The sequence below is a fragment of the Vulpes lagopus genome, chromosome 4 (genome assembly GCF_018345385.1).
Source record: "Vulpes lagopus strain Blue_001 chromosome 4, ASM1834538v1, whole genome shotgun sequence".
Classification (NCBI taxonomy): domain Eukaryota; kingdom Metazoa; phylum Chordata; class Mammalia; order Carnivora; family Canidae; genus Vulpes; species Vulpes lagopus.
This window is the reverse complement of record NC_054827.1, coordinates 108,818,117-109,106,474: the sequence shown is the minus strand read 5'-3', so window position 1 is coordinate 109,106,474 and position 288,358 is coordinate 108,818,117. Positions and strand designations below refer to the sequence as shown.

The 288,358-nt window shown below is 41.3% G+C and overlaps 2 protein-coding genes across 3 annotated transcripts; one reads left to right on the top strand and one right to left on the bottom strand.

Annotated features, from left to right (window-relative positions):
* Positions 1-39,963: 39,963 nt before the first annotated feature.
* LOC121488990 (NADH dehydrogenase [ubiquinone] 1 alpha subcomplex subunit 2-like) lies at positions 39,964-40,263 on the bottom strand. The gene has a single exon (XM_041751370.1). The coding sequence runs from the start codon at positions 40,261-40,263 to the stop codon at positions 39,964-39,966; it is 300 nt and encodes a 99-aa protein (XP_041607304.1).
* Positions 40,264-60,329: 20,066 nt separating this feature from the next.
* Positions 60,330-234,577, top strand: SV2B (synaptic vesicle glycoprotein 2B). Of its 2 annotated transcripts, none has more exons than XM_041753804.1 (13): positions 60,330-60,368; positions 162,205-163,051; positions 191,216-191,396; positions 191,685-191,836; positions 198,686-198,819; positions 200,127-200,216; positions 205,924-206,034; positions 206,815-206,903; positions 208,182-208,346; positions 221,492-221,625; positions 224,205-224,405; positions 228,083-228,242; positions 230,852-234,577. In XM_041753804.1, exons 2-13 carry the CDS (start codon positions 162,511-162,513, stop codon positions 231,033-231,035), a joined length of 2,142 nt encoding a protein of 713 aa, XP_041609738.1. In that variant the 5' UTR covers positions 60,330-60,368; positions 162,205-162,510; the 3' UTR covers positions 231,036-234,577. The 2 variants fall into 2 exon arrangements, with proteins under 2 accessions (XP_041609738.1, XP_041609737.1); XM_041753803.1 differs by lacking the exon at positions 60,330-60,368 and adding an exon at positions 60,891-61,098.
* The last annotated feature ends 53,781 nt before the right edge of the window (positions 234,578-288,358 follow it).

Below are 288,358 nucleotides of genomic sequence, written 5' to 3'. Positions count from 1 at the left end.
TACCAGACTAAGCCACCCAGGCACCCCAGTTATGGTCTTTAATATGGTACCTAGGGGTTATCTCAAGACCTGGGGAAAGAATGTCAGAACCAGAGGAGCTAAGATTTTTTTGGGATTCTAACTGAAGCTGAAGTCACTGGTTGGGAGGAAATCTCCCCTTTGGTGAATCACACCTGGAAGTGTTAAGTGTGAGACAGATAGGCACATTTGGGTCTTTATTCACTGATAACTGGTTTCAGAATAGGATTACCATATGGCTGGGAGGACAAGAATCACAAAGACAGATGAAATTGTAGAGAGGTGGTATGGGAGTGGCAAATGCTGAAGGATTCCTTCAAGCAGCCCAAAAGAAATGACATTATTAGTGCTAATAGAGGAAGAAAATCACACTTCAGTAAAACAAACAAAAATTTAAATGAATACTGCTCAATGTGGAAAATTTGAATAGACTTGGGTAAAGATAAGAATAAAAATTATTCACAGATAATCTCACTACTCACAGATAATCAATGTTAATATTTTTGTATATTTTTCTTTGTCAGTGCATATTTTTATATTGTTGGTATCTGTACTGTGTATACAATTTTGGTATAATTAAAACTTTAAATTATGAAATAATTAAAATATATGGAAAATAGCAACACCAAGTGTAGTGGTTTAGATTGATGGCAATAGAATGCTCCTTCATCCACTGCAATAACACTGGCTAGACAAAATAGACATTTATTTTTCTCTCACATAAGAGACATCTGTAGGTAGTCAGTCCAGGGCTAACTTGACACTTCAACAACATCATCATTAGGAAATCAACTTTCAGTTTTCTGCTGTGCCATTCCTGAGGTGTCCTCATGCTTCCAAGATGGTTGTTGGAAGTCCAGCGATCACATCCACAAGAATGCCTCTTCCTCTTTAACTTTTGGGAAGTTTCCTACAACATTTTCGCATATATTAGCTATATTTAGTTAGTCATGTGACGATGTCTAATTGCATGGTGGGCAGAAAATTAAGTCTTTTATTCAAGATGATGGTGTATTCTTGTAAAAAATCTTTGCCACACCATGGAACCACCAACCAGATTTAACATATGTTACCACTTTGCTGATTTGGGTCCATTTTTAAGGTTTGAAATTAAGAAGTGAAGAATTAAAGATATAGATGGATTCTACTTTCATTGAGGATGTAGAAAGCTAGAAGAGTCTCTTCTGCTTAGCAAGAAGAAGCCAGGTAAACTACAAAACCATAAGCTTTTTTGGAAACCATTATAGAATTAAGGTTGGAGGGTGATGAAGTAGACTGAAATCCAAAGAAAGACAGATCCCTCCAAGGAGAGATATGATACAAACATTAGGCTTCCCTTTGGCAGAGGCTGGGAGAAACACTGGTACCATACTAGTCAGGAAGAAGTCAACTAAAATTTTTGATGAATTTCTAAAGGCTTAATGTGAGTTACTGTGATAGTACAGAAATCTTGGAATTCCCAGATGTAAGGGATTAGCTAGGTTCTTCATCATGGACCTCTGTTGAGTGCTCATGAGAAAGACTGAGGCAAGAAGGGAGACCAGAAAAATCTTGCCTAGGTTGTTTTGACCTTGAGGAGATTGTTAACCACTGCAGGAGACTTTCTCCCTGTGGAACTAATGCTGTAAGTTGTTGAAGGAGGAGTGTTCACCTCCAGAAGACACACAGTGGCTGAGGGAAAGATAAAAGAAAAAATTCATTTTTATCTCAGGGAAAGAGGGTAGAAAACAGTTCTAAACAAGAATCTTAGACCAATTTTATTTGTGGTCTCCTACCGGTAGGGAAGGTGCAGAAAGCTATTTCCTGAACAAGATCTTATAAAGGTATAAAGCAGAGTTTGGTTGCCATGAGGTAGAAGGACAGGATCACTAAGGAAGTAATACCTCTGAGACCCAGGTGCACATGGACTTCCAGGAATACAGAGTTTCCCTTTTACCACCCCCCCCCCCACCACACATACACAATTCAAGCAAGTGAGCATTGAGTATAAAGCTGACCAGTGGGGTGGGAACAAAAGTATAGAAGGAGATCCCCTGTGTGGTGCAGGCACACAGGGAAGGTTGAATGCTAAGATTGGAACAAAAATATCGAGAAAACCTTGCTAACATCCAGCCCTTGCACTAAGCTCAAGGTAACACTAGGAGAATCTGAAGCCATAGGTGCACTGAAGGTAACCACAGCAACAACAAAGTTCAAACCCTACTCAATTTCGGACTCCATCAACTCAACCCCCCACACTAATGACCTGCTAAAAGAAGACACGAGCCCTTTTTCTGGCATAAATACTCTCTACCTCAGTTGTTACTGTTTTAATCACACTGCCTATTCAATTAAAAATTACAGGATATACATATAGGAGAAAAGCCCATTGTTAAAAGACAAAGATGAATAAAACCAAGCTCAGGGACTATTCAGATGTTGGAGCTATCAGGGATTTTAAAATAACTGTGATTTATGTCTTAAAACCTTGAATGGAAAACGTGGATGACATACATGAACAGATGGAAGATTTCAGCAGAGAGATGGGAAATATAAGAAAGAGTCAAATGGAAATGCTAGAAATAAAAAGCAAGCTAACAGAGATGAAGAATTCTGTCAATAAGCAGTTTAGGAGACTATACCACTGAGGGAAAAATGAGTGAACCCAAAGATAGGTCAAAAGAAATTACCCCAAACACCCAAACCAAAACACAAAGAAAAAATAAAAATGAAAAATAAAAAATGCTAGAGAACCAAAGAGGTATGGGGAATATCAAATGATCTAACATATGTATAATGACACCTTAGAAGAAAAAAGAATGAGATAGATCTTTTCTTTTCCTTCCTCCCTTCCTCCCTCCCTCCCTCCCTCCCTCCCTTCCTTCCTTCCTTCCTTCCTTCCTTCCTTCCTTCCTTCCTTCCTTCCTTCCGTCCTTTGTAATTTCTACACCCAATGTGGGGCTTGAACTCACACCCTGAGATCAGGGGTTGCATGGTCTACCAACTGAGCAAATCAGGTGCCCCATCCCATTTTCTTTCTGTTCTCAAAGGTAATCATTTGTCCTGAAGTGAGTGTGTATCCTTTCCATCATGTTTTCATACTTCTTGGTACACTGGAATGTGTCTGAAACAATATATAATATAATTTTTGTTTTAAAAATATGTAGAAATGGCATTATGGTATCTTTCTTTGCAATTTAGTTGTTTTAATTATAAAATTAAAATAGATTTAACTACTTTAGGGTATCCCATTGGCTTATTTATCCATTCCCCAAATGTTGGAAAAGTAGATTTAATTTATAATGTTATAAACAATGCAGCAATTAATATTTTCACATGACATCTTGTGAACATGTGACTTCCATAATTTATTCCTCAGCATGTAATTATGAGTTGAAAAAGAATTATTTTCAACAGTACAAAGTACTGTCAGATTGTTCATCAGAGTGACTGAACTGATTTTACACTTCTGCTAGCAATGAACAACACTTTGTTCTTCTTGACACTGTCATACTTAGTATTATCAGACTCTTAATTGTTGCCAAATTATGAGTGTCAAATTATATTTAAATATTGTTTTAGTTTTCATTTCCCCTGAACACCTCTTTTTATTTATTTTAATAATCTCTACACCCAATGTGGGACTTGAACTCACAACCCTAAGATCAAGAGTTGCATGTTCTTCCAACTGAGCGAGCCAGCCAGGCACCCCTCCCCTGAACATCTTTTTATATGTTCATTGGATGTTTCTGTTTGTTTCTGTAAATTCTCTAATCATATCCTTTGCCCATTTTAATGAGATTGCCTTTTAAAAATGTTTGTAATATTTCTTTGTCCTAGTTGATTAATCTTTGTTGATTATATGTTTATCTGTGGCTGTCCTTTTATTTTGTTACGGACCTCTTTTTTTTTTTTTTATCTGGAGGTTATAATTGTAATTCATAAAATTTAACCTTTATGGTTTCTGGTGGAGTTTTTTTTTTGTGCCTTATGAATTACTTTCCTACTGTAGTATCATAAAATTACAGTCTCTTATATTTTCTTCCAAAAGTGAAAGAAATACTGTTTTTCACATTTACAATTTGTTTTATGTGGGATAGAGTCTAATAGGTCACTTTTCTGCATGATGTCAATTGTCCCAGCAGTATATTCTAAATTGTGTTTTCTTTCCTCAGTGGTTTTAAACACCACTGCTTTTGAGTTCCAAGTTACCATTTATATGTGGGTGGATCTGTTTCCAGGCTTCTTATTTCATCTGAGGTGTCTGGGCTTTCACAGCTGCGAGAACTGGAGTTTTGAGGAACTTTGATTCTCAGCAGACATATTGAGTGTAAACTCAAGAGACTTGGATGGACCACTTTCTAAACGCTCAGATTGTCCCTCTCACTAATTCAATGTACAAGTTACATGACTGGAGTTGTGAGTATGATTACATGATTTTGGGAAAAAGGTAAAGGAAAATTAGCCTGTTCCTGGTCCTATATCCCTCTCCCTTTTTTCCTCCACCTTTATGAATTATTGGAATTTTCACCATGGCATTGCTCATTAAAACTTAAATCACATGATAGAAGGGGCAACATACATATTTGTCAGAGTAGGAAATGGGTTTAAGGAATATAACTCTTCCTTTATTTTTTTTCTCATAGGGCAATAGAATGGGAGATTAGAAGAAATCTTTGAGATCATTTGGTATAGCTATCCTGTTTTCTAAATGGATAGAGCAACCACATGCAGATATGCCTGGGACTGTTCATGTTTATACCAGTTGTTCCAGAATAATAAATAATGGTAGCTTCTTTCATTATCAAAATGTCTTGGTTGGATAATAAATTATGTGATCCTCCTATTGATCAGAAAGCAGATTCTTAGAAGTGAAAAGATTTTCTTTTGAAACTTGTTTTATTAGTCACAAATGGATACTGTTGATAACAGATTTCCCTAACCCCTCTCCTAGGAAAAAATCCAGTTGTAAGTATATTTAAAATTTTGTCAATTTTGTAAATATGATGTGCATTTGAGGTCTTGATTAATGATACACCTGGGAATACACAATTAATATTTAATTGGTTTGAAAACATAAAATAGGGTGACAAAATTTTTGAAGAAAATTTAAACTAAACACTACAGGTGAAATAATTTCCATACATTACACAAATATTGCAGGTGGTGTAATGGGAGCCAAACTTCAAGTCCCTTTATTGTTTATTATTCTTTCTTTGTTGCTTTCCTTAACAATCACTACTGTAGGGTCTGGAAAAATGCTGGACTGAGCTAATATATCCCCCACCTTCTATTACAAATGTATAGAAATGTTGGATAAACCATACATATGTAGTATATATATGTGTATAAAAACAATATATGTAGTATATCATCATATATATACACACAAATATACATAATACACACATATATAAACTATATATATAATTAATATATGTGCATACATATAATTCACACACCTACATATATTTATATAAGAATAAAGGTAAAAAAAAAGAATTATTTCATATGAAGAACCAAAAAAATTACTTAACCAGAAAGGAATATGTTGGTAAATCTTTTTTCTAAAAACGATTTTATTTATTAATTCATGAGAGACAGAGGGAGAGAGAGAGAGAGAGAGAGAGAGAGAGAGGCAGAGACCTAGGCAGAGGGAGAAGCAGGATCCATTGAGGGAGCCTGATGTGGGACTTGATCTTGGGTCTCCAGGATCACACCCTGGGCTGAAGGTGGCGCTAAACTGCTGAGCCACCTGGGCTGCCCATATGTTGGTAAATCTAACCACATTAATTAAGATTTTCCTACTTATCCAAAGACAGCATTATGAGAGTGAACATACATATTATGGAGTGGAGAAGGATCTATGCCACACGCCTAACTGACAAATGAATTGTATTCAGTAGAAAAAGCCAACCAAGGAGTTGAACAGGGACTTCAGTAAAGAGGAAGCCAAGCTCATTCTTCTTCTCTCCTTAATGGTGAATCTCGGTGATGGGTATACAGATATTGAGCTTGCTATTATTCTTTTTAAATTATTGAAAATTTGAAAACAAAACATCTGGAAAAATAAAAACATAGCCAAACTCAAAGAAAAAGTAAGATTCTCAGATGACAAAACTGCAAAGAACTCACATGGAGAGCAATAAATAAATGCACCAGCTAATGCAACAGTGATGTAGGGAAGATCAGTTTTTGGTATGAGCTCTGGAACCTGGGTCTGTAGTGGCAGGAAGCATGTGAAACAAAGAACTGAAACTGAACATCCTGCATATAACCAGATTGCAAGGAATGAACCCTTTCTCCAAAAAAAGGGATTAGAAAATTCTTCTTAGTATCCCAGGAAATTAGTAAGAAAACTTGTCTCGGCCTGATGTTTTGGGTAAAAAAAAAAAAAATCTCTTTTGGACTGAAACTACATTCTTGTGCTGTATGTGAATGTTGAGTGCAAATGTTTTGTTAACTGCATTATAGATGGATGGCTTCAGACAGATGAACTCTCTAAAGTACTCAGTAGAAACAAATACAAAACTACTCTAAAGGGATACTTTCTTAACCTAAGGTGCATGAGATCTCCAGTAAGTATTAAGTCATGATAAAAAAAATAACAGGTCGTGGGTCTCCTGGGTGGCTCAGTTGATTAAGTTACCAATTCTTGATTTTGGCTCAGGTCATGATCTCAGGGTCCTCGGATCAAGTCCTGTGGTGGTGGGGGGGGTCCACGCTCAGTGGGGAGTCTGCTTGAGGATTCTCTCTCTCCCTCTCCTTTTAACCCTTCCCCCCCCACAAACACACCCACACCCTCTCTCTCTCAAATAATAATAATAATAAAAAACAGTTCATGTAAGGAAACCATCCACCATTAGGAATGAGACAAACACAACACAAGGAAGGATTAGGACCTTAAGGACACGAAGCTGTATAATGATGTGAGTGACATAACAACATGAAAATCTGTAAAACAATCAGATTTTAGAAAAAAGAGAGATGCCTGGGTGGCTCAGTGGTTGAGCATCTGCCTTCGGCTCAGGGCGCGATCCTGGGATCTGGGATCAAGTCCTACATTGGGTTTCCTGCATGGAGCCTGCTTCTCCTTCTGCCTATGTCTCTGCCTCTCATTTTGTGTCTCTCATAAATAAATAAAATCTTAAAAAAAAAGATTTTAGAGAAAAGAATCATGGTGGAAGAAGGGGATACTATAAGAAAAGATATATTTGGAAAACAAGCAAATTAAACTTTTCTTTAAAAAAGATTTTATTTACTTATTCATGAAAGACACACAGAAAGAGGCAGAGACATAGGCAGAGGGAGAAACAGGGTTCCTGCAGGGAGCCTGATGTGGGACTTGATCTCAGGACCCCAGGATCACGACCTGAGCCAAAGGCAGACACTCAACCACTGAGCCAGCCAGGTGCCTGCAAATTAAACTTTTAACAATTAAAAATAATCATTGAAAGTAGAAAAACCCTCTGTGGATGGGATAAAGAGCAGGCTGTACAGGTCTGATGAGATAATTAGGAAACTGGAAGTCTGTTCTGAGGAAATTACTAGAATGCCACAGAAATATTATGAGTTGGGAAAAATGAAAGACAGTTTTCGAGGTGGGAGTAGAATGCCTATGGAATGAGACAGACCAACACAAGTCCAATTGGAATTCCAGAAAGGGAGAAGAGAAGAGACTAGGAAAAAGCAGTATTTAAAAAAGAGAATGACAGAGACTTTTCCAAAAGAAAAGACATGTCTAACTGCATGTGAAAATAAGATTCTTTTTAGTTTTAGCTGGACCAAAAGATTGAGAACAATTCAACAGGAGACAACTATGACCTAGATTTAAAAGTTAGCTTCTTGGTCACAAATGCAAGACACACTAATAGATTGCAAAACTGGTCTGATGATGAGTCAGTTGCCTGCTTTTGACCTACATAAGCCAGTAAAGATGAAGAGCCTTAGAAGGGAGTTGTCAAGAGAGTTACTGATATGCTATGTTTTCATGACCATCATGGAGGAGGAGCAGGAGGATGCTTTGCCCTCATTTCAGGCTAAGAGAAAGTGACTTCAGTGGTGCTGCTTGGCCAGCCCAACATGTGTTTCCTGTATTGGAGGATCCTAGGGAAGGTCTATGACTCATTCCTGAAAAATCTAACATCAAGAGTCCGTGGTAGAGCCACTCTTGCCTGGTAGCAGAACAGTAAGTTGTGGTTGCAATATTGGGACAGGGCTGCACTTCCATTAAATGTAGCTAAAGATTGCTTTCTGAGCTGCAGAGGAGAAGATGTGAATTGGAATAACTTTACAGTTTTGAATTTATATTGGACTAGCCCGAAATTATGTAATTGTTAAGTTATTATCTGAGATTATTGGAATGGGGAAGGAATTGCAGAGAAGGTCTGAAGGGACTGAAAGAAGAATCAAATTGGCTTTTTCTTACACCTTTCTTTTGGTCTAGCTTAATGAAAACAGTGGCTAAATATGAACCTTCAGGGGCACCTGGGTGGCTCAGTGGTTGAGTGTCTGCCTTTGGCTCAGGACATAATCCCAGGGTCCTGGGATCAAGTCCCACATCAGGCTCCCTGCAGCCTCCCTCTGCCTGTGTCTCTGCCTCTCTGTGTCTCTCATGAATAAATAAATAGAATCTTTAAAAAACATGACCTTCAAATTGTGAAATTACAAAGATCACAGTTAATATAAAATCAATTTGTATTTATTGCCAATTTTAGTAACATCACAAAGAAAGAGAAAAACCTTCCCTTCTTCAGAGTAGAAATGAACCTCCAAATGTTATACTCTGAGAGGATACATCACTGATGTGATATTCCCAGGCAAGGATGTATAATCTGAATCTAATGAAGATAAACTTGAGAAACTAAAAATGAGGAATATTCTATTTAAACACTGGGAAGGGGCTGTAATAAAATGGTGAGTGTCATAAAAGACAGAGAAAAGCTGTATGAAGAGTGTAGAGTCATGAAGGGGCTAAAGATATATGACAGATAAATCAATACCTAAGACTAGTTTGGATTGTGTACTTTGGGGGTAGGGGAGAGGATGCTAAAAAGAACATTATTGGATCAATTGAAAAAAATCAGAATAAGGATGAAAGATTAAATACGATGTATCAGGGATCCCTGGGTGGCGCAGCGGTTTGGCGCCTGCCTTTGGCCCAGGGCGCGATCCTGGAGATCCGGGATCGAATCCCACGTTGGGCTCCCGGTGCATGGAGCCTGCTTCTCCCTCTGCCTGTGTCTCTGCCTCTCTCTCTCTCTCTCTCTCTCTCTCTCTCTCTGTGACTATCATAAATAAATAAAAATCTTAAAAAAAATACGATGTATCATTCTTTAATTTACTAAAGTTGATAACTGTACTGTGGGCTATGCAATAGAATGTCTAGGGAAATGTATACTGAAGTATTTAGGAGTAAAAAGCATGATATGCATGACTTATCTTCAAGTGATTTGGAAAAAATTGTGTGTGTGTGTGTGTGTGTGTGTGTGTGTAGAGAGAGAGAACAAATAAAGCAAAAGGAGTAAGAGGTTAATAGTTGGTGAATTTAGGTAGATGGTATATGAATATATACCATTGAACTATTTTTATTTTGCAAATTTTCTTTAAAATTGAAACTATTTTTGAACATTAAAAAATGCAAACACGAACAAAAAATAAATAAGGAACCAGAGAGATGAAATAGATTGCCTACAGCGAGATGATGTCATGGCAGCAGAGTTCTCATGAGCAACAGTTGAGTCCATAGACAATAGGATTATTTTCAAGCTGCTTAAGGAATGCAATCTTCAATCTTCAGTGATTTTTTATCCTCTCTAAACTATTTTTCAGGGGTGAAGATCAAATAAAAACACTGAAAAAATAAAAATACTTAGATAAAGATTAATTTTTAAATTTTATTTAATCTTTATGTCCAATGTGGGGCTCAGACTTATGACCCTGAGATCGAGTCATGTGCTCCATTGACAGAGCCAGCCAGGTGCCTCCAAAATATTAGCTAATAATGAAAATGATCACTCACCATTTCTTGCTGAAAGAGCCACTAAAGGATGTGCTTCAAGGAGAAGAAAATATAGTTCAGAAGAAAGGACTGAGATGCAAGAATACAAAGTTGAACAAAGCAATTAGTAAGTGTGAGCAAATCTAAATAAAATTTGACTAAAAATAAAACTTTAAATGATTATATTTTGTGGTTAAAGATGTAGAACTAAAATTTTAGACAATAATAACATGAAAGATGAGAGAGGATGATCCACAGTTAAAACATTTTAATATTTTACTTTAAAAAAAGATTTTATTTATTTATTTGACAGAGAGAGACAGAGCACAAGCAGGGGAAGTGGCAGGTAGAGGGAAAGAGAGAAGCAGGCTCCCCGCTGAACAAGGAGCCTGACACAGGGCTCCATCCCAGGACTCTGGGATCACGATCTGAGCCGAAGGCAGACACTCAACTGGCTGAGCCACCCAGGCGCTCCTCTAATATTTTCTTTATGGCAACCATAGATGTTAATGATTTCAGATAAATTAAAAGAAAATAAACAGAATCTGTAATTTCTTAGATGGTTAGAGGAAATAGATAATAAAGACAACATGATGCTCCTTTTCCACCAAAAAAGGGTAGGAAAGGAAAAAGCATAAATAGAAAAAAAAAAAGGAAAATAAGGATGGTGGAAATAAATTCGAATCTATTGGTAATTACAAAAAATGTAAAAATTCATAGGATGAGAAACCACATAGAAGTCAAAACAAACTAACTAGATCTGTGTGTATCTACAGGCATCTCAGAAACATTGTACTGGGTGTACCAAATGAGATTCAAAGGGATACACATCCTTTGGGACCACTTTGCAAAATACAAAAAGATGCAAAACAATGTTATTTATTGTTTATGAATATAAAAATATGTAGCATAATTGTGAGTGGAGGAATACACATCAATTTAGTGGTTATCTCAAGAGAAGATAGGAGTGGATGGGATGGGAGGAAGGTAAGTGGGTGCTCCTAACTTTAGCTGCACTTTTATTTTCTTTAAGAGAACCACTCTTGAAGCAGTCATGATAAAAAGTTAATGTGTTACATTTGGGTTGTAGAATGTGAGTGTCTATTATATTAATTTCTGGATTTCTTTTTGTATTTATTTATTTTTTTAAATTTTTATTTATTTATGATAGTCACACAGAGAGAGAGAGGCAGAGACACAGGCAGAGGGAGAAGCAGGCTCCATGCACCGGGAGGCGGACGTGGGATTCGATCCTGGGTCTCCAGGATCGCGCCCTGGGCCAAAGGCAGGCGCTAAACCGCTGCGCCACCCAGGGATCCCTCTTTTTGTGTTTAAAGGAGTAATTTAAAAAGCCACAAAATCTCTCCAGTTTATGTTTAATTCCGTTTTTCCAAGGACAGAGAGAAGATACAGTTCTGCTCTCATGGATGTGGTTTTAGGTAAGGATGCGGTTATTCTTTGGTTTCCCCTGGATTCATGGCCTCTGTGCTGAGTCCCATGGACTGGGGCAGCCAGGTTCCCTCATCAGCTGGCTTTCAGGTTCAGCCCAGGGGAGGCACAAGGGAGGAGCCTGGAGGGTGAGATGAAGAGAGGTCTGAAAATTTCTTCCATGCTTCTTCCTGCTTTGGTGTCCCGTGGCTGTAGTTGCCTCCTTCCATAAGCACAACTCCACCAAATGGCTCTTCCTTCAGGGTTCCTGCTCTCATTGGGATCTACTAATATTATTTCCTGCTCCTGTGTCAATACGCCTGGGGGTGTTGACCATTTCTCACCTTTGCTTGTCTCCTATATGCCTTACCATATTCCTTGTTTGTTTCCTTAAACTTGTTGGAAACTCTGAGAAAGATACCTGCATTAAAAATTTTGCATTTTAACTTCTTGGGATGACATAATAAGACACTGTGAAAAATAAAAAATGACTTTTTTTTTTTAGTTTATAAAACTTCTTTGCCATGGATGAAAAGATTGATAAGGTGACCTCCATGTCTCAGCCCATTGTGCTATCTGAGCATGTGTGGTTGACAACTTCTTGGGGAAAAGGAATCATGGCTGACATACACCAGAAGAACTGCTCATGCACCAAAGATCTTAAGATTTCTTGAATGGTTCATTTGTGTTTTATGATTTCATGTACTCAGTGACTTTTGATTGAGTGCTGCTCTGTCCCAAGAACTGTGCCCGTCGTAGGGATACGTTGTTGAGCAAGAGGGAATAGTCTTGTCCTCAAGGAGCTTCAGTAGACAGGGGAAGGTAGGCAGACCTAGTATGAAGACATATGGTAAATTCTAGGAAGATGGAGGTAGTGAGGGGGTCCCAGGAGGTTTATCCCATCCAGTCTTGAATCATAAGAGATAGTTTTACAAAGGAAATAACATTTAATCTCAAACTTGAGGTTTGTATACTAGTAAGCCAAATTAAGGAGAACAGCTGGTAAGAAGGGATGGGTTTTAGTTTAAGATGTTCTAAGTAGAGAGAAAGACAACTTGGGCAAAGACCAGCAGGGGATAAAAAGCATTTGGGAAATTGAAAGTACATCTCTTGGGTTAATGTATAGATTGCAGGAAAAAGGGGGAGAAAAAAAGCAGAGGTCAGATCGTGAAAGGCCTTTTAAGTAAGTTTAAGGATAGGAGTGTTATTATGAGGTCAGTGAAGAGCTGTTAAATCTTTTATTTTTTTAATTTTTATTTTATTTTATTTATGATAGGCACACAGTGAGAGAGAGAGAGAGAGAGGCAGAGACATAGGCAGAGGGAGAAGCAGGCTCCATGCACCGGGAGCCTGATGTGGGATTCGATCCCGGGTCTCCCGGATCACGCCCTGGGCCAAAGACAGGCGCTAAACCGCTGCGCCACCCAGGGATCCCCATGTTAAATCTTTTAAAGTAGGTGGTATACATATTATAATGATATTTGCATTTAAGAATGATTACCCTGAGAATGAATTTGAAATAAACAAAACTAGAGGGGAGTTCTCTTAGTAGGTCTCTGGGGTAACCCGGGCCACAGATGATGAGCTGGGCTTGAGTCAGTTGGGTCAGACTGAATGGCTACTGCAGATAGGATGGCTAACATGGACAACCTGAACCCATCCTGTCACATTCAGGCAATTGCTGTCATTATTTTGCCTGGCAAAAAGCAAACTGTCATCTCCTTGCTGGGTTTTAGCCAGACTGTGAACTCCCTGCAGGCAGGGAATATACATTTTTTAAAAAGATTTATTTATTTATTTAGGGCACGGGGAGAGTCTTAAGCAGACTGTGGACTGGGAGTGGAGCCCCATGTCGGACTTGATCTCATGACCCTGAGATCACGACCTGAGCCAAAACCAAGAGTCAGGTGCTTAAGCAATTGCACCACCCAGGTGCCCCAGGCAGGGTATATTTTGTAACCATCTCTGTGTCTCCAGTACTTTGGGGGGTGCTCAGGGAATGAATATTCTTGAATAAAGGAATCTTAGGGACAGTTTTTTTGATGCAGTGGTCATCCTGATGACTTCTAGACCCAACTAGGGAAGTTCAATAACAATTGTGAAGTCAATGTCTAGAGCTATTTTTCAGAGGCACAGGAAGGCGTGCGTGCTTTAACTTGGTTCACCATGCATATTGAAATGCGCAGGCTGCTTTTGCCTGACTCAGTTCTCTTGTGCCATCTGCTGGGATGAGCATTTCATGGCACACCAAAGGGAGATAAGCAATGAAGACAAGTCTGAAAGCTTTGTGGGAAAAACAGCAGACAATCCCCTGGGCAGCTTCGTTGGGGAAACAAGTGTTGTGCCCAAGCTACCGTCTGTTTGCTGCTAACCTTTAGTAGTTTCCCAAGACAAATATCCCTTTCTACTGGTTTTCATGTAGACGATCTTAAATCCCTGTATTCTCCATCAGGTTTTGCAACAATCCAGTGATACCAGCCGCTACTATTGTCACTGGTTTTTAAACTCAGATAGAGAAGCACAGAGTTTTAAGTAAAATGCCAGTTCTGAGCAGTGAACAAGTGGCCGAGGAAGCACTGAAGTCTGTTTTACTCCCAGTTGCACAAAACATTTCAAACACAGTAAGAGAGAGGTCAAGAGTGGCAGAGATAAGCTGCTTAGCCTTAGCATGGACAGGGCGGGCCTGGCGTGGAGTGGTGGAGCAGAGAAGGCTGGCAGCCGCTTGCTCGGTATGTGCACTTCAAATGCCAAGTATTGGTAGGGGGTGGTTAAGGGGGCGGGGAAGGGGGAGCTGCAGCAGCAACTTTCCTGCATCATCCATTCCCCAGGGACAACTCAAGGTGATGTCCCCGAGGGAAAATTTTTTAGAATTCTGTGAAAATTGTTAGAGCTTGCACCAAGATGGTACCTAAAGTCTTTGGTGAACATTGTCAAATAAAATAGATACTGCTATTTTGGTTAACATATATGGTTAAAACAAAGAAACTAGCAGACCATCCTTTTATCATTTAAGCTTGTTATTCTTATATTAAATACATACTTGCATAAATCCACAAATATACTCTTGGCAATAAAAGACCCAAACATTCAGGGAAAGCTAAAAGTCTTTGCTTTTCCCAAAGATACCACAATTAGTGGTATGCTTACAGATCTTTTTCTGTGTGTTTATTATACACACGTGGTTCCTACGGGAACGTAGAATATGGTTTAATGTTTTGTCCACCTATATGAATGATATCTTGCTGGACTGCCCTGTCCTGCCATCTCCAACCGAGGACCGCACACTCTCCTGACCCATTGGGATGTGCAGTTGGGTTTCCATGAGGCTCCTCCTGGGGCGCCCTATCGAACTGCCCAATAACAGCCATCCTCTGTCCAGCTCCTGTCCTCCCCACATCACGCCTCCAGGCTGGCTGCTCTCTGCAGCTCATATCCAGCTTTTTTTCATTGTGGCAAATGTACATAACATAAATTCTTACTATCTTAACCATTTTTAGGCATTCAGTTCAGTGACATTAACTACATTCACATTGTTGTGTAACAGTCAACACCATCCATCTTCAGAAGGTTTTCATCTCCCCAACTCTGCACCTGTGAAACACTAGTTCCCCATTTTCTTTCCCCCAGCCCCTGGCCACCATCTTCCTACTTTCTGCCTCTATGAATTAGATGATGCCAGGTAGCTCATATAAGTGGAATCATATGGTATTTGTCTTTATGACTGGCCTATGTGGCTTAGCATTGTGTCCTCAAGGTTCATCCATGTCATAACATGTGTCAGAATTCCTTTCCATTTTAAAACTCAGTAATATTTCATTATATGTATAGACCACACTTTGTTTACCTATTCATCCACTGATGGACATTTAGGGTGTTTCTTCTTCTTGGCTATTGTGAATAAAGCTGCTATGGATAATTTAGAAAAGATTATTTTATACAGCAAATCCACAACCTTATACGAACTAGTTTAGTGTGTTTTTCTTTGCAACCACATAATCCCAGATGAATATACCTTCAATCTTGTCAAAGCTCCTGAAGACCAAACTGTAATAATCTTATTTATAAAAATAAATTAAACCAAGTTGGGCATATTGCCTAGGAAATTTGTATGACATAATTGTAAGAAGAATACTGTCCGTTGATACATTTGACTATTGATTTCTACCAGTCACAATGAGAAATTGGGGATGAAAATGTGTGGCTATTTTGTAAGGTTTGGACTAGAGCCGGTGATGTGACAAACTGGAATTCTCAATTTGTAAGAATGCTATCCTTGGGTTTGTGGAATCTTTTAGGTCTTTCCTGACCCTTCCACAACTAGAGGACAGAGAATATAATAAGGGACATTGTTCTTCCCTCTCAGGACATTGGCTTATTTTATGTATCTCTGGAATCATGAAGAGAGCACAGATTGGGGATTAGGCAGTTTTAGATCAGAACAGTCACTTTACCATATCTTGACACATGTAAACATAGGCAAGTTCCTTAATTTCTCCTAACTTACAGTTTCCTTAAATGATGAAAATAAATGCACATCTTCTAAGTTCTGCTGAGAAGAGTAAATGAACTGACATATGCAAAGCACCTCACATTCCTGAGTCATAGAGGGTACATAACAAAAGTAGCTGCCTTTGTGATCAATCTTATTCATCAGTTTGAGATACAGATTTATTTTAATATTTAACTTAAATCATTCTATTATCCTGTCCTAGTTAGAGTGAAAATGCATTTTTTTCTTTTCCTGCTATCTTTCCTGTGATAACTCCCAGCAGGGGTACTCCATGATTCCTGTCTACTGTCATCTCCAGCAGAGAAAATGGGAAAATCAGTCTCCAGGATTTTTGGCTGCTGTTGCTGGTCCTGCCACACAGTGTCGCTGTTGAAGCAGACAACTTTGTCACAGGGTGCCATCCTCCTGGCCCAAGCCCAGTGATGTTAGGGAAGGAGGAAGACACCTCTATGGAACACAGTGATCTGAGAGCAGCTCTTGTATCTTATCTCAGCATGCTGCAGAGATCACCTCTATGTATGTACTTGTTGTGATGCAAGCAAAGTTATAAGACCGCTGTGTGTGCAGGAGACAACTTTACCTCTGTACATCCTGCCCATGGCTGGGGCTCAGTCTTGCTGCCTGTTTACTTCTCAGATCTTTGGGTGATACAGCTAGAAACTCCACAATAGATGGCTTTTTTGCATGTGGATGGTTACCACCATGTTCAAATAATTAGCATCTTCTCTCTGGCAGTATTGGCTGGCAGGTTCCTGCTTCAAAGAGGCCCTTGTAGGAGAGCCAGCTGTGACCAAAGGTTGGAATACCCATCTTTGGGTGCATCTTTGCACAGATGAGTTCCTTGGGACTGGCTGCTTCTGTCCACACTCACATGAAATGGGCAGGAATTAGGAGGCAGATAGTGCTGAAGAAATGCTGGATGTATATCAGTTGCTGACTCCTGTCACTAAAGCCAGATCTCAGGTCTTTAAATGTATCAAGGGTGCCCACCGTGGAAAAGACATTCATGAAGAGATACCCAAGATAAATAGTCTCGTCCAGAAAGCAGGTTGCTAAACTGTGTGTACAATATGATTCCATTTCCTCCTATTTTTTTGCACTTCTCTGTTGTCTGAATTTATTTTTATAAAGTGTGTGCATTACTTTTGCATATAGGCAAAAATGATAAAGATTAACAAACATACTCTATTCTGCTGGCATATTGGTCAGGAATAGAGCCATCCCCTAAAGAAGAAGTAGGGAGTACTGTGGCATCTTTATAAGAATTGTTTTTGGAGAAATTGGGAAACCTGTACTATCAATTTTCAAAGTGATGAGCATAAAATAAAATCCATAAGGTAATGTAAAAGTATATCTTCTTTCCTTAAAAGGTTTCTAAAAAAGGGCACCAGGGTGGCTCAGTCGGTTAAGCATCTGACTCTTGATCTCAGCTCAGTTCTTGATCTCGGGGTCATGAGTTCAAGCCCTGTGCTGAGCTCCATGCTGGGTGTGGAGCTTACTTAAAAAAAAAAAAAAAGGATTCTAAAAAGATCAAAACAATATCAAATTCTTACAGTAACCATACCCTAAGGACAACAGCAGAACCAGTTGAGAGCAGTGTTTCTGCTTACTTGTAGCCTAGAGAAATTTCTTTGCTTTCTCTGCATGCAGGCTTCCTTTTTCTGTTCTTACTTTTGATCAAGTGGTTGGTGACTATATTCTTTCCATTTGATTATGTCTCTATGATGCATAGTGTCTGAGTAGCATGCATCATTCACTTAGAGATTAGAAACTGAGTAAATGAGGAAAATTGACATTTAAATGTCTATAATGTACTGAGCATTGGACCAGTGGTTTCACTCTTCTCATGGTCTAATGGCTTTGAGTCCAAAGGGGGTTAAGAGAAAATCCAAAGATCTAACCTTTTTTCCCCCAGTTCAGTTTTCTAAAATAGGGTTTATTTATTTATTTATTGATCTATTTTTAAATAAAATATTTTATTTATTCATGAGAGACACACAGAGAGAGGCAGAGACATAGGCAGAGGGAGAAGCAGGCTCCCTGTGGGGAGCACAATGTGGGACTCAATCCCAGGACCCTGGGATCATGACCTGAGCCAAAGGCAGACGCTTAACCACTGAGCCACCCAGGTGCCCCAGGCTTTATTTTTTAAAGCAATTTTAGGTTCACTGGAAAACAGGAAGGTACAGAGAATTCCTTCCCATATACCCTCTTCCCCACATATGCATAGCTTCCCTATTATCAGCCTCCTCCACCAGAGATACATTTGTTACAGCTGATAAACCTACATTGACATATTACTATCATCCAAAATTAGGGTTCATTCCTGGTGTTGGACACATTGTGGGTTTGGACATGTGTATAATGACACTCATCTACCATTATAGTGTCATACAGAGTAGTTTCACTGCCCTAAACATCCATTACGCTCTGACTTTTATCCCTTCCCCACCTCTTAACCCTTGGAAACCACTGATACTTTTACTGACTCCATGGCTTTGACTTTTCCAGAATGTCATGTAGTTGGAATCATGCAGTACACAGATCTTCTCAGGTTGGCTGCTTTCATTTAGTGATATGCACTTAAGTTTTCTCCATGTCTTTTCATGGCGTAATAGCTCATACCTTTTTATTGCTGAACAATTTTCCATTGTCCAGATGCACCACAGTTTACTTATCCAGTTGCCAGCTGAAGGACTCCTTGGTCACTTCCTGGTTTTGACAATTATGAATAAAACTTCCATAAGCATCCATGTGTGCTTTTGGGTGAACATGTTTTCAGCTCCTTTGAATAAATACCAAGGAGAAGATGCTGGCTTAATGAAGATCTGTGGCTCTTGGCTCCTGCATCTATGAACTGGAGAGCTACAAATATGTATGTATATTTCTTTATAACAACGGGGGAATTCAAATTTGTTCAAATAAAAAGTATACTTTACCTGCATACATTTTCTGCATTAATTTGGGTAGTATTAGCTTCTGGATTGGATTAACACCAATTCTCAGTGGATTAACCCAATAAAAATATATTTCTCAATTCCCTGTCTGAACTGCTTAGGAAGCTTTCCATGAGGCGATTCAGGATCCAGGCTCCTTCTCTCTTGTGGCTCTGCCCTCCACTAGGTATGTAAGGTTCTTTTCATTCAGCCAATGGTGTGGGGAGGGAGCTTGTGTGGTGTGGAAGGCACACATATTTCTTGATCTTTTTGGCTTCCCAAGATAACATCACTTTTGCTCATATCTCATCGGTGAGCATGAGTCCTGCCTAGAAGCTGGGCCTGGGGAATGTAATGCCGACTGGATAGTCACTTCTCCGAAACAATTCTACTCCACGGAGGCAGTCACTCATCTTTGGTGGTCACTCAATCATTTCTACTATAGGTATAGTCATGACTCAAGGAAATGATTTTGAATTCTGGAAAAATTCAAGAGTTAATCTCCTCCAAAGTCACTTTTCAACTAGCAGTGAGTGGCAAGAAGGGGAGGTCATTTGGATGACCTCAGAGGGAAGGTCAAGCTTTCTCACAAATCATTGATTGACCGACATGCTATCTCCTCAACAGAGTGGTCCCATCCCACATGAAGCATATCTATCTGTCAACAAAGTCTTTGGAGGGGTAAAATATCCTCCATGGATTGTAAAGAATGTCAAATGTCAATGTATTTGCAAATATTATTAGTATAAATGAATGCCCTTTTGTGAAAGAAGTAGTCTCACCTCTAAAACACTGCTTTTGGAATTTTTTATTGCTTTAGCCATTTGGAGAACAAACTGGTGTCGTATCTTGAAGTTGAAGTTGCGGGTATCCTGTGACCCAGCAATTCCATCAGTATTGTTGGTAAGGATTGACTTCCCAGTCAGGAACCCCAGACAACTAAAGAGTACAAACAACTGCATATATAAATGACTCCCAGTGGTTTCATTTTTCTACAAGATGACATCTGAAGAGCAGGAAAAAATTGACCATTCCTACGAGAGAGAAATCAATTCTTTTGGAATGCCACTGTCAGTAGCTGAAAATGCAATTGGCAGCAAGTTTCTAAATGGTGGAGATCATCATCCTCAAAGCAAGCCTATCTGAGATTCTGAATTTGAACAGGAAAAGATATCTGTGCCAACAAGAATCAAGGAAGTATTAGCTCTTACAGGTACATGGGCAGATACATGAGAAGGGATCATATACCTTACAGTCACACTTTAACCAGTTAAAATAATTTTAAAAAAATTTTTAAGTAATCTCTGTAGTCAATGTGAGGCTTGAACTCACAACTCTGAGATCAAGAGCCACATGCTCCATTGACTAAGCCAGCCAGGCACCTCCTAGTTTTTAAAAAATTAATACAATTATTGATTCAGGGGCAAGAAAAAGTATATAATTTATCTATTGTAGGGTAAGTGGGGATTTATAGATAATAATTTGCTTTGCAGACTGAGTATTCAAGTAACATGACAGGAGCATGGCATGATCACGAGAGTGGCATGTGTAGAAAATTTTCTTTTATGTGGGGACTTACCTGAGGACCTATTCTCTTCAGAAGATGCTGGAAATATAAGATGTAGATAAAATAAAATAGGTCTCAGAACAAAAAACATGTCACTAACTTCATGGGCTAAAGCTCACGCCTTTTACTCACAGTGATTTCCTTGCCATATCACTCAGAGTTTACTTAATTTAATTTTGTGTTTCTGTCTAGTAAGCTTGGTTTGCTGATTCTTCCCTTAAGCAGCAGTGAGAAGGAACAAATTAGAAGTGCACAGTGTGTGTGTGTGTGTGTGTGTGTGTGTGTGGTGGGATGTGGATGTTCTATTAGAATAATGGTTCTTAACTAGGGGTGATTTTGCTTCTCCCCTCACTAGGGGACATTTGGTGATGTCTGGGGACATTTTTTATGGCCATGACTAGGGAGGAAGGGAGAACTGTTATTGGCATCCAGAAGATGATAATATCATAAGACACACAGGACAACCCCCTCCACCAACATAAACAAGAATTATCTACCCCAAATGTCAATAGCGCTGCCCTTGAAGCAGTCATAAGGACATCCACAAGATGTGTGTGGCTACTTACAACCTCACAGTGAAGAAGGCGGTGGAAAAATGATAAAAACGCGCATAGGAGCTTTAAAAAATTAAATTTACAAAAGCATGTTAATGTGGCATGGTTTAGCACAGAGGCAAAGAACTCTATGCATGTCAATAACCCCCGAGGCTGTCTCTGTATCAGAGCACTGATAATAGCTGTTCAAATAATGTTAATATATTCAGTTTAATAAAATAGATGGGTGATCTTTATTACCTGCAGCTAGGCGGGAATGTAGATGGCAGACACTGACATCACTGATAAACATACACCTCTGACCTCAGCCTGGAGCTAAGGGATTGCTACCCAGGGCACTGGAGGCAGAATTTATGTGGGTAAGGACATACATTTGGGTGCTCCAGCCCTGTCACTGAGTGACCTTGGACACAAGATTTTAAGTCTTCTGAGGGAAATAAAATATCTACTATGCTGAGTGATGTGGAGATTAAATAAAAATACTTGTACCTGATGCATAGAACGCATTTAATAAATGATAGTTCTTATTACTATAGCTATGATTAAGAGATTTTTTAAAATAAATTTATTTTTTATTGGTGTTCAATTTACCAACATACAGAAAAACACCCAGTGCTCATCCCATCAAGTGCCCTCTTCAGTGCCCGTCACCCATTCACCCCCACCCCCCGCCCTCCTCCCCTTCCACCACCCCTAGTTCGTTTCCCCGAGTTAGGAGTCTTTATGTTCTGTCTCCCTTTCTGATATTTCCCACACATTTCTTCTCCCTTCCCTTATATTCCCTTTCACTATTATTTATATTCCCCAAATGAATGAGAACATACACTGTTAAGACATCACCTTTCTAGGCTGAAAAGGAAGAGTGAAAATCAGTGCTCTGTGGTCATTTTCTTTCCATGTTGTAGTAAAGAAATACATAGGATTATGGACACTGGAAAAGGGAAGGTGACCAACCAGTCAGAAAGCACAATACATCTCCAAACAAGGATACTTCTGACAGTGACAGCGCTCTGGTAGGGATTACCCAGGATGATGGGCACCAAGGGGAATTTCAAGAGGCTACCTAGGGAGACCACTGCATCAACCAAAATGGAATAGAACAGTACAAGGGGGGCAGAAACAAAGACAAGGGAACCCAAAGTAACACAAGTAATAACAAGATTAATACAAATAATATTTATATTTATGACATTTTTATAATAACAAATGAGAAATAAAAGGTAGTTTTTATGAATAATCTGATGTCCTGAGGTCTAGACATTTGGGCGTCTTGGTGTTTGGCAAACAAAAGGCTGTTGGCACAAAGTCAGCGACCTGTCTTCTGGTGGCCAAGCTCACTCACCCATTCACAGACAGCTGTGATGGGTTCCTGGTACACAGTTGGGGGGGTGCGGGGGTCCCTCCAATCCAGACAGGCCTCCAGGATTGGAAGAGGACAAAGAAGGAAAGTCTAACAGAAAATTCATCTGACCTTGAACCACTGATGGCATGACGCTCTTGCTGAATTTCCTTAAGCCAATAGCCAGCTCAGCGCTGCTGAACAACCACTAGTCTTGATTCTTCTCACTGCTTCAGGCTAGGAAAGCAAAGGAACTCCGCAGGATTGCAGATTGTACTAACTGATTTCTATCAGGAAAAACTCTGTATCAACGAAGCAGTCAGGCATCCAGGACATGTTTAAGGACATCAGTGACTGTCCCTCCTTTAATTCCCAGACTTCTAACTCCTTCATCTTCAGACAGAACTGGGTCAGCATCCTGGCGTTGTGGCTTACTAACTTACCTTGGCTAGACAACTTGTGACTGATAGAGAAGCAAGTTACTTTATCTCTCTAAGCCTCGGTTTCTTTACCAGTGGAATGGGAAAGTAATATCTCTTCTATTTTTCAGTTTTGTTTAATACATCTCAACCATATTATTAAATAAAGATTAAATGCACATATTCAATACATATTAAATGTATTTATTAGATAATGTCTGGGAAGCATGTCACTGAGAGTTGGCATAAGAACTCCATGAATGTTAACTGCTCTTTTTATTATTAATTATTACCACCCTTGGGATGGATTTGAATGACCCCAATAATCTTGGTCTTAAAGTGGCACTGCTCTTAAGGAGAGTTTATCTATTGGATTTACAAATATAATAATACTGTGTATGTGGGGGTGTGTCATGATCTCAGGGTCATGGGAGGCATCCAGGCTTGTCCCTGTCCTTCTGCCTCTGCCCTCCTCCCCACCCCCCAACTCTCACTCTCTCTCTCAAATAAGTGAATAAAATTTTAAAAAAAATTCTTTATTTAAATTCAGTTTAGTTAACAAATACAGTATTGTTAGTTTCAGGGGTAGAATATAGTGATTCATCAGTTGCATATAAAATCCAGTGCCCTCCTTCATGCCCATCACCCCATTCCTCCCCCATCCCATCCTCCCCTCCAGCAACCCTCAGTGTGTTTCCTGGAGTCAGCATCTCTTATGATTGCCTCCCTCTTTATTTGTTTATAAATAAATAAAATATTTTAAAAAAGAAATGATAAACTCCTCTCTTTTTAAAATCCTTTTATACTTTTATGTGGGTGAAAGGAATATGTTTTGGGATATCCCAAGTGTTATTTCAAATATTCTGGATTATGTCCCCCCCCCCCCCTTAAATTATTGTCTGTTGTAGAAGCTAATGAACAGCATGGGTCCTCACCAGCTGGAGCCTGATGTCCACTGTGAGAACCTCCTGGCTCTGCTCTGGTAACATTTCGTGTTTGAAGGCATTTGTGTATATAAAGGATGGGACTTGTCTCACTCAGGACAAGCTTTCATTTCTCACTGAGCAGATAAGGTTGGAATAGCAGAGTTGTCGGTGGAGATCACTTGAAATACTGGTTTGCTCTGGGGCTTAGACCTGGATCGTCTTCTCTTTTAATGCCAACTTCCCCGATGATTTCTCCCTGTCTGCTGGCTTTGAATACCATGAGCATGCTGATGACTCTCAGACTTTTCTCAGCAGCCCAGACTTCACTCCAGAGGCCAGTCTTGTCTATTCAGCTGCCTACTTGATATCTCCACTTGGCAGTCCAGTGGGTAATCCAAACTTGACAATGCAGAACCACACTCCTGATTCCAGACACGACCGACCCTCATGAAGCCCACTGCCATCTAGCTCCGTAACTGGCCCCATGCCAATAATGAATTGTCTGCTCTTTGTCTCCATCCCTGAGAGGGGGGTCCATGAATCCGTGGACTCTCCCATGTGATATCTCTGTCTTTGTTAATTGTGGTGGGCCTCTCAAGAGGTGACTCAGGACAGAGGCTGACCCTGTCAGAAATATCAACCATGTGACTAGATGGTTGGGGCTTGGAGCCAGGTGATACCAGCTTGATGCCTGAAGGGGGAGGGGAGCTGGGGATTTAATTTAGCTCTGTGGCCAATGATTCAATCGACTGTGCCTATGTAAGGAAACCCCAGTAAAAACTCTGGACACCAGGGTTGAGTGAGCTTCCTGATTGGTGACACACATTGATGTGCTGGGAGGGTGACCAGTCTGAGGGACACAGAAGCTTCAAATTTGAGACCTTCTCAGACATTGCCCTATGTGTCTCTTTATTCAGCTGGTCTTGATTTGTATCTTATATGATAAAATGAAGTATAGTGTTTTCCTGAGTTCTGTGGGCTTTTCTAGCAAACGATCAAACCTGAAGGATATTGGAAGCTTCCAAGTAGGTAGCCAGTTGGTTAAGAAGTGTGGGTGGCCAGGGGCCCTGGAGCTGGTGTCTGGAGTGAGGGGAGTCTTGTGGAGGACCATGCTCTAAACCTGCTCAGTCTGACCTTTGTTCGGGTGCTTGGTGTCAGAGCTGCATTGCACCAACCCCTTTGTAAAGGCTTTGGAGTGACATGTCACACATCATTTCTGTCTTCCCCTCTACCTCCACATCCAATCTACCAGAAGTTCTGTTGTTTCTGCCTCTACAACGTTGTCTTAGCCTATCTACTTCTTCCTGTCCCTGTCACCATCTTCCCATGCCAGCCACCATTGTTTCTTGCCTGAACATTGTGACGGCCTCATCGTTGATCCAGGCATCCTTTCTGATCCATTAACACCAAGATACCCAGTCTATACTTCAAAATCCCTGGGGCACTTAGAATAAAATACCTAGTACTAGAACAAAGCCTGGGCATCAGTATTTTTAGGAAGCTGTCCAGGTGATTCTAAGAGACAGCCAAGGTTGAAAATCAGAGCATTGATATGACGAGCTCTTTACTGCCTCTAGGCCTTTGTCCTTGCTGTTCCTCCCCCTGGAGTTCTGTTCCCAGCTCTTGAAATTGCCAGATCTCAGTTCAGACATCATCTCATCCAAAAAGACTACCTAAAGTTGTTCTCTGTTTTCCTTTCTTTTCATTATTTTGTTTCCTTCATACTACTTATCTTATTCTATAAGTATCTTATTTATTTAGGTTGACTTGTATCTGTTTCCCCCAGTGGAATGAGTACCATGAAGATAGAGCTCTTATTTGCTGCTACATCCTCAGTGCTTAGCACAATGCTTGGCACTTATAGATGCTCAGTAAATACTTTTGAAGTGTTTCTAAAACAAGTGATTGCATAATGAATAACCGAAAAAACTGTTTAAGTAATGCTCCCCATGGAAAAATAGTACTCAGGGAATTTAATAGTGTTTTTGTTCTTTATGTAACATATTTGTATCTATATCTCTATAGACATACATATGTATGAATATGTATATAAGTATGCATACATGCACACACGTACATAATTATGCATAATATATGAGTGTTATATATACAGTGTTTTCTCAAAAGGATAATTCTTGAAGAATATTTGCCTGAGTGTGAAAATGTGAAGTACATGAATTCCATGAGCCCCAAATAGCACTGGAACATCATGCTTTGGGCTGTTAGATTGGAGGTTGTTCAAGTTGGGGTCCCAGACTCAAAGTCTTCATGGGATATTCCCTTTGTCTGACCAATCCCTGGCCATCACTCAGGCCTCACTTTCAGTTTCACTCCCTTGCCCCATGGTAGGAGTACCCCCTGGTGGAGATCATTGCAGAGGATTCCATGTGCTTGTTTGTTTGTTTGATGCTTCAGCGCCCTGCCTCTCAAAGACTGTGTCCTGTCTGCATTCTCGCGGGGCAGCAGACGCAGTGCCTGGTACACACCTGGAGCTCCACATGTGCCCTGGATGCACTTGAGCAAAGGGCAGCAGTAGGAAGGCCTCAGAGACATTCCGCTGGACTCAGACTCTGGCTGTCCTAAATCCTGGACAGAACCTCTTCCCCCTCATTTGTTAAAGAGGTAAAAGAGTCTCTACTTTCAAATATTTTGGGGATGGCCAAACTTGTCCTGGGAACTATGTTTTTGTTTTGTTTTATTTTGTTTTAAGTGGGCTCCACACTGGGTGTGGAGTTCAAACTCACAACCCTGAGGTCAAGATCTGAGCTGGAATCAAGAGTTGGACACCTAACCAACTGAGCCCCCTAGGCATCGCAGGAAATACATTTAAAAGCTAAACTCATTAAATGTATATGATATGATATGATATATTAATTTTATCTTATTGGCTTTCCTAATATCTTTTCAAAGCAGAGCCCTGGCCCACCATCTCAGCACAGCCGTGCCCATGTGTGCATACCCCTCCACAGTTCTTTCACTCAGTGGCACATTTCTGAGTGTCTTCAACTAAGCAGGGCTCTGAGTTGCGCAGATTCCATGGAGCTCAAGCTCCCTCCTGGGTCTCTAGCTTTGCAGAGACTCAGAGGATGAGTTAGCATTTGTGACAAGTAAACAGAAAACCCATGCTGGGATCTTCGGGTCACTTTTCTTCTCTGATCATTGAACAATAGCATGTACAGGGAAGTTGTGAGTCAGAATATTAAATCTGGGGAACTAGGGCGCCTGGGTGGCTCAGTGGTTGAGCTCATCTGCCTTTGGCTTAACTCATGATCCCGGAGTCCTGGGATGGAGCCCCTCATCGAACTCCCTGCTCAGCGGGGAGTCTGTTTCTCCTTTTCCCTCTGCTGCTCCCCCTGCTTGTGCTCTCTTGCTCTCTTAAATAAATAAGTAAATAAATAAATAAGTAATTAAATAAATAGAATCTTAAAAAAATAAATCTGGGGAACTAACAGTGACTCATGCAATGAATAATTTTCAATCTGATTATTAGTGTCACTGAACTTAGTGGTGAGGCCTCATTGCTGTATTAATGAGGTTTGGAGCCAAAACCTTCTTTTTTTTAATCCTTGAAATGTTTAGCTTACTTACAACCCCGGCAGGGGGGACAAGGGAAGTTTCCAGGCACAGGCAAGTCTGCTCCCTTGTAGGAAAATGAATCTCTTTCAATGAAATAAATTTGCTTCTGAAGGCTCTTTTTGATGTTTCTCCCTCTCTCTCTCTCTTTCTCTCTTTCACTTTCTGTAATTTCTGAGCAGATGCAGCAAGGCTGCAGTAAAGTAGGGCCCTGCCCCCTTCAAATTTGGAAATAAGGGAAATGAGACTGCACTCAGAAAATGGAATAGAAAAATTCATGCTAGAAGGGATTATCTACCTGTGGAATAAACTATAAGATTGTTTGTCTTAAATATTTAAGCAGAGGGGCACCTGGATGGCTCAGTAGGTTAGGCATCTGACTCTGGATTTTGGCTTAGGTCGTGATCTTGGGGTTCTGGGATGGAGTCCCATATTGGGCTCTGCACTCAGCATGGAGTCTGCTTGAAGATTTTCTCTCTCTCCCTTTCTCTCTGCTCCCTTCCCCCACTTGTATGCTTTCTCTCTCTCTCTCACTTCCTCTAAACAAATAAATCTTCAAAGTAAACTTAACAAAATAAATATTTAGGCAAAGAGTTGATGGATACCCCAAGCTCTAAACAAGTAGAAGAATAAGGGCTCTATAGTCACAAAAAATCTACTTTCAAATCTGCACTTACCTTTCACTACTTGTATAATCTTGGACAAAGTTATTAATTTCTCTAAATCTTAGTTTCCTTATTTTGAGATTTTAAGCAGAAATGTATACAGTAGAGAACATATTGTAACAGTCAAATGAGGTAATTGTATCCGAAGCACCTGGATCACCGGTATTAAGGAAAAGGCAATCCTCAACATCATCATCTCATCATCCAGGTAGGGCACTGTTTCAAGGAGATGTGACTATTGGATGTGACCACAATTTTGGAAAAGGATTGTCAGCATTTATGGCAGCATTTGCTGCATGCTGGTGACCGGATGAAATGTTGTTCTTATATGTTAATCCAACAAGGCTATGAGGTAGGTACGCTGCCTCTCTCTGTTTTATAGATGAGGCCACTAGGGCACAGAAATAGAGTCACTGAGCTGAAAGTGGTAGAGACAGACCACCAGCTCGGGGGGGTCTAGCTCCTGAGCTCAGGCGCTGAGCTACTGACTGTGTCAGCCTCCTTCCAAGGCACACCCTTTCACCCAATCCACTGCTGGCTCCCTGTATGAAGAAAGACTGTGGAAGAGAAGGGGAATGGTGGATGTAGGGGATAGGATGGGGTAAAGTGATTCATATTACTGAAGGTATGGAGGCACAGCGAGAAGCCTATCAAATGTTTTCATTCTGGTTTAGCATTTTATCAGGAATTTGCATAGACCTTTTCTTTTTTCTTTGTAGTGCTGTATAATAAGTCATATGTTATAAGATATATAATATTATAACATATACCTATATAATATTTTAAATATTATTTGCGATTGCTTTTATTCAATGCACTAGGAAGATAGAGCATGCTTGTAGGCTTTGGTTAATCTTATTTCCTTCTCTCTTTATTTCTTTGCCACATATTTATTGTAAGGTCTGCTTTGTGCCAGGCATCATGCTGCAGGAGTGTCCTCAGAGGTACTTAAATTCAAGAAGCACGGGCTTAGCGCAGAGATAAGTTATAGCACTTTTCCAATCTCCATCCAAGGAACATCCATCTTCTCCAGCCTAGTTGATTTTCATGGTCCTGTGGAAGGCAGATTCCCACTGAGATGCCACTCAACATCTTAATCCTTGTTCTTATTTTATACATACAAGAAACTATCTGAAGACTTGGATTCTGATTCGTACATTCCACAAAGTCTGAGTCTTTTGGTCAGTGTGGTTATTATGTTACTCATTATAAATTAATAAACTGACATTCTGTGTTCTATTCACAAGTTTTTGAAAATTGTGTTAGTGTGAGATCACCCCTGAGAAGTGGTTACATTCTCTCTGCCTCTTGATGCATAAGTTCCTTGCCTGAGGAATCGACTCTGGAACTTGGTGATTTTATCAAAATAGTGTCCCCTTTTGAGGTCTCCTGGTGCTCAGTTAGTATATATGAATTTTGTTTGAAAACACTACATAATCAAATTTCCAGGCAAGTGACAGGGCCCACTTTGGGTAAAGAAAAAAAGAAAAAATACTGTTCTTAGATTGGAAAATATTACTAATAATAGTTCTAGTCTCACAGGACTTTTTTGGGATTCATTAACAAGTTTTTGAGATTCATTCATGCCAAGCTATTTAGCTCTGAGTCATTTATTTTCTCTGCAATAGAATGAACCTATGAATATACTACAATTCATTTACCTATTCTACTGTTAGTGGACACTATAGTTGGTGCTGAAAGCTGGTTTGCTTTGATAAATCATGCTGCTTGAATTTTCACGTTCAAGTCTCCCAGTACACATGTGGATGCACAAGCTTCTTTAAGCTACCAACCTAAGGGCAAAACCAATGTATCAGAGTGAATGCAAATATTCAACTTGGCTAGGTCACTTTTCAAATGTTTATACCAATCCTAGTGGGTTTTGAGGTAAAAAAAAAATCAATAAATGCTATAATTCATAATAAAGCTGTAAGCATGAATAATGAATAGGTTTTCAGGGAAAAACAATCAAATTTGTAGTTTACTGATTTTGTACAAGTAAAAAAAAGATGATTTCTAAAAGGACGATAAAGTGATAAATATCTGAAAGTTGAATTTCAATGAATTGCTGATTCACTTGTCCCCTAGATCCATGTGTAAAGAAATTTTCCCATAGTGACACAAAACCCCTGGAGCTTTTGTATCATTTTCTTGCAAAGCACAAGACCTCTTATAAGTTAGTCGAGTTTCCTTCTCCCAGAAAATTGCAAAAAAAGAAAAAAAAAAGATTTTCTTAAGAAACTGATTAATTTAATCACAGAGACCAAAAACTATAAAGGAATCATTTAAAGGAGCACTCTTCTAATAAAAAGCACAATTATCCTATTGTTTGAGTGCTTCAAAAACCATCCTGAGAGTTCAAGACAAACATTGTGTGCAGCAGGACACAGAGAGAGCCGCTGACAGAATGGGGTATTATGACAGTGTTGGATGCTGAATAAAATCGATAGCATACAACGTTGAAGAGCAATTGCACTGCCTGAAAATTCAGAGAGGTATCTGACTTTACATTTGGATATAGTCACTGAGGGGTGGTATTAGTTTCCTGGGGCCACTGCAAAAAGTGAGTACAAACTGTGGTGGGAGCTAGAAGTGTAAAATGAATTACCCTGAGCTGAAATCAAGGTTTTGGCAGGGCCATATTCCCTCTGGAGGCTCTAGCGCATACTTGCTCCTTACAGCTTCCAGCTTCTGGTGGCTGCTCTGTGACATATAACCACTGGTGTTTTCGCACAATTGGCAAGCATCACATGCTTTTCTTGGCTTGTGACAGCATCATTCCAATCTCTGCCTCCATCCTGGCATTGCCCATGTGGACTTAATCCCATCTGTGAAATCCCTACCTTTCCCGGGTAAGGTAACATTCACACTTCCAGGGATTAGGGCCTGATATTTCTTGTGGCTGCCCTTTAGCCCATTCTCTGGGCAGAGTGGAGGGTCACTGTGATATGCATATGAAGTGCATGATGACTTTTTATTCCATTTATTACTGAAATTGTGCGTTTCAAGAGGAAAGATTTTAAAATATTTAATCAGTCTTACTTTGTGGGCCATGATGTTCACTTAACGAGGGTCTTTGGGAAAAATATTGGTGGAGCACCAGCTGATTTACAGCAAGAAAGTTTTCTTAGCCGCATCAAAGGGATGGATCTTGAGTGTCAAACCACAAAATGCTTTCTCACAAAGAATAACTGGCACCTAACCGTATGCCTCCTAATCTTCACTTAGCATTGAAGGAAATACTAAAAATTGTGAATAAGAACAAATCATGACCTCTATGTGCACATTTTCTCATGCTGACTGGAGAAACACACAGTTAGGGCAACATTGCTTTTCCCCAGTGAGTACGCTGCTTTGGTTGGGGGAATGATATATTTTTGTCTTTGAAATAAGGGATGACGTTAAAATAGTTTTCGTAATGCTATTTATGTCTTAATTCATAAACCTCAGTACCTCGAATAGTGTAAATTAGAGGTCTAACCTATCATATTAGAGGCAAAAAACCTCTACATGGGTACTCAGGACACGATAGCAGGATTAATTCACTAGGCTGAACTGTACTGTAGAGTTTGCTTGTGTGGAGTTTGCCCATTTACCTATTTTCTTCTCTTGTTAGATTAAAAGATGAAGATGAAGATAGGGTGTTTGATATGAAAAAAAATCCATATCCACATTCAAATACAGCAATGGGATATGAAAGGGTGAAAGTTGTCTGTCTTCAAAGTCATCTCCCCCAGAAACATTTACCTTCTGACTTTCAGATGTCATTGATGGTCAGTGTAGCATCCAATGGGGCAGGGAAAGTACTGTCCAGTGAGAAACTATGTTGTCTTAAAAATAAAATTTGATTTGAGGTTTAAAAAATCCACTTTACTGAGGTATGACCAACATGTAAAAAGCTGTGTATGTTTAATGTACACAGCCTAGTGAGTTCGGGGATGAGTATATACCTGTGAAGCCATCAATACCACTAAAGCCATAAACAAACATATCTGTCACCTCACAAAGTGGAAACCATTTCCTTTTTTTTTTTAATTTCCAAAATTTGTATACAGGCGGCATCAAACACTACTAAACTTCAAACATTTACTAGAACCAGTGGTCCACATTTGTGCTGAGCAAGCTTTGTCTTCTCTGCACATGGACACATTTGAGAAACATTCTCCCATCTATGCCTACTCTAAGTGAGGCATTAGAGGAAAAAAGATGAACAAAACATTCTATTCATCAAGGATTTGAAATTTAACTGCGAGATGAACATATGTAGAGAATGCTGGAATAATAAGGTAGAGTATGGTGTGTAATTATACAACGAAATTGGTATTTGCTTAGCAGCACTCAGGTAAGTAGCAAAACTAAAGCTAAGAGAGGATTTTCTGGCTGTATCACTGTATTTGTAGTTTTAAAAATTTTTGAAATTGAGTGTGGAAAATGTTTAACATATACAAAAGAGTGCTCTAAGTTGAGCCATCATTCACCCATTTCACAAATCCAATAATGATAAAACCCATGATCATTCTAATTTCATCTATATGCCAACTGCTTCTTCCCACTCTACTCCCTGGATTATTTTTGAAGCAAATCTCAGATGTGTTATTTAATTTATAAATATTATTAATCTGTCTTCAAAAATATGTGATTTGAAAAAACTCCCTGTAATATCATTCAATGACATAAATTTACTACTTTCCAATCTTGAATATTTGATGAGCGTCTCAAATTTTTCTGATTCTCTTGTAACAATGTGCATGTGCACAGGAACCTGTGTGCACCTGTGCATGTGTTATGTGTGCATGTGCATGCGTAATCATGCATGTATGTGTATGCACGTGTGAGTATACATGCATGCATCTATGTATGTGTGTGCATGTGTATGCATGTGTGCATATGTTTATACTTGGTTTATTGGGATCAGGATGCAAACAAGGTCCATTTATTGTATTTTATTGATTTATCTCTTTAGTGTCTTTTTAATTTTTGGTTCCCTTTCCTTGTTTTCTTTTTTCTGACCTGACCATTAGAAAAAAATTATGTGGTCAAATTGATCCAATTTGTTTTACTGCTTCTGGATTCTCTGTCATGATTAGGGAAGATTTCCCCACTCTCAGGTTAGATACATTCACCCTTGTTTTCTTCTGTCTGATTTCATATTTTACTTTTAAACCTCTGATCTGTTTGAAATTTATTCTAGTGTATGGCATGAAGAATCAATCTAATTTTCTATTTCCCCAAATGACTCTCCAAATTTCCTAGTGTCATTTATAAAATGTTCATCCCCACAATGATCTTTTTAATTTCTTTATCTTGTTCTTCAAGGGAGAACATTAGTGTGAGAGAGATGAACTAATATTATTCAGACATTATAACAAATAAGGCAATCCATATGTACTGACATAGATAAATGTCCCTCATATATTAAAGTAAAAAAAAGGATACAGAAGAGTATGCATTATGAATCAACTTTTATTTAAAATACTTGTTTTTTTAAAAAAATAAAATAAAATACTTGTTTTTATATAGGTATATGCAAATAATATATATTTATGTTACATATAAAATATAAAAATAATGTATATTTATATAATATATTTATATCACAGATATAATTTATACATATAAAATAAGATATTCTTTATATATATGAAATATCTGGAAGGATATTCTTCAAATTGTTAATAATGGCTGGTAATTGTTTCCTCTAGTGATGGGATGGGGGTAGAATTTTAATTCTTTTCTTTGTATATTTCAGGATTTAGTTTTTCTTTTTTTTTTTTTAAGATTTTATTTATTTATTCATGAGAGACAGAGAGAGACTCAGAGATATAGGCAGAGGGAGAAGCAAGCTCCCTGCAAGGAGCCCGACGTGGGACCCAATCCCCGGACCCCAGGATCAGGCCTGGGCCAAAGGCAGGCGCTAAACCACTGAGCCACCCAGGGATTTAGTTTTTCTATGAGAATGTGTCTGCTTAAAAAATTCAAATCTGAGAAAAATAGGGCATTAGCATATGCTGAATTTCATTTAACAAATGTGTGTTTTAAAAGATTTATTTATTTATTTATTTATTTATTTATTTTAGAGAGAGAAAAATTCATGTGCAAGAGAGTTGGGGGAGGGGCAGAGGGAGAATCTTCAAGCAGATTCCTGGCTGAGCACTGAGCATTGAGCAGGACTTAGGGTTTGATGAGATCATGACTCAAGCTGAAACCAAGAATCAGATGCTTAACCAACTGAGCCACCCAGGTGCCCCTAACAAATATTTCTTGAGTTCTGTGTACTAGATTTGCTTGTATGAACTATGTCTATAGTTCTCTGGCTCCATATTTAAAAATCATCTACCTGTTCTGCTTCTGTTTCTTCCTCTCTTAAAAAAAAAAAAGAAAGAAGAAAGAAAGAAAGAAAAGAAAAATAAGCTTCAGAATGCACTTTGAACAAATAATTAGGAGACCTGAGGTCTTGTCTCCATTTTTCCAGGCTAGCTGGTGAACTTGAGTTGGTGCCTGTCTTCTCTGACCCTCTGGGTCTGTATCTATTAAATGGAGGCTTGGATCAGATCCTCTCTGTATTGTGACGTCCTTCTCTGGAATTACATGACCTGAAAATATTTACATGTACTCTGCATGTGTCATCTGACCAGTCCATTCCAGCCAGGCTGGATAGTTCCAGTACATTCCTGTCTATGCAGCTTGGCTGGAATACAGTAGGAGAGAGCATCTACTCTGTTGGATTATGTCCATTCTGCAGACTAGGATAGTGATTTATTTATTTAATTTATATTTAGTAAGTATCATAGTTGGAAAATGCTGGGCAATTTTTTGGAAAGGAATTAAAATGGGATTATATAAGCCCCTTGAGTCGTACATTTATATTTATTTTTTTGGATATTGAAGTTATTATATTGTATTCAATAATTTTTTGAATAACAAGTTTTTATATAGCCTTTTAAAATTTTCTGACAGTATGATTGCTTTTTAAATGCATTAACTTAAGCAAAGTCAGCTATATGTATGTGATTCTAGTATTTATTTTTCACACAGGATGGAGCTTACATGCCAGCTGACTTCCTCATCTGTGCTTAGCTGAAAAAATAGCTTTTTTTCCAATGCCACAGGGATTGTTGGTTGGATCGATCAATGTATATCTGAGTACTGTGCTTGAAGACAATTAAAGGAATCAATTTCGACTGTGATTTTTTCACATTACAAGCTGCCATTGGAAGCTAACACTAACATAAAATACATTTCTCTTAAATGTATAAATACATTTCTCTTATATGTTCATTACAGAAAATTTGAAAAATTTTCAGCCTTTTACTTGGAGATAACAATTGTAATGATTGTTAAGGGTGTATTATTAATCTCTAATATTTATTCCATGCATATATTTATAAGATAGGATATAAATTTGAGATATTAATCTAGGTAACTTCCCCCACTGCATTCCCTTGTACTCTACTACCCTGGGGGTCATCCTTCACTCCTCCCTCTACTCCACCATTTCTTTGAAGTTTGACAATTGCTTTGTCAAACTATTTTCAGAATTAAAAGCCTTGAATGTCTAGCTCTTAGATGTGAATCTTTTCAAAGTTCTCATACTGATGAGTTCAGTTCATAAAATTGGGAATAAACAGCTAAAAGGGAAGAGGTGCCAGGTTCCAAATCTCTCACAGGAGATGAGGAATCCCCAGCCTGGGGGAAGGCCTTGTGGGGACATAGAGTCCTTGCCAAGAGAGACGTGGGTGAGGCTGGCCCTCAGGGGGAGCAAGCCCTGAGCTGCTGCCCCAGCCTCTGTCTGAGCAAATACCATCTGTTGTTGGCCGTGGGGAGCCTGAAGGGAGCTGTGTCAGGGCCCCCTGGCCATCATGTCCCACATGAGTAAGTATTTGTATTATGAGTGCCAAGGAACCAAGTCGATGTTCTACCCTTGCCATTGTGCTAGAAACGCCCACGGAGATCAGCCGGTGGTTTTTTGGCATACTGATCAGCTGGCACGAGTGCTGTCCATCTGTTCCCTGAGACACTGCTAGTCTCCATCCAAATTACCTGTGTGTGGCCAGTGTCTGCTTCATTGGTCAACAACACTTGTGAGCCCAGCTGGAGACTGTGCCCTGGACAACTGGAGGAACAGTGGTCAGGTCATATGGAAAGACCCAGCCATGGTTCTTTGGTGGAACTGTGTTAATCAACTCTCTGGGAGCACCTGTCTCGTCTCTTAAACACCCCAAGGCAGGATCATACTGTATAGCTTATCTGGAGACCCTGCCTTTCCCCTTTATAATCTGATCATACACTTCCTCCTGCAATGAAATATTCTTCCAGAGAGTGATTTTAATGGTTTCAGAGCATGTGCAGCCACCATGATTTGCTTTAAAAATCCCCTCGTGTTGAACATTAAGGTGACTTCCAGTGATTTGCTGCTGCAAATGTTACACTGCATGTAACAGCAACTTTCCTTGTGAAATCTTTGTGAACATCTTTGAATTGAAAAATGGCAGGAAAGTGTGAGATAAATACTGTGAACATTATACCCTGGGTTTTGGCCTAACTTTTGGGATTACTAGTGGCCCATAAAGCAGCTGAGGCTCCAGCTGCTTTGCAGATGGGCAATGCTAGCAGAGGCTCAATATGGGCTTAACACACTGATGGGGGAAGAAAGAGAGACATAGGAATATAAGATTGCCATGGAAACATGCTCCCTGACTAAATACATCTTGGTATCTTAGAGTCTGTGATGACCTGCGTATGTGAAATGAGGTCCCACTTGGAGCTCAACAATTTCAGATGAGATTCTCTAGACTTCAGCAGCCCTTACCTTCCTTTTTACAACTAAGAAGTCCGGTTGGAGCTGTCCCTATACATGAACAGAAAAGCCATGAAATATTAATTCTCTGTTACTGACTCTTAGAGAATCAGTTCCTTTCAAATCAATGCATTTTGCATTATGCATAAGAACACCACAAAGTCACACTTCTCATTGTCCTTTGGGTTTACCATGTGGGAGGACCAGGAATACAGACCCATGGAAGATGCCGACTGGGAGGGTTGAAATCTTTTTCTGTATTTTTACTACAGAATAATCTCAATCAGGGCCAAGGAACAAGAGTGTGTTTCTCCTCAAACAACTCAAGACTTGGAAGCATGAGGTTTGATGAGATCCAATGCATCAGTTTGATTTTTTCCCTCTTTGATAGTAAGGAAAGGAGAATGACAGAATTTTAACATATTTTATCTCTGTTCATCTGCAAGGAACACATACTCATGATGGGAATCTGGAGAATACAGAAAGACATAAAATCTTTTAAAAAAATTTTCCCTTTTAAATAGACTATTTTTAAAACAGTTTTAGGTTCATAGCAAAATTCAGTGGAAAGTTCACAGAGTTCCCATAGACCCCCTGCCTCCACCCATGCAGAGTGTCCCCTATCATCAACATCCCCAGCTCCCAGAGTGCTGTGCTTGTTAAACTCACTGATCCTACATTGATTCATCATCCCCCAGAGTCCACAGTTGATATTAGGATTCACTCTTGGAGTTGGACATCCTACGGGTTTGGACAAGTGCATAATGACATGCATTTACCACATGCTATCACACAGAGTAGTTTCACTAAAAATCCTCTGTGTTTTGCCTATTCATCCTTTTATTTTTAACCTACATGTGTCTTTATATTTAAAGTAGGTTTCTTTCTTGTTAACAACATATAGTTGAGTCTTGCTTTTTGATCCACTCTGTCAATCTTTATCTTTTAATTGGTGTATACTTAATGATTGACTTTTAAGGTGATCATTGATAGAGTTGCATTAATAGCTACCATATTTGTTTCTAGTTTCTATTTATGGTCCTTGTTCTTATTTTTGTCTTACATTCTTTTTCCATCATTTTCAGTTTTAACTGAACATTTTCTATCACTCTGTTTTCTCTCCTTTCTTAGCATATTAATTAGACTTTTTTTTTCACTTTTTTAAGTGGTTGCCCTAGATAGAGTTTGTAAATATACTTACCACAAATCCAAGACCACTTTCAAATAATGCTATATTGCTTTGTGAGTCATGCAAATAGCTTATAATAACAAGACATTCTAAATTCCTTCCTCCTGTCCCTTACTTATACCTTGTATCATTGGTGTAGTTCATCTCACTTATACAGAGGCATACAGAGATACATGTGTATATACACACACACACTTATGCTTCTTTATGGAATTGCATATACTTGTGTGTTTATATATAATAATAAGCATACATAATGGAACACATCATTGCCATTTGTTATTTTTAACACACTCTTAAAAATCTGTCAGATCAGTTAAGAGTAAGAAAAAAAAAGTTACTTCATGTACACCTTCTCTGCTGGTCTTTCTTTATGTAGGTCTTAGTTTCTGACCTATATGAATTCCCTTCTATCAGAGGAAGTCAGCGAGAGGACCTGACTGCTAATTGATTTTCCAGCCGCCCCAGGGCAATCGAAGGCTCCTCACCTCTCTGTCCTTGGAATCACTCCCTGTTCTTGGAATGTCTGCTCTGCCCACCCTTCCACCGTGGGAACCATTTTCAAGTATGCAGTTTTGAGAGAGTAAGGTGCTGCTGAAATAAACTGGATGGTGTTTTACTGAATGCAGAACCAGAAATTTGATCACACCCTGGGCAGGGTGCAGAGATCCACTGGTCCTGCCACCTGCTAAGATGAACCTCATAGGTAAGCTCCCTTGTTCGTTAAACCTGCCACCTTCCAACCTAGAGTGGCTGTTTCTCTCTTAGGTCTCTCTGAGGTTTCCATTCAACTCTTTCTCTCTGAAAAGCAACTACTACTACTACTACTACTACTACTTCTTCTTCTTCTTCTTCTTCTTCTTCTTCTTCTTCTTCTTCTTCTTCTTCTTTTTCCTTCTAAATTTAAAGATTTATTTATTTATTTGAGAGTGAGAAAGAACTAGCAGCGAATAGGGGCAGAGGGAGAGGGAGGAGCAGAGTCCCCACTGAGCAGGGTATTGGATGCCAGGCTCCATCCCAGGACCCTGGGATCATGATGTGAGCTGAAGAAGATGCTTAACAGACTGAGCCACCCAGGTACCCCTGAAAAGCTTCTCTTAATCTGTATCTTGTAAGAAAAGTCTACTGGTGACAATTTCCCTCAATTTTTGTCTGAGAAAGTATTTATTCTTCACTTCTGAAGGATAGTGTGTCAGAATGCAGAATTACAGGTTGGTGAGTTTTTTTTTTTTTTCTCTCTCAACACTTCAAACAGTTCACCTGTTGCTCTCATGGTTCCCAAAGAGAAATTGGATGCAGTTGTTACCTTTGAACCCCGACAAGTGAGGGTTTTTTTTTTCCTCTCCAACTTCTTTCAAGATTTTTTTCTTTATCTTTGTTTTTCTGCAGTTTGAATGTGATACATCTAGGTACAGGTTTTTCTCAATTTATCCTCATTGTTCTCTGGATCTGTGGTTTGGTGTCTGACATTAATTTTGGGGATAGTCTCAGTTGTTCTTGCTTCAAATGTTTTTTCTATTCCTTCCTCTCTTCTCCTCTTGATGTCCCCATTACTTGTATGTTATGAATTCTATGGGGGGAATTCTCGTCTCAACTGCATGATACTTTTTTTTTTTAATTGGAGTATAGTTGGCACATAGTGTTACATTAATTTCAGGTTGTGTTTTCCCAGTTCTTGGATATTTTGTTCCGCTTTTTTTCAGTTTGCTTTTTGTTTTTCGATTTCTTTTTTTTCTTTCTTTATTTTTAAATTTATTCATGAGTGACACACAGAGAGAGGCAGAGACACAGGCAGAGGGAGAAGCAGGCTCCATGCAGGGAGCCCGATGTGGGACTCGATCTCAAGTCTCCAGAATCAGGCACTGGGCTGAAGGCAACACTAAACTGCTGAGCCACCTGGGCTGCCCTAGTTTTCAATTTCTTTTTTTGTTTTCTTTTTTCTTATTTTTTTTTCATTTTTCGGCACAAGCTGTATAAAGAACAGAACACATTTTTTTCACATTTTACTCAGTCCAACAAAGCCCAAGCTGTTGGGCTGTTGCTCTTAACAATCAGTGGAGGCTTCAGGCTTTGCCACTTAGCACATTCTCCACGGCTCCGGTTACCTGATCAGCGCTCAGGCTGTTCAAAGAGACATTCTTCTCTTGGGCAAACGCGTAGCAGGCCCAGAGTTTGGGCTGCACATCGGAACACTCGCTGGTTAGGATTGGCAGGTCAGGAGTCGCCTTCTTCAGCTCTACATAGTGTTTCTCGATGAATTCCCTGATGCCCTGACTGCCGGGCGAGCACTGGCACAAGTGGACACGAATCTCACGCAGGGCAACTTTGGCCCCAATTCTCAGACTCGCTGCGGCAGCTGCCATCTCTGCTAGTGCCTAACTCCCCCTAGTTTTCAATTTCTATGGACACATCTTCAAGGTTGCTCAGCCATGTCCTGTCTACAAATGAACTTGTTAAAGGCATTCTGTGATTCTATGACAGCATTTATGATTTCTAGCATTTTAAAACTCTTTCTTAGCATTTCCATTTCTCTGCTAACATTATCCTCCTGTTCTTCCATGTTATCCACTTTTTCCTTTAGAGCCCTTAGCATAGTCATCATAGTTGTTTTAAATTCACCTTCTGATAATTCCAACATCTCTGCCATATAGGAGTATGGGTTTGATGTTTACTGTCCCTTCAAACTGTTTTTTGCCTTTTAGTTTGCCTTATAATTTTTTGTTGCAAGCTGGACATGATGTGCTGGGTAAAGGAACTGCAGTAAAGAGATTTTTCATAATACGGTGGTAAGGTACAGGGGGAGGGAAAGTGTTCTGCAATCCTATTATTAGGTATCAGCCTATTAGCAAGTCAGCACCCATGGGCTGTGAACTTCACCGATGACTCTCAGTCTCCCTCCTCCTGGCTTAGGTGGGACAGGATGACTGATGTTGGATATTTCTCTTCCCCAATGTCGGTTAGGCTCTGACAAACCCTAGTGGGGTCAACAGTTTCTCTTGAGGGCAGGTCTTGTGAAGAACAGAATGTTCTGGCATATTTCAAAATGGCCACATTTCTCCTTCCCTTTGCCAGAAGCCTGAGGGGACTTTTTTTCCCATCTTCACTGTGAGAACCTCGTCCAACCCCTGGAGGTAAAACTCACAAAAGTATGGGGACTCCCCCCCGCCCCCCGCCCCGTGACTGGGTCCCTCTGGAATTTTTAATCCCATAAACTTTTCCATGTTAAACTTCCAGCAAATTATCAATTATAGTATGGGGTCTCTTGCCTGGGTGCTGGTTTCTGCAGAGGTTTCTACCTGGGGATTTCTCTTCCTGTAAATTGTGAGTCTCTATATTTGCCTGGCTGTCCCTCCAGTTGTGAGAGCAGCAGTTTGCCCTGTGACCTCACTTTTCAAATGGATTTAAGTGTGCTTAGCTTTTTCACTTGTTAAGACAGAGTGAGGATTTCCCAGCTTCTTATATTTCACACTGAAAGCTGGAAGTCTTAGAAATATATTTTGTAAAAATCTGTAGACATCCCTACAAAATATGAGCACTCTTAACTATCTTTTCTTTTTAAAGATATTTTATTTATTTATTCATGAGAGATGCAGAGAGAGAGGCAGAGACAGAGGCAGAGGGAGAAGCAGGCTCCGTATGGGGAGCCCGATGGGAGACTCGATTCCAGGACCCTAAGATCATGTCCTGAGCCAAAGGCAGACGCTCAATCACTGAGCCACCGAGGTGCCCCAAAACAGGTAACTATCTTGATGCATTTTCATATAGAAGTGCATATATATATAGTGTGTGTGTGTATGCATGTCATTCATACATTCATATATAATATGTAACTGCTTTCAAAAATTGTTGATTAAAGTTTGCACAGCCTTTGTATTTAGACTTTTAACTTAATTTCCATTTGTATTTTTCTGTGTCACTAAATAATCTTATTAACAGGAGTTAACATTTAATCATCCTGTAATTAAAGATGATTCATGGTAGAAAACCCACTGATGAATTGAGGAAAGTTGGTTAGAAGAAAGTCAATTGTCTGTGAATCTTGAAATAAAATTATTTTAGTTCAGTTAAAAAATGTATATTAAATACTCTAAATTGAGGATACAGGTATATAGAACATAGATTTTTGGCTTGCGGAGCACATATCTAGCTAAGGAGAAGATGAACAAACAGACAATGACAATGATAGTAAAACATAGTAAGTATATGGTATAAATATATGACAAAATGTTTGGGGGTGAGAGGAGAAGCACCTTACCCAGATTGGGTGGCTTCCTTAAGTGATAGCAAATGAGCCGAGTTTGTAGCAATGGCAAGAATTCATCCAGATGAATAGCAGGCTGAGGAAGCCAGGTAAGTGAATTTTATAAATGAATGAAATTAACCTCCTTCAAGTCACAAAACTTTTGTTTTAAGTTCCAACAATGTTTGATAAAAATCCTATGTGAGCTAACCTTTGTCCCATTCCTTGTAAAATAGGATTCTTTGACCATAGTCAGATTAGGGAAGTGTGGCTTCTGCAGTGATTGACATATGGTGGGCTCTGCTCTGCATAGAGTAATACCTGTGAGTTTCTGTTCTCTTTTCAAGAAAAATACAAGACTTTGAGACCAAAATGAAGATAATAACTGAGGAGGAACTTGGTACCTCCTACTAGCCCAGTTCTTATTTTTCCCTATATCAATCAATGATTTCTTTTTAAAGATTATTTATGTATTTATTCATAGAGACACACAGAGAGGGAGAAAGAGAGAGAGAGACAGAGAGAGAGAGAGAGAGAGATTGAGAGAGAATGGCAGAGACACAGGCAGAGGGAGAAGCAGGCTCCATGCAGGGAACCTGATATGGGACTTGATCCCGGAACTCCAGGATCAGGCCCTGAGCCAAAGGCAGATGCTCAACCACCAAGCCACTCAGACGTTCCTCAATCAATGAATTTTTATTTGCCCTCTAGTATGCCTGGTTCCACACCTCAGCTTCACTTGGGCTGGGGCCTCTCTTTAGGACATGTAGCTGGCTTCCTGAAAAATACAGCTTTCAATTTTTTTAAATTAGGAGAGTGTTTTTAAAAACACATATTGAACATAATTGCAGTATTTAAAAAAGTAAGAGTATCTCTGCTTGAAGCAAGGTGTGTGTTTATATGTATGTGTGCGTGTGCATGTGTGCACAGGTGTGTGCACATATTAATGTACTGAAGCATCTAGAGCACAAACCACTTGGCATGCCTTTGCCCTGTAGCACCTGAACACATTTCACACACTACTGACTCAGAACACAGAACTATGAGAGATGAAGGGACTTGCCAAAGCTAATTGTCTAAACTCCTCGTTTTAGAAATAGGAACTCTAAGAGTTATCAAGGCATCGTAACTTTCTTCTCCCTACCAGGGAATGGGACCAAATGATCACTTGGGCATTTCTAAAAATTCTGATGATATTATTCCCCCACATGCGTTTTCCTAGAAAGGAACTCTTGACATAACGGAACTATCTCGGGCTTCCACTCAAGAAAATGTAGTGAAATAATAACAGGTATACAATTTATTATCATTGTAGTACTTTCTGTGTATTCCACACTGTGAAAGCATTTTCTATTCATGATCTTAGAAAATTTTTTCAAAGATTTATTTACTTATTGAAAGAGAGTGAGAGAGTACATGGGGGTGAGGGGCAGAGGCAGAGGGAGAGAGAGAATCCTCAAGCAGACTTCTCACTGAGCATGGATCTGATGCTGGACTTGATATCATGACCCTGAAATCATAACCCTAGCCAAAATCAGGAGTCACACACTTAACTGACTGGCCACCCAGACCCTATCTTAGAAAATTTTTTAATCGCGGTAAAATACATGTAACAAAATTGACCATTTTGACTATCTTTAACTGTGCAGTTCAGTGCCCTTAAGTACATTTATATTGTACAACCATCATCACCATCCTTCTCCAGAACTCCCTTTATCTTTCAGAGCTGAAATTCCACTCATTAAGCAACAACTCTCGTTCCCCTCTCCTAGCCCCTGGCAACCACGATCGTATTTCTATCTCTACAAATTTGACTATTTTAGGTATCTTCTAGAAGTGGGATCATATAATATTGTCCTTTTGGGATTGGCTTATTTCACTTAATGTAATGGCCACAGGTTCATCCATGAGTCAGAATTTCCTTCTTTTCAAGAATGAATGATATTCCATTGTATGAATATACCACTTTTTGTCTATCCACTCATCTGTTGATGGATATTTGGGCTGCTTTCACTGCTTGGCTGTTATAAACAATGCTGTTATAATCTTGGGTCTAAAAATAGATCTCCAAGTCCTTCCATTTCTTGTTGGGTATATGCACATAAGTCAAATTGCTGGATCAAATTTTAATTCTATTTTTCATTTTTTGAGGAAAAACCATACTATTTTCTATAGCAGTGCCATTTTACATTCCCACCAACTGTGCACAAGGGCTCTGATTTCTCCACATTATTGTCTACACTTGCCCTTCCTTCCTTCCTTCCTTCCTTCCTTCCTTCCTTCCTTCCTTCCTGTAATAGCCATCCTAATTAATGTGAGGGGGTATCTCATTCTGGTTTTGATTTGCATTTCTCTAAAGATGAGTGATGTTGAGCATCTTTTTATGTGCTTACTGGCATTTGTATATTTTCTTTGGGGAGGTATCTATTCAAGTTCTTTGTCCATTTATATTTTTATTATTTTTAATTATTTAAATTTTTAAAAATATTTTATTTATTTGACAGATAAAGAGAGAGAGAACAAGCAGGCAGAATGGCAAGAAGAGGGAGAGGGGAAGCAGGCTCCCCACTGTGCCCCAAGTTCTTTATTCTCTTTTAAATTGTTTGTTTTTTGTTAAGTTATAGGCGTTCTCTCTATATATTCTTGATATTAAGCCCTTATGTAATATATAATTTGAAATTTTTTTCTCCCATTCTGTTGGTTGCCTTTTTACTCCATTGTGTTCTTTGATGCACCAAAGCTTGTAATTTTAATGGAGACCAATTTATCTATTTTTGCTTTTGTTGCCTGTCTTTTTGGTGTCATATATAAGAAAGCAATGCCAAATCTAATGTCAAGGAGATTTCCTCCTATGTTTTCTTCTAAGAGTTTTATATTTTAGCTCTAATATTTAGGTCACTGTTCCATTTTGAATTAATTTTTCAATCCAGCATTAGGTAAGAGTTGAACTTATTTTTTTCATGTGGATATCCAGTTTTCTCAATGCTGTTTTTTGAAGCAATGTGACTTTCATAAAACCATAGAGCTATATAGTAGCAGAGATGGGCCAGGACTTCAGTTCCCTGATTTCCTTAGTTTTTATTATTTCCCCTGATATTCTTTGTCACTGCCCCATTGCCCACTGTCTTTGATAACTGGGGCATTGCTATAACCGCACAGAGGTGTTATGGAGCATACAGTCTAAAAGTATAGTTGCATTTTATTTTAAATTTCATTTTATTTATTTATTTTTAAAGATTTTATTTATTTATTTGGGGCAAGAGAGAGCAAGCACAAGCAGGGGGAGCAGCAGAGGGAGAAACAGGTTTCCCATTGAGCAGGGAGCCCGACACGGGCTTGATCCCAGGAACCAGGATCATAACCAAAGCCAAAAGCAGACACTTAATTGACTGAGCCACCAGGCACCCCAAGTATACTTGCATTTTATTTTTTTTAAAGATTTTTATTTATTTATTCATGAGAGACTTAGAGAGAGGCAGAGACACAGGCAGAAGGAGAAGCAGGCTCCACGCAGAAGCCCGATGTGGGACTCGATCCTGGGACGCCAGGACCATGCCCTGGGCTGAAGGCAGGCACTAAACCACTGAGCCACCCAGGGATCCCCCTATACTTGCATTTTAAAGAAAGAATTTGTTGTCCTCAATTTTTTAAATGAGGAGGTCGTGCAGTGCTCTCTGGCCAATTGGTCATCCAGTTACTCCTCTACTTTATTGTTCTACTAAGTCTGGAATGGAGGCCAAATTACAGATTTGCCTTCATGGTTACCTGTCATTCATACTTTACTTCATATATTTGTCTTTAATAAACCATGGGGCTGGGGATCCCTGGGTGGTTCAGCGGTTTAGCCCCTGCTTTCGGCCTAGGGAATGATCCTGGAGTCCCGGGATTGAGTCCCACATCAGGCTCCCTGCATGGAGCCTGCTTCTTCCTTTGCCTGCATCTCTGCCTCTCTTTCTCTCTGTGTCTTTCATGAATAAATAAATAAAATCTTTAAAAAAATAAATCATGGGGTTCCTTAAGAACCAAGCATCCTCTATCAGGGAAAGAAAATAGACTTATTTAATAAAGTATAAATATTTGGAAATATGAATTATGAAGTGATTAATGTGAAAAGTCTAGACTTAGTTAACTTAATTTCTGAACTACACTCTATCTCCTGAGACTGTCTTTGATCATAATTCTAGTTTGATTCATATCTAAACTGCCTTCTCTCTCATTTTCTTTGCAAGAGTTGGTACTTGATATAATCCAGAGGGAAAGATTTAGTAAATTAAGGAGTAATACTATTTAAAAATCACTTTCAGAATGTGTTAAACTGGACAAATTTCACTCAGTATAAGCCTGTGCAACCTGATATATATTGGGTCCCACATGGTCTAGTCTTGGCAAAGTGATACATTTAAAGAAACATAACCTAATGACTGAAAGTAATTAAAAGCAATTCCAATATTATCAACCATATGCCTGTTGATTTACATAAAGGTGGATTCTTGGAGTGTCTGGGTGGGTCAGCTTGTTAGGCACCTGACCCTTGGTTTCAGCTTAGGCTGAGACCTCACTCATCTCATCTCAGGTCATCTCAGGAGCCCTGCATTGGGCTCTGTGCTCAGTGGGGAGTCCGCTTGAGGATTCTCTCCCTCTACTCCTCCTCCCATATGGGCACACTTGTGTGCTCCCTCTCTCTAAAATAAATAAATAAATCTTAAAAAACCCATTAAAGTGGATTAAATTCACAATCCACATTTCTTCCAATCTCTATCTATCCACATATTTGTCCCTCCCCATCCACCCCCTCCACTGTAATCAAATAAATATCCTTCCCAACACCTATCCAGTAGCCTTTTCTATTTTATTCTCTTCTCTCTTTCCTTTCTGGAGTTCATTTTTCTTCCTCAGCCATTTGCTTCCTCAAAGATTTTACTAGCATGCACCATAAAGTGGATGGGAATGAGCACCTCTCACCTCTCTTGTCCGGGCCACTGCCATTTCTAGCCCAAATTACTGCATTAGCATCTAAACTGGTTTTCATGCCTCTTCTCCTATCCCTTACAGTCTGTCCCTAATACAGAAGCCAGATGATCCTTTAAAATTATGTCAGTCTTGGGGCACCTGGGTAGCTTAGTGGTTGAGGATCTGCCTTGGCTAAGGTTTTGATCCCAGGGTCAAGGTCCCCCATCCTGCTCCCCACAGGGAGCCTGTTTCTCCCTCTGCCTATGTCTCTGCCTCTCCCATGAATAAATAAATAAAATATTTAAAAAAATAAAATTATGTCAGTCTTATCTTCCCCTCTTTCTGAGTATTTATTTGTTTACCATCTGTTTCCCTTACTAGACCTTAAGCTCCTCAAAAGTGGAGAATTTTGTCTATGTTTCCCTGTTGTATCCTCTGAGGCAACAATGATGGCCAGTACATGAGGGGTACCCCAAATCTGTGGAATGAAAAACTGGGCTGATTAATGAAGTTTTTTTTTTGTCTGTCCCATTTCTTCTGTGTAGCATGCCCTCCATAAGAGTTGACATGATTTCAGCTTCAGATTACAGAAAAGACAGCATGCTTTAGTTTACAGAAGCAAATATAAATAAATTTTGAACATGGACAATAAGGTACCATTAAGGCTTCACTATCAATGAGGAAAACAAATCTTCTATCTCAAGGAAAACAAATTCTATATTTCTGTCTGCCTTCCTGTTGCTACTTGCCATGTCACAGTTCACAAATATACCTATATCTATATGTCCCCCCCCCACATTTGTCTCCTTTTAATAAAGGGAGGATTAAAGGAAAAGAAGTGACTTAAACAATAAGGAAGCTAATGTGCTCATATAACTGGACCTACAGAGGTAGCCAAATTCTAGCATCTGGATAATACCTTGAGTTTGCAGGTGCTTTTGATTTTTCTCTCTGACATCTGGTACTGCTGTACGGACACCTCATAGCCTCATTCTACATTTCATTCAGCCATTGGTGCAGAAATAAACTCTGCACAGTGGTATGAATACCTGGCTTCAGCTGCATAGCGTGTTTTTTACTTTCTGCCCCAAGGCTTTTCTGATACCAGTTTTGGGACTCTTGTAAGAACCTAATGGAGGGCCAGCTAAATACTTGTGTATAATCAAACCTGCAAGTCTGAAGAAGTCTACACTGCATGGACAACATTTTAATAATGGGAAATGAAAACTGGCAGAAGAAAGATTCACTCTTCCAAATGTCCAATGGTCACATTTCTGAGTTATATTCTAAATAATTCCTCAGAATTTTCCAGCAGAACCAGCAACCAGTTATCAGCAGTAGTGATTGGTTTGCTAATGTGCCCTTGTATTTACTTTTCTTTTCTCCTTGTTTTGCTCTTCAGAATCTCCCCAATCTTGTTCCCTGGGGTCATTTTGAATAAACTACCTGCATACAAATCCTTGCCTCAAGCTCTGCTTTCAGGAGAAAATTAAGCTAAAACAGCTTCTACCAGAAATAACCTAGGAAACTTGCTACTCAGGCTGGATTCTGTGACTGGATCACTCACCAGTCTGATGGTGGTAAGGACCCCATTGTTGGTGGAAAGTGGAGTGGTGTGAAGCCTTGGCCTGCAGGACTATTACAACTAAGACTTTCTATGATGGAGAATTGGGTGAAAAGCAGGTGAAACTCTGGCTTAAAATGGGTACCTTAGGTTAAGACCTAGCCATTGAGTTAATGCTGGTCTTTCTCATGGTTGTAAAATGGCTGCCAGTAAGAAGCAGGGCTATTTGTTTTCTCTTTCATGTCCAGGAAAGAGAAAGAGTAGTTTTCTCTTTAGCGTGATCTCATGGACCAACTTGAACCAATTTCTGTTGCAAAGAAATGCTATTAGGCTTGAGTTTCTGAGTGAATCATGGATCATGGCATTGGAATTATTTGCTGGAATTACTGACTTGGTGAACTTAGGTCAGTCATTGGCCCCTCATGGCATTCACATCTCCTCCAAACTTTTCTTAACTTCACAGTTGCTTAGGGAGACTGGATTGGATACTAGGGAACCAAGTACAATATCCACTACCCCCTTCTTCTCTTGGTCTTCTTGATGAACTTATCCTTCTCCAAGACACTGTTAAAAAAAAATCACTTCTTTTGTGAACTCTTCTGTGAAGCAGGCTTGTCTCGTTTCCACTATATCTGGACATAAATATGGTAGTGGTTTTGAAAGTATAGGCTCTGAATTCAGTTCACCCAATTTCCTAGCTGTGTAACCTCGGGAAACATCTTTAAACTCTCTAAGTGTCAGTACTCTCACAAATAAAAAGATACCTCACAGAGTTGCTATGAAGCTTAAGTAAGTTAGAACATGTGAGTGACCTGAAATAGTGTCTGGTAAATAGTAAGTACTCAGTAATGTCAGCTGTTATTAATATGGTTGTACATATAGGTGTACATATTAATATGTTTTATTTTTAAAAACTGTTTAATTAATTAATTAATTTAGAGAGTGAGTGGGCTGAGGGTGAAGCAGAGGGAGAGGAAGAGAGAAACTCCAATCCGACTTCTCGATGAGCAGAGAGCCCAATACAGGGTTCAATCCCAAGACCCATGAGATCAAGACCTGAGCCGAAATCAAGAGTCATATACTGAAGCAACTGAGCCACCCGGGTGCCCCTAATATATTTAAAACATGCTTCATCTTTATGTACCTGTTATAGGATTTCATTTCCAGTCAACTCTGTGTCTCCATTGTTTGAAGCAAATACCTTTCTGTTAAATGAACAAATAGTGCAAAATACATGTTATAGAAATATCTGAAAGGGAGAGAGTGCTGTGGAGAGTTGAGGGAGGTAATAGGGTGTTTTGGTCAGGTCTATTGGAAGAGGTGAATCTCACCAGGAACTTGAAAGATAAATTGGCTTTTAATAGGGGACTGGAAATAGTATGAGGAATTATGTGTGTAAAGATGTAGAAGAGAAAATAAGTACAAAATATTTGAGCAAATGGACAAACTTGGGTAGAATGGAAGGGGTGGGAATGGAAGTGAGAAGGAATAAAACAGGAGAGTTAGGATGGAACCAAAGTGAGGAGGAGCCAAGACTTCTATTGGAAAAAGTGTGATCTTGTGGAAAGAGCCCAGGCTTTGGAACTATATCATTATTTAACTCTTAACTCCACCACTTACTGTTTGTGTGGCTTTAGACAAATCACCTGACCATTTTAAGTTTGTTTTTTAATCTTTACAATAAAAATAATCTGCATAACTTGCAGTGTTTTTAGGAAGATTAGCAAAATATACATAGAATGCCTTTCAAGTGGTAATCCCATGGGAAAGGCAGCTGTAATATTGATGATTATAATGGCAGGTAGGGTTAAAGGGTTTTTCTTTTTTTCTTTTTTAACACAGGGAGAGTAACATTTTAACATTGTTTGATGGTATCATAATTAAACCATCAAGATTTATAGAGTGATAAAATCTAGGAAATGAACCAACAAGTCTACCAGACATCTCCAATGCATGGAATTCATGGCTTTCTTTGGTTAATTGGCAAGTAGCAAAATGTAATGGGAATATTTAAAATCCTGTCATGAGATCATGTGGATTTCTTTCTTCTTTAAGATTTGGATTTATAATTCTGCTTTCAGGCAGACCATTACTTTCATTTATAAAATTGTTTGTTTTTTTCTGCACTATCATGTGACATTTTCCTCCCTAAAAGCCAACACCCTGAAGTCGTAAACTCATGTGCTGGATTTTACTATGGTCAAATCTCAAGTTCCTTCCTGCCAATACAGGGAGTGGAAGAGATTCTGATTCTTTGCATCTTAAACCTTTGTCTGGTTAAAGCTGTAGCTAGAAGGGCTTTATCATTATCACATTATTCTTAGGCAAAGGCCCACAAAGAGTGAGCACTGGTGCTTTCAGAATGTGCTGGATTCCATGTTGTAATGTATGTTGTGACTTATCCTTTGTACCCATGAATCAATAGCTGCCTGTTGGCCTCTAGGCTCTCATCTAGTATTCTTTGGTCTTTTTCAAATTACAAATTGATTGTGGATTTTCCCAGTTTTGCTCTAATTATCTTAGCCTTTGCTGTTCTAATCAAGCAGCTTAGGAGGTCACTGAACTCACACTCCAAAAACGAAAAATATGAAATGAAGGCATTCTCTACAATGCATTTGTATTATTGAAGGGAATTGTCATAATTGACAATAGTATTCTGTGGGAGGAGGATATGGAAAATTTGACAGTTGTCTTTTATGTTTCCTGAAGAAAACAAGGGCAAAAAAAAGGCCTTTGATGAAGTGAAACTTATCTCTTGGGGCTTGAGGAATAGAAAAGGGTAATTTAGTTTCTATAGAAAATTTTTGGTAAGAGATGTGCCTTGAATTTAAAGTAATTTATTTACATATCTGACTCAAAACAAATCTGAAAAGAAAGCTTAAAAAATGATCGTCTCTTCAGATTTTCAGTTAGAAATCAGAATTAGCATTTCTTTACCTATTAGAAAAGGATATTAACATTCATTGGAGGTAAGATCATGGCTAATATCAGCCCTAGTTTTGGAATGAGTTAGTTTAGGTCCATCTCCTGGTTTCATTATTTGCTATTATGTGATCCTTGGCAAGTTACACAACTTATCTGAAAATGGTACCTACCTCATAAAAATGTTGGGAGTATTGAGGAGTTAATATATCAATTTCTACTTTCCAGTAAGATTTTAAAAAAGATTTTATTTATTTATTTGAGAGAGAGAGAGACAGAGAGAGTGAGAGAGAGCAAGCACAGTGTGGGGGGAGCAGTAGAGGGAGAGGGAGAAGCAGACTCTTCACTGAGCAGGGAGCCCAATGTAGGGCTGGATCCTAGGACCCTAAGATTATGACCTGAGCTGAAGGCAGGTGCTTAGCCAACTGAGCAACCCGTTGTCCCTCCAGTAAGATTTAATAAGTAATGGAAAGCCATTAATCCTGTGCGTCAACTAGAAAAAAATTTAAAAATCATATTTTAAAAAATATCTGAGGAAAGTGGAAGCAAAAAAGATGAAGTGAGCTTCCAAAAAATAGAAGTGCTCTTCCCAGGTGAGCTGAGTTTACTTTTTTCTTCCTTATGCAGATTTACTGAGTCTGACTATGGGTTGAGGAAGAGGCAGAAGGACTATACTAGGGGAAGAGAAACCAGCAGAGATTTAGACTTCCATATGGCTTGATATGCTGGTTTGAAATCTAGAGAACCCCCAAATGTCAGATAGTTTGCCTGATAAGATATTGTTGAACATCGAGTTGGGGGGTACATGAAGCTAAGTGCTGGACTGAGGAGGCAGATGAAATATTTTGCAGTCTTATAGTGCTTTTGAGAAAAATTTCCCCTGGAGTCAATGTCCTAGGACAAATAAAAAGTCTCATCTTTTTTTCTCTGTTTATCTTTATTTATTTATTTATTATTTTTATTTATTTTAAAAATTCAATTAATTAATGTATAATGTATTACTAGTTTCAGAGGTAGAGGTCAGTGACTCGTCAGTCTTATATAATACCCAGTGCTCATTACATCATGTGCCCTCCTTAATGTCCATCATCCAGTTACCCCATCCTACCCCCTACCCCTCCAGCAACCCTCAGTTTGTTTCCTATGATTAAGAGTCTCTTACTATTTGTCTCCTTCTCTGATTTCATCTTGTTTTATTTTTTCCTCTCTTCTCCTATGATCCTCTATTTTATTTCTTAAATTCCACATATGAGTGGGTCATACAATAATTGTCTTAAATTCCACATATGAGTGGAACATACAATAATTTTCCTATGAGTGACTTATTTTGCTTAGCATAATACCCTCTAATTCTACCCCCATCATTGCAAATAGCAAGATTTCATTTTTTTTGATGGTTAAGTAGTATTCCAAGAAGAGATCTCATCTTTGAGATATATAAAAACAGGAGTGAAACTAGTCTAAGTAAAGCTACTACCCAGCTCCTTGGAAACTTAATTCCTAAATGGATCAAGGTGATCAACACCTCATCTTATCTGCCTAACAGGGGGCAAAGTGAACCATTCTGGAGTAAAACAAAAAGTTGTTTTCAATTATTTCTTCACATACAATAAAAAAATCAGGTTACATGCAAAGAGGCAAGAATATTTTTATTAATAATCAATAGAAAAGACAGTTAAGTAGACTAAATTATCCAAATGTTGAAGTTAGAGGTTTTATTATAAATATATTAAAGAAAATAGAGGAAAAGGTGAACAAGATGGACAAAAAGAAAACTTCAAAAAAGCCTATGCAAAGTAATCAAATAGACATCTTAAAAATGTAATGTTTAGGCTTAAAAATTAAATGGGTGGGTTTAACAGCAAATTAGTCACAGCAGAAAACAAGTTAAGTGAACTCAGAGAAAAGTTAATAGTAAATAGTAAATATTAATGAAATCCAAAGAAGGTGGAAAAGAAAAGAAAAAAATAGTGTAATAGAAATGTAGGATGATATCTAAATGGTTTAATGATGTGTAACATATATGCTCGCTCTTTTTCATTCTTTTAAAATAATTTTTAGGGCAGCCCGGGTTGCTCAGTGGTTTAGTGCCGCCTTCACCCCGGGGCGTGATCCTGGAGACCTGGGATCGAGTCCCGCGCATCGTGCTCCCTGCGTGGAGCTTGCTTCTCTCTCTGCCTGTGTCTCTGCCTCTTTCTCTCTCCCTCTCTGTGTGTCTGTCATGAATAAATAAATAAAATCTTTAAAAAAATAAAATAATCAAAAAATATTTATTTATTTATTTGAAAGGAAGAGCAGGGGGAGGGGCAGAGGAAGAGGGAAAGAGAGAGAGAATCCCCGGCAGACTCTAAGCTGAGTGCAGAGCCCAATGCAGAGTTGGTCCCATTACTCTGAGCTCATGATCTGAGCTGAAAAACCATGAGTTAGGTGAGCTACCCAGTTGCCCCTATAAATTAAAAAAAAAAAAAAACAAAACAACAAACCTCAACTATTTATTTAGAGAGAGCATGAGTAGAGGGAGGGGCAGAGGAAGAGGTAGAGATCCTAAGCAGACTCCATGCTGAGTGTGGAGTCCAATGTGGGGCCTGATCCCATGACCTTGAGATCATGACCGGAGCGGAACTCCAGGGCTGGCTGCCAAACTAACCGATTGAGCCACTCAGGTGCCCCTAGATGTACTCTTTCTTGATCTAAGAGCACAGGAGAGAGATAATGGGGCAGAAACAACATTTGAAAAGATAGAAGCTGAGAATTTTCTAAAATTGATAAAAAACATTAACCCACAAATTCAAGATGCTTAGAGAACCACAAACAGGATATATATGAAGAAAAATACATGAGAACATTATAATTACACTTTTGAAAGAAAATATAAAGGGAAAATATTAAAAGCAGTGAAAAGAAAGATTACTTTTGAAAAAGTGATAGCAAAACAAACGACAGACTTTTCAAATTAAAGTAGGGCAGCATGGGCAGCCTGGGTGGCTCAGCGGTTTAGTGCTGCTTTCAACCCAGGGCGTGATTCTGGAGACCCAGGATCGAGTCCCACTCAGGCTCCCTGCATGGGGCCTGCTTCTCCCTCTGCCTGTGTCTCTGCCCCTCTCTCTTTCTCTGTGTCTTTCATGAATAAATAAATAAAATCTTAAAAAAAAAAAAGAAAGCATGGCAGCAGGAAAACAATGAATGACATCTGTAAAATGATTAGAGAGATTTTCATTTTCAAATTCAATACATAGTGAAAAATAACCTTCAAAAATAAAGATGAAATAAAGATATTTTATGTCAAAAAATCTGAGAGGATTTTTGGTCTCTGAAGTAAAAGGATCTCCAATAGGTGCACAGAACTCCAGAAAGGAATGAAAACCTCTAGACCTGGGAAATATGTGGCAATAGACATATAAAAATATCGAAAATTTAGGGATCCCTGGGTGGCGCAACGGTTTGGCGCCTGCCTTTGGCCCAGGGCGCGATCCTGGAGACCCGGGATCCAATCCCACATCGGGCTCCCGGTGCATGGAGCCTGCTTCTTCCTCAGCCTGTGTCTCTGCCTCTCTCTCTCTCTCTCTGTGACTATCATAAAAAAAAAATATATATATATATCGAAAATTTAAAATAACAATAACAATATCTTATGGGTTTTCATGTACGGTTGGTTTTGAACAGCACAGGTTTGAACTGCATGGATTCACTTATATGCAGTTTCTTTGATAAATACAAAACAGTATTGTATATGTATTTTCTCTACATTATGATTTTCTTAGTCACATTTTCCCCTCCATCTTAGGTTATCATAAGAATGCAGCATATAATGCATAGAACACATAAAATATGTAACAATCAAGTGTTTATGTTATTGGCAAGGCCTCCTGTCAATGGAAGGTTATTGATAGTTAAGTTTTTGGGGGAGTCAAAAGTGATACATGGATTTTTCAACTGTGTATGAATTGTGGCCTTAACCCCCACATTGTTCAAGGGACAGCTAAATATATTACATATCTGGTATAACATACAAAATACATAGTAGTTTGCTACATAAAAGATTGTCCTATCAAAACTCTTTAGCCTGACCAGTGCTTGGGACAGCTTTATTTTTATAAGAACTTCCTTCAGTCCACATTTGTCACCCCATGATAGGGATGTTATGCTAAGGCTAGTCAACCTTACTTTATAGTAAGCTTTAGGGTGTCATGTTGATATCTAAGGATTAGGTAATAAAACGAAATTCAGTAGTCTGAGAGTATTTATTTGAAATGTATATGTAGAGAGAGACTATTGGATCAAGTTTCTGTTTTTGTATGGGAGATGAATAGCTCAGAAAATGTACTTGGACTAAGCAGCTGATATAATTACTTAAAAAGATTTAAGTCTGTTTACTAATCCTTACACTTAAAATTCAGTCACTGTAAAAAAAAAATGAAAACAGGGGTACCTAGGTGGCTCATTTGGTTGAGTATTTGACTCTTGATTTTGGCTTAGGTCATGATCTCGTGGTCATGGGATTGAGCCCTGCACTTTTCCCTCCATGCTGATCGTGAAGCTTGCTTGATACTCTCTCTCCCTCTCCTTCTGCTCCTCCCCCAGACTTGCATGCTCTCTCTAAAAGTAAAAACAAAAAAAATATGAAAACAGCACAAAGATTAGTAAGAATGAAGTGGAGTTAAACTTTTGTAATATTTGTATTGTTTGGGAAGTGATAAGTGAAAAGGTAAAGTGCAATTAGTTAGAGTTGCACATAAAATCTCTAGAGTAGCTAAGCAAAGTAAAAGTACTATAAGGGAAAACAGAAAAGCAAATTGAGTGTATATACTGATTTAATGAAAAACTTTGATTATTGAGAAAGAAGATAGAAAAAAGATCAAGAAGCAATAAAAGATGGAACAAACAGAAAGTAGAAACCCTCAAATGTTTAGAAACTATGCCACATAAAAAATATAAGCATTAGAAAGAAAAAGTGAAATTTGTCTTATTCATATATATATTATATATTCACATATATATTACATTCCTTCAGATCTGAAATAATGTTAATAAGTGAATTTAGCAATGATACAAGGATACAGGATATGATGACAATATATTGAAATCAATTTACTTTGATACTAGATATAAAGTCAACATAAAAAATTTTATTTTGGTATACTAGCAACAAATAATTGGAAAATGAAGATAACGTACCAGTTACAATAGGATCAAGAGCATGAAATACTTAAAAATAGCACTAACAAAATATGTGCAAGGTCTCTTCATCATAACCAATAGAATAATACTGAGAGAAGGGAAGACCTAAATAAATGGAGAGATATACATTGTAAAAAGGAGTAGAAGACAATATTGTTAAGATGTCAATTTTCACCAAATTCCTCTACAGATTTAGGGCAATTCTAATCAAAATCCCATCAGGGTGTGTGTGTGTGTGTGTGTGTGTGTGTGTGTGTGTGTGTGTACCTATGCCTGTGTATGTCTGTGTAAATCAATAAATTGATTCTAAAATGCACGTGGAAAATCTAGAGACCTAAAGGGGCCAAGCCAGCTTGGAAGAGGAACAAAGTTGGTGAGCAAACATTACCAGATTTCTAGACTTATAATAAAGGTAAACTAATTAAGACAGTATAATGTTGGTACAAGGATATGCACGTAGGCCAATGGGATAGATTTGGGAATCTAGGAATAGATCTACTTTAGACGGTCATTTGATTTACAACACAGGTGCTATTGTAAACCAATTGGTAAAAGTGGTCTTTTCTATAATGTTTCTGGAACATCTGGATATCTATGTAGAAAAAATAAACTTGGACTTATTCTGTACATGAATAGTAGACCAAAATATGAAGGGTAAAACAAAAAGGCATGCCAGAAGGATAATAGGTGCTTGACCTTCAGGTAGATTGGATTTCTTAAACAGGATCCCCAAAATTATATGATTAATATTTGAATCTTAAAAGAAAAAACTGACAAATTGTATTTCATCAAAATTAAGAGAATAAAAATATAAGCCCCAAACTGGGAGAATATATTAAAACTACATATATCCGGTCAAGGGCTCATATTAAATAAATAGAATGCTTACAGATCAATAAGAAAAAGACAAGGAAACCAATAAATTGATCAGAAGACTTGAAATGGCACCTCACAAAAGGATATTCAAATGGCCAATAAGCCATTTGGAAAGGCCAACATCATTAGTCAACAAGGAAATGCAAATTAAAACTACACTGATATATCACTATTCACCCACAAGAATGGTTAAAATTAAAAACACAAAGCCGGGTAATGGAAAAGAAGTAGACTATCTGGAATTCTCTGGTACTACAGGTGGGTCTGTACTGGCACACCACTTTGGGAAGCTGTAAGGTAATATCTATTAAAGCAAAGCATGTACTTACCCTATGACCTAGCAATTCTACTTCTTCTACCCAAAAGAAAAGTGCATTTGTCCATCATACACTTTGTTTGATGACAACTTATTCATAACATCCCAAAACAGGAAGCAACCCAAATGTCTGCCTTCAGGAGAAGGAGTATAAATAACTTGTGTTATATTTGGGCAGCAAAGTACTATACAGCAATAATAAGGAATGTCCTACATATATATAATAATATGGATGAATCTCAGACATTATTTTGAGTAAAAGAAGCTATACACAAGAAATACTCACTGAATGATTCCATTTATGTGTGGTTCAAGAACAGGCAATACTAACTGATGTTGAAAGAGGTGAGATGGGATGCCTGGGTGGCTCAGTAGTTGAGTATCTGACTTTAGCTCAGGTCATGATCCCAGTGTCCTGGGATTGAGTCCCACTTTAGGCTCCCCACAGGGAGGGAGTCTGCTTCTCCCTCTGCCTATGTCTCTGCCTCTCTGTATGTCTGTCATGAATAAATAAAATCTTAAAAAAAAAAAAGAAAGATGAGACTAGCAGTTACATCTGGGGATGAGTAGTTATTGCTTGGGAAGGCCTACAAGGAAACTACTGGATTCTGGAACTCTTCTTTATCTTCATCTGGTTGGGGGCCACACTAATCTATATTGGGCAGATGCTCTATGCCTGTGCCCTTTGCAATAGCAGCAGACAAGAGATCATGCTTTCCTATAGCTTGAAGTCTAGTGAGGAGGACAGACATTAGGCAAATAACTTTAGTAACATGTGTTGGGTGCTGTGGTAGAGGACTTGGTGGTGTCTCTAGGCACACAGAGTGGAGAGAAACTCAGTTATTCCAGGGATGCTGGGAGAATTCTTCAAAGAACAGATGGCTCAGCTGAGAACCATTAGGCATTAGGAAAAGGAGAATGGGAGGAAGAGAACATTCCAGGCAAGCTGGAACAGTGTGTGCAAAGTCCTGGAGGTGAGAGTAACACATCTACAAGCAACTGACAATTTGGTATTGTCTGAGTGCAGGAGAAAGCACGGGGTGGGGTGGGGGGGAGGGCAGGGTGGCTGGCAAGTGAGTGGCCTACCCTCTGGTGACTAAATGAGATGTATTAGAAGAGTCTCGGGTTTTCTGAGACCACTGGGAAGCCGATTCGTGGTAATAGCTGGGAGAGAGTCAAGATCACGTTTACATCTTAAGAAAGGGATCTAGGAGGCTGAGCAGTGGGAGCTCCTGGGGTGGTCCCGGTGAGGGACGGTGGGGGTGTGGAGTGGGGCTGGGACCCAGGAGCTGGCCAGCGGCTCACGCGGCTCACACGCGGGAACCGAAGACCTCGTGGCGGTGGCTTGCGCTGGGAGGGGAAGACAAGTCTTTCAGGACCAGCATTTCAGCACTACCAGCGGAGGAAAGCAGCCCCAGGCCCTCCAGAAGGCCAGGCACCCAGCGGATGCGTTGTTCGATTCCGCCTCTGAATTTCCACTGTCACTAGGTTGCCTCTCACTTCCTCCTAGAAAGGCGCCCTGCTCCCGAAAAGAGCCTTTCACTGCAGGGTGCGCTCTTCTCTGGGTGGGTGGGGGCGGCGCGGGGGAGGGTGTTGGAAGGAGGGAGACAGGTGCAGGGGTTTGTTTAGGCCCCGCCGTGTCTTCCACCTTCTTCCCACTCGCCAAAGAAGCTCCTCTCAGTTCCCTGATGAGGCACAAGGACACAGCGATTTAGGTGCATCCGTTATCTGAGATACTTGGGCGATGCATTAGCAGAGGCTTCCCCTTGCCTGGCATTGGAGTCCTGTCCCCTCTGATGGGTCCCGGTTTGGAGTTGGTGAGAGAGGACGCGGAGTACGCGGCGCCCCCTCGCCCCGGCAGGCGGGGAGGAGACAGCCAAGAGGGATGACGGCCGGAGGCAGTCGGGCACCGAACTCGAAACTCGAGGGATGAGAAGTTTGACATCAACCGGGCTGCAAATCCAGACAGCCCGGGGCCCCGCCGGCCCCCTCCCCGCGATCACCCCGCCTCGAACCAGAGGGGATTTAGAAGCACCGGCTGCAGCCGCGGACGCCGCTAATGCTCAGGCCGGGGAGAGCGCGCGAGCATCTGAGCCGCTGCACGGAGGACCCGGCGCCGCCCGCCCTCGGAGCCCGGAGCGGGGGCGCGCTGCGTGCTGCGCCTGGGCAGGCGGCGGCGGCGGCGGCGTGGGCGCCGTGATGCAGGTGTGACAGCCGCCGGCTCCTGCCTCCGCCGGGATCGCCCGCGCGCCGCGGTGGCCGGAGCTGCGGGCCGGGCCGCGCGCTCCCGCACCCGCACCCGCACCCGCACCCGCGCCCGCGCCCGCGCCCGCGCCCGCGCCCGCACCTGCACCCGCACCTGCACCCGCACCTGCGCCCGCACCCGCGCCCGCGCCGCCCCGGCCGCGGATCTCCCACCCAGGTAGGCGACGCGGCGGCTAGCTCGGGAGCGTGCGGAGCGGGCCGGCCCCGACCCCGCGCGCTCCGGGGCCTCCCCTGCCCGCCTGCGGGGCCGGCGCCCACACGCTGCCGCCCCTGGACGCTGTGCACAGTCCACGGCTCCAAAGCCGGGGGAGAGTCTTGGAAAGCGGGTGCAGAGAAGCAAGCGCTCGCCGGCCGCCCGCGGCTGCGCGCTTCCTTGAAGGCGGCATCCCCAAGGGCTGCTTTGAAGCCCGGTTCCAACTGTTAGCGCCGCACAGTTCTGCAACTTGGGCTCCCGACATTTGTGAAGTCCCTTTGCATGAGCTTCCCAGCCACGGCTTTTAGCTTCAATTCTATTTCTGGGAGGTGGGTTTTGCTGCTGGCGGTTTGTTCCTAGAGAACACATGATAAACGTGCTTACACCTGGTGGCTCTGGGTTGGGGTTCGTGAGTGTGTGCTTCTGCGTGTGGGGGCGCCCTCCGCGGGCGTGGGGGCCGCTTCTTAGGGACACAGAGAGGGTTTGTGCAGAGATGGATTTTAGCGCAAGGAAAAGAACATGATCTGTTCTGCAGGGATGGGTGAGCAAACGCGTTTGGCCAGGGAGGAGCGAGGCACAGCCGGTTCTTCCGCAGACGGGTGTTAGATATCTCTGCTGTCGAGGGGTTCAGCAGGGCTGGGGAAACACGACCCTCGAACCGGCAATCACGAATGCAAACTAGCTCCGTTTCAAGGTAACTTAACGTCCCTTTTGGGCTTCGCTAAGAGCAGCTGAGTGGGGTGGGTGCAGGGGGATCCCTGCTTGTTTTCTTCAAGCCTGTTTGAAAGGGAAATGTGGGTGGCCTTGGGATTCAAGGAGTGGCAGGTGAGGGGTGAGAGATATGTGTAGGGGGAAGAGGTGGGCATTGCAGCCAGCTCAGCAGTTGTTCTGCTGCACTGGACCTCTTCTATGTTTCTGTTTTCTGCCCTTTCCAGAAGAGGTGGCTCGTCCTGCTTGCTCTAGTCAATGCAGCAGATCCAGTAGAGGCTCATTCTGCATCTTTCTTGAGTCAGCAAATACTTACCGAGCACCTAGTATGTGTCAGAGGCTGGATTAGTCCTTGGGGATGCAGAGATGAGGAAAACAAAGTTTAGGTTTTCCAGAAGCTCACAGCTGGTGGGGGAGAAACACCTGTAATAATCGAGTGTGATGAGCTCAGTCGTGCTGGTGTGAGGAAAGAGTGGCGGGAGCAAAGAGGAGGAAGGAATTCATTGTGCCAGGAGATTACTTTTAAAACGAAGCCCTCCGCAGATGAGGTAGGGCGTGGATTTCAGTAGAGCTTGGGTCCCTCCCTGGGTCCTTTGGTCTGTGAGTGACCCACATGACTCTTCCACCCCATCAGCATCATAGCTACTGGATGGGCAGAGCTGTACAAGTCATGACAGGGCTGGCATTTGCAGTGCATGACCAGATCCCAGTAGACACACACACAAGAGTGCACCCAATGCAGGTCAGGTTTTTTTTTTTTCTCCTTTTAAAAAAATTGATTGTTTTCCTAAATTCCAGGACCAAGAAGGTTTTGAAGCAGTACTTCGCAAAGGCAAGGATTCTGGAAAATTCTGAGGGATTTTTTCAGAGCAGATGAACTTCTGCTTTCTTCCCCCTTGGGTCCCTGACCTGTCTGTACTTGTCTCAGCCCAGTTCAGAGGGAAAGCTCTGACCATGATTATGTCTAAATGGGTGGGAAGGAAACCTAAAGCCGTTACTACCAATCTAATCCAAACTAATGGATGTTTTGTCCTGCACAAAACTGTAGTAGGGGATGAAATATGATAAAGCTCTTGTGTTATGTGTGTTTACTAGAGCTGCATATCACATGCATTCGGTAATCTAAACCATCATCAAGGTGTTTGAAAAGCAGGCTTGATGGACAAACAAACCTAGGTGAGTATCTTGGGCAAGTTACATAGCCTCCTGTTATGCTTTACTTTTCTGATCTGTAACATGGAGATAACAATAGAGTTGTTATACGTATTACATAGTAGGTGCTTACAAAATATTTGTTCATTGTTAAATGATTTTTGGACATAAACTGCTTGGCACAAAGTTGATGCTCAAGAAATTGCAGTCCTTTATTGAGTACCTACTATGTGTCAGTGACTGCTTTATGTGTGGGGAATGCAGAAATGAACTAAATGAAGCCCCTATGCTCAAGGAGCTTAGTGTGTGTGTGTGTGTGTGTGTGTGTGTTTGTGTATGCAAATGTATAACAAATAGCTAAATAACTAGATAGTGAATCAGCCAATGATACATTATAATGGAGAGAAATAAAGCAGGGTAAGAGGAATGAGGAGTGCTGCCAAAGGGTGCGGTGAAGATTGTTATTTTTTAATGCAGCCTAGTCAGGGAAGGCTTTGCTGATAGGTGACATTTGATCAGATCCCTTGGGGAAGTGGGGGAGTGAGCTAGCCAGATGCTGAGAAGGAGCATTCTGGACAGAGAAATAGCACCTGCAAAATCCCTGAAACAAGAGAGAGATGTGTTCATAGGAAAATCAGAAAGGAAGCCAAGGAGGCTGTGGTTGAGTGAGAGAGGGGTAGGACTCAAGATAGGACAGGTGACATGGCAAGGTCACTGGGGTATTGCCTCTTATTATTTGTATTTGTCACTAAGTTTATGTCCTGAGCTCTTGTTTTAAGAATTGGCTTAAATCTTACACTCTACATTTAGAAGAAGGTTGGTTGGTAAACGTTAAGTTCCTGGGGTCATTCAGAGCGTAAGTCAGTGTAGTAAGTGGAGGCATAAATTTTTGCATGGTGACAAATGGCACAGGAATCAGGAAGGCAGTGCAAACAGTGTACAGCTATCTTTCATCCAGATCAAGTATTTGTGATCCTTTGAACCTGAACATCATGTTTGTTTCCTCCTCCACCCCACCCCCATAAAAAAAGAAAGCATCATCTTTAGTGAATAGTCCTGCAGATTTCTTGTTAGCTCTTTGTTGTCTCAGAGGATAATTAATAGTTTCTGTGGTTGTGGAAAGGTGTTGGAGTTAACTGGAAATATACTGACCTTATGGTGTCTCATGGAACGCATTTACCTAGTGTCATATGATTAATTTATTTGAGACTTTTATAGTTTGTATGAAGACTCTAGTTTGCTGCTCTGCCCTTTTGAGACTTTGTTCCTCTACAGATTTGAGAGCTCCATCCCATAACCATTCGTGGTGTAGTAGGGCAATTGCAGTGTGTTCTATGGACAGAAATGGGGCTGGATGCCTGAGAACCTTGTTAAAGTTTCTGTGAAATAGGATATCATGTGGCTGGGTCACTGTTAGGGAGGCTGGCAGGATTTCTCTCAAGATGCCTCAGAAGGTGACATTTACCATGGTGAATGTCTCCAACTAAGGTCTGGCTTTTAGTTTTGCTGCCTTGCAAACCTGGTCTGTCACTTCTGGGCCACATCCTAGTGACCTTGCTCACCTGCACACGACTCTACTGATTTGTAATGGTTGAGACAAACTATGTGGCATGGCTACTAGGTCTTCCTGCAGACTCCCCTTCATGAAGTCTAACTCCTAAGGAGGAAGTTTCCCAAAAGCACGTACTCAGAGCAAAGCAGCTTAGATGACTACCCTAGGGATTGATCACACACATTAGGGTTGATATTGTCAATGGGACTACAGAAGAAACCTCCCTAAAAGCAACCATTTATTATTTTCTCACATGTCTATGGGTTGGCCGGGCAGTTTGCAGATCTGGGTTAAGCTTGGTTGATCTCAGCTGGATTTGTTCATCTGATTTTGGTCTGCTGATAGAGTGGTGGAAGGCTGGCTGCTTTAGGATGACCTCAGCTGGGATGGCTCAGCTCGGCTCCATGTGACCTCTCATTCATCAACAGGTGAGTTGGCATGTTCATGTGGTAGTGGCGGGAGTTCGAGAGACAGGGGAAACCTGCATAGCCTAAACTTACCGCTGGCACACTATCATTTCATCCTTGTCTATTGGCAGGGTATCACAAGGCTAGTGCAGAGTGAGGAAGCAGGGAATAAACTCCACTTCTTGATGAGAGGAGCTACTTAGTCGCATTGCAAAGAGTATGGATACAGGGAAGGGAGGAATTAGGAGTATTTTTGTGATCAATCTACTATGGGGACCTTAATATTTAAAGTACTCTGGCTAAGTCTCCTTTTCTTCTGAACTCTGTTTAAATGGGAAATGCCTGCAACTGGCCGTTTTTCTTTTCTTCTCTGTTTCCATGGCTAATCAACTTTGGACATATATACCTTTAGATAGTCATTTATTCGGCAGATGTTTGTTGAGTGTTCTCTGTATGTCAGGCATATTATAGGTAGGGGACACAGCAATAAAAATACAACATCTATCCTCGTGAAACATTTATTCTAGTTGGGGGAGATAAATAATATGAAAGTAAATAAGTTAATGTGTAATGTTAGAACATCAAGCGGGGAAGAGAGGGTGGGAGAGTGCCTGGTTGAGTGAGGGGTTGAGTAGATGGTGGGCATTTTATAGCAAGTGGGCAGGGTGACATGAAGGAAGTGAAAGAGTGAGCCAGATTGATATCTGGGGAAAGATTCTTTTAAGCAGAGGAAGCAACAAGTGTGAAGGCCTGAGGCAACAGAGTACTAGTACGTTCTGGAAACATCAAGGAAACTTATGAAGAAGGAACTGAGAGAGGGTGAACATGGTAGAAGTTGAGATCTGATAAATAGCAGTGAGCTAAGCAGTACATAGTCTTGTAGGGCCTTGTATGGACTTTGACTTTTGCTCTAAGCAGGATGGGAAGCCATTGGAGAATTTTGAGCACTGGTTGCCATGATCTGATTTATGTTTTACAATGATCACTTGAGATTTAGACCTTATAAATGACGCTAGGGGGTCAAGAATGAAAACAGGGAGAGCAGCCAGGAGGCTACTATAGTTCTTCAGGCAAGAGGTGGTTTGGACTAGAGTGGAGAGTGATGATGGTGAGAAGTGATCAAATTTTGGATATATTTGATAGTGGAGAAGACCGCATTTGCTGATTGGTAGATTTACGGTATGAGAGAAAGAAAGGAGCCAAGGATGACTCCACATATTCTGACTTGAGCAAATGGAAGAAGTAGCCCTTTACTGAGATGGAGAAGGAACAGTCATGGGGTTCAATGGATGTCCAATGGGAGATGTTAAGTAGATAGCTATATATGTGAGTCTAGAGTTGAAGGAAGGGGTTTGAGCAGGAGACACACATTTGGGTGTCATGGATATGTTATTTATTTGTCCTTCAGAAAACCAGTTATTGCTGTATCACCACCAGTGCCCAGAATGATGCCTAGCATATAGTATGTGCTCAATGAATATTTTTTGAATGAATGAGTGAATGAATCAATGGAACAGTTTATTCACTGGAGGTGACTGCATATTGTTGCTTCAGTGGATCTTGAAGTGTAACTCTCTGAAGTTATTCCCTTTCTTTCCAAGGTCTTGTGGGAGCCTTATTGTGGATCTCCTGGGCTAAAAACAGACTTTAGATACAAAGGCTTCAATTGCTTATATCTTACAGAAAGCAATATGTGGTGACAAGTAAGAAAGAGAAATAAGTGGAAGCCAAAAAATAGCTCATACTTTCAAAAAAAGGAGACAAGATCTTCCAGAGAGAGGTGGCTGAAATTCAGGGGTGTGATGTTCTTTGGTTATTATTGTACTGCTCTCAATTTAAGATTAAGCAGGAGCAGGGAAGAATCTTGAAAAAGGGAGAGATTTATTTAAATCAATTTTATGCCAAGTGAGAGAGAGTCACCAGCTCACTTGAAAAATCCCACATCTACAGCATCTTGCATAATGTGTTCCTGTTTATAAAAGGAGAGAAGTAGGCAATGGTTTTATTGCAAAGGGGGAAGGTTAGACTGACTTCAGTCTCAAATTCTGGGTGCTATCCATTTCTTTCCCATGGTGTGGCTAGGTATGTGTGAGGGCGAGTTTTGTTTGCAATGATATTGAGAAGGAGGGAATGAAAAAAGTAGGTACTACCATTGGAAGTGGTTTCCTCTGTGTGTGTGTTTGTGTGTGTTTGAGAGAGAGGGGGAGAAAGAGTGTATGTCAATAGTAGGGAGGAAAAACAATTGAAGCCCAGAAGGAAGTAAGAGAAAGATAGTAATGTGGCCTTCATTTTTTTGTGTGTTTGTAATAAGCCTGACCACATGGGGCATAGGATGGAGCAGTGGGGTTTGGAATCAGACAACTTGGTTTTAGCTCAATTGTCATTACTTTCTTTTTTTTTTTAAGATTTTTTTCTTTATTTTTGTGTGCACACATGCATGCAAGAGAGACAAGGAGAAAGAGAGAAAATGAGCAAAGGGAGGGACAGAGGAAGAGAGAGAGGCAGAAGCAGACTCCTTGCTGAGTAGGGCTCGATCCAAGGACCCTGAAATCATGTGGGTCATCTATCAAAGGCAGATGCTTAACTGACTGAGGCACAGGCACCTAAACCTCATTATTTTCTAACTGTGTGAACTTGAGCAAGTTATTTAATTTCTCTGAGCCTTGGCTTCCTCATTTGTAAGATGATGATGATGATGATGATGATGGTGATATTAATGATGGTAGTGATGGTGATGATGGTGATGATAGTGGTGATGATGATAGTAATAACATCTAAGTACTCTGCAGTTCCTTTCATGCTCCTGGACTTGGAAATATGTTGGTCAAATGTTAATTAAGTGATCACCATATCTTTAAGTCCTGTGTTAAGAGAAAATTGAGAACCTGTCATTTAATGTTACCAGTGCTATTGAGAGGATTATTTGCATTGGGCTCATGCTATTCAAAATAAGGCAAGTGACTAATAATCAGCCTTATGGGCTGGAGATTTCCAAATGCCTCAGAAGGAAGCCAACCTTCTATTCTCTGCAGTAAACCAACCCCACTAGCTCAGCTCAATAATATCCTATAGTTTGTTGGAATTCCAGGATGAAAATTTGAGTCCCTTGGATTATGTAGATGCAGAAACTGTCCTCCCAGATGCCTCCAGGCATTGTTCCTACAAAATCTACCCCATGGTGTCTTCTACTGGAAAAATCTACTGTTATCTCTGTGCCAGGCACATAGTGAGCATGCCCTAGATATAGATTAGATACCTGAATGAGTAAATACTGTCGTGGTTGTTCTCTTGGCTAAACTTCTTCCTGGTGATTCTTCAGTTGCCTGGGCAAGAAATGACAGCATAAGTGACAGTGATGAGCTAAGTCTTCAGCACCTAATGGGTACTCAGCAGCTAATGGTGTCTCTTTCCCCAACCTCTGTGCCTTTGCTGCCATTCCAACCTCTTCTAGATCAAGTATCCTACACTCAACTTTCCCTTGGAACTCTCAGATCCATCAGCAGCAAAGGCCAAACCTCCTTTGCTGTCCTGATTATTTATGACAGCTCACCCAATAGTGTTGCCTGTCCTAGCAATGAAGATCCACATCATGATTCCCACCACACAGAAGGAGGTCCTATCAGATCTTCCTGTTTTCTATAGAAACTCCTGCTCACCCAATTTCTGTTCTCTTTTCAGAGCTTGCTTCTGTCTTGGGTGGCAGGGGAGAGAGTAACATTAACTTTTTTTCTCCAAAAGGCGTTTGAAAATTCTCCTTTCACTGGTGACTGCAGAACTCCTCAGAAATAGAATTGAACTGCACCACTTTTAGAAGTTAGATCATATAGGCCGCGTCCTTTCTCCCACTTCCATCTTGCAGATGGAAAATGTGAGGCCCAGCAAAAAAGAATTCACAGAGAAAAGTACCCTTGGAGACATGGAGGAACTACCTCATTTCCTTCTTGTCCAGCTCTGCAAAGATGCAAGAGGAGGCACTTTTGCTAGACCTCTGGAGCCTTTTCGAATCACAGATGCCTGAATCTGGAAGCTGGCTATTTAAGCTGGGGGCTCGGTGGCCTTCTCTGTTTCCGTACCAACTGCAGATGACACACGTATTGGCAGGAGTTCTGGGCACCTAACACCTAAGCAGAGAAGGGTGTAGGTTTTCAAGGTCTTCCCATGACAGGAACCTGCAGATGAATCCCTGTCCATGGATAAACATGCCTTCATTCCTCCCAAGGATGCAGGTTTTGTTTTAGTGGATATTTAACAGACATCTTCCTTTTTGGGTCCAGAGCAAGTCCAAAGCAGTGGAAGGACTTTCTTGAACTACAGGGTCTTAGCATTTCCAAGCCAAAGAGATCTCAGAACGCAGGAATCTCAACTCCTTGGGATGCATTCACTGCTTATTATAGGGAGAGGAGTGGAAGTCCTCCTCCTGTGCAAAGTGGGAAGCTGAGTCTAGAGAAGAAAATGACTTATCTAAGGTCCTGCAGTAAGTTAATGAAGGCAAGAGGATCAGAGCCTAGTCAGGCTTGCAGCAACATAAGTTCGCCTGGGGTTGGGACCTGGAGAGAACAAAAAAATAGGTCCTGGTTCCCTTCATTATTATGCTTAGAAATCCTCCCAAACAGCACAGCTAGTTTTCCCAGGCAGGTGGGTCCCTGGTTAGCCCCCTCAATAGTTTCCTCTGAAAAGTCCCCTGGGATTTCCCCCTCTGGCCTCCAAAGCCCAGGCCCAGGGCTGCTCTTTCTCGGCCTGTGGCCCCTGCTCTCTTGCCATGCCCGGGATCTGACCATGGCCTTGGATCTGATCTGGGGTGCAGCAGATGACAATAGAGAGAGGGGTAGAACTCAGCTGGCACGTGGGTGGCTTTGAGGGAGAGGAAATGGCCTTGTTGGGGGGTGGCTTGCTTCAGGCAGAGTGCTGGTCCCAGGGATGAGGCTGGAAAGCTCATGGCAAAGGCAGGAGCTCCTGATCTTGGAGGCTGAAGGGACTTAGTTCCACTCTTACCCCTATGATGAGTGATGAACACATCCCACCCATGCTTGCTTGAATGTCTATGGGTTAAATGCAACCACTTGATTTTTTTTAAAGCAAAGCATAAAAATTAATCTTTAAGGAAAGGGAAGCTATGGGATTACTGTAAAAGCAGTAGCTTAAAAATTAAAGTGATAGAATATGAATTACAGGAGAATTGTCATAAGCAATATGGAAGCAGGATGTGGTGCTGAGCCACGTCCTCTTCTTTTCTTTTGGATCATGCTGGCCAATCTAATGGGTGCCCCCATTAGATGCTATGTCTCTTGGAGGTTCCTCTAGCTGTCTGATCATGTGAAAATAAGAATTATTATTCTGCATTGAATTTTCACAATTTCTATGAAGTGGGGATGTATTGCATTTTATGGTGGAGTAAACTGAGGTTCAGAGAAGTTAAATGACTTGCCCAAAGTTTAGTATCCACTAAAGGTCAGAGTGGATTCAAATGCAAAGCTGCCTCACGGTCTAGAACATCTTCTTTGGCCTGTGCTGTGGTCCTTCCTCACCACATCCATGAAGGCATGTTAGGTGGGGCTCCGGGCCTCAACCCACTACCCAGACTTAGCTTCTTCTACTCTGATACCATAACTCACTGTCTTATAAAGGGACTTTGCTAATACCTGATAGTGCCACATGGGCTTATCCCAGGCACTGAATCCAACCTGCTTCCCAGCCTGTGGAGCTGGTTTCCTACATTCATATGTCCATCTGCCCTCCTGCAGGCTTGTTCTCAGGGTCATCACTTACCTGCAGGTGGAGATATTTAACTTTGGAAAGGGTCAAACTTCAAGTGTCCTTGATGGTTAATGGGCCCTAACTCAGTGCTCTGTGGCTCATAACTGAGTTTCTTCTATTACTTTAAAACCAATGTCCTGTCTTCCCTAAGGATGAGGTGAGAGAAATCTGCTTGTTTTCCTCTGCATAATCAGATTTCATTTATTCTGGATACTAACATTGGGTGTGGACCCATACCCAGATCATGTTCTTCTGTAGATGTCTATCCAGCCACTGCCATGTTTTATGCTTCATTGCTTATATTTTTCTCTTATTGAAAGAGTATCTGTTTTCTCAGTCTAGAACTTTTCATCCTCTGGAAGTGGGGTCTTTGAGATTTGTCCCAGGTGTATCATGTGTCCCAAAACAAGCTCCAGGGCCCTGCCACTCAAAGTATGGGCCCTGAACCAGTAGCAGCAGCATCACTTGGGAGCTTGTTAGAAATACAGTATTTCAGGCTCTACCCCAGACCTGCTGAAACAGAATCTGCATTTTACTGAGATCTCCAAGTGATTTGTCTGCACAGCTCACAATATCTCCATACCACTTTTTCCTGCTTCAGAGCTCACATGGTCTGTGAGCTCACATGGTCAAACTCTTGGCTCTACACCTCTGTCTCATCAGGGAAGCAGGACCATGACTTGAATAGGGCCTGAGTTTCCTCTGTTGGCTTGGTCCTACAAGGGCTGCAGTTCCTGGGCTATGCCATTGGGGAGTTCATTGATTAATACCTTGAGCCCAAAGTGAGAAGGTGATATCACAGAGGTATATACTGAGTGAATGTTTGTGGAAGCACAAACTCTAAGCAGTTGCTGTTGCTATGTGAGGAAAGAATACTGGGGCCAGGAAAGCTATTGGAATGGGTGAAGGGATATTGCTTCATTGGACCCTGAAGGATGGGTAAGAGTTTTCCAGATGGTGGTGGAGGGACGGGGGGGGGGTGGGGGGGAGGGGAAGAAGGGGATTCCTGCAAAGATAGTTTGCAGAATGACATACAGACACGCAAGTGCTTGGTTGATTTGGGAATAATAGGAAGTGATAGGCACGTGTGGCTAGAGCATGGAGTGTGAAGTGGTTTGAGTCAGGGGGTGGAAGATGAGGAGAGAGGGATGGGGAAGATAAGTTTGTTGGGAAGTGTTGTGGACACCCACTGGAATCTCTTGGGTGGGGGCGCTGTCTAAAGATTATCAGGTGTGCCAAGGAGGAAAAAGCTCAGGAACCACTGAGATACATAGAGGAGCTGATTGTCTTGGCTCCGCAAAATGGTCTTCTGAGTAATGAGATAACTGCTCAACTGTTCTATGCTACGGACACAAGGCTTGGCTCTGTGTGAATTGAGTGGATCAGAAGTCTGATATGGGCTCTATCACAGACATCCATCCAATTAGAGAAATAGCAGCCTTGGAAACTGTGATTGATGTCTTGGAGATGCATTAAGGTACAGAAAGACCCAAGAGAGTATGGATAGTATTTAAGAAATATAGAAAAGCCCTTAGACCACAGTTTTGCAGAACAAAAGTAGTAGAATTTTCAGTTTCCCGCATTTGAAAAAGCTTGAGTTACTATTTCTGAGACAGTTGCCTGATTACATGATTCCAACCCATAACTCCTCCAAGAGTTACTAGTTAGAGGTTTCCCCTCTTTCACCTTCTTGTCACCATTTTAAGTATATTAGAACCACATTACTGATAATCTAGAAAATTGGGAAAAGAAGAGGGAAACCCACCTGTAATCCCATCAGCTATGTAGGAATTTTGAGTTATTTTCTTTATTTAGAAATAACTGTTAATTATGCAGTTTTTGGAACCCTGTGGCAGAGACTGGAAAGCTCTTCATCAGACACACCTGGTTCCTTGTCTTCCGGTGCACACAAACTACATCTCCCAGCTTCCTTTGCAAGTGGTGTGGCCAAATGACAGATCCCTGGTCTGTGAACTTCCACAAGCTCTTCCAGGCCCTTTCCCCATCCTGCCTGGGGCTGTCTCATGTGCAAGAAATAAGCTCTGCCTATATTAAAACACCAACGGACATCATAGAGTTCATTTGTTACAGTGGTTCGCCTACCTTCACCAGTACAGACCCTGGAATTGCAATTTACTGGTTTTTTTCAGAAGCTTATGGGAACACATTGTGAAAGATCAAGAAGAGAGTTTCTTGACAACATGAAGATTAAAAAGCTGCCCCCTGGGTTGACTATTGGGTGACCTGTTTTTGAAGAGCTCCTTCAGTATAGAGAACGGTATGGGTTAAACATCAGTGTTCCCTCTGGTGACTATTCCAGGAACATATATACTCTGAAAAGTCTAAAGTTCCATATTTTCCCTTTCCTTCTCTCATTGTTTCTGACTTGTGCAAAATGATGGGGCTATCTTGTAGAATTCATTTTTAAAAAGATTTAATTTGGGGTGCCTGAGTGGCTCAGTCAGTTAAGTGTCTGCCTTTTGCTCAGGTCATGACCCTCTTTTGCTCAGGTCCTGGGATTGAGCCCCAGGTCAGGTTCTCTGCTCAGCAGGTAGTGTGGTTCTCCCTCTTCCTCTGCCCGCTACTCCACCTGCTTGTGCGCTCTCTCTGTGTCAAATAAATAAATAAAATCTTTTAAAAATTTAAAAAATAAAAGATTTTATTTTTATAGAGCAGTTCTAGGTTCACAGCAGAGGTGAGAGGAAGTTACAGAAGTTTCCATGGGCACCTGCCCCTACACATGCAGAGCCTCCACTGTTAGCAGCCTCCCCCACCAGAGTGGTGCCCGTGTTACCACTGATGAGCCTATACTGACACATCATAATCCCCTGCAGGCCATAGTGTACCTTAAAATTCAGTTTTGGTGTGGTACATTCTATGCCCCATATAATTTTTTTAAAAAGATTTTTTGAAAGGGGAAGTGCCCTGGATTACAGAACCAAGAAAGGTTCGTGGTTCTTGAAGAATATGGGGAAGGTGTAGCATCTTGACCTTGGGGTGCTGGAGGGTTAATCTATCAGCTTACCAAAAGGGTTAGAAAACAAGAATTTGCAAAAGAAGGTGGGAGTGCTTCCCATTTCTGTTGTGTGTGCTTGGGATTGCTCTATATTTGGATGATGACTGTCTCGTTTGAGGGTTAATCCTCTTTGTCCGAGTCATCCAGCCGGGGGATTAACTGCTTTAAACTCCAAGCCTCACTGGCCCTGACAATGTGAGCTTTATGTTGCCAAGAACCAGGGCTTCCAGGGGTCAATTTCTGTTGACCCAGCACACAAGGCTCCTTTGTGGTTATTTATTCCAACCCCTTCGTGCTGTAGAGGGAGATACCGAGGCCCGGCAGGGGAAGTAACTGATTATTTCCTGTAGCGGATCTGTGATCAGAACCGTTTCCAGTCTGGAGATCTCCTTGGCTCTGTGCTCGTTTCTGATGAAGGGTTCAGGAAAAGTAGCTTAGCTGAGAGAGTCAAATAGTGGATCGGTGGGAGAGCCCCAGTGCTGATGGAAATTTGGTATTTTTCTGGAGAAGTCTCCAGTCTGTCTGTGAAAAGTCCAGCCTGCTTCCTTGCTAACAGGTGGGCTACTTAGAAATCTCCATGGGGCTGAGTCCCCCCAACCACTTTCTGGCTTTGCGTACTCGGCTCAAGATTCCAATTCTGAGATGAAGGACATCTGGCTGGCCCATACCCCAGGGTACCCTTGCTATAAATCGCACACGGAGTGAGGGAAGGGAGGGTTTTCAGAGGAAAACTGAGGACTGTCACAAAAGCAGACCTGGTTGCTGGCCAGGCAGTCCCCACAGTCCCCACAGTCCCCACAGATGGCCACCATACACCCTCTTGCTGACATAAGGATTCCTAAATATTAGCTTTGTGGGTGAGTGTCAAAGACTTTGAGAATCTGGCTATATGTCCATCTTTCCTTCCTCTTCAGAGGGCTTCCGGTTTTCGTAACCATGTCCTTGCGTGCCATAATCTTGCATGTTAAGAATTAAAATGTGCAAAATTCAAAGATGGATTCCCCTTCCCCCTTAAATCCTTTTTACATTGATTTATTCAGTGAGCATTTATTGGCCGCCTGCTGAGCTGGGCACTGGGATTAGTGGTAAGCAAGGAAGACATAAGCTGTGCCTCTGAATGGCTAGTTTGTCCGTAATTTGAAGACCTGTAGGCACCACTGCTGCTAACCAGGGGTACTAAGTTCAGTTAAAGAAAGTGCATTGTTGAATCACATCGATGACATTGTTCTGCCAAAGAATGTGACTCTGCATTCTTTGTGTGCATAGAAAATCTTGGAAGACAATGAGTAAAAACATCCATCTTGGGATCAAACTGCCTGCTCCCTGAGGCTAGGAGAGAGTGGGTGGCCTGTGTTTGGGCTGCTTCTGTTTGCAGGGTGAATGGGAAGTGCCACCAGGGCTGCTTTGTTGTTGGGTGGTGTTTGAACACCGGACAGCGTATTGCTTTGCTCTTATCAGGTTATTTGTACAATCCCAGCAGCTGGCAGGTGTGTAATAATTTTCAAAAGAAAAATCCTGAAGATGTTTGCTTAGAGAGAGAACAAAAATAGGCAGAGAATGAGGTGTGCTCCACAATCCTGTGCAGAACATGGGGTAGCTGTGCTTCACAAAGGCGGGATTGTTCCTTGGTTAGAATTCCCCATGGGACTTCCCTTCCTCAAAGTTCAGCAAAGGGTCATGCATTCTGGAAGGGAAGCCTGTCTCGTTCTCTTTGCATGCACTGACAGAGTTAGAAAAACTGCCCTGGCCCCGGGGGATCTGGTCGGACCTGCACTGATGGCTGATAGGGAGCTCACAAGCAGCCACTGTGGCTTTGAGCCCAAGGTTGGCAACCAGAGTACAGACTTGGAAGAGCACAGAGCTTACACTTTTCTCTCTTTCTGTTTTATGTTCCGTGGCGGTTAGGCTCTGGAGTCAGATTACTGCATTTGAATCTTATATCCTTTACTTACGAATTGTACTTCAGTCCTCTGTGCCTTACTTTCCTTAGCTGTAAAACAAGAGAAATATTCATAGTGCTCTATCTCATACAGTTCTTAAGAGAAAGAAATTGAATGAGATAATACAGTGTTCAGCACAATGTTGGCTATATCACAAGCATATTAGTCAGCTATTCCTGCTGACTAATGATAATGCTTCATAACAGGCAGCCCCAGATAGCTCAGTGACTCATACAACAAACCTTATTTATCTTATTCATGAGTTGGCTTATCAACTGGGATGGCTCGCCTTCATGCTGCAGGTCAGATTCAATCCACCTCTCAGGAGGCTCCTAGCATCTACTAGGGACATGTTCTTCTCATGGCAAATGATAAAAGGATATGAAGGATGCCAAACTGTACAGGCACATTTAAAGCCTCTGTACTCATTATGTTTGCTAACATTTCATTGGCCAAAGCAAATCACATGGCTAAGCCCAATAATCAATGAGGTGGGAAATATACTCCTTCTCTCACAGTGGAAAATACTGCAGTGTTACATGGCTAAGAATGCAGATTATGATTACAGGAGGGAGGAGAATTGGGAATAATGATTTGATATACCAAAGCAAGTTAGCTCAGTAGCAGGTTGTTGAGTGAGATTTTTCTATCATTTCCAAATGGGCACACAGAATAGAATCTGAAAATAAGAATTCTTAGGCACTCTACTTTTTAAAGTGAGCCACAGGGGTGCCTGGCTGGCTCAGTCAATGGAGCATATGACTCTTGATCTTGGGATTGTGAGTTTTCAGCCCCACATTGGGTATAGAGATTAAATAAATAAGTAAATCTTTTAAAAAAATAAAGTGAGGCATGGATAGCTGGGGTCCCTCGTGACTTTCTAGGAGGTATCAAAACTGGCCTTGGAGCCCTCAACTATAAGTCCAGGGTCTATATAAATATAGAGATGGAAACAGAAGGTAGAATCTTTGGAATCATAGGTATAGAAAGTTCTTGCTTGAAAGTGACTTTTAGGGACCCCCAGGTAGCACAGTCCAGTTAAATGTCTGACTCTTGGCTTTGGCTCGGGTCTTATCGCAGGGTCGTGGGATCCAGCTCCACATCAGGCTCCATGCTCAGTGCAGAGTCTGCTTGGGGTTCTTTCCTTTTCCCTTTCCCTCTATCGGTGCCAATTCACTCTCATTCTCCCTCTCTCTAAGATAAATAAATAAGTCTTAAAAAAAAAAAAAAAGAAAGTGAGACTTTTCACTCTCCACAAAGTCAAGTGAAGGGGGTTTGAGAAACTCCCTTGTGGAGATGAGATTTTGCCAGGAGGGGAGATAAGACAACCTGCACCCTGGCTGAGTGTTTGCTGACCAGTTAACCAGCCACATTCCAACCCCCTAGGGTATTAATGGACTGGAACAGGCTGTACAAAAGACTTCTTTTGAGGGCTTGATGTGCCAGCTGGTGCCTACTTCTAGCCTGGAAATGTTGGCAAACAGGAGGCTTCATGGAGTAGCCTATGCTAGCAGGGAAAGATGGATGTGCCATCTTTCCCATAGTGCCAAGGGAAGTAAGAACATTTTTCCAATACATTCATTAGGGGCTCAGGAAGGTGCAGAAGGCTCCATGGGAGGGAGCATATAAATTCAGAAGAGAAGCAGAAGCCCCAGAGCTGTCCAAGTAGCAGCTGAATTATGATGCTGAATCCTGCACCAAAGAGAAATCTACCTGAAGAAGTGGCCAGATGCAAGGACAACTGGTGGCTTTGAGGTGGGACTTGGCTGCCTCTCTCTGAGGCTCCACAGTGCTGACGGAGACTGAAGTGAGGCTGAACACTTTGCCCGAAGAAAACTGCACACACAGGAGCCACTGGCATCAGAAGAGCCAGTGCAAACCAGAGTTATGCCAGGGAGAAAGAGTTCCTATAATCGTCATCATCATCTTCATCATCATCATCACCATTGTTGCTGCTTTTATGCTTCACTCACATTCTAGTTTGAATGAACAAAATTAGTTTGCTTCCTTTCTCCACTTCTGACTCCTATTTAGAGCTCCTTCAGTTCAGTTTGGAGCTTTACAAATTTTATGCATTGTCTAATGAGTTCTCTCTGCATGGCGGCCAGGTCTGGGGGTGTGGGCACTCTGGCTGATCCGCTTGGGGTTCCTGGCTTTTACTCCTAATCTCTAGCTTCTGTCTGGCCGGCAGCAGATGGAATTCTCTGCAGGAGGCTCTACCAAGTTGCTTCACTTTTGAGAATTAGGTAGGGTCCAAAATACATTTAAAAAATCCTGGTAGGGAACCTATCTTTGCAAGGAGTAAAAGGTTGGCATTTCTGAGGGAACAAGCTTTTCTCAAAAGTAAGAGCTATTTTTTAAAGATAAATCTTCTACTAGTTTGATCGTCTTTTAGCTTTCAGGGGGAGATTAGTGGCTAAAGTGGATGAGGAAAGGTAAGCTGTGTCGAAGGTTGTCATTTGAGATGCAAGTACAAAGCTATGATTAGCAATTCATTTGTTCTCATGCTTAGATTTGGGCTGCTTACTGATCAGCCTGAATTCAGCAAGCGACAAATCCCACTTCTGGCTCTGGTTGTAAACTAATGTAATATATGAAGTCAAGCTTGTTTCAAGCCTTATGTTTGCAAGGAAAGTTGAGATTACCCAAATCTACTGGTGAAATTAGTGAGTATTCAACTTTGCCAACCAGGTAGTCCTTATTCCATTATACTTACTATTTTTTTTTCTGATTAGAAAAGTGGTACTCGTTATTGAATAAGATTTAGAAAATAGTAAGACTTATACACCGTAAAGCTCTTTATTTGTGCTGCCAGTCGGCTAGCTGCACAGTTTGTTCTAATTTATCCTACAACCAACAATGTATGAGTGCCTCCCCAATGCATCCTTGCTTGAAGTATTATTTTTAAGAGAAAAATCAAACACTGTCAATTTGTTAATTGAGAAGATATCTTATTATTTTTCATTTATTTGATTGCAGATGTGATTCAGCACTTTTACTAAGCACTGTCTTTCCATGCCCTATGCCATTTCAGACTGAGTATGTTGTTTTCTATATCTGTCAGTAAGAGCTCTGTGTATATTGAGGATATTAAGTCAGTGACTTACAATTTGTGTAAATGTTTCCTTGGTCTATTTGCCTTTTACTTTGTATTTATGTGGTCTTTTTTGCCACGTAGAATCTAGTTTTCTAGACTAATATTACCAGTATTTTCAGTTAAGATCTCTTTCATTTCATGCTTAGTCTCCCCCCCCCCAACTTAGAAAAGTATTCATCTGTAAATCTTAACTGTTTTTATTATTTTGATTTTAAATGTGTTACAGTATTCATCGTTTGGACTTTATTATGACTTACGGTGTGAGGTAGGGATCTATCCTTATTTTAGTCTACTTCCTGTTGTTAATTAGTTTTTTCATATGTACTTAATGAATACTCTTCCTCTCCTCAGTGAATTGAAAAGCTACCATATATATTGTTCCATTGGATCTCTCTGCCTCTTGGTTTTTTTTTTCCTCTCTGCCTCTTGTGCTCAAACTAATGTAATTATTTTAGCTTTATGTTATGTTTTAATATCTAGCAGTACAAGTCCCTCTTAATTCTTTTAAAATGTTTTTTGCTATTTTCACCCATTTATTGTTCCAAATTAATTGCTGAATCATGTTGTCAAGTTAAAAAAAAAAACCCTGTTGGAATTTGGGTAGAAATTACAATTTAATTTCATTACAGTTTACATTTATATTTATGTAGTTACATTACAAACTAATTCGGTGAGAATTGGTGGTACAGAACATGATAAGTTTCTTTATTTACAATGTTTATTTTCAGTCTCCTTATAAAGCTTTGCATTTTAAAACCATCATGATAAGATAATAGAAACTGACCCTTTTGAGAATTTAATATGTTCCAGGCTTTGGGTTCTTTAAATTCAGTATCTCATTTAATCCTTCCAACTTACCCAAGATGATTCAGATGGCAAATGGTGGAGCCATGGCACCCACTCAGAGCTTTCTGATTCTGAAGCTTGAGCTGTTAACCTCTACAATAGAATCCTTTCCTTAAGATTTCTGCAAATTGAAGTGGCAGAGAACTAGTCAGTGAACATTATAATTTTTGTTTTGTCACTTTAGGCAAGTTTTTACCTAGTGCTATGTACATCAGAATCAGCTTAAGAATTTATTAAAAAAAAAAAATAAAACTTCCTAAATGTCGTGTCTCAGGAAATTTGAGTTCGGAAAGCTCAAAACTAGAGATGGGGCTGGGAAATTGACTTTTTAAAATAAAGTGACCCCCATGTGCAGCCAAAGGTTATGACCCAGTGATAAAGTACATCTTCATATTATTATTTATTTTGGTTTCTACCATTTTTATTTTCCTTCTGGAGTCATCCATAATTCTTGGGTAGAATTTTGTTTCTTTGTCTTTCATGCCTATTATATTCTCTCATAATTTGTACCTTTTTATATTTGTTCTTTTCTTTCTGAAGATGGACTCCACAACCAGGCAAATCAAACAGGGCACTCCCTAGCTGGAAAGGAAGAGGAAGGAGTTGGTGTAGAAATAGTAGCAAATGAGATCAGAACATCCTGTCTCTTGAACTAGGTGGGTCCTCATTCTAATCAGGGAATTTGTTCCTCTTTGTTACTCCCTTACCTTCCACACCCACCTCAAGAAAGTGTCTATTTATATCAATAATGTATTTTTGAAATGATTTGTTTATCTGTTTTAGAGAGAGATAGTGACCACAATCAGGAGGGGGAGAGGGAGAGAAAATGCAAAGCCTGACTTAGGGCTCCATGACCTGAGATCATGACCTGATCTGAAACCAAGAGTCAGATGCTTAACTGACTATACCACCCAGGATCCCCTATTATCAATTGTATTTTTAATGCAATCTTGCCCATTGACTCCAGGAGTCTTACTACAAAGACTATATTCCCAATATGTGCCAGACAGTCTCTGTTTGGTAAACCCATTATGTCAAGCGCTATGAACCTATTATCTCATTGACATATGTCCCGTTAGACCATAGATGTTGTGGATGCAGATAAGATGCACATAGAACTTGATTCAGAGTGGGTGTTTATCGTTGGTGCCTTCCTTCCCCTCTATCAAAAATTAGGCGATGATGCTCATAAATGGGGTCCTCAGACATCTTTTCTGGGGACTCAGTCAGGAAAGCAAGAGTACCTGGGGTTGGTTTCTCTGAATCATCTTTAATCACTAAGCTTTTTCCTGCTGGGTTTACTCTGCCCCATCCTCAGGCATCGTGAGCCATTTGGACACCAGTCCCCTGCTTGTTCTCTGCCAGCACACTTGCTGCAGAGCTGGCACTCCCCAGTTCTGGCTCCTTCCATCCTTTCTGCTGCTCCTAGTTGCTTGTTTCATCTCTCAGTGATTTAACAAAACTGGATGTTCCAGTTAGGATATTTTACATCTGGGGCTCATCTTCTCTAACCTTTCGTCTGTTGTCAGTCCTACACTTTCCAAGACATCTATTTAAATAAGGGCTTGAGGACGAGACAGTGTGGGTGGGGCATAAAATCATAAATCCTGCATTTGCTTCTCGAGGAATAACCTCAAAAGTCAAGATCCATGCAGTAAATGCTCATGCGCCCCTGTGTACACTGTGCTATTTGTGGGACAGAAATGAAAGGGGGGGTGTGCATTTGTTGAATGCCAGTTACTTGCCTACCATTTTCTGAAGAGTAGACCTCATTTACTCTGTGTAACAAATTCCTTGAAGGTAGGAAGTCTTCTTTCCTCTTTACAGGGAAACTAAGTCACCCCCCACCTACCCACCGCCTGAGTCCCATGGTTGGTACTTGATAGAGTTGTGATCCAGGTCTTTGGACAACTTGTGTAGTGTTCTTTTCTCTCTACTGGATCTGTCTTCACAAGGTCTCCAGAGATGAGCAGGGAGAGGTGATTTGTGAGAAGGCTGAATTTGTAGATAGGCCATTTCTAGGGGAGGTAAACCTGAGCTCTGAGCACACTTGATCTGTGTCCCCTGCATGTCTATAAGTTCCCTCTTCACCTGGAGATGCCTAGGTGGTTTAGTCGGTTGACAGTCTACCTTCAGCTTGGGTCATAATCCCAGGGTCCTGGGATTGAACCCTGCTTTGGGCTCCTTTCTCATGGGGGCTCCCTCTCTTTCTGCCTGCTGCTCCCCCTGCTTGTGCTCTCTCTCTGTCAAATAAATAAAAAATATTTTTTAAAAGATCCCCTTTCACCTGGATTGCATGGAGAACTGTGGCCCCGAGGCCTGCCCTGAAGAAATGCATAGGGCAGGTGGGTGCATTGTGTTGCCCTGAATGTCTCTCCGTCATGATGTGTTTAGCTTTGCCAGTTCAGGGAAGATTCTTAACATCCCTGAGGAAATGATCCCTCCATGTAGCCTCACTCTGGGCAGATCACCTTGGGGTAACACCAGGGTGGGCAAACTGTTTTGGCTCGCTGGCACTGGTTTGCTATTCTTTTCTCACCACATCCATTAAATTATCAAAACGTTATTAAGATTTAAATGAAATCTCCCCGCCTCGTCTCTCCATCTGTTCTCCCTATTTATTCCCTTAGGGACGTCACGAATCTGTCATTTGCGATTTTGCAGCTTCTCGTAGCTGCAGCACCAGCGGTATTTCCTCCGCAGGCTACAAAGCCTGACTTTCTAAGCAGAACTGGGGGCGGGGATGCTGTGAGGCTAAGGGCAACCCCTCCCTCAGGGACCGAGAACCCTCCCGTGGGTGCCAAACCCAGCAAGCATGTGCGGGTGGGAACACATGTGCCCTCCCTGTGCAAAACATTTTCAGGCCCTCAGAGAGATCAGAGGCTTCTGTGAAGTCATACTACACAGACACAACTGAATTGAATAGATTCATGATGACAATAACAGATATTTGTTGCATGCTTTCTGTGTTCTCAGTGCTTTAAATGTATTACCTATTTAATGGTCACCAAACTAAAGAAAGCTCATCTAACACTTTGAAGAGGTGTTGGTCAGCTGAGTATGCGGAGCAAGAGGAGCTGTGCAGAAGGTGGTGTTGACAGGTGCCTTCTAAATACTGCCCAAGATAGAGGGCACTGTAGCCAAGAGGCTCAGGTAGGAGGGTTCCCTTGGCAGGGCTGCTTCTACTGTGGGCATGAATGCAACAGGTTCTGAGCTGGAGACTGCAGCCGGGTGGCTCATCTGCCTGTGCTTGCTACGATTCTGTGTTCTTCAGCGTCCTTCCAGATAGCCTCTCCATGCTGGTCTGCCTAATGGGGGAGCGGAATGCTAGTTGTGCCAAGCTGAGGGTCCTGTTTTACAGATCGACCTCTCTGTAGATAAGTAATGTAGCATTCTGGTTGATATCTCAGAGGGACTCATGTTTTAGGGTTGATGAAACCTGATTTAGGGTGGGGGCTAGATCTCAGGATTGTTTTCCATGGCTGCTGTAGCAAATGACCACACACTCAGTGACTTAAAACCATACACATTTATGGTCCTACAGTTCTGGAGATCGGAGGTTGAAATGGGTCTCACGGGGCTAACATGAAGGCGTCAGCAGGACTGCGTTCTTTCCGAGGCTCCAAGAGAGAATCTGTTCCCTTGCCTTTTCCAATTTCTTGAGGCCAACTGCATTCCTAGGCTTGTGGCTCCTTTCTCCTTGTTCAAAACCAGCAGCTTAGTATTTTCAAATTTCTCCTGACTCTGACAACCCCTGCCTTCCTCTGTTAGTTATGAGAATCCTTGGGATTCTTGCAGTGGGTCCATGCAGATAACCCAGGGTGGTCCCTCCATCTCGAGATGCTTAATTGAATCACACCTGCAAATCCCTTTTACCATGTAAAATAACATCTGCACAGGTTCCAGGGATTAGGAGCCATTACTCTGTCTACCATCATTATCCTTACCGAGATAATACATACCCCTTTGGGAGAACTCTTGGATGGTGGTCAGCTCGTCCCCTTTGTCACTGCATATACTCTGCTTTTTGAAGTTGTCCTCCCTTCGTGGTGAGGCATGGAGGAGGGCATTCATATCCCACATGAACATCAAGGAAACTGAGGTTCATGGAAGTTGAGTAGTTTTGTGGGTTTGGAACCTATTCTGGCGAGCAGCGCTATCCTTTTCATTATACCATGCTTCCTTTCCAACCCAGATTTAACAGATAGGGATGCTGAGATTTATTTCTGTGAGACAAATAAGTAGAGAATCATGAGAAGGAATACAGTTTCCCAACCAGGTGGTGGGAATGTAGAAAGAAGGCATACAGGTGTTGTGGCGTGCTGGGGATTGCTTTGTCTGCTTCAAAAGCTAACATTCCTCAGTTGCTGGTGTCACTCTGCACTTTCTCATAAAACTGAGCCAACAAACCAGGTTACAAATCACCTCGAAAAGGAAGCAGGAAAATCTCTTATTTCATTAAATTCATTCATTCATTTATTCATTCACTAATTATTCATTCATTCTTTTATCACTCACAGAAGGCCTTTCCTCTGGTGAGTGCTGTGGGGAATATGGAGATGTCTAAGGTATGGCTTTTTTTCTAAAGGAGTTCAGTTGACACGAGAGACTCCTAACTCTGGGAAACAAACAAGGGGTGGTGGAAAGGGAGGTGGGCGGGGGGTGGGGGTGACTGGGTGACAGGCACTGAGGGGGGCACTTGATGGGATGAGCACTGGGTGTTATGCTATATGTTGGCAAATTGAACTCCAATAAAAAAAATTAAGGAGTTCAGTTGAACAGTTCAGCTTGGTCATCTGTCCTGTAGGTCACACAGCACGGATGTTGCAATTGAAAGATTCCAACCAAAATCCTAGCTGTTCATCCCTAGTGTGTGATGCTGGGCCAGTTACCTGACCTCTGTGAGCTTGCCTCATTTTTCTTCTTCTATACGATGGGATAATAACTGTAGCTACCTTGGGAAGTCCTTGTGAGGACTGAATGAATGTCAAGTGTTGGGCTCTGAGCTAGGCTCATGGCAGATGCTCATGAGATGTTCTCTACCCTTCCTTCCCCTCAGTCCTTAGCAATACCTTTAGAGAAAAGAGCAAAGTGTGGATGAGTGTGGTGGGGAGTGTGGAAAATGGATTTAAACATTCTGGGATGTAATTAATTAATGGACAGAGGCCAGCCTGGAAACTGATCCTTTGTGTGGCCATTCTAGAATGAGCTCATTACCCGGTGCCCCCTGTTCAAGGCTGCTGGGAAGATATTTTATTCTCCAAACCCACACAGAATGCACTGTCCAGCCAGCTTTTCTTGCATCCTCTGGCAGAAAGGCTCAGTAGGGGCTGATAAAGCACAATGTCCACCTGTCCTGATTTTGGGAAAGAAAAGCTTTTTTCTATGGAACAAATAGCTTCTGAATAGAAAGAAAATACTCCAGAGGCATAACAGACACAGAATGGGCCCAGGGACAGCCCAGAGGGAGTAGGGGGGCATAGGGAGCTGAAATGCCCATGAGGATGTGGGGTTGTGGAGGGGAAGGAGAAGCTGAGTGTTCTACTGGGCTCTGGCACAATGCCTTTATGGGTGGAGTTCAAGTTTTAGTCACTGCATATTGGGGGTATATAAATAGATCCAGGGGTTCACCAGGATTTCCGTGCTAGTTCTGCCAAGCTAAGGAGGTTCAGGAACAGTTCTTTGAGCTTTTCTTTTCTTTTTCTCTTATAAACCTTAACGTGGCATGTGTTTTGTGGACTAGAAGGAGGCTTGGAAGAGGTTGTGAATAATGACATTTGGGGCTCTGCACAGAAAAACACCCCCTAGGTATTTGTGCAGAGAAATGGAGAGCATTCTTCTCTTTCTCAGATTCATCCCAAGGGCTCAAACCAAACTTGAGATCATGCAGAGACTGCAGCACCACCCGCCTGAGACACATCCCATCACCAGCCCTTCTTGATCTCTCACAGAGGTTGTCAGCCCCTCCCAGGAGCAGTTCACCCCTCCCACGGCCAGCCAGCCTCAGAGGCTGTTCTCCTAGGAAGTGGGATGTGCGAGCGGGTGGAGGTGTCAGAACGCAAAAGCTGTTCTGTTCTTTCCTTAAAAATGAACTTTGCAGCTTGTAAGCAAGGATTTCTCTGCATGTATCAGAGCAAGTGAGTGGACCAGATAGCAATACAGGGTCTGGAATCCCCCAGACTCTCAATCCCCCACCACCTGACTGAATACAAGATCCTCATGCCCCCGTGTACCAGTCTCTTGTCCTGCTGCTTTCTAGACAGGGTCAAATAATCACAGAGGCAGTTGGTATGTGAGATCCCTGGCAGCGGGGCACATCACAAATATTAAAAATGTCCTGGGGTAGATACACAACACATCCAGAACTGAGTCTGTTGGGGGTATCTGCCCTCAAAATAATTAGAGTCTAATTGGCAAAATAGATATGCAATTGACCATCACATCAGCTAGAGTAGATTGAATTAGGGGAGGCACTGTGGCATTGTGGCTGAACCAAGAAAGAAGGCAAAGCCAGCAAAGGTGTAGTATGTTTGGGAAAAGCCCAGAACTAGAATGTGGTCTGAGTGCACAGATGTGGCCGCAAAGGTGGATGGAACCCAAGTGGAAGTAACATGTAGGTGTCCAGCACGATGAGCCTAGTGTGGGTGACAGCTGCCCAGGAGGGCCTTAAGGGCTATGCTGGGAAGTTGCTGGGCAGTAGGCAGCCCTGGCTTCTTTAGAAGGGATTTATTTTATTTTTTTTTAGTCTGATCTGGTCTGTGGTTGGAGGCAGTATGACTTTGTGTTTTTTGGCCTGCTCCCTGGTTAGACTCTGAGCCCTGCCATTTACTAATTGTGTGCCCGAGAGTATGATTTTCCTGAGCTTCTGCTTCGTCTTCTGTAAAATGGAGAGGAGAATAGTACCCATGTAGGGGGCTTGAGAGAGTTCAGTGTGCCAAACTGTTAGAGCACTTTGCTAGTGACTGGTACTTGGCATGGCTCAGCAAGGGGAGTGCATGTTAATAGGAGATGACTCCTTGGGAAGATGGGAGACTGTCATTTTGGGGCCATTTGGGCAGTTATTGTGCATGCAGGTCGAGGATGTGCCCCTGCCTGCACCTGGACAGCAGTAGGGGAGGGAAAGGAGAAGCTAATGATGACTGATTAGATGCCTGGGACTTGGCAGGTGTAGGAGGAAGGAAGTGGGGCTGAGGTTCCCAGGTCAGGGCAGCTGGGAGGGAGGATAGAGCAGTGTTGGAGGAGTACTGATTCCACATGGGGGCACTTCAGGGGCTGGGTACATCTGCATGGGCAGGTGCATGAGCACATTGCAAATTCAGGGGTGGGGCCAAGGTTGAGTTATGTGGTAGAAATGGCAGCAATCTTCCAGACAGATGGTAGAGGCAAGAGAGAGATGTGTTGTGCAGAGCACCATAGAGAATATTTCCGTTTAAGCTGGAAGTGGAGGATAAGGAACAGAGAACAAGAGAGAGACAAAAAGCATTCAGGGAAGAAATCAGGAGAGTCAGGAAAGAGCAGGGTTCATGGATCCCAGCGCAAGAGAGGGATGATCAAGAAGGGGGTCCGGAAAGAGAGGGACCTGAAAGAGGTGCCTGGATGGTAATCAGCGCATCCTGGTGAGCCTGGAAGATGCACTGCCAGCACAGCAGTGAAAACAAGACCAAGAGTGACCAGCAGTAACGGGGCGGGGCGGGGTGGGGGGGCAGGCAGGACACAGGCCAGTGAATCCAGACATTCCTCAAAGTATTTGGTGGTGAAAGTGATGCAGGCTGGCTGGGTCTGAGGACCCAGGCTCCCACAGGACCAGCCAAGAGGGTCTGCTTCGTGCCGGATAGGAATCAAATGTGAGCCGGAGAAAGTACACACAGAATAAATTTACTGAGTAGCATGAGTGATAGAGAATAGCCGAGGAAGTGTCCGGGGGACTCAGAAAGGAGAGAAGAATGACTCTCATCATTTCTTGGGCTAGGGGTTTATGTTAGAAAAGGAGGGCAGCCCCGGTGGCGCAGCGGTTTGGCACCACCTGCAGCCCAGGGTGTGATCCTGGAGACCCGGGATCGAGTCCCATGAGGGGCTCCCTGCATGGAGCCTGCTTCTCCCTCTGCCTGTGTCTCTGCCTCTCTCTCGCTCTCTCTGAATGAATAAATAAATAAATCTTAAAAAAAAAATAAAAAAAAAAGAAAAGGAATCCAAGGTGGGGTCCAGTCAAATGCAATCATCAGGGGAACAATAGGTATTATTCCATAAATTATTAAAAGTACAAGTATGGATGCCAGCGTCAACCAAGGTTTATTTGAAGCTAATGTCCTGTGACATGTTTGGGACCTGGATTTTCTTAGGTGTTATCAGGTGTTTGGGGCCTAGGACAAAACTCAGAGAATGATTAATTCTCTTGCTTCCCCCTTGAAGTGGGAACTTCAAGGTTCTTTGGCTTGTTCAGAACTGGAGGCCTGGAGAAACAGAGCAGATATGGAAACAGCAGATGTGGAGCCTTTCTAAAATGGAGCCCCTTCAGCTTCCCTGTCTCAAAAGGAAGGACAGGATACAGATTGAGGTGATGGGAAAGGGAGCAGAGAGAAATGTTTTCAGATAGTGTGATATCTGCGTGTCTTTACGGGGTGGAAAAAGGGAGCGTGTAAGGAGCTTAGAGATGCAGAAGGAAGAGGTGCGGGATGGAGCCAAGTTTAGGAACAAATGGGAGCAGCAAGGCTGAGCCCAGGGGGAGGTGAGCTTTAGAAACAGGGTGGTGGTGGTGCTGAAAAGCAGGCATGGAGAGGGGGAGATGGGGATGGTTGGACCGGGAGGCACTGTGAGTGAAGGTGACAGCATTTATGGATCTGGGGGTGTGGTCAGGAAGTAAGAGTGGCAGTTCAGGGAGTGGGGTGGGATTCTTGAGAAAGGCTTGAATCAGCCCCCCGGGGGCGGGGGGTTAAGATGAGGCACTTACTATGGGCTCTCTAGCCCCTGACAAACAGGACAGGGGCTCAGCTGATCTGAGCATCTGCCTTGGAGGTTGAGCAGATGAGTACGTGTGTGTGTGTGTGTGTGTGTGTGTGTGTGTGTCTACACATATTATGTGTGTGTGTATGGATACGTGTAGTTTGTTTTTTATTTCACTGTTGTTGATTTTCTTTTACACTGAGTGTTTGGCAGCATAAGCAATGGGAAAAAGAGAGAATGGGTTTCTGCTGGCAACGGTGCCTGTCTGTGGTATCTCCTGGAACCGTCAGCATTTCACATACAGTCAGTGCATAATGGGAACTGGGAGACCAAAGAACACTGGGATCTGTTATGTGCCACAGTCTGGGAGACCTTTCCCATCATCCGCATTGGCTCAGTGAGGGGGGGGTGCCTGAGTGGCTCAGCTGATGGAACATCAGCTCAGGTCATGCTTTCAAGGTCATGGGATCAAGCCTTGCCTAGGGCTCCACGCTCAGTCTGGAGTCTGCTTGGTGTTTTCTCTCTCTGCCCCTCCTCCTGCTCATGCACACACACACACACACACACACACACACACACACACACTCTTCTCTCTCTGTCTCTCTCAAATAAGTAAATCTTAAAAAAAAAAAAAAACACAAAATGAATCACTCAAACCCTGTGAGGAAGGCTACACTTTTATTCACATTTTGCTGATGGAGAAACTGAGGGCCAGAAAAGTTAAAGGACTTGAATATGGTCATATACAGAATAAATGGTGAAGGCGGAAATGGACATCTGTGACCATGTAAGAAAAGGCATTTTTTTTGACATTCTGTGCATGCAGTGCAGACTTGGTTTTGGAACTAAATGGGCATGAAGGAGTAGCTTTTGCTTTTGGGCCAGATGCATCAGTAAGCACAGGACTTTGACCGTAGAAAAGAGACCAACCCTATTCGACTGCTGCCCTCCCGCTGCACTGCTCTCAGGCAATATGTGTGGGAACTTTTCCTCCCTTTCTCTCTCTCTGTCTCTTTTTTCTTTTTTGGATACTGCCTGCTCAAATGCACAGGAATTGACAAATTCTAATGATAGTCTATTTTGGAGGGAGTGTTAAATTATTCAGACTCAGGCACAATTAGAATGTCTCTAGCAGCCTCGACTTCCTGCTTGAACCTACAGATGTTATTTTGCGGAGCCCAGTGCGGATCTGCAGACGACACCCTGGGCAGGCAGGTGGCAGGGCTCGCATCCACTGTCCAGGAGCCTATAAATCCAAACCTTCCCTGTTTCCAGCCCCAGGCTGTGGGATCCCTGGGCAGGACTGGCACCGTGGTGACCAGACCCTGGCTGGAGCTTCTTTGCATTCGTGTAGGTGTGGCTGTAAAGTATGCCGACTTCCAGATGCTAGAAAAGCTGCCACATGCTTCCATGGTGACCACACATGCAGTTTTGCTTTTCTCTGAGCTCCCAAAGGTCCACATCCATGCATTGGAGCTTTGTGCAGCATCTTTCCAAAACTGAGGCGGGCTGTGATTTCTGAACATGGGAGTCCTCTCATAACTCTCCACTTTTCTTGCCACTGCTCAGCCTCTTCTCCTCCAGGAACTTCCTTGCCTCCTCTGATGAGGATGTTGCTGCACAAGGCTATCCAGGATTACTCTGATTCTAGCCCTCATTATGGAAATATCTGGAGGGAGAGACAGTGCAATAATGCAGCTGTGATGTAGGGTGATTATTTATTATCTGACCCAGGACACTTACCAGAGTGAAAAGTGGGCGCTCTTTCATAGCAACAAGTGACAGCAATTTGGCATGATGACCACTCTTGAAGGAATAAGGGCTTCAGATGAACTGTATGCTTAACTTCAAGGGACCTTAGTTTTCCCATCTGTTAAACCGAAGCTTACTCTTCATGATCACATGGGAGTAATATAGCTAATACACCCAGCACAATTCCTAACACATAGGTGTTCAATACATATTAGCTCTTTCTTCTTTTTAGTTTAAAAAACACAGAGACTCAGAGCACCTGGATGGATCAATTGATTAAGCATTGAGTTTTGGTTTTGCATCAGTTCATGATCTCAGACTTGTGAGATCCAGCCCCGGATAGGGCTCTGTGCTCAGCATGGAGTCTACTTGAAATTCTCTTTTTCTCCCTCTCCTTTACCCCTCTCTTTGCTTGCACTCATGTGCTCTTTCTCTCTCTCTTAAACAAACAAACAAACAAACAAACAAACGAAATCTATTTAAAAATAGAACACAGACTTGATTTTTTAAAAAAGACAGCAACAATAAAAACCATCTACACCAAAATCATGTATAGGATTCCTGAACTCCACCTACTCTCTGCCCCTCCCCCACATCTTGTACTCTTGGTAACCCAGATTGGGGTGTTGCTCTTTTGGTCAGCTCTTTCCTCTTCTCCCCAGGTGTTTCTTATCTCTATATAGTGGTGTTTCTCAACATTTTTTTTTCATTATTAGCCCTCCGGAGGCTTTTCAGACATTTCCCCCCACTAATTGCCAATGATTCCCTCCTTATGAAATTTTAATACCACAGATGCTCCATGTATCTATTTATGTATCATGGCCCTTTAAGGAGCCACAAACCATTGTATACCTAGGGTCTCCTTCACCTCACAGAGCCAAATTTTTCCCCATTCAAGAAATGATTTTCACACTCATGCGGCCAAGGTCTCCCCCTTTGAGAATTCTTAGCATATACCATGGTCAACATCTATCTTCCCACTCCATGTTAGATCCTCCCGTGCATGGGGTTTGGTGCTTCTGGGTTGGAGCCTACATGATGGGGAGGGGGAAGAGCAATGAGAATCAGGAAGAACTACCTTCCTTTGAACAAAGGCCTCAAGGCACTTTATTACTAACCTTCATAGCAACCCTGCAAGACAATTTTTTTTTTCATGGATAAGAAAGCTCAAGCTCAGTGAGGGAAAGTCATCCACAGCTGAAGTGACAAGTGACATAAAGAGGATTTAAGACTGTGTCTGTCAGATATGAAAATTGAAAACCCTTAGGCCACACTGCCTCTTCATGAAGACCAGGGAGAAGGTGATGGTAAAAGGAAACCAGCATTAGCTGAGCTCCTTCTATGTGGCTGGGGCTCTTTTAGGTACTTATCTCTGTGAAGTGGGTGTCCCAGTTTTAGAGATGAAAATGGGTTTGCAATGATTATTTTGCTAAATCTCGCATGGACAGCATTTATGAAAGCTGGATTATGACCCAGGTCTGCTTGTTCCTAGAACCCCTGTCTCTGACCATTATGAGAGAGGACATGCTCTGAGCCTCTACCTTCCTGGAGAATGAGAAAACCTCTATAGTTGTAGCTTCCTCCCATGACCAGTAATTTATGTGTTTCAACTCCTCTCCCCAATACATACACTCAATTTTTTAGGGCACAGATAGGAAGAGAAATATACACAATACTGTTTTGAAAACTTTGTAATTATCACTACCATCCTCAAACTATGAGGATCTGGGAATCCCAGATTAAATCACTGGTCCCTGATATGGCAAAGAGTGACCTGCGCTCTTTGGAGATATTATAACAGGATGGCATTTGGTCAGTCATGGGCAAATGGTGTGGCTTAGGTATGAACCTCAGATCTGGAAGAAGAGAGTGGCCCTACCTGAGCAGGTTGCTGGGAGATTTGATGCAGGGGGAATATATCTGACAACTCCAGAATATAAGGAATCAGTTTCTGGGAGGTTCCTCTCTAGGGCCCTTTGGAATGTCTTTAGGGAGAGAACTTTAATCTACATATGCGGATCCCAGCCAGTGGAACAGCCATAGGAGGGCCCAGACTCTATGGGTGCTTTGCCCCAGGCAGAGAACCATGCAGGGGGATAAGGAATCTTGGGGGCAGCATCCCCAAGCCCCTTATGTCCTTCATTTCATCATTGACCTGATACGCTGAGTCCTGACCTGACAGCCAGACAGGACCCACCCTGGCTTCCATACCCTGGAGCAAGAGCTCAGGCTCCAGTAGGCAGACTGCTTTTTTTAGTTATCCTGTCTGTCTCTCCAGGAGCAGGAATGGCTGCCTCTTTCCCCTGGGAAGGTGGGGGCGGTGACAGCCAGGGTTGGCTGGCTCTCCTGCTGCGCAGAGAGGCATCTGGAGGCTGGCTCCTAGGGATCCAGAACTGGCGGTGATGAAACACAGAGCAGCAGCTCTGGCCCTAGAAGCAAGATGGCTCTGAAGGGGCTGCTCATTCCTGCCCTCCTGGAAACAGGCTACTTCACCTGACAAGTGTTACAGCAGATTAAGAAAGAAATATCTGGTCCTAAATGAAGAATTAGATTCGGAGCAGAAGACAGTCTGCAGGCAAATCAAAAGTGCCTGTGCCTGATTTGCAGGGAATGGAAATCCCAACTCATAAACCAGCTATTGGGATGACTTGGGAAAATCAGGCCATCGGCAAGCCTCAGTTCTCCAGCTATAAGATGAGATGGGTCAGATAACTTCCACATACCATTTTTTCCCCTGGTTCTATATATTTTAAAAATGGTTTTGTTGAAAATTGGAATATGTTATTAGGGAACCCCTCCAGACTCTAATTATTAGTCACCCCAACTAATGAATGTTTAAGGCATGCTCATATCAGAATCCAGCAACTGAAGACAAGAGTGACATCGCAGCATCTGCTTAAATCTATTACTTGTTTCTAACTTATTATTATTAAGTTTACTATGGATAAAGAGGCAGCAAATAACTAGTGAGTAGCTATATGCCAGGCATGAGAAGGTAAATATATTACATTTACCTTTATGCATTTACCTTTAGATTCAGAAATCTTACTTCTATGATTTAACTATAAAAGTATAAAAAGCAATGGAAATGTGAAAAATATATACCCAATGTTATTAATTGTAGCTAAGAACATCAGAACATGTGTTGACCTAAACACATCAAATAGTTAAAACCTATAGGTTCATAATGGTACTCAAAATAACATATCTTATTGGTCACTTTGCAGGATGCTAGGGAACCATCTTATTATTTTGAAAACTGGTAGATAAGGGAAAGAATCAGATGTTTACTTTGCTTTTCCTTTGCGAGCTGTATCTCAGGACAAGCAAATAGTAGATATGGGGGAAGTTTCTCTTTATATAAGTATTACAGCTAATGATTGAAGAAATAATTTTATAATTAGGATTTTGTAATCCTGTCATGGGGTCTAGGCAATGATCATCTGTGTCTATTGGTATCATGGGAAGAAAAACAGCAAGATTTTATGTGCCCTTGATAGAAATACTACAATGCCTTTGAAGTAGCTTTGACAACCTCCTAACCCCCCTACAAAGCTAACCTGAATATGAATAACAGCTGTCCAATAGGTTTCTGTGATGATAGAAAAATTCTATCTGCACAGCCCAGTGTAGTAGCTACTAACCATATGTGGGTATTGAGAACCTGAAATAAGACTAGTGTGACTGAGGTACTTAGTTATTAAGATTTAAATAGCTATGTGTGGCTAAGCATTGCTACATTGGGCAGCTCTAGACTTACCTATGAACTATGGGAGACACAGGGGATGGAAGAACATGTCAAATGACACCATAGGAATGCAAGCAGCAGAACACACTCTATAGGAGACTTTATAGGACAAACTATCTGCTCTCACCAACAAATAAAATAAGAGGTAGTGAGGAGAATGCATAAATTATTAAAGACAAGTGATATCAACCAATTATAAGGTATGGGGCTTATCTGAATCGTGATTTGAACAAATACTTTAAAAAGATTATGAGATATTACAAAAGCATTATTGTTTTAGGTGTTATAATGCTATATTGATTGTTTTTAAGAGGAGACCTATTTTTAAAAGGAGTCTTATTTTTAAAGAGACACTGCTGATATATTTATGGATGAAATCATGTAATATCTCGGGCTTAATTTAAAATAATCCCATGTGTATGAAAGGGAAAACTGTGTGAGGTGTAGATGAAACAAAATTGGAATGAGTTGGTAATTGTTGAAGCTGGTTGGTGGGTGTATAGCAGTTCATTATATCATTTTCTTTATGTTGGAGAGTGTTTGGAAATTTTCACAATAAAATGTAAAAAACAAAAAAAAAGTAAGGGAAACTTCCAAGAATCCCCTCTCCAACCCCAAATAACAATAGCCATAATAGCAATAAGAACTTCACCTTTGAATTGAAATCAGAGCTGAGAGTTGGGGGCAGAGGATATACAAAGGTTACCCTAAGGGGAAGGTAGGGTCCCCTGAGGGCAAACACCACTATTGATACTGTAGTAAGGAGAATAAGTTTAGGGCCAGGGAAAGCATTGCAGGACAAGAACTAAGATTTCTCCAGCAAGTTGCAATCCCAGCTAAAGTGATCCCATATTTAGTATCCTTGGCTCTCAGATCTCAAATTCTCAAATTCACTTTGCAAGACAGCATCCTCCATTTTGGCATGTTGAATTCCCATGGGTTAAGATTAGGCAAATATGAACAAATATTAGGGTGTATGTAGAACCTGTCATCTAAACTGGGGCACTTTTGAAGATCAGACGGTGTGCCAAAATAACTAACATGTATAAATTACTGCAAAAAGATATAAACCCAGATTGTGGAGAAAACAAGGAATATGGCCCCCTGGCAAACAAGAGGGAAGAAGACAAGGTCTCTTCTGTTCCTGGAGTTTGGTGGGAGTGAGAATCTGCATCTCACCCCAGATCATTTGGAAGTTGGGCTCATGCTCCTGATCAGTGGTTCTCAGTGTGTGGTCCAGGACCTGTAGCATTAGCATCATCTGGGAACTTGTTAGAAATACAAAGTCTTGGGCCCTACCCTAGATCTAATAAAGTAGATGATGGAGCCTAGCCAGGTGTTTTGGAGCAACTCCTCCATGTGATTCCGATGCACCAAGTTTGAAAAATACTGGTCTAGGTAAACATTTTAAAACTGATGTTCATCAGCTATTAGGAAACATTCCACGAATGTCACTATGCCAATGACATTTTTCTTAAAAGTAATAGCAGATGGGAAAACAGTTAACATTTTCCCAATAATAAACATTTAATGGCACTAGGTAGGTCTATAAATAAGGTATAATAAAAGTCGTATGGCAATTATCCTTTAAGAAGGATTTAAAAATAATAAAAATGCCTCTTATGTAAGTATTTTCTATCCCAAAGGTATGGTGATTGTCCCAGAGAAGGACAAAATAACACCTTCTTAAAGGAGCCTTTCATTAAATATATGGCTCTCTTAGGTGCCATTTTGGGGATCCTTCCTCCAAGGAGTTAGGTTCTTAAATGCTTCTGGCTGTAACTGTCTTTAATTAGCACTAGCTCATTTAGCGCTGGTCTCACTTAACCTGGGATCTGGGCAGCAACCATTCCTGTCTCTTCTCTTTGATCTACTCCAACAAAAATTGGAGAATATGGCTGATGTTAAGCTTCCCTTTCCCCACTGGGCTTCCTGAATTCACCAAACTGGGCTTGGGATATGTACCAGATATTTTTTGTGGCTTAAACCACCCTTTTCTGCTAAGGTCATGCTTGTTCTTGTCCTGAACAAAGTTTTGGCATGCCTCAGTGGCTGTTTATCACTTTTGTATTAAGCATAATAGGATGGGCCCCTCATTAATTACAGTCTTGCTGAGAGTTAGTAAACAGATGGAGAGATAGAAGTCTCTCTGCTTTCTTATGGCCACAGGCATCAAACAGAAACCCATAGAGCCTCAGATGAACATATGTTAATGCTAAGATTGTCCACACTTCCCCCAACATCTCTTAAAAATAGAGCAGTTACTGGATGGAAGCTAGAAGCACCAGGGTGGTATGGATTGGACCCAAAGAGTGGCCTAGAATTGCAGTGTTTCTTAAACCCCACTTCTGGAACTCCCTACATTATTTGGGAACCTTTTAAAATATAGAGCCTCTTTTGCACCCCATCGCAAAACAATTTCCATTAGCAGGTTCTGCTAATTGAGACCTGAGAAACTTCAATTTCGGAAGGTGTCTTGGGGGATTCTGATATACAGCTTGAGTATGGAACTGCTAATGTCAGAGATGTTCTGGCAAGGGCTGGAAGTTTTCCCCAGTCCTTTGCTGATGTCATCTATGGTCTTTTGCAGCCCAGATGTTAGGGACATGCTCTTCTCTGGGAAGATTTGATGTTTTCAGGAACATCTTTGCAGTTTACTGCTCCAACCTAGTCCCAACCTAGTGGAGGGTGAGTCCATCAGGGTGGCCTGGTTGGGAACACAGACAGGCCCCCAGCACAGACAAGCTAAACCTGGCTCTGCTACTCACCACTTGGGGTGAATTAGCAAATTCCTGTGAGTCTCGCATTGCTATTTGAACAATGATAAGAATAATATTTACTTGGAGGGCTCTTATGGAGATTAAGTAAGAGAATATAAGTAAAATATTTAGTCAATAGCATAGCACATGGTGTATACTCAATAAATCATTATTTTTTTTTCTCTTGAAGGTTCAAGCCTATAGTTGCCACATAGTTTGTTTGTTTGTTTGTTTGTTTTCCTGGAGAGAGCTCACATTTTGGTGACACTTTTCGGCTAAGAGAGATGATAGAAAGTTTCATTTCGAGAGTTAATGCTGTACCTGGAAGAGTATGGGTTTAGAAGACAGACACTTTCTGATGGAAATTGGCAGTAAAGAACTTAGGGTCCCACAATGTTGATGTGAGCTCGCTCAGGCTCCTGAGCAGCCAGCTGAGTAGCACAAAAGAAGTAGAGATATAAAAGAGTAGGTGGCTCTTGCAGGAATCTCAATGCAGCCCAGATGTTAGCAAGAAGCACTCTGACTCTTCAAGGTAGGTATGGGTTGGCTTACACTGTAGGAAAGCCCCACATTTCTTGCAGGTCTTGGGGACTTTCATGCCAAGATCAATGTTGACATCTTTCCTCTGCTGACTTCTGTCCTTTATTCTGGCTTGCACAGCAACTTTCCTTGGTTGCCACAAAAACTCTTTGGATGTACGGCATGTTTTACTTAAGATTGGAGAAATGGGCATGAATTTATATCATAGTAGGGCAACAATTTAAACTCAAATAGTAAGCCTCCCTGTTATAAGACCCCTTCTTCCTTGTGGCCCCTTATATCCCACTGTTCTGACAACTCATCCAGTTCACTCCAAAAGTGAATCATTTCAGGACCCCTTTTTCTGTTTTTTATTGCTAACCCATGCTCCAGGGTTTCTGCTGCTCTTAAAATGATAATTTCTTTTTTATCCCCGATCCAACTAAAATATTTAAGCAACAAGATGCTGAGCAAATATAGGCATGATCATGGGGGTGGCAGAGGTGGTATTAGCAATGGAAAGAGAGACTGTATCCAAGAGATACTTGGAAATAAGATCCCACAACAAATTGAGCATGAGAAGGAAAACAAAAGGAAATGGAAAGGAGGAACCAACATTTACTGAACACCAGTATCTATCTCATGTAACCCCTAAACACCCCTAATTGGATTGATTACACACCTAGGTTTGGGGACTATTGGAATGGGTAGCCATGAAAATCCCCTGTATCTCCAGAGTCTATGAATCCTGTCATCTGTTAAGAGAGGGTGAGTCATGGTTTTCCCTATCTTGGATTCTTTAAAACACAATCTTCTGTTCATGTGGGCAGTGACAACTGGTCAAATATTATTTGTTTATTTTTTAAAAAAGATTTTATTTATTTATTCATGAGAGACACACACACACACACAGAGGCAGAGACATAGGCAGAGGGAGAAGCAGGGAACCTGATGTGATACTCGATCCCAGGACCCCAGGATCCTGAGCCAAAGGCAGAGGCTCAACCACTGAGCCACCTAGATGTCCCTCTGTTTCTTTCTTAGGGAAGATATGATACTAAGCTGCCTTTAAAATATCTAGGCTGCACATTCTCCTTGTAATAGAAAATGTTATTTGCTCTGGCAGTGCTTGCTGATGATGTCAGCAGACCACACACACACTTTACTTTGAAGAAGCTGGATCATGTTTATACACCTGCAGGAATTAGCTAGAGAGATCAAGATGAGGTTCTTAGTTGGTATCACGTTTATTAAAAAAACACAGAAGGGCAAACACAAGACTGAGGTGGTTTGAGGAATATAGCATGCTTACACACACTTTTCCTTGGCATGCTTGAATAATAAGAAGAAAAGGTCTCAGGAGAGTCAGTGGTAAGTGTATATTTTCTGGGTCTTGGAGAAGACACTGCTCAATATCTCTCCAGTTCTTGAGTCAAAGCTTTCATGGATTTTTAAAAAGCATTGGCTCATTCTTCCCCAAATAGACGGATGCTAGTAATAAATAATGAAAAAATATTGAATACTAGGAAAATGACATGCAATTTTCCCTTCCTCTTTGATATAAGCCCTTCTGAATAATTGATGCACACATCTTTTCTGGTGGCAAAGGGCCTTTCCTTAAAGGGAGGTATAATGTAGATGAAGCTGAGAGAGACTTTCTGAGACTGTAGCTAGTTCCAAGGACTTGGAGGCTTTGGCCACTAAACCTTTTTTTTCTCAACAGAGGGTTATCTCTTAGGTGAAGACACGGTGTAGAGAGGTGATGCTTCCCCCCACTTTTCTCACTTTATTCTGTGATGCTGAGTCGTCTTTGGCAGCTGTCCTGTTCCTCATTTTTTAAAGTAGGAAGGTTCTATAATTAACTGGAGCTTATTTTTGCTGTGTTAATTAATGTGTGCATATAGGAGATTGCTGTTTTCCCTTAAGGTGTGATGAATAGAACTGGTTTTCATGGAAGTCACCTAGAGCTTTAGCAGATGTAGCAATTGTCTTTGGGAAACATTCACACTGGACAGCAAAACACAACAAATTCTGCTTGACAAAATCTACCAGGGAATAAAGGGTGGTCCTCAGATGCCGCTACGCTCTCTGAAGGCATTTGAGGATGATGAGCAGAGTGCAAAGAACCTGTCCACTGAAATCGGTCAGACCTGAATCTGAGTCTTAATGCCACCCACAGTGACTGTGTGGTCTTTGGTAAGTTGCTTAACCAACTGGAGTCATGTTTGTCCATTCTATAGATGGAATCATGTTTGTTCATTCCATAGATGAAAAGGTTCTAAGATGTGTAATTCAGCTCATGAGTCTACAAGTTGGTCATGACTGTTTATCCTATCACACTGCTAGCTCTTTGGGAACACACTCTGTGTCCTATTTGATTTTTGTCTCCACTGCCTATTAAGGGTAGGAACTCATTTTTGAAAGAATGAAAGAGGAATTGGCCTCATTTGGTTAGTAAAGTTCACAAAGGAGCAGGGGCTAGTGATGGTGTGTACAAACTCTTGAGCCCTAAACTCTTAACATATCTCTGTCCATAAAGGAATTTGGACTCATCACTCAATCTCAGAGTATTGGGCTTGCCAGCCCACAGAGGCTGCAACCTGTCCTTCCCACACAGTCCTTCTGGTCTAGGAGACTTCTGTAGTTCCCTGAAGCTTCACAGAGACACCAGTGGTCCAGCCCAGGCAGCTCAGATGGGCCATGCAACCACTCCTCTCTTGGGTTTTTCCATTGGCCAGTGACAGTGTTGTAGGCAAGCAGAGTGTGACATGCAGTGGGATATAGGTCTCCTCTGCCTCAGAGACCTCTCTGCAATCTCTGCTTCTGCTCTTCTTCTCCCACTCCAGGGAATCTCTTTTTGCCCATGTGAAGTCAAGGCTCTCTTTTTAGGACACTCAATCCCATGTACAGAATCCTCTTTCCAATAGGCCTTAGGTCTTTGGAACACACGAGCCAGAAACACTCTCAGGTGATTTATTTTCTGCTCTGCCGTAAACCTCTCCTGGGTGCCAATGTGCAAAACTCACTACTTGCTTGAATGGGGCAAGAGAGAGTTAATATCTTAAAATACTATATCACAGTGCCCAAGAGGAAATAATTGTCTTATTAGAGATGGCAAATATTACAGGCCTTTAGGGGCTATGGATTCATTCTGGTTGTAAGATGGTGATAAAACTTCAGGTACCATCTCAGAATTTAAGGCAGGGAGAAGAATAGAAGAGATAAGTTTTCTTTTCACATGTTTCCATTTTTAACAAGAAGGAAAACAGCATTTCAGAAGCCCCAAAAGATTAACTTTTATATCTCATTGGCCAGGATTGGGTCACCCAGCCTCCTGTAACTACACAGGAAGCTAGGAAAACAACCGCTGGCTTTCCAGCCTCAATGGGGGGGAGACAGCAAGAGAGAGAGGGTCAGGAATGCAGTTGGGTTTGTTTTAGTCTGAATTCCCTCAGAAGCAGATGCTTACAGAAGGATTTGAAGGTAGTAGTTAGGTTGGTTGGTGGAATAACCCCTAATAGGGAAGTGGGGAAGTGAGGCAAAAAGGAGAAGCCTCATGTATTAGAGCTCTCCAGAGAAATAGAACCAATATGTTTTACACACACACACACACACACACACACACATTATTACATATATATAACATATATCTTATATTATTACACACACTTACTATAAGGAATTGGCTCACATGGATTTGGGAGACTGAGAAGTCCAAGATTGGCAGTCAGCTAGCTGGAGACCCAGGAGAACTGATGGCATAAATTCCAGTCTGAACCTGAAGGCAGAAGATGTCCCAACTCAAAGACAGTCAAGCAGAAAGGAAGAATTCTTTCTAGTCAGATTTTGTTCTAGTCAGGCCTTCAGTGGAGGGGGCAAGGCCCACCACACCAGGGAGGGTGGTCTGCATTGCTCAGTCTACCATACCAGTTCACATGCTACTTTCATTTAGAAATACCCTCACAGACCCATCCAGAATAATGTTTGACTAAATGTCTGGGCATCCTTTGGCCCAGCCAAGCTGATACCTCAAGTTAACCATCACACCAAAAAAGAGGGCATTGTCCACTGAGGGCAGCTGGAGTCCAGTTCTGATGGAGTGACTCCAGGAGCCAGAGCAAAATGTACTCTTAGGGAGTTACCATACTTCCACCAGCCACTGGTTGAGGCCTGCTGGGAGCAGGTTTAGTCCCTGACACTTTTGCTCTGCCCATGAGCTGGCAAACAGGCTTCGGCCAGAGAATAACTTCAGGCAAAGCAGATACTGGCCATTGGAAGTCTGGAGGGTGCTCTCAAGTAGTAAGATGAGGAGATGTGGATGAGCAAGGCCATTATCAACTGACAGTGTGCCATGTACGGTGTGGTGAAGCACATGGAGGTTGAATAAGTGCTTTTTTTAATCTCAAAACATTTTTAGACTTTTATTTTTTTTTAAAAAGGCTTTATTTACTTATTTGAGAAAGAGAAAGAGATAGTGAAGGAGAGCATTAGCCAGAGAAGGGGAGAGGGGCAGAGGGAGAGGAAGAAGCAGGCTCCTTGCTGAGCAAGGAGCTTGAGGTGGGGCTCGATCCCAGGACCCTGGGATCATGACCTAAACTAAAAGCAAAATGCCTAACTAACTGAGCCACCCAGGCACTCCTAAAAGTTTTTAGATTTGTAGATTGATAAGTCTCAGATGTTTTGACCTCTAGGACTTTATTTCAGAAGAGAAACTTGTGCTTCTTTGGGAATGAACCACTAAAGACAAAATGAGGATCCTATAAACAGAAGCTTAAGGGATGGGACTATTGATGTTGTTACAACCACTGGGAGCTGAGGTCTTAGTCACTCCGTGAGGGAGGGTGAATCACATTACCTTATGTAACCTTCAAATTCAACCTCGGGCAAGATGGTGCTATCCATTGTTCCCAAGAGAGAAAACTGAGGTCAGGAAGAGGGAGGAATTTGTGCAAGTCACACAGCTGAAAAAGTCACACAGTGGAGTCCAGGGCCACCTGACGATAAAACCGGTGCCCTTTCCATGATACTCAGCTGTTCCTCCAGGAAAATAACCTTTCAAAGGCTCAGCATGAATTAATAATACTATAATTATACAGTTCTACACTTTTTCTTCAGCTGACTCACACCCAGGGCAGTGGTAGAAAGTTGTTTTTCTAATGGGAGAATAAGTTGCAGTGACCCTCTGACCTCCTGCCTCCCTTCCTTTCTCCTCTTCCCCCCCTTGCCTTTTCCTTCTGTCTCCTTCAATCCCTTTCTCTCTCTCTCTTTCATCAGATACATACAGCTGTTGGTAGCACTAGTGCCATGTTCCTGAGCCCATCGTGGTAGCTCATGCTGGGCTAACCATACCCTTGACCTGTTGATACTTCCTCCTGAGGTATCAGTAGTCAGACAGTTGCGATATGTGAGTTAGACAAATGTAAGCTGCAAAAGAAATTTGGCTCTCTTCAATCCTTCTGTTATTAAGGTTAATACAGAGCAAATGTATGAAGCCCCCTCCTTCTTTGGAACCCCTCTTGATGCACAGCCCCTGCACAAGGGAGGACCAGGCACCCATGGTTGTGTCTGCTTTCATGAGCACAAGGCAGATACATGCTTGAGAGGGGAACCAATCAGATTATATTTTCTGTCCTGGGGATTTATTCATTTATTTTTAAAAATTTATTTATTCATGAGAAACATAGAAAGAGAGGCAGAGACACAGGCAGAGGGAGAAGCAGGCTTCCTGTGGGGAGCCCGATGTGGGACTTGATCCCAGGACCAGGGGATCATGACCTGAGAGGAAGGCAGCCACTCAACCACTGAGCCACCCAGGTGCCCCTGTCCTGGGGATTTATTTCTGAGGCTGTGAGAGACCAAAATAGTCACACTGTGGCCAACCATGCTACAAAATCAAGTGTGAGCCTCAGCTATGGAGGAGCAGAGGAGCTCAGAGTGAGCAGAAAGCAGGCAGATGCTTGCCAGGAAGCAGAGACAAGAGAACAGATGGCAAGGAGTTTGGATCCTGCACCCCATCCCTCCCCAGGCTAGACTTCCCTCCCCTGTTGAAAAAAGCCACATGATTTTGCTTGAAGAACCCCACATGTAACTGGGAAGGGGCATGGGCTTCTTTTCATCCAGATGATCCCCAGTCAACATGATTTGTGTAAGAGCCTGTGGGCTTTGACCACAGATGCTACCTCATGATGGGCATGGAACTTAGCCAGTACAGACATGGAGCATGGACAGCTAAGCAGGCTTGTGCAAATTCAAACCTGTGTGTTTACTTGCAACATTGATCAAAGCCAGGACTTCTGATTAAAACAAAACAAAACCACAACCATCAAAAAAAGAACCATAACAGTAATGGTTGCCCAGGGAGTTTGAGTCAACTTATCAGGTGGTTTCTATAAAAGAGTTAAATTTCAGTTTTATCATTTTGCTGTAATATCCCTAGGGGACAAATTTTGATTTATTTGCTTGGCTGGTTATCTAAAAAGGTAAACAGAAACAAAAAGAGGTGGGTATATCTAAGATCAGCCTAATACCACCCTCTGTGGCCTGATGAAGAGGTATTGGCTCATTGCCATGTGAGGGGGTGGTCGGCACGGTGAAAGAACCATGGGGCTTCTCACCCAGCACAGGAAAAGGTAGAATGGTTATAGGATGTTTAGGAAGGGTAAAGTTTAGGTAAAATGGAAATAAAAGTTCAAAACAAAGCAGAGATGGGTATCAGGGTGTCAGTGTCAGTTCTGGACTGTAAATTGGTCCAGGCTCCTGTTTCCTTGGAAACAACATAGTTAAGATAAATGTGAATGTCTTCCGAACCCCCTTCTCTGAAGCTCTGCTCTTGGGCTGGAAATCAGGGCCACATCTCTGTGTCAGAGTGACTTAGATCCTCCCCCAGGCGAGAATGACATGTTTCATTCTTATCCATATAATTTCCAAAGCTGAGTTTCTGGCTGTCTCTGATTTTAGAGATCAAGGATTTCCAGGATGTGAGAAAGCCATGGTTAACTCAAAGAAGGTTATAATGGGCAGTGTGTCCTTGGGAGAAATATTATTTTCTATTACTTTGCTGCTGGCTTTGTCTGTATGTGTTATCTCAGCTTGATGAATCGCCAGGCAGATTTTTACTTCTTCGGTCTGAACTAAATCTTAACTTTCTCAAAACTTTGGGGCTATTTGGAGGAGAATGTGGTAGGTAATGGGTCCGTACTCCTTAATGTTTCTCAAACTTGTAGCTATTCTAAATGATTACAAACCATGAAGGTGTTTAAAGAGCAGCGAAGTGGGAGGTGCCAGCCTGGCTGGTATGGCAGCTGGGACATCCACACCCCCCCACCCCTGTCCCCAGTTTCGGGGGGTGGTAACACACAAGGCCTCAGTGTTTCATTCTGGAGTCTCTTGTGTTCCACCTTCTGAGTGGTCCATGTTGGTGTACCACATACAGTGTCAATTTTTAAGAAGTGGAATCACATGTGCTTAAACAAATGCATTACAAAATAAAGCCTTTCATTGTTACCATGGAAGGAAAAATAGTATCAATTGCATGAATTCAAAGTCACCATAAAAAATAAATAAGATGATGAGCAGTATCATTATTTTTTTCCTTGATGGTTGCTTATCAAATTTCCTGAGTTACAGGCTTGCCTGGCCTTTTTAAAGAAATCAGGGAGGGTGATGGTGGCGAAGGGGGTGGTGGTGGAGAGGATAATAGCAAATATCAGAAAAGTGTTAAATCTAATGCCACACAGCATCAAACGAAGACTTTTTCTATAGTAAGACCAGAGAGATGGGAGAGGATTCTCATGCCAGGAATAAAATGAACACTGTGTTTGTGTACCACCCCAAATCATGGTGATGCCAACAGGACTGTGTATCCCACACTCAGGGAAAGTGGCATTGATTGTGCTCCGAGACCACTGGCTGCACAGTTAGAGGCCAAGAAGGAATCAATTGCACCACTTCCTAGGTGTGTGACCTTGGGGGCAGTTATCCAGCCTCTCCAAGGCTGTTTTCTTATCTGTACAATGGGGATGGGAACTGCTCTTTCCTCTTGGGATTGCTCTGAGGATCTAATGAGCTGATCCATGGCAAACCATTAGCACCATGTCTGGCATAGACTAAGTTTTCCACACACGTAAGCTAGGATGCTGGGACAAGCTTGTGTTGTGTATCTGACAAACAGCCAGTGCGGGGCTGGTCCTTACTAGTCAGATCTGGGTCAGACAGGGTGTCCACCAAAACTGACAGGAGGAGGGGGAGGTCAGGCTGAGTGCTGAGGGTCAATTCCTATTGTCTCAAGGCCACAAGAGCAAGACCAAACAAAATAGATAAGAACTCCCCCGCAAGGGGGCAATAATAGAACATCTGTCACGATCATGGTAGGAGCAAGAGAGAGGGCCCCCAAACCCAGGCAGGCAGTGCTGAAGTGTGTCTGCAGTTTTGTTGGTCCTCAGTTATCCCTTGTGAGGGTGGGTGGTGTTGATTAAGGGACTTTATTTCCCCAGAGACAACTATGGCTAGGGTCCTTGGTCTTGTCTCCAGAACAAGACTAGCCGGATGTCATGCATTCATCATCTTTTGTATGTCTGTTATGTGCTGAGTATAGTGCGTGGCACCAGGCAGGGTAGCACAGAAATATGGTTGGCCAGAAAGATTCAGTGTGTGGGGTCCTGGAAATACTGGGACCAAAGCACAGAAATTTTTTTTTTTTTTTTTTATTAATTAACTTTTATTGGTGTTTAATTTACCAACATACAGAAAAACACCCAGTGCTCATCCCGTCAAGTGTCCACCTCAGTGCCCGTCACCCATTCCCCTCCAACACCCGCCCTCCTCCCCTTCCACCACCCCTAGTTCGTTTCCCCGAGTTAGGAGTCTTTATGTTCTGTCTCCCTTCCTGATATTTCCCAACATTTCTTTTCCCTTCCTTTATATTCCCTTTCACTATTATTCATATTCCCCAAATGAATGAGAACATACACTGTTTGTCCTTCTCCGATTGACTTATTTCACTCAGCATAATACCCTCCAGTTCCATCCACGTTGAAGCAAATGGTGGGTATTTGTCGTTTCTAATTGCTGAGTAATATTCCATTGTATACATAAACCACATCTTCTTTATCCATTCATCTTTCGATGGACACCGAGGCTCCTTCCACAGTTTGGCTATTGTGGCCATTGCTGATAGAAACATCGGGGTGCAGGTGTCCCGACGTTTCATTGCATCTGAATCTTTGGGGTAAATCCCCAACAGTGCAATTGCTGGGTCGTAGGGCAGGTCTATTTTTAACTCTTTGAGGAACCTCCACACAGTTTTCCAGAGTGGCTGCACCAGTTCACATTCCCACCAACAGTGTAAGAGGGTTCCCTTTTCTCCACATCCTCTCCAACATTTGTTGTTTCCTGCCTTGTTAATTTTCCCCATTCTCACTGGTGTGAGGTGGTATCTCATTGTGGTTTTGATTTGTATTTCCCTGATGGCAAGTGATGCAGAGCATTTTCTCATGTGCATGCTGGCCATGTCCATGTCTTCCTCTGTGAGATTTCTCTTCATGTCTTTTGCCCATTTCATGATTGGATTGTTTGTTTCTTTGGTGTTGAGTTTAATAAGTTCTTTATAGATTTTGGAAACTAGCCCTTTATCTGATATGTCATTTGCAAATATCTTCTCCCATTCTGTAGGTTGTCTTTTAGTTTTGTTGACTGTATCCTTTGCTGTGCAAAAGCTTCTTATCTTGATGAAGTCCCAATAGTTCATTTTTGCTTTTGTTTCTTTTGCCTTCGTGGATGTATCTCAAAGCACAGAAATTGAGTGTTAGAGTGGGACACTGTGCTGGAATAGGCAAGATGCCAGGCACCAGCCCAGCCCCACTTGTCTTGTGGGGTCAGATTAATGGTCTCTGTGTCTGTCCTGACTCTCCGGATGTGGGTTGAATTTTGTCCTGAAAAAATATGTTCACATCCTAAGCCTCAATACCTGGGAAGAAGACCTTATTTGCAAATAGGGTCTTTGCAATCAAGTTCAGATGAGTCATGCTGAATCAGAGTAGACACTAGTCCAGTGACTGGTGTCCTCATAGTAGAGGGAGTTTGTGCACAGAGACACACACAGAAGGAGGATAACCACGTGAGGGCAGAGGCAGAGATTGGAGCAGTACAGGTGCAGACCACGGGATGCCAAGAAATGCCAGCAACCACTGGAAGTTGGAAGAGGCAAGGAAGGACTCCTTACTGGATTCCAAGGGAGCACAGCCCTGCAGATACCTTGAATTTGGACTTTTAGCCTCCAGAACTATGAGACAATAAATTTCTGTTGTGTCAAGCCACCCAGTTTTGTGGTTGTTATGGCAGCCCTAAGAAGCTGCTCCTTCCACTGCTTTTACAGGTGTCAGGGGAGTGGGGAGTTCTTCCCCTCACAATGGTTTTTATGAAAAGAAAGACTTGTCAGTTGAATTGCATTCAAACTAAAGAAGAGGCTTAAAATAATCTGTGCCATTTGATAAAACTAGAAGGATTGGATAACAGGTTTGTTTCTGTTTTGTTTTTGTTATTTTTGTTTGTTTTGGTTTTTTAATATTGTGTGGTGGTCATTATTCTAGATAGTTAAAACCATCATCTGGAATTAGTGGAATCTAGCAGTTCCCTAGACCCATGTGGACACTCCAGATTCATGTTACCTCAACTCTGAATGCCACCTCCCCTCCTTCCAAGAACTGGTTGCTCCAGATACTGTTATTCTGCTGAGCTCATATAGACATGAACTTCAAACACAGGAGTTTGCTTGGGGAGGAGCAGGAAGGTCAAGGAATGGAGAAATGCTTTGTGTTCTTGCCATGGGGTCCTCCAGGTTGCTCCAGGCTGGAGCTCAGGGAAAAATGTCTCAGGGAAACTTTGTGGCAATGCCCAAAGGACTTAGGAAAAGTGAGATCCCAATAAGCTTGCATTCTTTCTGTTAGATTTCAGGGAAAGGGTAGAGAGAGCCATCCTTCCTTCCCTGGAGTGAAATGGGAGGCCTAGTGTGACCACTTGGGACTTCTCGGAGATGGGTTCTCTGGTGTGAAGTCACTTGATGATTGTGTGCACCTAGTAGAGTATGGAGAGACTCGTGACATCCAGTGTCAGAGATGTGTGCCTCAGTTGGCCATGAGGGCCACAGGCATAGCCTTCCTTTTCCTGATGATCCTCTTAGGAACCAATGTGGGGCCTGCTGGACTTTTAATTCCCTGGGATGCAGCTATAGCAGGGGACATTACTCAAGACACCAAGGCTAAATAAGCCTGGAGTTGGAGGTCAGTAGGAGTATCTAAGCGTCAGACAAATGAAAGCTCAGAACAATCAGGCCAAAGCCCTAAACGAAATGGCTGAATTAGAGTGGGAACCAGTAGCTGAAGATGAAGGCAGGTTCTGAGAGAGATCACAGCAGAATGGGAACAGGTTAGTGATGGGAAGATGTACAGGGGAGACTGGTGCTAATGACTCTGGACTGTCTACCCTTGATGGCCATTGGATTGGCTTAAACATACAGGGGCATGTACTCATTTCTTCTTGGAAATCTCTAGTTGAAGCCAAAGTCAGATAGATGGAGACTAATCGTCAAGCCAGAGTGAAAAGCAGAGTCCTCCAAGGAGCTCAATATCACCTGCCTCTCACACAGCCTGGAAAACCTCCAGGTGTACCTCCTTTTAGCCCATTGTTCTTGGGCATGAGCAATCCCCTGGTGTATGAGCCACATGGATACAGAACCTACCTCCTTTATGTGTGCTTTTGTGTTTACGTAAAGCACTGGGACAGACGCTTTATTTAGAAGCCAAAACCTTAAGTCAACAAGTGTGGGCACAAGCCCATTGCTTGCTGCCTGGAGCTCTCTGTAGCTGTGTTTGGCCCCAGCTGCAGTGTCAGTCAGGCTCCGGTAAGGGTGTGGTTAATGCCTGTGTGTATTAAACACTGAGGTCATGAGGGCAGGTTAGAGATGGGGAGCTTGGAGAAGTCAGGGACAGGGGAGCAAGATTCAGGGAGGATTTTCTCCTTTTCCCCATTTCCATCCCTATTCTGAAGAAACTGGGTGTGAAATTACTGGATGCACAGAGAATAAATGGTACTGTGTTAGTTCATCTCCCCGAAGCGACAAGAAAGAGGCATGAAATCAGAAGAGGTGTTCTAGATCAACCATGGAAGACCCAGCCATTCTGTTTCCTTTTTCCTTCCCATCCCACACAAGAGGTGATGTTAACGCTTCTCTCATCTTTCCCTGACTCCAGGATAATTTTGGCCAAAGTAACCATCTGAAAACATGGTTTTCTTCATGACTCTGTCTTGATCAAAAATAGTAATAACACAGACACTTTTTGATGCTTACAATATGCTGGGGGGTGTTCTGTGCGCTTTGCACATTGCAGCTCATTTATTTCTCACAACAACACTTTGATGCAGATGCTATCATCATCCCCATTCTCAAGAGGAGAGAACTAAGATGGGCAGGGCTTAATTAGCCTGTACCAAGTCAGAGCTGGTAAGTGGCAGAGGCAGGAGTTGACCTGGGATCTGGATTGAGAGCCCATGCTGTTACCTGCTCTGCCTGTAGAATGAATAACAAATTCACTGGCCTGGCATTCAGTGTCCTCCACCTGGGCCCCATCTGCTGTGTGCCCTGTGTATGCCTGAAAGTACTCTGTGTGCTTTCTTATCTCCACCTTGTCCTCTCTGATCTTCGAGGCGTGTTCAGTTCTGGGAGTGCAGCTAGAAGCACTGCTGGCCTTGGATTCTGAGCATTTGGCCCAAGCTCATTCTGCTACTGACCTCTGTATGCCCTTGAGTGAGCCAGCTGCCCTCTTTGGCCTCCTATTTCTTTACCCATGAAAGGTAGAGAGTGGACTTCATAGTCCCCTGGTCTCTCCAGTTCAGACACTCTGAGATCCTGTGATGCTCTCACATTACAGTGTGATCTAGATGGACGCGGATGAATATCTCCTTTATTCTGGGCATAGTTTGGGCCTTACGTTCTGCTCCAGTTTCTCTGTGCATGCATCCCACTTGATGTCTAGGAGAGGCTAGGAGAGGCTCTGATTTGAGTCATTTATCTTCCTGCCATATGGAATATTCCATCGCACAGTTTTATACCAAACTTCCTCAGAGGCATTTGACCTATCATGTGTATCTGAGACACGCTGGCCTCTGTGGCACAAGCACTGTTGATCCCTGGTCCAGATGGCTGTAGTCAGCAGAACATGTGGGCTTTTCCTAACATATGTGATGGGAGCCTTAACTTAGGCAAGTTTCCTTAAGAAGTCCTTTAAGATTCCGTGGACATTTCCCATAGCCTGTCCAGTAGCTTAAAAATATGAAAAGAACTTGACCATGTGCCTTTTGGAGTCAATATGATTACCTCATGGTTAAAAGCACAAACTTGCAGTCAAAGATGGGGGTGTGAGCACCTGCTCTTCTCTTGCTGTTTGACCTTGGGCAAGTTACTTAACTCTCTTAATTGGAATTAAACTTTCAAATCCTGCCTCATGGAATTGAAAGAGCTTCCCAACTCCCTGGGCTCCCCCAAAAGGTAGAAAGAGATGGGATAGCAGGAAGTGCTGGGATCTTCAGATACAGCCCAACCTGGGGGTTTCAGAGAAAGTGTCCTGGGAAAATGACACCTGATTTGAGGCCCAAAGAATAAATAAGAGTTATCCAGCTGAGACAAAGCATGTTGGAAGAGAGCCCGGGAGGGGGTGCATTCAGGGAAGAGCAGGCAGGGCCTTCTTTGTCGTGCTTGAGAGATTGAACCTTATTCTGCAGGTGATGGGAAGCCTCTGAATGATCTGAGTTCCTCTCTGGAGAGATCACATGTAGAGCAGCACAAAGGAAGGATTAGAGGGGAATAAACCCAGAGGGCAGGAGTCCAGGTGGGATGCTGTTGTAGATAGGATGCATAATGTGGGTGTGTTTGTGACTTCCACAAGAGTGTCTGTGGGGCAGGTGAATGGGGGGCTGGAGAAAGGTCACCTGTTTTCTTTTAAAAGTTGCATTTTTTTCCTTCCTTCCTTCCTTCCTTCCTTCCTTCCTTCCTTCCTTCCTTCCTTCCTTCCTTCCTTCCTTCCTTCCTTTCCTTCCTTCCCGAAGTTACTTGCAGTCTCTAAGCCACATGAGACTGAGCCAGCGTGGAGGGGGCACCTTTTCTAACCAGTTGGCCCTTCTGCAAATTTCATCCAAGGTGTCTGATAGGCTATAGGCAGCCCTGGTTGTGGCAATGCAGGAGGGAAATGAAATGAGGCCCCATAAAGGCAGAGACCAGCTGGATTGAGGGACATGAAAAGATTTGATTATTAGAGATACACCTGACAGCCTCAGTGGCCAATGCAATGTGGGCAGTATGGGAGGAGGAGGAGAGCTGTGGAGACTGGGTCTGGGGAATGAGGTGGCTAGGCATGAAGAGGCTGGGTAAGTGGACTTGAGTTGTCTTAGTCAAGAGCATCAGAAATCAGTCATCAGGAGCTCTGTGACATCATAGCCATCTCGCTTCTTGGCTGCTCCGGAGAGCTCAGCTGCTTTATCACTTTGACTCACTGCTGCTTGGCAACCTCCTTGCTGCCTCAGCTTCTCAGTCCTGCTGCTCAGCTTCCCTGGGTCTGGACTTGGCAGCAGGACTGAGCTCAGCTTTTGGATGTAATGTTCAACCTTTTCCCTTCATGATCTGGACAGATGATCTTGTGACTGGGAGACTCTCAGCCTGTATCCTGGCTGGCAGACAGTCCATGTGAGAATTTTCTTGTTGGTGCTTGTGCGTGTTGAACAGTTAGCAACTACAAATGTACAGTTCTTTTATTTTTTTTTTTAATTTTTATTTATTTATTTATGATAGTCATACAGAGAGAGAGAGAGAGAGAGGCAGAGACACAGGCAGAGGGAGAAGCAGGCTCCATGCACTGGGAGCCTGATGTGGGATTCGATCCCGGGTCTCCAGGATCGCGCCCTGGGCCAAAGGCGGGCGCCAAACCGCTGCGCCACCCAGGGATCCCTGTACAGTTCTTTTAAAAAATATTTTTGACATTATAGATAGAAAAGATGGAAAATGAATGAAGAATTTCCTGGAATTACATGAATTAACTTCTTTTTAGGTAGATTTTAAAAACATTATTGACTCAATAGATATTTTTTGAGCACCTACATAGCAGCCCATCAGCTACAGTGATGAGTACAACAGATGAGATCACCTGCCCATCATGAGGGCAGGTCTTGTGGTCTAGTGGGAACTTCTGAGTTAATTGGCAAACACAGAAACATATAATTATACCCTTGGCAAAGTGTTCTCTGAAAATTTGTTGTTGACTTTTGTCTAGGAAGGAAAGCAGACAATGACTTTGAGTTATTTAAAAGATTTATACTATTTTATCTTACAGACCTAATAATATTTTCTCAGAAGAGTAGCATAGTCTTAATTTGTCTGGACCAAAGTTAAAGAGGCAGAAAATGCAATCAGTGAAGTTATCTTTGGTACAAAATTATTTCCTTCAAGTGCACCTCTAGTTATAGGTTTGGAAGGTCTAGCTGCACAAAGAAATCCAAATGATTCACTGGGTAGTTGGAGGTAGGATTGAAAATAAAATTTCTGGTTATTCAGATGATTGGCCTACACAACAAAGTTCTGCCTACTGAAAGGGAGTTATTTTAAGCCTGTCACAGTGACTTAACATTGGGAAATCACCTAGCCAAATAACTGCATTAACAAATCAGAGGGACAAAATATGGCCAAGTCAATAGATAGCAGAAGAGCATTTGCTAATATTCAGTAACCATTTCTGATAAGCTGTAGGGAAGTAAGAGTTGAAGAAAGCTTCATAAAAGGGATAGAGAAATATATTAAAAATCAACAGCAAGCATTATAGCAAACAGTATAAAACATTCCCATTCAAGTTTTGTATAAAGCAGGGATATTTGTTAATCCTGCTATTATTCAATGAAAGATTTAAGCTTCTAATTGATGGAACACAACAATAAAGATACGTGATTTACATTTTGAAAGTGAATGATAAAATTATTACTACCTGCTTCTGATAGCCCTTTATAGCTACAAAAGCTATGAGTCTGAATGAAAAACTATTATAACTTATAAGGAATTTAGCTAGAAATAAGGTGTATATGTAAACATAAGTTTTCAATTTTCCCCTGTCAAAAATGATTTAGAAAATAAAATGGAATAAAAGTGGTAAATGGTAAAAACTATCAAATAACTGAGGATAAATTAAATAAGGAATATACTAGCAATGTGAAGGAAATTCTAAGCTTTTACAGAAGAACATAAATTTTACCAAAGGAATAACCGAAAGGGTATGCCATGCTCTTAGAAGATTAACATCCTGAAGATAAAAATCCTTTTAAAACAAACGTAAATATTTAATGCAGTATTGATAAGAATCATAATGTTATCTTTTTGGAGCGATGGGGAACTGAAAAATGTATTCTGTTTCATATTGAATGCTAAAAGTGTGGAAATGGCTAACAAATCTTTGAAAAGGAAAAATAACTATCCTACTAGATATTAAAATATAGCACGAAGCTACAGTGGTCAAAACAGACAAACAGTAGAATGAAAGAGGAAGTCTATAAGTAGATTCAGGGATAAATGGGAAATTAGCATGTGATAAATATAGGAATTTGAATCAGGGGGGTTAATATTACTCATTAAATAGTGGTGGAAGGATTGTTATCCATTTAGAAAAAAATAGATCCCGACATGAAACCTTATAATAAAAATAAATTTCATGTGGAATAATAATCTAAGAGTAACTCCAAACTGGAAACAATCCAAGTGGTGCCAAGTGGTGATTGGATAAACCAAATGTGACTTATTGGTACAGTGGAATACTGACTACTCAGCCACAAAAGGATTGAACTCCTGATATACACAACAACCTGGATTAAACAAAACAAAACAAAAAAAATCATGCTAAATAAAAGAAGCCAAACACAAAATACTATGTCTTCTGCGATTCCATTATATGCCATTTGTAAAAAAAGGCAAAATCGATGAAATCAGTGGTTTCCTGTGGTCTGGAAGGGGAGCAAGGATTGGCTGAAAACGAGCATGAGGGACATTTTCAGGATGTTTGACGTGTTCAAACACTGGATGGTGGGGATGGTAGCACACTTGCATAAGTTTACTACAGGTTCTCAAGCTGCAGAATTCAAATGGGTGGTTTTTTGGGGGTGAATTGTCCTCAGTAAAGCTATTAAAAATGTTATGGGTAAAGAAGAAAAAGATTAAATTTTGGAGGAATGTATTGGAAAATATGGTTTATAAACTTATGGTGGGGAAAGATTTCTTAAACAAGTCATAAAAAACAAAAGCCATGGAGAAACATGTACTTTTGATTACACAAAAATTAACAAAAATCGTGGTGAGAGACATTTAAAATGTAAAAATGCAAATAATAGATTTGGATAAAGTATTTGTCCTCATTGGTAAAAAAACAAAGAGTGACTGCTTCTATTACACAAAACCTCATAAAAATTAGAAGAGTCAAACAATCTAATCTCAAATTAGCAAAAGATATTCACAGAAGACAGTACAAATGGACAATATAATGAATAAATTTGCTTACGTAGTCACGGACATGAAAACTTTAATAAGTTTGAACTAACAACTGATAAGACTAGCAAAATTTATAAAATTTAATAATACTTAGTATTACTTATAATGGTGTAAGGAAATTCACAGTCTGTTTTTGGGAGTATAAATCAATTCAACAACTTTGGAGATTAATTGGATAATAGCTATTAAAATAAAAAATGTGTGTGTTTTTGGTAAAAAATTGCTCTTTTTGTAATTTGTTGTCCAATAAAAATTAGGACAGGGGTGCCTGGGTGGCTCAGTCGGTTAACTGTCTGCCTTCAGTTCAGGGCATGATCCCAGGGTCCTGGCATTGGGTCCCCGCAGCAGGTTCCCTGTTCAGTGGGGGTTCTGCTTCTCCCTCTGTAGCTCTTTTGTGCTCTCTCTCTCAAATAAATAGATCAAATCTTAAAAGAAAAAAATAGGACAGATATTTCAAGACAAATGCATTGGGATGTTTGTTGGTAGATAATATGAAAATAATAAGAAATAAGAACAGGTGTATTCCTATAAATAGAGATGTGTTTGAATATGTTTTCCTATATCAACATAATATCAAAACCTATATTATACAAATGTATGATACAAAATATATTACACAGCCTTGAAAATAAGTAGAAACATTTATCTATATTGACTTGGAAAGCTGCATATTGTTATTAGTTTTTTTATTGCTGTGTAACAAATTACCACAAATTTAGGAACATAAAATAACACCTACTCAGAAGTCTGGTATGGCTGGGTTCTGTGCTCAGAGTATCTCAAGACTGAAACTGAAGTATCAGTTGGAATGTGTTCTCATCTGGAAGCTCTGGGGGAGAAGCCATCTTCCAACTTGATTCTTCTTGTTGATTGAATTCAGTTCCTATGGTTGTGGGACTGAGGTTCCTATTTCCTAGCTGGTTGTCAACTAGGGACTGCTCTCACCTCTTGGAGACCACTTGCGATCCTTGTCATGCATCTTCTTCCATCTTTAAGCCAGAGTAGCACATCAAATGCTCAAGATTTCAATCTCTGACTGACTTCCTCTGTCTCTGACCTCTTGACCCAGATATAAAGTGTTCATGTGATGATGTCAGATGTACCTAGATAATCTCCCTATCTTAAGGTGAACTGATTTGGGGTCTTAATTACATCTGCAAAATCACTTTACAGAAATGCTTAGATCCATATTTGATTGAATAGTGAGAGAAGGTGTGTGTACACTGGGATCTGGAAATAGTGGGTGCCATCTTAGAATTCAGCCTACCACAATGAAAAAGCTACTTCTAGATCAAAAGATTGACCATGAATCCATTAAAAATGTTTGTGTTTATATATGGCTAGACATACAGATGGATATGTTTACATATGTACAGACACAATTTTATATGGAGCTGGACAGTGGAGAGCCATTCAAGAACATTTGGGAGGGGGCACCTGAATGGCTCAGTCAGTTAGGCACCTGCCTTCACTCAGGTCATGATCTTGGGGTCCTGGGATCAAGCCCCACATCCAGTCTGCTTCTCCCTCTCCCTCTGCAGTATTCTCTGCTGCTCCCCCTGCTTGTGCTCTCTTTCTCTCAAATGAATAAACAAAATCTTTTTTTTTTTTTTTTTTAAAGAACATTCAAGAGCACAATGTTCACAGTGATTATTTCTGGGAGTGGGATTGTATGGGGCAGAGAAGACTTTCCTTTGTTTTTACATGTTTTAAATTATGAAATTGTGGATGTTTATCCTCTTACAGTTTTTAGTATTTTTTTTAAAGAGTGCACATCCTAAGGACTCATTTGAACATGTAAGGTTTCAGACATCACCTTATTAGACACATCTGAGGGAGGAAAGTGGCCCATCTCCAGGTCACACTGTCTCAAACTTTTTTCTGATGATAGGCCAAGACATGGTGCTTCTCCCTTGAAAGGTGAAATTAGACAAATTTGGGGAATGGGGATGGCTCCTAAGGGAAAGGATTCTGTCCCACAGCTGTGGACAGAACTTACCCATTTAGTGAGCACATAATTAGCAATGTACTTACATTATGCAAATGAAGGAATGATGAAGCAGGAGGGATTCATACAAACAAGTAGGTTGTGAAAGATGCAACACCCAGAGTGGACCCAGGAGGCAAAGCTTGTGACTACAGAGGAAGTGTGTGGAAAAATAGTGAGAGATTACGTTTCCTATTAATGGTTAATGAGGAACGCAGAATAAATGATGTTTAAAAGTAGCACCAGTGGTGTAGGTTCTGCTTTGAAGAAAGATTCTATGATAAAGAAAATTACAAGAAAGGGACTAGAACACATGGAAGCCTTGACAAATGTCTCTAAGATTTGGATAAGGAATTAAATGACCTTAAAAAAATAAGGCACTTAAATTGGTAGAGATTGGAGCTGACATTGGAGAGCCACACAAGAGCATTTGAAGACAGGATGAACATGCAAAAGAATCTAAAAAGTTCTAGTAACCCAAGGATTTCTTTGTCATGTAGCACTCAGCAAACAAAGCAGTATAGTTATATATTCAGGTGGGTTATTGAAGATAGCATATAGTTGGGTCTTTTCAAAATCAGTTTACAATGTTTTTTAATTTATTGATTTATACCATTAATGTAATTATTGATATGATTGGATTCACACCTATCATTTTTCTATCATTGTTTTCTGTCCTCTAATTTTCTTTGCTCTATCTCTCCTTTCCTGCCTTCTTTTTGGATTGGAATTATTTTATAATATTTTATTGTATTTGTTGGCTTTAAAAATTGTATTTCTTTGAAGAGTCTTTCTCCCCCCTTTTTTAAAACAAAGAATTGCAATGTAAATATTCTAACGAATTACAATGTACATACAAGTATACTTCAGAGATATTGTGGTTTTGTTACTAGATTGCCACAAGAGAGTGAATATTGCAGTAAAGTGAGTCAAATAAATTTTTTGGTTTGCGGGTGCATATAAAAGTTTTGTCTACATTACACCATAGTCTATTAAGTATGCAATAACATTATTTCTAAAAAACCAATATACATACCTTAATTAAAAAATACTTTATTGCAGGGACACCTGAGTGGCTCAGTGGTTGAGCATCTGCCTTTGGCTCAGGTTGTGGTCCTGGAGTTCCAGGATCGAGTTCCGCATCAGGTTCCCAGCATGGAGCCTGCTTCTCCCTCTGCCTATGCCTCTGCCTCTCTCTGTGTGTCTCTCATGAATAAATATATAAAATCTTTAAAAAAATACTTTATTGCTAAAAAATGCTAATCACTATTTAAGCTTTTGGCATGTAGTAAACTGATCGCAGATCACTGTAACAAATATAATAATAAGGAAAAAGTTTGAAATATTGTAAGAATTACCAAAACATTATGCAGAGATGCAAAGCAAACAAATGCTGTGGGAAAAATTACTCTGTTAGACTTACTCGATGCAGGGTTGCCACAAACCTTCAATTTGTAAAAAATGCAGTATCTGAAGTGTGATAAAGCAAAGCACAGTAAAAGGAGGTATGCCTGTATTTAACTTCTTAAATAATTTTTTACCATTGAAATTTAGAACCCTTACAATCACATGGGTTGTAGTTTTCCTGCATATTACATCTTCATGTTGAAAGTCCCATCAGACAATGTTATAATTTTTGTTTCCAACAATCATACATATTTTAAAGAATTGAAGAGGAGAAAAATAGTCTATTATATTTACTTGAATATTTACCAATTTCCAATTTCTTTTTAGCATTATTTCCTTTCACTTGACAAGTTTTCTGCAGTGTTTCTTTCACATCAAATCCACTGGCAGCAAATTCTTTTTTTTTTCCCCTCCTCATCTGAAAATGTCTTTATTGTGTCTTCATCTCCGAAGGATTTTTTTCATTGGATTTAGAATTTTACGTGGACAACTATTTTGGAACTTTAACAATGTTGTTTCATTGTCTTCTGTCCATTGTGCTTTCTGATGAGAAGTCTCCAGTAATTTGAATTGTTTTCTTATTTCAGAGTTCTGGATTTCAACACTATTGACATTTTGGGCTGAATGATTTTTGCTGTGGAGCTGTCTTGTGTACTGCAGGATGTTTAGCAGCATCCTCCCTACTAGATGACAGTAACACCCTACTTCTGGTCTACTAGATGATGATCACAGATGAAAATATCTCCAGGCACTGCCAAATGTCTCCTGGGAGGCAAAGACACCCTTGTTGAGAACCATTGATGCCTTATATGTAATGTGAAAAAAGTTCCTTCCTTCCTTCCTTCCTTCCTTCCTTCCTTCCTTCCTTCCTTCCTTCCTTCCTTTCCCTCCTCCCTCCTTTTCTTTCTTTCTTTCTTTCTTTCTTTCTTTCTTTCTTTCTTTCTTTCTTTCTTTCCTTCCTTCCTTCCTTCCTTCCTTCCTTCCTTCCTTCCTTCCTTCCTTCCTTCCTTCCTTCCTTCTTTCTTGTATCTACCTATCCATCCATCCATCATCTGTGTATCTATCCATTCATCCATCCATCCATCCATCTGGCTTTGGTTTTCAGTGGTTTGATTATAATATATCTGGGCATAGTTTTCTTTGAGCTTATCTAAATTGAGTTTCACTGAATTTCTTGAATTTGTATATGTTCTACATATTTGGAAAGTATTCAGCCATTGTTTGTTCAAATATTTTTTTTCCTGAATTAGTCTCTTTCTCCTCTCTTTTTGAGACAACAGTGACATGGATTTTAGAACTTTTTATATTGTTCCACAGGCCCTTGAAACCCTACTAATTTTTTCCAACTTTTTTTCTGCGTTTGTTCACATTAGAAAATTTATGTTGATCAATCTTCAAGTTCATTGATCTTTCTTTTTTTTTTTTTTAAAGATTTTATTTATTTATTCATGAGAGACACACAGAGAGAGGCAGAGAAACATAGGCAGAGAGAGTAGGCAGAGAGAGAAGCAGGCTCCACATAGGGAGCCTGACGTGGGACTTGATCCTGGGACTCCAGGACCACGCCCTGGGCCAAAGGCAGGTGCTAAACCGCTGAGCCATCCAGGGATCCCCCTTCATTGGTCTTTCTTGAGTCATCATTCTTCTGTTGAACTCATCTAGGGAACTTTTAATTTCAGTTATTATATTTTTCAGTTCTAAAATTTCTATTTTGAAAAGTTTCCACATCTTTGCTGAAAATCTCTCTCTTCCCATGTATTTAAAGAGACTTTGCCTTTACTTCACAGAACATGGTTCCAGTAGCCGTCTTAAAGTCTTTGATAATGCCAATATCTGGGTTACCTCTGTGTTGGCATCTGTTGGATTTTCTTGAGGGGTAAGATTTTCCAAATGTTTTGTGGAGTAATTTTATTTTTCCCTTCTTCTTTTCCTCTGTTGAGTGATTTTAAATTACTCAGTTTCCTATTGCTGATATAACAAAGTAATACACATTTACTGGTTTTAAAAAACCACAAATTTATTCTCTTATAGTCCTGGAGATCAGAAGCCTAAAATTAAGGTCTGGGCAGGGCTGCATTCCTTCTGGAGTCTTCAAAGAAGACATTCTTACCTCTCCCATCTTGTAGAGGTTTCTGTATTCCTTAGTTTACGGCTCCTTTCACCATCATCAAAATATATAACTCTGATTTCTGGTTTTATCATCACATCACCTATTTGGACCTAATATTCCTGCTCCTCTGATATTATATCAGGACCCTTGTGACTACAACAAACCCAACCAGACAATCCAGGATAACCATTTTAAGATCCTTAATTTCCTCACATTTGTGAAATCCCTTTTAACATACTCATAGGTTCTGGGGATTAAGATGTGGACATTTTTTTAGCCTATTACAGATTGCGTTCTGTACATAGTAAATATCATGTTTATGAGACCCTGGGTTCTATTAAAATTTTCTAGAGAATGTGGTATTTTTGTTATTATTATTTTTTAAAGGCAAGTAACCAATTCAGTAAGGCTCATATTCCAAGTCCTACATTCTGTAGGCTCTGGTTCCAATGTGAATTTTATTTTCAAAGTGTATTGCTACTTGGGTCTGCTCACTCAGGGGCCAGTCTGGGCTCTGTGGGATGGCCCATGCTATAGTTCAGTGCTCAGGTTTTGCCAGGCTGCTTTGGGAAATTCTACACATAGGTGGCTTGAGAGTGAGCCTAGGATTTCATACTTAAATTTAGAGAATAGCTTCTGCTGGCCCATTCCAATTAGTGATGACTTTCATACTCTTTTGATTCTCTGGCTTTAAGTCTCGGGTTCCAATCTCTCTGCCTAGTTCCACACTTAATGTGAACAGGTCCACTTTAGGGTGAAACAATGGGGCAAAATAGAAAGAAAACAGTGGGGTTTCTCCCACACTCTTTGCACCAGAGAGGCTCTTTCCTCCAGTCAAAGAACAGGATTTTTTTTCTCAGTTGGTGCCTCTGTGGCTGACACCGTTGCAATTACTATAGAAGTGTAGGTTCATGCTCAGGGCTTGCTTGGGACAGAGCCAAGGGAAGTAAACAGAAGAAAAAAGATGGGGGTACCTCCACATCCTCTGTCTCATTGGGGCCCCCCCTTTTGGTTTTCTGGCCAAAAGGGGGAAGTTTCTCTTGGGGATTTTTTTTTTTTTTTTGCTGTCTGTGCCTGCTATGTAGTTCTAGGATTTGGGCCACCCTGGGGTCCAAGAGAGAATTGAGTTAAAAAATTAAACCAGGAAACTCACTGCTGTATTGGTTGTACTTTCACTTTTGATTTTCCTCCCCAGCATGCTTGCTATTATTTGCTTTTTTCAATTTTCATAGAGGTGTTTTATCTAGCTTGTCCAGAGATTTTAGCTGCAACCAGTGGGAGAGAGAGAGCAGAGTGTAGTCATCCCATTTCCTGCAGATCTGGAAGTCCCAGCTAGATTATTAATAATATAAATGACAACACGGCTGTGGCTTTAGATAAGAAAGTGAAATACACCATCAGTCTTGGCCATGGTGATTTATCTTATCTGTAGGAAGAACTTATACTGAATTCTCCTCGTTATTCCAGGGGCAGATTATTGATACTTTTTAAATAACCCCAGTAAATATTTATTGCTCATTTGATGTCTGTAGGAGCTTACTTTATCTTTCTGCATATAAACTACTCATCATCACCATCATCATCCTGAATAGTCTCTTCTTTTTCATCAGTTCCTGGATGCTTATAAGGGCTTTGCATATATCATATCTTTGAGGTAGTCCCATTAGTGTATGCTTTGCAGATGTTCCAGGCTTGGACTTCTGCAATAATGGTTCTTTAAGACCCTGGACTACATCCATTTTATTCTCCTGCATGTACTCAGCACTTAGCCCAGTACCTGGTCCATAGTAGTTGCTCAGTAAATATCTGTCCAGTATATGCAAGACCACCCTTGACCCAAACGCTGCATTATATGCTATTTAAGAATTTAGGAATTTGTACATGCTTTTTTTCTATTTGTTAGAGCTTTATTTATTTATTTTTAATTAAAAAAATGTTTTTGAACACATGACCCTGAGATCAAGACCTGAGCTGAGACCAAGAGTAGGATGCTTAACTGACTGAGCCCCCCAGGTGCCCCAGGATGTTAGAACTTTTTAAAATGAAAAAGAACATTATGCCAACCTGATTAAAAATACACTAAGAAGAAATCTAACTGTCCTTGCCCATAAAGTCAAAGATTTTCCTCTTTGGTTTACCATTGTATTTTCTGAAACTGAATAGTGCTTAGCAGGAGTAAGTACTTGATACTTGTCAAATGAATACAGGTTTTCCAGTCCAACAGAATAATAAAGCTTTTATTAAAACCAACAAAAGGGGCTGCCTGGGTGGCTCAGTCCATTAAGCTTCCAACTCTTGACTCTTAGTTTCGGCTCAGGTCATGATCTCTGGGTGGTGAGAAAAAGCCCCGCCTCCAACTCTATGTTCATGAGGAGTCTGTTTGAAGATTCTCTCTCCCTCTGCCTGCTTGCATATGAGTTTGAATGCTCTCTCTCTCTCTCAAAATAGATAAATAAATCTTTTAAAAAATTGTTTAAGAAAAGTAAAACCAACAAAAGTATATTAGTACTCAGATTTTTTGGTGGCCATTTGCCAGTGAAGTTTGAATAATATACACCTTGTCATTAAGAGGTTTGTGAGCTCCTAAATAAATACTGTGACATTCCCTATTCATTGTGGACTCACTCTGTGCCAGGTGCTTTTACACATTTAAATCCTCACAACTCTGTCACTTTGCAGATGAGAAAACTATGGGCTGAGAGAAGTCAAGTTCAAGGTCATGAAGCTGGTTGGCAGAACCAGAATTTGGATCTCAGTAGGTCTGGCTCTGAAACCCGGACTCTGAACTGCTACTCTGTGCAAAGGCAAGAAAGTATGGGGATCGTGGTTTTGAAGTCTCAAGGTCTCTGGAGCTGGGCTGCCTGGGGTTTGAATCAGGCTCTGTGACTTCAGATAAGGAGCTAGACATCTCTGTGCCTCAGTGTCACCCCCTCTAAAATGGAGATAAGACTCATACTCACCTAATAGGGTTATTTAGACAATTAAATAAGTTTTTATGTAAAACAAATAGTAAGTGCACAACAGTCACTTTCTATTATTATTTCTGAGTACAGAGAGTTTGAATATTTGGTCTTCTGAGCGGGTGCAAAGCACCAGGCTGGTGGTTTATGTGGTGTCGATCATCTGGGCCAGGCTGCCTTTCTGCTGCTGCAGTAGCTCTGGCAATAGCCTAGCTCTATGCAATTGACTGCAGTTGGTGTCAGATACTTTACACTTGCCTGCTCCGCTGGTTTGGGTCGTGTGTCAAGTTGGCAGCTCATTTTCCCAGAGCATTTGGTTGGAATGGGACTCAGAGGCTGCGCCTGCAGTCATAAAACACACAGACCCGGCTAAAATGGTCATCATCTTTCCTCGTGATGCATATGGATTGCTGCGGCCTTATTGATCAGGCAACGATCTCTTGTTCTCACGAGAAGCCCTGTGCTTACCCTGCAGAGACCAGTTCTGCTGTTTTGTGCTTTCTTTTCTTTTGGCATTTTGACAAAGTCTGCGAATTAACAATGTTCCAGGGAGTGTTTTGAAGTGGTTGGCTGTTTATGAATCTATCTTGCTCTGTGCATCAAAAGCTGAGATGACTGAAGATTATTATTGCGTCTTTGATCCTCTCCCCCCACCCCCCCGTACAAGCTGCAGAATCATCTTTCTTGAACACCAATCTGATTGTATCAGTCTTTTGCTTAAAAATCTTCAGTGGTGAGGGAGACTTTTGGGATGATAGAAATATTGACGGTCATGATTGAGGTGGTGACTGTATATCAAAACTCATCAAACTACATTAACACCACATCATTAAAATTTGTGCAGTGTATAATATGTAAATTACACCTCAATAAAATAAAAGTAACCAGGAGCAGAGAGAAGCCCCAAATCCTTTGGTGCTCATCCAGAACTCGCTTCTACCTGGCCACAGTGTCTTTCAAGCCTCTGCTTCCCTGTCCCCTATACTGTAGCCATGCACCTTTCCTGGCCTGCCATGCCCACACACAAACCCAAACATTTGCATTTGGTTTCTTCTTCCAGGACAACTCTTCTCTGTCCTCTTTTTCCTTTCTTTTGAGATCTATGTGCCAGGGTCTCTGGATACCACTAGACAAGTCTATTACCTCCCCCTGTAGGGCATTTCTGTCCTTTCTGTCCCCACTGAATTGTTTCTTGTTTCTGGCACATGGGATCTTTAGAACAGAGGGAAAGGTGGGAGATAGCACCAGACAGGAGGACCTAGATACAGGCAGGTTGATGTAAATAAGATCCCCAAAGCTTCTCTTTTGTGACTTCTTCCAAGACATCTCCTGTTCTCCCTCCAACAGATAGAAGCAGGAGAGCAGAGTGGTTGAGAGTTTGGACTCTGAAGACAGCCTGTCAAGGTTCCTAGCTCTTGTCCTTGCTAACTGTGTGGTTTTGGGCAAGTTACTTAACCTCTCTGTATCTTGGTTTTATATCTTAAAGATAATGAGGACAATCATAGTTTTCTACTCCAGAGGATTGAGTTAATACATGTCAAGTACTAAACACAGTATCTGGCTCATAACAATGGTCATATAAATATTGATATTATTATTCCTGCCCACCATATACACTGAGATGAGTAAAAGCCCACCTTGAAAGAACTTTTTTTTTTCCTGGTGAAGTTCAGACAATCAAATGAACAAGTCAATACCAAGGTGATACCACATTGTAATAGCTGCTATGAAAGGAACAAAGAGGGTAATGTGCTAGGGAGCAATTATTTTTGGAGGAAAGAAGAATTTTTTGGCTGGTGTAGTGAGGCCTCTGTGAAGATAGTATACTCAATCTAAGTGCTGAGAGGGGGCCAGGCATACAAAGATCATAGGAGGGGTATTCCAGGAAGACAGAACAGCAAGTGAAGAAGCCCTATGGCAGCATGAGTGTGGTGTGTTAGAAGAACGGAAAGGAGCTGCTATGGCTGGAGCACAGGGAGGCTGGGAGATGGGGTCATAAGACTGGCAGGGGTGTGGTCATGTAGACATGTGCCAGCTATGGCAAGAAGTCTGAATTAGATTTTAAGTGTTAGAAGACACTGGAGAGTCTTTTAAAAAATATATTTGTTTATTTGAGAGAGGGAGCATGAGAGAGAGATTATAAGCGGTGGGGGTGGGGAGAGCAGAGGGAGAAGCAGACTCCTTGCTGAGCAGGGAGCCTGATGCAGGACTCGATTCTAGGACCTTGGGATCATGACTTGAGGCAAAGGCAGATGAGATGCTTACCTGACTGAGCCACCTGAGAGTCTTAAGCAGGTCTTGATCCTACCAGAACATTTAATACCTTCAGTTTCCTTGGTGGAAGCCAGATCAGGAACACTGTCTTCTGGGTTGTTCCCTGCAAAGGCTCTCCCATGGTGATATTGCTACTGTTTCCTCCAGAAGACTGGCCCACCCAGGCCTGCCCTGTTCTCAAAGCTTTCTCAGCCCACTTCTTTGACCCCAACCCAGCCTGTGCCCACACCTTCATGACCTTCCTAAGAAACTGTCCAGTTCCAACCTGGGAGAGATATTCCCAATTTCTTCCAAATGCCTCAAAGTTCTTTAATTAGGAAGCCCCACAGAAGAAGTGCATATGCATTGGTGAGTATTTCCAACAACAGAATTAGTCATCACGCAAACTGGCTGGGGGAAATATTGAACAAAAGGACTGTTCTTTGTGGCTCTCTCAGATCTGGCCATGCCTCTGATGTGGAAGCCTCTTCCTCTGGATACCTTCTCAGTATTTTGATGTGGGTTTACCTTGATCTTACCTGTCTGAGGATTTCCATCTTATCCTTGGGATCTTGGTTTTAGTGTATGTTGAAAACCACTGCAAAGGTCCTCAAACCAAGACAGCTACTGTTGAAGTGAGAAAATACACACAATTGTCATCTCCTCTGATCATTTAGCAATTTTAGTGTCCTGACAGCATGAGTCTTCTGATCATTTGTCTGACAGAGCTGACACTAAACAGATTCTGGAAGAGCCAGCGGATCAATCTAGAGAAACAGCCTTCAGCAACTCCAATTCTGATTTGAGCAAATTGCAAATGAAATGCATTAAAACCTGAACAATAGAAGGGTTCATGGTTAAGAAAGTTTGATTTAAGAGACAGAGAAACCTGGCTTTGAATCTCAACTTCATTGACTATTTTTGTGGCTTTAGGCAAGTTACTTGAATTTTTTGTGCTTCAATGGGGTTGATAATTAAGCTTTGCAATTACCAGTGTGATAGTTCTGTGTGTGATAACCATGTAAACTGTCTAATAGTACATAGTAGGTACTCTATACTTTAACTCCATTCTTGGCTGGAAATTGAATGTTGAGGGCTATGTTATCATTTACTTTCGTCGGCTTTAACTTAAAGCCAAAGATCATATTCTCCCAAGAGTTTAAGTCCCAGCACTATCCCATCTTACCTTCCTTTACCTTCCCATTAATATTCTTAAAAAAAAAGATTTTATTTTTAGGTAACCTCTCCACCCAACATGGGGCTCAAATTTATAAGCCTGAGTCAAGAATCACATGTTCCACTGACTGAGCCAGCCAGGCACCCCAATATTCTTCATTAATGGGATCTAGCATGCGTAAAGCTACTGGCTAGCTTAGGCAGTTTCTTCTTCAGGGAGCAGCCCATGGAGCAAATTTTAATTTTGGGGGCAAATGGAATCTTACTGTAGTGATAATGGAGGAAAAGCTTTTTCTTTTCCTTCAACTTTGTAACATTTCTATGTAGCTCATTAAAAGGTGGTTCAAGCCACTCCTGAATGGGTCAGCCTTTCAGCATTGAGCCTTCTGAGCCTACTGGCATCCCAAGTGTAGGATTCAGTTTAAGTTGTAGATACTGAGTGGAGTGAAGGCAAGCTTCCACCCAGCTGTCTTGATCTGGAGGTGAGGAAAATATTGCCCATCCTGTAGTTCATAGAAGAGATGAAAGAAGAGGTGGATGGCCATGAAGGTTTTTTGTTTATTGCATCAGAAAAGGTGAGTATGATGATGGGGTAATGTCTCTAAGAGCATGAATGTAGGAAGTCTTTTCTATCAGTCCCATAAGGGAGCACATTTCAGACACATGAATATGTAGTATGCTGTCTTGGTATGACTGAAGCAAATCTGTTGAAGAGTAGCTTTCCAACAAAGTATTTGTCATATCAAATGTAGCACGATCTCCTCCTCCATCTCCCCTTTCCTCCACTGGTAAAAGAAAAGTAAAAATTCCATATCGTTGACAGGTCTCAAGCTGATGTATTGGGTATTTTAAGTAAAAGAGAGAGAATAAACATTTCCTTAATTCCTAGTAAGTGCTGACATTTTTATGGGCATGATCTGGTTTGCTTCTCATCCTGTTCCCACAACGTAGGTGCTATTTACCTGCACTTGGTAGATAAAGAATCTATAGTCCTGTGGCTCTATTTAAATAGAGATCAGCATTCAAAATCTCATGTTTCTGACTCCTGAGACCACCAATTTCCACTTTCATCGGTGATGGGCACTTTGGCAAGTTGTTACATGCTCAGAGATTTGGGGGAGCTCTATTTAATGGACATTTGTGGCAGGTCTGTGCTAGGTACTGTGCCACAAAGTTAAGTGAGACCTGTATTCTTCAAGTCCCTCTTATGCTTTATGAATTCACAATGTTATGAATGTTAATGTTTTTAAATGCTTCATAAGATATGAAGGTGGATACAGTGTCTTCTTAAAAGACCAGAAATGAAGTTTTTTTTTTTTTTTGGTCTCAGGCAATTATTTAGGGTGTTAAGCTACTTGTGAAAATAAGACATTTAGAAATGATGAGCAGATGAAAATGTCAACATTTTCAAAGGCCAGGAGGAAAATTCAATTTGTGTTCCATCCTGTCCTCAGCAAATAGTTTCCTCCCCCTCTGTTTTCTTATTAATCACAAGTGAATGTGGATCTCGCTTATTTACTTCTTTGATCTGTTTGCTCATTGACATTCACACAGCTTTGGGATAGGGTTTTCATTTCCTTTGTCATCTTCATGAATGCCTGGGTAGTCACACAGCAAAATGACTGTGCAGGCCAAGAAAATGGATTCAACAGTAGAGCTTAGTCTATGGAGAAGGATCAATGACACATTACAAGCATGGAAATAGCCTATGATGGAATCTACTATAATAGGTGTGAAGAGTTTTGAGAGGTATGCCTCAGAGTTTTGACCTGGTTCAAGCCCTAAATCTTAAACTGGACACAAGCATCCCAAGTGAGGTGGTGAACCCAAGCAACTGTGTATATAGTTCTTATCTAACCACTTTTCATGAAGGGTCTATATGATTATAGCAAACATATTTTCTGGTCTCTACATGGTATTTCAATAGTTTATGATAGAAAATCAAATGACAGGATCTGGGTCATTCAAGTGAAAGCCAATTTTTCCCATATCTATCTAGGTAATTTAATCCCAATTTGTATGTAATCAGGATCACATGCTGGCCATGGCTTTTTTTTTTTTTTTTTAAGCGGATTTACATCCTTTAGGCCACCTTCTTTCTTGATCCTAGACTCAGTAAAATCCTGGTGTTAGTTACTATAAATGTTGCCTTATCCTTTGTTTTTTATTGAATTATATATTCATAATGTCTATCTCTTCCCTAGAATATGTACTCCATGAGGGCCAGTCTCTCCAGTTTTGTCACAGGAGGTGCCTGGCACTTGGTAGGTTCTCAATAGAGGCTGCTGAATAAGTACAAATGAGTGAGTAAAGCAAACCTTAGAGTCCCTGGATATATAGATAAATGGCAATTCTCTGTAACAGTTTCCAAACTTGAAAGCTCTATGTGCTTTTGAGCCTGGTTTGTGACTAACTAATATCCAGTAGAATTATGGACTTTCCCATTCACAAATGGCATTTTTAAAGGTGGTAGGGATAAGAAAATTAAGAGGAAGTCCTTAAAATGAAAGACCCAAAGAGGTGATCCTGACCTCCTCCATGGAACAGGCACTTGGAGTTGTTCCATCCAGCTGTGACCCAATGCTGATTCATCTGAGATGTCCTTGTGGTCAGTGGCATGCATTTGAGAGATGGCCCACTGGGCCCCTGGCTCAGAATCATCAAAGCTAGCTGGCCTCCCAGGGAATCAGGTTCATGAACATAGCCTGAGGAGTATCATCAATACTATCATCATCATTGGGACTATATTCAGGTTCATATTTCCCACTCTTGAAATAGGAACTTCTTGATTTTGAGCTTTTTGAGATAGCTTTTATTGGGTTATTAATATGCATGCATTCATCCAAATATTAATTGAGCACTAGCTATGTGTCAGCCAGAGTGCAAGTCACTAAATTGCATGCAGGGCTTAAAGCAAAGCAGGTGCTCAATCTCGATGACAGTTGGATGGATGGTCATACACCACACCTCTAGAGGCTTCTAAAAAGGAAAGCATTCTCTGCTTGAACTGATCCTTACTTTAAATTTATCATAGGAAAAACATTCTTCTTCTGTTTCATACAAATCATGTTTCTCCTACTTCAATTTATTTTGAAATGTCACTGTATTTTTTTATTTGAATGCATTTTTTTATCAGGAGGCCAGCAATAATGTGGTTCTAGACAATCTTATTTGAGATGTGTATTTCAAAATGAAAGAAGAAAGTGCAAAATCCCAAAGGTCTATTCTCTCTCCTTATCTTTTAGACTCAAACTCTTTTAAAAATGCCTGTAATGTAAATATGCATATACACATCTTCTATTTGTCATCTATCTATCTATCTATCTATCTATCTATCTATCTATCATCTATCATCTGTCTACCTCTCATCATTCTATCATCTGTCATTTATCTATCTTTAGATATCAATTACAGAGACATACAATCCAGCTCAAACTAAAATCTTTTTCATTCTAGAAGATCAGATGCCATGAAGTTTGTTTGTTTCTTTCTCTCGTTCTTTTCTTTTTTTTCTTTTCAGGTTTATTTAGTTATTTGAGAGAGAAAGAGCATGGTGGGGAGGAGCAGAGAGAGAAGAGAATCTTAAGCAGATTCCCCACTGAGCCCAAGTGGAGCTCAATCTCACGGTTCTGAAATCACTACCTGAGTGGAACCAAGAGTTGGACACTTAACCAACTGAGCCACCCAGGCACTCCATGTTTCTTACATTATTTTACAAATAATCTAATTCAATTTCAACTATGACTCCCATATGGAAGAAGTGACACATGACAGCCCCTTTACTGAGAGAAGTGACAGCCTCATTTTGGCTGCCAAACTGATTATACCATTTGTTTATCTAATTAGTTAATTGAGTGAGTCATTATTTGAAGACAATGAACTGAAATATTTTTTAAAGAAGCTTTAGAGCAGTAAGAAGTAGTGCTTTTTTGTATGCATAAAAAGGAAACAGAGAAAATACTACCTAGCTTAAGAAAGTCTCTGATGCTATGGAATTATTATTCCCATGGTTCTGGGACTCTTTCATACTGTCAGTTTTAACCAGGGTATGGCCGGGTGAGAACATAATATATATAGATAGCCAATGAGATTTTACTATTGAAGGAAGAGGGGCTGTATGGAATTCTCCCTTCTTTATATCATTGGGTTGAACGCTATTAAATTTTTTTAACTTTCAAGCAATTTATCCCATTATGTAGTTAAGAGCATGCATCACATTTTCTGGTCATACCTGGGCACTACAATGGATTTGCTACACGTCCTTAGGCAAGTCATTTAACTTCTCAGAGCTTTAGTTTTTCCCTCTGAAAAATGGGGGTGATGGTGGCTCCCACCTGGAAAGGTTAAAGAATGCTTGCAAAATGCTTAGAAAGATGCCTGGAACATAGTAACTTTTCAATATATGCTACCTATTAGTATCTTGCTTGGGCATAATGAACAGATGGTAGATGTTGTGAGATTTGATGCATGGGCATCAGTTATTTTTTGGGGGAAAATTTTGGCCTTGGTAAGCTCTTTAAAATGTCCCTTGGAATCTTCCCCCAAGGTCCTGCTAGTAGAACCTATACTGCGTTCTGATTCACCACCCCAGAACTTTCTATTCTCCCATTTCTTTTTTCTTTAGCTTGTTTTTTTCCATTGCTAGTCAGCTGCTTCTTCCTTTGTGAGCTTGGAAAGTGCTTACTCATGACTTCCCTGCTACTTCAAAGCCATATGTTTCATTTTATCAGTGGCATCCAACTTATCTATCTGACCTTCACCACTTTATTCAGAATTCAAGCAGTCAGAGGCAATTGCCCTTCATCTCCTCAAATGTTTGCTTGGAAACTCTAAGCCAAGATGTCACCATGGTGCCTTAGGATTTCTCAGACTATTTTGCATAAATGTAGACAAAATATGCATATGTACTTGGTATACTAATATTAGTAGAATAAAATTATTATGCATTTGCTTCAATTAAGATAAATATTTATAGTATTTCTTTCATTTTTTAAGGAGTATAATATTATAAATTATTCCATCTTGTCATGGAAACTTCTTTTTTTGGGTTGTGAGGGGGAAAGGGTAGAGGAAGAGAGAGAGAGAGAGAGAGAGAGAATCTCAAGCAGGTTCCATGCCTAGTGTGGAGCCCAATGTGAGACTCAATTTCATGAACCTGAGATCATGAGCTGAGCCAAAAATCAAGAGTCAGACACTTAACCGACTGAGCTACCCTCAGGCACCTCTATCATGGAAACTTCTGAACCAGATGTTCTCTCCATCCAGTTGAATATCAATTTTAAGACATTTAAGGGAAAAAAAACCCCTAAGAATCAAATTTATTTTGATTTTTAATTCACAAAGCATATTTCTATTTTGTTTTGGTTTGTTTCTGTTTGCATCTATTTGGCTTTTTGCAAGTAGCTCTTTTGACATGATACAGATGGCATTTTCCTTCCTTCATTTAAATAAATAATTAGTGGGCTTGACCTGTAAGATATGCAGATGTCTCCCACACACTGATAAATGTCCTGGTCTTATGAGTCCAGAACTCATAGCTCTATTAGAAGGTATTTTGTTTTTTCCCAGCAAAGCATATGAGAATGAATGAAATGGAATAGAGATGATTCTGCCCTTCATACCCAAGGTCAGTGTCTTTTGAGATTTCCTGGGGAAATCAGTACATTTTTCAAAAGTCAAATTGCTGAACTGGAAAAGTGATATAATGGTGATTAGGGTGATGATCATGGCTGGCATTTGTTCAACCTTTACCCTGCACTCAGTAAGTCACTGAGCTCTCTGCTATCCCATATGGTAGATCTCATTATCTCTTTTCCCCAGATGAAGGAACTTAAAATTCAGGAGGGTTAAGTAACTTCTCTAAGGTCATGTTGCTGTGGCCAGATTCTGAAACCCACACCCATCACCCCCTAATGAGGCTGACCAGTGTGTCCTGATAACCCAGTGGGGTATGGTCAAACCCCTCCAAAGATAGGCTCCTGCCTATCTGAGGTTCTCTCTAGACCCCTGCTCCTTTTCTCTCCTATGTTAATCACTTATAAATATATAATTTATAAATTAGGGATTATTACACTGTGGTATATTTCTTCTTTAAACAAGTGTGGGTGTTGGCAAGAAATTTCCTGCTTACTTTCTCCTAACAAAATATGCCCTGGCCAATCTGAATATTTGTTAATGAGATGTGAAATGAAAGGCTGAGACTGGTTTCTTTTACACCTGAAGCTGGTACATACAGGTCTTCAGGGGACCCATTTGACAGCTCACTGTCATAAACATGTTTTCCTTTATGTAAATAGAACTAATGATATAGTTTAAATTTCTTTATGCTTTGCTGGAAGTGAGATAAAGTATTGAGCAAGAATTATTTATAAAACATGTTATAGGGGAGCAACATCATGATAAATATAAAAATCATTATGTATGGAGTTGGTCAAAGCTAGTCTCAAAGCTCAGCTCCACTACTTACTTGCTTTGTGTCCTTTAGCAAGCCACCTAAACTCTCTGAGACTTGGTTTTCTAATTTTTAAGAGGAGGTAAGCTGATCTACCAGCAGAATTATTGAATAAGCTGTAGAAATGTGAAAAGATTTATGTGCTTAATGAACTTTAAAAAATAAGACTCATCTTTTTTAGGCAGTTAACTTGGAAGCATGATGCATCAACCAAATACACAAAAGAAATTTATTTGGAGGACTTGTTTACCTTTGTAAAGCACATATTGTTTTTGCACTAGAAAGAGATGATTGTTTGAGCACGTTGTATTCTTATAATGAGTGCAGAAGTCCTGAGTCACACATAAAGCATACTTTAAAGAAAAACTGACAGGCATTAACATTTCACAGGCATCCATCCCTGGATGTGTGAATATTGCATTAAAAAAATCTACTGGCATTACACTTTGTGGCATATTGTTGGAGGTGAATAATTTATCTGGTGTGACTGCTTGAGGAAATATTTCTCCATATCTGCAAGTGGATTCTTCTTTCTCATTTCTCAATAGATACATTGCATAGGTACAATGAATTATATAATGCTCTTAAGTGTTTCTCAGTAAAAGATAAATTTCAGAGTCTCACATTTAATCAATTATTTTCTACTTGACAGCAGAGTAGGAGAGCATTCCCACCAGCTTGCTCACCAGCATCAGAAAACAGCAGGTAAAGGTCACTGTCCAATGTGCTGAAAGCTGCTACTGCTTTTGAAATAAGTAGCCCTGCTTATAAAATCCAAAATTTAAAAATCTTTTGCAGTATGTAAAGTAATTTGACAGATAACATCTGTCAAATAATGGTTTGATATCCAGAAGAATAGTGATAATCTTGAAATTATTTGATTTTATGTTTTTTATTGCAACAGTAAATAAGAATTTCTCCTGCTACAAAGATAAATGGACTTGTATAATTTTATTGAGTGTAAATTATAACTAATTTAATAATTTTCAATATTCATTTATTAGGAAACAGTACTTGGGATTTGTGGGATTTTTTTCTGCACAGAACTCTGACTATATGTATTTTTTACAGCTGGTATTTTGATGCTTAGAGCTTTTGAAGAAAAACTGAACCACATAAATGAAAGTTAAGCTAGCTCTGATTCATTATATTTGGATTTAATTTAAAATATAATGTCAAAAACTACAAGATAATAATAATGAAATTAATTGATACTCATAAAATATTCAAATGCAAATTACTAAGAAATTTTGGGCTGAAAGCTTAACATGTTGTATGAAGACTATATATTAGCTTTTATTCAGTTATTTTATTTGACCAATAAGTTTTCCTATATTCACCTTATTTTAAAAGGCATAATTACAGAATCACAAATACAGCGGGCAAACCGGTGGTTGCCAGATGGGAGGACAGTGGGGGGATGGGTGAAGTAGGTTAAGAGGATTAAGAGGTACGAGACTTCTAGTTATAAAACAAAGAAGTCATGAGTGGAAAAAGTACAGCATAGGAAATATAGCCAATAATATTGTAATATTTTCTGGTGACAAATAGTAGCTACACTTACCATGGAAAGCATAGGGTAATGTATAGAATTGCTTAGTCACTGTGTTGTACACCTGTAACTAATACAACCTTGTGTGTCAATTATATTTCCGTTTTTTAAAAAAGGAATAATTATAGAGAGATCAAGTGAGATAAGCAGAGCTCTACGACTTGCCTTCTAGAGGCCAAGACAGGTCCCAGGAATACGTCTGTTGGTTGAGTATATGCTTTAACCATTTGAGTCCTGAGAATTGGGAAGCCAGAGGAATGTCTTTTACTCTGAACATGAATGTATAGTTTGGATGGTGAAAGTTATCTAAAGGCTTTTTTTAAAAAAGAAATTTATTGGGAAGCTCTTTTATAACCCACCAACTATTAATATAGGCTGCTTTTCTTATTGTTCTCATGACTTAGTTTTTAATTATCTGCATTCTCTTTCTTACCTTAGTTTTTTTTTCTCCGTATATTTTCCCCTCCTCTGTTCCTTTTGTGGATCACATTTAATCCATGGCACACTGTCATAATTGGTCCTTGGAAAGATGTTCTGTGTTTTGGAATCTAGTTATTGTCATTCTTTCCTCACCTCCATCCCATTTACCTCTTCTCAGATGCATTCACTGCAACATATTTAGCGAGACCACCTACATAAATTCTTAAAATATAATCATCATTTTAAAAACAGATTTAATTTATTTGTTTATCTAGAGCACACAAATGGGAGGGGCAGAGCGAGTGAAAAAAATCTCAAGCAGACTCTCCACTGAGTGGAAAGCCTGACATGTGTCTCCACCTCAAAACCATGAGATCATGACCTGAACCAAAACTAAGAGTCGCGAGGTACCCTCATCATCATTTAATTTTTTATATTTTATATACAAAGATGGCATGGCATTATACTTTTGTTGTTTCTTCCTTTTTTGTTCAATGCTATTTTTAAAATATCTACCCATGCTAATCTATATGTGCTAATGTATATATGTGCATATGTTTATATGTATTTCAATGCTTCTGACTTTATGAAGTCAATTTTCTCTAAATTAACTTACCAATACAATCTAATCATAAGAAAATCCTCCGTTTATATATAATGTTGCAATCTTATACATGAATATGGTAAATCTCTCCATGTAATATATAACATAAAAGTGTTTTTTGGCAGAGTTTTAGATTTTCTTCATAAAGGTCTTATACACTTATTTTTAGAATAATTCCTTGATACATGTTAGATTTTATTGCTGTTGTGTATATTATCTTATTCTATTTTATGTTTTCTTGTTAGTTACTGTTGATAAAGAGGAATGTTATTTATTTTTGTATGTTGATCTTTTATCTATCAACCTTGAATTATTACATCTAAATGTATAAACTACATGAGAGATCACATCATTCATCAATAATGCTCATTATGCCTTGTTACTTCCAATGTTTTCTGTTTTTTTTTCCCCTTCGATTTTCTTGCCTAATTGCATTGATGAGGGCCTCCAATACTCTGCTGTACAGTTGTGGTAAAAGTGTGTATTATTTTCTTGATCTTAAAGTGAATGAATATAAAATTTTCTCATTAAGTATGTTGTTTCCTGTAGGTTTTTGGTAATGTGTTTATATATAGTCACAAATACTTTTTCATTAAGTTCCAAGAATCTTCAATTTTCCATTTTTGTTTTTTAAAATATTTTATTTATTTACTTGAGAGAGAGAGAAAGAGCAAGTGTGAGTGGGAGAAGGGACAGAGGGAGAGGGACAAGCAGACTCTGCACTGAGCATGGAACTTGATGTGGGGCTTGATCCCATGATCCTGAGATCATGACCTGAGCCAAAATCAAGAGTCAGATGCTTAACTGACTGAGCCACCTAGGCATCTCCCACTTTTATTTTCTTTCTCCCAGACATAGAATATTATTTTTCAGACATATAATGTTGATTTCTAATATTATTGCTTTAAGGTCAGAGACTAATATGTATGAAGTTTCTGTTGTGTTGTGTTACATTGTAAATTTTTGCAAATATTTTGTATGTATCAACACACCTCTCTACACAGAAACTTTTTTTAGTTCTTCTATGAAATGACTTTGTGTTTGCCTTATCATTTTCTGAGAAGGAAGTATTAAAATCTCCAGCTACAATGGTTGATTTATCTACTTTTTTCTGTAGTTTTATCAGCATTGCTTTGTATATTTTGATATGGAATTATTAAGAGCATTATATTCATGACTATTATAATTTCTTGATCTAGTATTTCATCTACCAGTATAGATCATATGTATTTATCCTTATGATAATTTTTACCCAAGTTTTATCTAGTCTAATATGACAGTTATTACTGTGAATCTCTTTTGTTTCATATTGTTTCATTCCTTTATTTCAACTGACAAAGACTCCCTCCTGACCAAACGTCTCTCAGGCCCTTTTTAACCCTCTTCTTGACTATACCTTGATCTTGGCCTACTAATCTTTGTAAATATGACCTTTTGAATTTAGTGTTTCTATTATAAGATCTGAGGTCTCACTGAACTTTATCTGCAAAAATGAGATAATATCAGTACATATTTTACAGTGGATGTGATAAGAAATTAATGAAATAGTGTATAAGACATGATATTCTTGATGTGTTTATGAACAAGAGAATATGCATTGCCCCTACGGCTCTAAAATTTTTGATAAAATTATTCCTTTTACAAAAGGATGGGAGGAAAACTGGAGAGAAGGTGATGTTTTCTTCTGTTTCACAAGGTTAGGGAATTTGCTGTGATTTTTCCCATTTTAAAAAACCATAGGGGCACCTGGCTGGCTCAGTCAATAGACCACACAACTCTTAATCTCAGAGTCATGAGTTTAAGCACCATATTTGGGCAGCGAGCCTACTTAAAAAAACAAAACAAAACAAAAACATAGAAAGTTTTTCTTGCTGTGCGCAATTAATAACTTTTAGCAGCTTCTTTTTATGGAGTGGGCCTTAGGGACCAGAATGTGATTCCTAGCTTGAAACCAAGTCATGCTGTTTGCCAAGTGCCTGCTGTGCAGGCTCCTGAGCCTGGGCAGAATGGCTGTTACTTTCCGTTGCAGCAAGTTGGCCTGGACAGTTCATCCCTGTCATTTTCAGGCATGTTATTCTCATACCTTACATTTTTGCCCATTTTTTCCTTTCTGAAGGAAAAATCTAGTCATTATTATCTGTCTGTTAATACTTGGTGGTCACTTTGACTCATTAAGGCGTCTGTTCCTTGGGTATCTGTGTTTGCTCAACAAGGTGCCCCTATTCAGCTCTTGGAAGTGAATGAGTAGGGGAGAAGACAGCAAGCTGGAAGGGAGCTCCTGCAAGCGCTGTGGGAGGGGAGATTATTCAGGGAGTTTTTGCCATACCAGCCTGATGCCCTGCCTTATAGTTGTACCTCAACAAACATTTGTTGTACCCTGTTGACTTGATGGGTATGATTAGCCTCTTATTTCCAACAAAGTAGGGCTAACTTTACTCTACCCTGACATTTTCCAAACTGAATATTAAAAAGAACAAGAACAAAAGCACCATCAGAGCCAGGGAGCCCCCTCAGGAAGACCCAGACCGCCTGCAGTTCCTTCTCTTCCTTGGAACAGAGCAGATGGTGGCTGCACTTGCCAGGTCTAAGCAAGAAGAGGCAGATCTGAGAGTGGATCCACATCATGCATTTTGAAAATGTTAAGGCCTTTGAAGACAACCCTATATATGAGAAAAGCAAAAACACTTTGCCAACACAGAATGAAAGCACCCATCATCTCAAGTTGCTTCACATCCTAGTTCTGGAAAGCACTCAGCTTTCATAACTGTCCATTTATATTAATGTGAGGACTAATTCCCAAGCAGAAATGCTTGTAAAATGACCCCAAAAGAGATCACTGGAATAGATTTAAGTGGTATGAATGTACTTATCGGCTCAGAGACAGCAGGCCAGAAAAATATTTTGTTTTCCTCCACCTTATAGCACGTTTAAGTATATCACACTTAGATTATAACCTCATGGACCCACCAAATGTTCTCCTCCTTTTACAGTGAAAATGCGGAAATTGCAAACCTGTGTTTGTATTAGCTAACTAATCACTAAGGTATAGATGAGTCAGAGAGCTTTCTTTCTCATAGGAACCTGGCCAGGGCACTGGGATGCTGTAATGGATGGCCGGCGCAGGACAGAATCATATTTGGGTTGAGTCAGCTGAGATCAGTTGAAGGCAGTTTTTATTAGTGTCTTGTACTAGGGAGATTAGCAGAGAGAGAAGTCCTGGAGAGAGAAGACAATGTTACAGTTAAGCAGAAATGCTACAATAGAAAAGCAGGGAGCTCTTGCTTCACCACTCGAGTAACGATGAACAGAGCAATGCCCATGGAAAGAGAAGGCTCGGTGTCCACCCCCCTTCTCCTCTGCCTTGTAAAAGTGTGACCATGGGCCAGCCCACTCATGTCTCTGGGCCTCATGAGCTTCAATTCCTGTTTTGATGAAGTTGGGATAGTGCCTGTGGGCAGCCGGGTTGCTTCCAGCTTGGGGTGATTGAGAGTAATCTCATCTGGAAACATCCTCATGCTCACACCCAGAAGTAATACTTAATCTGAGCACTCCATGGCCCATTCAAGTTAACACATAAAATGAACTTTCACTGCCTTCTAGGGTGGTGGGCAGGTTAGATGCAAAAGTACAGATAAAGCATAGCAGAGTGCCTGACACTAGGTTACCTGCTCTAGCTGTCTTTACCGGGTTATGGATGTTGATATTGTTACCTAGGTACATTTTCTGTCAGCAGAATTGAACAGCCTGGGAGAAGGCTGGCATTCTGCAGTTCTTTCTATTCTATTATAGCTGGAACAAAATATGTATATCTCTTTAAAAAAATCTGCAGGCCTAGAAAATATCCATACAAAGGAAACTGTTTAAGTGCTTTAGACTTCGTGCTCATAATAATTTATTAAAGATCTGCTACTAAAAGTGTCTTCTTTCAAAAATAAATCAATAGTTCACACATAGCCCAAGACACTAGAATTCTCTTCCTCTTGCTAGAAATTAGTCATGGAAAGAAAAATCACATTTGATGTGTTTGTGAAACATTTATTCACTCTCCTATGTCCTGGGCAAGGCATGGGCGTAAAATGATGCAGAAAACATCAGTCTAGGGGATGCATATAATTCTATATAAAGAATTAAGGAATGAAAATAAAGATGCACTAAGTGCTGGTGCATTACAGAGTTACATAGAAAAGCTGGGAATGACATGTTATATCTAGGTGGGTGTTAGACAAAGGAAGGGACATTTGAATTGTGTTTTATAGGCTAATAGGACACTCCTTGAATATGTGGGACCCTGTGGGGTGGAAGGAGGCATGAACTATGAGACAGGCTCTGGAATATGGCTACAGATGAGGCAAGTAGCTGAGGCTGGTTGTAAGGCCCTCCATGCCAAGTTAGGGAGTTTGGATTTGATTCTGCAGCCAAAGGAGGAATATTGTAGAGCCATATGCATTTGGCACATATGCCTTGGAGAAACAGCAGAGACAGAGAAGAAGGAAAATTGGCAAAGTTATGAATTATCCTTTATTTATATATCAACCAAATCTTTTTTTTTTTCTGGCTGAGAAAGATGTGCCTACTGAGGTTTGTCAAGATGACATTGCATTAAAATAAGGGCTATGCCATTTGTGTCTGTTAATGTGTAAAAGTGTCTCTATGGGGTAAGTCTAAAGGGGACAAAGAGGAAGAGAGCCCTGGGATTCTAGCCAAGCACAGGGTCAGGCAGGTAATAAGAACAATGACTGTTTTTCACATAGTACTGGTGACTTGCCTGGCTGTGACACTTGGCCCTACCACACAGGGCAGTTGAGATCTAATCCCAGGGCTGTGGGATCTTGCCCCTCTTCTGCTCAGTCTGTCAGCCCATAGATGCTGGTCTTAGCTGGTAGCAAATGAGGAAGGCCTGTATGCCCTGCTCCTGATAGATATAGGAGTGAGTGTGGCCTTATCAAAATATCACACTCCTTCCCAGAGAGTCAGTATCAATTAACATAAAAGAATGTTCTTATCACAGTTTTTAATAACAAAAAACATTGCCGTAAAGAGGAGGATGGAATATTAAAGAGAAAAGTACAGGGGAATACGATATGGCAGTTAAAGTAAGTTAGCTAGAACTACATGGGGGAACCTGGGTGGTTAAGTGTCTGGGTGCAGGCTATTAATTTCAGGCCCACTTGCTGATAAGGAAGTAGCTTTGAACCACTGAGGAGGAAAACTATTCTTTCCCTCTATCCATCTTAGGTTCATTGGCCAGGGCCCTGTCAACTAAACGCTGAAGACAGGTTAACAACAAAAACAAATTGAAGCTCTGGGACAAGTGCAGTGTGCATACACATGGGTGGACTCCAGGATGAAAAACTCAAAGAGTTTTAGAACCTGGGCTTAGATAGCATCTTAGCAAGACAACAATACATTCTGAGAGAAGTGACAAAAGAGAAGGAGTTTGAGCTTCTAAGGTGCAATATTGTGGGAAGGCAAATATGGGGAAACTAATGGAAAGGAAAGACTTGTTAGTAAGATTTGTGATGTAGATTCCTCCCATGCTGCCTCAGGCTGATAAGAGTCTAGAATTGTCTACGGTGATTAAATTCTGTCCTTCCTGCTAGAAAGGAAAGAGGGGACATCTTTACAGATTTAAGTTCTGCTTTCAGGCAAATGGGAGAGGGCAGAGAGCTTTTCTCGTATCTGCTTCTTCTCAATTGTCTTCAGCTGAAAATAATTGATATGCCAAAGTGGTATATTTGGGGGTGGCACATTCTGCTGCTCTTCAGAACATATTGTGGCAGCTGGGTGGTTAGGTGTGCTTCTCGTTGACCAGGGACTAGGTGGGGCTGGGTCCAAGTGCCAAGGGGATTCAGATATTTGGCCCATCTAGAGAGGGAAGCTCTGATAGCTCAGAGTCTGGCTTTCTTCTGAACTGTTACCACTGGTTAGGACTTTCCATATTTATGTATCTGAGGTGCATTCAAAAGTTTGGGGACTGCCTTGATCCTACACAGATTCAGACATCTCTTACTGCTTATGTTCTGATATTTGATAATTTACGTAGAGCTAAGGTTTCTGCTGAGAGAATCAGATGCTTAATTTTTATGTCTGTTCTTTGTGGCCCATTTCACTGAGATCCAGGTGGAATTGCTCTGTCAGAATCAAGCTTTTGACCTTTGAAATGCTATTTCTAGAATTGATAAGAATGGTGATATACAGAGAGTTTAGAGAGATTTATTGAGCCATATGGCCTTGAAACTTGTTCATATATACTGGTTCTCCCCATCATTTGAAAGTAGAGCATTTCTATGAAATCCTTCATGGGCCAAAATGATGTAAAACAAAAAAAGCAATTCCATTAATTTATATGGAAAATTTTTTGAGCATTCCCAGACCCCCAAAATAACATCTCAGACTTTTCTGATACTTTAGGACACATCTTGCTAACAGAAGATTTATTTTATGCACAAAATAAATTGAGATCAAGCACAGCTGCTCATAGATAGTTCAAAGCTCTGGTGCTTGGTGCTTAGATGCTGTGTGGAGTTCTGGGGAAGGATGTTGGTGAGGTGAGGGGGGCACTCTTGCTGCTTGGGGTGCATGCTATCTCTATAACAGCCTATTGCAAAACAACCCCAGAATGCTAGTTTCATGTTTTTCACAAAAGCAAGAATCTTCTCTGGATTTCTTTTGGTTAGTGAAAACAGGTAGGTCTTTCTTAAAGGCAAAGTGGTGTAAAGTGAACTTTCAAAAAGAGGGGAATATCTGCAGTTAGAAGAAAGGCAAATGCCAATTGCTGTTGATGACTTTTTGAACACATTTGCCCTGAAGAGAAGGGAAGAAACTTCAGAGGGGCTGGCGGGGACTGTTAGCGGCTGTTGGAAACTCCAGTGTGTCAGTGAGGGCTTTCACATGGTCAGTGGTGGCAAGATCTGGCCCAACTCATTAAAGGCAGGTACATGAGAAGGTCCAATGGACTGGACCCGAGTTGATTTATCTTACATAAATAAATTGAGAGCCATTCTCATTTTCTTTAGATGTATCACCAAGTCTGAGCATCAAGGAGAAGGAATAATACAAATGTCATAACTATTTTGTGTTGGCTATAGTTTCTGGGAAATGGACATCCTGGCCCTTCTATTCTGAATGCTCCCCCACACCCCACACCCTGTATCCATCTGACTACCTCCTATTCATCTTTCAAAGTGAAGCTCAGATTTCATCTCTGGGAAGCAAATCTTCAGATACAGTGAATCTCCCCTCCTGGGGACCATATTGTACTAGATTGGGTTCAGGGCATGCTATCCCAAAAATGGCACCTTGGCATGTGGAATATTTTAAGCAGAAGGGGCTTGAGAAAAGTGGCATAAGCAGGAAGGTCACTGTGACCTGCCGTTCTTTTGCCTTTCTTCCCTAAATGGGTCATAAAAACCACATGTGAGAGGTGTCCTTCCTATACCCAGAGGAAAGGACCATGTTTATCTTTGAAGCCAAAGGAAGCCTGAGAAGAGTCCTAATAGGCCTTGCTAAGTTTCCCCCAGTTTACTACACTTCTCTTATGTTCTTTAACCTATCATATGTCTACCCAGCTGGCCACTCTTCATCAAAGCTAGCATAAATATACTCAGCTACAAGTGTTTCTTTGGGTCTTCATTTCCTTAGAAGGGGTCCCATGTCACATAAAGTTCATATTAAATAAATGTGTAGGCTTTTCTCCTATTAATATGTCAGTTTAATTTTCAGACCCAACTCTAAAAGGGTTGGGGAAAACTGTTTCCTCCCCTACATACTACCTCTGAATCCTCAAGTTTGACATCAACTGAGGGGATAAGCTTTTATTTTTAAATATTAATATTGCACTTATTGCATAAGAACCCCTATTCTAAGCACTTCTACACATACTCATTTAAGTCTCATAGTGACCCCACGATGTAAGCACAGATATTCTCTCTGTTTTACAGATAAGCATAATGAAGCCACGAGAGGTGTAGTATCTTGCCCAAGGGGACATAGCTCATAGTAGTAGAGCTGAGATTCAACTTTGGGTAGTCTACCTATGGAATCTGTGTTCATAACCAGTGTGCCACGGTGCCTCTCCCTAAATGCTACAGCCTACTAACAGCTACCTTGCATCCATATGGATCTCCTGATCCTGCCTCATCTGCAGTCAAAGCTGGTTCTCCCACACATTTTTCCCCCGTCACTGTCCATGGCTACTCTATCATCAGAACTGCTCAGGCCCACATATCCTTGATTTCTTGACTCTTCTCTTGCTGTCACACTCACATCTGATTCATCTGCAAATCCCGGTGGCTTTCCCTTCAGTGGTTGAGCCCCATCTGGCAGTTCCTAATGCTTCCCTTGTGACTGTGCTGGGCTAAGCCACTGCTGTTGCTGGCCTGGATGATGGCAGGGCATTCTTCCTGTTAGCTTCCCTGCTTCCTTCCTTGTCCCTCCACCCCTGGCCGATTCCCAGCATGGCAGCAGCCAGTGTGAGCCTTCTGAAATCTGTCAGATCATGTCACACTTCTGTTCAATATCTTTCATTGTTCGTGACTTTACACTTGCACCCTTTACATGAAATACTCTTTAAATATCTTCATGGCTTAACTCCCGTATTTCCAGTTTCTACTCAAATGCCAACTTACCAATGAGATCTTCCCTCACCTTCTTACATAAAATAGCTCTATTCTTACTGCCGTGGCTTCCATCCCCCATAACCTGATTTATTTTTATGCACAGCACTCATATAACATTTACATTTACTGATTTGTACATTTCTCACTGCTCTTGCTAGAATGTTATCTCTCTGAGGGTAGAAACTTTGACTCTTTTGCCTAATGCTGTGTCTACAGTGCTGAGAATAGCACTTAGTATATGGTAGATGCTCAATAAATATTTATAGTGTGAACAAAAACGTTAATGAATGAGAGGACTACTTACTTTGTGCTAGTCACTATTATATCGTGTTTATATACATCATCTCTTTTTAATCTTTCACAAGCCCTCTGAGGGCTTCTAGGTGACTATAGAAAAATAATTTGCCTCCATTCAGCTCAGTTTCTTTATCTCTGAAATGAGCATAATAATAGTACTTGCTTCTAAGAGTTAAGCACGTATAAATCCTAAGAATGGTGCTTGGCACACAGTTCCTGTCCCAGGAACTGAGAAGCAGAGTGGGGGAGTTTAACATACAGGATTTGTGCTCTTGAGAGCAACACTGGAAGGAATAATAATAATAATAATAATAATAATAATAAGCAGAGTGGCAAGAGGGAGGAGGTGGCTTCGGTCTCATTACTTCAAGGAATGCAGGAGGTGGAAGGACCCAGTAGAATTGGCTTGCACTGGGGCAAGTGTACCTGGCTTTCATATTCCCACATCACTGAGTCATGTACTCCAGGCTTCTCTGGAAGGGGCATGGCCTCGGGCAAGTCCATTCTCTAGGGTAGAGACAGCCAGTCACACTCCCAGGAGCTGGGGAATGAGAGTTGAAGTCTCCAAAGTACGTGAAGGTCGGGGTGCAGCAGGCCAGTACCCCCTCCAATAAACCTTAGTAAATGCTCAAAATCACAGTTTATTACTGCACTGCTTTAAGTGGCAAATGTCATCCTTTGAGAGTCAGCTTGCCTGTAAGGATTTAGGATTGATCTATGAGCCTTTGTCCCTTTAGACTTCCTCAAGTGGGGGCCTTATCCAGGTGCCTTATTACTTAGGACAGGCCTGAGGTGTCAGTGGGTCTACCTCATCCCCTGTGATGGAGGTGATTTAGAACAACACAAGGCTCGCCTTTTGAGCAGTCAAAGGTCAGCAGGCTTGTGTGTAATGCCATTTAAAGGAAATCTCCCTCACCCCTAGGGTACCTCAGTGGTTCAGTCAGTTAAACATCTGCTTTTGGCTCAGGTCATGATCTCAAGGTCCTGGGATTGAGCCCTGCATTGGGCTCCCTGCTCAACAGGGAGTCTGCTTCTCCCTCTCCCTCTGTGGTCTCTCTCCCTCTCAAATAAATAAAAAAATCTTAAAAAAAAATTAAAAATAATAATAAAGGAAATGCCCCTATCACCTGGAATTCTACCATTAGAGGTCCATGATGTATTGAAGCATTTTAAAAAGCATCAAGAGTGTCCTGTTGAAATGCAAATAACCCTGTAAAAGCTAAAGGCTTGAGCTTTCATGATGAAATACCTTTCTATCTTTATTCAAACAGACTATTAAATATTCCATTTTAAATTATTCCAAATACAGTGATCTTGTTCTGGTTTTGCTTGAATTTCATATGTTTTTAGTGCAAACCATCTGGATTTCTTTTCTTTTCTTTTTTCTCATCTGGATTTCTTCACTTGAGCATTTTCTTTAAAGGAAGTTGGGGACCAGTAGAACCATGACTTTAGGCTAGAGAAGTGGAGTCTAGTGTGAGATGGGTTCTGGAAGGTAGAGAACTTCTGCTAAGTTCCTTACTGTCTCTGAAGCTCATTGTCCCCTTGGTGGAAGGAGTTCTGCCTGCGAGATCTGCATTGTCTAACAGTAGCCCTGTGTGGCTATTTAAATTTAATTTACATTTAAATTAATTCAGAGCCTCAGTCCCACTAACCACTTTTCAAGTTCTCAATGGCCAGTTGTGGCTAGTGGAAATGTTGGGGTTCAGAGCCAACAGCCAAGGAAGAATTCTTGAGACGTCTTTAGTGCAAAAAGGTGGTTTTTTAAAGCACAGGATCAGGACACACGGGCAGAAAGAGCTGCACTGGGGTTGTGAGGAGTGGCTGATAAATAAACTTTCAAGTTGGGAAGGGATGAGGGACAGTATAAGCCTCCAAGGAATTTTGGAAACAAGGTTTCCAGGATCCTGAGGGGGCTAGCTATTGTGAGGAAAGAGTCATTTATACTGTAGAGAACTGAGCTCCCAGAGGAAGCCTGCTCTGTTTCAAGGACTTGTCAACGGGCTGTAGGCAGTAAGGAAATTTAATTTTTTCTTTTGCCTGTTTCCTACATCAATGGGCAGCACAGAAAGTTCTACTGGACAAGTGCATGAGGATGATTCCTTCATTTCTTGTAAATGTCTAACACTTTTTAGTTTTGAATAAGGGTGTTTATTTACAAGAAAAATTAACCCACATCTGTGATGTAGGTTGAGAGTTGATGATGGTAGATAATACTTATTGGGATTTACACACATGAACGGATGCTTATTTATCTATCCAGTTGCTTTCTTCTAACCTTCACCACCACCTTAGGAGCCTGTTATGTTTTTACCTTTTTTTTTGTTTTGTTTTTACTTTTTTTTTTTTTTTTTTGCGGGGGGGGGGGGAGGGATGATTTTAAGTAAACTGTATGCCATATATGGGGCTTGAACTCATGACCACAAGATTAAGAGTTGCATACTCTACCAACTAAGCCAGCGCAAGGTCTCCTTATGAGCCTTTTAAAATTATTTACTTACTTATTTACTTACTTATCTGAGAGACAGAGAGAGAGAGAGAGAGAGCTAGCAGAGGTGGGGGTGGGTAGGAGCAGAGGGAGAGGGAGAATCTTAGGTGGACTTCCTGCTGAGCCTGATGTGGGCCTCAATCCCACGACCCTGAGATCATGACCTGAGCCAAAATCAAGAGTCAGATGTTCAGCTAACTGAGTCATCCAGGCACCTGGACCTGGTTTTTAACAGAGGGGCAAACCGACATTGAAAGGGTCAAGTAACTTTCAAATCTAAACTCAGATTCAAACCCATGCTGATCTAATGCTGAAAGAGGGGCCCCAGTTTTTGTTTGGGAATAAACATTTGCCTAAAGCTTCCTGACTCACTGTACTTCTGAAAGTTTAGTGATTCTTTATTGCTGCATTTTCTCCTCTTCTCCCTCCTTTGCATCCTCTTCTTCTAGAAGGCTTTATTGTCTTGGTATAATGCACATGATTCTCCTTTCTCAGAGGTAACTATTGCTAATATTATGTTACAGAAGTTCACCCTTCCAGAAGGTTCATGCATATAGCCATATGTATGCTATATCTATATATGGATGCTTCACAGATCCACATGGGGTTGCTCTTCAGAGGCTCGGCTATGGCTCCTATTTTGAATTTCAGTTCAGAAAAGTCAGAAACCCCTTCAGGAATTTCTTTGGACTATAATCAGATTGAAAACTTCCAGTTTGTTGGGGACTTTGGAAAGGCTGTCCATCTGGGCACATTGTGCAAAATGCCCTCTGGGAAGCTAAAGATCATGCAATCACTTTGAGTGAATGGGGGTGGGGTTGAGGGGATCCATGACTCCTTAAGCGGATAAGGAAGTTGTCTTCTCATTTATCAAGTGATGTGCTCATGAAGTTACAAATGTTAGGTCTTGCCTCCTGCATTTTGTCATACTATGTAGCACTAATAAAGAGAAGTGACATTTACTATAAAAAAAAAAATGTTAGGTCTGGCTAGTGTACCTGCTGTCTTTTCTCTGGTCTTGATTATACTGTAAAGAGAGCAAGTTTAAAGTCAGGGGTGTCCAGAGGAGGGAGGATGGGTCCTCTGATTGATCTAGAAGTTTGAAAGGCTGCTGTTCTGATGTTAGGATCCATTATTTTGCTATATCACCCCAAATAGGAAAGAAGACTATGACACAGCTCTGGGGATGTGCGTCTTTCAGAGAGGCCTGGGAGAGTGAGAAAGGGGCATTTTGGTTGAGACTGCTCTGTAAAAGATGTGAAATGGAATCATAAGCAGCTTTCTTGAAAGCATTCATCTGCTGCAAAATTTAAAAGGTGGGCCTGAAGAATACCTCTGTGGAAAGCATCCTGTGTCAAGAGCCAAGAGTTGCCTCAGTGGGGTGTCTTTCTAGTCTCTGTATCTGAAAGTGGCCTGTGTGATGCCCACCAGGGAAGTGATTTGTCCGGTTCATCCAAACAAAGGGCTGGTTTATTAGGAGCATGTCTATCAAGCTTGAGTGGTCAGCTTGAGATCAACAGCCTAACCAAGGTCTTTGAGCCTAGAGGAAGCAGCTATAGCTTTTCTGATGTGCTAGAAACTGACCAGTGTCTGAGCTGCTTCTTTCCACTTCTCCCGCAGAGACCACTTCCATTTTGCAAACTGTGTGTCTGTCCTACTTATATGCACAACAGCTTGCAAATAACCTCCTTTTCTTTAGATCTCTAAGGGGAATCATTACTGTGTGGTTTATGATGAAGAAAGTGGTATTTTCCCCCTTTGAAATGAAAACAACACTGGATTAGCTGGTTTCAGGGGTGAAAGTTTCTGAAGATCATTTTGCTCATGACACTCGTATATTCACAGAATGCAGAAAGACATTGAGGATTTGGTTTCAGGGCTCCTGATGACAACAGCAGGCTGCTCTGGAGGTGGACCCTGGATGAGGCCTGAGGAGGAACTGTCCTTCATGAGACGTGTTGCAGTGATGTGCCATCTGTTTCTAGAATGATTCTAGTAACAGTGGAGGAGCCCATGAAAATATCCCTGCCAGGTCTTCTCACAATTCATCTTCTTCCCTCCTTGTGTATGACAGCCCTCTATATAATAAGCAACGTAGGAATAGGAGGACAGTGAAGGCACATCTTCAAAAAAATGATCTTGCTGTCACTCAGATTCTCTCCTACCTGTCCCTCCTTTTGATCTACACTCTGGATGCTGGGACATAGCGCACGTTCTCTCTCAGAGTTCATTTTCATCTCAAGGGCAGTTTAAAGGATGCTGTGATGGGTTACCTGGGTCTCTACTGCTCTGGGCTTCAGTTGGGCAGGAGTCCAGTATCCTCTTTATTTTTCTTTTGTAATATTATATTTATTTAAAATTTTTTAAGGATTTTATTTATTTATTCATGAGAGACACAGAGCGGGAGAGAGAGAGGCAGAGACATAGGCAGAGGGAGAAACAGGCTCCATGCAGGGAGCCTGATGTGGGACTCGATCCTGGGACTTCAGGATCATGCCCTGGGCTGAATGAAGGCCAGCGCTCGACCACTGAGCCACCCAGGTGTCCCCGCAATATTATATTTATTGAGGGCTTATCAAAGCAAAGTTCTGCCACCTGCTAGGAGACAAAGATGAATGTGAGATGGACCCTGTCCTCAAGGCGCTTAGTGATCTAGGCGGTCAGCTATGAGGGTAAGCAATGGGGACAACACTATTTTTGGTGGTTTAAGTAGAGTTCTTTGAAACATTGACATCATTTGAAAATTGTCCTTGCCAAATATGTAGGAGTAATTTCAACAGTAAAGCCAAACAGTGGAAAAGGGTACGTCAAAGATGCATCCCTCAAATAGCCAGAGACGCCAGACAGATAATATGCGGTGTTCTGTGATATTGTGGGGAAACCCGCAGAGCTCAGCAGAGGCTGTGAGGTATGGCATGGTCTCTCTCCAGATTTGTGACCTTGGGCAATGCCCTTGACCTCTCTGAGCTCCTGTTTGCCAAGCACTCCCTCCTCAGACTTTGTGAGGATTATATGAGATTGAGTGAGAAAGCTCCCAACATATACTACGAGCTCATTAAAGGGTTTCTTCCTCTCCCCATCCTTTCCCTGTTACTCTAAGATTTGGAGCAGAGCCCAGAACTGTACAAAACGCTAGGCTGCAGCACTAAATATGTTTGCAATCCTGGCAACATTTTAGCCCTTTCTAATTACAAAGTTTATACTTTGCCAAAGCTGAATTAGGGGCTGGAGGATGGAGAGAAGGGGATGGGGTGCTAATTATGGAGATTAAATACACTAGAGTGGGGGAAGGGGAAGGAGAAGAACCAGAGGGCCCATCACACCCAGAGGCTGAGTAATTCCAGGATAATGAGGAGATGCAGACAGGAATTCGGACATACCGAGGTAATTAAAAAAAATATTATTTCAGGGAAATACATGGGACTGATAAGTACAAGACGAGCTATGAGCCTCTACTTATGCTTTCCCCAAAGTGAGAGGTGTGGGGAGGTTTCTGGCACTGGGAGAGCTGCAGGCTGATGGGGTTCAGGGTGGAGCCATAACTGGGCAGCAGGGACCAGGAGACCCTAGCCAAGCAGTGTTGGGGTAAGCCCATGGGCCCCAGCCCCAGAGGATGGGAAATGCAGGCCATTCTGGAGAAGAAGGTGTTTGGGCACCTGAGTCATTACAAGGCTAGAATGTAGCAAAAAGCTGGTTAGTTTCAAGAAAAAAACATACAGGAAGGCTAAGAGGAGAGCACAGGCCAATCAGGGCATCAGGGCACCAGAAGTGCCCATCCCGGCTGTATCGGCTCTCAGACTTGCCTTTGGGGCACATTGGGAAGATCTTGGATTCTCCTTGATATCATCTCCATCAGTTTGTCCATCTGCCAGTCTTTATGTTCTTCACAGATCTATATCTACAAAGTTTTTAGAGATCCAGACTTTTAACCAGAATCCTCTCCTGGAGTAACATATTTGTTTCATGCCAGTTCTGTATTTTTACTTTTTGGGGGGTAGATTTGCAAAGGTTCTAACAAAGCAAAAGATGGAGAATAGCTCATGGGTGAAAAGAAGACTCTATCCTTACAGAAAGACTGTTGTTTTTAGATTTAGTAAAATTTCAATCAGCTAGAATATGAGGGCTATGAGGGCAGAAGCTTGTTATAATCTCCTTGGGGTTCATGGCACTTGGCACCCAGCACCTACCATGTAATATAGGAGCCCACCGAAGTACTCATGAAATCGGGACCGACTATCATAATGACAATTCAGTAGGGCTAATCCCCTAGGACGGGCTACCAGGAAGGGAATAAATGAAGCCAGGGAGGTGGATGGATTTTCATGAGGGTCTTTCAAGGGCAAATTAAGGACAGTGTTTTGAAGGTCTTGAGAAGCTACTTAAGAGATTTGAGTCATGCTGCGTGGAAGGGGGCTGTGTCGAGGGAATCCAGTTGAGCGATGCACAAGGCTGTGTCAGTGGGGTGGAGCTCAGGGCATGACTCCAGACCTTGTTTGTTTGGCATCAGGTCAAAAGTTAAAAGCAAATAGGATCAGCTGGCAAAATCTGCGGGCCACATAAGGAGGGGATCTCTGGCTTTCCTAGATGATGGCCATGGTAGTCTTCAAAGTTATATTCAATTCTATTATTGGTGTTGTTGTCTAAACTATTTGTTCCTTCTCTTCAAGCCGGTCTTTCAACCAGGAGGACTGTTTTTGAATCACATCTATTTGGGGAAGGACAAAAATGTGTCTGAAAGGCGCAGCAGGTTCTAATAGCTCTTCTTGCTCTGGGAGATTGAAGTCCATCAGCAACGTGACCTACCTATAAATGTTCCCTTAGATAGCTCTGTGTTGTGTTCTCTAAGGCTCCTGGTGGATCTGTGTAGCAAAGGGGTTCAATTTTAACAGCTCTTTTCTTTCCAAAGGAAGTATTGCTTCTCAGGAAACAAAACAAAACTTGCTGCCATTCTTTTCTCTTCTTCTAGCCTCCTTGAGCGTTGAGGCATCAATTAGTTGAATACCCTCTGTTGTCATTCAAGGACCTTCCCAGTCTGGCTCTAACTTCTTTTCCACATTTATCTCCAGCCATCCTCCCAGAATCCTCCTGCACTCCCTCTTGACCCATCAGCTCCCTTGCAGGTACATCATTAGATAATTTGGCATCACCGAAGAAGAACAGAATATGCCACCCCAAAAGATGCCTTGGCCTATTGATTATTTTGAATTGAGCTTACTTAAGAAAGAATTGTTGCAAGAAGGATCCTCAGATTCTCCTTTGTTCCTCTGAAAGCAGAAAATAAATCCCCCTTGTGAAAGATACGCTCCTTGTACCAGGAAGGTAGAAGGCATCCTTGTCACCAAACATAGGGAATTGAGGGCCAAGAGGGCTGTGTGAAGAACACTTGTCACTTCTTAACTAATTTACTATCCCAAGATCAAATCCCTTCATCTGGTTAATTCTTCACAAATTTATTGTTTCTTTGTCTAAAAGGTATAAAAGCTGCCTGCTTTGGTCACTTGAGTATCATATTTTTATAGTGCTCCTCTACATACAAAATTAAATTTGTTTTTTTTTTTCCTGTTAATCTATCTTATGTCAATTATTAGGTCAGCCAAAGAACCCAGAAGGCAAGAATGGGAAAATTTTCCATCCACATTTGCAGGATTCACTATATAATTTTGTAAGTTTGATCATTTACTTGAGCACGTGTGTTTCTAAGTGAACATACCAAGGTTGTGCTCAGTTGTTCATGGACAGTATATACTCGTTGTTGAGTGTGCCTGATTGTAAGGTAAAGTGGGATGGTAGAAGAATGTTCTGGTATAGAATAGAGGAACCCAGATCCCAAGGACCTGGGTTGGGGGCTCTGAGTTGTCTGGTGGGCAGGCCCTCTCAGTAGTAGCCAATAGATTCCTGCACATATGTAAGGTTTTTTTTTTTTTTTTGAGCTGGCAACAGGAGAGGAAGTAAGGGTAAGGGGGCAGAAGCCTAGTATATATAGGTGGAGAGTTTGAATCTGACTCTCGAACTTACTAGCGGTATAACCTTGACAAGTGCCTTAACCTCTCTGAGCTTGTTTTTTCTTCTATGGAATAGAGAAATAAGGATATCCATCTTGCAGTGTTGTGAAGTTAAATGAGATGATACATTTTTAGTACTCAAGTGAGAAAATGTTGCGTTCCTTCTACTTGGAAGACAGCATTTTCTGTCTGGGTGGTATTTGCCAGTTTTCCATCAATCATGCATGATTCTTGAGACTTTTACCATATCACTGGCAAAGATCAAACATCACCTGTACTCCCATTTAATTAAAAAAATCAACTCATTCTTATTAAGAGAATACCTTTACTTAGGAAGGAAACTATATCACTCCTGTAACCATAGGGTAACTATAAAAACAAACAGAATGAAAACAACACAGTGTTATGTTACTGATGTTCAGCCAGACACTGTTCCCTGCTAAAGGCTACGAAGCTAATCTTGTTTGTACTTTGTTGCAAAAGGTTCTCACTTTGTTGCAAAAGGGCAATTCACTAGTTAGCAGGTAGGTGGTAGAGCTGTACTGGTCCCCCAAAGAAGATTTTGATGTCCCTATCAAAAGGGATTGAAAGAACATTGAAAATACAATCACCCTTCTTCTCTGTGATTCAATGGTATTTAATGCTATGCTTGAACATCTTTTGAAATGATGTCAGGTCCCACAAAAGATATAGCATCTTCCACTTTGGGAAATGCCAGCCTTGGGCATCAATCATTTAGGAGCACAATATTAGCTCATGACTACAGGGATGTGGGTCAGGGTCAGGATCCCCAGAGAAGGGAGCTGATATAGGGTGGTGGGGAGAGGTCTGGGAGTGAGGGTTGGGGGTGGGGATTCAGAGCAGGGTTGCAGCAGAGTGGAGTGCTAAACATCCAGAAGGTCTCACCTCAAAGGCTGCAGATTTGCTGCTAAGTAGTAGGGTGAAGGTAAGGCTCTTATTGTCATTTTGGCCCTCTTATGCATTGCTGCAGAGGTTAGTAAATATGTAGAAATGCAGATCTATGTGTTGGGCATTGATATAACAATAGCTATTTTTACTGAGCTCTTATCAAAGGTTTCTGAACATATTGACTCATTTAACTCTCATAACAACCCAATGAATAAAAATCTGTATTCTTTTCATTTCACACATGAAGAAACTGCAGCCTAAAGGTTAAATAACTTGCTCTGATTTTCTGAGCTTATAAGAAGCAAAGCTGGTATCTGAAAATGTGTGCAGTGGGCAAGAATTTGCTTTATAACATTACCCAGGGCAAGAAAGAACGTTAAAAGTGTTTTTCTTCATCAAATCGCAAGTAGTGTTGATAAGATGGCCATTATCACTCTTTGTTAAAGCTTCCTTCCCTGCTCTGCTGGACCACTTATGTGGTTCCCTGAACAGAGGGAGTGCCTGGCTCACAGCCCATGGCTATGGCCACCATGGTCCTTGTTCTTGCTGCTTCTCAGGTCTGCCTACAGGAGCCAGCTTTGCACCATCTGCTAGGCAGTTTTAGTGTGGATGAATACAGTGACACCACTCAACAATTCTTGTTTCTGTTTACGGATTGTACGACAGGGTGGGATCCACGTGGCTGGTCTCAAGGCTGCAGGGTTAATAGGCTCCATAGATGTCCCCAGCTCTTCCCCATCCAGAGTGATGCCTACGAGAGGGACGGGGGTCTCCTCTCAGGGAACTCACTTCCTACTTCTTAGAGTTCCCCTCTCCCAGAGCTTGGGCACCTCATCTACATGTCAAAACACCAGTACCTGTTGTCTTCCCTTTTAGCTTAGCTCTTGAAGGGCCTAATTGTGTGAAGACTGGGTAGGAGCCTTCTTTGGTCTTGCCCTTGAATCGATGACACACATAAATGTCACCTGCTTCCTGAGGAAGGAAGAACATAGGGCAGAGATTCATGACATTGAGTAAGCACAAATTACCTGGAGAACTTGCTAGCAAAACAGATTTCTGTCCCCTTTTTGTTTCAGAAGATTTGGAATGGGGTCCAGGAATCTGTATTTATCTGGCACAAAATGATTCTCCTGCAGGTGATTTGAGGACCACACCATGGAAAACATTACTTGCCTTTAGCACACAGAGGAGCCAAGAGGGAGAAAATTAGCATTTCAGGGAGTACCAGGCAAACATTAACATCTTAACAAATCACCCTGCTGGATACATTAGCATAATAAAAATACATATTTGTAATATATAATATTATGGAAACTACTGGTAAAATGATATGAATATATGATTTGCTTAGCATTTTCCCCTACTATTATAGTGTGATCATTTTCTTCTCTTTTTTTAATAAGTCTTTCAAAGAACATAATTTTTATAACATGGTAATATTTAACTGTATGAGTATGTGAACATTTATTTACCTATTCCCCATTATTTAATATATGCTTGTTTTCCAGGTTTGATGTTCTAAATAATGCTTTGTTTTTTTGTTTTGTTTTGTTTTTAAAGATTTTATTTATTTATGAGAGACACAGAGAGAGAGGCAGAGACACAGGCAGAGGGAGAAGCAGGCTGCATGCAGGAAGCCCAATGTGGGACTCGATCCCCAGTCTCTAGGATCACGCCCTGGGCTGAAGGCAGTGCTAAACTGCTGAGCCACCCGGGCTGCCCTAAGAGATAGGACTTTAACTCAGGTCCTCTATCCAGTGATCTGGTGATCTTTCTCTTACCCAGCTTACAATGTTTTATACTGAGTCCTCCTGACCTCTCTCAGCACTCATTTTTGATATGACTTACACAATTAGGATGGAAACTTAAGGAAGAGGTGCCTGCAAAGCTAACTGACCCATTGAACATCTGATTACTACCCACTGGAGTTTGTTGACTACCCTACCTCTTGTTCATGTAAATAGAATTACAGCAAGATTCTCAAATAACATTTACTCACAAACCTTTATATGCTTCAGTTCCCCCTAAATTCCTGCCAAATAATTTCAGGGGTGCTCAAGTCTAGCTCATGACTTGGTGTATTAGTCCTTCTGGTCTAGGTTGTCTGCCATTTTCTTCTGCCCTGGCTCACTAGAGTGAATCTCCCTTCAAAGCCAATTGCACTTGAGGGTACAGCTACTGGTGATTCCTGCCAAAGGGGCCAGAGAGTGTGCCCAGCTTTCCAGGGGTGAGTGTTGAGGACATTAGTATCTTTACTAAGGGGACCATCCTTTGTTGTTGCTTGCGCTGAAGTTGCTACATTCCAGGCTCTTGATACATCACCAAGATTTGACTGAATCCGGTGAAAAATCTGAGTTATGCATTTCCTCCAGTTGTGACCCATTGGGCTGTGACCAGGCTGTGCTCCCCGCTTCTCTCTTCCAATAGGAAGCTCTTGGTCCCACATGCAAGTAGACTTTGGGATGCTCACCACGTGGGCTTTCAAGACACGAGAAAATCATAGGATGAATATACCTACAACTATAGGCACAAAAGTAGTGTGTAACTGTTTGGAAAAGCTTGAATTCCATGGATGTTAACACAGGTTCCAAGGAAAAAGAGGTGGTGATTATGGGAAACACTGATTTCAACAAGTTAAATGGATTTATTTTGGTGAGGGAAAGAACACGAGTTTTATTGAGGTATAACGTATATACCATTAAATCCACTCGTGAGTATACATTTCAATGGTTTCTTAGTAAACTTATGAAGCTGTGCAACCATCACTACAATCCAGTTTTAAAACATTTCTGTCATTCCCCCAACCCAAATTTCCTGAAGTTTACTTACAGTCAATCCCCACTTCCACCCCTCGCTTTGGCAAACAATAATCTGCACTCCGGTTCTATGGATTTTTGTCTGTTCTGGACATTTCATATCAATGGAATACTATAATATAAGGCCTTTGGTGTTTGGCTTCTTTGACTTGGCATAATGTTTTTGAGGTTCATCCATGTTGTAGTATGTATCAGTACCTTGTGCTTTTTTATTGCTGATGATTATACTATTGCCTGGATATACCACATTTTGTGATGGATGTTTGTATTGTTCCCAGTTTGGGGCCATTTTAAATTATACTATTATCAGCATTCCTGTATTAGTCTTTAGAGTGGGCATATGTTTGTTTTTTATTTTTTTAAAATTTCTCCCAGGTAGATTCTTAGGATGGAACTGCTGGCTTATTTTGTAAGTGCATGTTTAACATTTTAAGAATCTGCCAAACTGTTTTCCAAAGGAGCTGAACCATTCTTCATTCCTAGCCCCGATGTTTGAGGGTTCTGATTCAGCACATCCCAGCCCATCCTTGCTATTGTCTATCTGTTGATTGGAGTTGTTCCAATGGGTATGTTGTACAGCTCATTGTGGTATTAAATAGATATCTATTTAGGTCTTTCACAGAGTTTTTTTTTTTAAGATTTTATTTATTTATTCATGAGAAACACAGAAAGAGAGAGGCAGAGACATAAGCAGAGGGAGAAGCAGGCTCCATGCAGAAATCCCGATATGGGACTCGATCCGGGACTCCAGTATCATGCCCTGAGCCGAAGACAGACGCTTAACCGCTAAGCCACCCAGGCGTCCCTTTCACAGACTTTAACATAGAAATGTACAGTTTTAATCTCCAGAAGAGAATGGTGAATAGGATATGCCATGTTTCCTAAACTTATTTGCTCTTGCAATTCTCTCCCTCTCCTCCCCCCACCCCTCCTGAGATGAGCTTATGAAAGGCCTAACATTCTAGAGCACACATTTTGGGAAGCATTACATCATTTTATTATAATATTATTTTTAGCTTTGTTCTCTGTGATATTTAATTACATGCAAGGGGTTACCACACAGTGATGCTGAGTCGAATAGCACAGACCCCGAGGTTCAGAGAATGTGAGAGGTGAGAGAAGAGGCTGACGTGGTTAGGGCTGGCATGCGTCTGAGAGCAGTGGTTTTCAGGAGGAGCTAAATGTCAGTTTGTTTTTCTCTTGTATTTGGTTCCCCAGCGTGGCCCAGATGGACCCCCACATCTCAAGCAGAGCTGGGCTGGGCTCAAGCTGGGATCCTGGCTACATTTTAATTGTCAACGCTCAGTCAGATAATGATCATAATGACAGCAACAACAACGATAATTATATCAAATTTACATCAGTCACATCTGCGCCAGGCACCAGGCTGAGCGCTCTTCATGGATTATCTCAAGTGGGTACTTTTATAGTCATTTTACAGATAAGAAAATTGAGGCACAGAGTGGTTAAGAGCTTGTGCCCAGGTCATAGGGCGTGGCAGTCAGGACTTGAACTGGGGCCCTCTGACACCGGTTTGTGCTTTTGAACCACTCTGCTCTGTGTCCCACCACCCCACCAAAAAGGCAGTCTGAAAGAAGTCTGGAAGAATATTTTTGTTTGTTTTCATTATACAGCAACTGGAGCATTCTGGAAAGATTTCCTGGCTAGAGTTTGCGCCCTTCCCTAGAGACACCACCATCCTAGTCACCTCACCTTCTCCTTCTCAGCTGACAGGAAATGTAGCACTTACTGTCCTGTGGGAGTCTCCTCATATCTGTCCTCATGGCCTACCACCTTTATCCTGGCCTAACCTCACCTCTGGATTATTACTCCTCCCCTCCATGAAAAACTTCTACTTAGTTTCATTGTTCACAGGTTTTCTCCTAGAAACCAGGCCATGTATCCCCACCAGGGAGATCTTTCTAGATCCCTGCTCTGCGTGACACACTGCTCTGCCCACTTCAACAACTGTCATGGCTCCCTTTGCTCAGAGGAAAATTCTCAGTCCCAGAGCAGGTGTGCAGACTGACTGATCTTCCCTCCCCCAGTGTATCGCCTGTAAGCCTCCCTTCTAGGGTCATCCACTATAGGCAGGTGCTTCATTGCTGCCCAAACAAGTTAAGCCATGTTCTCCTCCATAACTTTACTGATCCTTGTTCTCCAGTGTGCAATGGCCTCCTCTCCCTTCTGGCTTCTCTGAGCCCTTTCCTGCCCTGGACGGTCCCCAGCTTCTAGGATGCTAGCACATCCCAGCGCATAAACAACCCGTCCCTCTTCGGAACCACCTTGGGAGAGCCTACGATTGTGATGTCCTAGCATTAGTCTTGTTCACTGTGAAATGAGTTTGTAATGATACTCCTTGCCTCGTAGGGTTGTTGTCCTGGTTAAAAATTCAGGATACACGTGATACACTTAGCATAGTACCTAGCACAAAGCCACAAGGCAAGTATTTGATAAATAAAAGATAATATTATTAATAATTAAGATTGTCATTTTTATTACTGCATTGTTCTGTCTAACTCTTCCATGAGGGGTGGATGTCTTGAGAATGGGGCTCAAGTCATATCATATTAATCACAATGTCTGAAGCACCAAAGGTCCTGGGGGACCTTTGTGGAGGATGAGTGCACAAAGCCTAAGCAGGGTATCAGAAGCTTGATGCCACTCTTGGCTCTGCAGGCAACTCAGTGTGTGACCTTGACTTGTCTCTTTGGAGTTCAGTCTCTCTCCCTTGTACCTCCTCTTTAAGGTTCTCTGTGAACCTGCTTCAAATCTAATCCCTGACATCAGTTCTCCACGTTAACTTGGACACATTCTTTATTCCTCCCTAACCCTCAGTTTTCTTCATCCATGAAATGGAGAGAATGGTTTTGCTTCACTACTGGCTGTGAAGATAAATGAGTTTGCTTTTCGGTACATAGTGGCTCTCGTGCTTCTTTTGTTATTGCTGGTTAGGTTAATGTTGAATTCATTAGTTTCTTGGCTGGGGCTGCCTTAACCAAGTACCACAAAGTGGGTGGCTTAAAGAAATTCACTGTCTCATGGTTCTGAAGGCTAGAAATCCAAAATTAGTTCCTTTGGAGGGCAGTGAGGGAAACTGTTCCAGGCTTCTCCTCTAGCTTCAGGTAGCCTTAGTTATTCCCCGGCTTGTTGATGGTGGCACTCTCCCGGTGTCATGTCATCTTCCCTCTATTCAGATCAGTATCTGAGTCCAAATTTCCCCTCTGTATAAGGTCATCAGTCATACTGGATTAGAGCCCACCCTAATGATCTCATCTTAACTCAATTACTTCTAGAAAGACCATATTTCCAAATAAGGTCACATTCTGAGGTCCTGGGGATTAGTGCTTCAATATACCTTCTTAGGGTTTCACATTTCAACCCATAACACTGAAAGTGATTAAAGATTGTATTCTCTACGAAAAGCTTTGCTGGAGAGATAACTTGGCATTTCTCAATGGAAGAGAAAACAACCCTACAACACCCGACAGCGATTCCTGTCTACTCTGCTGCGCTTGCCATTTGCCGCAGTTCATTTCACTGGATCAGATAAGTGGAATCAGCTTCAACGAAGATCCGTTTCTTTCCACAAAGCAAATCCCAGGACCTCTGCCCCTTGTGACATTTCCCACATGTGCTTTTAGAATTGCAAATCTATCATTTCTGGTTCATGACATTTTTTGCAGAGCCCCCAGGATGGAAATAACACACCAGATCTCAGGCAGTTGGCATTCTTTCTCTGTTTTTTTTTTTTTTTTATAGCATTCTGTGAAACTCTCATGCTGTTTACATGTGATTTATATTCTTCCTGTGGTTCCTAAATGGATATAATAAAAACATTTAGAATATTAATCTGACATGGTTCAGGCCAGCATGGTCTAATACAAATTTATTTACTAGAGATGGTGAAAGTCTGAAAAGATAAAGTGAGAATCAGTCCTTAGTAAATCTTTCTTGCTGGCTCCTATGACACTGTTTCTGAGAGGGGTGTCCCCTGGAGTCCTTGGGATGTTTGTGGAAAATGTAGGTTTCCAGGTCTCACCCACTGCTCTGCAAGTTCAGAGGCTTTGGAGGAGGGGTTCCAGGGTTTGCGTGTCTAATAAGTGCTTCAAGCCACTGTGGTTTGGGCCCACCCTTCGTCTGAGAACCACTGGTCTCCGGCATCACCCAGAAGTGTGTTTTGGTTTTGAGTCACATGAGTTCCAGAGCTGGAGACTGTCCAGGGCTGAAGGTGGGGAGAGCCAGGCAGGTAGGCATTGGGGCAGGGGGCCCAGGGCTGTGCCGTCAGCATCGCGAGGATGTGTCCTGTCCATTGTGGGGTGACATCTGCTGAATGTGGCAACAGATCAGTGTGGATTTCAGATGGAACAGGTTGACCTGTAAAGGTTGATGGCACGTATATATGACAGCAGGTGGGTTGACCTGGGGAGTGGGTTTCTGGCAGTTCCAGTGAAGGTGTCTGGCAGCCAGAGAGAGCTAAAGTGGGGTCAGGTGTATGGGATGGGCCTTGCCTCTGCCCCTGAGGGCTGCTCAGGGAGCAGGTGGGACTCCGTGTTGCCCTGGGGAGCTGTGTGAAAACTTGGACTCCTGAGCTTGAACCAGCCCCTCTGTGTGTGCTGGGAATCTGTATTCTAAAGTCCTCCAGGTGATTTAATGTGACAGTCCCTCTGAATAGCATTTGGGAAGCACGGGTGCCATGGAAAGAATTGAATTTGGGAATCAGCAGGTCTGGCGTTGACTCCTGGCTGTTTGATCTTGACCTAACTCCATCTGAGCCACAGTTTCTCTATCTGTAAAATAAAGTACAAATATTTTCTTCTTGTTTTGATCATTGTGAGAAATAGGGAGAAGGGATGTGGCACATTTTAGCAGTTTCTGGCACATGGTACACTTCATGTGGTGGTGGCTCCAAACCTCGTAAGAGCTGTGTTTTGAAAGGATGTGATTGGGACAGAGTGTGCCAGTCACTCCGTAGCAAGTGGCCACGGAGATTGACTTTGGCTCTGATAGCACTAGGTCCTGGTTTCCACAATTGAGACTAGAAAAAAAAAAAAAAAAAAAGAATGACAATGTCAAGGCTTAAATAGTGTTTCCCACTCAGGTCTGATACTGTCCCAAGCATTTTATGAACGACCTTATGAGTTAGCTAGTATTGTTATCCCCATTTTACAGATGAGAAAATGGAGGCTCAGAGAGACGTGAGCATGGTCACACAGGTCTGACGCGGTGGAATCAAGCTCTCTGGCTCTGAGTCTTCAGCAGCTTTTCCAGCCAAGTTCAAGGTCACAGTGGTCCTTGACCCTCAGTGCTGAGTCTCCAAGTGAGTTGGGCCTTTGGAGAAACGGTCCTCGATGTTTGCCACACCTTTCTAGATGTAAAATCGTATAGGCACTTCGTAACAAAGTTAGAAAAGCTGGCCATTTTCTTAACAGAAGCTGAGTTGTAATAAACCTGTCCTGTTGCCAAAAGCTTGATAAATTCTAACAGAAAACCAGTAGCACATGGGGCACCTGGTGACTCAGTGGTTGAGTGTCTGCCTCTGGCTCAGGTCATGATCCCTGAGTCCTCAGATCAAGTCCCACATCAGGCTCCCTACAGGAAGCCTGCTTCTCCCTCTGCCTATGTCTCTGTCTCTTTCTGTGTGTCTCTCATGAATAATTAAATAAAATCTAAAAAAAAAAAAAAATAACACAAATTGTCTTATATTGAGACTCCCTTGCCCGCTTTCTATTTCCTTCCTGTGTAAGAGTTGACCCCTTCCATAGATTAATCAATACCACCAAGGGCTTCTCTGACCACTGTTCTTTCTTTCCTTCCGCTTTGTCTCACTGATTCAGTCTTTATTCATTTGATACGAATCCAAATGTCTAATCAAGATTTCTTCCACTTAACACGTGAAGCACTGGCATTAGTAAACATATTTAGTTCTGAGAGTATTTTCTCATAATTTCTGCATTTTGTAACACTTCCTCTCTCTCTTCTCTGTACTCCCAGGGCATAACCTTCAGTAGCAGAACAAATCAGTCCTGCCAGCAAGCTGCCAAGTCCTGTGGGCTCCTTGTCAAGGAAAACAGCTGGCCCCATTTCTAATCAACATTTCCCCCACAAAACAAAACACTGCTGGGTCACTGAAGGAGACCAGACCAGAATTTGAAACTTTCCAAAGACTTCCAATAGACATCGAATGCAAAAGGATACTTACATTGTTTTTGGATAGATCTACTCTGTTTGGGAGATAAGAGGGAGAATCAACCAAGAAGTCACACAAACAGTTTCTTCATTTACACCTCTGCACATACGATGGATGATGGTTATCGAAATAGCCCAAACCTTTACCACGGTGCAAGGGATATAGCTCGAGAGGCGACCCGGCAGTCCCGGAACCAAGGAATGGATGACTACAAGTATCAGGACAACTATGAGGGCTATGCCCCCAATGATGCCTATTATCGTGGCAATGAGTCCAACCCAGAGGAGGATGCACAGAGTGATGTTACAGAAGGCCATGACGAGGAGGATGAGATCTATGAGGGCGAGTACCAGGGCATCCCTCACCCAGATGATGTCAAGGCCAAGCAGGCCAAGATGGCGCCCTCCAGGGCAGATGGCCTTCGGGGCCAGGCTGACCTGATGGCCGAGAGGATGGAAGATGAGGAGCAGTTGGCCCACCAGTATGAGACCATCATTGATGAGTGTGGCCATGGACGTTTCCAGTGGATCCTCTTTTTTGTCTTGGGTTTGGCTCTGATGGCTGATGGAGTGGAGGTGTTCGTGGTGAGTTTTGTCCTGCCCAGTGCAGAGAAGGACATGTGTCTGTCCAGTTCCAAAAAAGGAATGCTTGGTAAGTAGAAATTTCCAAAGATCATTCTCTTGTGGTATTAAATCATGAAGGGGAAAGAGCAATAAAATTTGTATAGCACCTGTCACAATTGGGTGCCTTAAATCTATCACAATGCCCTTGTAATGTTCTCACATTACATCCATTTGTCTTTAAGGTAAATTTATCTCAGAGACAATTAATTTGCTCAAGTTTACCCAGCTAGTAAGTATTGGAGCTTGAACCCCTGCTCAGGTCTGTCTGACTCTCAAGTTCTTGTTTCTTTTTCCAAATCCTATTGCCTTTTTGAGAGTCAGACCTCTCTCATCTTCATATTAAGCCATCTCCCATTTGGATATTAAACCATATCCAAATGACAAACACATTTTGTGAGTGGTAGGCCAGAAGGCCTGTTCCACTTAGCCCTCTCTGTGTCCTTCTAGAATCCAGTGGCATCTGCTACCAGTTTCTCTTGTATGTAGATGTTACTGGGCTGACTACCCATGTACCTTGGGGATGCATGCTGGACTGAACTTACCCCTAGAACCCCTGCAGGCCATTAGGAACCACACTGTGAAGGACAGATGGATTCCACAGGATGGAGGACCAGCTTTGCAAGTCAGTAATGAGACTGGAACCATCAGAGTCAAAGTGTCAGATATCAGGACCTGAGACAAAGAGGATTTTAAGTTAGAGAGAGGAAGGTCACCAATGGCGTGGTATACAAGAGATTCATCATAATACAGACAAGGGTTTGTCTTGATCATTAAACATCTTGCAAACATATCCACGTCTAAATGTAAAGTCCATGCAGTTGATTATTTACCAAACATACGGTTATTGAGAACTTGATGTAAGTCATATTCTTAAGAACATTCAAGAACCCAAAACCTATCTAGCAACTTAGTTTATTAATTCAACAAATATTTGTTACATGTATACTGTGTGCCAGTCTCTATGTTCAGCCTTGGGGAGGAAATATTGAATCAGATTGACATAGTCTTTGCCTCTCAAGGGACTCACACAGCAGAACACACAGGCATTAACAAACACAGAGACTTATTTAATTACTGTAGAGATAAGTGCTATGAAGTATCTTATATAACTCTTTTCCCTAGTACTTGCTTTAAAGCAAGCTCTGGCAAGGGTGCCTGGGTGGTACAATCAGTTAACCATCTGACTTGGTTTTGGCTCAGGTCCTGATCTCAAAGTCCTGATCTCAGGGTCATGAGAGTGAGCCCTAAGTTGGGCTCCATGCTCAGCATGGGGTCTGCTTCAGATTCTCTCTCTCCTTGCCCGTCCCCTCATGCTCTCTCTCTCTCTGAAATAAATAAACCTTTTTTTTTTAAAAAGCAGTGTTGGCAACATTTTCCATAAAGACCCAGATACTAAATATTTTAGGCTCTGCAAGCCCAGATAGTCTGTCACCACCACTCAACTCTGCCTTGGTAGCACAAAAGAAGTCATAGACAACGCACAAACACATGGGCATAACTTGTTCCAATAAAACTTCATTTATGAAAAAAGACAAAGGGCTGGATTTAGCCTATGGGCTGTAGTTTGACAGCCCTGATATAAAGCCGCTATAAATAAGGTTGGGATATAAAATAAAGAAAACATCTGCAATAAAGAATTGCTCCTGGAAGCTTTTAAAATTTGTTTTATCCATTTCTGCCTAACTAAAGGGCCATTTAAAATGATTAATGTAAAAAAATGATTAATGTGTCAGATATGATTGTTAGGGAACCAGAAGAGACTGAGTATGGACAAGTAGAAAGAATGATTTGAGGAGCAAGGCTATCACTTGAAGTTTTTAAACACCAACAAAATTTTAGTTGCTTTTAAAATTGTATTCTTATTTAAAAAATTCTGCTCTGTGCTTTTAAGTTTGAATCCTTTTTTTTTTTTTTGGATAAGGGCAAAAAACAAACCCCAAGCCCCAAACCAAAGCATACAGCCCCTAACTTATCTAAATATTTCCAAAGTAGTGATTTGCTTTGTGGTATTCTCAGCTGAAACCCTGGGTCCCCATTAGGCCAAATTGGCAATGTCAGGAATGATTTCATGCCCTCTTGGTCTCTCTGCCATCCTGGTGCCTGGCAACCTCATTAATAGAGCCATGGTATAGTTGGAGCTACTAATGGCTCCTAGGGCAATTGCTGGGAGTTGAGGGAACAGGGTCCTAATCTGGAGAGCTCATGCTTGTGCAATTTTGCTTTCAGTATTTACCAAGAAGACACTATGACTCAGCCCAAGAAGGACATGCAAACTACCAGACCAGAGATGGACTTCTGGGGCTCCCTTTGTGGTCAAGGAAATGGATCTGGGGCAGTAGATGGTGGAATGGTCTCCAGGGTCCAGCATTTCCACACGCCATCTCATCTGACCGTCATGGTCACCATGGTGGTTAGAGGAGTTTTACCCCATTTGTACATGACAGGAAGCAGGCTCAGAGAGCTATATTCTAGCTTACACAGTAATTGCTGGAGCTGAGATTTCAATCCAGGTCTGTCTGATTTGAGTCTCTACTCATTCTGCTCCACCATACTACCTTTCTCTCCTACATGGTCTTTGGAAAAGAGGTCATGCCATGGGACAGGCCTTCTTTCCATGTCATCAAGCAACCCCATAGATTGCTTAGAGGACCATAGATTGCTTCCAACAGAGAGGTAACATGGTGTCATAGATGATGGGGTGGGCCCTAGAGTCTGGCCACTATGATTTGGCCACTAACTATATCATTTGTCAGTTAGTGACCTTGGGCAAGTCATAAATTCTCTGAGTTTCCCGTATGTGGACTAGGGTAATGGTACCTTTTTTTTTTTTTTTTTTTTTGATGAGAACTAAATTAGATAAAGCTGGTAGAGCAACCAGCTCTACATAAGTCCTGAACAACTGTTAGTTCTTGCTACTTTGTATCTTGACATTATCCTTCCCAGCATTTGCCACAAATTATATTTGCAGTGACATAATGGAGCAGCATGCATGCTGGAGCCAGGTGGCCTGGGTTTGAGTTCTTGCTCTGCCAATTCCTAGTAGGGTGATTTGGGGAAAGTGGCTTAGCTTCTCTATGCCTTCGTTTCCTTGCCTGCAAATGGAGATGACAACAGGCTTTAATTTAAGGGTTATGTGAAGTTTCAGTGAGTTCAATGCATTTAACTTTCCTAAAACAGTGCCTTGCATGTAATAGGTGCTTGAGATATCTTGTTATTATTATTATTAAATAGTTGTTATTGTTACTAAACTGATGGCTTGATAATGAGGAGCCACCTAAATTCAGGCCTAGATCTTCTCAGGTGATGACATTGCACATTTTTTTTCAGGCCAAATTATTTTTTGTAGGCTTTTAAGGTCAAGCTGTCCTACGTTGGCCGGTAACAAGGCCTCCTCTCTTCTGTGCTAACCCAGTTCTTTCTTTCTTTCCCTTCCCTCTGTGTGTGTGTGTGTGTGTGTGTATGTTTGTGTGTAAGACTTTTTTTTTTTTTTATTAGACAGAAAGAGAGCATGCACATGTAGGGGGAGCAGCAGGCAGAGGGGGAGGGAGAAGCAGACACTCTGCTGAGCAGGGAGCCTGATGTGATCCCAGGAACCAGAGACCACAACTTGAGCCAAGGCCAGACACTTAACCAACTGAGCCACCCAGGTGCCCCTAAGACTTAATCTTTTTAGAGGAGTTTTAGGTTCACAGCCAAACTGAGAGGAAGGTACAGAGATTTCCCATATGACTCTGCCCCTACACATGCCTGATCTCCCCCCATTACCAATATTCCACCTCCCACTAGAGTGATACATTTGTTATAATTGTTTAACCCTTGTGGACACATCATTGTCACCCCAAATTTGTACTTTACTTTCAATTTAGGGCCCACTCTTGGTGTTATACACTCAATGCATTTGGACAAATGTATAATGACATGCATCTATTATAAATAGTATCATACAAGGATGTTTCACTACCCTAAAAAATCCTCTGTGCTCTGCCCATTCAGCCCTTCCCTGACTCCAATCCCCGGAAACCACTGATTTTGTTGTTGTTGTTTCCATAAGATTGTGCCTTTTCCAGAATGTTGTATAGTTGGATCATACAGTATGTAGCCTTTTCACACAGGCTTCTTTCACCTGAATAATGTGCATTTACATTTCTTTCATGGGTTGATAGTGCATGTCTTTTTAGTGCTGAATATGATCCCATTGTACCACAGTTTATTTATCCATTCACCTACTGAAGGACATCTTGGTTGCTTTCAAGTTTTGGCAACCAGAATAAAGCCGCCTTAAACATCTGCATGCAGATTTTTGTGTGGATGTAAGTTTCAACTCCTTTGGATAAATACCAAGGAGTGTGATTGTTGGATCATATGGTAAGAACACGTTTGGTTTTGTAAAAAACTGCCAAACTGCCTTCCAAAGTGGCTGTACCATTTTGCATTCGCACCAACGGTGAATGAGACCTCCTGTTGCTCCACATCCTGGTCAGCATTTGGTGTCCTTGATGTTCTGCTTTTTGGCCATTGTCATAGGTGTGTCTCCTTGTTGTTTTAACTTACCTTTCTCTGATGACATACCACATGGAGCATCTTTTCATATGCTTACTTACCAAATATGTAACTTCTGTAAGTGTCTGTTAGGGTGCTTGGCCCATTTTAAAATTAGATTGTTTCCTTATTGTTGAGTTTTAAGAGTTCTTTGTATGTTTCAGATAACAGTCCTTTCTCAAGATGTGTCTTTTGCCAATATCTTCCAGTCTGTGACCTCTCTTCTCATTCATTCTTCTTGAATCTCTTCCTTTTAAAAAGAAACAGAAAGTGATGCCTCTAGACTTGACACCTAACTTGATGTTCCAAGGAAGAGAATTCGGAAGAGAACATCTCCGACCCCAGACTCAGGCCTCATATCATAGAGTATTTTGTTAGTTTTCTCCCTGGAATCAAATGAATCCGTTTCAGAAAATAAGAGAAGTGTCCCTGGGACAGGTAACAAAAATATCTGAGTGCCTCTGTGCCACTTTCCTGAGCTTTCAGAAAGATGCAAGTGAGTTCCTTCAAGTGCTGTGTTTTAGTGGGTCACTCATCTAGAACTATCTCACTTGGGGAAGAAAAGTCTGTGAAAATGTTGTTAGTGTTGAAGGTCCTGCCCTGCTTAGTGTCAAGTGGTCAGTCTCTTTTAAGACAAGGAAAATGCATCCATTTGTGAATTAAAACCTTACTTCATTATTATTTTTAAAACTACTGAGTATTACTGCATGTCTGGTATTCCCTCTGGTTGATGGTCAACCAAAGCAGGCAGGGCACAGCACACAGTGAGATTTATTTATATATATATATGTGTGTGCTAACTTATCAACATTATTATGTGAATGGTTTCTTGGTAGTTTATTACAAAACAAGAAGTAAAATTCTGTATACCACTTTTCTGGTCTAAGATATATTTTTCATGGAATAAAATACTTTGTTTTCAAAACCACGAGTTCCTTACAAAGAAACTCAATGCTAGTCTGGTGCTTTAAGCAGCTGCTTGTTTTCAGAGTGTGGTTCAGAACATTTCAAGGATTGATGGTTCTGGCAAGGCCTGTCTGTACACTGTGAGACAGAGCAAAATGCTTTTATTTATTTAAAGTCCATTTAAAAAGTTAAAAATTAAGGGGAGGCTATCTGATACTTAATGTCCAACTGTATTATGTATTTAATTAAATTTATTTATTTTTGCAGTTTTATGTTCTGCTTTTTTTAATGCAAGTGTAGTTGACACAAATCAATGAGTTTTATTCTAAAGGCAGAGTTAGAGCTCACACAGTAGATATAAAATATAAAACAGCATAGGGAACCTTTCAATGGCACATCCAATGTTATCCTTATTGTATAGATATGAAGAAAACAAAGATGTGTACTGGATGGAGCTGGAGAATAGGCTGCTCTGAAGTCTGCCTCTGAGATTCCATGATTTTAGGTAGTTGATGAATGAATTCATATTTCTTTTTAATCCCCTTTCAGGTAATACAATGTATTTTCCATTTATAAGTAAAAAATCACTCAGAGAAATAACGGTAAAGGTAGGTAGTTCAGGATTGTGTTTGATGTTTTCAAGTGACAACCACTGTCGGCATCTCAATGCCTTGTTTCCTTGCATTTAATACTGGTGACACATAGGGCAAACCAACGGCATCCTCCTCTGCCTGGATTTGTCCATTGACACCAAAGTTTCTCCATGATTACAAAAATACTCCTTAAACTGGTGGACTAAAGGTGGACTCTTCCCACCTTAATGCTGACCAAAAGAAAGTCCCATTTTCATGCAAGAGTTCCATTTTTGCCTTCAGAATTTTGATTTCCTGGAAGGGTCTAGTTGCTTGGCATGTATTTTATTGGCTCTTAGTTTTTCTTGCCATCTGCAGTGGACAGACAGCTCAGGGAGTCCTACTCTTAAGACAGTAATTTAGAACCTAACAAGAGACCCCTGGGGCTTGAGGTCTGTGTGAACTGTGGGGCAGACACAGAGCAATGTCCCAGGGGGTGGATTCATTAGAATAAATTTTGAGCTGAATTTCCATGGCAGCTCATCCATAGGCATCTCGTCCATGGAGATGCATTTATTACTCTGCTGTCATGGAAAATTATCCTTTAATTGTTTTATGTGTGAATTCGAGGTGAACATCAGGGCAGAACATTTGATTTATGAACTACTTTTTCTTTGGGCCCTGAATTTTGAGTGTCAGTTCCTGAAAGGAGGGCCACTCTGGGCCCCAGGGCCTGACACAAAATATGTGCTCAGTAAGTACTTACCTACCACCATGAAAATAAATACTAATGATGGTGAAATTCACTGCTAGGAATACACACACACACATACACACACACACACACATATGTGTGTGCCTGCTTTGGTTGGCCGTGTGTGTGTGTGTGTGTGTGTGTGTATGTTATTTATATCAATAGGTCTGAGTCCACAAGCAATGGGGACCTGTTTAATGAGGAGCTATCAAATGCCTTTGAGGAAGAGAATGACGAGGTGGGATCTGTGATTTAGGAGGATTAGCTGCCCCAGTGGTTTTCGTACTGGGAGTGGTTCTAGAGGAACAGAATCTTAAGGATGAGAATCAGAATTGGCTCTGGTGCTTCTGGAAATGGCTCTCTAATCTGATTAGATATAGACACGATTGACTATTCCAGTAAAGAGAACACTGACAATCCATGGTGTGATGTGGCAACAGAGATACGCAAATTATCATCCTTGAATACTTTGAAGAGGCAAGGCGACCATGTACAGAATCCCTTGGAACTTTTTGTCCGGCTAATGAGTATAATGAGTTTGGCAGGGTCAGAGAAGAAATTAGAACAGTCTGATTCTTGGAGACTGTGGTGTTTCCAGAAGTGAAACAGGCAGGAAGTGTACTCATGTTCTGTATAAGCAGAAAAATTCTGGGTAAATTGAACAAAACTCCAACTTATATCATTAAAGCAGCATCATGTCAATTTCCAGATTTGAGCCAGTTTACAGACCCAGAACCCCTGAATGAGGAAGAGGCTGAGTCTCTTTGAGGATGGATCCTGGTACACTACCAAAAACATTCTTTCTCACAATCTTTCCAATTGTGCACCGGGGAAGTGGAAATAATGATACTTTTTGAAGATTGTGAGACATTGGCTCTGAACTGGCTCTAATTCTGGGAGAGCCTAACATCTCTGTCGCCCACCAGGCAGAGTAAGAGTCCATGGAGGTTAGGTGATCAATGGAGATTTAGCTCAGGTCCCTCTCACAGAGGACTCAGTGGATCCCCAAACCCTCCTGTGGTTATTCCCCCAGTTCTGGAATGTGTCATTGGGGTAGATCTACTCAGCAATTGGCAAACCCCACATTGATGAAAAATGGATTGTCAGGGAGGCTAGAGATAGGACAGCTGACAGATTACTGGAATGGTCTGGGGGAGAAATGTGCAGCCCCTGGACTGGTATGTCGAGGAAATTGTAGATGCCATTTGAGTGTTTTGAAAAATTGAAAATTTTTATATAGAGATTTAAAATATTTCTGCTATAAGTATCATTTTTAATTTAATTTATGCAAGGAAGGAAGCAGAGGATCTGGGCAAAGAAGCTAGCCCCTTTTAAGAGATTTACACTTTCCCACAGCTGGTTGTGTTTATTATAAGATCAGCACATTCATAGCAAACGGGTTGACTATTACAAAGCTTATGAATAAAGCCAATATTTTTGAAACTGACATACAAAGAATAAAAACAATTTCCTGTGCAACCAACTAACCCACTGGCCAATCATCCATCCAAAAAACTAGCATTATGTTCTTTTTTTTAAATTTTTATTTATTTATGATAGTCACAGAGAGAGAGAGAGGCAGAGACACAGGCAGAGGGAGAAGCAGGCTCCATGCACCGGGAGCCCGATGTGGGATTCGATTCCGGGTCTCCAGGATCGTGCCCTGGGCCAAAGGCAGGCGCTAAACCGTTGCACCACCCAGGGATCCCTAGCATCATGTTCTTAAGATTAAGAGTCTTTTTTTTTTTTCTTCACAATTAATGATGGAGGTTTGGGGAAAAAATATCTTACAAGGAGAACTTCTTGCAAAGAAAATCCTCACTTTCATGATGTGGGATACAGATTAAGTATAGATTTGGCTTTGAGTGAGGGACTTTCCCACCTGCCCACAGCTGTTTTGGTTTCTGTGCCTTTTCACTCACTCCTACGTTAAAGGTTGGTGCCTACCTCTGTCTCAAAGCCCTTGTGTCAACCACTTCAAATTATTATTTGCTGGTGCAAATTTATGTATCCTGGGTTTTACTCTGATTTTTAAAGAATATTTTATTTATTTATTCATGAGAGACACAGAGAGAGAGGCAGAGACACAAGCAGAGGGAGAAGGAGGCTCCTTGCAGGGAGCCCCATGTGGGACTCGATCCTGGGACTCCTAGGCCCTGGGCCGAACAAAGGCCGTCCCTTTACTCTGATTTTAACCTACATTGAATCAACAATATTTGGAGCTTATGTATGTGTAGTTTTTAGTTTTACTTGGAGTAAATGGCATTGTCTGGAGAGAGAGGGAGGAGGGAGAGAGAGAGAGAGAAAGAGAGAGAGAGAGAGGAGAAGGAAACAGAGGATGATAGGCAACCCTCCAGGGTTCTGGGAGGATTAAATGGAAGCTCATGCTAACTGTGCAGCTTGGTATGTGCACACAGTAGGTGCTTACTCAGTGTTCATCCTGCACCTCTGATCCATCCGCAAAACCTGATGGTTTAGCTTCTCACGTGTTTGAACCTTGGTTAGAGCAAGGACACTTGAGCACATTCTGTCTATTCTGTTTGCAGAACATCTCCTTTGGCAATAAGACTTTCAAAGACTTGAAGGATATTTTTCCCCTCTATGGTTATATGCACACTCCTTGAAACCTTGTAAATAAAAGATGTTTGGTTAACCATGGACTTACTTATTATCAAAATAAAAATGATGTAGTTATTTATTTATATTGACCTCCCAATATTTATATTTGTCCCCATCATGGAAAACTTCAGCAAATAAAAAAAGCTCATGAGACTCTTAATCCACATATTTGAAAATATGATTCCCTGACCATGGAAAATACAACAGGAATGAATGAGAGGAATTCTCAAGTAAACTGGTATATTTATTGCAAATGGAGGGGAAGTTGCAGGGTTGGGCATGGGCTTAATATATATAGATAGCCCTATCCCTATAAAAGTATATAAAGACTTTGATGTCATTGGCTCAGTCAAGGGGAGCCTGCCACGGATCTTTCACAGAATTGTAGTGGGCTTCCTTCTGACTCTATATTGCTGCATATCAAACAAACAAACATGCATTCCCTGTAGAACCAAAACCTTTGCACCATTTTCTTTGCTAAAGAACCTGACTTATTTGCTAATGAACCTGCAGTCTGGGCAGACACCTGGCCTCTGTTCTACTTGGCTTTACCTAGGGCAACTGGAAGGTGGAGCTAGAATCATCTGAAGGCTCACTCACACATGCCTGGTGCCAAGACTGGGAAGACACAAACAGCTGGGGGCTGTTTATGTTATAGGGTCTCTCTACACCAACATGGCAGCCTCAAGACAGATTTCATACTTGTTGGCTCAGGGTGGCCAAGGTGCCTACCCTGAGGGAGACAGACAAGTAAAAGCCATATATTTAAGTTTTTATTTAAATTCTTGTTAGCATACGGTGAAATATTAGTTTCAGGTCTACAGTATAGTGATTCAACACTTGCATGCATCACCTGATGCTCATCACAAGTGCCCTGCTTAATTTCCATCCCCTATTTCACCCATGCCCCCACCCACCTCCATTCTGGTAACCAACAGTGTGTCCTCTAAGAGTATATTTCTTGGTTTGCCTCCCTCTCTTTTTTTCTCTTTCCTCATTTGTTTTCTTTTTTTTTTTAAATTCCACACACGAGTGAAATCATATGGCAGTTGTCTTTTTTTGATTGGCTCATTTTGCTTACTGTAATACTCTCTAGCTCCATCCATCATTGCAAATGACAATATTTCATCCTTTTTATTACTGAGTAACATTCCACTGTGTATATATACCACTGATTCAAAGGGTACATGTACCCCAATGTATATATAGCAGCATTATCTACAATGTAAGCAGCCCAAGTGTCCATTGATTAATGAATGGATAAAGTAGATGTGATATATATCTCCATGTTTGTTTGTTTTTTTTGTGATGAAGTCTAAGGAGGCAGGCAGCGTTTCTTCTGCTGCATTCTTTTCACTGAGGCCATCATGAAGACCTTTTCCATTTCAAGGAGGAGGGGAAATAGACCCCAGCTCATGATGGCAGAGTGACAACATTCTGGAGAGGAGGGAGCAGGAGGGACCAGAAATATTGCCGAGCCATTTTGTGCGGTGCAATCAGTGACTGATTGTTTTGAACCAGTCCTCTTGGTGGCCCCTCTCAACAGCATACCTTCTTGCCATTTGAGACTAAATAATTCCTTGCTCTGGGACCCTGTTCTGGGCATTCAAGGCTATTAGCAGAACCCTAGACCTTTACCCCACCAGATGCCTGAAGCACCCAGCTCCCACTTATGACAACCAAAAATATATCCAGAAGTCACCAAATATCCCCCAGAGAGGGGTGAGGTGGTAGAGGGGGGGGATCAGCTCCAGCAGAGAACCACTTCTAGATGAATTTTCTCAGTCCTGGCTTCCCATAAGGTCACGTTAGAGAGAAACAGACCCTGCTCTAGAATAATTAAGTCAGAATCTCTACGGGTGAAGTGTGGGCATAGGTATTTGCTAATAGGTCCCTGGTGATTCTGTGGTGCAGCCAGGTTAGAGAGCTAAGTATTTTACAGATGCTTAGTGGCAGTAGGACTGCTGAGATGTCAGGGTTTTTGCTTATTGTGCTCTGTAAGAATGTCCCCAAAAGGCTTCCTTCTTATGTTTGTAATGATGGTTGGGATATTTGTGTCTACTTTGACCAGCATGAAAAAATGGGGTTGCATCTGAAAATCATGTTTGCTTTTGCACAGTGCTTTACAGATTTTCGGGGATGTTCATGGATACTCTGAATTTTAAACAAACTAGTAAGATGGTCAGAATGATCATCTCCAGTTTATGTGATGAGAGGAATGTTGTCAGAGATCTTAGGTGATGTATGCCAGCCCAAAGTTCAGTTCTGAAAGCATTTTCTTATCCTGTGTTGTCACTCATTGTCACTTGTCTTCACTGTGGGCTACTTTCTAGTGATGAGGCTGAAAGATTCTTTGCTCTTGTACAGAATTTTTCATAGAAAGCCAAAGGAATCCATTTATTGGAAATCAGTTATTTCCCAGTGCCTGATACAACCTCTGTGACTTTTCTTCTAATTTAAAAGCCAATTATAATAATTATACTGCCACCACCAAGGGCTATAATCTGGTAAGCTCTTCCCGGGCAACCATTCTGTACTAGGTATTTGATATATGACGTCTATCATCCTTAGAGCAACCCGCAAGGAAAGCATTGTTTTCAGCATTTTACAGGTGGGAAAAGTTAGGCTCCAAGTGGTTAAAGTAACTGGTCAAAAGTAGTTAATGATATGTCTAGGATTTGAAACCAGTGATTAGGTCTGACTTCAAAGTCTATTGCTTCTCCTTCCCCTTGCTGTCCCATCCATGGCAGTTGTTTCTAGGTACCCACTCCAGGATGCTGCAAGCACTGGGCCTACATGGGAGTGCTGGAGTAGGGTACAGCTCATATCTGTAGATGAGAGCAGGATGTAGCCCATGTCCCAACAAGCTGCACCAGAAAGGCAGATGTTGATTTTACTGGGGATTCGCAGGGGTCCCTGAGGCATAGACCATCAGCCCCCAGTAGGCTGTCCAAAGAGTGAAAAGCAGCTCTGCCTTCCTGTATCAGGCCATACAAGAAGTCTCAAGCAATGATCCATCACTGTGTAGAGACCAGAGCAACAGAGGCAAAAAGAACTCCCCTATACGCGCACTGCACTGCCAAGAATCATGTCAGATGTGGCATTCACAACTGTTCAGCTAAAATGGTCCTCTGTAGGCCAGTGGGTGTATAAAATCCAACTTTATTTATAAATCATGTGCACCACAAGCCAAGATGAGTTAGTTTTCACTTTGCAAAGGATTGTTTTAGTTTCCAGAAAAAGTCTCAGTTAGTAGCAGGGCAGGAAAGAGGGAGGGGAGAGTCAAATATATGGTCTTGGGATTGTAATAGCCCTTGACATGCCCTGTGGAGTCCACTAAACAGATTGAATGTGAACACCTTCTACTCCATGGGGGTTCCTAGCTGGGGCTGCTCAAATGTGCAGAGTGACCATTATCTGTTTCACTGCTGGAATTTTTGCTGATTCGGAGGCATGCATCCCTCTTTGCTGGGGACATGTAGGAAAGGGCCCAGAGAAGTTTCATCCTTTCCTTGGTCCCTCTGCCTCACCTCTCTTGGGTCCCAGAAAGGGAAGTGTTATCTTTGAAAGGACATGTGATAACAAATTATAAGGCACAAGCCATTAATTATAACATGATAGAATCATCTAAGATTAGAAGTGAGAGGGATGAAGGAGAACTCCTAGCATGCCTTTCCTTTCTAACTGGAGGAAACTGAGCACCAAGAGGGAATGAGTTGGTCAAGGTCAGATACTCTGAGGCTAGGACCTAGGACCCTTAACTACTGGCACAGAGCTCTTTCCTCTATACCAAGTTGTCTTGCCTTTTGTTTTTAAGAAAGACTATGTAAATCAATCAGATGATCTTTTACCTGTATGATTTCTTTTTTAGGAGGCAGTATGTGTCTTGGATGCAATTCAGTTGCTGATAACAATGGCTTTGAATCATAGAGATGTTTATTATTTACTTATCAAGAATTCCCAAATTAGGTGGTTCCAGGGGGTGGGTCAGTGGTTCACCCATGTCAGGGTATAAGGCTTGTCATCTCCGTCATCTTCTTTTTCTCTCATGGTCACAAGATGATCACTGAAGCTCTAAGCTCTACATCTTCCCATACTGACTTTCCAAACAGAAAGTAAGAGAGATGGTGGCAAGGGAGTGCTTTCTCTGCTTTTATTAGGCAGAAAAATATTGCCCAGCAGCCTCTGACAAATACACCCATATGCTTTATTGCTCTTCCTGAATAAATCACTGACAAAAGGAATTGGATGAAGATGGCCATCTTGAATTAATTATGATCTACCCCTTAGGGTTGAGTATGTACATAGGCGGGCAATTTCTCTAAGCACATTTTAATACCTAAAGAAAAACCAAGGTTTCTTTAATAAGGAAGAAGGAAGAAGTTTTTTTGGAATGTGACCAACAGAGTCTACCATATGTATAAGTGCTTTAAAGACAGACTGTGTGATTTTATATCTTGGCTACACCATTAATTACGTCTATCATCCCAGACAAGTCACTTAACTTCCCTGAACCTTGGCTTCTTTTTAAAAGATTTTATTTATTTATTCATGAGATACACAGAGACCTAGGCAGAGGGAGAAGCAGGCTCCCTGTGAGGAGCCTGGTGGAGGACTCAATCCCAGAACCCCAGGATCACGACCTGAGCCAAAGGCAGATGCTCAACTACTGAGCCGCCCAGGCATCCCCAACCTTGGCTTCTTTATTTATGGGATTAAAATACTATAAATCCCTACCTTGCAGAACCATTGGGAGGATTAAATAAGATAATGCACATCAAGAGTTGATCACAGTGCCCAATAAGGACCCAATACACATGAAGTTGCTTTGTATATTCTTTATTTTATATAATAACTCTAAGGAATCAATTATTTGTTGAATGACTCATTGATGAATGACTTACAGCTCCCTTGGTCATGGAGCTAACATTTTCAGGGAAGTAGACAATAAATAAGGTGGTTCCCCTGACTTCCACTCCTCCATTGGCAGGAACAAAGGGGGCTCCAGAGCTCACTGTGCTCTTCATCGTAGGCCCTCCAATACTTTTTTCTTCCCTACACTATCAGCCTTGCCACCAAAATTGGTCTTGAGAGCATCAGAACTAATTTCATTATGCCCCTTATCACTCTCTGTGTTGGTCAGTGTGAGGGGTCTGTATCTTCTATGACTTTCCTTATCACCCAGATTCTCATTACTGTACAGCATTGTCCATCCCTTTTTCCCTGTCTCTTCTCTCTCACCTCTTCTCTTAAGGCCATTTGCCTTCTTGCTGTACCTGAAATGTATCCTTCTGCAGTCTCGAGTGGTGGCTGTTTTCTCTCTCATACTCCATACCCCTAGTCCCATTGCTCCTCCTTGCTTCTCACTGACAGTTCCAGACCATTATCCCCTCCTCCTCCCTTATATCCATATTTAATGTGTCACCGAGATAATTGCCTACAGTGAATTATTGTGGTAGTCACCTACTGATCTCTGTCTCATGCCCCCTCATTCCTTGAGGATCTTAATTCCAGGTTCACTGTCACACTCCAAAACTATTTCCATTAGAATTCTTGGTGATTTCAGTAAGTGCTCTCCAATATCCCTGTCTGTCATTCATTGAGGTGATGTCAGTTACTTACCAGTGATCTCAATTACTTACCTTCCAATCCAGTGATCTCAATTACTTACCTTCCTGGTCTTATCTAGATCTTATCATGACCATTAACTCCAGCTCCATTGCAACCCCAATAGGAAACACCCCTTCTTCTGTTTCCAACTCACTCTGTTTCTAGTTCTCCAGCCTCCACTTGTTTTCAGCCTCAGGGACACCTTCAGCCTTTGGTCTGTCCTCACCACCCTTTTGTCCCCACCACATTCTTCACTGAGCTTAAACTCTATGGACCAGGGCAGCCTGGGTGGCTCAGCAGTTTAGCACCACCTTCAGCCCAGGGCGTGATCCTGGAGACCCGGGATCGAGTCCCACGTTGGGCTTCCTGCGTGGGCCCTGCTTCTTCCTCTGCCCCCCCTCCTCTCTCTCTGAATAAATACATTTTAAAAATCTTTAAAAAAAAAAAAAAAGAAACTACAACTTAAACTGTATGGACCAGAATCTTAACCATCCCTTGCATATGCCATCAACTTCCTTGTGCATTTTTTATTTTGCTGTGTTCTCCCACTCTGGTTCCCTCTAACTCTTCATCAGTCTATTCCATGGACCCTGGAGCTGAACACGGCTGGTGAGCCACACACAGTGCTATCCACTGGCCTCACATTAAATTCATGATCAATAGCCTCAAGGGGCCCTTTATGCTGCCAGCCTTCATTTTTCATTGCCATGAACCATTTACTTTCCCATGCTCCTGATGACTATTTCCTGCCTTACCCTCTGCTGTCAATTCCCAGCATCTCCTCCTCATCCTCACTCTCAGTGCAAAACATTCAGTCCCTCTTTCTTCAAGGAAACAGAAACCACCAGTAAAGAAGCCCCACAGCTCTGACCCCCACCCATCCCTTGCTAATTGCCTCTGTTTTTACCTTATTCCTATGGGAGTGGAGGAACCTTAGTGTAATGTGCCCATTCTCACACCAGATGCCCATGCCCAGGGAAGGAGACACAACTTTCATAATGATCAATTTCCTCCTCTTCATCTCATTTTCTACCTGTACTCAGCCATTCCTATCAATGCACAAACACGATACAGTTTCTCCCATCTTGACTCTGCACTCATCCTTTCTATTCCCTTTTTGGTAAAATTCAGCGAGTCTAGCTCCTCACTTCTCATTCTCCCTGGAGCCCTCTGGGAACAGGATGTAGTCCCTGCCACTTCCTAAAACTGTGCTTGTCTAGATCACCAGTGGCCCCACTTGGCCAATCCAGCGGTCCAATCTCGGTCCTCAGCTTTCTAGACCTGTCAGCGGCAACCGAAACAGTCTACCCCCACTCCTCAGTGATACACTTTTTAAATTGGACTTGCAGCTACCATAATTTTCTATCTTTCCTGCTGCTTCTCCCCCCCCTTCCCTGCCTCCCCTGCTGGTCCTTCCCAGCTACTGGCTTCTCTTCATTCTTTTGACCCTTAAACATTGGAACATTTCACTACTTCACCCTGGGATCTCTTCTCATTGCCCCTTCCTTGGGAACTCTGGTTGTCTCTGCTTTAAATACCACCCATTTTCTTGACTCTACCTTTGAAATGTATCCAGAATCCAGCCACTTCTTACCACTTACACTGTTACCTACCACTCTGGCCCATACTGTCAGCATTGCTCACTTGAAATAAATGTCATGGCCTTCTAACTGGCCTGATTACACTTTTGGATGGAGAATCACTATGAATGGGTGATCAGAGAAGGCCTCCCAGAGCTTGGGTCTGGAGTATGAGAAGGAGCCATCCATGCAAAGAGATGAATAAAGAACATACTAAGTGAAACAAAAGCAGTATGAAGACTCTGAGATGTGAGCAGAAAAACACTACCCAGGGGGTAATTGATACCTAATAAGACAAGTTGTCATAAGAATAGAAAAAATGAAGAGATCTAAACCACAAGAAACATTTTAATGAAAATGTGAATATTCATGTTCCTAATATACTACTAAAACCTGTACAACTCTTTCTCACATAGGGTTCTTAAAGAGTGGAGGAAAATAATTGCTTTCCCAGTCAAGTGTTTTAAAAAGCAAAGAGTTTTATTTAGAAATCCATATTTCTGATGCTCTTTGAAATTCTAGAAATAGCATCTGTATTCCATAACACAGCAATTGGCTAAAGGTGGGTATGGCTGCTCCCTTTAGATGGGTGTGTATTCCCTACTAGGTATGCCTGATTGGCTTCACTCGCTTCCTGGCCTGGTCCCTGTAGGCGTCTGATTTTGCAACCCTTGGGCCAAGTGGTGAAAAGATTTCATCATTTTGGGTATTTGAAAGGATTCACAAGTCTCCACCGAGTACAATCACATAAGGCTTTTATTTAAAGACAAAGGACCAGAGAAAGATCATATAGGCAAGCACTGGGAATTCAAGACACATCCAGGCAGTCTCTCCAGGGTCCTTCTTATTCTCAGATGGACCTGTCACCAGATTGAACCACCAAGATCTGTGCAAGAAACCATCACTCTGTGATAACTCATGGTAGAAGTCCCCCCAGGGGCTGTCATGTCCCTATGGTCTTGTGATCAAGCTGGGCTGACCAATCACTTATACCACTGGAAATCATCAGTAAACAAACTGGCCCCTGAGGTTGTCAGGGGAGTTTCAGACTTAAAAAAAGCATGTCACAAATTCCATTGCTCTTATGTTTCCCAAAAGTCAGAGACAGACATCCAGGTGTCTCCAGAGAGGAAGATAGTTCTTTTCCAATCCGGCTGCAAATCAACTCTATCCTAACATAGAGGATAGTGTCCTTTGAAAACAAGGTGACCCACTTTGGTGCAAAGTGATTATACCAAAAAGGCAACTAAGTTCTGGAAGATCATGGGTTTGACTTTGGCCAATAATCAGCTGCATCACTTTCTGATCCCTTGCTGTGATGCTCAGCTTCACTCCCACCCCACTGGCCATCTGCTTGCTCAGCTATCACCCTCTTTCAGCTTGCCAGAGTTCTTGCTGTGTCCGTTCTCTGGCCCTTGCCTTGATCCACCACGTCCTATTTTCCTACCGCTTTATTTCTGCTAGATTGTGAGGTTTTTGAAAACAGAGGGCTAGGATTTATTTATCTTTATGCCCCTATGCCAGGTTCACTGACATGTAGAGAATGGGGTTTAGCAAATTTCCTTGTAAAGACTTTGGTTTCCTCTTCTGATCTTTTATCATCCAATCTTTTCTCAGCTTCTGGCTCTTGGCGATACTCCATAACTGGCTTTATTGTGATTTCCCTGGACCGGTCCACCCTCTAGAAATGACCACAGTGGCAGCCCCAACTTGGTCTTTAGTGGAATGGCCAAGGGATTGTTGGGTCTCCCTGGGTAATGATCACATCTGAGACACCCACAGTACCAGAACAACTATCAGAGATGTCATAATTCTACTGGCTTTAGCCCAGGTGACACCCTCCATTGCCTCCCTCACTTCCTCTCACCTGCTATGGGAGGTACCTGAAGGGAAGCTTTGTTTTTTAAAGAGATCTCTAGTGTGGTAGTATGTGAATAAGGCAATTTCAAGATTCTCACAGTATTCTCAGGAAATGCTTCTTGAAGCCTCTTGTTTCTGGTGTGAAAGAAAATTGAGGTAAGTGCCAGGTACCACTTTGCCCCAGGGCTAATGGACAGAAGCCTTATTAGTGACTTGAATCCTTTCTGTTACCATTGCTCCCACCATGGCTATGGGCCTATCTTCTGCTCACCAAAGACATGGCCAGGGATCTGAGGCCTGGTCTCCTCATAGGCTCATAGCTTGGCCCAGAATATTGCCTCATGACTTAAACTTGGTCACACACTGCTGGGACAATGAAGTCTCCAGGCTGCCTAGCAGGGTCTTTATTTCCCCTAAGTATGGTTGAAGAGAGAACTGCTTCCTGATTTAAGATCTTACCCTTACTCTATGTTGCTGAAACAAGGAGCTTCTCTCTCTCAGACTCCCCAATCTGTCTGCAGACTTCTACCTTTGGACCTGTTGGCCACACCCAGAACCTAGAACTTCCAGAAGAGGTAATTCTACTCTTCCTTAGGGCTGTGGCTTCTACTGAGCAGAAGGACCAGATGAAAATGAGTGTGATGCATCCTCAGGCAGAGTGACAAATGCCTTATCCAACCCAGGTGTCCCTGAATAGTCCTGGTGTATCTTCTCTTGAGGGTTACCCTGATCTGAGCCATGGATGAATCACTCAACTGCAAACCTGGATTTCTTCCATCAGATATCAGAAAACTTTACTTAGATATTTTAATAATTGTGATCAGAGAGGAAAACTCTTAATCTCAAATTCCTCACCTGTTAATGAATATATTAGTACTCCCCTCATGTTGTTGGAATGACAAGTTGAAATTGTAACCTATGTCACCTACTATAGTACTTAGCATGTGATAGGAGCTGAACAGATACTAGTTCCTTTGTCCTTCCTTTCTCATCTGCCCATTTGTTTTTAAATAAATATGTGACATTTGGAAAAGAATTCCAACTTTTGATAGATAAGGAAAGTCAACCTACTACCAAAGATTCATTCACTTGAGTTTATTGGACACATGAAGTACTAGAAAAGTCCAACACCGTGATTGCCAGATTTGTTTTCACTTGACAAGTTGTTAAAGCCAAACCTTTTCTGTGCCAAGTACCTGGATCCAAAAGAAAGTGTTTATTCATCCCAGAAGTTTCCAAGCATCTACATGTCATACATACACAGCACTTGGCTAACTTAACCTAATGCATCTGATTTCATGGAGGTGTGCAGATAGATAGCCTGAAATTCTTCCATGACTTAATACCAAAATGAGATGTCACTAGGGGATTCCTGTATACATGAAATCTTTATGAAATTAACTTCCCAGACCCTAGTCCAAGAAAATATCACCCTTTAAAAAGGTATGTTTGTTTGAATAATAAAGAGATGGAATGGAGATAGTTCATTTGGGAGGTACTAATTTTGATCCTTGCAAAGCATGTATGTATAGTCCAATAAATGAGTGGTTGCAAGGAAAGGAAGCTTAGAATCTTCCCAGGATAATTAATGGATTTAATTTCCATGTATTCAAGAAAAAAAGTTAGAAATGGCTTCTTTGTCCTTGGTTAATTGTATACTTCATCCCACTGCCTCCAATGCTCAGAGAGTATATTCACAAAAAGCATCTCTAGAGATTGCAAGAGGTTTGTGATGTAGATCAGCTCTCTGGAAGGAAATTTGGCATCATGTCTCAGGAACCACAAACTCACTGAGCCCCTTTGACCTCATGATTTCATTTCTTGGAATCAATTCTGACCCCATGACAGACAAGGACATATGCATAAAGATGTTCTTTGTAGAGTTATTTAGCAAATGGAAAATAGGTCATGAAACTTCTAATACAGAATAGTCTCAATTATGTAGAGTATGTAGTTGCATGTGTACAAGTACAAATACAAAGAGTAACACAGGCTATCACAATAGCTTTGGGTGGATGGCATGATGGACAATTTTTGCGTTCACTTTTGTACATTTTTTTGTATTTTTCAGATTTTTCCATCTGAACAGCATTGCTGCTGCCTGCCAGCCTCCGAGCTAGATGCTAGAGACACAGAGAGAATTTCACTCAAACAAAACCAACACAGTCCTTTCCTCTAGGGGTCTGCAGTCTGAGGGACTGGACAGATATTGAACAAATGAGTGTATAATAGCAAACAGATACATGTGATAGGAAAGAAGGAGCGGTATGTTGCAGAAGTACCAGCAGGGAGGAGAGAATTTCCTTTGGAACAGGGCGTCAGGAAACTATGGCTTCTTTTTTGTTTTTACATTTTTAAAGGATTATAAAGAAAAAAGGAAGAAGAAGATGTCACTGAGACCATAGGAAATCTGCAAAGTAAATTATTTACAAGTGAAAGATTTTTTTTCCTCTGCCCCTTTAACAGAAAAGGTTTGTTGAGTTCTAGTTTGGAATATCAGGGATGCCTCTCTAAGGAGATGACAATCAATCTGGCAGCTTAAATATGAGTTAGCAAAAGGAAAAAACAATTCCCAGAAAAGTTTCCTTAGAGGAAACTTGAAAAATGTTGTAGTTAAAAAAAGCTTTTTATTGGAACCTGGCTTCCTCTTCAGGTAGGGAGGAAGGGAGGTGCGTTTAAAGGGCGTGCTACTATAAATAAATTTCTTCTGCTAGTCTCTGTTCCCTTGCCTCCAATTCCTTTAAAATATGATTGGTTTGACTTTAAAATACCACCAACTTATTTTCATTTTTCTAACCCTGGGCTTTCTTAGGTCACAGCCAGTTCTATGCTGCGCTGCTCCTAAGGACAATAGCAACTTTGATTAATTGTGCATTTACTTTTGTGCTAGCATCCTGCTAGCATCCTGCTAGGGTGCTTCCAATCCACTGTGCTGTGTCATGCTAACAACTCCACAAGATGAGCACTAAGCACTATCATCTGACTTTTACAAAGAAGGAACAAGGATCCGAGAAGCTGAATGGGTTGCCTCTGGTCATGCTGTGGGTAATTGGTGGAACCGGGACTGGGAACTGGATCATCTCTCTTTCAGGATTGGTCTCTTCTTTTTTATGGCGCCTCTTGCTCATTGTGGGCTCCTCTTTCTTCCATGGAGACATATTTCATTTCCTCTGTGGTGTTATCACCCATTAAAACTTCCTCTCACCCTCCCACATCCCCTTCCCTTTACCCTTATCAACCCTACTCTGAAAGTAGCAATTTTTGCTTATGATTTTCTTAAAATGCTCATTTATTGTGGGAGGGGAGATTTCCTTAATCTGCCATTGAGCTTGTTGAGGGGAACTGAAGAATAATAGACTTTCTCACTTTCTAGCTAGTCCCTTATCTGCTTTGTGCTAAAGTAATTTTTGATAACTCCATTACATTTCAGTTTTCCAAATTTATTGTCTTAATTTCTTCTGCTAAAGACAAATTTTAAATGCATTTAATAGCACAGCCATTTCAGAGGCATTGTTAATTTTATATTTCTCTTCTCTGTGGATTGGCCCCTCTTCCCTTCATTCGTCCTTGTCGTAGCCTTCCAACAAGTGCAGGGGAAGAAAAGCTTCTTCCCTCAGCCCTCCCAGGCTGGAGGCCCAGTGAATTAAACTGACAAAAGATTGATTAGCAAGAGAAAAACCATTTATTAGCACATGTCTTACACTGGAGTCATTCAAAGGGATGGTTAGGACTTGGCTTTTATTTTTTATTTTTATTAATTTTTAAAATATTTTATTCATTTATTCATGAGAGAGAGAGAGGGAGAGAAGCAGAGGCACAGGCAGAGGGAGAAGCAGGCTCCATGCAGGGAGCCGGACATGGGACTCCATCCCGGGTCTCCAGGATCACGCCCTGGGCTGAAGGTGGCGCTAAACCGCTGAGCCTCCAGGGCTGCCCAGGACTTGGGTTTTAGATAGGAACTTCACAAAGAACAAAGAACTTGGAAAGAAGAACTTCCAAAGAACTTGGAAAGAAGGAACAAGACAAAAGAGCAGGGTTGTAGGCTTCCCTGGGTGGCAAACGGGGCAAACTAATGGAAGATTGTTTTGGTTTTTATTATCATTTTTAATTTTTTAAAATTTTTGATTCACATTGTTTTAAAAAAATTTTTATTTAACTTTAATTAATTAACATAATGTCTAATTGGTTTCAGAGGCAGAAGTTGGGAATTCATCAGTCTTACATAATATCCAGTGCTCATTCCATCACATGCCCCCCTTAATGTTGTTTTAGGAAGCTTCGTTATGTCCATCCTTCTTTGTGCTGTCTCTGGGCTGGCAAGAGTCTGTGGTGATGAAACGCCTAGGCCTGCTTTTAGGCAAATATGCAGGAGGGCAGGGAGCTTTCTTTTGGAATGTGCTGTTTCTCAACCATCTTCAGCTTAAAATAATCCTTAGACCAAAGTGGCACTTTTTGGGGCTGCGTATTCTGATCCCCGACAATGGCATCTTGAAAAGCTTTTCTTATTCTTTCTAGTTCTTCCTCTGCCTTGGACAGTGAGTAGCAAAAGCCCCAGGCTAGGAGCCAGGACAGCAGAATCGCAGTGCCAGCAGGTCCTGAGCCAGCAGGGAATTTCCAGGAGAGTCACTGACCAGATCTGGGGCTCAGCAGCCTCAGCCAGTAAAGAAAGGGAATTGGATCCCAAACCGAATCTCTGTGATACATCAGTTTGCCGATGTACCTGGATCGGTCAGAGTATAGTCAGTTACTAGAATAGACAGAATTTAATATAAGAAATTTTTAGCAGGGTGAGTAAAATGTGTTTATAAAGTATACTGAGATAGTGACTGCAGGGAGCAGCTGCCACCCTAGGACTGTGGGAAGAAAGGGAAGAGAATGGAATTACTCTGCCTCAAAATGCTCAGAGAAGGGAGCTCATGGAGCTATAATTCAGATCTCTGGAAGTGGGGGGACCCTTCCTGGCTGGTGTTGGTGTGGGAGAAGAGGGGAGGGCAGGATGTGGTTGGTTCTGCTAATTGGATTCAGCTGCTCCCATGTGGAACAGCATTGCTGCTGCCTGGTGAATAACGCTGAAGTGGAAGTCATAGGAACAGAAAGCACAGGTCCCTTCTTCCTGCTCCAGCCTTTCAGCCTCTCTCTCTCTCTCTCTCTCTCTCTCTCTCTCTCTCTACTGCCTCCCTATTGCCAGGGCCTAGCAGTGACTGGCTGGCAACGCACAGGTGTTTATGGACCAAGTAGGTGCTGAATAACAACTGGCACAAAGTCCATCGCTGAGATTGCACACTGATGGTTCTACTGGCCATGTGTCATCCATAGACATGTCTTGTGTGGGCTTCACAATAGTTTGATCAAACATATGTCACTGGGTTTATTTCCAAAATCCGAACATGTTCTTCCTGGGAAAACCACACAACTTCATCATTCATGATTTATATTTTTGAAAGACAAATGAATAGGAAGGCAGCTTGGAAATTATCTAGTAATCAGTTTACACATGCGGTGGTAAGGCCCTCAGAGAGTGTGAGAATTTCCTCCCAAATCTCACAATCATTGAAGGACATTTTGAGATTCTAAGGCCAGAATTCTCATCACTATCCCCTCACTGTGCTTCCAGGAAGATAGGTATGCTATGGCCTCCCATTGCTCAGACTGTGGTCCATGGATCAGCAACATCAGTCTTGTTAGAAATGCATAATCTTAGGCACCTGGGTGGCACAGTTGGTTGAGCGTCTGACTCTTGATTTTGCCTCAGGCCATGATCTCAGGGTCATGAGATGGAGCCCCACGACGGGCTCCACACTGGGCATGCAGCCTGCTTAAGATTCTCTTCCACCCCCTCCCTTTGCCCACTCCCCCATTCCAGCTAGCATGCTTGCTTTCTCTCTCTCTCATTTAAAAAAAAATGGAGAATCTCAGACCCCACATCTGACTTACTGAATCAGAGTCTGATTTCACTAAGATCCTTCCATGATTTGTATGTGCACAGTAGCATTTGAGAAGTGCTAAAGATAGCTTTACTGGAAAAAGAAAAACAAACTTTAACTGGATACTAGTGTTTTTCTCATCTCATGAGAGACCAGGGTGGGACCAGGGCATAGGGTGTACAGACTGGTTCTCAGCAAGTCTCCTGACCACTCCTCTGATTTCTCTTCTTCCTTCCTCCCAATTTATAGGCCCACATACATGGTGCAAACAGCAACATGCACACATATAACTACACATGCATGGATCAAAAAATCATAGGTTTTTTCTCTTTCTCTCTTACATGCATGCATGCACACCAATGAGCCATTTATGGTGTGCCCTTTGCTCTACCTCCTAGCCCCAATCCCTTACCAGGTTCCCCCATGTACACTCTGCTCTACTCACATTGAACTACTCTAACATTGTTGCCCAAACATATCAGGTGTTCTTTTTGTCTCCCTGTCTTTTGCATGTGCTGCCTGCCACTGCCTGTGATGCACTACCCCAACCACCAAGATAGAAACCTGAATAACTTCTGTTTGTCCTTCACCAGCAACTCAATGACTTTCTTTTGGAAGCCTTCCCACATTGAGTGAGGTGCATCCAGACTGTGCTCTTTCTCCATTTTGCATATTACCTGACATACGCCTTTATTGGAATGTTCTTTCTCACCAGGAGATAATCACATAATTTACTGTTTATCTCCTTGAAAGGAAGGAACCATGCCCCACTCTGAGGGTGAGCAAACACAGAAATAATAAACTAATACAAAGCTAAGAAATCTATCTGATGCTTATCTATAAAGAACAGTAAAGGGTAGTAGCTAAAGCCTCGACTCTGAGGTTGGAATTCCCAGATTACAATCTTCATACTTCCACTAGTTGTGTAACCTTGGGGAACCACTTTACCTCTCTGTGAATCAGTTTCCTCCTTTACAAAACAGGGACAGAAGTGGTATCCACTGAGTTGTTATAAGCATTATATGGGACCAACAATGCCTGTGAAATGGTTCACATGGAGCCAGGCTAGTAGCGAGTGCTCACTCTGTGTTTGCTACCTCGGTGCTATGAGTTGATATATTAGGCTCTAATGACCTATTGCTGGATTACTCACTGTCTTAAAGCATCCATAACACTTACTTTGCAATTTGGGTAAGGATCTCTTCCTCCCTCCCTTCATCCTCTCTTCCTTCCTTTCAATATCTTTTTCTTTATTCCAAACGTTATTGACCACATATCATGAGAGAACCACCAGGTATTTGTTGGCTGAATGGGGTATTGGAAATTCTTGACAAGGAGTTGAGCTGAAGCCAACAAATTTTGGGAGCTGAATAGATATAACTTGGAAAAAGATGTTCCCTCTCTGCTCTGGTCTAGAATTCTAAATTACCAAGTACAAAGGACTTGGGTAAAACCCCACTTTGAGTTGGGCTGGTGGTGACATCCCAGTAGTCTATCCAGAAGGACAGGGCATCTCAGGTATGGGGCTCCTGACTATGGCCAGCATGTTGGTAGGTTACCTAAGTCAGAGGAAATAGAATCCAGTTCTTTCCTGGGGAGAACCTGGCTAGGCATAGACAGAGTTTGGGTCTTTCCCAATTGGTTGGGATATGAGATGCTAATCAGAAACTAGCATGGGGATCAGGATCACAGTCATGAGCCAGTTATGAGGACTGAAACCATGAAGTGAAAGTAACAGGGAGGCTGCAGTCTGACCTTCAATCAGGCTTATCTGGTGGGCACGGGGATGGCAGCAGCAGATGAGTGAGTAAGGCATCACTCACTCATCAGTGAGTAAGGCAGTTCTGCTGGACATGGCTCACGATGGCTAAGAACTGAGCAAGATTAAGTCTGCAGGGAACTAGATATTGGACTCTTGGTTGGTCAGGGCTGGATAGCAGATAAAATCATAGTCTAGCAGAGCACACTGACTCACACGTTATTACAACACAGCATGACATATACTGAGTTGTGTTTGCAAGTCTTTACTCATTTTCTGAAACACAAGTGTTGGTGACTTAATATTAGTAGGAAATTGCTCATTACATTTTTGGAGCTTTGGGCTGGGAAACTGGTGAAATAGAGAGGAGGAGGTGTCCTCACTCTATTACTTCTCTGTGGATCCTTCAAGTATGCAGAGAAATGGCAGATCAGGAGCACAGGCTCAGTAATTTCCCTTAGATATCCCCATTGTTGGCTTCCTTAAGGTCTTTGTCCAAATGTCCCATCTCAGTGAGGGCCTCCTGAACTATCTTCTTTAAAATTGCTACCTCCCAGCCTGGATCTCCCTGTTCCCGTCCTTCACATTATTTTTCTCTAGAACTCTTATCAGTTCCCCACTAACCGTATATTTTGCTCATGTATTTATTATCTCTTTTCCCCTAAATGGAATGTAAGCTCTGTGAAGGCAGGGATTTTCATGTGTTTCTACCTCACTGTATCCCCAGTAACTACAAGAGTGCTTACCTAATAACAGACATTTAATAGATACTTTGTAGACCCGTTGACATATTCCATGAAGTAACAGCATACACCGAAATATAAAAGGAAATAGCATCTTACATAGTGTTGAGCTATGTAAAGGCTAAGAGTTACAATCCAGGTAAGTGAAGGAAATCTTCACGAAAGCTATTGACAATATCAAAGTTTATCATTTCTTTTCATCTCATAGAATAAGACGATAAAACAATGAACTCTGTCATTGGGAAGATAAAACAGAGCATAGTTAAATCTTTCCTTTTGGGGACCAGCCTTCAAGTTGATTAATCAGCTAATTGAAGCTCTTTGCTTTATGTCGGCCCTTCCTGACACACATCTGCATAAATAAAGCATCTGTATGTCCAAAAGCTTCCTTTCTGTGAAAGATAATTTGTGTTCATCGTTTGATTTACAGTTAAGGCTGGGTGAAAGGATCCTTCCATAATATGCATTCAGCATTTTCTCCTCACGAAGGATGGTCTGCAAAGTTTCCTTCAGAGAAGTAGTAAATCACATATGGACTTAGCACAGTTGTTGATAATTAGTAAGCACTCACTATTTATCAGGAAGGAATCATCCACATGCTTTTGGAGATGTGCCATGTCTGTCAGGATGCTGACTTTCACTGGAACACCATAAACATGTCAACAATAATATATTTATATGATACCTTAAATTGACTGATCTTATTATTAGAAGGCAAGTAGAAGTTACACGTGTTAAAGACAGGACAGCTCATTGCTTGTCTCTTCTGCATTCCCCTAAGAAATCTGAACATTGGTTGTAGTGTGGAGAAGATCTTTTTTGGAACAATAAAATAGCCAGGCTTATTGGTAATTGCTACTTTACACTTGTACATTTTTCTTCCTTCCCATGTTCCTTCCACCCTTTTGGCCTTTTCCCTGGAAATTCTCTCTTTAAACCTACCCCTGCAGGTAGAGATTTTTATACACAAACATTCTTTTTCACTTAAAAATAAAATGACAGCACTGCCTTCTGCAGATTATGCCTCTAAAAGAGTCATCTTCAAGAAAGGTACATCAGACCGAGCTATGGTTGATCTATTTTAGTATGTGCACATATGTATCAATCTGTGAGGCTATTTTTTTGAATAGCATTCTTAAGGATTTGAGTCTGTACCATACTTCTAATTTGCCACGAACATCTGTTATAGTCCACCTTTTATGTCTTTGACATGAAATTTCTAGAATACATAAAAATGGGCATTGGATTTTCTAGCACATTGCATGGTTTCTAATGTTTTGTATCTTCTTTCCACCCTCTCTTCTCTTTTTCCTTTCACCCTCACAGGGCTGATTGTCTACCTAGGAATGATGGCGGGGGCCTTCGTCCTGGGAGGCCTGGCAGATAAGCTGGGGAGGAAGAGAGTCCTCAGCATGTCTCTGGCCCTCAATGCTTCCTTCGCCTCTCTCTCCTCCTTCGTGCAGGGATATGGAGCCTTCCTCTTCTGCCGTCTCCTCTCAGGCATAGGGTATGTACATGCAGGGCTTTGCTAGACCCTTGTAGACCGTCCTGCTACTCTAGCTCTGAGTGGTACCTCCAGAAAACCTTGGACTGAGTTTTGTATTTGACTTCCAAGATACTGTATTAAAGTTGAACCTTAGAAAAGGTTGTAAAGTCAGTGTGTAAGGTCACATAACCCGGCACTGCCTTGGCTGCTCTTTCAAACTCACAAAGGAGGAGTATAAAGTAACTAGGTTTCTGGCATGACCATTTTTAGTGTTATGACTTGATTCTTTTTGGCATCTTATTTTCGCAGGATCGGGGGTGCTCTGCCCATTGTTTTTGCCTATTTTTCTGAATTCTTATCTCGTGAGAAGCGAGGAGAACATCTTAGTTGGCTGGGCATCTTCTGGATGACGGGGGGCATCTATGCATCTGCCATGGCTTGGAGCATCATTCCACACTACGGTGAGTGCACTGCCTTCAGATAGCCCAGGGGCCCTTGTTACTATGGAACCTGCAGCCAACATTTCCTGTCCTTAACCTTATTCCCCATACTCACACACAGTTCCCTTTTATACCTTTGATCTTTCTATAGAACTTCCAATACTGGATACACATCACTAATTTCAATATACATGTCTTTCTGGAAATAATACAAACTGTTCTTCTTGCCTCCCTCCCTCCCTCCCTCCCTCTCTCCATTCCTTTCTTCTTTACTTCCTTTTATTTGAAAGAATTTCAATCTTTACCTCCCTAGCCCTCCTCCCACAGGCATAAAGTTAGGCTTCGGGAACCCCATTTATAGATGATGGAACAGAAGTCAAGAGAAATTGGTGACTTGGCTAAGGTCAGGTCCCCGGCATGACCTTGACTTGATGCTCTGCCTGCCTCCTACCCCCATGTAGTACTTTCCACTCTAGTGCCTGCTGTCACTCTTGTTTGGCTGCCGAAGTGGAGAGCCCTTACAGACAAGGTCTTGGATTCAGCCGGGACAATTTTATTATCCTGGGTAATTGCAAAAACCGGATTCTCTGGACAGAGACCTGGCAATGTTTACTTTCACAATTGGTTTTGTTAAGAGTAAAGTAGGGAGAAGGCAGCAGTTTTGAATTTGATTATGTCTTTTGAGCATCCTGGGCAATAACTGCCATCGCGTCCTTCAAGTTTTTTTTTTTTTTGTAAACCACCAATTACGGGTATAGGCTTTGTCATCATTTAGAAACCTGCAGACCTAGAAGGGTAGCAGGTAACTGCCCTGAAGCTAACCAACATTTTTCTACCCATTCACCTCCTTGGTGTCTTTGAAACCTCATCCTCTGTGTATTTGCAGGTGATGGAGGTTCCATGTATATTTCTTTAAGAAGCAGCTTTAGTGTAGACAATGCCTACTTTATTAGTTAAGGTGGTCCTGGGTGCATTATTCTGGTAATCTGATAAACCCTGAAATCTCAGTGGTTTAACACAACAAAAGTTTCCCCACTTGTAAAGTATGGCGAATGTTTCTGATCTGCAGGTGGCTCTGCTTCATCGGTAATATTGGGGCTCAGACTCCTTCCTACATGTGATTCCACTGTCTTCAACATGTGGCTTGAAGTCTCTGGTTGGGGAAAGAGCATGGGCAGTTCTAGATGGAAGGCTCTGAAAGGCACGCTGGGAAATGGAATGTGTCCTCCCTGCTTACAACTCACTGGCCCCAAATCTGTAATCTGATCACCCCTACTGCCAAGGACACTTGGCAATGTAATCTTGTTGTGTGTCCATAAACGGATTTGGGAACAAGTAATCTTTGTCCTGTCTAGTCTTTGAGAACCCACTGGGTTTCATCTAAGAAACAGAGAAGAAATATGAACAAGAATAATGAAATAAACAGCTAAAGAGTTTTCCAGATAATTCTGTCACCAAAAGCAATTCTCCATCATTTTTAGATACAAAATCATATTACTCCTAACATCATTTCTGCACTCTGTCTAGCACCCGAACACACACTTTAATGATCCCTGTACTGTGCTGTGGGTTATATGGGTCAGAGGAATCACTTCCCCTCTCCCCAGTTCTTGCTGTAACATCATTTATACTGTTAACTGGTCCAACTGTGTGAGTGCTAAGAAACTATTTCCACATTTAAATTAAATGAGTAAAAAAAAAAAATCCTTTTTTGGGGGGGGGGGCATGGACGACAAGTAAAATCTGAATAAAAGCTGAGTCAAAATAGTGGTGGTGTGTGACTGGGGATAAGTCCCTCCACCTTGTCTGGTGTCTTCCTTTACCTATAAGGAGAGAGAAGGAAGCAAAAGAGCAGACTGTAGATATTGTGCCAGCCCTCACCTTCAGTAATTCCTGAGATGCAAAGAGCAGTGCAGAGAATATATTTAAAACAATTCTTGGGCACCTGGGTGGCTCAATTGTTGACCATCTGCCTTTGGCTCAGGTCGTGATCCCAGGGCCCTGGGATTAAGTCACATGTCAGACTCCCTGTGTGGGGCCTGCTTCTCCCTCTGCTTATGTCTCTGCTTCTCTGTGTGTCTCTCGTGAATAAATAAATAAATAAAATATTTAAAACGATTCTTACACTTGAGCTAGCTTCCCTCCTGATAACATTAACAATGTCAGCCTCCTTATTTGCAGACTGCTTGTTCCCTAAGGGAAGCTTGCGGTCCCACCTGACCAGAGAACCTCGACTGGCTAGGTTTAGGTCATGTTCCCACCTCAACCAATCACTACACTCCAGAGGATGCTGGGTCCTGATTGGTTTCCGGATACTTCCTTCCTCAAATCCAGCAGGGGTGGGGATGGGATAGGGTCAGTCCCACCAATATCAGGTGGCCGAGCACAGTGGAGCCCTCCTGGTGTGGGGTGTTGTGACAGGGGCCATGCACAACAGTTACTACATGCTGCATCGCTTTTTCATTCTGCTTTACACACACAAGCACACACTCCCATCTGAGGGTATGGCTGCTAAGGAAGTGATACAAAGATTTAGGCTGGGAGTGTGTTGACCAAGACTGAATGGGATGCCCATGGCAGAGGGGCCACATGGCTGCTGACTGGCCACTGCTGGCCGACATCAGGGCTTGTGGATCAATTATTTTACCCCAAACGTACAAGATATTTTTCCTGTTTGTATGCTTGTATGAAATCTGTGACTTTTATGTCCAATTTTAAGATCCAAGCCTCTAGGGCACCTGGGTGGCTCAGTGGTTGAGTGTCTGCCTTTGGCTCAGGTGTGATTCCGGGTTTCTGGGATTGAGTCCCACATTGGGCTCCCCACAAGGAGCCTACTTCTCCCTCTGCCTATGTCTCTGCCTCTCTCTGTGTCTCTCAGGAATACATAAATAAATCTTAAAAAGAAAAAAGATCCAAACCACTTGGGCAATTGGGTTTCATTGAAACAAGCATTAGCTGGGGGAAACCCACCCTTAGAAACATGGTGTTCTAGAATCACAGCGTAACAGGAGTGATTATTCATTTTAAGCCTCATTTTACCAGGACCAGATGTTGTGTCCACAGTGAACCATACATTTGATGATATTTCTCAATGTGCCCAAGATGTTAATCCTCTAACACCCCTCCACTCAGCAGGGACAAATGCCAGTGTGACAACAGAAAAGGAGACTGATGTTTGTGGATGGCTTGTGCAACCCACTTAATCGCTTTTGCAGGAATGAAGTGATGGGAGGTCTTGGCACCAGGAATTTGGGTGACTGAGTCATTGAGAAAGAAAATTACAAAACTCAGAATGTTTTCTTGGGAACTCATGGTCACAGCCCAGAAAAAAAAATTGGATATATTATGGAAGGTTAATTCCCATTGTAGTCAGCACCACCAGCTGTTTGTGAAATCCTGATGGAGAAAAGTAGGGCAAGCTAAAAGATCAGTGAACAGAACAATCCCTGTCTCCAAATTAATAGTTGTTCCATGTATTTGGAAGCAGTTCACTATTTAATTTTATTTAATTTAAAGTCCCAAAGATCTGCCTAATGAATGCAATAAATGCAGATTACTAAAATCACCATAAAAATCATAGAGGCATTAGGGAGTAACGTATTTGGGATAATTTACACATATTATCATAAAGAAAAAAATTTGTCTCAAGAAGAATACTTTATAAACGTACCCACTTCTGCTGTCCTTCCCTCATTATCCACCTGAGTTTGACTGCTACGTAGTTTTGATCAACTTGACTTCTAATTACTCCAGAGTAGCTTTTGATATGAGCTGCAAGATGTGTAAATATTACTATGGTTTTATCTTCCTCTTTCTAGTGTTACTGTCAGGAGAAATGAAAGGTTTCTTAATTAAAATGAAAACAAACAAACCCCAGGGAGAGCATGCTGTGCAAAAAGAGATTTGATTTTGGTTGAGAAAGTTGGATGATGTGTGTGTTGTGTGGACAAATGTGTCACAGCAGCTTCAGTCCCACATTTTTCCACCTGGGGTTCCCTCTGGCAAGTCCTTCAATAGCACAGAGTAGGAAATATCAGCAGAAACAGCAGTGCAAGTAGAGTGATTTGAAGCACGAGTTAAGAGTCAAGGGCAAGTAGAAATGGTCAAAACACAATGAGAGTAATAGAGCATTCAAGACACTCACTGCCCAGTTGGCCACATGATATATTTTTATGCATAGACATTTCATTTTATTGTGCTTCACAGATAGTAAATGGAATAGAGATTTTATGTCCCAATAATGATTACCCTCTGAACTTTAGAAATAAATATATTCATTTATACAGTTTTTAAAAAAGATTTTATTTATTCCTGAGAGACACAGAGAGAGGCAGAGACACAGGCAGAGGGTGAAGCAGGCTCCCTGCAGTGAGCCTGATGTGGGACTCGATCCCAGACCCCGGGATCACAACCTGAGCCAAAAGCAGATGCTCAACCACTGAGCCACCCAGATGTCCTCCATTTATAGTTTTGTCTTTTTAAAAAAAATGCTGTTGGAATGGTCTTCAGAGCTACTTTGAGTGGCATGAGAAAACCAAGCCATTTTAGAGCCTTGGATTATTTATTTATTCAAATATTTATTTATTTATTTATTTATTTATTTATTTATTTATTGCATGAGTAGGGAGAGGGTCTGGGGTGTGACAATCCGGAGCGCGGCCTCATCAGGCACAGAACGCCGTCTCTTTCAAACCCAGAGCCATGGGCACCTCTAACTGTGCAGTCCTGCTGGCCCCAAATAACATATGCAGCCCCCGGCCCCTATCCTCCCTACCGCCCCTCCTCCTTTTTACGTTGAAGAGTTCTCTCTAATAAAATCGGGTAATAAGCAAAAAAAAAAAAAAAAAAAAGGGAGGGATAGAATCTCAAGTAGATTCCCCACTGAGTATGGAGCCCAATGTGGGGCCCAATCTCATGACCCTGAGATCATGACCCAAGCCAAAATCAAGGGTCAGATGCTTAACACACTGAGCCACCCAGATGCCCCTTAACCTTGGGTTGTTTTTTTTTAAGAAGCATTATTTTGCTGACCCTTGCTGATGTTCATCTATTTCAGTCAACAACTTTGGTACTAAATGTAAATTAGCTATTTCTAAGCAAACCAAATCTACTCTCAAAGCAGATGAATTATTATTGATTGGCAGGAGCTTTTGCACTTATCAGATCTGTGGTGATATTGCTACCTGCATTCTACAGCTGTGAAAACCCACCAACCCAGTAATGATATGAGAAAACCAGGATTTCTACTTTGATCTCATGACTACAGAAATCTAGGCTCTTTCCACTGTGCTACCCATTCCATAAAGGAGGGACTTCTGTGACCCATGAGGATATTTGAAATAATGTTTTGTAGATACAGAGGCAATTTCTAAAAATGAATTTTAGAAATGTTTTCAAGAGGCACCTGGGTAGCTCAGTTGGTTAAACATCTGCTTTTAGCTCAGGTCATGATCCCGGGGTCCTGGGGTCAAGCCCCACCACGTTGGGTTCTCTGCTCATTGGGGAGTCTGTCTCTCTTCTCTGCCACTTCCAATTACCACTGTGCTCTCTCTCTAATAAATAAATAAATAAAATATTTTTTTAAAAAAGAAATGCCTCCAATAACGAATGCTGAGTAGGAGCTCTCCATTTCAGTGATGATAGAATTTGTTTGAATTTAGAAGCCCTGTCTCCTTAAAATTAAAAAAAAATTAATATAGGCATACCTTGGAGATATGGGTTCGGTTGCAGACCACCCCAATAAAGCAAATATCACAGTATAATGAATCAAATAAATTATTTGGTTTCCTAGGGCATCTAATAGTAGTTATGTTTACATCAAACTGTAGTCTACTAAGTGTGCAAATAGCATTATGTCTAAAAAAAGTACATACCTTAATTTTAAAAATGCTGCTAAAAAAGCTAACCATCATCTGAGCTCTTGGCAAGTAGTAACAACTGATCACAGATCACCATAACAAATATAATAATAATACAAAAGTTTGAAAGGTTTTGAAAATTGCCAAAATGCGATGCAGAGACACAAAGTGAGTGAATGCTGATAGAAAAGTGACACCAATAGACTTGCTCCATGCAAGGTTGACACAAACCTTCAATTTGTAAAAAATGATATATCTGTGACGCACAATAAAATGAGATGTGCCTATAGTATGACTGATAGTGCTTTTCAGAGTGTGATCCTGAACCCTTTGCATTAGAATCAGCTGGGGCTGGTACTGCCGTTTGACCTGGGTAAGAGGGATCCTGGTCATAAGGCCCTGATCTGGCTTTCTTTCCCCTGATGCATGATCATCCTCTTTTCCATTCAGATCATGCTCTGGGTACTCAGAACTGAGAAGATCCCACTAAACTCAAGGAATCATGACAAGGATACCCATTGTCACCGAGGTGGCGTGTGATGTGTTCACATGTGTCAACATGAGGCCCCTTCACTCCGTGGGAGGGGCTAGGAGAAAAAAATGAAAGGGGTCTTGCAAGGGTGGGTCACGGCCTAGCCTTCTGGCTCCTTATTTGTCAAGGCAAGGGGATAGAACATCTGTCATTTAACAGTTTGTTAACTTAAAGTTTAATGAATATAGAGAAATATGGGATGCTGCCTCCATGTGTACTCTTGCCCAAAGCCCTGTGAATGTCAGATCTGGCCAACCCTGGGGGGAGGTTCTTGAGATGCACATTGCCAGTGCCTATCCAGACTTCTGCATCAGAAGCTTCGGGGCAGTCAAGGGTTTGCATTTTATTTATTTATTAATTTTTTATTTTTTAAGGGTTTGCATTTTAACTTGCTCCCCAGGTGATGCTCTCATGCCCTCATTGGAGAACCAGGCTTTAAGGTTACTCTAAGATAATGTCAGAAATCCCCTGTCTTCACAGGCTGGGGCTTCAGCATGGGCACCAATTACCACTTCCACAGCTGGAGGGTGTTTGTCATCATCTGCGCTCTGCCCTGTACTGTGTCCATGGTGGCCCTGAGATTCATGCCAGAGAGTCCAAGGTTCCTGCTAGAGGTGAGTCAGGCCCCTGACCCCACACCACCCCCCATGAGAGAGCAATAGCCCTTTGGCCCCACCTCCTCTCCCACTGGCATGTTGCAAACTCCCCCCATGTCAACCCACCTGGCCCATCATTACATCTGGTTTCATTGCCGGCTGTGATGGCTGCCTACCCTGGATTCACAGACTGTCAGAGACAGAGGGGGGCCCTCTGATGCTGCTTCCAGCACCCACCCTCTCTAGGAACTCTTCAAAGCTGTGAGATTTTTTTTTCAACTTGCTGCAATAAGATCTGTGGGGAAAACTTGCGTTGCCTCCAAGCCCTTCAGGACTCTTGACCAGCCAGGACCCTTCCCCATGGGAAAGCCACTCCTGGTATCTTGAGAAGAGTCTTTCCAACCTGGGGGGGGGGGCTGCTTGTGGCTGCAGTGATCAGACAGAGGGGGCTGGCAGGGGAGCAATAGGACTCTTTTGTGTCTCCTTCTAGATCTTTCTACAGAGTGACCATCCTTGTCAAATTCCCTTTTGTCCCATTGATCAGGGGCAGGCACTGCAGGAAGGCTTTTTTAACCAGGGATATACCAAAAGTTACCCTTTGTGGTATACTAGTTTCCTAAGGCTGCTGTGACAAAGGACTAAGTTGCAAACTGAGTAGCTTCAGATAACAGAAATTGTGTCACAATTCCGGAGGCTGGAAACTAAGGCATCAGCAGGGCCATGTTCCCTCTGAAGTCTGTAGGGGGAGTCCTCCTTTGCCTCTTCCAGCTTCCAGTGCTTTGCTGGCAATTACTTGGCTCTTGGCTGCACCACTATGCTTCCTGCCTGGGCCATCTCTGGCGTTCTCCTGGCTTCTTATAAGGACACCAGTCGAACTAGATTAGGGGCCCACCCCTACTCCCATATGATCTCATTTTAATTATATTTACAGTAACCCTATTTCCAAATAGGGCCATATTCCAAGGTACCAGGGGCTGGGGGTGGGGACACAATTCAATCCATTACATGTTGTTTCTCTGCTTTCTCTTTTGGGGAAGAATATGGCTTCCACCCAGCAGTCATTCAACCTTCGGACTAGTAGGGTTGTACTATGTAGTGGAAATAGCACTGTAATAATGTAATAACTGCCTCATGTTTACACCGTGGAGGCACCACCTTAGTATCCTTCCAAGATCGGCTGGGGACAGAGACTCGTCCTGGTCTTTCACAAGCCCTAGTTGGCAGTGTATTCATGTCTAATCACCTCACACTCCGGGTTGGATGTGCAGGGTTTCCACCCCCCATCAGCAAAGGATTTCTTATCCGTCTTTCTTTGCTTTAACCAGATGGGCAAACACGATGAAGCCTGGATGATTCTCAAGCAAGTCCATGACACCAACATGAGGGCTAAAGGGGCCCCGGAGAAGGTGTTCACGGTGAGTGTGTGGCACCTATGCCAGCAAGAGGGGGCCTCCCCTCTTTACTTTTTTGGCTTGCTAAAAATATTAATTTTATTATATTAGTATGATGTTATATTAATCTGACAAAGAAATGTATCAAAGGGAGAATAAAACCCCTGACATTCCTATTATGGTGTCATAATTATTTGTTCATTTTGATAGATATCCTTCTTATAACTGCTAATTGTTCAAAAAATCACTGAAAGAAAAAATTAGCTGTATTCATATGGGGATAAGCATATGTATATATGTTTACAGCTACATATTTGTTTGTTTTTCAGAGAGAGAGAGAGTATGTGGGAGCAGGGTGGGAGGGGCAGAGGGAGAGGGAGAGAAAGAGAATCTTAAGCAGGTTCTGTGCTCAGCACACGGGGCTTGATCCCAAGACCCTGAGATCAGGACCTGAGCTGAAATCAAGAGTCAGATGATTAACCAACCAAGTCACCCAGGCGCCCCTGCATCTACATGTTTTTAAAGAGTACTCATAAGCATTCTGTATGTTGTCTCATGACATTCATAATTATCATTTTAATAAACATTAAAGTTGGGAACATTAACACAGTCTTCCTAAACATGTCCTGAATACTAGAAATTTATTTACCCTGTTTTATTACCTAGTTCCTATTAATACTGTTTCAGTGAACCTTCATGCAACACACATAGTTCCTTCCCCTTGATGTTCTAGGTTTGTTTTCCAAGATAGACTCCTAGAAATAAAATGACTGGCTTAGAAAGCACTAGTATTTTTATAGCTCATGAGTTATATTGCCAGATTGCATTTCAATAGGGTTTTGCCAGTCTACAGTGCCATAAGCAGCAGGATAACCATTTCTCTCCACCCTTACCAGCATTGGCTCTTAGCCTGAATTTCGTTTCTTGCTAGTTTAAAAAGTGAAAAACCAGTGAGTGACAATTTCTATAAAGATGTCCTGTTAGTTACCAAGATCTGTGCTCTGCCCTGCCTCCCTCCACAAACCCTGGGGCCAAGGAGGAATTCCTGCTTTGGGTCCTTGTTTTGCATAACTTCCTTTCAGGCTGACTTCAAATCCATTTCCACTAGGAAGCCCTCTTGTGTTAACCCCTTCCCACTCCAATTCACTTGTTTTGCTTCTTTGGCCTCAGCTGTTGATCTTGGACAAGACACTTGTCCTTGTTAACCGTTGCTTGGAAGCCCTGATGCTCAGGCAGGATTATGTGGCAGCTAAGAATCCACAGCCTGGAGCCAGACAGTCTGGTCCAAATCCCAGTTTTGATACTTTCTAGCTATGTGGCCTTAGGCAAGTTACTCCCTCTGCCTCAGTTTCCTTATTGGGAACAGAAGGATAATAATAGCTGTAAATATGGTCATGGTAAGGATTGAATAAAGTACCTGAACCACTGCCTGCCTTGGAGTAGGGGCTACATAGATGTCAACTATTATTCAAAACCGTTATGACATATTTTTTCTTAAATTAACTCAAGCAATAAATTTTACTGCCTATTTCTCTCAATTCCAGTGCTCCTAAAAATATCTAAAATATGGGACCGGTGCTTTCTTTTGACATTTATTAAGAAGCACAACTAACAGATCAAAGATGTTAAGGGCGTAGATGGTTCTTCCAAGCTCCCTATCTCCACTGCTGTCCTTGGTGGATTGTAATGCTGCAGCTGGACGGCAGGTGTGGGCACCAGATGTTCGCGGGCTCCCCCCACACCAGGGCTTGGGTGTGCTTGGCTCGGTCCCATCCCCGCCCCTACCCATTCCATAGATTGCCCTTCAAACTCCTGCTTGTTCCCAAGAGACATCTTCATGGTCTTCTGTCTCTGCCTCAAGGTTCTGAATCCACATCAGCTGCATTGGATTGTGGGCCACATCAATCTGGTACGGAACACACATGTTGACACGTAGACACATACAGACACAAAGACACATGAACACATCCAGACACACAGATCCAAACTCACACACATCATGCATATAGGCACACAGACACATGTATACAGACCCACACATACAGATACACACGCACACACACACACAGACACAAACATCATGCATATAGACACACAGACACATATATATACTGAAACATGCACACACACACAGATACAGACGCATAAACACAGGCACATCCAGACACACACATCACACATACACACAGACACATGAATACAGACACATGCATGCACATAGACATGAAGACACAAACACACAGACATATCTCACTTATACCAAGCATTTGTGAGTTTAATAATCTTTGTGACAATTTGAGGAGCTTCCTCCCTGTCCCATTCCCCCTCCTTTCCTCCTCCTTTCTAGTTTTCCCTCTTTCCCCTGCCCTCCCTGTGGAATAGTGAATTTTCCTTAGCTGGCACAGGGCAGGCTGCTGCTCCTCCCTGGCATTCCCGAGCCCCTCAAGTAGACTATTAGCGTATCTATTCCAAGCAAACCCAGAGCTCTCCTGGGAGGAGTCCTGATGGATGATTGCTCTCCATCTCATTTGTATGTCTGTCCCCACCTGCCCAAAGTGACTGTAAACTCTTCCTGGCCTTCGTCTTACCCACGTGGCCATGCAGCATCTCACCCCCAGTGGCTTCCCCGTCTGTTGCTTCTGGAAGACCCACTTCTAAACCAAATGCGTGGGCTTGCCAGACTGGGAGTCCTTTTTAGAAAAGTGATCCCACATTCTCTCCTCACAACAGGTTTATTGTTAAGCAGCCTGATTTTGAAGAATGAGGTCTTACTTAGTTTGGAAATCAGTAAAGCCTCCAGTTTGCAAAGGCAAAAGCTCAGCCTTTCACTTCAGCACTAGAGCCCCTCACCTCTGGGATGGATATGCATCCCGAGGAAGAAGAGTTCAGGCAGGGCTCCTGCAGCAGGAATGTGAACTGTAGGTGGGCAGTTTCTCTTACCCCAACCTGCATGCCAGCCATACGTTCTCAGGCATCACCTCTGCTTTTAGTAGTTTTCATCTAATAGGAAAGAGAATCAGAAAGAATAAAAATCAGGATCAGAATCATCTAACAAGAAAGAAATTCAGAAAGGTTGTGGCTTCAGCATTGGTAATCACATTAATTAGGTAGAAATAGATGAGTGGATGGGAAAAAGGGAAAGAAAAGAAAGAAACAACCATAAAGTGTTGACTGGCCAGAGAGCAGAGGCTGTCGGGGAGTGAACTCCTGCTACATGGGGTTAACTGCTTTGCTCCCGAATGCTCCCCACAGTAAATAATGAATGCATCCTTGAATGTATGTACTCGGGAGCCTGGCGGAAAGCAACAGATGATAGGGTCCTCACCTTCATCTTTGAGCAGCTGGGGTTCAGGACACCTACCCCAAAATGTGGCACCTTGGCATAGTGAATATCATAAGCTGAAGGAGTTCGAAACAGTGATAGAAGCCGGAAGGTTACTCTGACCTCTCCACAGTCACCCTTCTTCTGGAACAGGTCATAGATCTCCTGTGTGAAGTGACTGTTTATGCAGCCTTCTTGATCTCTCCACCCATCTCTGGTGATAAGAAAGTCTTCTTCCTGGTAGAGGGACAAACTTTCTTTCTCCCCAGTTACTTCTTCACCATTTGCTACTCTTAGCTCACACCCCTTTGTCTTGTCGATTCTTCACAAATTTATTGTTTCATGGTCTAAAAGAGACAAAAGCTTTCTGCCCTGGTCACTTCATCAAGCCTTCATTCTCTTCAGAAGGCTCCCTTGTCCATGTTAAAATTCAATAAAATGTGTAGGCTTTTCTCCTGTTATTCAGGCTTTTCTCCTTTGTCAGTTTAATTTTCAGACCCAGCCTAGGATGCTGGAAGAGGTTAGGGAAACTTCTTCATCCCCTACAAAGCCCCAGATTTCAGCCATCCCATTTGCTGGCTCCCTCAAGAGCTTCTAAACTGCTACCTGGCAAGTGTCCCCAATAGAATGTTCTGCAGGGCTGGGGTGAACACAGGCCATATTCTGATTTAGACCCAATCAAGGACAAGTATCCTAGTTAATTGTAAACTAGAGCAATTTTGCTTGATGTTGTCAAATACACTCACTCCCAAATACCTAGGGAATAGAATGTTATTTTCCCTAGGAACTATGAAAGGAAAAAAATTGCATTTGAGTGGATATCTTAATGCTTTGGAGTATGATATTTGACATGCTTCCTGATTTGGTTTCAGCCTTGTCCTCTGGCTTCTTTTGGCTGCTTTGGAGAGTTCATGGTCTCCCTGGGGGTATCTGATAACATGAAGCCCAGCTCCAGCCGAGAGTTCTGTTGCAGGGTCTGTGCATTCATTCTCCTGTGTCCTTGTCAAAGCTAGGCAAAGAGATTTGCAAAGGGCGCACAGCTGCAGATGGGATGACATGCCCAGGAGGCTCTCAGCATGCTCATGTACCTCCAATTTTAGGAAGAACACTGATGCTTTCACCAGATTCTCAAAGGGGCATGAAGCCCTCCCCAAAGTTTAATAACTACTGTTTCTAGGTTAGAAAAGCATAGCTGTGCCATTCTGGTCCTAGTGCTCAGAGTTAATGAGTCTGTTGTCCACACCCAGGAGCTCTTTCTTTTCCTGTGGATTACCAGCCTTATTTCCGTATCTCTTCCCATCTCCTCACAATCTCATATGGCTGAAGAAGGCAATAGAGACATTCCTACGACTAAAACAATTTTCCCTAGACAAAAGTTTGTTGGACGGGGTGATGGAAACTCTGAATTTTTTGAGTGTGCTCCTCTATTTTTCTCTGAATGTCTGCAAGCATGTATCTTCCCAACTTGGCTAAAAAAGTGTACCTGTGGTTGGGGATCTCCTTAAGATGATGGTTAGTTACAGAATACACTGGTTGCTTTAAACATTGTTTAACTTGACAATCACTGTCTTCGTGAGTCAGAATTGCTCATTGGGGCTACCTGCTGACATTAGACAAGTCAACACTTTCCAGGGTCCTTTCGGCGGAGCACTGAGACATATAACCTTATCCTCACTCCCCATTTCTTTGATTTCCACTAGGAAAGCCAGAGACAGCCAGGAGGACATGATATCTCTTATTCTGCTGTGTTTTAAAAATAGCTTACGTAGTAGGGCATATGGGTGGCTTAGTTGGTGAATCAGCCAACTCTTGATTTCAGCTTGGGTCATGATCTCAAGGTCCTGGGATTGAGGCCTGTGTCCAGCTCTGTGCTAAGCAGGGAGTCTGCTTGAGGATTCTCTATCTGTCCTCTCCTTGAGCCCCTCCCACTGCTTGCAAGCTCTCTCTCTCTCTTTACCTCCCCCTCAAATATACAAATCTTAAAAAAAAATCTTAAACAGCAACCTCCTTGTCTAACATACACACTATTGTTTACATTGTTTCTGTGATGTTAATTGTTAATACCAATTATGGATAGCCTTGGTGAATTTTAAGGTGGAGTGAACTTTACTGTGGGCAAATCACATATACATGGGAATTCAGCATATTATGACTGATGAATATAAATTTCTCAAAAGCATGATCTGGTGAAAAGGTGGGTTCATCTTGTCTGCAGTGGGACTTATCTCTCTGAGCAAGATCCCAAAGAGAGGCCATATACATCTTTGGTTAAGAATCACTGACCTAGAGGGTCATTCAAGGTTCCTGTAGCCCTTGATAAGTAATAGAAACTCAGTTACATTAAACTAAACATTGAAAAGTCTGACACAGAGTGGGGTTAAGATTCCCTAGACTATCTTTGTTTTGCAGGTTTCCCACATCAAAACTCCCAAGCAAATGGATGAATTCATTGAGATCCAAAGTTCAACAGGAACTTGGTACCAGCGCTGTCTGGTCAGGTTCAAGACCACTTTCAAGCAGGTATGATTGGGTACATGTGAGAGATGAGAGAGAGGATGTCTAGAAATCTGTAACTTTGGTGGATGAAGGATAAAGACCCTGAACACCCCCATCAACCCAAGGCAGTGTGATAGGAGGAAGTGCCTTGGATGGGGATGCTTGGGACACAGCTTGTGCCTGCTTCTTATTCACTGTGTGACTTGAGCCACAAACTCTCTAAACCTTCATTTCTTTTCTTTGCTCTTCCTTCCCAAGGCAGAAATTTTGAATGCAGGTGAAATGTCTACTCTTAAACATCCCTCTCTCTACATAATCCATAGGAAGAAAGGAATGAGTGAAATAGATGGCCCTTTGAGGTGTGTTGGTGGTTTCTGAGAAGGTGTCTGTGAAGGGCAAGGTCATTTCCCTAGAAGTGACTCCTTTAGGCAACTCAGCTGTTGGGCACTGAGGCAGCCAATGAATGGTTTAATGGTTATTAAATGTTAGGAATATCACCTATTTCCAGAGGCAAGAAGCAGAGCTCACTACTCAAGTTTATCCAGTGTCTCGAAATCTCAACCCAGTGCTTTTAATGATGGATTATTGTGTTCCCAGGGAAGATCCCCCGGGACTGTTATGTTGGAGGTCAAGGCCAGGCAGTAAGAAAAGAAGAAGCTTTGTTATTTGAACAGAATTGCTGCCTCTGGGAGATCACGATTGTCCATTCTCTCATGGGGGTCCTAGGAAATTTATCAGAAAATCCTAGAAATGAGCTTTCAAGTCTCAAGTCTCTTGCTTTAATAACCCTTCTGTGGGTTGCAGGTCTGGGATAATGCTCTGTACTGTGTGATGGGGCCCTACAGGATGAACACACTGATTCTGGCTGTGATCTGGTTCACCATGGCTCTAAGGTAAATTCTATCTCACTTAACTCCATTAATTTCCCTATGCCTCCAGCGCCTCATCTGTAAAGCAGAGATTACAATTAGTTCTAACTCATAGAGTTTGGATGCTTTGGGCTGCAAGTAACAGGCAACCCACATGTCTTGTCCTTTGTAACAAGAATTCCATAGAGAGGCAGGCTCCATGTGGGGTTTCAGCCCCAGGCTAGATCTCCTGGTGTTTGACAGATGCCTGTACTCTTCTTGGCACCCTGTCAATGTGGGAAAATGTCCCAAGGAGGAAGAGGCTGCCTCTCTGAGCTTCTCTTAGTAATAGCAAGGAAAGCTTTCTCAGGAGCACCGCCACCCCATGCCCCCACATCAGCAGTTTTTCTATTACCCAGATGTGTGTCACACACCTAGTGCCAAACTAATCACTGGTGAAGGGGTTATAATTTCCCAGTGATTTCAAACTAATCAGGATTTGCGTCTGAGCTAAAAATACCATTAGCTTTCCTGAGGGTTGGTACCCAAACAAAATCTAGTTTCTGTTCTCCAGAAGTGAGTGGGGAAGAGGGCTATGTAGGCAGCCTTCGGTTGTGTTGTGGCTATGGGATACAACAGTGAGACTCTGCAGTACTGTGCCCCACAATACGGAAAATTGAATATAATAGGAATGGTGATTAGCTGGCTCCTCTCTTAACTGGCAGGTTCTCACCCCTCTCATTTCATGCACTTCCAAATATCATGACCTTCTTTATGCCACTTAAGTCACTTACAGCATTATGAGGCTATTTATTGTATAAAGAACATGCTTGCTATAGTTTCTGGCAATTAGGAAGTACTCAATTAATTACTATTATCAACAAGGAACTGTCAACAAGATTTTAAACTTCCATCTGTGAAATTGCTTGGTTTCCCATCACCTGTGTCTGGGTCTTATCCCTGACGTTAGTGGGACTGTCTTTACTATTTCCACTTGAAGTATGATTCTACCTTTGAGATATGTATTTTCTTACATGCTAAGGAGTGCCCACCAATTCCAAATCTATATTTTTTAAATCAGGAACAAATTTTTTTAAAAAAAATCAAATGCCTTTTCAGCATCTATGGGGATAGTCATGATTTTTTCCCTTAGATCTGTTCATATAATGAGTGATAGTATAGCCCTAATGTCTTAATTTCTAATAATGAACCATAGTCATACATTTAAAATGAGCTGGATTTACATCAGATTAGGGATATAGACTGTGATCATGAAAGAATAAATCATGTTGCTGCTTGAATATTCTGTCTTCTTTATTACAGCTACTACGGACTGACAGTTTGGTTCCCTGATATGATCCGGTATTTTCAAGATGAAGAATACAAGTCCAAAATGAAGGTGTTTTATGGTGAGCACGTGTATGGTGCCACCATCAACTTTACGATGGAGAATCAGATTCACCAACGTGGGAAACTTGTGAATGACAAGTAAGTGAGAGACCATAGGCTTTCCCCAGATCAGGAGAGCAGTCTCTGGGGACAGTTTCTTGGGAGAGGGGCCATTGGAAAGAGAATTCAGTATGGCAGGTGAATGAGCCCCAAGACTGTTGTAGAATCTCAGAAACACAACGAGGCCTACTGAGGCTCCACTTATCCCTCATCACCAGGCTAGAGCTAATTCATCCAAGGATAGAGACATTTGACTGGGGAGAGGCAATCAGACCATGTTTCCTGAGACATCATACCTTTAATGGAGATATGCACAGGGCTGTGGCTTCTTATCAGTGTCTGCCTAGAAAGAGGGCCCAGAGAGTTGAGCTCCCTATACCAATCTACTGCTTGTTTTTTAGCTTTTTCTTTGATTTTTGAAGCTTCTCTAGAAGCAAATCTAGAGGCTAATGTGGTATTGTCTTATGTTATTTCACCCAATATTACCTCCAAGGGTTGGTCAGCATGGCCCATTGCCATCAACAACAATTGCCATTGTTGTCCCTTGGGGGCAAAATCAGTGGTGTATTGGAAGAGACCCACCCACATCTTTGTGGGGCTGCCTCCTCAATCACTTACACTTCTCTTCCTATTCCTGGGACCAACTAGGTGGGCAGTCCCATCGCTGGGCTTTGAGAATGCCTCCTTGAAGCTGCCCTCTGAAAGCCCCCACATGGGTCAGGACAACACATTAAAGTTGACCCCAAGAAGAAATGTGTGGGAAATATCAGAAAGGGAGACAGAACATAAAGACTCCTAACTCTGGGAAATTAACTAGGGGTGGTGGAAGCGGAGGAGGGCGGGGGGTGGGGGTGAATGGGTGATAGGCACTGAGGGGGGCACTTGACGGGATGAGCACTGGGTGTTATTCTGTATGTTGGCAAGTTGAACACCAATAAAAAATAAATTTATTATTAAAAAAAATAAAGTTGACCCCAGGCCACATTATTCACCAAGCTGAACATCTACTCCTGTTCCCCTTCTTGAATTGTACTTAGCAAGCTCATCAAGTCAGGATGCAGGACAGCATTGGAAATACCACGGCCCAGGTAGTTCAGCATCAATGATATAAACTGCCCCACATTTACCACCTCCGTACAAGAATTAACACCAAGAATTCTCCCCTGCAGTGCATGGTCTCCCATGACCCCTATGCCCACCTCTGTGTCTAAGTGAAGTGGCCTGGCCCGTGACTATCAGCCACATCAGGAGAGGATCCTCAGTCTGGAGGATGTCTTCTGCTGGCTGCTAGTCCATGTCGCTCTTACAGGCCACACCTGAGCAGACATTCACTGTTATTCAGGATGAGAGAGAGGAAAGGGGGGAATATCATTTCTGCAAATGTGAGACCTCTGGGGAGGAATGTTAGGACCAAACATGAATAGACAAGGAATTTAGACTTTCAGATGATTTTTTTTTCTTTTTAATGAAGAAGCCCAATCACAAACATCTACACATTCACATGCCCATGCATGCACACAGCCCCTTTGTCTGCATTTCATTCAGTCCAGGGATGGCATCTTGAGCTAGTAGGGGTGGGCAGTGGTTACCCTGGGATTTCTCACTCTCAGGGATCTTTGGTATAAATCAGAGATCTTGTGGTAGCATTGCCAAGGAAAAAACGTTACCCTTGCTTTATAAGAATGCTTTGGAAATGTTGAAAATGAAGGGATGTTATGTATGGCCAGATGTCACCCATGACATGACACCATTCTCTCCAGAGACAAATTCAGTAAGAGACCTCATGCATGAAGTTTCCAATGTTCACTGGTACTCTCTTGTGGTATTAGTAATAATAATGATAGTATGACATTGATAATGAAGCTCATGATCATAAATGTGGCTGCCATAAAAACTAGATATAGTTTCACCAGGAAACTTTCTGTTCCCACAGAGGCCCTGTGTTACATAGTATCTTCTGCATTAAAAAGTTCATCCCTATGCCAGCTCCTTCATAGTTTGCAGCAGGTTGGTTTTGTAGTTTTTAGACTTAGCTACATAAAAAATGGGAACTTCTGATCCACTCTGTTTTTTTAAAAAACGATTTTGTGTATTTATTCATGAGGGAGAGAGAAGCAGAGACACAAGCAGAGGGAGAAGCAGGCTCCATGCAGGAAGCCTGATGCAGGACTTGATCCCTGGACCCCGGGATCATGCCCTGAGCTGAAGGCAGGCGCTCACTTGCTGAGCCACCCAGGCATTTCTCACTCTGTTCTTCTAACCTTTCTCAGCCTCTGGAAGCTTTCATTAAGCTTCTGAGTGGGAGTGGGAAGAAGCAAGGGTTCTTGAAAGTGGAGGTCTTGTGTGGACCCAGAACCCCCTCGGGGACCATACAGTTATTACCAAGGGTCTGGGAATGCAGAGGCATGCCAAGGATTGTCTGAGAGTGGGTGAGGATATTCTGCATGCACAGATATGTTGCTATGTTTCCATGTTTCAAGAGCATGTGAATGTTTCTGTGTAGTTTTTACAATATAAATTCCTTCAGAAGTTGCAGTGAGTTAATTTTAACTTGTCATTTATATGTTGCTTTTTTTTTTTTTTGAGAGAGAGAGGGAGAGAAAGAGAGCACAAGAGGGGCAGAGAGAGAATCCTAAGCAGGCTTCACACCCAGCACCTAGCCTAACTGGGAGCCGGATCTCACAATCCCGAGGTCATGACCTGAGCTGAAATCAAGAGCTGGACGCCTAACCAAACCAAACTTCCAGGCACCCTCATTTACATTTCTTAACCAGTGGATCCTAAAAGTACAATCACTATCATGTGAAACCCATCATTTTTACCCTCAGCAAATTGAATAAAAAGGGTGTTTTCCTCTTTGTAGGATTAGGAACCTTGAAACTTACCTAAGAAATGAAGGAACTTGGTTTCTTTTCTTGAGTTATGCTGCCACCTGCTGATCATGGGCTAGAAAGCACCATATTTTTGAAAACCCTGACCCTCTTTGGAGAGTTAACTGCTGTTCTTGAGCTTGGGTGGCGCATGTCTCCATACATGCCCTGTATTCCTCCTCTGACTTTATCCACACTGACTAATTTAAAATTTAAATAGAAATTGTTTACCTCATTGACTATTGCACACGGGGGAAGATGACTTTTGTGTAAGTAGGGCTTCAAACTTTACCCACAGGCTTTGTCAATAAAGGAAAACTTCTTGAAATCTGAACTTAGGGGCGCCTGGGTGGCTCAGTGGTTGAGCATCTGCCTTTGACTCAAGTCGTGATCCTGGGGTCCTGGAATCGAGTTCCGCATCTGGCTCCCTGCAGGGAGCCTGCTTCTCCCTCTTCCTATTGATTAAATAAATAAAATATTAAAAAAAAAATCCAAACTTCATCCTGCTCTAAGACAATCCCTTTGGCCCCAAGAAGAAATGAAAATATACAGATTAGTTTGCGCTTGTTCCCCAAGCACCGTCCTGCAGGCTTCCTGGGCATCTAATGGGACCAGGTGGCTCTGAACTCTCATACTGCTTTTGCTCTAGAACTTGTATGTTTTTGGAAAATGCAAGAAAAGCAAGAGAAAAAAACTGATATTCTAAACCCCAAGCCAAAACATCAGGCTAGGCTTCTTGTGCTGTTAATTGAAAGCAGGATATGAGAGCATGTGTAAACTAATTAATTAATTACCCTCTCTGCTTGGGAAGACTCCTGCTGGGCAGGGCTCCTTTCTGAGAGGGTGAAGATGGGGGAAGAGTATGATACAAGTCAGCCAAGGGGAGGGAAATTGGAGAAAAGCTCTCATGAGTTCTTATAGAAGGTCAGGGGATGGTACTCTGAAATGAGGGTGGCTTGGCAGAAAAGAGAAGAAGTCTGGTTTCATTCATCACACTGAGGCATTACTCACACTGCAAATCTCCTTTGAGTGAGGCAGAAAGAAGAATTTTCTTCAGCTGCCCTGGGTCTGTTTCAAGGCCGTGAATTTCCATGAAGCTGCCCAGAGTGGGAAATGTGTAAAAGCACCTTCTGGCTTCCCAGTCTGAGGAAGTAGCTTGAGGGACTGGGTTTTAGGCTTCATGGGTTGGAGACTAGCTGAGCTATCTGACCTGTGTCAGCCTCCGATTCCTCATCTGAAAGCCGTAATATCGATAGATAACATACCTCCTGCTTCAGAGTTGATTAAATCTCTCCATTTAATACAGGTCCTGCAGAGTTCTTTGTGGAGACTCTTCCGGGATATTTTATAACCTCCTTCACCACTGAAAATTGGGTTGCTTCCTCTCCATCAAATATTGACAGAGGTTATTGCAAATAAATAGAAATCCTATTGATTTGGAGGTATTTACTTGGTACCTAAGCTTTTTAATTAGTCCTAAGAGTTTCCCTTTGTGATTGTTGTATGATCCCATCTTCTGCAAATAATCACTGTTTTGTCTCCTTTCTTCTCTTTTATATTCCATTGTGGAGTACATCAAGGAGGTGGAGAATAGAGAATAATGCAAACAACCTGATTCAGAGCATCTAGCTTTATAAAATCATAAGCTGTGCTAGACTTACTTCAGATTTCATAATAGATTAGACATTTCTCACTCTGTGACCCTCAATGCAATTCCTTTCCCTCCCAAAGTGGTGATGATCACCATTGTTAATAAATTGGGTGTTTTACATTCGTGTTTTTATACTTTTCCCATGTATTTCTATATCTATAAACATTGTACAATGTTCTTTTGCATGATTTAAAGGTTAGTTAAATATTATACCATCTTATATATGCAAATGTATAATTATACTATAAATTTCGCAACTTTTTTGGTGTAAAATCAGGGTTTGGAAGACTGTTGGTTAACGTAGCTACATAATTCACTTTCATTCATTGAAATGTCATTACGTGAGTATTCCATCGTGTGTTTGTCTGTTCTTCTTTGGATAGACATATAAGTCACTTGCAATTCTTGGGTGTTACATATAATACTGCAATGAGTGTTCTGATGGGGGAAATTTTCTAGCCTGATACTAAGAGGTGGAATTGCCAGACAGAAGGATGTGAACATCTTCAGCTTCTCTGCCACATTAGTCTCCACGAGCCTTGTACTAACTATACTTCCCACTTAGCAGACTGAGCACGCCTCTCTCTACTACTGGGCCCATTCTTGGTTTGTGAGATTGAGGAGTGTGACATGGTATTCCTTTGTCTTTTAACTTATATTTTTCCCATCCTGGTGAGATTATCTTTTCCTGTGTTTCTTGGCTCTTTGGGTTTCTTCTTCTATACCTGTTCATGGACTTTGTTTATCTTATTTATTGGATATTCATTTTCATATTAATTTGCATAATGCCTTAGTCTCTTCTGGCTGCTATAACAAAATACCACAGACTGGGTGGCTTATAAACAACAGAAATTTATTTCTCCCAGTTCTGGAGGCTGGAAGTCTGAGATTAAGGCACAGGTAGATACTGTATCTGGTAAGGACCCTCTTCCTGGTTCATAGATGGACATCTGTTTGCTGCGTGTTCACGTGAAGAAATGCAGGAGGGGGCTCTCTGGGGCCCTTTTTATAGAGGCATTAATCCCATTCACCACCCTCATGACCTAACTCCTCCCCAAGGCCCTACCTCTTAAGACTATCATATTGAGGATTAGGTTTCATCATATGGATCTTTGAGGGAGACGCAAACATCCAGTCCATAGTACATGAGTTTTTTAAACTTATGTGTAAAATCAAGTGTCAATTATATGTTTGACATTTTTCTGTGTTTTTTTTAAATAAGATTGTAATTTTAGAACAGTTCTAGTTTCACAGAAAAATTGCAAAGGTAGTGTAGAGAGTTTCTGAATATCTTGCACCTTGTTTCTTTTGTTATAACAGCTTATATTACTATTGCATGTTGGTTACAATTAATAAACCAATATCAGGACATCTCAGTAAAGTCTGTACTCCACTTGGATTTCCTTTTTTTAAAAGATTTTGTTTATGTGTTTGACAGAGAGAGAGAGCATGAGCAGGGGCAGGGAAGGGTAGAGGCAGAGGGAAAAGCAGAGGGAAAAGCAGACTCTCTGCTAAGCAGGGAGCCCAGCATGGGCTGAGCCGAAGGCAGACACTTAATCACCTGAGTCACTTAGGTGCCCCACTCAGATTTCCTTTTACCTCCTATTCTTTCTCTCTTCCAAGATCACTTCCAGGCCACCACATCCATGTTAGTAGTCATGCCCCCTCAGGCTCCTCATGGCTCTGACAGTTTGTAGCTTGCTTTTTTATTTCGCTTCAGGAGTCCCCAAGAAAGGGCAGATACTTCATATTTTAAAAATTTTTATTTATTTATGATAGTCACAGAGAGATAGAGAGAGGCAGAGACACAGGCAGAGGGAGAAGCAAGCTCCATGCACCGGGAGTCCGACGCGGGACTCGATCCCGGGTCTCCAGGATCGCGCCCTGGGCCAAAGGCAGGCGCCAAACCACTGCGCCACCCAGGGATCCCAGATACTTCATATTTTAATGCCAAGTTTGTCACATTTCCTTTTAAGGTTCTTGAAGAAATCCTTCATGTTTGAAGTCATAAAGTCATTTTCCATTTGTTTCTCTTCTTTAAAGCTTCTTTCACATTCAAGGCCTTAACTTACCTGGGTGTGGTCTCTAAGAGACAGGAATAATTTGATTTTTCCCCCATGTGAATAGCCAATTGTTTTCGTGTTTGTAAAATTGCCCATCTTTTCTCTATTGACAAGTAGTGATGCTTTTATGGTAAGTCAAGATTTCTTGTCTGTATTACTGTGTTTCTGTGCACTCTGTTTGGTTCCATGGTTCTAACGGACATGGAACCAAACAGAGAGAAGCAGTAATCATGTCTCTCTCTTTACCATACTGACTTCATTGCTGTAACTTTATTGTTTTGTTGTGTTTCCAGGAGGATTAGGTTCTTTCACTTCATTATTTACATTTTTCTTGGGTGGTTTAGCCCCTGTGCTTTTCCAGACAAATTTTAGGATCAAGTTCTAAAATTCCATTGAAAACAGCTCGTTGGGATTTTGATTGGAATGACATAGAATGTCTGGATTCATTGGGGGACATCTTTAGAATACAGGATCTCCCAATCATTCCATGTGGTATTTTTCTCTGTTTACTTAGTCATTCTTTGATAATGGTTTATAACGTTCTCTGTAAGTTTCCATATGGGGCCACCTGGGTGACTCAGTTGGTTAAAGGTCCGACACTTGATTTCAGCTCAGGTCTCCATCTCAGGGTCATGAATTCAAGTCCCACATTGGGCTACATGCTGGGCATGGAGCCTACTTTAAAAAAATTGATCTCATATGTATTTTGTGAGGTTTATTGTTGATGCTTCATTGCTCCTGGTGCTGTTGTGAGTGGGGCCCTTACTTTCTCCTCTTTCTCCTCTTCCTCTCTTTTCTCTCTTGTGGTTCTCCTCTTTTCTTTTCTTTTCTTCCTATTCTTCCTTTTTTCCCTTATACATGATTTTTTGGGCTCTAACATGTTGGCCCAACCCTCCATTCATTTTGATAGCTTCTTGGTAGATTTGCCTAGCTCTTGTATGTGGCAGACACACTGAAAAAAATTAATGATAGTCTTATTTCCTCCTTTCCTACCTTGGTATTTGTGTTCTTTTCTCATTGTGTTGCATTGATTAGGATCTCTCATTCAGTTGATGGATACGAGCAGTGCTAACAGGTATCTTGACATCAGAGGGTGCTTTTGGTATCTCCCTCTTAAGTATGACATCTGCTGTGTGTTTTTGAATCATCATCTTTAGAAAGTAAAGGAAGAGGGTGCTTGGATCCCTCAGTCAGTTAAGCCTCTGCCTTTGGCTCAGGTTGTGATCCCAGAGTCCTGGGATCAAGCCCTTCATTGAGCTCCCTACTCAGCAGGGAGTCTGCTTCTGCCTCTCTCTCTCTGTCCCTCTCCCTGGTCTTTTTCAAAACAAACTATATAGGATAGAGGTAGTTGTTTCCTTAAAGATTTGGTAAAGCTAGCCTTTATAACTATATCAGCTTGCCATTAATCAAGGCAACAGATTTTGATTACCAACTTATTTTTTAAATGGCATTAATATATTCAGGTATGCTCATTTTTCTTTTGTAAAATTATTTCTTTTAAGCTTTAGATATATTGTCACAAAGTTCATAACATTGTTTTATGACTTCTAAGTTTTTATTAGATTTTCAATAATAAATCCTCCCTTTTTATTGCTAATACTACGCATGTGTTTTTGGTCTTATTTTATAATCAGTCTTACTGGAGTTTTGCATATTTTATATTTAAATAATAATATTCCTTTCTTTAATAATTTCTTCTTAGGATTTACTTTTTTATGTCTCATTAGTTTCTTTATTGTATTTCTTGATTTTTTAAAAGTTAATGAATTTAATTAGGTACATTTCATTTCAATTTTGCTTTAGTTGCATCAAACAACTTTTTATACTTACTAATATATATTTTATATTTTCCAGTAATATTTACTCTTCATCTCACAAATTATTTAGAAGTGCATTTTAAGTATCAAATGCTATTTTTAAAAAAGATTTATTTATTTGAGAGGGGGAGAGAGCATCAGTGGGAGGGTCAGAGGGTGAGGGATTGAGAATCTCAAGAGGATTCCACATAGCACAGAGCCCAATATAGGGTTTGACTTCATGACTCAGAGATCATGACCCCAGCCAAAATCAAAAGTTGGCTACTTAACTGACTGAGCTACCCAAGTGCTCTTTCAAAATGTCTTATGCCAAATTTTCTCTCTCTTTTCATTCTTAAATTCCAATCACACTTAAGTTCGATTGTTTCATAGTTTCCCAAAGTCTTTGGTTACTCTTTTCTGGGTTTCCCCTTTCTCTTTCTCTTTATGTCATAGTTTTGATAACTTCTCTTGAACTATATACCAGCCAGGTAGTTCTTTCCTTGAATATGATGAGTCTACTGGTGAGTTCATCAAAGGTATTCTTAATCTGTTTTACTGCTTTAAGAAATTTCTAGCATTTCTAGTCGACTCTTTCTAATAGTTTGCATTTCTGTGCTAGAATTCTCTATAATGCATGCATGTTATTCACCTTTTCCAGTAAGGCATTATGTTAAAGTTATATTAAATTACCTAATAGTTCCAGCAATGATATCGTATTTATACCTGTTTTAAAAAATATTGTTTTAACATAATGCTGTTTTACTCTTACTTCTTTGTGTGTATTGTAATCTTTGGTTGAAAGTCAGATATGTAGGACAATAGAGACCTTTTTAGGAATGGGTACATCTCTTTTGCTAAGCATTTACAGGGTGTGGGAGTTTTGAATCAATCTAGTTAGTATTTGAACTTTGTTTTTTTCTTTGGTTTATTACCATAGAAATTTGTTGGGACATTTATTTATTTATTTATTTATTTATTTATTTATTTATTTATTTTTAAAGGTTTTATTTATTTATTCTTGAGAGAGAGAGACAGAGAGAGAGAGAGAGAGAGAGGCAGAGGGAGAAGCAGGTTCCATGTTGGGAGACTGACATGGGACTTGATCCCAGGTCCCCAGGATCACACCCTGGGCTGAAGGCGGCACTAAACCCCTGAGCCACCCGGGCTGCCCGGGACTTCCTTTTAATTGGAGTATAATTTATATATAGTAAAATTCACCGTTCTTATAGTATAATTCTGAGTTTGCCAAGTGCATATGGTCATGTAACCACCACAATCTAGATACCATTATTCCCCAGATTTCCTATGCCACTTTTTATCAACCCTTACTCCACCTCCAGTCACTAGCAACCAGTGATCTCTCTGTCACATAAATGGAATCCTACAACATTGAAGCCTTTTAATCTTATTTTTTTCACTTAGCATTGTGTACTTGAGATCTATCCATATTGTTGCATATTCAGCAGTTTATTTTATGACAGAGTACTTACTATTCCATGGTCTGAACGTACTACTATAATTTTATCCATTTAACAGGTGAAGGAATTTTGTGTTTTTTCCAGATTTTGGCATGTTTAAATTAATGTTTCATTTAGGATGTTTCCAACAATATTTACATATGAAGTTGTTCTACTTTTTTCCTCTTGCAAGTCAATAATTGCTTTTCTCTTTATTATTTCTCTTTTTTCCTAAATTCTATTTTTATAATTCTTTAAAAATTTTTTTTGTTTTTATAATTCTTGCTTAAGATTTTATTTACAAAGGCTGTCATGTGCTAGGATCTTTGTAAAAGGAACAGGATGAGATCTTGCTCCCTCCTCAGGGAGCCTGAGTGTAAAAGAAAGGGAAGAAAAGAAATTGGGTTTACTGGCGGATTCACCAAGGCAAAAGAATGTATGTTCTTAGAGAGTCTATTAGATTGACATTGGAACCAGTATTTCCATGAATACTTATTCTCCATGATAAAATATTTTCACAATTTGGAGAAAAAAGATGGTCATATCCTCAGACCACCCTTATATTTATTTTTTCAAGATTTTATTTATTTATTCATGAGAGACACACAGAGAGAGAGAGGCAGAGACACAGATAGAGGAGAAGCAGGCTTCATGCAGGAAGCCTGGTGTGGGACTTGATCCTGAGCTTCTTGAGGATGCCATCAAGTAAAACACAGTGACTAAACGGATACAATTTTTGGCATAGTTTAGACCATCTGGTGGACTGACCATCAGCCATGAGGGTGATTAACATAAAGTATTTGTAGTAATAATTCTGCCATAGATTCTGGATTGCCAATGGCTCCTGTTTTCTAATAGAACATGTTCCAGAAGATACTTGCACTAACTTTTCTTTCAGCCTTTGAACTCTCCTGAGTGAAGAATCTTAGACCATTTCAGTGTATAAATGAGAGCTAGGGGATGATTTATATAAAGACTCATGAAATATGCCTTGGTCCTTTCTCCTTTTATCTCTTTCTTTATAACTTTGGCTTTTTATAACTCACTTGAAGATACATTTTAAGGTCTGCTTGCGTCAGGCCCATTATGATTTATGGCTCTGCTCCCTCACTCACTCTTGGAAGAACATTAAAATATATCTGGGGGCCACATCAGCAGCCTATTACTATATTAAAGAGAAGGATATATTAAGAAAGGCAAAGACCTGAGACAGAATCCAGGAATAGCTTTCCTGAGTAAACATATTCAGCACACAAATTACATTAATTTTGAAATTGAAGGCATCTTCCTGTAATACAAGGCTTACCAATCTCCATGGAGATATGAAGAGTCCAGTGATAGCCTTTGGAGGCCCCTGTTTAAAAGTCTGTAGCAAATTTGACCCTATGAAAAGTTATATAAAATAATTTGACTAATCTAGACCAGTGACTCTCACATGTTTTAAATAATCTGACATCTGCCTCTGGTGATTATGGTTCAAGAGGTCTAGGAATATAGGAAACTGCATCTTTTTTTAACAACATTCTGTTTTGTTCTGATACAAGTGTTCTGGGGATCTCTCTTTGAGAAACACTTGCTCAGGCCTTTTTACTGGGTGTGGTGGGGGTCTGTTTGCAGAAATTCGTGACAGGTGGTTCTACATTAGGGTTGTTAGCAGAATATAATATAGCATAAATGGAAAGGGAAACTGATCATCATCTGAGGTCATGGGATGAATAATATGATTGCCCTGAAAAGGAATAGCCTGTGCTACGTCTACTACAGTGATTCCCACTGTATTGTTGTCTGCTTGTTTTTTCCAATTAGACTTGAGGGCGGGAACCATATCTTTCCTCTCTGTATTCGTAGCACCTAATACCATGTAAGTAAGTTTTGCTGAAGATTGAGTGTATAAATAAATGAATAGATAAATGAATGAGTTGTAATTCTCCACAAATGAAAACATATCCAAGGTTTCTAGTTTCAAGTTTGACAAAGCTTGGTAAAGGTCCAGCAGAGGATGATGTTAACGTATGTTGGTATATGTTTCTGAATGCAATATTGTTTTTTTCCCTATTAAGTTCATGTAGGAGTTGGAGTACAGCAGTGGCTCTCAAATGTGGTTGCACCTCAAAGTCCCCTATATGCTTTCATCTGTTTTATTATTAAGTGAAAAAGTAATATGTATGCTTGATATAAAGGAAAAATTAAGTTTATCTCATTCCCAACTCCCATTGGACCTCTCCAGGGCCAACCACATCCACCAGTTTCTTGTGTGTATTCTATGCATTTAGAGGCATATCTTATATGAATAGTCACAGGCTAGAAACACTGTATTGCATTTGATTTTTTTTCAGTTAACAATATACCTTGAGAATTGTTCCATATTAAGGTATATAAACTACCTAAAAACTGTAACAATCACATGCTATTCCACTGGGTGGTGTCTGTCTGTCTGTCTGTCTGTCTACCTACTCATCATCCATCTAGTAATCAATTCTTGCTGCCAGTAATTTTGCAACAAGCATTGGTGAATGTATCTCTTTGGATGCGTGAGCAAGCTTAGGTAAGAAAAATTCTTAGAGGTCGTATTTCTAGGGCAAAGAGATTGCGTTTTTGAAATTTTGCAAAATTGCTCCCCCAAGAGGCTGCACTAATTTTATTCTACCAACCATATGGATGAAAGTGCCTGTCCCTCCAAATCTTTGTTGGGGGAAAATTTTAAAACAAAGATTCTTAGCCCCTCACAAATCTATTGCTTCCAAACCTACTAAGACCAGCTGAGGGACCTGCATTTTTTAAAAAAAGATTTTATTTATTTATTTATTTATTTATTTGAGAGAGGGCAAGAGAGAGAGAGAACATGCACAAGTGGGGGGAGGGAGGGGTAGAGGGAGAGGAAGAAGCAGACTCCCTGCTGAGCAAGAAGCCTAAAGTGGGGCCCTGGGATAGATCATGACCTGAGCCAAAGGCAGGCGCTTAACCAACTGAGCCACCAAGACACCCCAGACCTGCATGTTTTTAAAGCTCCTCATAAAGTGCCATGTTATCAGTATTTTCATTTCACACTAGTCCATATCTCGATGAGTCTGATACAGAAGGTCCATGAATGCATTTGGGAATCACCAGGCTGCTTCATAACACCCCGGTATCTACCCAGACTGGATACCAGCTTCCACATTCCTGCTGCCCTCCCTCCTTTATAAACATCAGCTAAGGAATAGGGAACTAACCTTGGAAAATAATGTTTCAGCACCTTTTGGTTTGAAGTTCTCCTTTTTTTTGCCTTTCTGTGCTTTCCATTTTGGTCTCAAGTCTTTTCTCTTCCTGGCTGAATTACTCAGGGACTAATGTCTTTTCCACAGGTTCACAAAGATGTACTTTAAACATGTGCTCTTTGAGGACACATTCTTTGACGAGTGCTATTTTGAAGATGTTACATCTACTGATACCTATTTCAAAAATTGCACTATTGAATCGACTGTCTTCTATAACACAGGTGAGAACATGGGTGGTGTGGGTGCACAGTATCAAGGGTGGACTGGTCTTATGTAAGAAGCAAAGTGCTCAGTCATAAGCTTTAAGAGTATCAAGGTATACACAGATATGACTACTGAGTGTTAGGTTGGAGAAATGAGTTCTAGCCCAAGTATGGCACAGATTAGTTGCCCATTCCTTACCAATGCATTTAATTTGTCTTCATGTTTTACCACGTGTGAAGTGGAAACAAAAGTTCTGGATGAGTGCTCTGATCTCAATGAGACTGATGCTATATGTGCTTCAGATCTTTGGTAGGAACAAAATATGACACAGATGAAAACTAAGCATTCCAGGAGAGCAGCATTTTATGCGTGGAGTGCATTCTTGAAGACCTCACATATTTGAGTTTTGCAAACTTCAAGGCTCACGTTCTCACAATAATCAAGGAAAAGGGAAAATTGTATCTTCTCAAGCCTTGTGCATAAAACGAGACAATAAGAATATTTTTAAAAGGTACCTTTCAGGCTTCGATGATTAAAAAAATATTCACAAAGTTCCACCATTCTATCATTCTTTGTTATGTTTACTACCATCATATATTAATAACATACAGAGTGGAGTTGGGACATGAGGAGACCACCCTGAGCTTTTCCAGGGGCTTCATTTACATTGTCTCCAGTGAGAAATGCACAATTATTCCCATTTTAAAAAAGATTTTATTTATTTATTATGAGACACACACACACACACACACACACACACACACACACAAGAGGCAGAGACACAGATAGGGGGAGAAGCAGGCTCCATGCAGGGAGCCCATGTGGGACTTGATCAGGATCACGCCCTGAGCCGGAAGGCAGGCGCTTAACTGCTGAGCCACCCAGGCATCCCAATTATTCCCATTTTATAGCTAGCTCTTGCCTAAGGCCACAGCTAGCAAGCCGAGGGAGCTTGGACTCATTCCTCAGTTGCTTGGTTGTAAAGTCTGTGATCTCTCCACTGTACTCCATTTACCATGCCAATATCAGTATTTTCTCCAAGGCCTCACCACCATGGTTTATGCAAGAACATCTTCTTCCATGAGGTCAGCTTCAAGAGGTTCAATATCTGGCCTCCACATACCCTTCAGTCTCTAAATGATCTATTATGAGATGTACCTTCCTAAATGTTTTTTAAGGCTGAACTTAAAAAAAAATGAGTGCTATACACTTCCTATTTGTCATTAAAACCTCAGGCATCTTTTAGTTTCTTCTTTCAAGTTTTAATGTTGCCTTGTGGTTTGCATACTCTCATGTGGGGATTTTTGCAGACACCTGCAGTCATGAAATATCAGTGCTGGGAAGTGATGGAGAGAACCAGGTGTACTTTTCTAATTTTGTAGGAGGAGGTTTAAGGAAGGTTAGAGAGGGTCAGTGGTAGAGCCAGTTCCTGAAACCCAGATTTTCTGAGAGCCCACTTAGACACACTTTCTGCTTAAAGAGTTGGTGTTAGAAGGTGTTGGAAGACTTGGGAACTAGGTCCAAAGCAAATGGCTTCTATTTTTTTAAGACTTGATTTTTTTTGGAGATGTGTTAGATTTCTAATTTCATTAGAAAGAAGGTACAAAGATTTCCATAGAACTCCTGTCCTCTCCTAGTCTTCCCCATTATCAATCAACATCTCCCCAATAGAGTGGTGTATTGGTTACCACTGTTGAACCTACACTGACACATAATAATCATCCCAAGTCCAGAGGTTACAGGAGGGTTCATTGTAAAGAATGTTAGACATTCTTTGGGCATAGACAAATGTATAATGGCATATATTCACCATTATTATGCTATATAGAGTATTTTCTCTGTGTTCTCCATATTCATCTCCCTTGCTCCCCACCCTGGAAACTACTGAGCAAATGTTTTTACTTTTCTTTTTTTTTAAATTTTATCTAATCTTTATTTTTTTAAATATTTTATTTATTTATTAGAAAAAGAGAGAGCAAGCAAGCACGAGTGGGGGAAGAGGTAGAAGGAGAAAGAGAATCCCAAGCAGATTCCCCACTGAGCAGGAAGCCTGATGTGGGGAGTCAATCCTAGGACCCCCAGATCATGACCTGAGCTGAAACCAAGAGTCAGACTCTCAACCAACTGAGCTACCCAGGCACCCTGCAAACAGTTTTTATTTTGAAGAATGTTCAGGTTTCTGCATGGACTCTAGAGTGGTCACCTCAATTCAGATTCAATTCTCTTGTCTTCTCTTTCCTATAAGTTGGGTAGCCTCAGAGGAGTGGTTCAGCCTTGGTGTGGACCTTAGTGTTGTCTCATTGATAGAAACAGGACTGCTTCCTACTTGAGAGATGATGTATTCAGACATGCCTCTCTGTGAGCATTTGTTTCATTTCCTATGCTTACGGGAAGTTGAAGCAGTCATCACACTGTTACAGTTTTCTCTCTTCATCCACATCTGGCCTCATGTCACCTTGACTTTGAGACTGTCTTATTGCTGGAGGCTTAGGGCAGCCTACCCATGGAAAGAGCATGACTCCATTCTTGCCTCTACCCCATCTCTCTGCAGCCCCTGTCCACTGTACATGAATCAAAGGTTTCTTTCTCTCCCCAGACCTCTATGAGCATAAGTTCATCAACTGCCGGTTTATCAACTCTACGTTTCTGATGCAGAAGGAGGGCTGCCACATGGACTTTGAGCAGGATAATGACTTCCTGATTTACCTCGTCAGCTTCCTTGGCAGTCTGTCTGTCTTGCCCGGGAACATCATTTCTGCCCTGCTCATGGATAGAGTTGGAAGGCTCAAGATGATTGGTGAGTAGTTAGGGCTGCCACATCTCCTCCAGTAAGTGAGGACCATGGCTTTCAAAGTGTATTAAAGAAGAGGAATCTTTTTCTTTTTCTCAAAGAAATCTTTCACTGGAAACCAAACAGGTAGGATAGGATCTGCTGGTGTGGAGCCCAGGAGGCAGCTATGTCTCCAAAACCCTAGGACTCCATGGAGGTAGTTTGAGACCTATGGTCCAGGTCAGGGACTCATTTTCATTTCCCAACTGGATGATTCTGTGACAGTCACTTCAGGAGGAATACTAAACATGCCCATTCTACTTGCTTTGTAAGATTATAGTCAGAAAAATATATAAAATGCTCTTCAATGAACATTGGTTCATTTGATGGGCTTAAAATAAATTGCATCACTTATTATTTCATAGTGATCACACTTAGGCTTTGTAGGTGGGAAGACTCATGTCTGAATCCTATCACCTTGAGGCTATTTGACTTTGAACATGTTCCTTTACTTCTCCAGGCTTCAATTTCCATATCTGTACCTATAACTAGCTGGCAGAGTTTTGTGAGGTTTGAACATAATGTAGCCAGAGCATCTCATAGTGTTTGGTGCACTGTAGGTTCTCAAAAATGGTCACAAAATTCATGTATCCATGCTTCACTACACCAGGATCTGCAGCAGTTTACCACAGAAATGCCATACATGGCGTGCATGGCAAACAACAAACAAAACATGTACACCCGGGGCTAGGGAAAACGTATAGCAAAATGTATATATTGTAAGGCCAGGGTGGGGTTAAGAACCACATGGTGATACACATGCCATGGAAGGTCTGCTCCAGGGATGTAGTTGATCAGGAAAATTAATACCAACTCCCTAGCAGCAAAGCCCAAAGGCAAACAAAAATAAATCACATAGTCATTTTGTCAGAGAAGAGCAAATTGTTGAGAGCTTGGCAAGGGAATCTTTTCCTGCTGTTGGGCTCATTGAGTATTATTATTATAGAGTAGCAGGAATATTCAGAATGGTGAGTATAAGATTTCAGCTTTTAAAGTGTGTGGTGAGGATGGAGTCACATCTAGGCATGGCAGATTGAGCGAGCTGTCTCCTGTGTCTGAGGTGGGGCCCTGGTTAGAGCCCTGAGGGAAAGGCAGTGTTTACTAACTCGTAAATGCCTGAGCTTTTCAGCAGAAGGTAACTGCACGGTGCACAAGACCAGCAGCTGGGAATCAGGTGACCATCTCAGCCAACATTTGCTTTAGAGTCTGCATACCTTCCTTTCCTTCTCTGAGCTTCTGTTTCACAACTGTTAAAGTAATACCTCTGTTTGCTCCAATGAGATAAGGCGTGTGAGAGTAGATAGTGAGCTTTAGTAAAGGTCTGGCACGCAGAAGGCGAACTGTGATATTCTCAGTGCATGCAGATAATAGATGCTCAATAAACGTCTCGATGGGATGTGGATGACCTGTTCTGAAATAGTCTCTGAAAGAGACTCATGAAATAGTCTTAGGAAAAGACAGAGTTATTTCCTCAAATTCCCTGTAGAATTTGCTGTGGCATAAAAGTTGTCTTGCTTACTCTGTGCTCTTTCCTGGGCAGAAGTAGTGTCTTGTTAACAACAGAGTAGAAGTTTCCCTGATGAGGCTGTTAGTCCTCATTTATTCATTCAATAAGCAGTAATTTATGCAGCACTTATTCTTTGCCAGGCGGTATGGCAGACAATGGGAAAACAGCAGTAATTGACACAGACAGCATCCTCATGCTCACGGAGCAAATGATCTATTGGGAGAGAGAGACATGAACTAGAAATTTCATTGAACAAACACAAAGCATGTATTATAGGTCAGGCTGTGTGCCAAACATTTTAAAAATATTAACATATTTAAAACTCAGTCACCCTGTGAGGTAAGGACTATTTTTTGCCAACATTTTACAGATAGGGAAAGTGAGACAGAGAGGTTATGAGACTCACAGAAGGTCACATAGGGGAATCTGGGACTTGGACTCAGGCCTCTCCATCATAACGGAGATGAGAATTAACAGGATGGAAGGAGAGTGGACCACCAGGAGCTATAGCAGGATTACCTAACATAGTTGAGAGGTCAGATCACTGAATATCACTTGATTTATTTGAGGGTAATATTTTGTATTCAATAAACATTTGTCAACATTTATTGTAAACCAGGAGCCAATGGCTGGCCACTTTGAGGAAGGCATGAGTTTAGGTGATATAGTTCTCAAGGCACTTGTGGTCTCATAGATGTTTGTCTCCTTCCTAGCTGTTTGGAAAGAGGTCACCAGGTGGCCTACTCACAGCCCTGCCCCTTCCCAGAATCAGCAGAATCTAGGCCATAGTTACCATGTCATGGCTCATCAGCAGAGGGTTTGGCATCAGTGTTGGTAGCTCCAGGTCTGAGGGTGAGATTCCAGGCAGAGGCCCTCCAAGGAGGCCTTTGTGGGTAAGGCCAGCCACCAACATGACTTCTTGGCAACTGGAAGGCCTCTCCTAGAGGACCTCTCTCCCCCAGGGTCCTGATGCCTGGCTGGGACCCTTGGCCTGTCTCCCAGCTGGTTGTCTGGAAGATGCTTTCTTCTTCCTGCTAACTATTCCCACTGCATTTCCAGCCATGCTCCTGGTCCACACCTTGCATTCACTCCACACTCCCCAGGCTCTTCTGGACTGGATGTAATGGATCTGGGCAGCATTTGAGACAGCCTTCTTTTGGTGGGACCTCTTATCATTAGCTGCATCAGCCAGAGTGCAGGTGGGAAGTGAATCCACACCAGATAGTTCTAGTAGAAGAGACTTTACAGATGGGATGTGGCTTTTAGAGGGGTGGGCAGGCTTGTAGGAACAAATAATGTAAATGAGGCACCCAGATGCTAGCAAAACTGGCAGCTCGTACTGCTTCTAGGACTACAAGGAGAGAACAGCACACTCACAGAGCCCAGGGTAAGCTGGAACTGTGGAGGTGGAGGCTCCTAAAAGGACCTGTAGTCCTTAGCAGGTCAGAGAGTGGAGTGTGTGTGTGGGGGGAGGGGGGCAGTGTAGCCATCATCATAAAAGGAGATATAGATTGGATAGGAATTGAGAAGAAATACTCCAACCCCTACCTGCTCCCAGTTGATAAGGGAGCCACAGGTACACAGTCCCTGGGGGTTAGCTGCTCAGGACACAGGGCAGGACTGAGAAGGGCAGATCAGATACTTGGGGTGGAGATGGGATAAATGGAGCATAAACAGCAGGGGCCTTTAGGTTTTCTTCTGCAGCCCATTTACAGTTCTGTTCTCAGTAGTATATAAGCTCCACGAGGATTTTGTGATACTGATGTATCTCAGGCATCCAGAACAATGTCTGGGACCTAAGAGATTCTCAAGGAATGTCCTTTCTCCCCATCCCCAGTAATTCTGGGCTGAGCAGCACCACAGGGTGAGGATTTCAAAATCCTTCTTGGAAGCTAACTCTGGTGACATGACCCATGCTAAGGGCTCTAATCCCATGGCCAGAGTATCGTGCAGGGGGTTCAAGCTGTGTTTTCTCCCTGCAGAGATGGGCCTGTTACTTGATGTAACCTGTTACTTCAGGTACATTTGTGAAGATGGGAGAGTGGAAAGGCCTGTGGGTGACAGTCTTGTCTAAAACATGGGCTTCAAGGTTTGTTTTTTTGTTTGTTTTTTTCCTGCCCTTGACCTCCCCCTGTAGGTGGCTCCATGCTAATCTCTGCGGTTTGCTGCTTCTTCCTGTTTTTTGGCAACAGCGAGTCTGCGATGATTGGCTGGCAGTGCCTGTTTTGTGGGACCAGCATTGCTGCCTGGAATGCTCTGGATGTAATCACAGTGGAGCTGTATCCCACCAACCAGAGGTCAGTTCTTCCCTGGGCTTCCCTCTGGGACTTGTTTGGACTTTAGCCAGAAGTCTACTGATTCCAATGTCCTTCACCAAAGCCATTTTGGTCTTCTGGTGTTTCACGGACCAACCATCTCTTTGGTTGTTGAGTTTCTCCTGCTTGGGGGCTAGCATAGGCATGGAGGTGAGCAGGCTAAGGCCTGATGTAGTGGAGTGAGTGGCTAGGTGTGAAGGACAAGGGCAAACCATGTTCAGGAGAGAGGAGTGAGGGTGCCACCATAGGAATCATGAAACCCAAAGAGGGGCGAGAACAGGCCTCTAATGGTGTAGTGGGGCGGGGGGGATGGTGAAGAACTAGATAAACAAAGGGCGAGGGAAAGGCAAGGGCAGATAATGGTGGGAATGCGACTCAGTGGTCTAGGGCATTCACAGAGATGTGGCAGAAATGCTCAGTGCTTACTTTTATTTTGTGCAAGCCACATGGAAGAGGCCTGATTGGAAGAGTCAAAGCCATTATGTAGCAGTTATCTCTTTATGGAGAAGGAGTTTTGAATTTTAAGGATAGCAGATAGGTGGCCCTACGGTCAAAAAGGAGTAAGAAGTGATGTGGAAGGCAGGGAAATGAAATTCTCTAAAAAATCTTAATGATATTCCCCAAATTGATGACAGAGATATTTGAATATGAATAGCTAAGGCAATGCACAGCATCCCATATTTGGAGCCCCTCTCCCCTAAACTGGGGAGCTTCTAAATTTTACAAAAAATAAGAGGAGGAAAAATTATCATTATTTCAACAGTATATGATTTTACATCTAGGAAACTCAAGACAATTAATTAGAGACTGCTGGAAATAGTAAAATAATTTGATAAGGTAGTCAATAATAAAACTAACTTAATAGCATATGGGATTTAATAATGTATCCAAAAATTTAAAAGTAAAGTTTAATTCTATTTAATAATAGCAGAAATCATGAAATATCTAGGAATATAAGAATATGTGGGATAATAAGAAAGGTGAGGAAAACCATAAAGCTTTACTGCAAGATAAAACAGAAAACTTACATATATATATCAAGGTATACCTTACGAAATTCTAAGATTTATTCTTGCACAAATTTCAAATTTTCTTTTGTTTCCTTTTGACTTCAAAGAGTCCATTCAGAATTCAATGAGATTTTTTTTCCCTTCTTCCTGGAAACTTGGGACAACTTTGGAAATTTCATTTGGAAAAATATGTGAAAATATCCAAGAAAATCCTGAAAACAAAAAGATTGGGGTGGGGCTGGTTATGTAAAAAGTGATTTAAAGTGTAAAAATTATTTAGGTACAAAAAATATAAACACATTCTTAACAAACCTATGGTATGAAAAAAATATTTTGCTTCAGTTGAAGAGAGTTGGTGCTGGGAATATAATCTCTGTATACAGATGGAGGCAAGAAAGGACAGATGATTAGTAGCAGTTATCATGGAGGGGACGTCTAGCTGGCTCATTCAGTAGAGTATTGACTCTTGATCATGGGGTTGTGGGCTTGAGACCCACCTTGGGTGTAAGGATTACTAAAAAAAAAAAAAAAAAAAAAAGAACTTAAAAAAAAAAAAAAGTAATAGTTGCCCCTCAGAAGTGTGACTGAAGGATACTAATCAGGATTAGGTTTTGCTGTGGGTGATAGAGATCTCAAATAAATGCAGCCTAAGGAAGGTAAGCATTTCCTTTTTCTCTCCCATAGAGTCCAGAGCAGGCACTGCAGGCTCTTTTTATCTTGTTGTTCACCCTCTCATGAGCTCAGCTATGGTCCCAGATGGGACTATCTACATTTTTGGAAGCAGGTTGGAAGGAAGAAAAATGCAAGAGAAGAGTGCAAAAAATACCACTCATGACACCTCTTAAGGAAATTTCTTGGGAGCTGCCACTTGCACTTACATCCTATTGGCTAAAAATTTGGTCACATGGCCAGACTCCGCAGCAAGGGAGTCTGGGAAATGTAGTCTACATCTGGAGAAAGGCTTGTTAGGGACATCCCGCAGCGTTTGCCGTAAGAGGGTCAGATGTTATTAAGAAGGAACAGTGACACTTTCTGCTTCATTCCATTTTTTTTTCAGTGTTTCGCAATATGCGTGTACTACTTGTGACAATTTCGAAAAAGGAAAGAAACAAGTTTGAGGGAAATACTCCAGAATGTTAATAGTGGTGATTGCCTTTCAGTGGTGGGATTACAGATCTTTGCATTTTTAAGTTTTTCTGTATTTCCAAATTTGATTAAAATGAGAATGTCTCACTTTTATATTTAAGAAAAAAAGTTGGAGCGTCTGGGTGGCTCATTGGTTGAGTGTCTGTCTGCCTTTGGCTCAGGTCATGTTCCTAAGGTCCTGGGATTGAGTCCTGCATCAGGCTCCCCGTGGGAAGGGGGCCTGTTTCTCTCTCTGCCTGTGTCTCTGCCTCTTTCTATGTGTCTCTCATGAGTAAATAAATAAAAGACTTTAAGAAAAAAAGAAAAGAAAAAAGTTCCCTCCCATACCTTTACCATGCCTTCTCTCACAACAAGAGAAAGAAAGGACTCAGTCCCACTCATCTAAGGAGCACTGGTTCATCTTTCAGAATGAGTTACTTTCTTCTTCTTTTACAGGGCAACAGCCTTTGGCATCCTCAATGGATTATGCAAATTCGGTGCCATCCTGGGAAACACCATCTTTGCTTCTTTTGTTGGGATAACCAAAGTGGTTCCCATACTTCTGGCTGCTGCTTCTCTCGTCGGGGGTGGCCTGATTGCTCTTCGACTGCCAGAAACCCGAGAACAGGTCCTGATGTGAAAGCAACCTCAGGGGAAAGAAAATGTTGGAAGAACCTTATCTAGGAACCTGCAATGCATCCATGCTTGTGTCTGTCACTGTCTGGAGGACACTGTCCAGAGGACACAGGAGGAGAAGTTGATTTTGTGACTCCTAGTTTAGGAAACCATTTCAGCTGTCAATATGTTTGTAACTCAGGTGACTGATTTGGGGGTGTTCTGAATCACCTGTAGAATCCCAGAGCTGCATTCTTGGCTTCAGGTCTCCCCAGCCCAAAGCAGGGGAAGAAGGATCACACCTTCCAGTGGGTACACATGCTGAGCAAGGAGTGTGTATTCCCCCTGGTTAGGTGCAAGGACTTATTTGCATTTCAAAATGAATTTGAGGGTAAGAAACATTTAAGCTCTTCCTCCATAAAGTTCCTCGGAGCCCAATGACCTAACAAACTGACTTGCCAGGAAACTAGAGTCATATAAATATTGGGCTTGAAATACAGGATACTTATATTTTTGCATTTAAAAGTATCACCAATCATATGTTCCATTTGAAAATTGGCACATAGCATTGAAGATACTCTGATATAGAAAACCAGATATTTGAGCAATATCTATAGAAGTCTACTCCCCCCCTCAACCAAGTGTCCTAAGTTTTCCATGATGCTTAGGTGGTGAATTTAAGGATGCTATTTACTCCTGTTTTGATCTATTCAAAGAAACTTAAATGTGATAGGTTTTCTGTAAACTAACTTTGTACATAACTGTATTTGGGTTTAATTTGCAGAAATGGTACCTGCAAATATTTGCCAGCACTGTAGCCATATTTTGGGATGAGTTGGTGTTTGGGGTCCCAGGAGATTGGGTCTGATTGAGTGAAATGCAAGAATAATCTTACTTATAGCCATTTAACCTGCTGTCAGGAGGATGCACTTTGCAAGCTCACATTGTACAGTTCATTTAATCCAGGCACTATTCTTCATGTAGGTGGAGTAGTTACTTTTCTCTCTTACACAGATCACTTGTGAAACTCAAGCTCACCCATTGTGAGTACCGGCTTTAGATGCTGCTGCTCCCCCAGAAACAACACGAGAAGGGCTCAGGGGCCTCTGGCATTCTCTTTGTAGACGAGAATAAAACACAGTGGAGAACATGGTTGATTGAGGGAGGGATGGGGAAGTGTAGCCACACTTTTCCAAAACATAAATTCTTTCTGTTTCTTTTAGCTGTAAAACATGATCTATATTTGTTATCATGGTCATGTCCTATGAGAAATCTATGCTGTGTGTCTAGGTCAGGGACTTTCGAAACAGCTGTCACTGGCATGGGAATTAGGGCATGTAGTAGATGTGAAATATGTTTCCCTTCACTGTTCCAAGTGAACTCTTTTTTGAGACCTTTTGGAACATAAATGGGGGTGAGGGTGGGGGTGGAGTGGGGAACCCAGGAAAACTACTTTGGCAAGGGTCAGCAATTGGCTGAAGTCTTGACAACACAGAAAAGGAAGGTTTCATCCACCAGAACTGTCTAGCATGGAAAGACAGTGAGCTATGAGCTCTTGTTCCTAGAGGTGAACTGGCCGAGGCCAGATGAATATCAGTTTGCAAGAACCCGTGCTTTGAGTTGATTTGCAATGTGTTTAGTGCTGTCAAGTGCCACACGTTCCCTACCAGAAATCTCTAAAAACTTAAGCAGGAAAATGACCACATGGAAGGTTTTCTTGGCTTTGGGGAGACAGGTCCCACGATAGCTCCAGGCCCTCTTTCTGTTATTCTCTGAAATAACAGGTAGACAGGAGGAAAGAGTAAATATTATGACACCTTTCCACCTTGGATCTGAGATCAGTTTTAATGGTTAAAATGTTTACTCTGCTTCTTCTCTTGTCCCTACCTCTTGATTCATCTTTTTTCTGTACAGCGAAGGAAGACATGTCAACTCTGATGTGACACCCTGATCCCCCCCCCAAGTATATAAATATACTACTGTGTATTAACCTTTCTTTCAGTGTTTTATAGGAGTTACTTAAGGTAAATGCTATATCAATAATGAAAGGCCCAGTGTAACATACCTGTAATATACTTTCTGTATTCTGACAATATGAAATACAGTGGCTAGGTTTGTTCAAGACAATTGTATAAACCAGAGATTGCCACATCCCTTGTAACATTATTTGTCAGTGGGATAATACAATTTAATGAGCAGCTACTATGTAAGAAATTTACAAAGTAGTTAGAGTCTGCATTTGTATTTAAGGTGGATCTTGTAAATCTAATATCTGATTAATTTTTGAGTATGGAGGTGGCTGCCATAATTTGGAGGTCAGTTGGGGGTTTTCAAGCTCTAACTTTATGGCTCCTTAAACCAATCACCTAACCAACCAAGGGCAGTTCTTGTTTTATCCATCACATAAGCCTCTGTAAAAGGTGCAGCCATACTCTGCAGCCTTTCCTTGTAAAGGATTGCCTGGCGCTGGTACCTGGCCACTTCTTAAGAAGTGCTGTCATTCCTACTGAGATAAATGCTTCTTTAAAAATAGTCTCTGTGGCAGGTCTTTGGGGGATAATGTACAACATTCCCGGCCAAGCACTTCTTTTTCATTTCGTGTTCTACTCTGAGAAATTCCCGGTGGCATCCTTGCAGCGTGGAAGGATGAAGCTCTCCTTCATTGAGCAAAGCTGTTCATGGTTCATGATGTATTTTATGATGCCTGTTTTGGGAGTAGTTACTTTTAACAGGCTCAACTGTGTTGTGTCATCTCTTGATGCTGATTTTTGACCTTCTGTTTTATTGGAAATAATTAGTGACAGGGGTGTGCCTATTTGTGAAGTTTATAGCACATGCACCTGAGGTCATGTGATAAATAACTGCATTCCCAGGGTCCCCCTGCTACCTTGTATTAGCTCATTAAAAATAATAATAAAAATAATTGTAACCAACCTTTAAGAACTGAGGCTAGAGGTTATTTCCAGACACTTAAGTTTCTTCTGGATTCCTAAGTTGATTGGATCAGTTGGGGTTGGCATGCTGAGAAGTATTTTCTTCACCTTTCTTATTTTGCATTTGGGGACCTTGAGAGGTCAAATGATGTTGGTTATAAGACCAACATGGACCAATGGAGTTGGTTATAAGACCTACAGTGATGCTCTCTCTATAATTCTGGAGTAAGCTCTCAATCAGTAATTTCCTACTACAAGGCCTCCCATTGAGTCTCTGAGGAATGGGATGGCATGACAAACATTTACCCTACATTTCTGGAGGTCACTCATTGAAAAGTCACATGATTGTCTTACCTGGAACAAGTGGAAGGAACATCATACATATGAAAAGATTGGTATTTATTAATCCATCTAGTCACTGATTCATTCATTTATTCAGTAAATCCTTGCTGAGCCTGTACTGTGTGCTAGGCTCTGTTCTAAGCCTTGGGGACCCAGTGGTGAAAACTCTGGTCACGGTTTCTGCCTCTTGCCTCCTTTTACTTATGGCAAGTGGGCAAGATGGTTATTACGTTGGCAATAATAACAAAGTGCAATGATTTTATCATCAGTAAAATGTACCTTCTGCTTGTAAGAGTGTTCTTATTTCCTTACTAGTCAATTGTGGATTTCTGCATGTCATTGTTTTCTTTCCTGTGTTTCTTTTCTTCAAGAGTGTGTAAATTTCTTATCTTTATAAACCAGGTAAGGGAAAAGATACCCTTGCTCATTTTCTCCAGAACTTACTCCATTTTTACTTCATTGACTTTATAGAGGGTTGTACATGGAAGAAGGGATAGGAGCCAGGAATGCAAGCAGGACATTGGTTAGTGGGCAAGGCTCCCAGGAGTCTCAGGAAAGGGGTTTCCACTTTCATGGTTGGCTCTTCTATTGGGCATCTGAGCTAACACTGACCATATTTGGGGTTTGGATAGGATGAGGTTAGATAGGGCATCTGGATGGCTCAGCCAGTTAAGCATCTGCCTTTGACTCAGGTCATGATCCTGGGGTTCTGGATGGAGCCTTGCATCAGGCTCCCTGCTCAGTGCTTCTCCCTCTCCCTCTGCCTGCTGCTCTCTCTGCCTGTGCTCTCTTGATCTGTCAAATAAATAAATAAAATATTTTTTAAAAAAGGATTAGGATAGATAACATACAACTGAAAACTCAAACCAGCAGGAGTACATTCATAATAAGTTAAGGGTTTATTTCTCTCTTGTATTAAGGAAATCTGGAGGAAAAAAAGTAATAGCTGATATGGCTGCTTTGTGATCTGATTATTGGGAATAGACTCCTGCCTTTAGGCCCTTAATTTTTAGTGCACATTTTCCAGGAGCCTGCCTCAGGAACTGGGATGGCAATTTTCCCGCTGGTCCTCGCATCCATAGTTAGGTAGGAAGCAGAAGGAAGAGTGAGGGCTGAAGGGCCGAAGGAGCAGCACGTCCCCGCTAAGCACACCTCTCTGGAAACTGTTCTCTAAGATGCCTCTTCCAGTTGCTTCCATATGTCTATCATCAACCTTAAGTGGCTGGGAAATATGCCATTTGCCTGGGAACATTGTCACCCTTTGTCCAAATTGAGGATCCTGACACTAAGGGAGGAGGGGGAAAGGATAGGTGGCTCCTGCCTCTTGAACTTGAGTGTGTATCAGAATCATCTGGAGGGACATTCAAACTCACAGTGCTGGGCCCCACCCCCAGCTGGGGTGGGAACAGGGAATATGCAATTCTAACAACTCCTAGGTGACGTGGGTGGTGTCAGTCCTTGCGGCATATCTTGAGCCGCACTGACAACCTGCTGATTTGATTTGCTGAGGGAAGCTCTATTACCCTGGTCATTTAAATCCAGCCCAACCAGAAATTCACAAAAGCTAGCAACTCATGAAAAATGATCACCATCTTCCCAAGGTTCATAGACAGTCAAGTAGTGGCAGTGCATCAGTAACCAAAGAGCTTCAATAAAAATGTTCCCTTCCCTAGAAGCAGCTTGGTTTCACTCAGGCCTTGAACTTAAGAGCCCATGTCTATTTGTAGGCCTCTAACTCTTTCCTAGGCTCAGCAGAGGGTGGACACACCCTTTTACCTGAGGTTGATGAGCTCTGTTTTGCCTGTTCCCCTGTGGTAATGATTTTTATAGATACAAATATATGTGTGCCACACTGTAATCCATTAGGCATTATATTGGTACTCTTTGCCACCAAAAGCTTTCTCCTATCTAGGGATGCACAGGGGGGTAATAAAAACATACCTACGTGTGAACCTGACCTGTTGACAGTCAACTTGAACTTGGTCTGGAGATGTCTCTTGAAAAAAGTGAAGATATTTCTCCTTTAGGTAAGAGAAAAGCAGAGTGGGAAAAACAGAGTCTTTACTTAGACTTCATTCAACACATATTTATAGAATGGCTCCCATGTGTCCTGTGGGTCCCTACTTTTAAGTGGTCCCCACATCCCTGACCCCATCCAAAGCTTTGTGCTTTTGTGGGTAGCTGTGCTGTGTTGTTCAGGTACAACCCTAGGAACAGCTTGGAAATAAATCCCTTTGCCTTTGAGGCAAGCTTAAAGCCTGTTTTATTTAATTTGTACAAGTATGGAGAGGAAATTTATATGCTTGGTTTTGGTGACAGCAATGAAGTTTCCAAAAAGATTAATGATGAAATGAAACAGAGACTGGAGCTATCCAACAAAGGTTAAGTGGAGAAATAAAAGTTACATCATTGCTAATTACAGAATGAAGAGGGGATCTGCTTAACAGGACTATAACACCTTCTGAAATTCTGAGCCATGAGCCAAGTCCCTGTCACTTCACCTGAAACACATACTTAGCTGTCCGTGCACCTCTGGTTCTGCTGACTTAAATGATTTTAAAATTTCAGAGATGACAAATATGTATTCCTTCAGAAAGGGACCGTCCTCCACCCAAGTTAATGTGGCCACCACATTTGATCATTTTTCTGAGAAGGGGGAGTCTGTTTAATCAGTGACTATCACTCAAGCCCACTATCCCATCCTCCACTTCTTATATATAATATATAATCTCAGTTATTCCAATATCTCAAAAGCAGCCTGTGTGATTTCAGTAGGGCATGAACAAAAGATCCGTAAAAATGTTTTTGCAGGAAAATCAGACTTTGGACCATATCACAAAAGACTGCTTCAAAAATACTCAGAAAAACAAGTGGTAAACTAAAGATGAACACATTAATTATAAGTGACTCTTATTTATTAATGTGATCTCCTAAAGAATTACAAAGCAAATTCTATTGACCTTGAAAATATTTGAGAGTGATAAAACTAAACTTTAAGATGTATTTTATGATATAGCTTTCTTTTCAATTTGGAATTTGTCTGTTGAAGTCAAGGAAATCCAAGTTTCACAAATGTTTGGAGTGGATCACTGATACCTGATTTGCTGGTCTTTCTACTAATGATTTTAATAAGGATAATTTTTAGAAACCTACAGTCTATATATTTTACAGTAGAAAAAATTATAAACAACAATATTTTTAAGTTTTATTTTTTTCTTTTAGAGAGAGAGAGAGAGAGAGAACATGAGTGGAAGGGGCAGAGGAAGACAGAGAGAGAATCCCAAGCAGATTCTGTGCTGAGTATAGAGCCAGATTGAGGCTCGATCTCATAACCCTGAGATCATGACCCCAGCTGAAACCAAGAGTCAAATGCTCAACTGACTGTGCCAACAGGTGCCCCAAAGATTTGTGTTCATAATATAGGTTGCTCATTGCTGAGATGTATGTTAGAACTTAGGTGATCATAGGTGAAGCACAAAATGGGTATTGATGTGTATCCAGCACATTTAACACATTATTTTGAAAGATAGCTCAACATTTTAAAGTTACATTTTAGGGAAGATGGAAGTATTTGCGACATATAAAAATAAAAAAAAATTCTACCCACAACATCTAGATATGCAAACTCTTATTGTTTAATCTACATGCCATGAATTGGTCCAGTTTTGATTTGGGCTATTTTCATATAAGGGATAATATCTAAGAGATATTTAAAAATGTATACACATGAAACCCTGATCAAGCAGCTAAATGCAGATTTGTCAATTCTACATTTCAAATGGGGTCAAACATTAAAATAGCTGATCTGTACATTTCCAGTTTCAGGAATGGAGGAGTGTGTGAGATTAATTTTCTGCATGAGATTTGTCCCCAGATTTTTGATCCATCTAAATCCTGGAGGTCCCTAAACCTAAGCGATTAGGGGAGTATCTGTATCCTTTGTTATCCCTTCCCTGTTCTTGATGTGATGGGCACAGGTGGACAAAGAGGCTGAGGTGTTAGGAAGAACTCTTAAAGTTCACAGGTGCTTCTTTCCATACCAATTTATGCTTATGAACCTTTTTTTCTATTTCAAATAAGTAGGCTAAATTTGAAAAGTCCAAACGAAGCTTCCAGGCTCCAAAGAGCAATGCTGGGGGATTAAGAGTTTTTATTCTCTGGTGGGAGGGGGGCTGAGAAACATGCCATATAGGGGGAGAAGTCAAAAGTTTCAGATGTGGGTGACTGTTCATGGTCTCCCTAAATGTCTGGCCAATGGTTTTCAATCTTTTCTACAGCCACTGCTACAAATGTGGCTATCTCAGTCCTCTGACTAGATGGTATACTTCCTAGCTCCTGGAACAGTGGTGTCTGGGAAAAACTTAAGGGTAATCTCACCAGGTATTCTTGGTGACCCTATGAAATGCTCTAAGATTTGTGAACAATACTTTGTAGGATAGAAGGCATTAGTAATACCATTGCTATTGATGAAATGTGCTAACACACAGCCAGTGGAGGAAGAGGGTGTCTTTGGAAGCTTGCTATCTTTCTGTAAAGCATCTTCCAGTTGAGATGACAATAAGTCAGGTGTATTTCATAGACTTGTGTCATACTGACCTGTCCTCAGTTCCATGACCATGAGGAGGACAGAGCCACATGCTGTGAGCCATGAAAGGGAAGTCTGCATGGGGGACCCATGACCTGGGTTTCAATGACTTGACGACTGGCTGGATAAACCTCTGCCATATGTCCATCTAGAGCTGCTTGGATATATCTGTCAACAATACCATGTGCAGTGAATGCATCCACTGAATGATTAGGCTCACACTGCGAGCGTAGAGTGACCAGAGTCATTCTTGTTTTCCTATCTTTCACGCTCTAGTTTCTCTCTGTCTTTAAGTGTTTTCCATCTGACTGTCCTTGGAAAGTGGAATTGCTCTGATGACCCAAGCAGTTTTTGTTCTTTAGTATATTAAAGTAGTAGAAACATTTGATTTGATGATTGTTGACTAAACTTTTAACCTTTAATGCTTTGTGATCCACGTATTAGCAAACCTTTTTTGAAGACTTACTGTATGACAGGGAATGTGATAAAGATTACCTCCCTTAATTATCCTCATAACTTAATGATGTGTTATTTTTTTTTTCCCTTTAGAGATAGGGAACCTGAAACATAGAAAGGCAGAGTAACTTGCCCGAGGCCAAAGAGCTGTTGAGAGGTGAGGCCAAGGACTGATCCTTCCTCACTGGGCTTACAGGATAGTGTAATCATCTCCCTGAATTCTCCCCTAAGAAGCCTGGGTATAGATTAATCATTGGTTGCAGATGTTTCCAGGCAATTAAGACAATATTAACCAAATCAGATGCACATCTTAAGTTCAGAGAATTCCACAGGACGGTGATTGTTTCATAGAACACTCCTCACTTAATGATGAATGGACAGATGAGGAATCACAATAGTTGAATGGTAAGAAGTGTCACATTTGAAATACTTAATCACTGAATGGATTCAAACACTGGCCTAACCCTGCACCCATAGCTCTGGATCAGGGTCTTAGAGGTCCCTTTCTTCACCAAGCATCATTGGTGTTATTGGATGCTGGGGAGCTCCAGGGAGGCGTCCAAGGGAGAGTCCTGGTTCTGGGGTGACTGTGTGGATATGGGGACACATAGGGTAGTGGCTTTTTGCCAACCAGCATAAAAGCATTTCAATATTGTAACAAGTATGGAAGTATTGGTGTAAATTGGCTGGGTAGAAATCTTGGGGGTCACAACTGGTCAACCCCGTGTGGCATCCCTTTCTAGTGGTGTTTTCCAAGTAGTGTTTTCCTGAGGCTGCCAAGAGACTTGCCTTTAATTGAAAAACTGAGGCTGGATTTAGACTCTACCATGGACACGTGTTGCTGGATTCCTAAAACACTAGAGGGCAGTAACGACCTTGAAGATGCAAAATAGGTTTCTACTCCAGGGCTGTTAGCCTTTCCTCTCAGTCTCTGTCAAGTGGAATAAAACAGCTTTTGCAAAGCTATGCATATTTCCCTTCTTTAAGATGCATCCAACCAAACATAGAGATGATTCCAGAACACATTTGCTGGAGAGCCCAGGGCATTCTACCAGGAGAAATGTACTCCAGCCTGACATAGGAAGACCTTTCTTTCTTTCTTTCTTTTTCTTTTTCTTTCTTTTTTTTTTTTTTTTACTTTTTAAGAGATTTTATTTATTTATTTGAAAGAGAGAGACAGAGATAGGGACAGAGCAGGGAGATAGGGGAGAAGCAGGCTCCCTGACATGGGGCTTGATCCTTGAACCCTGAGATCATGACCTGAGCCTAAGGCAGATGCCCAACTGACTGAGCTACCCAGGCACCCCACAAAGACCTTTTTCATGTTGGTGGGGCTCATCTAGACCTGATTTAGTAAACATTTATTAAATGCCCATGTGAAGCACATAGCACCATCATAGCAGACTGCTGACGTTTAACCCATGCTGATTTGGTGAGTCCTTCCCCAGTTACTGTTGCTGGATGATTTCATAGTGGACAAAACCTCAGGGTGTGCCTGGGAATTTGTGAAGATGAAGTGTTATAAATGAGAATGCAGAAGTGAGTAGTGCTTTGTATATTCTTAGTGTGTCTACTCCAAGATTGAACTCTTCGATGTATAGGAGGTGGCCCTGACATCAACCGTATTTAAACACCTGTAGCCCCTACCCTAACTGAGCTCATGGGAGCAAATCTTTCCAGCGCAACTGATCCATGGAAAGGTGGTCAGATGCCCTAGGAGAAGCTCAGTTTGGGAGGTCGGGGGTTCTTGGCTCTACTCCTAACTTGCATGATCAAGGGAAAGGCTATGAGTTCTTAGGCTGGTTACTTAATCTCAGTTTCCTCATCTTTAAAATAGTAGAGATGGAGAAATGGATGTAAGCCCCTCCAAGTTTTGACTTTCTACAGTAAGAACAATGTCCCCTAGGGAATGCTTACAAAGCAAAACAAAGAATAGAATGTTTGAGTGTGAGTCTGAGCAGGATGCAAGGAAGAAGATGCAGGTGATGTTAGGTATGTTTCATTTTGAGACAGGATGTACTTTGCTTACTCCACACAGTGCCTTTTGCTGAAGAAAAAAACAGCAGGTGACCTGTAAGTGGAATGTGGAGAGAAATCTGAAATCTGGGCTGAGGGCTAACTTAAAGAAAAAAAGAAAAATGATTTTTCTATGGAGAAGGTGGAGCTTAGTTTTATGTTCAGATGTTAACTGAGATGTCTACAAAACAGTGACATGAAACTTCATTTAGCCGTAACAATGGAAACTGCAAAAGAAGGTAATCAGAAAGGCCAAAAATGAGAGAGAGAGAGAGAGAGAGAGAGAGAGAGAGATGTAGCTAGACATTCCCAGGGTTCAAATCCTGGTTCTGTCATTTACTAGATGGGTAAGTTTGGGCAAGTGAGAGACCTCTGAGCCTCTTCCTTCTCATCCAATGTCTGTAAATGTTAGTTACTTCCTCCTTTTGCTTTCCCTTGAATCTGTAGTTCTAAGGGGAAAAAAAGTGTTTCCTGTTTCATCTATTCAATACAACAAGTCTCTAAAGCCAATGGGTAGAAAGAGTACTAGTGAGTATATAGAAAAATCACAGTGCACTAAGTCTGGACTGAAGAAACCATGCCATTTGCAGAATGTTCCACAGCTAAAGATGAGCACACAAAGAAAGGAGACCAGAAAAGACAGATGGCTGAAGGATCTGGAAATGTGTCTGAGCATGAGTTCTGGTGTATATCATGAAATGGACCTTCCTGGCATTAGTCCGCACAGCAGAATCCATTTTGGCTGGAGAAGAATAGAGACGGTTGTGTGTAGCATGCCTGGGGAAAAGAAGGGTGGGGAAGAAGATGTTGTCTCAGAGATGGGTTACAGGCTACTTCCTGGACTTGCATGGGAGCCTTGGTGGGGATGGGACGGCTGTGGGGCTGTGAGCAGCAATCCTTGCAATGGTGCTAGTGGGGATGGCTTTGTGGAAGGCCATACCTCAAGTAGGGAACCAATGCTGACAGTTGAATTTGAGGAAAGCAGTTCTATACAAACATGTGGCACCTCTTGTGGACTTACAGAAATAACCAGGTGGAACTCTTAATGGGATTGGAAATCCTACATTAACAGCCTGGAGGACATTTTAAGAGACATAGGTGCTTACTGCAAATGTGACCCACTTTACAGGAAACTGAGAAACCAAGGCCATGCACCATGTGAAGAATGACAGAGGGAGGTTCAGGTTTCTTGAAAACAGGTGTAAGAAAACTAAGTGAAATTTAGCAGAAATTGTTGTCTCTTTCAAAACTCTGGTGTTCAGATGTCATGGAGTCTGAATGCAATGCCTGAGACACCAATAGAATGTTCCGGAATCTCATGTTCTGAGGTGCCTGGATGGCTCAGTGGTTGAGCATCTGCCTTTGGCTTGGGTCATGATCCTGGAGTCCTGGGATTGAGTCCTGCATCAGGTTCCCTGCAGGGAGCCTGGTTCTCCCTCTGCCTGTGTCTCTGCCTCTTTCTCTGTGTCTCTCATGAATATATAATAAATTTTTTAAAAATCTTAAAAAAAAGAATTGCATGTTTTCATGATTTCATCATATGGATTTTGGCCTGCCTTATATTAAAGAACTTCAACTTCATGATATTGTTAAAGGAATTTTGACAAGCAAATTTAATCGACTATCCACAATTTACACGGTCTTGCTTAAAAAATCAGTATCGCCTGTGCATGAAGTTCTTGGATGTAATTTTCTCTGCATAGAGGATTTCCCCCAGGGAAACTAGCCTAAAGGAAAGAGGATCAAGAGGAGATTCAGAGAGAATGAATTAGGCGATGGGCACAGAAGAGCACAGAAGGGGAGGAGGAGGCCAGGACATGGATGGAGGCCAGGTGAGAAGGGACAGCCGGTGGTGTACACAGAACCGAAAAAAGAGGTCATCATGAGAAATTCTAGGAAGACAGAAGGAGAGCATGTTTGGAAATTCTGATTCCCTCAACAGAAGGAAAGGGAAGAGGTGCAGAATCATAGATTATAGGCTTAAGTCTCCACCACACATTCCAGAAGGTCAGGGGGAGATGGGATTCGTGTCTGAGGATGCCCAGTTTTAGATGGATATACATCCAGTACAGTAGTTGGGGAAGATTCTAAAGAGGGAGATGGGAAACTGCATCCGTGGGTCAGGGATGGAAAGTCAGGTCTTTAATATTACATGCCCCAGGAATAACCAAGGATTCCAGAACAGTATCTGCTTATGCTCTGCCCTCATTGTGACTCCTCTGATGGGGGGATTGCATACCTCTGGGGCACCACTTTGAATCCTCATGAATTTGCCTCTTATTTTAATTAATGATGCTGTGGCAATCAATCCATGCAGGTTTTCCTGTAGTTTCTTGCAGATGTGACCTGACAGCACCTTTCTTCAGGTCCCTGCTGTGCACCTCCTGCTTGCTGCCTTGGGCATTTCTGACACATGGCATGGCACACTCAAATAACTGCTTAGTATTCACAGATGCTCTGCTCTGAAATAGAGGGGAGTCAGTGTCCTGCAGGGGAAGCATCCCCGGACCGTCAGGGAACAGGAACCTAGGATAATGACTCCAGGAAGTCATTATCCCAGGAAGATGACTCCAAGATGCATTTCATGACTTCTCAGGTGATCATGTGTGAGTAAGTCACCCAGGAGCAAGGGCCATTTAGACAATGCAAATACCTCTTTAAAAAAACATTTTATTTATTTATTCCTGAGAGACATAGAGAGAGAGGCAGGGACATAGGCAGAGGTAGAAGCAAGCTCCCTGTGGGGACCGTGATGCAGGACTCGATTCCAGGACTCCGGGGTCACAATCTGATACAAAGGCAAATGCTCAACCACTGAGCCAACCAGGTGTCCCACAAATACCTTTTTTTTTTAAGGTTTCATTTATTTATCTGAGGGAGAAAGAGAGAGAAAGCAGGCAGAGGAACAAAGGGAGACAGAGAATCAGATTCCACACTGAGCACAGAACCCATTGTGGGACTCGATCCCAGTACCCTGAGATCATGACCTGAGCTGAATCAAAAGTTGGGCAGCTGAACCAGCTGAGCCACACAAGCTGCCCCTGCAAACGCTTCTTTTTCTTGGTTTCCTTAGTCTCCTTTCCCTCCCCCTGTCCTGCAATCCTGTTCCTGGAATCATCCTCCCAAATAAATGACTCTGACATCCACCTTTGTCTCTGGCTCTGCTCTAGGCTAACCCGGGCTAGGAAAATAATAGACTGAGTGAGAAGCAGGTAAGTATCGCCTCCCTGGGAAGGCTTCTTGAACATCACCTGTCACCAGGGGGAGCAGAGGTAGGAGGGCATCAGGGCAAACAATGTGGACACTTTTCTCCATCTTTTGTTCTGTGGAGGCAGAACATGCTTGGGACAGGTTTCTCGCTGGCTAAGGACACTCCTTTTTGCTCTTCAGAGATCATCTCACATAAAACACAGACTTTCAGACTTAAAATCTCACAGGCTTCTCCAGACCAAAGGCTCTCAGTTTCCCCCAGGCTTAGTTTTAAGACACAGTTTCCAGATCTGTTCACAGACTTGGTCTCTGGCCCATGAATACAGACCTATTCATCACTCTGCCCCTGAAATCGGTCTCCTGAGCACAGGACATCCCACCAGCTGTGGTCTGACTAAAGGAATTGCAGGGAAATTCTTGCCTCTCGTCTTGGAGATTTAGCTCTTGGTCAAATAATTGGGACCCGGATTGTAGAATGCAGTTCTTGGCTTTCAGAGAATTCAATTACAATGTTGGAAGCTAATTACCTGCTTTAAAAACCAACATTATTAGCCAAGAATAATTATTACTGCAAGGAAAGTAAAAACAATCAGAAAGGGGCACATCTTTAAAGCCACCTTCAATTTCAGCTCTGCTAACAGAGCGGGGGAATGCACAAATCCCGCATTCTCCTCCTATTAAAAAGGAAATCCTCAACAGCAAGCAATCTGCTACTGAATTCCATTTATATTTTTTACCTTCGATGTGAATAGTAATTAGATATAGTGATAAAAACACAACATGTGGTGGTTCATACAACTTTTGGTATTTGTTATTTTAAACCCATTTTCAGGATATAAATGAGTTTTGGAGTGTGAGTTGTAGTTGATGGGTAAAGCATGTCAAGTGTATGCATGTGCGTGTGTGTGGTGGGGGGAGATATCATAGTGAGGCTTTGTGGTTACCATGACTACACCACGAAACTCCCTGGCAACTTGAACAGTGTATGGGGAAAAGGAGGGTTTGAAAAATCATACAAATGAAATCAGAGGGGGTTACAAGTTCCCAAATTGGAAAACTATATTTCCTTAAATACTGCTACCATCTGGACGCATTCTCTTTTAAGATTCTGTACTCCAGATGCATTTTTGTCAAACAAAGCAGAGTTATCTTTAGTAATATAACATGGAAGGAGCAGTGACTGAATGTAATAATTTTAAGGAAATCTGGGAATTGGCTCCACAGTGATGTTTGCTTGAGCTGGCATTGCTGGGGTCTGTGTGACACATAAATAAGATATCTCCTCAAGGGGAGCAATCCTGTTGAATGAGGAAGGACAAGCAGGACAACACAATGATTCTTGTCATCCTCCCCTAGTCTGCACCTACCACATCTCTCCTGCACCTGCCTGGGTTCTCAAGCGTGCCACAGCTTTGGGGAGACATAATAAAGGAAGGAGGATGAGGGTGAACCACTGCCTTTGGGCTTCAGGTTGTATGCCTGCAAATAATTAGGTTTGGAGAAAAATGTCTTCCAGATCTTTTGCTTGTCACTTTACATTTTCATTAATTACAAATGTTGTATAAGGTCGGTTGATTGAACAGAGACTTCTGAAATGATAGCATGAGGACCTTTGCTGATCCACTCACCAGTGAAACTGGTGAAAATGGTTTAAAGACTCAACCATTAAGAACCTCTGGGAATGGTCCTATGGGGCAAACAGCAAGTGAAAAAAAAATCTATCCCCTCCCTCCAAAAAAAAAAAAAAAAAAAGAAAGAAAACTATGAAAATTTGGTAAGAAAGGGCAGAGCTTGTAGCATTTGAATCAAGATCACTTCCTTTGTCACCACTCCTGCCCAGTAAAGAGGAGACTCCATTCTAGGCTTCTGTAGGGAATAGTGTTCCCTCACTCCTGCTTCCAGTTGGAGGGCTTTCTTCTCAGAAAGAGAAGGACTTCAGCTTTTCTCATCTTGCCCCCAATTATTTGATGCTGAAGCTAAGATCCAGGTGAGTGGGAATGGGAGGTAGAGATTCCCTTCTTCTGTCCAGCCCCCACTTGTGGGAGAACATTCTACCTTGGGGACTGTCAATACTGAGGTCTTACTGCCTTTGCCAGAGCTTATGAGGTAGTGGTTCCATACCAGGAAAGGCAAGTCGAGAAGACTTCAGGCTGTGCCTCCCTCTCAACCTCCAACCAGGTGCTCAGCACATAGAGCCAAGTGTCACTCAGAGCAAAGCTTGCCCTATTCTTACCACCAGCTCCAGAGATGTCACTCAGAGATTTGCCTAGGGGATAAGCAGACCATAATAAGGTGGATAGCTCCTAACCTCTTCAATCCAGTGTGAAAAAGTTCAAACCTAAGGGCACTCTCAAGAACAGAGAAGGTTGTGGTGAAAGGTAATTAATTGGGTGGAGACTCAAGAAGTTCATGAAAGTGCAGTGCAGACAGTAGGCAGAGTCTAGTTTTCAGGAGAGAACTGGAGCATAAAGACAGCTGGGCGGAGACCTTCTGGGTTCAGAACAAATGTCAGACACAAACTCACAAAAAGTGTTCCTCCAAAGGAGTCACAATTTGATTGGATTGGCAGATAGAGCAATTTATGCCCTGGGGCATTGTTGAAAACAACTGACAATGACGAGTGTTTAACAGCTGGGCAAAGTCAGAGGAAGAGAGAAAAGAGATCCCAACTAATCCCTTCATTATCCTGACAAGACTGTGGGGTTACCCAAATCTGCACCTTGCTCAGGAGCAACACTCCTCAGAGGCTTGATGTGGAGCGTGTGTTTGTGGTGGGGAGGGGGCATGTAGAATAGACTTCTCTAAAATCTAGTTAGATGCCAAAAAATAAGCAAATTACAAAACAAGTCTTGAAGGGGATACCAGTACCCAAAGTTGCTACGATACATAATCTCAAATGTCCAGTTACCAATGAAAATTTAGGAGGCTTATAAAGAAATAGGAAAGTTGACCTACACACGAGGGGAAAAAAAGAAGACAATGGAAACTGCTTGTGGGAGTGACCAGATGTCAGAATGAACAAGACTTCAAAGTAGCCTTTGTCCAGATGGTCACAGAATTGAAGGAAACTATGATTAAAGAAATAAAAGGAAGGCATGATGGCAATGTCATACCAAATAGAGAATATTTGCAAAGAAATAGAAATTATAACATACAGCTAAGTGGAAATTCTGGACTTGAAAAATGCAGAACTGGAATAAAAATTTACTACAGGGGCTCAACAGTTGGCTTGACATGGCAGAAACAAGGATTACCAAACCTGTAGATTAGTAGAGACCGTGCAAAATGAGAAATAGAAAAAAGAATAAACAAAAATGAGGAGCATCTCAGAGAAACACGGGCGACTGTCAGTTGTACCAATGTATGCATTGTGGGCATTCCAGGAGAGGAGAGAGAAAGGAGGAGAAAATGTTCAAAGAAATAATAACTTGGGGTGCTTAGGTGGCATGATTCGTTAAGCATCTGACTCTGATTTCAGGTCAGGTCATGATCTCAAGGTCGATCTCATCAGGAGTGCCGCATCAGGCTCCGTGCTCAGCACTAAGTCTGCCTGAGATTCTCTCTCTCTCCTCCCTCTGCTTCTCCTCCTGCTGCTCATGCTTTCTCTCATTTTCTCTCAAATAAATAAATAAATAAATAAATAAATAAATAAATAAATATTTTAAAAAATAATGCCTTTTTTTAAAAAAGATTTTATTTATTTATTCATGAGAGACACAGAGTATGAGAGTCCGAGACACAGGCAGAGGGAGAAGCAGGCTTCATGCAGGGAGCCCAACGTGGGACTCAACTCCAGGTCTCCAGGATCAGGCCCTGGGCTGAAGGCGGCGCTAAATTGCTGAGCTACCGGGACTGCCCTAAAAATAATGGCTTTAAAGTTGTGTATAATTGTTATAGCAAGTGAAGCAATATAAAGATTATATAGAACAAATGCTGCTAATCTTTCACTCACAGCTGTGTTCCCTACTCACCCTCAGGCAATCATTTGAACTGTTTGGTGTGTATCCCTCCACACTTTATACTCATGCAAAGATAAGCAACTGTACATTATTTAGCTTTTTTTGGTATATAAAACAGAGGGGTCATGTTCCATTGCTCGGATATACCACAGTTTATTCAGCTATTTCCCTATTCAATCATTTCCCTGCTAGATCTCTAACAACTATGATTCTGTTTATCTAAGAGCAGACATTAATATGTAAAATTTATTCTCAACCATGTCTAGCCAAATTTTAGAGGTTCAGGAAAATACTCATGCTGAAATAGGTTTAATAGAATTCATTGTCATGTGAATATTTAAGGTGGGAGATCATAGTGGGAAAGAGATGACAAAGATGAACTTGTCCAGTATTCCATTTGGTTCAGCCCAATTTCCCATATGTCAAGTGTGATTTTAGTAGAAATTTAGACTGTGTGCTAGTATGGCACAGAAAAAAGACTATGGATTTGGAGTGAGTGGCTAAGCTTAAATTTGGATTTAGACACCATTTCAACTGACAATGGCCACAATAATGCTTAGTAACAACCAACCACAAAATCTCAGGATTGCACAGCAGTAAGGACCAATTCAGCTCATGTATCATGGGACAGTGGTGGTGGTGGGGTTGAGTGTTTAGGGGCTAGACTGACCAAGGCTTCATTCAGTTGAAGTGCTCTGTTTCATGTGTCTTCTTAGAACCCCAGAAAACTAGGCTGGTGATGGCAGAGGTACAAGAAAACAAGCCCAATTACACAAGCACTTTTGTAGCCTCTGCTTACATCCTGTCTGCTAATGTCCCATCAGGCATAACAAGTCATGCAGCTGAACTCAGAGTCAAAGGGGCACTAGCTTTACATGGCAGTGGGAATGGATGTATGATACTGTTATTGGGGTTGAGGTAAAGGTTGGGAACCAGCACTCCAGTTACTTGGTGTTATCTGAAAGAGGGAGATGATAGTATGCACCTTGTAATTTTGTTTCAAGGGTTAATTGCAATATTGTATATACATCCCTTGGCATGTAGTACATAATCAGTGGCTATTAACTTCCTTGCTTTACAAAGCTATCATGGGATATATGCCTCTTATATGGTCAACATCTTATACATTGTTGATCAAACATTTTTAAAAAGTGTATACTATAAATTAAAAAGTTATTTTTCCAACACACTAGTACAATAATGACTTTCACATTACCAATGAAATATCACGTGTGTAGATACTTTTGCATAGTTGCATCCAGAGTATATGGGACATTCTGAATTTTGCTGTTTTAAATTTTCTTACATCAAAACATTGCTTTTCAATTCTTTCACTGTTTTCTTCCTAATTCCATTTTGAGGCTGTGTGATAGCTCATCATTTGGCTGGCTCCTATGAGGTAAACTATTTCATGGGGAGGTTTTGAGGTCTCTAGCCTGAGCATCAGTTACCTGGGCTGGTGTCCTGTTGGTTTCAGAGAATTGATGCCTGCTGAGTAATGGCAGGGAAGGTCTCAGGGCATGGGGGTTCTTGAGCTCCTATAAATCCTCTCTTCCCTCAGAAGACAAGCAAGCTTGCAGGAAAATTAATAAAGTCCTCAATGTGATATTAGTGTGACTGTGCCCGAGGGAGGAAAACCAAAGCCATGTGCAGGTGCTGTCAATGACAATGACACATGGCACCCAGCTCCAGCCCCACTGAGTTGATTTTATGGTCCAAGATATTTTAGCCAGATGTAGGACTGAACCTGTGTGGCTTTGTAAATCTGACGAAGGAGCCATATTGCCTCATTTGTTAAATTGAAAAGCAGTAAGTGAAGTGGACCTAGAATTGGTTTAACAAGGAAGTAGCTAAGCAAGTGTGATGAGCAGCAGGTGTGCCCCATTCCCTGGGGATGTTTAATCCAATTAGGGCTGGTTTGGGTAGCAAGTCACTGGTGTTTTTTGGGGTGGAGGTGCTCATGGGGCAAACCACTATTGCTAATATTAGTTCCATCACTGGCCTCCAGAGGTGCTATATCAAATTAGGGATTCCGTTAAGGCAGGAAAAGGGACTTCTTTTGCTTAGGGTTGTCTGATAAACATTTTCTTGTGAACTTCCCAGGGTCTTGTGGAGGTGAGACTGGCTCCTCGTGTATCTCAACCTCTACTGTATGACGGTACATGCTGTTTTCTCTACCAGCTCTCCAGGGGCACCTGGATGGCTCAGTGGTTGAGCATGTGCCTATGGCTCAGGTCATGATCCCGGGGTCCTGGGATCGAGTCCTACATCAGGCTCCCCACAGAGAGTCTGCTTCTCCCTCTGCCTGTGTCTCTGCCTTTCTCTCTGTGCCTCTCATGAATGAATGAATGAATGAATGAATGAATGAATAAATAAATAAATAAATAAATAAGGAATCATTAACCAGTTCAGAATCTTTCCAAAAAGTGGAGTGCAGTCAATTTCAAAGTATGGCTTTCTTGCAGTCTTTGGGTCAGGAAGGTTTGGTAGAAAGTATTAGAAGAAGAATTCGAATTAAAAAACTTAAAAGCTTAGAAAGCCCACCTCTCAAAATAACAGAAAGTAAGGCTACACAAAATATTAAGATTGAATTCCAAGATGAACTGTGCAAGAATACTCCAAAATATTCTTGTAACAGCTTGTCACCTGGAGTAGAAAATAATTCCATTTTAAAATTACGTGATTGCAGTTGTTTCCCCCCATTCCAAGGGTTGTAATGATGTTTATTAAATCTTAAAAAATAAATAAAAAAAATAACCAGATCTCCAGAGGTAATTACATCTTGTTTCAGGTTTGCCCAGGAAATTCAGAGGCTGCTCTGGGTATTCGTCTTATTTCTCATAAGCATTATTCAATTTCCCTGTGAAACATTTCTTCTGTTTTTGTGCCTTGATTTTACAAGTCCAGCAATGGATCCCTGTATTAATGGAAATGACATTATGGTTACATAACTATATAAGTGTTATGTAAGCATAGCCAATATTGGAGCATCTGGATGGCTCAGTTGGCTAAGCATCTGACTTTGGCTCACGTCATGATCTCTGGGTCCTGGGATTGAGCCCCATGTAGGCTCTGTGCTCAGCAAGGGTCTGCTTGTCCCTCACCCTTTGCCCCTCCCTCTGCTCATGCTCTTTCCGTCTCTGTCTCAAATAAATAAATAAAATCTTTAACTGTGGCCATTATTATCTTAAGATCTTAATGAACATTAATTAAATGAGATAATGCATGTAACAGTCTAAGCATATAAGAATGCTGATCTGTAGATATTATCACTATTACTATAAGATATTCAAATTTTATCTCCTTTTGGGTAAGATGTCTGAATGTTAACAGGGCCCTCCAACAGATAAAGCCCTATCTGCCTCTTCTCCAGCTGAGTGTCTTGACAGAGGAAGTGTTCTGAGGTCACATAAGTTTGGGAAATGCTGCATGGTTCTGCATGTGAGTGTGTGTTTCTAAAACATATTCAGACCATACAGCCAATTTGCCTGAAAAACACACTTCAGATACATTTTCCCATAACCTATTGAACGAGAGTAGAAATTTCAGATGAGGAGAATCATTGGGGGATGTAGAATTCTGATCTTTTCTCAAACAATGCTAATTCAGAAGCTGCCCTTGTCACCTCCAAGGAAAATGAAGGGGATTTATTAACACCTCCACTGTGCCAGGCATTGATCCTGGCACTTTAGATACATTATTGCTAATAAAAATATGCTAATAGCTACCATTTATTGACCACCTAGAATGTGCCAGGCCTTCCATATAAGTGAGTGACCTTCACCATCCTTAACATTTTTGCAGAGTAGGTATTATCATCCCCGAGGATGGAGATCCCCAGGGCAAGTACATGGAGCTAAGGTTCAAGTACAGTTTTGAAGGCTTCAAAGCTTCTCTTTGTGAAACCCTAATGGGAGAATTTGATATTTTGAGCAGCACTTAAGAAAGACTAGGGAAGAAAAGAGAAAAATAAGTCATCATAATAGCAGATGTTTGGGCACCTGGATGGCACAGTGGGTTAAAGTGTCTGCCTTCAGCTCAGATCATGATCCCAGGGTCCTAAGATCGAGATCTGCATTGGGCTCCCTGCTCAGTGGGGAGTCTGCTTCTCCCTCTACCCTTGCCCCTGCTTGTGTTCTCTCTCAAATAAATTAATAAAATCTCAAAAAAAAATAACAGCAGATATTCATGTTCTTTTTACAACTTAGAAAGTGTTTCCCAGTGTAGTTTCCTATTTGATTCCAAGTGCACCTGAAATGAGCCCAACCTCCCTTGCCAGCCTCTACATGCACAGTGCTCCCTGCCTTCCCTGAGCACCCATCCTGTTCCTCCAGACGGTATTGTGCTGCCTTCTTTGTGCCACAGGGTTTTGTTCAAATCTATTTATTGCAGTTATGACATTGAATCATAATTGCTGGTTGAAAGAACAAATGGGGGAGCATAGAGCAGCTCTCAGGCAGGTGTTCATTCTTTCTTGCTTTTTGTTTTCATGTTTTTGAATGATGGTCATGAAGCTTGGAGAGATTCAGTGACTTGTCCAAGGTCATATAATGGTCAATGGTGGAGCTGGGGATTCAGCCTTGAGTTTAGGAACTAAGGATGCCAACCCAGAAGAATTACAGTGATAAGTTTTCATAGACTCTTTACCCAGTCTTTTCCCTGAAGGAGTATAACTATTAAGGCAGGATTGATGAGCTTAACAAGAGAATTCTTATAAGATAAGTGAATTTAAAAAGTAGCCATAACTACCTATTTATATGCATCTCAGAGTTTATAATTATCCCCTTGTCTAGACACTTCAACAGTTAGTATCAAGAGGGCCACATGGTCATAATGGGATTTTGTACCTAACTAGTTGAGATAAGTAAGTGTATCTTCTGGATGTCTTTAAGTGAAAGGTCCTGCTACAAATGCTCTCATGATCACTTGCTCTTCCTCTCTATTCTAGTGCTTTTCTAAGTCAGACCACCTCTTTTTCTCTTCTCTTTTGTTATGGTGTGAGATTTTGGACTTTTCCACCTTACAAGAGGACAATTTAAAAAATCAGTTGGGGTCCTCTGGCTGGCTCAGTTGGAAGGGTACATGACTCTTTATCCTAGGGTCATGAGTTGGAACCCCACATTGGCTATAGAGATCACTTGAATGAGTAAAAACTTAAAAAAAATCAATTGAAGTCAATCTTTTGAAGGCAGGAATCAAATGAATGAATAAAGGATGTATATCATAATGGAATCTAAAGGGTAATATTGCCTAAATGCTTATTTACAGGCCATGGGAATGATAGCACGATCCCAACCTAGGAGGCTTTGGTTAGGCAAAAGCTTCATTACTCCTACGTTTTCTTAAAATATTCCCTCTGCAGACTGGTGTAAATTTCAGGTATTCAGTAGGATGGGGCAGCGAGATAGAGCATATCAGCGGAAGGAGACATGCTGCTAGGTTTTCCCATTAAAATCGAGTCTAAAGCCATGTTAGCAACAGCCATCATATTAATATAGCTGTGACTCACATGGGAAGTCTTCCTGATTTTTTTTGATAACTTTACTTTGGAGATAAGGAGGAAACCATTAAACCCAGATTGTGGTTTGTCAGTTCTCGGAAGTGCCTATTAGAGCAGCATTGAACATTCTTCTGGACAATGGAGACCATAGCACAACTTCAGACAACACATGGCAGCTCTTAGGGGAACAGCTCTAAGCCTGGCCTGTGAGTCATCCTCCTCCATCACCACTAACCCTGTAAGCTTGCCTTCTGATTGCCCGGTTGGGACTCTGGAAATGTGGCTTAAGACTTCTTGAGAAGATCCAGAAAGAAGCTTTGTTTTTTTTTATTAATCTTTCTTCCCCCTTGTCTTAGACTTCTTTTTCTGAGATTACAGATGTCTATTGGAGTCTGGTTGCACTCATGTAGTAGGGTAGGCTATGAATGTGCAGCACTCACTGGAGTCTAAGGTATCATTTTATCCTGAAGCTAGCTCAGAGCTGAACTGGAGAAGCAGTCCAGTTGTGCCTGGATTAACCTGTCTCTTGCATTATTTCTTCTTATTGACTCTGAGCCCTGTGTAAGATTCAGACTTTGATCTTCTGTAATTTCATGAAAACTTTTTTTTCTTTTTCAAGAACTGAACATCTTGGATATTATATCTCAGATGAAGACTTTAATGGCCACGTATTTTTTCAGTAAAAATAACACCTAAGTTACTAGAGAATTATGGGTATAGCCTCAATTATATCTACATGAATGATGACCTTAAGAGAAGTTGCCTTGGTTGGATACACTATTACTTAAGATCATTTAGGTACAAGTGGAAGAAAATCACTCTCGCTAAATTAGACAAAAGAGGGATTTATTTGAAGGACATTAGGATGTCTCACAGAACCTGGGAACACAAATATCACCAGTTCCTGGGATCAGAAACTCAGATACCCTCAGAATTCAATTTCTATATCTTTTATCTCCAATGCATTTATTTATTTATTTATTTATTTATTTATTTATTTATTTATTTATTTATAGAGGGAGAGAAGGAGAGAGAGAATCTTAAGCAGGCTCCACACCCAGCATGGAGCTCATCGTAGGGCTGGATCCCACAACTCCGAGATCACAACCTGAGACAAAATCAAGGGTTGGATGTTTACTGGACTGAGCCACCCAGGTGCCCTATGATTCTCTCTACATATCAGTTTCTTTCTTCCCTCTTTTTATGGATAAGTGGTCCCTCCATTTCTTTAGTCTCCTATCATAGGAAACCAGAATATAAATCCAGCCTGCACAACCCATCCTATAATAAACCCCTCAAGGACTCACTGACTTTCTTTCTTGGTTCTGGTTCCAAGGTTCCCATGCCAGCCCTTTGGTTGACTTAACTCAGAAGAGGTGCCTGGTTCACAGGGCTCGCCTGGTAGCCATCTGGATGCATCTTGTCAGATGGCAGTAGGTGGTTGTCAGAAGAAAGGCAAAGGTGTTGAGAAAATGAAAAATAAGCATGAAAACCAGCAACCTGTCAATGTATTTGTGAGCAAACACTGAATTCATTAGTTCTGCTAAATCAGATCAATCCATTTTCCTAGGAAGTGAGCAGTTGTAGATTTTTAACTCTATAAGCGATAGGCCTCTGTTATTAATTGAATTTAGTTACTTAGAGAAATCAATTCCTTTATAAGATTACCATTTATTAAAACATATCTATTTACCTTGTCTTTTTCTTTAAGCAGCTTACAATAATAGCAAACACATACAGGGCTCACTTTCCCCTCTGCATTGATCAGTGTCATATACAGGTATACTTGCACAGTCATTCTGGTCCCCAAAACCACCATATGAGGAAACTGAGGCACAGAGAGTTTAAAGAATTTGCTCAGGGTCAAGAGATAATTGGTGGTGGAGCTTGGAATGCAAGCTATCTAATCAAACTGGGGAGAGAAGACATATTCAAATTAATAGAGAATTGTGCAACACAGAATGTGGTAGAACGACTTTAATTTATTATTATTTTTTAAGACTTTATTTATTTATTCATTAGAGACAGAGATTGGCAGAGACTTAGGCAGAGAGAGAAGCAGGCTGCCTGTGGGGAGCCTGATATGGGACTCAGTTCCAGGAACCCTTGAGCCAAAGGCAGATGCTTAACCACTGAGCCACTGAGGTATCCCAGAATGACTTTGTTTTAAAGCAAATGTCCTACAATTTGGAGAGATTTAAGAACCAGTATGAACCATACATGAACCAGTATGATTACTTTGCATTGATTTCCACACATATATATGTTTTCTGAGCTATCTATAAGGTGACCATTGATTAGGGAAGGCTATTTTCATGATCAGGACCTTGCTTTTGGTCTAAGCACCTCTACTTGTTCGAATGTGAATTTGTTGTAGTCGTAAAATAAGAGAATCATAGAGATCATCTAACCTCATTCAACCTGCTCGTTTTATAGATGGGAAAAACAAACAAACAACAAACCTTGAGATCCAGAATGCGGGAAAGCCCACAGTTATTTAGTGCCAGGTCCTAGTTTTCAATCTACACCAGAATGTTGCATTATATTACTTTCTATTGTGTTATGTCAGTATCCACTTCATTTCAGCTTTCTCATTTCAACTAATGACATTTCTATTCCTACCTCCAAAAATATAAGTTGTTGAGGATAAAATGAACATAAATTGAAAAACATTATTACAGATTAAAATTGTACAGAATCTTCAATGCCATTTTCTTTACCATTGATTTTAGCATAAGATCTATCTTCCTGTATGTTGGATAGACTTCAGCCAGAGATTTTAATGCTGGGAGGGTCCTTAGAGGTCATTTCTTTTCCCTCATTTTACAGATGAAGACACGGAGGTCCAGGGAGGCCTCTGTGACTTGCAAAAGGTCACATATAATAAAAAAAAAACCTTCAATATTGGACTTCTGTAAGAATGAACATTTTGTGGAGCAGCTCCCTTGAAATGCCTGCACAGAATCAAGCTGAGGCTGTTGCCTATTTCACATATAATTTCCCCTCTGGTATTTGATATTACAAATGAAAACACAAGGCCAGATGCTTAATTGCTTCTAAATGGAAGCTGGGAAATGATAAGCAACTTTTTGCCATCTTTTCTGTGGGTCATTGTGTCTTCTCCAAAGTCATTGTATTTTTGTTGTTTGTTAGCTGATTTCCAAACTGGGAATTATGAAAACAATCTTTTAAGGCATTAGAATGACGTATGGCAAACTACAATAGCATTGCTAGATTTTTCAGGCATTGTACTCTACCTTACATTTCCATTTGGTATGCAATTAAATGACCATAACTGGCATATTTCTAGTTGACTCTTAGCACAACAAAAAGCTGTACATGGAAAGAAAAAGACTATTCCTAGCCAGATACTCTGTGACACTCTGATTTTCTCTCCTTCTTTAACAAGGAGAGTTTACTCTTCTCAGATAATAAATGTCATCCAGACTATTGCAGACAAATCAGAAAATACTTTAAAATGTAGGAAGAAGAAAAAATATCCATGATCTCACCAGTCAGAGAAAATCTTCTTTGTGATTTCAGTGCGTTTCATACCACTTTTTATGGTCTTTTATAAAAATATATAAAACATATGTGTATAGATTAATACATAGTAATAAAACTTAATGAATATTACTAAATCAAACATTTGTTTTAATATCTATTGCCCATCATTTGGGTCAGGAAATACAATATTATAAGCATCTCAGAAAATACCTCTATGTCTCTTGTGATTGCAACCTCCTCCCTTACTAATGGATAATCACTGTAATTTTATAGTTTTTTTATAGTTTTATTACCTATACATGTGCCCCTAAACTGTACATTAATTGTAACACTTGTTACAATGAACGAATGAACCAATACTGATACATTATTATTAACTAAAGTCCATAGTTAATTCAGATTTTCTTAGTTTTCATCTAATGTCTTTCTTCTGTTCCAGTATCCCTCCTATGATACCACCTTACATTTAGTTGTCATGCTTCCTCAGCCTCCTCTTGGCTGTGACAGTTTTTTAGACTTTCCTTTTTTCTTAAGAAATTTTTTATTCATTCATTTATTTGTGAGAGAGAGAGAGAGAGAGAGAGAGAGAGAGAGAAATGGAGCATGAGCACTGAGGAAAAGCAGAGAGGAAAGGGGAAAGAATCTCAAGCAGACTTTGCACTGAGTGTGGAACCCAATACGGGGCTCAATCTCAGGATCCTGAGATCATAACCTGAGCTGAAACCAAGAATTGGATGCTCAATAACTGAGTCTAGCCCCTAGACTTCCCTTGTTCTTGATGACCTTGACAGTTTTGTGGAGTACTGGTCAGCTATATCCCTCTATTGGAATTTTTTTTGATGTTTTTCTCATGATTAGACTGGAGTTACATGTTTGGGGAAGGAAGATTCCAGAGACAAAGTGATACTGTCATTATGTCATCTAAAAAAAAGTATATACCATTCAGGTGATTTATGACTGTTGATGTTGACCTTGGTCACCCGGCTAAGGTAGTATTCATCATTCTACCACTGTAAAGTTACTCTTTTCCCCTTCTTCCCACACTGTCTTCTTTGGAAGGAACATATTACGGGAAATTCACAGCTGAACAGTGGGAAGGCATATGAGTAGCTACATGCATTATTTGGAATTCTTCTGTACAGATTTATCTCTTATTTTCCATTTATTAATTTATTCAATTGTATATTTATGTCATTATTGAGTCATAGATATTTGTTTTGTGTTTTGGCTATAATAATAATATTTTATTGCTCAAATTATGTCATCTTTGGCCACTAAGAGCTCTTTGAGTTGTCTCCTTGGAACACTTTTTTTTAAAGATTTTATTTATTTATGTCTATGGAGACATAGAGAGGCAGAGACATATTATTATGTCTATTTATGTCTTTTAAGATTTTATTTATCTATGTCTATGAGAGACATAGAAAGAGAGGCAGAGACATAGGCAGAGGGAGAAGCAGGCTCCCTATGGGGAGCCTGATGTGGGACTCAATCCCAGGATACCAGATACCAGGATCATGCCCTGAGCCAAAGGCAGACACTCAACCACTGAGTCACCAAGGTACCCCTCCATGAAATACTTTTATCAAACTGTGTGTGTGTGTATGTGTGTGTGTGTGTGTGTGTGTGTGTGTGTGTGTTTGAACACTTCCTTACTTCCTTACGGCAATACAAGACATCCCAGGTTCATCTTATTTCTTTTGTTGATCCTAGAAGCAACCGTGTCTCCAAACAGCCCTCGTTCCTTTTATTGGAGGATGATATTAGGAATGAAAATCTGGATTCTGGGTAAGCTTATGGCTACTGAAATATCATTTCTTTTACTTCCTCTTAGCTGACAGAGCAAAGAAATATGTGTGTATATATTAACTGGTATACGCATATCTCTAAATATTACAATTAGGTAAACATATGTATCTATATTAAGCTAAACATGAATTCTTACTGGTGTCTCCAACTTTTGCGCATTACTGCATGGCCATTCCAGCTTCCTCCCTTGCTTATCTGTAAACTCAGACAAACAGTGAGTAACCTGACTCCTAGCATCTATCCATTTACTTAATTGTTCAGTTGCTGTTTATGTGCATAGAAGGATTGAATTGTTAATATAGATGGTCTATTTTCATTCTATTGTTTTTCCATGACTACATTAGTAGTTACCATAGAAATGACAACATGCACACCTAACTTATTAAACATTAAAATTTAATAAAAGTCATGCCCTTCCACTTTGATAGACTTTAGCATACTTCAATTTGAGTTACCCCTCCCCTCATCTTGTTGTTAAATGGCATTTTAATCCTCTAGGGATGCGCTTTTGTGGGTTATGCATATGCATATATGTGTGACATTGTTTATATGCATATATGTGACCAAACATTATTTGGTGTGTACTTACCTACATATTTACAATTTTCTTTGTTCTTCATTCCCCCTTACATATCGGCTTTCCATCTGGGATCCCTTTCCTTTGGTTTGAAATATATCCTTTGTCAGTGAGGTGTTTGATCATGAATTTGGTTTTGTAGTGTTTGAAGAGTGTTTACTTCACCCTCATTCTCCAAAGATTATTTCACTGACTATAGAGTTTTAGGCTTGTATTAATTTTCTTTCAGTACATGAGGATTTCATTGTTGCTGTTGAAGTCTGCTATCTCTCCATTGCTAAACTTTGAGAATAATCTCTTTTCTTTCTTTCTTTCTTTCTTTCTTTCTTTCTTTCTTTCTTTCTTTCTTTCTTTCTTTCTTCCTTTCTTTCTTCTTTCTTTCTCTTTCTCTTTCTTCTTTATTTGTATCACTTTGTCTTTTGTCATAGTTTGGCTATGTTGTATATAGATATTAATTTCTTTATATTTATCCTGCTTGGATTTTCTGAGACTGAATCTGTGGATTAGTTCCATTCACCAATTCAGAAAAATTCTCAGATATTAGCTCTTCAAATATTGCCTCTATTTCCATTTTCTTTCCTCTCCTTCTAAGATTATAATCACCAAGCTTCCTGTCTCTCTGTCTCTGTGTTGTACATGCATGCTGTGGTCTGAATGCTTTCATTCCCCTAAAATTCATATGCTAAAATCCAAACCCCAAGGTGGGGGTATTAGGAGGTGGGGCCTTTGGGAAGTGATTAGGTCATAAGGGTAAACCCTCGTGATTGGGATCAGTACCCTTATAAAAGAGACTCTAGAGGGTTAGCTCACTCTTTCTGCATGTGAGGACACACCAAAAAGATGCCATCTATGTTAAATGAAGTAGGCCCTTAGCAGATACTGGATTTGCTGGTACAATGACCTTGGACTTCCTAGTCTCCCCAACTGTGAGAAATAAATCTTAGTTGCTTATGAGCTGCCCAGTCTGTAATATTCTGTTACAACAGCCCCAGGGACTTAGACACCCAGGGGTTTGGAAAATGTCATCTTCTTTCCTAGTCTCCCTTTAGCTATGTCTAATCTGCTGTCCAATACAACTCCTGAACTCTTAATTCCTTTTACTGTATATTTTGTATGCAGAAGTTCTGTTTAGTCTTTTTCTCAGATCTACTGTATCATTTTTTACAGTTTTCAGTTGCCACTGAATATCTTTGAGCTTGCTTTTTATTTCTGCACATGTAACGGTCATGGTGACTTATAATCAGTGTGCAATTCTGCTGTCTATTCCTTTTGTCAATTTTGTTTCATGTTGCCTTGCTTCCTTGTACAGCTGGTTATATTCACCAGCTTCTGGTCATTGCACTTGAAAAATATTTGTTCAGATTCCTTGAGGTCAAAGATAAATTGGTCTTCCTCCAAAGTGCCTTAGAAGCTTGAGGCTTCCTGGCCTATGCTAGGCTATATATGTCTGTGATTTTGGAGGTTGGAAGATGGCTTTGGTCTGGTTTGTCCCTAACCTTAAGAGTCATGCTTATTGAGGGAAAGAACTCCTGTAATAATTCCAACCTCAGGCAGGCTTTGAGCCTCTTGCTTAGCAAAGCCTTAGGACCAGAGTCTAAGCAGTTTGTATTGACATATAACCTCAAAGCAAATGCTCCACTTGTTATACCTATGATTATTCATTGTATATCCTGTATGCAATGATTTTTTTCTTATAACAAGATAATATGATTGTTTTCCATATAACCTATATCTTGATATTTATCCTTTAACAATATAATGTAATTTTAAACATTATCAAAAAATACTTTTTTAAAAAAAATCTTCACATGATTTCAGTCATATCAAGAACTTGAACAAATGGTTTTAATAAAATTGTCTATTACCAATAAATTCTCATCACCTTTAAGACCTTTTATTGTAGAGAAATAAAAATACTAAAAATCACAAAATTTTTATCTAACCCTAGAGAATATAAAACTGAATTTTATAATATATCAGGTGAATAACAACAACAAAACCCCAATGGCCTGTCAATTCCAGGTAAGGCTAATGAAGAGAGATAGAGGGAAAGAGTATTAAGATATGCCTGTAGCAGTAACTGGGCTTTGATTTCTGGAACACCATTCCTTGGTGTTCCAGATAGGGACTTGTTCTTACTTTCTATTGTATGCTGAAAGCTAGCCACCATCAGGGGATGATTGATTCTTGCTCTAAAAAGAAACATTAAAGTCCCCTGGATGACCCTCCTTCACTTCTGGAAGGATTGTAAATTACTGCAGCTATTCAAAGACCAATCCAACAATATTTAGTGCAATTAAGTAATCATTTTCCCTGTAGAAAATGTTGACCCTGTAGGTCAACAGCTTCATTTCTGAGTAGTGTATCCAGAGAACCTCTCGCACAGGTGGATGATAAGAATCTATGAGAATATGTGTAGAATTAAAAAGTTGGAGACAGCCCTACTGTTCCTCCCTAGAAGAATGGGTATGTAAAATGCAACCTGTGTATATGACAGAATGCCATATAACAACCAGAAGGAGGGAAACAAATCTATAAATAGCACTATCTTAAATACATAATGTCAAATGAAAAATAGTAGGAAATAGAATGAGATCGTAGAATGGGATCTGTTACTGCTAATAAATCAATTCAAACTTACTGCCTTATAACAACTGTTCTTAGCTCACAAGGGTGTGAGTCCACATTTTGAGTTGGAATGCACAGGGCATTTCTGCTGGTCTCTCCTGGCCTCATTCCTTCCCCTACAACTGGCTGGCAATTGGAACAATTGTTACAAGGTTGTGTAAGATGGCTTCACCTGCCCAAGTGGGCATTGATGTTGGCTCCTTCTGTCTCAGAGGGCCTCATGTCTGCTACAACTTGTAGGCTCGCTTGGGCTCCCTCACCTACTAATAGGACCCTTCCAGCAACAAGAGAAGTCAAGCACCAAAGCACAAGGTGTTATTAAGTCTTTGCTTGATCATGTTTGCTGATGTCCCATTACCCAGAACAAGTTATGTACCACACCTGGAGTCACAGACAAAGAGTGTCCTTGAGAGCATGGATCCAAGGAGATGTGTGTGGTTCACTGGCTGCCAGGACTGCAACAATCTACTACAATAGAACAATAATTGTTATAGACCTAATTGTGTTCCCTCCAAATGCAGATGTTGAAGACTTAACACCAGGACTTTGGTATGTAACCACATTTAGAGGCAAAGACTTAAAAAAGGTAATTTATGGGACACCTGAGTGGCTCAGCCATTGAGTGTGTGCCTTTGGCTCAGGTTGTGATCCTAGGTTCTGGGAATCGAGTCCCACATTGGGCTCCCTGCAAGAAGCCTGCTTCTCCCTCTGCCTATGTCTCTGCCTCTCTTTCTGTGTCTCTCATGAGTAAACAAATAAAATCTTTTTTTAAAAAAAGATAATTAAGTTAAAATGAGGTTTTTAGGCTAGGCCTCAATACAATCTGACTGACGTCTTACAAAAAGAGGAAATTTAGAGACCAGGTATGTGTTTACACAGAGGAAAGACCATGTGATGACACAGTGAAAGGCAGCCATCTGTAAGCCAAAGTCAGAGGGCTGAGGAGAAATCAACCTTGCTGACCTTGATCTTGGACTCTAGCCTCTAGAACTATGAGAAACATCTGCTGGTTAACCACCCATCTATGGTATTTTGTTATGGTAGCCTGAGCTTAACTAAGACCATGGTATACATGTAAATGTAAAGGATTTACCCACAAGCCATATTTGTATTTTCCATGTCTATGAGGGAAAGAGAATAGCACTGGGGCAGGAAATAAGGTGAAAAACAATCTGAAAAGTGTGTCATGCATGATTAGTTGATTAGTTGATAACAATGTGCCAGGTGTTTAAGAAGGTGATCAATTCAATAATCTCTACTTGAGCTCAAAAAATGGGATCAAATAAAATAAAAATAGTCTCTTTTGCTTGAGACAGAGTTGGCTTTTTAGTGGTGATAATATCAATTTTTAAAACCTAGTATTACTGAATTCAACTATATGATATGTTGTCTTACTGTACAGTTGAGGTTGAGAACTACTGGGTGGAAGTTTAAATTTTAGTGCTAACTGGGTATTTTATTATTATTATTTAAGATTCATTTATTTATTTGACAGGGGTGGGGGAAGAGGGAGGGACAGAGAGAGACAAAATCTCAGACTCTGCACTGAGCACAGAGACCAACGTGGAATTTAATCTCATGATCCCAAGATCATGACCTGAGCCTAAATCAAGAGTTGGTTGCTTAACCAACTGAGCCAACCAGAAGCCCCTGTGTTTATTATTTTTAATTGCTAATAATTTATTTTTAATTTTTATTATCATACCATTTTATCATTTAGCTTTATTGAGTTATATTTGACAAAACTGTAAGATATTTAAAATGTACAATGTGATGATTTGATACATGTATAAATTGTCAAAAGATTTCTCCCACTGAATTAATTAACACATCCATTACCTCACATATTTACCCCTTCCTTCCCTTTCTTGATAAGAACATGGAAATTTTAGTAAATTTCAGTGATACAATACAGTGTTATCAACTACAGTCACCATGTTATTCATTAGATCCTCAGGTCTTATTCATCTTATGATTGAAAGTTTGTATCTTTTACTAACCTCTCCCTATCTACCTCCATCCATCTCCTTATAATGGCTAGTGAGAGCAGATTGTTAAGCATAGAAGAATTTTCCAAGATGGCTGGTGGTAGTTTGGAATTAGCCATGTGAGAGTACTTATGCTATAAAAGTTGGCAAATTTGACAAATCAGGGCTTATTCTTTGGAGAGTTGGTTTACCAGAACAGCAGTGGGTAGAATTTGCATGGACTATAAAAATTCATGTATGTCAAAGGTCTGAACATGTTACAGTGGAGTGCAAATGTCCATGTGTTGGAGTCAGAGACATGAGCACACATCAAACACTTTTCAACTTTATAGCCAAGTGATGAAGAGAGAATTATTTTGTCCTACCTGAGCTTTGATTTTCTTAGCTTTTAAGTAGGAGTCATAATACCTATCTCATGGAAGTGCTGTGAGGGCTAAAACTCATGTGTGAATGCATTTAGCATTATGTACAAAATAGATCCTTGAAAAATACCAGTTGAATATGACCAAGGAGCGAAGTCTAGCTAATACACCCATAATGCTTTCAGGAAATGCAGATGATAGTACTACTTACAGATGTTTAGTGTATGCCTAATATTATACTTTTCATGCATTGGTCTGCTTCACTTACAACAATTTTTCATGGTAAGTGCTGTGCTTTGCCATAATCTTAAAGATGATTGAACTCACAGAGCTATTTTTTTTTTTTTGATGGGGCATGGGTCTGTTTGGTTTCAGAGCCACTCCTCTTAACTGTCCTGTGCTACTGGTAAAGGGTGGTAAATGCTAAATGATGATAATGCATGCAATAAACATGATCACATGTGGTAAGTGTATCTGCCTCTTTCAATTAGGCGTGAGGTCATCTGGAAAGCAGCACCCTTTGCATCAATTAACGTGGAATCACAACTTTATAGGTCCCTCAGGGGCTGCCTGAGATCTTCGCCAGAAAGTATGCCATAAATTGTGGTCATGTTTTACACAGTGCGGTCGCTTTCTTTAATCCTACGGGGATTAGAGTCTTACTGGAAGAGGTTCTTACTGTCTTAGGCTAAACCAGCTTGAAGCCCCATTCTTGTTCTACGATCTGATTCACAAAACTTCGATCGAATTGTACTGATAACTGCCTGCCCCCTCTTCTGCTGACCCTAGGCCAGTTCCTTTAAAGAATATAAAGTGTAGTCACTCATTTCATCCCAGTCTCCTCACTTAATCAATTCTGCTTCATCTGGGCCACTAGAAGATCTCAATTTCTTCATCTATCCACACTGCATTTCAAATAAGGGCAAGATTTGAAATGGGTTGCTCAGTGGTTAAGCATCTGCCTTTGGCTCAGGTCATGATCCTGGGGTCCTGGGATTGAGTCCTGCATTGAGCTCCCTGCAGAAATCCTGCTTCTCCCTCTACCTATGTCTCTGCCTCTCTCTGTGTTTCTCATGAATAAATAAATAAAATCTTTAAAAAAAATAAGGGCAAAATATTTTTTCTCCTCTGGAATTTTTCCTCTGGTCTGGTGTCCTGCAGAACAGAGACAAAGGAGCTTCCTCTTTAGTTTTTATGGAAAAGAAACCTCAAAAATGATTTTGGATCCCTACCATTTATTTTTTATTAAGCAGCTACCCTTATTCCCCTTAGAGAATAAGCAGCTTCCCCTCTTCTTCCTCCCGTCCTCCTGTCTTCTTTCTTTCTCTCTCTTTTTCTATCACTTTTATACAATGACTTCTGTAATAGATCGTGCCAAGCATAATCTCACCTCTGAAGAGGTGCCAAAATAGTACTCTGAATCTACAGAAAATGAAACACCAAAAATAATCTGTTTCTACAGCAGAGATGATCAGATTTTGAGAGGAAATTCAAAGTCTTGATTTGAGAGTTTCACCCTAAAATATTTTGCATTAGCCTTAATTAGTGAATAGTATTCCTAAAGCACACCGTATATGTATAACCCAGGTGGTTGTTGGAGATTGTTCTTTGGTGCATCTTTCTGTGTGTGTGTGTGTGTGTGTGTGTGTGTGTGTGTGTAGTGTGCACAAATGAATCTCTGGGGAGGTTCTGAGGATTGATTTAAAACGATTGAGAAAGGTTTGAAGAACAACAAGCTGATTCCAAGTAGAACCATATTTTAGGGAGGTTTTAGAAAGAGACTGGTACACCCCATTTCAATTAGAGAGGGAAGCAGACCCTGAAACTCTACAACTACAAAAGGATAAATGTGAGCTTTGGTGTGGGGTGAGCCTATGGCTGGGGTACGTGGGAATGCGTGAGAGTGTTTGTCATTCCTCAAAGATGACACCGTACCTTTTTTGCCTGAGGCTTTCTTTGTCTTTCCTATAGCCTGTTTCACATGAGAATTCATGGCACATAAGGAATAACCCATGATTTGACTCTTTTTTTTTCAATTAGCAAGTTTTATTATAATAAATGCTGGGTTAAGAGTCTGGGCATTAAATAATCTGGAATGCTGGTTTTATCTTTGCTGCCTGTGCAAATCGAGACAAATTCTTAACCTCATAAGCCTCAGCCTTCAATTGGAAAATAGAATTGTTCCACATCTACCTATAGAGGTTAAATGAGATAATGCCTAGAAAGTCCTCTGTACAAGTTGCAGGTACAGAATAAGGGTTCAACAAATGTGAGTTATTTTAATTGATTTTATCTACTCATTTAATGAAGATACACCAGATTTCTTCAAGTCTTTGCTCAAACATCTTTTCTGAGAGCTTTTTCCTGGCCTTTCAAGGTACAGTTTAGGCAATGTATCATTGAAGCTCAAAACATGTTGCTTTGTGATTTATCTGTTTTTTATCTGTCACTTCTAGTGCACCGAATTCTCTTGACCAAAGGGAATGCTGTGAATACTCTTCATCTTGATATATGACTAATGACTACCTAGCCCAGTATCTGCACGCTGTTTCTGTTTATTCATTAGATATTTATTGAGTGCCTGCTATGTGCCAGATATTATGCTAGGACCTAGACATGCAATGGTATGCAGTCCCTATCTTCAGGAAGCTCACAGACTAATGAAGAATATGGGTAAAGAGTATATTAACACATATTGTGGTAAAAAGGGAAGTTCAGCTGCACTTTTTATACTTAGAAGAGGTCAGAGAAGACTTCTTGGAGGAAGAGGTTACGTCTAAAATAATAATGGGGGACACCTGGGTGGCTTATTTGGTTAGTATCTGCCTTTGGCTCAGGCCATGATCCCAAGGTCCTACCTGGGATTGAGCCCCACATCAGGCACTCTGCTCAGTGGGAAGTCTGCTTCTTCCTCTGCTCTTCCCCCTGCTCATGCTCTCTATCTCTTTCTCCTCTCTCTCTCTCTCTCTCCCTCTCTCTCAAATAAATAAATACAACCTTAAAAAAATAAAATGATGATGGATACATAGGAGAATTTGGAGGTCTTGCTTTAGGTTCTCCCAAAAGCAGAACCTGAGAAAAGGACTAGTTTGTTTTGGAGTTTATCCCAAGAGGCAGGATTGAGATAGGAGGGAGAATGAGAGGAAGGGAGGAAGAAAAGCCAAGAAAGGTGCAAGATTGAATGAAGTACTTGCTGTGGTGAATGGGATGTTGAATACACTGCACAAATTCCCTTTGAAGGGCCAGACATGGGACAGTCATTTATTGGCTCAGTCTTCTATTGGATGAGAATAACCTCAAGAGACATTAACTCTTTGGAAATTCTGGTTCTTTACAAAGTCTGAGCCAGTTTCTTTGACCACTGAAAGAATCTTAAGGCAGAAAGTGGAGAAAGGTTTGTGGAAGGTGGAAGAGTTCAATGGGAACTGTCCAGCAGAGTTTCAGCTGAAATCACATCTAAGGTGACTATGTACAATGCAGAGGGCTTTGGCCATTTACTTGTCATGGTGGAAGAAAATGCCTTGCCCTAAACTTCATGAGAAATTTACAGGGTTCAAGAAATCTTAAGAGCTATGAAAATTACTTCAGAAGTTCCTGAAGTTTCCCACAGTTGCATACTGTCAGGGCTCAGTCTGGCTTTTTTCTGTAACCACCCAACTGTAGTTGAGAAATAAACCACTGGTTAAAAAAAAAAAAGTGTAATATATTCATTGGGTGTGTGTTTGATTTACATTTTTTCAGAATAAATTCTAGCATTTTTTGAAACTAAAACTTGTTTTATATTCTCTGAAAGCCTGATTCATCTCTCCCCCTTCGCATGCCTTGTCAAATCAACCCCCTGAGGAAGCAGCTGATGTTGTTTCCTGAAAAAACTAACCATTTTTTTTCTTAGCAAGAGGACAAGTAGTCAAAGGGAAGGAGAAGAAGAGAATGCATATCAATTCCTCATGCCAGGTATAATATTTGAAAAATAACACAATGGCCACAGTTTCCTTTTGGGGGTGTGGTGAGGTGAGAGTATAGTATGACTTTGAAAATCTCTAATGGTTGGAGTCAGAAAAGGTTAGGCATAGTCTTTAGCTACCCCCCCATTCTCCCAATAACTATTTTTGAAAGGATGGCTACCCCTCTACATACTAACCTTCTCTTCAAACTATAAATATCCATAAAGATTATGATTCTTTTGTACAGTGGGAAGTGTATGTGCTTTAGAGGCAGAAACAGCTGAGTCCAAGTTCTGGCTCTGCTGAATACAATCTGTGACTGTAGGATAAACATTTATTCTTTCTGAGACTCCATTTCCTCATCCTCAAGGGAGAGAAATAATACTTCTTTCAGTTTTTTTTCCCAAAGATTAAATGAGGTGCTATCTGTTAAACTGAATGAAGAGTCAATATTCAACAATGTTAGTTCCTTTCCTATTCCCTTAGCCCAAGGGGCATGAAGCACTGCAATCAGAGACCCACATTCCTCAGGGGGATATCTTTCACATACAGTACAGTTATCATTGTTGAATTTCCAGAACTCTGAGAAGCAGACATGAATTAATTGTATTTACTTATTGGATTTTTCAATTATTTACCTAATTAGACTTATTTTATTTATCATTCACTTATTAGATTCTTCCTCAATCAGGCTTTCCATGTACTAGACTCTTATAAAATAAATAGAATATGGGGATTATTTAGAACAGACTTTTATAAGGGTCATCAAAAAGAAAAGGAAACAAGAATATGGACATGTAATTAGTGGAAGCTGAAAAACAAATGGTCAATAAACACATGAGAAGATCTTCAATCTTAATCATGTAAATGAAAATAAATATTATGAGATGTCATTTCAAATCCATCCAACAGCAAAAAACGTAGAAGACCGACAGTACTAAGAGACAGTGAGGTGGTAGAGAAGTGGATATCTTCATATACTGCTGGTGGTTGTGCACATGAGTAAAGCTACTTTGGAGAGTGATTTGGCAATATGTAGCAAAGTTGAAAGTACACATACCCTTTGACCAAGTGATTGTAGCTGTAGATACATCCTCCAAAGCAGCTGTCACGTGTATCCATGGAGATATGTGAGCACAGTTGTTAATAGCACATGTGAAGGAAGGGGCAATCTAAATGTCCAGCAGTGGGGGCGCTTGGGTGGCTCAGTTGGTTAAGTGCCCAACTCTTGATTTTGGCTCAGGTCTTGATCTCAGGTCATGAGTTCAAGCCCTGCATTGAGCTCCATGCTGGCATGGAGCCTACTTAAAAAAAACAAATGAATAAAAATAAAATAAATGTCCAGCAATAAACCTGGACTAGAAATAGTGCTTTCCTAACCTAGAATGCTATGGAGATGTTATATGATGAGTTAAATAACATGGACAGGCATGAAAATATCTCCTGTACTGTCTCATTAAAAACATATCACAATGAGGCACCTGGGTTTAAGCAGCCAACTCTCAATTTCAGCTCAGGTCATGGTCTCAGGGTCATGAGATGGAGTCCCAAGTCAGGATCCCTGCTGAGCATGGAGCCTGCTTGAGATTCTCTCTTTCCCTCTCCTTCTGCTCCATCCCCCACCCCCGTGAGTGCTATTTCTCTCAAAACAAAACAAAACCTATCACAACTCTTTCCCAAGTGCACAGGGAGACAAGCACAAGGATGTGTGTCAGTATTTACTATTACAATAGTGAAAAGGTGGAAACAAGTTAAATACCCACCAGCAGGGGAAGAGATAGCAGCTAGATTAAACTAGAGGAGTTGGATCAATATGGGTGAATATCAAGTGCAGAAGAAAGTATGTGCATCTTTTAAAAATTAAATGTATGCAAAATTATACTAAGTATTATTTAGTAGTAGAGTTTACCCTTGTATAATGCATAGGTTAGGGGCACTGACACCCTTGCAGTCAAAAATCCATGAATAATTTAGCACTCCCTAAAAATCATTACTAGTAGCCCACTATTGACCGGAAGCCTTACCGATGATACAAACAGTCCATCAACATATATTTTGTATATTATATGTATTATATACTGGATTCTTACAATAAAGTAAGCTAGAGAAAAGAAAGTATTAAGAAAATCATAAGGAAGAGAAAAATATATTTGTAGCACTGTTTTTATATTTATTGAAAAAAACTCTGCCTGGAGGCAGGCTATGCTGGGGATGGCAGAAGGCCTGGGATGGAGATTTTCCTCAGCTTGGAGGTCTTGGTTCAGTAGGCAGCTGGGGGCTACCCCATAGGACAGGGCATAGAGGCACAGTACAGCTGTCTCATCTGCCTGGAGACACACCCCCTGCCTGTGGCCATGGACAGTTGTGGCCATTCATGAGTGGGGTTGGGGTGCAGTAGTAGGGAGGGGTACAAGCCTAATCCAAGAGGGATCAGAGGTCTGCCACTTTTGTACAGCCCCAAAGCTCAGCATGGGGCACTGGTAGGAGAGAGGGCAGAGAAGCTGGGGCTGCTGGGCTCCCTGCACAGTACCACCTCTGCCCTCTGGACATGGTGTTCTGCTTCAGCCCAGCATCCTGCCCACTGGTCCCTACACTTGACTATACCAGCCCTTCTGCATGGGGAGGGGGAATCTGTAGCATTGATTGGTACCAGCCCTGGGGTGGTGGCCTTGAGGGGGTCTTCCCCAGGAGCTCAGAGGGCAGCAAGCATTACCTCTGTGTCTTCTATTCGGTCACATGGAGACTGGGGTGGTAGTTGTGAATAAATGCCTTGTGGCTTTTGCTGTCATTTCTTAAAAAAGAAAAAGATCCACCCACAAGTGGATCTCTACAGTTCCAAACCATGTTGTTCAAGGGTCAACTGTATATACATATGTAATTGAAGTAGGGATGCCTCTGTGGGAAAAATAATCACCAGACTTAGAATAGTTGTCATGGGGGATGTGGGGAGGAAAGAGAAACTAAAGGGTGGGGACGGGGCTATTTTATATATCTGAAATCTTTCAAAGGACAAATGGAAAATAAGGGTCCTAAAGGAGGGAACATTCCCTCTACTAATTTAAATAGTATTTTAAAATTTAAAAAACAACAACAAACCAACCGCATCGTGTGTCCCTTCCTTTAACTACAAGATCTAAGCAGGAAGTGCCTAAGCTGTATTTCTAAACTTTGGACTTCACCAAATTCATTAGGTGAGTCCTGACTGAGCAAGGTTCAGAGACAAGGCAGAGGAATAGGACAAGCCTGTCTGGAGACTGATGCTCCAACCAGATGTCAGCACACAAACCCCTCCTCTCTGCTTCATGCACTCATTTCCCCATCATCAGCCCTTTCACCTCCCCATAGCTCCTGAGCTCCACAATCTTTCCTGAAGACTAGGAAATCCACAAGGTTTTCATCATATTCAGCCCCTGTGAACATCGTTGAATAGTGCCCAATTCTTTGAAATTTTCCCGCAGTCCTTGTCAGTGTGATGAATGAACATTCCCACCATGTGCTTTGTTTTAAGCTGCTGTGGATCCCAACTTTTGTCTCGATGGTTGGGAAAAGAGAGGGGGGTTGTTCATTTGCTTTATGGGATTGTTCACAGTCCTAAAACATCCAGCTGAAGAAAGATGTTTTTAATGGACAGAGACCTTCTTGTACACTGTGTAGAATCTGCACCACTCCTGGAATTAACCCTGGTATAAGAAGCTTCCCTGTTATCTTCAGGGATTTCTTCCACTGGGAAAAAAGGCAGAATGGCAGACAGGATACTAGATAGGGACTGCTTTCTGCTTCCTCGACAGTTTAAATCATAATGATTGCTTTGGGTGCGTCCCACCCTGTTGACATCCTGCCCATGAAACACATGTTGAAGCTGAGAGAAGGATGACCTACATAAATGGATGCAGGAAGAACCCTGCAGGGTTAACTCACACTCAAGGAGGGTCCCATCCAGGACCAGAATTTATTTTTCTCCTTGAGAATAAGGCCTGATACCAGGCATAGGATTCTATCTAGGTGAGCATCTTTTGGGATTTAAAAGGCATAGTGCAGTTTGATGAATTTTCTTTGCCTTTGAAGACAAAGAATGTAGGAGGCCAAATGGGGAGGTTGGTTTCAGACGGGGCTGGACAGGGCTCTCCAGGATGTTAGTTCCCATGAGGAAGACTGAGCAGTGTTCTGGGTTCTGGACACTTCTTCTTCCGGCTGATTCAATTTTGTTTGCATATGAAAGCTGAGAGGAAAGCTATCAAGAAGAAGAAATAGCCCTGCTGAGTGTGATTTATCAGTTTGCTTGATGAAGTGATCCTGCTGGGGAATTAGTTTAACTCTGTGAGGTCTGGCCTTTCAAATGCAGGACTCTGGCTTTATAATGGAATCAACTGCTTAAAAATCTAGGATAAAATGGAGAGCAGAACAGGAAAAAACCCAACTCTACTAATAAGTGCATAATAAGCCTAGTGTATGGAGGAGATTCTTTCATTTACCCTTTAAATGAAGCATGGACATTGTGTGCTTATTGGAAGGCTGTTCTGTGCTCAGGGCAGAAGAATTTAGCCAGGGGAATTGAGTGCAAGATGGTTGCTCTTGCAACCTGAGCTTCTTACCTGAACAATGATCTAAAATCAACTTCAAAAATAGGAGCAGAACTGTGACTACAGGGAGGTCACATAGTTTAACTGTCACATGGTTTGCCATTGGTGACTGACATTCAGCTGGTGTGCATCTTTACGGATGTGCCAGCTGGTTTCTGATCTATTGAGTGTCCCTCAGTAGATTTGATTTGTTACTTACCATTTCATGCAGCTTGTTAAGCATAGTTAATTATTGCCATGATTCCATTGTTCCATGGATATATCATTGTTTATTTGATTGGTTCCATATTGATTGGTGCTGAGTTATTTTTCTCCCAATTTGTTTGCCATTATAAATATTGCTTCAGCAAATACTGTACATATGACATTTCACACATGAGCAATCACTGAACTTCTTGATCAAGCGATATGTATGTGATTTTTCATTTGGAAACACTGCTGAATTGTTCTCCATAGACATTGCCCAAAAGTCATGAGGTGAAAGGATCAGAAGGGGGTTATGATATGTATCTGTGTGTAGCAGACCCTTTTGTTGTTGCATCCTGGTGTGTGGGGCTGCCTTGGATAGCAGCTGTGGCTGAGCTAGACAGTCATGCATCTGCTTGCATTGGCAGTAACTGCACCCACCTGCAGTACATGGATCCTTTTTCCACTTTCTGCAGTGGAGCTTTCCTCCAGGTAGCTGGAAGTGGGGTTGGAGGCAGTCAACCCCCCTCATAGTGGCCCTATCCAAGATGGGATGGGAGGCAGGGGATACTTGCCCCAGTGCTCACTTGCAGGATGTGGTGTGCACTCCTCTGGGCTCCCTACAGAGCCCAACCCTGTTGTCTTGCACAGTGGCTTTAGAAAGGCATCTTTCTTGGCCTTCCATCCTCTCTGCCTCCCTCTTTCCATTCCCTCATGTGTGGTTTCAGGCTTCTCCTTCTGGATTTCTTACTCAGGTTCTGTTCATTTTAAAAATGCCAAATAAGACTCTAGGTAAGGGGCTACTCATTTGGTGGTATGCAAAACACGATAGGTATTACTGGGTTTTGAATTTATGTTGGATGCATAACCAAGGCAACTGGCAAATCCATTCTGTTTCCTTGTCCTTCAAAATCTGCTTCAAATGCCCCTACAACCCAGCACCTTGCTGGTCATTAGCTAACATTCACCATTCTGGGTAGAAAATGTTAATTTTAGGGATAATAAAAGAGACATTTTTCTCCCTTTCATAGGTGCTTGGCTTGACTGAGGACAGGTTGGGGGAGAGGATTGGAATAAGGAGAAAGACGCCATGTGTAATACTCAGAAGAAATAATCAATTCTTTATCTGATGGCTCTCCTTGGTTTATCCCTCGCTTCCTTTTCTCTCAGGCACACCTATTATCTCTGCATAGTCTAAGCCTTGGAGTTCATCCTTGTATGTCAACCTGGCAATAAATGACATACACAAGGCAACTAGGCCTTGTCACAGCTCTGACATAATTGCAGGAGTCAAGTAGCATGTTTGCTTGAACATCAATTGTACTGTGGAAAGTCATGGAGTTTGAAAGCTGTTCATTCCATGATACAAAATTCCTAGAATACGTAGTGTTCATATATTCTCCACACCCTTGTGATTCTGTGGCAGGGAAATGGGTAGGTTAGTATCAAGTTCAAATCTAAATTGATGGCAAACAAACAAACAAACAAACAAGGCATCTGGGTGGCTGTCGGTTAAGCAGCTGACTCTTGATTTTGGCTCAGGGCATGATCTCAGGATCGTGAAATGGAGCACCACATCAGGCTTCACACTCAGTGGCAAGTGTGCTGGAGATTGTCTCTCTTCCTCTCCCCCTGTCCCTCTCTCCACTCTCTCTCTCTCAAAAAGAAATAATAATAATAAACACAATTAATGGCAGCAGAGAAAGGTGAGAGTTTTGGCATACTCTTCCTGGACATTCCTGGAATAAGTATTTGAGGTTCGAAACTGCATCCAGTGCTTTTGATAATACCAGACTTTGTTTTCTTAAATTATTAGTGCAATTGTTTTTCCTTCTAAGTAGAAGAATGGAAAAGAATAGAAAGAGAAAAGTCAGGGAGAAGGAATGAAAATAGGAATAAGACCAGAAGTAAAGCAATTACAAACTGGGAGGACAGAAAACATATGTAGAAGCAGGTTTCATGTTTTCTTTCTTCTTTATTTCCCTAGGTTTTTTTCTGTAGGAACAAGACAAATGCTGGAAGGTACTGGGCTAGTCCTCTAGAATGAAGAAATGTTCTAATCACAATGAGTTTAAACAGAACATGTCCAGGAAAGCTGAGGTCAATAGCCCAGAAGCAAGATGACTTTGGCACTGAGGGAAAGTCACAGAAATGAGGATATACTTTCTCAGACTGGGAAGGCTTCAGCCTGTTCCTAACCCTGTTCTTGCTTTGGCAGTGAGGCTTTGGTCCAAGATCACAGGTAAATGGCCCCACCTTGACTTTAGTGGTAAGCTCTTATCCTTCCAGCTGTTGCTGCCAGGTGGTAGAGATCCTGCTTTGATGGGCTACGAGATAGGGTAGGAGTTTCTCCTCACACTGAGGATGCCTATTTTGTGTGCACATGTGCAGGACTGTATCCTTGTGTTTGCTTCTGAGATTTTTGAGGGTAGATCTATGATCTAACGTCAGATATAACTGTCCTAGATGGTTTGCCTGTGATTTTGGATGATCTTCATGTCAACTTCCCTCTCATATATTTGAGTGCTGGAAGGAGACACATTTCAGTTTTCTAAAGAGACTTCTGGTTGGGCACTAAGGAGTGAGCCAACTGATTGGGGTCGCGGTCAGTTTTTAAAGGCCATGTTGCCAATAGAAAGAGAAGACAAAGGAAGAATGACCCAGAAGAGAGCAAAGGTCGTGCTGTGTGCTCTGATGATTCATGCATCCCTTGCAGTTCCCTTTGAGTGAAGTGGTAACTAAAGACCCTTGGGGCAGGGGCTGTTCATTGAGGAAAGGAGGAGAGTGATTTGTCACTATGGATGATACCTAACACTTGCACAGTATGCTGAAGAATTTCCACAAGTATTATTTTGTCTGTTCATCTCAATAGTCCTATAGAGTAAGTAGGATTAGCTTCATTTTATGTGTGATGACACAGGATTAGAAAGGTTAATTGCCTCCCCTTAGTTCCCAGGGCAGCTTGGTGACCTGGGTGCAGACTCTGGCTTCGTGATGCCAAGTGCGAAGTCCATCAGATCAGTACCACCCTCCTCAAATGGGTGTGGCTCTAAGTGGTGAAGAAACCCCGCCCTGTGAGTAGGACCAGGCCTAATCCAGAGGCAGCCCATCCCTGCGCCTTCCTGGAATTTAAGCAACAAAAAATATTCTGTTTGTCCGAGATAAGAAAACCATTCCCCCCACGCCCTGACTGAAATGTCCCTGAACAGGTTCATGTTGACCTTCTGAGAAATCAATAACCTGGATGCTATGCTACTCCCCCGTTTTCTTTGCCTTTAAGCAGTTTTTTTTGCCTTTAAAAGATGCCTGTAATTGCTAATCGAGGCTCTCTGCCACCTCGGAGGCGGAGAGCCCGTTTGCGCAAACGTTCAATAAACCCTCTTGCTAATTGCATCTGCCTGTCTGGTCTGAGTCTCTGGGGCGTCCACCGGGACACGTTGGCACCCGTGAGCCAGGGTCCAACAGTGGAGGCAGGAGAGAAGCATTAGCAAGAAACTATAGCCACATCTAGAACTAGTCTGAACCTCCGGAATGTTGCCCACAAATAAAGTTTCCAAGCACTCTACTGAATGCTTTTGTGTAACTAAAAAAAAACCTGGATGAAGAGTGATTATATCTTGGTCAATAATGACAAGGCCTTTCCATTCTCTTCTCTCTCTTGTGCTATCTCAAATTTTGTATTCTGACTGGGGCTAAGTGTCTTTATTTCTACCAAAGATTCAATTGATATGGAAAGGCAGATTCATTTATAGCATTGACTCTGCCTATGGAAACAGGCAAGTAACATCACTCCAGTTCTTGGTGAAATAGGGGTCACAGATCCATCCTCTGGAAGACCATGGGAAAGATTTACTCTGATAATGCATTTATTGTGCTCAACACAGTGCCAGAGACAGGATAGTAATTATTGTTAGCTGTAACTCCTACTAGTCCAATTTAAACTAAATCACTAAATGGTGATTACAAGTATGTCACTAGGTCCCGACCTTGGCAGCTAGTTGCTAATATACCTGCATCAGCTCCTAGCTTCAACAAACAATTCCTGGGCAGCCTGGGTGGCTCAGCGGTTTAGCGCCGCCTTCAGCCCAGGCGTTATCTTGGAGACCCCGGATCGAGTCTCACATCGGGCTCCCTGCATGGAGCCTGCTTCTCCCTCTGCCTGTGTCTCTGCCTCTCTCTCTCTCTCTCTCTCTCTCTCTCTCTCTCTGTCTCTCATAAATAAATAAAATCTTTGGGAAAAAAAAACACAATTCCTAAAGGTTGCCAGGGTTTTGGAGTGTAAGGACTGCCCACTTCTTTCTATTTCTCAGAATTTGTCTCTGCTTTTTTTCTCATGACGACTGGCATACTTGAGATAAACTAATATAAAAATGCAAAGCAATCTTGTCTCAAAAGTGCTGTAAGTGTGAAATAATAATGCCAGGCCTGTCTCAGCAGCAGCATCCCACCCTCAAAGCCAAATATCTGCTTGTTCAGGCCCAGCATTCCACTGAGAAACTGTAGTGTTAAGCCCCATGTCCCTGTCTCCAGGCCCATTCAGTCCTGGAAGAGAACCTCCCCACTGTGATCCCTGGGGCAGACCATGCTTAATTGATTCTAATGAACACAGAACAGCCAGCCCCTGCTCATCCCTGAGATGTGGCCCAGGGGGTTAACCTCCCATCTCCTGGTTAATCGGTTTCCTCCCCAGGCTGAATTAAGCCTCAATTTTTATTTTTGATTGAATCTGTCTTTGCTGACAGATGTTTTCTGGGCAACCCGGAAAGTCCTCAGCATGTGATAATGTGATGGGGCCATAATGAATCCATAACTCCTCTGCTGGAATTATTTTCTGGAGGCTTAAAGATATCAGGGCTGCACCATCATGAGGGAAGTCACTGGGCTGGTAAACCATTCACCTGGTAAGTGTTGCCTCACCCTGCTTCAAGCATATCCTCCTCCTTTTCAGAGGCAACATGGGGGCTGTGGGGCAAGGTTAGGTCATGTGGGATTTAAATCCAAGGGCTGCCTTTTACCAGCTTTGCTCATCTTGCTATGGAGATCATATTAACAAGAGTAAGAATAGTAGCTAATAACTATGATTCTTTTTTATCCTCATTACTCAAAATGTGGTCCTTGGACCAGCAGCATCAGCATCTCCTGGTAGCTTGCTAGAAATACAGAATCTCAGGCCATACTCCAGAATCTACATTACACTAAAATCTCTACATAATTTGTATACTCTTGAAAGTTTGTGAAGCATTTGTAATTAGCTAGTTTATTTCTTATTATAATACTGAACATTTCTGGAATGTATTGCTGACTCCGCTTCTTTCTTACTCCCACTGCAAAGACCTGGTGACATTTGCTCCAGGTCATGTAGTTAGGCCATGCAGCAATCCTCTGATAGAGCAACATCTTGTTCCCTTTCTCTCGACAAGTATCTTAGATTTTTCTAGGGCAGAGATGGGATGAATTCAGGATTTTCACCCTTTATTTTCATTTCTCAAGAGAGTTGCATAAATGATCCTGTCTCTGGAGGGCTAGAGGTTTCACAATTTATTTACTTTGGATAAAGAAGGAGTTCTGATTCATAAACACATTTTTTAAAAGGATGAGCATGTTTATTGTTAACAACCAGTTTCTATGGTTTTGGTTTCTCAGTAATAAGGATGATAAATCATAAAGGACAGGAACATGGTAGAAGTATTTAAAGAAGAGAGAAACATGGGATTGGGACTGAATAAACAAGAATGTATTTAAGTACCATGATCCTATCATTTCAGAATCCAATTTTTCAACAGATGTAACTGAGATCTTATTATGTGTTCCTCAGAGGACAGATCAGATAAGAGTATGTGACATCCACACTGCCTATTCAACCTTATCTTGGACTTTAGTCATGAGTATACCATGAGGAAATTGCTTGGGGACAAGATGGAAAGCTTCTGGGGCATCTAGCTGGGTGAAGGCCATAGAGAATCAGATTACTGAAGCAGCATCTTTCGTTTGATTAATGTTTCTAAGAGTGACTTTAAGAAACTACTGGAAAATGGATTTATGACCACATTTTAGGAAGAAAATTCTGGAATCCAGGAGAAGAAAGAAGAATGTGCATATACCTCAGAGATATGACTGCCCACAATGGAAAGTATGTTAGTTATTTATTGCTGAATAGCAAATTACTTCAAGACTAAGTTATTTGAACAGCAACACACATTTGTTATCTCATACAACATCTACGTGTCAGGAATTCAGGAGCAATCAATTAGGCTGAGTGGTTCTGGCATAGGGTCTCTTGCAAGGTCACGGTCAAGATATTGATAGGGACTACAGTCATTTGAAGGTTTGAACAGGACTGGAGGACCCACTTCCAAAAAGATTCAATCACACACCTGGAAAGTTGGTGCTCTTGGCAGGATGTTTCTGTTCCTTGCCATGTGGACTTCTGAGTGTCCTCACAACATGGCAGCTGGCTTCCCTCAAAGCAAATGATCCACAAAAGCAAGACACAAATCCCAATGTCTTTTACAACCTAGCATCAGAAACCACACATTGTCATTTCCTCCATATGCTATTGGTTCTAAAAGTCAGCCTTCTTCTGTGTGGGAGGAGATGATACGAGTGTGTAAATACTCATAGATAAAGATTACTGGTGGCCATCTTTGAGTCTGGTTACCAAAGAAGACAAGATATAACTATTTAGGAACCCAGGGGAAGCGTCCTGCCTGGATTCCTAACTTTCTTCTTAATTGTATTACCTTGGATCATTTGTAATTTCTTAGTCTCAGTTTCTTAATCTCTGAATGGCTGATCTAGAATAAATGTTAGAATAGATGATCTCAAATGTTGGGATGCTAGAGGCTCTTGAAATGATGGAAAGATCAGAGCCTTGGTAGTCTGAGGACACCAGTTCAAATTACAATTCCCTCTCACTTGCTGGAACGTCTAAGAAAAGTCCCTTGCAACTCTGAAGAATGGGTTTCTGATCTCTAGTGGGGCAGTCCTGAGGGTTAAAACAGATCATGGATGTGGAGGTGTCTTGTGAATCTAAGGTCCGTGTACTAGTAAGGTATTGTCTTATTTCCTCAGGAGGAACCTGAAGTAGAGGCAGCCAGAAGCCAGTTTCATTACCATGCGAAATAAAATCACCTGCTACTCTGAAGTGCATTATGAGCCCTCCAAACAGTCTCTTCTATCTGCCAGCCTAGGTTGTGAGCTTTTGAGTTATTCCAGGTGGTTACTACAATAGAAACTAAAAGCCATATTATTTCACATGTATATTTTACAATTTACAAATAGATTTTATTGACATTGTGTTATGTGGGCCTTGGTTATTTTTTATGCCAACATAAAATAACTTGTTCATGAAAGTACTTTTCAAGCTAGTAATGTTTAGAAATGTGAAGGTATATACCGTTCATGCTGGTTATTATTTTTATGATTGATTATCATCCTCTCTCATGAAGTAGGTAAAGTCAGCCAGTTAGGTTCTATCTTTATTTTCTATCACACAAGAAATTCGCATCTCAGAAAAGTTAAGTTGCTTATCTAAGCTCACAGAGCTACTTAGGATGAATCTGTAGATATATGTCTTATGTTTATGGTTATATTTTACTTTTAAGAATCCTGTTCTAAACTACTGAGATGAAAAACACCATAAAAGGAATAATAACTATTATTATTATTATTAAATTCTAAAAACACATGTTATATTCCTCATGCCAAGTACTAGAGTCAAACAGAGGAAGAGACTGTGATTTGTTGCTCACTTGTTGGTAGACATGGTGGGTATGGTCAGGCTAGACATACAGGTAAGTCATTTCAAGGTAGTATGTAATATATCTCTTTGCAGAAGTTTATGAAAAGTATATGTGTCTTGGGAGGAAAATTGGTGAGTAAAAGAGTCTTCTAGTTGAGGTTATGAAAAAAAGGGGAGTTGTGCTTTGAGCTGGACTTTGAAGACAGTAAGGGAGCTGCTATGTAGATGAAGGTGAAAGGCATTGTGGCAGAGTGGTGAGCTTGGCAGCAGGATGCTTATTTCAGAAGTGATGGGGAGATTGGCACTAGATTTGAATGACCTCATAAGCATATCACAACTATTTTGGGCTTTGTTCTCTAAGTGATGGAGAACCACTGGCACATTAAAAGATTTTTTTCCTGATTATCAAAGTATATAGAAGGCTTTTGAATAGGGTGATGGCATGAATAGGGTTATGAAAAATATGGTTAAAAAAGGGGCAAGAATGAAGGCAGTAAGCTTATAACTGATCAGGCTGGAATGAAAGGGAGTTTTGTCTTGACCTGTACTTGAGTTAAATGAATTTGTAGCCTTTGAGTAGTAATATGCCATAGCTCAGGGGTCAAGAAACATTTTCCATAAAGGGCTAGATCACAAATATTTTAGACTTTCCTGGCCATATGGTCTCTATGGCAAATACTCGACTCTACAATTGTAGTGAGAAAGCAGCCACAGGCAGTAAGTATGTAAATGATTGCATATGGCTGTGGTCCAATAAAACTTTATTTATGGATGCTAAACTTGAATTTTATATAATTTTCACATAATTTCATAGAATTTTCACATGTCATGAAATATCCTTCTTTTGAATTTCTTCAACCATGTAAAAATGTGGAAAACATTCTTGGTTCATGGCCTTCCAAAAACAGGTGATGGGACACATTTCACCCATGGGCCATAGTCTGTCCATCCTGTGGTAGCTTCTTGAACTTCCATTGCCATATTTACCCGTGCAGTATTAGAAAATGCACACGCACTGATTATAGTAAATGCAAACTTCATAGAGCAGCCTTCTGTTTCATAATAGTGTTCTCCAGGTCACAGTTAGAGTTCAAGAACACTCATACATAGTAGAACTGAAGCATGAACAAGGGGAGAATGCATTTCTATTTGGACCATCTTCCCCATAGGCTGCTGAGATTCTATGGGCAGTGGGGGCACTCCTTGAATTTCTGACTCAGACTTTTTCATGTGCTTCTGCACTGGCCATCTCAGGTGGGGAGCCTTGTGGCTTCAGTCAGGCCAATGCATGAAGTAGCTTGGCTCAGAAGACATAAAAACATGTGAGCCATTTAAGTGGTGATGGGAGAGCTGGATCATGGGGAGACATGTGAATTTGGCACATTAGGTTGAGTAACCTAAGGTCTAATCTTGTTTAGGGGAAATGTCTATTCAAGATCTCTGCCTCATTTTTAAGTCAGATTATTTGTTTTTATGATGTTGAATTATAGGAGGTCCTTATGTATTTGGGATAGTAATTCCTTCTCGTGGTTTGAAAATATTTTCTCTCATTCTGCAGCTTGCCTTTTCACTCTGTTGATTGCTTCCTTTGCTGTGCAGAAGCTATTTGTTTGATGGAGTACCACTTGTCCAATTTGGGATTTATTTCATGTACGTTAGGTGTCAAATCCAAGGAGCCATTGCCAAGCTCTATGTCATGGAGTTTTTCCCCTGTGTTTCTTTAGGAGTTTTATAGTCTCAGGTCTTATGTTTAAATCCTTGATCCAATATATTTTTGTCCATTAACTTTAATAAGTATTCACAGAAATGTACAGAGTACTTGCTTTATGTCATTGATAATACTTATAATTGTGTTTCATACATGAGAAGAAGCAAAGCCAAAAGGGAGACAGTGTTCTGTTTAGAATTACTCAACTAATCGATGGCTAAAGTTGGGACTCACCTTCAGATCATTTGACTCCAAATTCTATTATTGTTCATCCACTGCCCTCTGTCTTTTGATACATTTTTTAAAAAGATTTGTCTATTTCTTTGAGAGAGTGAGAGAGAGAAAGAAGAGTGAGCATGAGTGGGAGGGGCAGAGGGAGAGGAAGAGAGAATTTCAAGCAGATTCCCTACTGAGCATGGAGCCTGACATGGGGCTTGATCTCACCAACCTGAGATCATGACCTGACCTGAAACCAAAGCTGAACAGTTAACTGACTGCACTGCTCAGGTGCCACATTATTTGGTATGTTTTGAATGGGCTTGAAGGAGGCATGAGAAGAGAAGGGAGGATGAATGGAGCACCCAAGTGTCTGCTTCCTTCTGAACAAAACATGGCAGGGACATATTCAATCTACTAAAGAGAGAGATCAGCTTTCTTGGTCCATTTTTACCCCTTGACTGCCCCTGCTCTCCTCCCCACCCTTGTCTCTCTTCCCCATCCCTCTTGCCACCTACTATGAGCAGGTGCAAGCAATTATTACTGTGTCGAGGCTAAAAGACATAAAAGAAATGATATCTTAGCAGATATGATTTTAAAACACAACAAATCAAGTATTTGAACTTTAGTAATATGTGGCCAATGCAGATTCTGTTTTTCATCAATTATATTTTTGGCAAAGAGGGAAGGACAGAACTAAAGAGACTACATGTTTTTTTCAGTGTGTTATAAGGAAACCTCTGGTCTGCCTTTATTTAGCATTGGTGAAATAAGAAACTAGGAGCAATCATGAATGTTCTCCAGCTTGATTCCTTCTCTATCTAAATCAGATGTGTCACTTCAAGGACTATCAGAGAGCATTTAAATCTATGATCCTCATCGAGCTTTGTGACAGAATGGAAAGCTTTCTGAATGAATGATCTGGGTTTCTATTTAGGTTGGCTAGACTAAGAATGGTATCCTAGAAGCCAAAGCAGCTTATTTTATTTCCTGAGATTGTGGAGAATTGGGTGATTTCCTCCCTACCTCCTTCTTTTTGCCTTCAGCCACATCTGATACATACAATCTAATTCCACACCTTTCATCCTCCTTATGCAACATGGAGCACGGGCTTCACTGCTTTCCCATGAGAGTGCCTTAGTGGAGGTTGTCCTGTGGGCTGTCTCTTGCCACTCCTCACCCATTTTCAGATGGGGGTCAGTTCCTCTTCACATTTCTAGACTCATACCGAAGCATTTATAAGTACTTTAAATCTTCATGATGATTCTGAAGATAGAAATAAGAGGGAGGCACATTGCCTACCCTAGAGCAAATTTCTCAAATCCCTGTGGACATATTCTCTTTTTCCAGTCCTTCTTTCTTGTTACCTCCCACTCAACCTTTTTTTCTGATGTTACCCTCCATATCTCTATTCCTTGTCCTTCCTTCCCACTTCTAATCATCTTCTGGGTCTTTTAACCTCTCAATCCAGTGTGATGAGCCATTGGCTCATTACCCAGCTTCTACTTTCAAGATCCTCCAGATACCAGGATCCACCCTCCTCAGAGAGCTGTAGGGGGTTTTAATGACAAAGATTGTTTTGTCATATTTAGAGGACTCAATTTCATATCTTTGTTTTATAATTTACAAGCTGTGTGAGATTATGCAAATCTTTATGTCTTGGAACCAGTTTCCTTTCCTTTCTGTAGAATGAAACTAACATCTGTTCTGCTATCTGGAGGATCATCAAAATATAAAATCATCATGGGGAATGTGTGTGGAGCACTGACCATGTCCCAGGCACCATACTGAATGCTTTAGGCATGTGGTCCCACTTACCATATGATGTTGAACTAGTACCACCCTCATTTCACAGACTATTAAATTGAGTATTTGAGCTGCTAAATAATTTGTCCAAGGTTTTCTAACTGGTGAGAGGCAGATCCTAGATCAGAATTTGAGATATGAACATCCATACACAAAATGTGCATTATGGAGACTCTATGGTGGTACCTGGCCCAGTGAACCACTCATACCTATTTGCTTACTGAATCAGGGAACTAGATTACATGTTTTTCTGGTAGGATGATAGGAGGTATTGTGTGAATTTCCAAAAAGAAATCAGAATAATATGAAATTACTCACTTTATTAGCTTTATTGATGTTTGACTCTACTGTGCATGAAGTATGTCCGGTAGACGCAAGCCAGTCTAGTGCAGCGGTTGTGGAAAAAGTCCAGGATTTAGGAACTTAAACTTTCTAAGACTCCCTTTTCATCTGTACTTTTTATAATTCTGATTTATAAAAGCACCCATGTTATAGGTTGCTATAAGGGTTCAATGAGACCATGCATGTGAAATGTTTAACATATGGCTTGGCATATACTAATCATTCATCTCATCTTGTCTGTAAATGACAACCACAATAATAGTGAAATAATAATGAATTGCTAAAATGCCAACATTGAAGTTCAAATGAGTTTTGATTTTGTACCACCCCCTGTCTAGTGGCTGCATGGCTTTTATGGTCTCAGTTGAGTGGTTTGACATTGGCAGGGGGCGCAGGGGGTGTTTTGAGTGGGAAGCCAGAAGACTTGTATTTAAATCACTTCTATTCCTTCCTTGTTTTGTGAAGTTGAGCAAGTGAACTTTTTAAATCTCACTCCTAAAAATAACAATGAAAACACCTGCCCTTCCTCCCTAGCCCTACCTTATGAGGTTCCATTGATACAGTGTTTGCAGAGGAGCCTTATGAACTTAAAGTGCTGTGTTCATCTTATTTTTTCTCCCTTCCATTTGAGAGCAGTGCTTTTCAGTTCCCCCTAAAGGACCCAGCACTCTACCCCTTGGTTAATAAACACGTTTGCACATGAACATTAGGCTAATAATGGAAGCTGTGTTTGCCATCCATGTTCTCCCTTGAACAGCAAAGTGAGCCATTGTGAGCTAAACTGTAGCAGTGACATTTACAATGATAAGTTTATAAGAGCAATTGCTACCTTGCCTGTTTTGCTAGAGTGGCATAACAGAAACTATTTAAGATGCTTTGATCAGTAAACTGACAGTTTGAAGGGAATGGTCAGAAAGGAGAGTGAAAAGAAACAAATGTCTGAGATCCTGAATTTGCAACCAGATTAAGAAGGAATAGCCTGAGAATAGCTACCACTTTCTAGGAAACTTCTCTAATGATTCTGACAGCTGTGTGACTTACATATGCAATATTGTGATTTATAAGAAATCTACTTTTGGTCATTCAAATGATCAAAATGTATTTATTGTGTTTCTGATCCAGGGATTCTGGCTTATAGCTCCGAAAACCCTTGAAATTTCCTTTGATTAGGTGTCTTTTGTTATGTTAATATGGTGGCTTTTGGAAAGCTCTCAGGTAACCAAAGCAGGAGGGCTGGTTGCCAGGAGAATTAAACCTGTGATTGCAAGGGCTGGGACTTCCAGTTCACCTGCAGGGGAAGGGAGAGGGGCAGGAGGTTGAATCAGCCAATGGCCAATGACTTATTAGTCAGTCATGACTATATAATGAAGCCTCCATAAACACTCAAAGGGACCAAATAAGGAGAGCTCCCAGGTTGGTGAACACATGGGAGTTGCTGAGAGTGGTGCCCTGGAGAGGGCATGGAAGCTCTGCATGCTCTCCTCATACCTCATGCAATGCATGTCTTCACGTTGGTGTTGATTCACGTTGGTGTTGATTTCTGACCCTTGACCATATCTTTTCATAAACTGTAAACTTAAGTAAGTTGTGTTTCTCTGAGTTCTGTGAGCCACTCTAGCACATTCGTCGAACCTGAGGAGGAGGTCATTGGAACCTCCAGTCTGTAGCCGGTAAGTCTGAAGCACAGGTAAACCTGGAGCCTACGATTGGCATCTGAAGTGAGGGTGGGGCAGTCATCCTTAACCCATGTGGAATCTGAGGCTATCCCTGGGTAGATAGTGTCAGAATTGAGGCAAATCCTCGGGTACTCTGCTGGTGTCTGAGAATTGCTTGGTGTGTGTGTGTGGGGATGCCCATCTCTCTCCCCACACCATGTTGGATTGGGTAAGAACAGCTAAAAGAATGTATTACTGTACTTATTTTGCAGGTGAGAAGACTGAGTTTCAGAGGTATAGGTCATCAGTTGGGACCCCTTTGAGTTCTGTCTTTCAGAGTATGGAACTGCCACCTATCTGGTTTCACAACTCAAAGTCTTCTGAGTCAGCATTGATGTATCCCTTTCTCACACTTTTCAGATCCAACTTATCATTAAGGCCTAAATCATTTTAGTTCCTAAATATCCCCTAGATTCTGCTCCCTCTTTCTGTCCACGTTATTACTAGCTCTTGTATGAATCACAGCACTGGCCTTCTACCCCTGTCCTGGTGTCCATGTTGTCCTCTTGTCTGCTCGTGCTTGGGTCTGATCATGTCCTATATCCCCTATGCCACTCAGAATGAGGGCAAGCCTCCTAACCATGGCCCTAGGTGCCTCTCCATTTCTTGAACCTCTCCATGTGCCCCTCCTCTCTGCTCCATGCTGTGCACACTCAGTCTCCCAGACTGGACATGGCCCATCCCAGCACTGCATCTTGTGTGGGATGCTGGCTCTTCCTCACTCCACCATCCACTTACCCTTCTGATCCCCACTCCAGCTGCCCTTCCTAAAGGGTGTCTTTTCTGACCTTTATAACAGGGACAAACCTTCCTGGTAGATGCTTTCACAGTTCTGGGAACCTTCCTTCCCAGCACTTGTAACAGTTACATTAACTTGGGTAACAGGTATGTTGGTGTCTGGCAGTGCCTCCAAAGTGTAAAGGCAAGAAGGCAGAGACAGTATCTGTTTGAGTTCCTAGAGCCTCATGTGCTCAGCGAGATACTGTTGAGTTTATGAGTGACTTGAGCAAGGCATTGCAGCTAGGAAGTGATGGACTTGGGATTTAAACTCATTTCTTTCTGACTTTAAAGACTTTGCTCTTAATACCATTCACTTTCAGGCATTGCCATTCCAGCAGTAGGACCGATAAGTATACTTTATAGTAAGATCAAACATATTTTGGTCCCATCAGATAAAGTTTGATAAAAATGGATTATTAAGAACAGATTTGATAAGCAGAGCTGCCTGCCCAAGATTT

Excerpts from the sequence above, each read along its gene's own strand:
- SV2B (XM_041753804.1), top strand. The coding sequence starts at position 162,511 with ATGGATGATGGTTATCGAAATAGCCCAAACCTTTACCACGGTGCAAGG. Across the intron at positions 208,347-221,491 it reads GGGAAACTTGTGAATGACAA|GTTCACAAAGATGTACTTTA; the intron begins GTAAGTGAGAGA and ends TCTTTTCCACAG. Across the intron at positions 228,243-230,851 it reads CTGTATCCCACCAACCAGAG|GGCAACAGCCTTTGGCATCC; the intron begins GTCAGTTCTTCC and ends CTTCTTTTACAG.
- LOC121488990 (XM_041751370.1), bottom strand. The coding sequence starts at position 40,263 with ATGGCAGCTGCCGCAGCGAGTCTGAGAATTGGGGCCAAAGTTGCCCTG.